This window comes from Lepidochelys kempii, chromosome 3 (genome assembly GCF_965140265.1).
Source record: "Lepidochelys kempii isolate rLepKem1 chromosome 3, rLepKem1.hap2, whole genome shotgun sequence".
NCBI lineage: Eukaryota > Metazoa > Chordata > Testudines > Cheloniidae > Lepidochelys > Lepidochelys kempii.
The window spans coordinates 194,687,728-194,913,645 of record NC_133258.1 but is presented as its reverse complement, the minus strand read 5'-3'; the positions used below and the strand labels follow the sequence as shown (position 1 = coordinate 194,913,645).

The window sequence follows — 225,918 nt, the reverse complement described above, 5'->3', positions numbered from 1 at the left end:
GTTTCCATTATGGGATGATACAGACTTGAACAGTACAGTGAAGGACTATGCTGGCACTTAGGAAGAGCTCTGGTTCTATTATTTCTCTGCACACTACTGAAGTTTTGCAGTTTGCATGTTAAATTCCCTTTGTGTATTAAAGCCACTCTGCTGAGAATGGGATTATTTATGAGTATGAGATCTTGATGTTCCTGTTTAGAAGGGCCAAATTCTGCTCGTTTAAGCCTGTGTAACTAAAGAGTGATTCTACTCAAGCCAAACTGGGCCAGATCCTCGGCTGGTATCAGCTGCTGATTTACGCCAGCTGAGGATCTGGCCCAATAGATTTGCGCTGGTGGAACTAAGAGCAGAATCTGGTTTTGCATGGTCAGATTTTAATCCTACAGTTTTCTCTGCTCCTTGTGAGAGCTCCAGATAGTGTGAATGATTGGTATTTATAAATGCTAGTACAGTGTAATATGTTAGTTGAACAGACATACCATGGTCATGATCCAAAAAGCAAATGCCACTGACAGAGCAATACACAAATCTAAAAGGATAAAGGAGAACATCACCCTTCCCTCCAGTACTGAAGTAGGATAATAGGGGCCTGATTTTTCAGAAGTGCTGAGCACCCAAAACCCCAGTGGAAGTCAATGAGAGCAGTGGATTCTCATCATCTGTCTAAACTGAGGCCCCAGGAGTTGGGCTTTAGTTCAGGACTGTTGCTCCAGGCATGGCACCACAAAGCTATGTTGGAGAGGTCTGTTTCCCTAAGCATTTTTGTTCAAAGTGGCAGAGACGCATCTTGAAAGCTATGGGTGGGGAGTATTACAGTTGAAATCTCATTAGTAACTAACAGGTCTTGTGTACAGAATTCCACATCCCCTTCACTGACTTCTTGCCCTGCAGGATTTGATTGGCAGGCCTCAGAATTGATTCTTGCCTTTTAAGTGTGAACAGAAGGTCTGTGTTGGTTTACAGGTGATATAGGCAGGAGGCCGGATTATTGCCTTACAGGGGAAAATGGGGATTTCAGCCGGAGTACTGAAGGTACAACAGCTGGAAACGTTCCTCCTCAATGAATATAGCTAATGCCCACAGCCCTGGCGAAGACCTGAAATACCGGAATGTTACCTGCTTTGCAGCCAGCCTGCTACTTAGCAGCAGAAAGGGGGGTTGCTGAAAAGCAGCGGCTGAGAAGCAGCATCTGTTTCTTCTTAAGTGGTTCAGGGGATGAATGCTTGTCTGCCATCTGTTGGACTTGGACTGCTGCTATTGGGAAGTGGCCTCCCACACCAAAGCCGACCTTTGGGACCCGAGGAACCCGCCTGAAGATCAGGTACCATTACTGATAGCAGCGGCACATGGAAACAAAAGTAATGGCAGAGACTCCAGCCAGTAGGGGGCAGAAGCAGCCAAGCACGGAGCTCTGGACATTGAGATCTTCCTCTGTCCTGTGCCGATGGGTGGTTGCTTCAACCCTCTCCCTCTTCCCCTGCCCCCTCCCAACCCCAAAAAAGCATGGAACTAGCATGAGAATTGCTGTCATCACGTAAGACAGTCTGTGTTCTACCCCATCCCTTACCCTGTCTATCTTGCCCATTTACATGGTAAGCTCTTCAGGGCAGCAGCCATCTGCTTCTCTGTGTTTGTACAGCGCCTAGCACAGTAGGTTTGTCCCTTGGCACTACTGGCACTACTGTAATAAACAGCATTAAGAATGGTGAAAAATAATGGAACTACTAACTACATTAGCCTATTGCCACACCAATGTTTCCCTAATTGAAACATACGCCATCTAGTCTCAGTTCTGTGCAGTCACTACACTTCAGGGCAGTGACTCTCTCTTACTATGTGCCTACAGTGCCTAGCGTAATGCGCCCCTCACCCCCCCCCCCCCCACCAGCCTGCCTGAGGAGGCCTCTAGGTGCTACTGTAATACAACTAATTAATAATAATGCCCTTCGTTCCAGCTGTGAAACCCTAAGGCTTTCATGCACTGGTGTAATTGGGAGAAAAATTATTTGCAGACCCTGAGGTTGCAGAGACATTCCAGTAGCAGAGTGTGGGGGTCTCCTGTTAACAATTTTGCAAGAGTTACACAATAACCCATTCCACGCCCCCAGGGCTGGGTTAGTTCTGCAGTGTGACATCGGTAAAACATAGGGCAAATGGACAGTAGAGTGCACTTAAGTGAGATTCTCTTAGCCCCTGCCAGAAATATGGCTAGTACGCCTGAAATAGTAATGTTAGGACAGTGCAAAGGAGTCCAGACAAAACTAACCTTGATTTAATGCAGCAGGAGTGGCTGCTTGGTCACTGGTCCCCGTTTTCTATCTGTGCTGCTTATTTCCTCTGAGTGCAAGACTTTACATTTATTTGTACCCAATCTCCACTATTTGCCTGCAGCCCCTGCTACTCTAATCTCTCCAGGTCACTCTGCGTTTGTGTGTTTGCTCCCCCTCTGTTGTTTGCTACCATCAGCACATTGGATCATGGTTGAATTTACATCCAAGAAACACTTGACAAAAAAGAGGCTTGATAATAGACTCCTGTTTCTTTGCAGCAAGCAAAACAGGCTGAGGCAGACAAGGGAGCTGTGGCAGGAATAGAGGGGAGCTGGGCTCTAGTTTCAGGCTTTCAGCTAGCTCTGCTTCCCTCCTCTGATAGGAGCAACGCTGCAGCCTGGTGCTGCTGGATACTCACCATAACTGTTTGTTAAAAGATTGAGAGAGCTGCCACTGATACAACAGGGAATCCAGGCTAGAAGGAAAATAAAGCTGGCATCATTCCTTTCCTCTGAAACCAGCAAGTGCCTAGAAAGTAGGGAGGCGCAAAAACGCCACATGCTAACCACCATTGAGAAAGAAAAAGTCTCTGCTCATGGGGGAAGAACTGCTGGTATTGTAGCACCAAAAGCACAATTCATAGCCTATCCCCCGTCCCCCCAGGAGAGTTGAACCAAACTTCATAGTGGCGATAAGAGTCTAATCCAACCAGTGAACTCTCTGCACACGTGACAAGGTGTGCGCCTCCTAATTCCCTCCACACACCTCAAAAGGTGGCTGAGAAGTGCCCCAATGGTTTCAGTAGTAAAATACCCAACATGGGGTCAGGATAGCTGCATATTTAATCATCTCCACTTCTGACAGGCACTCCAGACTGTCCTTTTTCATATCTAGGGAATTTGCTGCTGAGAACTGCTTTGTATTGTCATAGACAAAACAATAAATATTTTTGTCCGGTCAAGATTAAATGCGGTGGGGTAGAAGAAGCCCATCTGTATCAGCTCCCAGAGTTAACAAAAAGCCACCATGACTGTCATCTGATTGTCCTCCTTAGGGCTTGAGTAGCACGTGCAAGATGGGCCAGCATTGTGCCCCTCTCTTTGCGATGCAAAGAGGGTTTTGTGCACCCATGAACCAACTCGACTCTTATTCCTCTACGGGGAAACAAAAACAAATTCCATCAGAGCCCTACGTTGGTTCTTGTAGGATTCACCCCTTGGTGTGCAGTGGAGGTTATGTCTGGAGGAATAGGAAATCCAGGGCCTAATCCATCCAAAAATGTCTGCAGCCTTCTAGGCTCAGCCAGTCCTGGAAGGCTGCACAGGCTGGCTCTGTCGTGGCTCGGTCTATCCAGGGGAAAGGTTAGCTTGCTGAAGGGCGCATCGAAGCTCAGTTGACAGGAGCTGTGGAGCTGCTCCAGGGAGGAGAGCTCACGTAAATGCTCTCCACGGCTGCCTTGGTAGGGACCCTCTTCCCTTTTCCTCCACTGAAGCAACACAGCCAGCAAAGCCTCATAGCCCTGGAATAGGGGCCAGGCACAACTCAGAGAGGAACACTAGGTTCTGGGCCAGTTTATGCTCCCACTGTGAGCTCTGAGCTGTCCTGGGAGGTGGAGTGCTTTCTAACACTGAAAATACAACCCCCACACCCATCCTTCAGCGTGGAATGGCTGAATACATGGGGCCTGATTATTTCCGCTTTCTGGATTAGGAAACAGAGGGAGGCCTGGCCTGAAATCCTAGATTTGAATCTCGTATCTCTGTAATCGGCCTAACCAAACCCCTCAAAAATCTTCAGGCACTCTGGTAATGGCAGTGGTGCCAGCATGCATCATTTTACTGTGACTTTCCTCAGATCTGGTGTTTTGCTTGAACACCAGCTCCAGGAGTCCTGTGATTACAGGAGAAGCTCAGCCATTCATTTTTTAAGAAAAGCAAATTTCTGGCCCCTGTCATTTGTACTCCAAATACAAGGGTTTAACACCTGCCTCTGAACTTCCCCCATGTGCACTGTGCTCAGATTTCTCCCATCCCAGAGAGCAGTTGGTGCTCTGAACTTGGATTTGAAACTGTATCTCTAGAGACCTGCCTGGCAGCTCCACAGCCGGTTTCCTGGGATTACCCCTGAGAAGTGCTGGGGCAGAGAAGCCATGCATCTCTGGGAGGAGCCCTGTCCAGCCCTACCCACCCCTGCCAGCTGGGCTCCTTCCCACCCTGCCTGGCTGTCTGTCCTGCATTCTTGGCATGCCCTGCGCCCACTCCTGCTGCGTCCTGCCCTTCCCACTTCCCTCAGGCCAGGAAGCCGAGTGTGCGAGGGCGTCAGCGCACGCTAGCAGCAGCAGAGGCCAAGGGTGGAGAAGAGCTGGCGTAGGTCCAGCCACTTGAAGGGAGCAAGGGTGGCCTCACAAGCGAGCTGAGGAGGGAGTGTGAGGCTGTCCAGCTGCTGGGGGTGGATCTTCTGTTTCTCTCAGGGGGACGGCTAAGGGAGGGGAGGTTAGAAGAGACGAGGAGCAGGGGGAGAGAGTGGATTTGGCTGGGGGACAGAACTGGTAGCAGAGTCTCCCTGGCTCCAATCTCTCACAATAGAGCCCTCTGTTCAGTCTGTGTCCCAAGGGTGAAAAAACAGAGCTCTCCATACAGTAGCTTTGGAAATCCCGAGCCTCCCTCAGGCAGGCCAGCGCTGCACTGCATTGCCTGTGTCCTCACTGCCTCCACAGCAGGGGGTACAGTCTCCCCAAGTGTCAGCAAAATGTCTCCGGCCCCTAGCCAGAGGGGAAGGCTTCGTGGGCTAAGCACTGCCTACTGGTGCCAGCTCTTGTGATTTTTTTAGAGTTTTTTCTTAAAACCTCAACAGCTGGACTCATGCTCCTGCATAAGAATCCCAGCTTTCATTTTGAAAAAGAAGTTTCTAGTCCTCATGGTTGCAGAAAAAGTGCCCCAAAAGCACCCCGAAGGTTCAGCAACCAGCAGGCACCAGGAAAAGAACCCAGCAATTTATTTTGTAAAAATCTCGTGGCTTTTTCAGCCAACTTCATGATTCGGAGGGTGGGAAAAGGGGCTCATCATTTCTGAGCATTTGAGGCTAGGAACACTGTACAGGGATTGATAAAAACTGGATTGCTTGGAAGCATGGAGCCAAATCCTGAAATATCCTTTCTTCCCTTGGAGGTAGAGCGTTTGAGTGCCATGCTGTTTACTGTGTGGGCGAGACCACAGAAACTGAGGTCCTGTCTGTTCTGATTAGAAAGGAAAGATTCCCTGGCAGCTCAGAGCACAGGTTTCCCCTAATGTCCTTGGCCAACATTCCCTGCTGCCTGACGGTTGTAAAGCTTGCTGTGTGTGCCAATATACCCCTCCCTGCTGCCCTTCACCCCAGAGGTGGTTGCATTTCATGATGATGCTTGTAAAGTGCTTTGGGATTAAAGGTGCTATATTATACATGTAAAATAAATATTCGTTAGTGGTGTTAAAATGAATCTATCCTCTGTTGTTAAGTGAATGGCGAGAAATCCACCGGGGCCATTGCACGTTGCTTCAGAGATTGGCCTTGAAAGACTCAGCGTTCACAGCAATGTATTGAGATTTAGAAAATCCCTAGCCTGTTTCTTCCATCTTCCTACTTTATTTCCACTCAAACATTACCTGCCTCAGGCTGAAGATTTGATATGGCTCCCTCTGCATCTGGTCTGTGCTATTGTCTGTATGGGGTACCAGCCTAAGACAGCAGTCTGTACACATGCTGTTACTCAGTAGCTGATTGTTTCACCCTCCCTAAGGGCAGCCCTGAGATCTGTGGGAGCCATGAGCCATCCCCCTCAACCTGCCAGCTCACGGACATCGAACTAATGCTCCTTGACTGCAGAGTCAATAAATAAATAAATCCATCTTTCACAAGTCATTTGACGGTGAACTGTAAAGTAACTTCCCCTCCCCCTATACATTGTTGCTTCCTTTTCTTGTGCGGTAGAAAGCTGGCTGGTCACTGTTTTAAAAGACTGAGGGTGGGCGCCGCAACTGCAGCTCCCATTGGCTGAGGTTCCCGGGCAATGGGAGCTACGGAGCTGGCGCTTGGGGCGGGGGAAAAAACTTCCTGGACGTGCCTGTGTATCTCTTCTCTCTCTCTGTCTTTTGCCCCCTGAATGTCTCTCCTTGTTTTCAGCTGTCCTGGGCCTTGACCTGCCTGGTCCATAGGTAAATACAATGACGGCTGAGCAATCATTTAAAAGAGGACTTGGAGATGAAATCCCCCTGCGGTATGGCAGTGAGTCCACTCAGGCCAAGGTAATTCAAGGAAATTTGGAAAACTGCATCCTGGAGATTAAAAATCATATTCTCTTTATGGGAGTAGTAAGACTCCTCACTAATTGTTGGTTTACATGGAAAAAAACTGAAACATACTGAAACATTGACTCACAATAGAAGTTACTGTACCTTAATCGCCTGGTTCATTTCTCGCCTTGCTAATAAGAAATAAGGCTAATTTAATGTTTACAAAGTCCCAAATCTGTGGCTACACAATTCAGAGGCTTAATAAGATTCTCCTGCCAAGCCAAGAAGAGCTTAGTGGTTTTCAGCTTGTTTTCTCTTTGTGTGTTCAAGACACTCTTGCAGTGACCAAGGCAATTGTGCTAGAAAAGCCTGTATTCCATCAGGCTTAGCCAGTGCCTCTGAGTAAGTGATTTTATTATATATATATGTCTCTCTCTGTATAAAAACTCAGCACTGTGCTCACATACAAACTTCAGAGCACCCCAGTGACCATGCAGATATTGCAGCTGCTCCTACCACCACATTTATATGGTGGCAAATTGTTAATGGGGTGCCTCTCGGGGTTCTATGAGAGAGTTCATGATATCAGTAGGTGCCTGTTGTTTGTCCTCTATGTTAACACAGAGGCAACATAGATCCCTGGGGACGATGTATTTCAGGCATCCTATTCTGGAGTTATATGACAACTATTTTGCTAGATGATACACAACTTCTGTATTATGGCGAGGGTACATGTTAAGCCTTGGGGTTTGTCCACAGGTGGGAATGGCATCATGTTAGAATATGTGTTAACTGACATGATGTTAAACTTGATTTGTTCCCTTAGTGTGGACAAGGCTAGTTGGGTTTAAACACCTGTTAGCTGGGCATGGCGAGGTGTTTGCTGTCCATGGTTATTAGTTGACAGTCCTCACCCACAAAGTTAACCACATCCAACTACCACATTTAACCACATGACTTGTCCCTGCCTATACTGGGTGCTAAGGCATGTTTATAGCATGTTCGTTACAATATGTTGTTTGACACATTTGTCAACAGCCTGCATGTCTCTGGCATAGAAATGATCATAACAACGTGGGGGGATTTCTGAAACCAAAGGGCCAAATTCTCTTTTCACTTACAGCTGATAGTTAACACCAGATTTACCCCAGGGTAACTGAGAAGAAGAAATTGATGCAAACTGTCCACAGTCATTCCTGGGTGTGTTTTGCTTGCCTGGTACAGGTAGCAAGTTGTACATGGGCGAGAGTAAACCTAGCAAAGAGCCATGTTACTGGGGGTTGAAATCTTGTTGCTGCAACGCAGAGGAAGAGACTCAGCATTGAAAGGAGTACAGCAAGTCTGAGAGCATGACTTCACCAGGCTTAACGTGCTGTGTTCCCCCTCCCGTCAGCAGCTGACCAGCCAGGCGGAGTGGAACTCTACCCTGAAACACTCAGCTAGAGCACAGAATTAAAGACGGGGTTTGTCTCAGCCCAGATGTTAGTAGCAACACCGCCACACGCACCCCGAGTCACAGTGCGTGTGCAGCGCCACGCTGGGATTTGTGAAGTTAATGGGTGGGGCAAGGCAGGCGTGCTCCAAGCCAGTGTGCACTGCAATCATTTACCTCAGTAGCAGGGGCCTGATTCACACCAGTAGGGGTAGGACTCAAGCCTGGGTTAGGGGGGATTCCCTGTGCTGTGTGTATGCAGCAGCCTTCTGACCCCATTTATATTGCAGCCTGGCCTGGGTGTGATTAAAGATTAACTACACTGCAGGCTGGTGATTTTCAGCACCTTTTCCATTTCCCTGTTCGTTGTATGGGCCAATCCTGGGATCAAACTGAGTACCTCCTGCCGGGGCCTGAGTATTCTCCGCTTCCAGCAACTGAGAGCAGAGAACCCAGCATCTCACAGGCTCAGCCCTAAGTCTGTGCTGGGGTAACCCTGTCTTCTGCCTTTGTGCTCCTATTTCATCACCCCGTCCCCAACCCAAAGAAGTCTCACCTCCATGGCTCCTGTTCCCGCCCCTCTCTCTTCCCTGTACGCACCCCCCCAGTGGGCCACTGGCCCCGTGTTCCTGCCTTCCTGCATGGAGCGGCTCTGGGTTCCATCCTGGTTCTTTTCTATCTGGTCCCCTGACACCAATTCCTGCCCTGAGGGGGTGGCTGGGAGGCAGCAGGGGGTGAGAATAGGAGTTTTGGCAGGGGAACCAGGTGGGGATTGCTGCATCCTAGAGCCCAGCCTTGGTCCCACTTCCAAGTGCTAAGCACAGCCCCCGCCCCTCCAGTGGTCACATAACCCTTCTGGGAAGCAGTGAGGCCCTGTGTGCCTGCCCCTGGGGTGTACCACTGGAGCTGGTTGAATAATTCATAGCAAATGGTTCACTAGACAGATTTCCCCTCTTGCTCTGTCCAGAAGCTGTTTGCAATATTCATAAAGGTGTTGGTTGTCATTAGGTATTGTTTACATCCCTGTAGCACCCACAAGCCCAGGCACGGTCCACTCAGTCAAGTAGTCATTTGAATAATCATGTTAATTTCTGCAAATAATTCTTGGTCTCTTCAGTGTCCATGAGCTGTTAAATTGGGGCTATTCAATATCCCTAATCTGAGGCGGGGTGGGCAAACTTTGTGGCCTGAGGGCCACATCGGGTTTCTGAAATTTTATGGAGAGCTGGTTAGGGGAGGCAGTGCCTCCCCAAACAGCCAGGCAAGGCCCGGCCCCAGGCCTCTATCAGACCCTCCTGCTTCTCACCCCATGATGGCCCCCCCAGGACTTGTGCCTCATCTACCCCCCCGTTCCCTGTCCCCTGACAGCCCCCCCCCGGGACCCCTGCCCCATCCACCCCTCCTTGTCCCCTGACCACCCCCGGATCCCCTGCCCCTGACTGCCCCCCCTCCAGGATCCCTGCCCCATCCAACCACTCTTTCTCCCTGACTGCCCCCCGCCATCCCATCCAATCCCCACTCTCCTTCCTGACTGCCCCCCCGACCCCTGCCCCCATTTAACCCCACTGTTCCCCTCCCTCTGACCACCCCGACCCCATCCACACCCCCGCCCCCTGACCACATGCCCCCCCCGAACTCCCCTGCCCTCTATCCAACCCTCCCTGCCCCCTTACCGCGCTGCCTGGAGCACGGGTGGCTGGCGGCGCTATAGCCGTGCTGCCCAGAGCATCGGACCAGGCCGCCACGCCGCCGCACAGCACGGAGCACCGGGCCAGGCCGCCACGCCGCCGCTCAGCACGGTGCACCGGGCCAGGCCGCCACACAGCACGGAGCACCGGGTCAGGCCGCCACGCCGCCGCACAGCACGGAGCACCGGGTCAGGCTGCCGCACAGCCCGGAGCACCAGGCCAGGCCGCCACGCCGCCGCACAGCACGGAGCACCAGGTCAGGCCGCCGCACAGCACGGAGCACCGGGCCAGGCCGCCGCACAGCACAGAGCACCAGGTCAGGCTGCCGCACAGCACGGAGCACCGGGCCAGGCCGCCACGCCGCCGCACAGCACGGAGCACCGGGCCAGGCCGCCACGCCGCCGCACAGCACGGAGCACCGGGTCAGGCCGCCACGCCGCCGCACAGCACGGAGCACCGGGCCAGGCCGCCACGCCGCCGCACAGCACGGAGCACCGGGCCAGGCCGCCACGCCGCCGCACAGCACGGAGCAGCGGGCCAGGCCCCCACGCCGCCGCACAGCACGGAGCACCGGGCCAGGCCGCCACGCCGCCGCACAGCACGGAGCACCGGGCCAGGCCCCCACGCCGCCGCACAGCACGGAGCACCGGGCCAGGCCCCCACGTCGCCGCACAGCACGGAGCACCGGGCCAGGCCGCCACGCCGCCGCACAGCACGGAGCACCAGGTCAGGCCACCACACAGCACGGAGCACCGGGCCAGGCCGCCACACAGCACGGAGCACCGGGCCAGGCCGCCACGCCGCCGCACAGCACGGAGCACCGGGTCAGGCCGCCACACAGCACGGAGCACCGGGCCAGGCCGCCACGCCGCCGCACAGCACGGAGCACCGGGTCAGGCCGCCGCACAGCCCGGAGCACCAGGCCAGGCCGCCACGCCGCCGCACAGCACGGAGCACCAGGTCAGGCCGCCGCACAGCACGGAGCACCGGGCCAGGCCGCCGCACAGCACAGAGCACCAGGTCAGGCCGCCGCACAGCACGGAGCACCGGGCCAGGCCGCCACACAGCACGGAGCACCGGGTCAGGCCGCCACACAGCACGGAGCACCGGGCCAGGCCGCCACGCCGCCGCACAGCACGGAGCACCGGGCCAGGCCCCCACGCCGCCGCACAGCACGGAGCACCGGGCCAGGCCCCCACGTCGCCGCACAGCACGGAGCACCGGGCCAGGCCCCCACGCCGCCGCACAGCACGGAGCACCGGGTCAGGCCACCACACAGCACGGAGCACCGGGCCAGGCCGCCACACAGCACGGAGCACCGGGCCAGGCCGCCACGCCGCCGCACAGCACGGAGCACCGGGTCAGGCCGCCACACAGCACGGAGCACCGGGCCAGGCCGCCACGCCGCCGCACAGCACGGAGCACCGGGTCAGGCCGCCGCACAGCCCGGAGCACCGGGTCAGGCATCCACGCCGCCGCACAGCACGGAGCACCGGGTCAGGCCGCCACACAGCACGGAGCACCGGGCCAGGCCACCACGCCGCCGCACAGCACGGTGCACCGGGTCAGGCCGCCGCACAGCACAGAGCACCGGGCCAGGCCCCCACGCCGCCGCACAGCACGGAGCACCGGGTCAGGCCGCCACGCCGCCGCACAGCACGGAGCACCGGGTCAGGCCACCACGCCGCCGCACAGCACGGAGCACCGGGTCAGGCCGCCGCACAGCCCGGAGCACCGGGTCAGGCATCCACGCCGCCGCACAGCACGGAGCACCGGGTCAGGCCGCCACACAGCACGGAGCACCGGGCCAGGCCACCACGCCGCCGCACAGCACGGTGCACCGGGTCAGGCCGCCGCACAGCACAGAGCACCGGGCCAGGCCCCCACGCCGCCGCACAGCACGGAGCACCGGGTCAGGCCCCCACGCCGCCGCACAGCACGGTGCACCGGGTCAGGCCGCGGCTCTGCCCAGCAAGCGCTCGTCGCCCCGCCGCCCCAGAGCATTGCGCCAGTGGTGCAGTGAGCTTAGGCTATGGGGGAGGGGGGACAGCAGGGGAAGGGCTGGGGGGCGAGCTTCCCAGGCCAGGAGCTCAGGGGCCAGGCAGGAGGGTCCTGCAGGTCAGATGTGGCCCGTGGGCCATAGTTTGCCCACCTTTGATCTGAGAAGTGCTGGTTACTTTGGATCAGTCCCATGGTATTGGAGAACTGGGCTGTAGACAGCAACGTGAAATTCAACAATGACAAATGTAAGGCACTACACTTAGGGACGAAATATCGAACGCACAAATACAGAATGGGGGGGAAATGGCTTGGCAGCAGCACTGCTGAGAAGATCTGGGCGTTGTGGTGGATCACAGCCTCAGCATGAGTCAGCAATGGGGTGCTGCTGCAAAAAATACAAATGCAATGTCAGGTTGCATTAACAGAGGCATAGCATGCGAGTCATGGGAGGTGATAGCAGAGCGGTACTAGGTGCTGGTTAGGCCTCAGCTGGAGCACTGTGTCCAGTTTTGGTCACCAATATATAGAAAGGATGTAAAGAAACCGGAAAGGATCCAGAGGTGAGCGACAAAGATGATCAAAGGGATGGAATGCAAGTCATATGAGCAAAGGCTGAAGGAACTGGGTATGTTTAGTTTGGAAAAGAGGAGCTAAAGGGGGGAATGATAGCAGTCTTCGGATACTTGAAAGGCTGCCATAAAAAAAGATGGAGAAAAGTTGTTCTCTCTTGCCAAGAGGGCAGGACAAGAGGCCATAGGTTCAAACTACAGCACAGCAGATTTAGATTAAATCTCAGGAAAAACTGCCTAACTGTAAGAACAGCAGGACAATGAAACAGACACCTCGGGAGGTTGTAGGGTTGGACTAGATGACCCTTGCAGGCCCTTCTAGCCCTATGATTGTTTCTGGCCTTTGAAGGGTTGAATGTAACTCTTCAGATCAGGTTTCTGGTGCAAAGAGTCATGTTGGCGAGATCAACACAGCTTTCCAGGAATGGTCACGAACATTTGCTGACAATTCTTTGTTTCTGTGAACATTCCTGCCAATCAGCACGATCATTTGGGTGTTAGTGAAAAGTAAAAGGGGTGCGAACACAACCGCATTGAATTCAGGTGTTGCACAGTAGCAGCTATTCCTGGGGGGTCATTTTGACACAATCACCCAGCTTTCCTTAGACCACTGTGAGGCACCTGCCTGACTTGGCAGATATACAGGCACTAGGCTCATGGATGGACTGGATTTAGCTGCCCCTCCTCATGTCAGTTTGGCTTCAAGCAGTGATCTCCCTTTCCCCTTTATCTCCCTTTCCCCATCCCATTTTTGCCTTGCATTCCCTCAATTTGTCTAGCTCACAGACTAAGGGGGAATGAACTCCCCCCCCACACACGCCCCTCCAGCTGTGCAGATGTAATCGGTGGAATTGCATGCATGTATCTGAGCGCCAAACACGGCCCATAGACATTGGAAGTAGGAAGGACCTACAGTCCTGGAGTCTTAAACTTGCACCTGTCCTGCCCAGGTCACAGGACCGCAGTGTTACTGGCCATGCAGGGTGGGAATCCCTTGCAGAACAGGTGGACAGTTAAAGTTCCAGGATTAGGTCATGTAGTTTCTCTGCTGCCCAGGCAGGATTATTCCCCAGCACTCTGACAAGTTCATCTTTAAATGGTTCAGGCCATGCTGCTGGTTCCAGCTCCATAGTGCCCCGTTCTGAGGGGTACAGGGCAAATTCTGCCCTCACTTTTAGCCAGTGTAATGGCACTGACTTTGTGGAGTCTGGGGGGGAGGAAGGGCCAAGAGGGCAGAATTAGGAGCAAAGAGCTGCTCATTTTTTAACCCTTGAAGTCTATGTCTATAGAAACTATAAGGCAGGGGTTCTCCTTCTTATTTCTGTTTCAGGGGAGCTGTGACTGAAGCCTCAAGCAGTGGCGCCCCCCCCCACCCTCCCCGCCACTGCGGGGCTAAAGCCTCCAGGGCCAGGGACTTGACTTCTGTTTTCGGGGGCAGAGCCCAGAGGGACTCAGGCCAGCTCCACACAGCAGGACCTGGGGAGGAAGCGCCACCGTCACGCCCTGACTCACCTCAGCAGGCCAGCGAGACTGTCTGGGTTGTGTAGGGGTGCAACCAAAAATTATAACTCGGGGGGGAAGGGTGGCTCAAAAAGTTTGAAAACCACTCAGGGTGCAAACAAGGGGTAGCTCAGGGTGCAGGCAGGGTGGTAGCTAGGGGTTGTGTGCGGGGAAGGCCCCCACCTGCAATTGCTGCTCCCTGAGGGCTCTCTGAGCCCCAGAGCCGGATTCCCCTACCTGTGTGGCTCTTACCAGCCATGCAAGCAGTCAAAGGGAGCTGGGGAGCAGCTGCAACCTCGGGCACCAGCAGCAGGAGGAGATGGGGGGATGCTACCGTTTCCCGCTTCATGGCCCCAGCCAGAGCAGTAGCAGCTGCCCAACCACTGCCCGGCTCCAACTTCTGGCCTCTGACTTGGCCTGGGGCTGGGGCCTCAGGAGAGGGAGGAGCTGGGGAAGAGAAGGAGGTGTCTGTGTTGTGGGGGAGGGGGATGGAGCTTCCCCTGGGACTGCCCCTTCTGGGTAAGGCAGTGTAGTTTGGATTGCAATGCTCCTATGCCCCCTAACTCCGCTCATGGGCTCGGGGCTTTAGTCCCATGGGAGATGGTAGGACTCAGGGTTTCATCCCCTTGGCTTCCGGCTTCAGCCCACCCAGGGGGCACCAGGGCTTCAGTCACAGGTTCTGCAGCCCCCGCCCCCCGAAATGACTTGTGGCCAGGGGGCTGCGGACCTCCAGTTAAGAACCGTTGCTTTAAGGTGTAGGGTCACATTCAGTTTTGTATGTACACTGGTAGAAGAGATGCCTTAAATCCTGGCCTTAAAAGAGTACAGTGGTGGAATATGTTCCCTTGCACTCACAAGCAGACAAACCGAGGGTGAAAATTTAACCTGCAAGTTCTTCAGTCTCAGTTAAAATAACTGGAAATGGTCCCCAGCTGCTGCGTTCAGATCTGGATGGGGACTCCCCCAAAGTCCATCAGGAATGTCTGGCTCTGGGCCTGAGGATTTGGGTCTGTAATGAAAAATAAGCTATGTTAGTTGTAGGCCAGCAGCTTCCTGAAGTTTTCCAGAACATTAAACTTCACATAAATGAACTTCAGCAGGGTTCCCTGATAAACAGATGCCTTAAACAGAGTAGGTTGTGGAGGGGTGGGATGTGTGCGTGAGAGAGAGATGCAAACCGACGTGGGGTACATCTACACTGCACCGAGTCTCAGCACCCAGGTAAATTGACTTGGGCTCGTGGGGCTAAAAATTGCACCATAGCCCTTTGGGGCTCAGGCTGGTTAATGTGGAAAACCACAATACAAACCAATGAGATTCCAGCTGACGAAAAGGCAGCAGTTTCCCAATTATTCCATTTTCTCCATATCCTCACACACCAGCCCAGACAAGTGATTTATTTCCGCCTACAAGCAGGTAGAGACAGGAGAAGAATGAGATTCGGACAAAAAAGAGCTCGCTGGCTACCTCAGCTCTGCTGGAGAGTTTCCAAGCAAGGGAACTAAACTGACATCGAGCTGCCTAGGACTGTTCTTGCCTCCTCTGAGTGGGAGGCGGAGGAGAAACAAGCTCAACAGGTATGAGATTACCGTGCTCCAAAATCTTACTGTAGCCGCCTAGACAAGTAGGACGACCAAAGCAACAGCCACCTTTCGCTCCCTAGAAAGGAGGCAGGCGCCTATGCCCGACAATGCACTGCAGACCCTGCAGCAGCAGCATCACCAACTCCGGTGACTTTTCGAAAGCCTCACAACATTTGGGGTCTTTCTTAAAGCCCCAGCGCTTGGAGTCAGCTGATTTCACGAGACTCTCAGCTTTCAGTTAAAAATAAATAAACTTGGTCACTTGCCCTCATGGTTGTGGAGAAAAGGTGATCCTAAGGACTCAGTAACCTCCCCCACCCCCCTTTATTATTTTTAACATCTACTGATTGTGAAGCCGGTCGGATGATTTTGGGAATACCTGAGGCATGATTTCTGAATGCTTGGGGGCTGCGATAGGAAGGCAGCGTCAGAGTGAGTGGCTGTATTCAGCCAGTAGTGATGGCAGCAAGTGTGGTGACAGGCCCCACGAGCCACTAACTGCACATACCCGTCAGGACAAAGCCTTTGCTTTCTCCAGCCTGGGTGCTGTCACTGGCCTAAGCCTCTCAGGCCTCAGGGGGCCTCACACCAAAGCAGACTAACTCGTTCCCCCTGACTCAGTCTCGGCTGTATGACCCCACTCCTTGATGTCCCCAGGCAGTGTACATGGCCTGCTTTCCTAAGGGGGTAGAGACCTCTGGGACATAACCAGAGCCCTTCTGCCATCTAGCATGGGAAGCCCCTTCTCCTTGTGCATCCCATGGCCGAGGATGCAGGAAGGCGGGGACACAGCGGGGGTCTCGCCTGGGGCAGAGAGTAAGGAACAGCGGAGGAGCCACGTATTGCAACTCACCTCTTCCCTGCCCTGTTTGCCAGCGTGTGAGTACGGCATTAACCGGTCCCACCTGCAGTCGCCCCAGGGGACACCCTCTCAGGCTGGGGAGGCCGCTAATCAAACTCAGGGCAGAGTTAACTCCAGGCTGGAGTCTAGAAGTGGCCCCACTAGAAAAGAGAGAGAGGAATAAAACAACAAATTAAATCTAATTAAACACTGTAAAATTGAAATGAACCTAACTGGCTCCGCAGGCCTAACCCTCAGCAAGTGCCTAACTGCAGCCACGCACCGTGCCCAGCGTCCATCCCTCCCAAGCCAGTCACAGTTGGCAGCAGTAATTCCTCCGGGAACTGAAATTGGGGGGGCGGGGGTTGGTGTTTGAATTTACAGGGGCTGGAGGGATGGAAAACAACTGAAGAGGCAACACTGCATGTGACTAGTTGATTACTTGGGTGGGAATGGGGGGTTCAAGGGGGCGGGGCGGTAGGGAAATCCCTAGTGGGTAGGCTGCCAGGGCAACCAAATGGGCTAGGAATTCATTGGAGGAGGGGTGGTAAAAGGACGCTGTGGTAGGAAAGATGGAGGACTATTTCCCTGATAAATATTGAGGGACACGCTTCCCGCTGCTCCAGCAGGCCAACGGAAGCGATTACGGGAAAGAGACAACCCCCCACACACACACGCACACCCTTTCTTGTGGGGTGAACCTAGGCTCCAGTCTGGTCTTTAACTCTAGGGATAACATGTGCGAAAGGCTTTGTCCTGACAGGTGTGTGCAGAGAGTGTGTCTTGTCTACATGACTTTGGTTATAGCTACACTGGAGAAAATAAAAACAAGGCAGCGAGTCTCTGCTCTGGGTTTGTCTGCACTGCAGTTAGACACCCGGAGCTGGCCTGTGCCAGCTGACTCCGGCCTAAGGGGCTGTTTAATTGCAGGGTAGAGGTTCCATGAGTTCTGGGACCCCCACAGGGTCCTAGAGCCTGGGTGCCAGCCCGAGCCCTGACGTCTACACAGCAATTAGTCAGCAGGCCTGGGCCAGCTGGGGTTTGTGCCTGCAGGGTAGCCAGACCCTCAGAGCCCAGCTCAACTGATTTGGGCTCACCCTATGAGGCTAAAAGTAGCAGTGTAGGTGTTCCCACTTGGGAAGGAGCCCAGGCTTTGAAACCCAGCAACGTGGCTGTGTGTGTGTGTGGGGGGGGGGGGGGGCGCAGAGCCTGGGCACCAGCCCGAGCGGGCATGGCTACATTGCTATTTTTAGCCCCGTAGCGTGAGTCCCACAAGCCCGAATCAGTGGACCCAGGCTATAAGCCTTGTTTTTTTTTCCCAGTGTAGATGGCCCCATATTGCCCCACGCGCCACTGAACGGTAACAGTCCTTAGGCCTGGTCTACACACAGTGTAACTACTTCAGTTAGAGGGGATGTTGTTTACGGATATAGTTCCACTGCTGTAAGCCCCATCGTGTGACTCCAGTGCCTTAAACTGGGATGGCTTAATCCCATTAAGGAAGCGGGCCTAAGCTACGCTGCTTTATGGTGCCTTTATACCAACAGAACTGCAGCCTCGTACCCGCATAACTGGCCTCGTAGCGCTAAAGTGGCGCAGACGTTCGTGTGTCGCCGAGGCCTAGGGCTCCTAAGTGACTTGGGCACTTTGAAACTGTTACCCGAGCCCTTTAGACCGCAGGAGCTGGGCCAGGTTGACGAACACATGCCAGCGTCACACCTTTGAAGCCTAGCCCAGCAAGGCCTTTGCGGTAGTGAGATGGGCACGGGGAGCCCAGTGCTCTGATGTGAGGATGCGGGACACTGTTTTGCTGGTGCTGTTGCAATATGGGGGGCGAGGGGGAGGGTCACCGGGGGCCTTGGTGCACACACTATTCCAGTGCAGGCTCCCAGACAGAGTTTTTGGGTACAGTTTTGGAACAGACAGGAAATTGCACCTGCTCGTTGAACATTTTCTGGGGGAGCGCGTTCTCTCCCAGAACCCTCTTGTCTCTGCTGGTTCCTGCTTGCTTTTGCCTGGCTCCCAGCACAAGGAGAACAGAGGGTGAAGAAATGGCCAAAAAAAAAAAAAAAGTGACTGTTTTAGTTTGGGGGTGTGTGTGCAATCTACCAGGGATGATGGATTCTTTCTAAAAAGGGGGGTGGGGGCATGAGGCCCTGCCCCCTCCATGGCCCCACCCCTGCCCCTCCTCTTCCCCCTCAAGTTCCCATCCCCCAGCCAAGCCAGAAGCTGGAGCCAGGCTGCAGAGCCTGGGCTCCTCCACCTACCCAGGGTGGGGAGGGCTTGAGAGCAGATCCCAACCCATCTCGCCCCTCCCCAGGCCTCCCACCCAGGGCAGATGGAGGGTCCATGGCTCCCCACAGCTGCTCAGATGCCCGGGCCACTCTGACCTGAGCCAGGCTCCAGCTTCTGACCTGGCTGGGGAGTGGGGCCTGAGGGGGAAGAGGCCTGGCCTCAGGTTGGGGCAATGGCGAAAAGTGGACAGACCCTAGCGCTCCTCCCACTCTTTCAGATGAGCCCACCCCTTTACCCTTCAGTCCTACATTAACATTGGAGCCACCCTGCCCACTGCCCCTTCTCTACACCAACTCGGCCTTTCAGCTTCACAGAAACTGGCTGGATCCAGTGTCTGATCAGAAGCACCGGCAGGCTCCAGCAGTAATTATGTCCGGTTGCCCCAGGCCTAGGGAGTTGTTGTGATGCCTGTACTATGCTGCTGCTGGAAGGTTAGGGGAGGGAGAAAGGAGAAATGGCATCTCTGGTATGAACAGGGAGGACACCAGACACTCCTTGAACATAAAGTGATAGCCTGACTCATTGCCTGGATGGTTGGCAGCAGATGGCCACATGAGCAAGGGGGACATGGACTTTGGGAAGGGAAAAGGTGCACTTAGATTGTAGTTGCTCTCTTGATTTTTTTTGGGGGGGCAGGGGTGTATATTTAAACTCTTGCAACTCCTCAATAGAGTGACTAACACACCTGCATGACTGCCCCATCCTTCCAGAGTGATCTAGGAGTCCAACTCAAATACCATGAGCCTGAGTCTGATCCCATCTACACTGATGTAATTCCACGGCCCTCCATGGTTCTGTACCTAATTAAACATGGAGTGAGGTCAGAATCGCCTTTGTCTGTACATATAACAGAGCACCCCTCATTTTCCTCACTTGGGATCTATAGTACTAAACAGCACAAGCATCTATTGTTTGAGCTAAAAGAAAAACTCTGTTATCTAGCAGCTGTAGTAGACCCTTCTCCTCCTACATGGACTAGCCATTAAAGGGAGACACAGATCACTCTGCCAGTATAGGGAAAAAATCAGAAAAGCCCTTATCTTATTGAATTGGAAAGATGAGCAGCTTTTAAAAAAGGGACAAATCCCATCCCCACCACCAATCTAGGCAGGCTAGGAACTGCATTCTACCAACAGCTTGAGATTTACCCAGAATCTATACCCTGTTCTGCAAAAGTAGCGAGCTATGGGAATAAATGGCCAAGATGTTTTAAAAATTAAATGTCAACCAAACTAGTAAAAACACAAAATCCCCAATCCCTTTACTAATCGTCTCCAGTTAGGTAATTAAGCTAATGATTCCTAAATATTTGATTAGGAATATTAGATTCCTTAAGCACAAGAGTGAGTGTACAGTGCAGATGGGTGTGCTAGGGAGAGCGAGCACAAATTCACTCTGGTAAGATTCTGGTAAGGTATCTAAGAGTTTGGGAAGATGGTTTGCTTTATCATTGCACAGTTACATTCCACCCTTATTTAAATGGCTTCTCGTCTTAACAGAAATAGGAAAGCAAATTTCCCCCTGCTACATCATCACCAGCCTGTCCTTAAGCCTCCCACTCGTCTCATTGGCCTCAGTATTTTTTGTGCCCTGTATTCCTGCAGCCACTTGTTACTATTGCCGAGCAACAGACCTTAGCAGCAGCTGGTCTGCAGCAGGGTCGCAAGCGTTCTAAATGCAGTGTCCTGCCATTGCTGGCTGTGATTCCGATGACATGAGCCAGTTCACTGCAGTGGAGACGGTGTCTGTGGCATGTTAAGACAGGAAAGCTCACTGCTTTCCTGAAGTTTCGAATCCCCAACTCAAGCTGCATCGCCAGTGTCTGAACCTATGGCCCTGCCTGAATTTGTAAGAGACCACCACCTCTGTGAATACACGAGGCCATACGTAACCAGGATATGATATGATTCAACTCCTCTGTACCCGGCCACAGCAAAACCCAGTCCTGATGTAGATTCTGCTCAGGAAGACTCATTATTGCTTAAAACTGCTCGAGCAAAGACAAGCCCTTGCCTTCTCCACTCCTGCTATCCTGGGAAGTAAATACCACTCACCAAGAGCTGGGGTTTTCAGGACAAATTTTTTGGTGGCCTCAAGAGTGCGGCCACCAACTCTTTCTGGTGTCCGTGCTCACACTTTTTCCTAAAACACTTAATTAGCTTTAGGAAAAACAAATAAATATGCACATAGATATCATTGTAGTTCCTTTATTGCTAGCTAGTAAGTCTGTTGTGAAAAGTGATACTTTTATGTTTGTTAATATCACTTTTCACAGCAGACTTACTCAGCCCAGGCAAGCCTGGGGACAAATTAAGCCCTGGATAGGGAGGTTGGGGGAGGCAGCTGGAGCCAGGGGTGATGGGGGGGGAAGGAGAGTGGGGGAGGCAGTGGAGCCCCGCAAACTGAGCGTTCTGCCCTGCCACCCTACAGCTGAAGCCCAAAACCTGGGCCCCACCACCCCTGGGAAAGTGCAGAACTCACCTGCTGCCTGCTCCTCTAGCGTTGTGCCCCAGGTAACGCCAGGGGGGTGCAGGGCTCAACCCCTGCTGGCAGCCCCAGCAAGCAACACCAACATCCAGGAGCAACAGGGAGGGAGAGAGGTCGCTACTCCCCCCTCACCCGCATCACAGCCCAGGAGGCTGTGGCCAACAAGAAGAGTCCCTGGTGGCCGCATTTGAGAAATGCTGACCTAAAGGGATGAGAGGGTGACATCTGAAATCCAGCAGTGGATTATATAGCAAATGGTTCCAGCTGGCTTTTAATGTCCTAACTTAAAGTGCCTTCCGTCTCTTAAAACAGGACGGATTCTGTTCTCAGCTGCACCAGCTGAAATCCAGAGAAACTCCACAGAAGGCCCCAGGGTTACTCAGGCTCGCCCCAGTGCCAGTGAGAGCAGGGTTGTTCCCTCCTCTCTGTAAACTGACAGCCCCACCAGTCAAATGCAGCTGCTGATTCTACATCTAACACTTGGTGATTAATACCACAGAACATAAAGCCAGGACCACACTGCTCCCACACTAAACTCAGGGCTGGTCCACCTTGCCGACAGCCAAACCATTCGGAGGGGGCTCCGAGGGCAGAATCTTCCTGGGGGACAGTCTCTTATTGTTGTCGGGGTGCAGGGTCTGCTCTCCTGGGGAATGAGCCACCCCCGCCACCCTGCACAGGCAACTAATGGGAGTCAAGATCGATCCCTGTGGAGGCCTTGTGCTCCCTCATGCCCCTCGGCCAGTGTGGCTCCAATCGAGCTATGCTACCAGCAACTGCCACTGGCCATGGTTGCTCTGAGAAGCTCTCTTACAAGGAAACTCCTACCATGGAGGGGGCTCCATAGGCAACGCAGGTCAAAGCTGTATTTACCTTTCCCGGGCAATCTCCACAGAGGAGCTAGGGGGTAGAGTGTGTGTGTCTTGCACAACTGGTCCCATTCAACCCTATGTGAGGCCACCTGTCCCCAACCCAGCTACCCCTAACTTCCATGGAGTACCCTAATGGGGATGGAGAAGTCTGGGAAAGCAACCCCGCTTCCTCGGTCAATAAGTCTCCCAAGCCCTGTCTGGATTCCCATTTAACACAATGTTTTGGTCATGAAAAAAAAAAACGGGGACAAGAGTTTTGTATCTTTTAATTGTTTATTGTATAATATAAAACTACAAAAGTAAGACTGCTCATTTCCATGTACATTTGTCCAACTGTTTTGATTACAGCCCATACCTACATGTGAATACAGTAATCTGGTTTCAGATGTATATGTCTGTAATATTGCATAGAAAAGGCACAGCGCTAAGGTCTGTGGGGGGAAAAAAAAATACAGCCTTCTTTTTGACAATAACAAGCCCTGTTCAACCACCATGCACTGAACATGTCACACTATATACACCTTTTCCAGAATCTCTGCCTTTACAGATTCTAGCATGGATTACATTGTTAACCCTCGAAAAAGGTTTTGTTTTTTTAAAAAGGATTCCAGAATTTGCATTAGGCCTATTTTCTGAAAGGGGAGGGGGGAGCTTAAAATGAGCTAATTTCTGAGAAACATTCAGACTCATTAATGTATGTACTGAAAGCAACTTTCACAAGAGCAGGATGCTGAAATCTGTTCAAAATTAAATAAATGTTTACACCTCTTTGGAGTGAATTAAACCATTTCTCAGACAGGAACTATTACAATTTGCTCATTTAGTTTTTGAAGAAAGTGTCTCGATCATCTTATTTTGTAGCTTACTGCAAGGAACATGACTAAATAGATGCCTTTAATTTTTAATACTTTACTGCTCCTCAAAGTTTCTTTTAAAAGGAATCTCTCCTTGCTTTGCATACAGATATGTACAGTCCACTCAGACTCTGAGCAGGGACTGTTATTGGGGCCCAATCCTATATTGCTAGCAAAATTCCCACTAAGAACTACGCGAATTACTTATGAGCAAGGACTGCCTGATCAGGCCCAGTAAGCAATAGTAAAATCAAAACCCATGCAAAAAAACATGGTGCACTTGGAAAGTGCATTTACAACTTTTTGTCCGTGTCTTACCATTTTGCACAAATGCAGTGTCAGTTCTTTGCACTTCCTGGAGCAAGGACACCACCCTGCAAACTCTTGCTCGCTCGTATAGCCCCACAGACTTCACGGGGACTCCTTGCATGAGTAAAGATTTAGGGCAAGTCTACGCTACAGCGCTCTATCGGCGCAACTGCACCAATGCAGCTGTAGCGCGTCTGGTGAAGACGTGCTTTGCTGACGGAAGAGTGCTCTCCCATCGGCACCTCAGTGAGACACCAAAGCTCCGTCAGCAGGAGAGCGTCTCCCGCCGATATAGTGCTGGTGTGGACAGAGCGAAACTTGCGCTGCGGGGCGGGAAGCAGGGGCTTTTTCACACCCCTGAGTGACACAGGTTAGGTTGACTTAAGTGGTAGTGTAGACCTGCCCTTACTCATGCATTTACAAGATCACGCCCTAAAGGAACAGCGATAGTATGCTGACCTTGCTGCTGCGTCTACTCAAGACTCCATCCGACTTTAAAGGGTGCAAGAGCAAGCCCCTTTAAAGGAACTGACGCATTACAAGCCCGATTTTTATGAGTAATTTTGAGTATTAAAATCTCCCTCATCCATCCTTTTTGCATATTTCAAACAACCAGACCCATACTGGAAAGGGGGCGGGGGGGATTAATGTGAACCGTGCATATCCCGAATAGAACCCAATGCATTTTCTCTGAATCAGGCTCCCATCCCCTTTTCATACAGATTTACATTCCTACAAGAGAATACATTCCTACCATACATTCTGTACATGTTACAATCCAGATGTTGTTAGCTTCACAATAAAATAAATATATTTACAATGAAAAAAAAGGAATAAATAACTTATGAAAAAATCACTTCAAATCCAAAGCTCTTTTGTTCTGCTCCCATCTTGTCACTTCATTGCACATCATGGTCAATATCCATCACCTGGGTATTCATCTTTTATAAAGAATTCTTATCCTGACTGTTATACTCTGACCTTTGCAAGAAGGCCATGCTATAGAAAGAAAGTTACTGCCAAAGTAGAAGATTCCAACAAGCATTTCAATCTATAGAATTAAAGGTTACAGTTCAAAATAAGAATTACTGACCTTCTGCCTAATTTTATAAATCAGGTGTTTTGCTCTTTGTGTATCTCCTGCCAATTTCCTTTAAGTACTCTGTTATTAAGGATTTCCCTACTTTATTACCAAGAATACACAGATTTCTTTTGAGTGGTAAAGTAGATTTTGAGATCTTGTCTCCTGTTCTGCAAATACAAAGAGACTTCAAACAACCATTTTTAAACAGCAGTTCACTGCTCTGAAAATAGCATTTATTTGAACTGTTGCCTAACATATGGTGCTTGTCTAAAAACACAATTAACTAATCCAAAGAAAGGGCAGTTGTTAAGAACCGATTTACAATAACTTAGAACAACGATAATCAACTGCTTACCATGTTATTGTTCTGAACAATCAACATTATTGCATGGCTTTAGGGTTTTGTATACAGATTGATGCACCTTGTTGTAGCCAGGGTTTCTTGGGTGCTCCAGTTACAAAAGTTGCGGAGTCTGTGGCAGGATTGTTCTCTCACAAGGAATGGAAGCTGCTGAATGAACAACAGCCAAACATTACTGGATGCAAAACAGAGCAACCCTTCCCTAGCTGGCCCTGCGCCAGCAATTAAAAATGGTCCCTAATTCTACAGTTGGTTGATGCCATTCTGTTTGAAGTCATAAAATACTAGTATTGTAAGCGAACTATTGCGATTATATCAACATCTTGTGTCACTTAGTAATTCTCTTTAAAATATACTAAAACTGGCTGATTAATTAGGATCTAGAAGCATTTCCTAATTGTATGATGCATTGCATTTAGAGTAGCAGTTCCTTCATTGCAAAATTTATTTGCTTTGTGTTATGTGTGTGCATTATATATATTTACTAGTAAATATATATGGCCTGTTTAAAGTGCCAATTTATAAAGCTGCCTTTTTAAAGGCAGACAAGACCCAATTTTATCCATGACAAGAAGTGAGCAGAATTGACTGAATATTGCCAAATGACATAAAAACATAATTTAAAATTTCTTAAATAAATATAAAAGTTATTCCTAAAGAAGCCATAGGCATGTCAACAATATAGGTTGTAACCTGCACTCATCAGCTAAAGTACCATTGAAAAATTAAAATGCCATAGCAATTTCAGCAACAGGCATGATACATTGCAAACGGTTTTTTAAATTAAATGTACACCACAATGAATACAGAAATGCTACTGGTGCAGTAATGAGAAGACTTCTCAGGTGTTACAGGGGAGGGAAACATGCATAGAAAGCTGTGTCTGTATATTCATTGTAAAACAGGTCTATAAAGTGTAAAGCAGGTAACAAGAAACGAACCCTAGAGGAGATGCCAAGTGATGTAACACAACTGGCTCCAGTTTCAACAGCAATGGATACGAAGATAAGTCCATCCAGTGCAGATAAGAGATGAGCTTCACTGCAGTAATACTGAAGTTGCATTTTTCAGCACTCATTAACACAGTGAGGGAGAAAGAATGCTCCAAGAAAGGGCAAGTGGAATCTTGAACACAAATTAACTGGAACAAATACCACGTATGCCTTCTTTAAGAAAAATTACAACGAGATGTATTGTTTGTAAATGGCATGTATATTCCCATTAAAATCATTCGCAGTAACTTCAGCTAAGGAAATGCTGACTTGCTAAAATGGTAACACATTTCAAGTAACAAAGACAATTGGCTGTTCCAAATTTAGGGGAAAAAAACCCAAAAACTTTGCTTAAAAATAAAAAAAAAAGATTATACATTTGCTTGACATACTGGCTTCAGGATCAGGTTTTCAGTAGCCTTGATCTCACAAGAGAACACTTAGAATGAAATTTCACAATTATCTCCTGCCAACTGTTTAACATAGGTCTTGGAGTAGACATGGCTCTAAGGTTTTACAAATCACAGTAGTGCACAGGTGGCTACAGCAGCGAGTAAATATTTGTGAAACTCTTGTGAAACAGCCCCAGCCCTTTCTTAAAGCACTGTTTGCATTCAGGGAGACCCAACTGCAGATTTATTTGATCCGTTTTTCTCTTTGCACCATACACATATAAAACATTACAACTCTGTATAAAAGTACAAGTGGTTCTTGTACATCAATTATGCAGGAACTATGTGAGCAAATCCTATCAAAATAGCTATTTTTTGTGTGTATAAACAGCATTTTTTTTTTTTTAGAAAAAACAATATAATAAACTGCAGAATCTGTACAAAAATATAAAATAAATTTGGGCAGCAGTTTCTGAACAGCCATGTAAATGCAACACTTAAAGAAGACTAGTTAATGCCTCCAAAGGGCTGAATTGCTAAGTCAACCTATACAGGGCTAAAATGCCAAAAAGGTACTGAGATTATCTAAATAATAAATTTTTTACCTCTTGCAATAAAACTTATAGAAAAAATAGACAAATATGCACATGCAAATTTACAGCTTTCCCCAACATAATCCTTGTGCTTAGCTTTTACAATTCAATTTGTTTGTCATAAGATCATAGTAATATTGTCTACAATATGCATTCTTTCCTATACCAGGGTATTAGGTCTTCCTTGAGGAACCACTTTAAAAAAATACATTGAAAGTGGTCATACATGGATGAAGGCACTCCAACTCTGCTTGAAGCAAAAACTAGTGTGATCCTTTTCTTTTAAAAAAGGCAAGCAAGGACGCATGCACAGTGCTGTGAATTTGGAGGGGCGGGGAGGGAGGAAAGGGTTGTGAAAATACTACCAAGTGTATATACTGGTACATAAAAAGTCGTTATACTTTAAGACCCAACAAGCACCTCCATTATGTGATCCAGTTCTGTGAGGTCCATTTTGAAAGGCTGATTTGGGGTTACTGGCTGACTGCTGTAGGGGGCGAGAGTTTTTAGGAGATCATCTGCTGAGACAGGAGCCATTTTTGAGGCAGCTCCTGTAGCGGATGTGCAAGGGTCAAAATCATACATAGATGTGTCAATGTCAGCAAACAGAATATCATCCAAGGTCAAGTCTGTAAGGAAACCTGTGGAAGTTGTTATCTCAAAATTGCCAGGTAAAGAGTCCATGAGTTTTGATTCACTTGTTCTGCTCTCTTGGACTCCCTCAGACTTTTGAACATTAGACTCACTGGAGTTATCTTTAGAGTCATCTGTTGTTGCTGCTGCTTCTGTTGCTACTACGACTGCCTCGGTAGAGGTAGGTGCTGGACAGAGCTCCTCAATTTCGTCCAAGGCCGAGGAGAAACTGTCTTTTACCGGTTGGACAGCTGGAGGTGGTAGTTTTGTAGGACCATCATGTTGGACAGTCTGGGAAGTGCAAAAAGTGTCATCCTCAAGCAGAGAGGCTGGGGTGAGGCAAGACTCCAATGGTGTAGTGATTACTAGGTCAGTGGGGTGAACTGGCTGAGAGGCAAGATGACTGAACGCAGGCTGAGCCTCTCGAAAGCTGTCACCCAGAGGGTCAGTAGGCTGCGAAGTGGTGATGAACACAGGCCTCAAGCTACCTTCTTGTTTGAGTTCCTCCTGGATTCGCCTCAGCATGTTGTTAATTAAAACTGTCTTTTGCAAGCTTGGCTCTGTTAATGGCCTGTGGTTATAAAGTTTCATAAGGGAAATGTTGAAGATAGTCTGGCGCTGTAAGGTGTAAGACACCTTAGATGGACCGTCAGTAGGAGACACCACTTTGCCTTCCAGCCCATCTTCATGCTCGTCAAACTTCCGCTTTCCTCCTTTTCCCAACATATATCTGAAAAAGAGGGGGAAACCATTATAATAAATCATTAAAAATATTTATATCTTACAGCAAAACATTGTCTTTATGCTTCACACCAACAGCTCAGTGTCCAACAGTTTCTACCTACCCTCAGCAGATGTTCTACATATCAGTGACACTGGGTTTGAATCCCACTCATACTGGTTTCCCACTAGAGTAACTTCATTGACTTCAATGGAGTTACTCCTGATTTACACTGGTGCAATGGAGAGAACAGAATTAGGCACAGATAGCTTTTGCTCTGACTAGACCTACCTTAGTACAATGCTACGGCTGATAATTTAAACAAACCTAAGTCAGTAAATCCAAAGTATGGTTACAGCAGCAACTGTAACCCAGCCCTCTGCACACCTGTAGCATTCACACTGTGCACTGTACAAGGATGCAACTAATGCATGCTGTTAGGTGCATTAGTTGCATCCTTCTCATGCCAATATGGGCACACAGGGCAGAAACTAGGCTCTTCCATTCCTCTCTAGCATTTGCTGCTGCTTCCAATCCACTCTGCGGCGTTGAGGCTGAGTGTCCTGCCCTCCTCGCTGCTAGGTGTATGCCTTCAAATATAGCTCTACTGCGGGCATTAATCATTCCCTGAGTTTTGAATTTACATTACCAATCATAACACTGCATTTAACTTAGGGGCTTTTATACTGAATTTCCCTTTTTATTTTAAATTTAAAAAATTCCCAGAAATTATACACTGAGAGATCGCAGAGCCTACTTTCTGGCATTCCGGATATATGTATACCCCAACTTGCTGTTTTACTCAAATGATTAAAATGAACTCTAGACCCCAGGAAATGCTCGTCTCACCTCTCCAAAGCACATACATGACAAATGAGGGAAAAAATCCTTTCAAGTCATTTAGACCATCCTCCTGCCAATGCAGGATTGTTCTCTCCTGTGTATTCTCCCGTTTAACATAAAGTTAACGGCTACAGTCACAACATTCAAAAAGTGACTAGTAATTTGGGGCACCCAAAGTTCAGGGTGCCCAAATTTAGACCCCTTAAAGGGGCCTGATGTCCAGAATGTGCTGAGCACGCACCCTGCAGAAATCTGGCACCCTATAATCAAAACACACACACAAAAAATCACTGATCCTGGTCTATTAGAGTATTTGTTTCTAGGCACTTCACTGTCCCAAACCGAGGCAGTCACAAATGCACAGCTAAGCTGGTCACCCTATTAACACTTAGCACTAAGATCATAATGGTCTGACAGCCTACCCTGCCACCACCTGCTCTTTGGCTCTCCCTGCATATTTGCAATCACTGTGGATCTTAGACCCTGACTTTTAAAGGTATTCAGCGTTTCTCTGCTCAAGGTTGCAAGGCCTAGGCCCAGATTCGCAAAGGTACTGAGGTAAAACCAGTGACAGCTAGGCACTAAATACCTTTGAGAATCCTGGCCTAAGTGGTTCACATGGCTAAGTCCCATTTTCATTTTATGCTCCTATGTGCCTAAAATCACATCTGGAACTGGGACTCAGCCATCTAAGTCACTTAGGCATTGCAACCCAGAGAAGGTATGCCTTTACAAATCTGAGAACTTTCCATTTTAATATACTTAAGGGAAGGAGCTTCCATCATTTTGTTCAGGGCACTATTTAGGCTGAACAACAGGAAACGTTTCCTAACAGTGTTGTCAAAAGTTTCGTTTCACTCATTTTTCACCTTGTTTATTTGAAGAAACATCATCTGCCTTTTTCCAGTTGTTAGATTTTGCACGTAGAACATCCACACGCATCCGATGCGCATATCTGGCTAATCATACTGAATCAACAGGGAAATGACACACTACTGCACATGCACAACGTGTCTTATTTTTAAATGCCTAATCAAAGCACGTTCATCACTGAGGCCTACATACATGTCAAGTTGGAAGCTTAAAAATTTCTTTTGAGGTATCAGAGGACAACATTTTTTAAAAGTGTCAGCATGCTCACACTTTCCTAACGCAAAGATAAATTTAAAAAAGGACGATCAGAATTTCGTCCAACTTTCCTAGGAACATAAACTGCCTTTGAGCTAAGCAAAGCAGCATGGTGCTTTTCCAAACACAGATGTTTTATCAGAAAGTTAGAGAGCACCTGAAAAGAGAGGCCTAGAAAGTGTTGCCCATATCTAACCAGAGCACCATAATTGTGACCATATTATTGTCAGCAGCATTCACTGGGTGGGAAAATATCGTATTTGAGATGCATAGTAATCAGCTCAACAAACCAATTCTACCATCATCGTAACAGGTGCACCTTATGCTACACACTTGGGTGTACAAACAGTACTCTAGGGGCGGAACTCAACTACTTCTCAACCACGTGGCTCTTCCAATAGTTCTGGAAGCACACAGAGGTTTTGTTTTGCTTGGGGTGTTTTCTGAATCTCAATTATTACTCAGGAAAATGGATTTCAAAGCCTGATGTAGAAAATATATTTTCTCCTGCGGATGGCCTCCAGATAGTCTTTCAGTGCTTGTGAGATTTCAGTCTTGGGATTTTTTCCCCGATAATTAGGCTGCGTGGAATGAATATATTGTACAAGAAGTTTTATTGGACGTAATCTAAACAGTTGAGAAGAGAGGCCATCAATACATCTCCCTTACTTGCACCACAAGCTTCATCAACCCCATCTGAGGAAAATCCTGCAGAAGGGAGAAACTCTACGCTGCTCTCACTGCATCAACCCACTGTGGGGGCTGGGGGGGGGGATATCGCAAGTTCACACAGGGGGTAAAGGGTATATAGGTCCCTAGCAAGCCCATATGTGCACAAAAGCCTCCCCCCTTTGCATTGTTCACTTGGCTCCCGCATGCCAGAGTGGCACTCTTCACACCCAGGAGTTATGCTACCGCGGGCTCCCTGCCCGCCCTTTCCTCTTACTGGGGCAAGGGGGTAAAGCAGAAAGCAAGGAGCAGAGAACTCGCATGCTTTTACCTGGCAACAACACAGAGATTAGTGAGAGTGCCTTGAAACAGGCCTAAGGAGTGAGAGCATGGAGTCTGGCGTGTGGCACTGCAGAGAGGCACACCTGGAATGCTGCACCTACGTTTACTGCAATGAAGAAACGAACCATAGAGCTGCTGTCCCCTCACCAGCCTGGCACCTCATTCCCCCAAGCCCATGGAACTCCCAAAGTGCAGGGTTCACCTGGAGGGCTATGCAGGGGACTGGAGGTAGGCTGGTGGGGCAGTGCTTCCTTGGTGTTGCTTCCCTTGCTCTAACGACTCTGGAGCCATTTTGGCGGGTGTTTTCTTCTGTCATCCCCTCCCCATTGGACAGCAGTGGAGAGGAGGTGGCCTAGGAAGATTCTCATTTAATCAAGTCCATCTCTGCTCAGGCTCACCCCTTTCTCTTTTTTATTTAGTAACATGTACGAGGGGAGGAGGATCATAGTCCCCCTGGTAAAGCACAGAGTGGCAGATGAGATCAGCTCCAGATGCAGAGGGAAATTACAACAGAAATATAAGTAGACTTGAACCCCAAGCCTGACTCTTACACAATCCTTACTGTGTTGCCATAAAGGTCTAAAGCAGTGGCTCCCAAACTTCTCAAGGTCACGCCCCCCTTACTCCTGTCCACATCTCGGGGCCAGGAGCGGGGCAGTGTGGTTGAAGCAGAGAGCTGCCTGAGTACATACATGCGGAATCGGGTGGGACTGTTCTTGGGGTTGCACTCATGCTCCAGTGGCCACTCTATTTGTCCTGTGCTAGCTCGAGCAGAGCTAGTGCGTGTAGGTCTACACAAGCTGGGCATTTTGTCTTCCAGGTGCTATGCAGACAGACCCTACCTAGGAATAAAAAAGAACCGTGGCCTGGCTGTTGCTGGCTCAGATCAACTGACTCAGGCTCAGCTCAGGGTCCTGGGCTCAGAGGGTCTCAGAGCTCAGGCTCCAGCCTGAACCAGAATTTCTACACTGTAATTTTCTAGCTCCTGTGAACCCGAGTCAGCTGACCGAGGCTCTGGGACTCAGTACCCCAGGGCTTTTATTGTAGATTAGATATATCTTCAGAGACAACTTCTGCGGTCCTTATTCAAGCAGAATTCCCAGTTCACCTGATGTGAGTTTGGCCTGAGGAAGGACTGCACCGCATGTACCCACTGGTTTAACTGTTGTGCAGCTTTCATTTGAATTGGTTTCAGATCTCTAACCTTTCTTCTCAGCCCCAAGCTTTGCTTTTAAAATTGCTCCTAAAACAAAAGCCTTTGCAGAGTGGAGGGGAAGAGGCAGGGTAAAAGAAGCATCAGGGAAATACTGACACATTCTGAAGTTTGTCTAACACTGAATCTAAAACAAGCGTGGGGAAAGTCAATCTTTATGGTTAAAAATAAATCCAAACTCCAGATCTCTTTCTGGAGTTATATGCAATTTAAAAAAAAAAAAAAAAGGGGGGGGGGGGGGCAAAAAACCAAACAAACCCAAGAAAAGCTGTGGAACCTGTAGGCACTAATCCAAGTTTCTTGGCTAGCTACCAAGAATCCTTAAGCCTGGAATCTCGGGTGAACGAAAACTCTGAAATGTAGCATTACCCCATGGAAGTCTGTGTTTTCTCTCATCCCTAGTGCCAATTTCACAGAATGCTCAGCCTCTTTTCTTTTTAAAAGTTCTGCAGGGGCACGCTTCCTTTCACTTCAAATGTGTGTGCCAAGAGCAGAATCGCGAGGCTGGCAGACATGGGATACATCAGAGTAAGTGTTCGGAGCCCAGGAGCTTTAGAAGCTTTGTGCTAGGATGAGCACTGGTAGCCTTACAAGCAGAAAAGGGCTCCATTATAAGAAGACCAAGCAACAGAATATAACGGCTGCCATACTGGGCCAGGCCAAAGGTCCACCTGGCCCAGTATCCTGTCTTCTGACAGTGGCCAATGCCAGGTGCCCCAGAGGGAATGAACAGAACAGGTAATCATCAAGTGATCCATCCCATCACCCATTCCCAGCTTGTGGCAGACAAAGGCTAGGGAAGGACGCCATCTCTGCCCATCCTGACTAATAGCCATTGATGGACCTATCCTCCATGAACTTATCTGATACTTCTTCTCCAACCTTGTATTTAAAACAGAGCTTTTTAATGGTGTAGGGACTGCTGGAGAAGTTTTAAAGTTTGTCAGTCCCTGGAAACTAGAAAATATTCACTGTACAAAGCAAACCCTTCCTCCCTCCCATCAAGAGGAAAGCAGGCAGTTTGGGTGGCTAACACAGCCTTCCCATGCTAAGTTTTTTAAATGAGCTGGTTTCTCCACTGGGCACCAAAGAGCGCGGTACCTGAAGTAAGCTCCTAAAGTGACACACACACACTCTCTCTCTCTCTCTCTCTCTCTCTAACTTCTCTATATTGTTTTTCAGGAAGCTTAGAAATGACTGAAGTCTTCCTGTACACATGACTGTCTAGCTTTCACATATCATTCAACCTTTATGTAGCTCAGAGTGCTGTTAGTGTCCTTTTAAAAGACAGAACGTATCAAGTAACTCAACTTCACCTACTAACTTTACAGTATTTTCACACTCCAGAAATCCCCTATCAAATGGGTCTAAAACTTTCAATCTTCAGAAGTAGCTATTTCTAGCCTACACAAGGAGATTTTCATTTCACTAACTAGGGGCCTAGAATGACTAGCATTGGAACATAAGCTTTTTAAAATATTTTATTCCAGACCACAAATGGGAATTGTTTTGAAAAATTTCCATTAATTACTTGTTCATTCTGCATGACTCCTCCCCCGCCCCACCAATGATCTTGTGTCTACATTAGAAAACATTTCAATTTTGCACATATTGACTTGTTAAAGTATCAAGTGATTTAAAATAAAAGATACTGAGGTAATATGCACCACATAAGAAACACTCTCTCCAACTTGACTCCACCGGTCTTGGTGAAGAGCCCACTCCTACACTCCCAAGTGAAAACTCCTGTTGAGGAGCTGAGAAAGCCAACTTACAGGTCTGGCTAGGCAAAGAGTAAAAATTAGTGTAAAATTAAATATATTCACACCCTCCACATCTAGGAAGTCACAATAAGTCTGAGGGTACGTCTACATTACCTGCTGGATAGTGATCATCTATCGGGGATCGATTTATCACATCTAGTGTAGACGCGATAAAATCGATCCCCGATCACTCTGCTGTCAACTCCTGTACTCCACCGCAGCAAGAGGCGGAGTCAACGGGGAACGGCAGCAGTCGACCCTGCGCCGTGAGGATGCGAGGTAAGTCGACCTAAGATACGTCGACTTCAGCTATGCTATTCTCATAGCTGAAGTTGCATATCTTAGCTCGATTTCCCGCCCCCCCCAGTGCAGACCAGGCCTGAGCCAGACAATTATAGAAGGCAGGGACAAACAATCTGACAAAATGCAGTGCTGTCATGGACCATTTGGTATTCTCAGAACGGCAGTGCCCAGTAAGAACTCCAAAGTATATTACATCTGTTAGGAGCTGGTCTACAATGACCTCAGGACCTCTTCCTTGCTACACAGGTTCCTTTTCCTTGGTATTTGTATCCCATTTCTAGTGATGCCTTGCAACATATTTCTGTATTTGTGTTCATGTGCTATTCACGTCAAGCCCAAAGATGACTGACTGTATGTTATGGCCATGTGTTTTAAGGTTGATGTGGTCATGGGCATGAACTACTTTTAAAGGGAGACAATGTAGAACTGATTCAGCCATTCAAAAGAAAAAGAAAAGTTGCTTTGAGATTTTTCCAGAGATATTAGCCACAAAGTAAGCTTCGCCAGCTCCAGCTTTTGGATGACCCAGTCCAGAAAAGTATCTAAGATCCATTCATTCTGTTGCAGAAAGTCTGAACTTGCTTTTTTGTCCTCTGCACTTTAGGATGATTACATACACTCTAGTAGAAGATGAACTTTACAAGAGTAAAGTTCGTGTCATTTAGCACAGTGGGTTTGGTTTTGTTTTTAATTAAAAAAACAAGTGATGTTATTGAAAAACATCTTTTGCCCTTTGTGAAGAAACTGGTTTTGGTTTTGTTTCACTGAAGAGAAACAGCCCGAAGATGGTGGTTCTCTAGATCCAACAGCAAAATGATTAGTAAGTGTGGGGAAGCTTGTAACATTTCTGGTCCTAATTACTGATATGAGTCCTTCACTTTCTCGAGAACACAGATCCATACACATCTTTGAAGACATATTTGCCAGTCTTGGTCACAAGGGTATTCTTTGCTATTGCTGGGCTGAATCCTGAAGTCTTTACTAATTGGGAATTTTGCCTAAATAAGAACTGCAGCACTGGAGCCATAAAAAGTAAAATGAAAAAGAAAATGGTTTGCTCACCTTCTACCTAGCCCAAGGGTGGGCAAACTTCTTGGGCCGAGGGCCACATCTCGGTGGGGAAATAGTATCCAGGGCTGGGGTAGGGGGTTGGGGTGCAGGAGGGGTGCTTAGGGCAGGGAGTTGGGGTGCACAGGGTGCAGGCAGAGGGCTTAGGGCAGGGAGTTGGGGAGCGGGATGCAGGAGGGGTTTGGGCTCCAGCCCAGCGCCACTTACCTAAAGCGGCTCTGGGGTGGCAGCAGCGTGCACCGGGACCAGGGCAGGCTCCCTGCATGCCTGCCCTGGTCCCACACTGCACCACTCTGGGAAGTGGCTTGAACCAGGTTCCTGTGCGAACGCCAGTTCCCAGCCAATGGGAGCTGCGGGGGGCAGTGCCCGGAGGCAAGGACAATGCACAGAGCCCTCTGCCCCCCGCCCCCGCAGGCCACAGGGACGTGGTGCCGGCTGCTTCTTGGAGTGGAGTGGGGCCCGCGGCGCCACATGGGACAGTCCTGTGGGCCGGATCCAAAGCCCTGAGGGGCTGGACCCGGCCCACGGGCCGTAGTTTGCCCACCCCGACCTAGACAATACAGGCTTGTTCCCTACTGTATATTCTCCAAGGTTTTGTCCAGTTTAATTTTAAATGTCTCCCATTCACAGTGGTTTTTCTTGGAAAGCTATTCCAGAACGCAAAAGCCCTCATTGCTAATAAAAAGGTTATTTTAAAAAGCAGTTGAACACCTCAAGAAATATACCCTACAGAATCCACAGAACCGGAGTCGAATCTTTAAGAAGCCATATCCCCCATCCTTTCGCTTGCCCTGTCACCTTGGGAGTTCTCGATGCTGAATGGCTTAAGACTCACTCTCAAAGCTAACACTGAGTGGCTTTTTAAAAGGCACTCGCATAAGTCTCAACAATTCACAGGCAGTGTTTTGTCCTCATGGGTCCAAAGTTTGAAGGAAAGAGAAAACCAGGAGGAGCTGGTGTGTGCAGGGTGGCTTAAAGCAGACCTGGCAGCATCTACTTCCTGACTGAAATCCTGTGTAGCTGAAACCACAGCACTTACATAAAAATTAAAAGAGGAGAAAAATGGATTATTTCACTTTCTTTTCTCTCAGAAAAGAACTAAAGCCGAAATCCTGCAGGGTGAAAAGGGAATTTGGGGAAATTTTCTCCGTTTAACTCTGAGTATGCAGCTTTTCAAGCCTCAGTGGTGATCGCGCTGAGATTTTAAGTTTTTGAGGCACTTTCTGCGCTGCCTCTGTAACATGGAATATTATTTCTCTTCCCAACTTCAAATCTCGGAGGGACAAATTCCGGTGAAACTGAAGTCAGTGAGTGTTTTGTTACAGACTTCAATGGAAGCAGGGTTTGGCATGCAATGCCACAGAACCACGAGTAAAGGGTATTTTGGGTCTATTGGGTAGTTTAACTGGCAACAGCATGGGCCAGAGCCTCTTATCCAGCCGATCTGTGTTTGGCACAAGGACAAGAGTGGGCAACTTTAAGCCTTTTTGATATTCCCAGATCCTAGGGCTGGTCAGGGCAGCCAGAGGGACAAGCTTAAATTACACCCAGCCACCTATGGGTTCAAGAGGCCATTTGGGTGGTGAGCAGCAAGCAGAGCAAAAGCACACCTATCCATATACCTTTCCCCTCAACTACACCCTTGAGTGAATCCCTCACAGAGCCAGACCTGCCAGCTTTGTGTTGCCCAAGCAAGGCCCAAGATCTGGCCCCTAAATTCCTGGCAAGGATGTCACTGGTTGTGCCAGCCTATGACCACCACTGGCCAGAGGAAGGAGTTAGAAGATTAAATCTATCCATTTAGATGGAAGCCCTCCAACCTCCTAAAGGAGCAGTGGACCCCTTCTCCCACAACCACTTGTTAAAGCTAGCAAGGAAGGGTAATTACCAAGGGTAAAAAGCAGTTACTCAGCTCTGGCTGGAGAAAGCTAACAAATCTAGCATCCATTTCTCATTTCACTTTGTATTTTTTAAAAATCCATACTTACTGGGTTTTAGCTCAAGGAATTGGAAGAACAAATTATGTTGATTTAAAAACAAAACAAAAACACCCACAGTCCTTAAAAATTACACTTCCTTAAAGATTTTGTTTGCTTGGTACAAAGGCAAATCCTGGCATAGCAATGTCACACTAGGTAGCTAGTACAGTACGTACTGCATGGCAATGCACAACTAGATTTGATATGCTGCAGCTGGCTCCGAATTTGTACATTAACTGTTTTTGCAAGACTTCTTAGTGTCTGATTCTGATCTCACTGATGCAGGCTGCACACCAGTGTGATTCAGCTTACTCCAAAGGAGTTTTACTCCAGATTTACACTACTGTAGGCAAGAATCAGGTCCTAGGTCTTGATATTATGGGCACATGACAGGTGGGAGAAGCCAGAAGAGATGGAAGGCTATATGGAAAGGGACAATATTGGGGTTGCTCTCCTCTCTGACTTTTAATAGTTAGGATTTCCCATTTACAGTGTGTTTTTTCTAATACTAAGTTGTTAGTTCTAGGTCCATTCTGACCTAAGTTCCCTGTAAGCTGCGTGACTGTGCAGCAAGCTATCAAGGGCCATGCAGGCGGGAAGAGGCGTCTCTCCCCCGGCCCCGGGCTGCTGCGGTGAGAGAGGGCTGGGGGGAGTCCTCTCTAGCCACCGCAGCTCTGGGGCAGCTTTCACCCCAAACCCCTCATCCCCGGCCCCACCCCAGAGCCCACACACTGCCAGCTGGAGCCCTCCTCTCCCCCCACACACCAACCCTTTGCCCCAGCCCTGAGCCCCCTACTGCACCCTAAGCCTCTCATCCCCGGCCCCACCCCAGAACCTGCACCCTCAGCTGGATCCCTCACCCCCTGCATTCCCTTTGACTTTTAAGGAGTAAAAATATTTGTTTTAATAAGCATTCACAAAACTCTCTCCATTGAATATAAAAAGTTTCAGCGCTGCACTCTCAGAGAGCACAGGGCATCACTCACATTCACCAGCCTTCTCTGCACAGTGCTAGCAATAACCGTAAATGACAGGTGGTTTTGGTGTGTATTCTGTATGAAACTACTCTCCCCATTTGCTTTTGTGGGGGGCATTAAAGCAAGTTTTAAACCTCAGTTGTAGAGGCTAGTACAAATGCACCCCATACACGTCAACTCAAGCCAGAATTTTCAGAGGTGCCAGTCATGCACAACCATAGACGGCCGTGGTGTGTGTTTAGTTCTTCTGAAAATCTGGCTGGTTTTTACACAGATACTGAAGTGGAAGCACTGACACCTGGTAAATTTAATAATAATGCTTAAACAAAAGAAAACAAAAAACCCACAGGGGAAATTTTTAGTAGCGATCATAAGTAGGCTTTAGTGCAGTGTATTGAAAGTTATGGAAGTCATAATGATAGGATGCCAGAGGAAGTTTAGAATCTCAGTATAGGAACATATGAAGTCCTGCAGTTATCGCTGGAGTTCTACTTTGCACTTCCAGGAGTTCTGAGGTCCCTGCAGTGACATCCATGTTAATTGGAAAGTAAGGTGAAGCCTTCCCTAACAAATAAGCAATGCAATTATAAAGCAAGTCAACAGTGTAAAGCCAGCTAACGTGTTCCAGCGATATTTTGAAACTGTAATCCGATACTACTGTTTCCATCCTCGTGCCTTGCCTGCACTCCCTTGTTGCATACTGTACTATTTGAGGCCCAGAGGGCAAGGCAAGCTCTTGCTGTTTATTAACGATCAGACACTGCATTTCGACCGAGATCTGTATGCACACCACCCGCAATACTTTCTCGATAGTTTCTTAAACTTGGAGATTATTGAAACCCTACCAGAAGGTTAACCTTTTTGGAACAACTAAAGCAAGCAACCCCTCCTCCTCCTGCCCGCAACTCTCTCATTTTAAATCTCCAACAGTTTTTACTGTGCTAAAAAAGGCAAAGCCACTCTAAGCAAGTCTCTACTCTTGCAGTCTGCTAAGTTTTGCAGGAAGCATATGCTTCTATTAAATTAGAAACAGTTTCTAATGCTGTCAGTTTGCTAAGTGTAACCTTTTCTCTTGGAAGAAGAGAAGCTGGTTTAATGTTTTTGACAAACTGCACTCAGCAAACAAAACTATGTCAGATGAAGCTGGAACAGGCTCCAATAAATATCATTTAAAATAAATTAGGGCCTCATTAAATAATCATTTGAAAGAGGAACAGGTTTTGTATGTTAATAAGAGTGTTTTAATATTAAGAAATTGTATTAAGTTTTATTGCCCTAATACAAGTTGAAGTCAAATTTACCCTCCTTTGCTTGTTAAGCCATTAAAAATTACACTGAAAGAATTAGGAGGTGATCAAAAGTACACAGGTGCTGTATATGGAAGGAAGACTAGGCACTTTAAAAATGGCCACCTGAATAGAAATTACGAGCAAATAACACAGGCAGTATAAAGGCACAGATGAATGAAACAGAAAAAGGATCTTCTTTCTGATACAAAGGAGAACAAGCAATGTGTTTTTAGAATAAAGTATTAATGTTTTAAAAACCCAACCAACCAAACAGTGCTTACTGTCTGGCAGGGAGCTGTCTTTAAAGCAGCAACGAACTGTTTTGAGACAATACACATTATTTTTATGCCAGCGCCTCCAGCTAGCCAAAAGGTCAGTTCTGACATATTCTACCTTGTGTAGAACTTCTCTTTTGCCTCCTTGAAACAGTGAACAAGGGCATCAGTCAAGTGTGAATGTGATCACGAGACTCAAGCCTTCTCCCTTTTGGGAGTTTCATGCAAAAATTTGCTACCATTGCTAACTGGCTCAGCTCCACCAGTGGGAGCGCTAGCATGGAACCTATGATCACAGGAACAATTTAGGCCTACTCGGGGCAGAAGTAGATAACACTGTTAAATACACTGGCAGCCCATTTACACCATTGCTACCACTGGCGTTAGCGAGGGGGAAATATTTGCAAAACACAGACACAGCCTTATTCCGGGGCACCTCTTTGTCCACTATCCTCATTACTCTTTTCGCCGGAATAGCTGCGCATACTGCAAACCAATGAAGGCAAAAACAGGGTTCCTACATGGAATCTGCAATGCCGCCTTGGAGCGCTGGGAAAAAAAAAAAGAGCACATTCTTCCCCGGCAGAACAGGAGCGTCAACTCTGCAAGGATTCGTCTTAGCCAACATGAAAAGTGAGACTGAGGTTACTCCGAAACTCGGATCTCCACGTGGCAGGGCTAAGGAAGTTGTCAGGTCTGCTAAGCATGAATCAAGTTATATTATGCTGTATACACATGGTTCAAACTCCTTTCAAATGGTGCAGTGAATTGTGCTGCCACTGTACAGTAACAGCAATCTCTCAAGCACCACGGTTTGGATCCCTGCACTTCTGCTGTGGGAGAGAATAAGAAATGCATTAACTGAATAGTATCCAAGACTAATCAAGCTACATGGACTGTGCAGAATAATCCACATCTTATTAAAAAAACAGGCTATGCTTTTTGTTATGTGAAGATATGCCATGGGGCCTATTCAAAGTTACCTCTGGGGGCTGAAGTCAGGTACGAAGTCTCCACATTTTAGATTCTCTGAGCATGTCTCCCATTAATGGGCTCTCTTGTCCAGTAGTCAGCAACGCTATAGGCCACAGTCCTGCAAGGAGAACCACATGGGCAGGCCCTTGAATGGAACCGCACTGAAACCCACGGGGCTCTGTGCAGCATCATACACTTCTACTTGGAGAACCAGGGTCCCAGTTTCTTAAAGCTGGGAAGCCTCAGCAGTTAAGATGACTGGGCACTGCTTTAGGGCCAAATCCAGTTGATTGTCCTCCATTCCCACTGACTTCAGAGCCTTCAGGAATCCATGTGCTGAAGAGCCTACCAGGAAGGAGCAGCTTAATTGTAAATTAAATCCAAAACCAGGTGAAAGGCCTACTAAACTAACAAAATACATTTTCCTGTCACAGTTAACATTTGTCAACTGTGATCACGGTATGCTACTGCACACAGAGGATAAGGGTGATGCTGAAATATTTAATATTTATTTATCCCTCCCTCCCACCTCCCTTGTGATTTTGTTAATGTGCTCAACAAGGGGGTTATGCTGTGCTGTGTCATGTTCAGCTGGTTAAACAAGACATCTTTATTGGCATGTACATGTCATGGTCTGGTTGATGTACTTAGTGTATTTAAAGATCCAAAGTCTTCAGTCTATTCTCCCCTGGATGCATGCAATTCCTGTAAAGGTTAATGGGAGTTATGTGTGCATCAAAGGGAGACTAGACCCCTTTGTGTATAATGGAAGGTAGTTTTTCTCATGTATTTATAATTACTTGGATGGAGTCCTTGCTTTCATAGAGTCTTTTCATAGAGTCTTTTCCCCAAAGATACCTTGTTTTTCCCCTCACATTGTAGACTCTTAATAAAACACACTGGGAACTCCCCCCTTAAAACAGAAGATGAAGCGTTTGCCAAAATGCACATTATAGCTTTGAAAATGGAGTATTGCATAAGTTACCACAGTCAAACTGAAAAGAAGCAACTTGACTTTTCTTTTTCTGTTAAGAAAAAAAGTGTGGCATAAAATGCAAACTACATCTCACCAATGGGAAATCATCTTAGCTTCTGTCTTGTAGGTTTCATATGTCAACCAGTTTCTTGCCACTGAAAGTAAAAAACCATGAACAGACTACAACAGGAAGTGTTTCCATGATGCTGTTCTCAAAGCAACTGTTCTTATGTGCTTTGGAGTAGTTTTCAACATTTTTTGCTTTAATAAGCGAAGCACAGATTGCTTTAAACAAACAGACAGGTCACAACAATCCTCAAGATCATTAGTTTTACATACGTCATCTAATCAGAGGTAATTGTTATTTTTGTGCCAGGTCCTGCAAACTGAGGGCTTCAAATGTTCTGATACTTGTAATAATATGCAGATTCTTTATTAAAAAATCTTACTAATATGTAGAAAGGAGCATAAAACATTTTAATTTATTTTAATGGGAGGAGTAGTTATTATCCTGCCTCTACCACACATGTGAACACATGCAGAAAAAATGGTCCCGAAGATCAGATGTGAAAGTTTGCCAAGACAGCATTAAATGAGGTTAGAAAAGTGGACAACTGTTGGCCTTTCAATCTAGTGCACTAAAGCTCTTGCATTTGTTGAAATACAGCGTGTGTTTTCATGTTTCCTGAAGTAGAATTCTGAAAGCTGATAAAGGGAACTTTGGCTAGCATTGAACTATAATGAACTTATGGCAATGGCCAGTAAGAGGCAGAGAGATTTAATTTTCATGGTATCTGGTTGATTCCACAGTCAGAATAACTAAAAAGACACACAAAAATAGTAGAATTATGAATATTAACCCACTTGAACTGCATAATGTCCAGTAATTAAAGTGCTAATATCCTCAATCCTCAGGAAAAAATTGTCATGCTAGACCTACATGGTTTTATCCAATTATCCTACTTTGGAACACTTCTATTTTATGGCACACTTTAGGATCAATTCCATATTTAAAAGCCTGGCTAATGCAGGTCAGTTAGCCTGGAATACTGTAATTTAAACACTGATACTGTGTGTGCATTTGGGGGATGGGAAGCTGGCCCACATTTCACAGAAAAGTAATGTTAGAAGAAGAACAGAATAAAAAGAAAAGAGAAAGCGTTCTAAGTTGCATTTCCCCTTTAAGCCAGACACAAATTATACACCATAGCCAAAGTTCCCCATTACATTAGTTTTCTTTCAGAGTTACAATGACTAGAAAAAAAAACAAAACCCAACACAGCAACTGTGTATTGTGCATGTCTTTTTGCACTCACATTTGGGGCAACACACCAGATAACCAAGGCTTAAGTTTAAAAATACAAAAAGGTATAATATTCCATTCTGTACATTTGCAATATTTTGTGCAATGAGGGTGTGTGTAATCTTAGAAAAACCAATTTCCCAAATATACGGGGGCTGGAGAGTAACAGAGGCAATGTATCTGATCGCAGGAGGGTAACAGAAGCAAAATTACTGGGCCCATGGGAGGGTGGGGTACTAAAGTAGCTCTGCTCAAAGCCCTTCTGATGGTCAGTGATATAAGTTACTGCTCTTGGTGAGAGGAAAGGCAAGGGGATAAGGGTTGATTTGCAGCAAACCACACTAGAGTTAATGCTTAAATACTGCAGATTGTTACACACACACACCCCTCAATGCAATAAGGAAACAAAGTTACCACTATTGAAAACACTCAGGTGGATTTCATGCGTACCAAAGTCTCCTTTTTATGATGAATTAAAGAAACTTACTCTAATAAAAGAAAAATGTATCTTTTAAAATAATATACAAATATTATATATTTTAAAGAAACAAATATTTTTCCAGGGGGAGGGGCTACCCCTTAGCACCTGTGAAAAATATGAGTGCATGAGAACACAGGAAGATGCTGCCATACTTATGAATTATATTTAAGAACTTCATTTTTGCAGCTACCTACAGTTAAGACAAAGCTGCCTCTAGGCATTTAAAACTAGTCAGACCTGCTGCAGCAGCTGCACAGTCTGCTTCGAATATGCCCTCCACACTCCTTCCAACCCCCACCCCTACATATCCGCATAGTTTACCGCCAATCATGGGCGTTTCTTTCTATAGTGTAGTTCACTCAACCATCTTATTGCCTCCTCTGGAAGGGAAAGAGTGTTTCAAAAAGACCAGTGTGAAATGCTAAGAAAAAGTTGGATATTAGCAAATCGTAGATACAAATCACATTTCAGTGGAAAGTCTGTTTGGATCCTACAGCATGATTGTTTTGCCATGGATTGAAAATCATGGCTCAAAGAAAAATGTTTTGCTTGTTACAGATAATCCTGTCAGGTATTAAATCTGAGGAAATGAAATCCTTCACTTAAATACTGTAGTGACTGAACACGTGTCAAACAGAAGGAAGGGTCTAAACCTACCCAATTCAAAATTCCTTTGATCAAATCAGTACAATTTTGTGTCACTCTGTTTTTTAAACAGCAGTTTTTAAAGATTCCTATCATGCATTTGTATCTGCTTCATATAATTTTTATATATGTAGTAACACTTCTCTTATGCTGTTCTTTTCTTAACAGGAAACACAGGAAATGGAACCAAATCCGGCTCATTCACTGATGTGTAAGTAAGACAAGTAGGATCTGGCTCCCACTGATTACACAGAATGGGACATATGACACTTAAAGTAATGTAAAAACTGAACTCCAAAGCCCAATACTAGAGACCATTCCAGCTTTTCCAAAAGGGACAACGGGGCTGTAATGGGACTGAGGTTCTGGCTCAAAGACTTCAATAGAGTTACTCCAGTGTAACAGAGAGCAGAATCTAGCCATGTAATTTACCTACCTACATGCACATATTATTTATATTGGGGTAGTGCCCAGGAACCCCAGTCATTGCCCTGGACCCCCTTGTGGCAGGCACTATACAAATACAGAACAAAATGACCACCCCACCACAAAATGCTTACAATCTAAAGGCTGTACGGTCACTTTGAATTTGGCTTCCCTGGACTTTTCAGTGACACTGCAATCTGAATGTTGCGGTAACAGTTTGTTTTCCGTTTACATTACATATTATCTTTTGCTGACTGCACTGGTAATGCTGAAAAAAACAAAACAAAAAAAAAGGAATACCTCAGTTGTGGCAAACATTAAAGTTTACTTCATTTACGGCAGATAAAAAATTATAGGAGAAGCAGGCCCTTCTGTTCAGAAGCAGCTACACTCCTCCTGACTGATCAGTGTACTTGTAAAATAATTATTGGTAGAAATGTGTCAATTGCATCTATTAAAAAAACAAAAAACCCCACACCAACACACCTACCATTCATTCTTAGATTTGCAGATTCCACTTTTTATAAACTAATAATTAGTGGGAGGCTCAGCTACATTAAGTATTTGCACCTATTACCAGCTGCCTTCCCTTTAAACTGGACCTTGCTCTCTTTTCTTTTAGTGCATTCATGATCTTTGGACTCAGCAATCAGAGTCTGCTGTTTCTGGCACAGATTGATTGGGGGCGGAGGGGGGAGGGTGCAAGAAACTGTTGCCACTGAAGCGGTCTCCTTCTGTGCGAGGCTTACAAACATGAACTAACTCACAAGAAAGTATACCTGCATTAAACAGAACTTATAAAAGTAAGTGGGTCTTCAGACGATTGTCTATACTTTTGAAGAGATGCATTCTCTTTTGTGAAAAGCTACACTTTAGTATGTGTTACCTAAACGCAAAAATGGTCCTCACAACTCTGGATTACCCTGCCTTACTTCAGCACTCCTAGTCAGGGACTATGGCAAAGCATTATACATCCGTGTGAACTATAAAACATTCTAAATTGGTTTCCAGATCAATGATTCTCAGGAAAAAAAAGGCTCATTAATTGTTAGCAAAAGTAGTTCAACTAGATACTACTAAGATCTGCTGTATCCAACAGAGGTGAAACTTCACTTAAAGAAAATGTCAACCTACATTATAAAGTTTGAATTTTCATGCTGACTGTTTTTAGCACATTGTGCCCAGTTGTGTGATGTCTTTTAAGAAGTGATTTTCAGTACTTGGGTCTTCTCCGTTATTTGTATTACTTCCACCAAAAGCATAGTGAAAAACTCATCTTATCTTTTGGGTAAATCATGCTAAGACTAGCAGATGTCTACGGAACACAGTTACACTTCACAATAAATCAGCATATACGCCTGTTTAATTCTGTATATTGTAATTGTTTTAAATAAAGACAAACCTACATATGTGTAGGCTAAGAAGTTTCTTTTGTTTTTTAAACAACTTCAGAGTGAATAAAAATCAGCTTGACATGAAAATCAAAAGGAGTACTTCAAGAAGCACAAGGAATAGCTTCATTCTCTAAAGAGCATAATTCTGCTTCTACTGAAGACAACTGGAGGTTTTGCTATTGACTTACATGGAAGTAGAATCAGGCTCTAAAGGAGGAAACTGCAGCTGTTATGTTAGATGCTGCAATACTTGCTTGGACAATGGAAGTGTTCCCTAGGATACATGCTCTAATGTACCTGTCTGGCACCACAAGTTACTAATCCTCCTTCCATCTCTAATAAAGGGAGTGACAGTATTAATACTAGCCCATAAAGGTAAATTAGGTTCAGAAGACACCAAGCTTGTTTTATTATGCATGAAAAAAGTATCACTTTTACTGTGAGCAGGAAGAGCTACTTTTAATTAGCCTACCTAATCAACTGCTTAGTTTATAAAGCAATATATGTATGTTAAGCAGCAAGTTATAAGAAAACTCAATTAGTTATGCAATTACTTTACCATGTGAAAATCCTGATGACACTGGATCAGAAAGCTAGGTAAGGTTCACACAACCCTTGTGTACAATTTCTATACCCTCTATACACTTCATCTGGATGTAGAGAGTTTTATGCAGGTAAATCTCTGCACGCTGAAAAGACAAACTATGAACCTGATTCTTCTGTCACTTTAACCCATGTAAAATCAGAAGTGGCTCCATTTACTTAACTGGAGTTACACTCATGTAAAATTGGTATGATGGGAGAATCAGGCCTCTGCATTGTGAGGATTACAGGTACTCTGCTGGAGCGGAATACAACATCCACTGAAGTCAGTGAGAGTCTGTCCATTGATTTCAGTACACAATAGATAGGCCCTGGGTGACGGGTGCTTGACTGTTGCTTTGGACTCCTCCGAACCAGGACTGCCAGGCACAGCAACTCATATCACTTTCTGTGTCACAACTTTGTAAAGGCACTAACCTCCACCTGGGAAGGAACTGAAACTGGCAGTTTCATTTTGCACCATCAGCTGATCAGAACTGGAGTCCAAACTGTAATCAATCACTCCTGGCTCCTCCATAACTGCATATGAACAATTTGGTACTTCGTATCAAAAATCTCCTTGCATTTTATAATACAAACCTCACAAAATACAAGAACTACAGCATGTAATATGCACTACAAATGAATGCCTTTTCCTTGAAAGACTCATGTTTCTAGAAAAACCAGTGAGTGACACACAAGTGGTGCTAAAATCTCAGGATACCCCAACAGCCAGGAATCTACTTTTACAAATCCCAAAACACTCATGCAAATAAAGCAGAAGTCACTTTAAAGCCAATGGGCACTGCAAGAGAATAAAATAATTCTTGCTTTGAATAAAATGTTTCCAACATTCCCTAAATCTGTGTATTCCTTGGTGTGTTGATATGACCTCTAAAACGTGCCTGAATCTTGTTCTCTAACCCCCCCCTCCCCCCGCATGTTTTTCTTCTGCTGGCATTGCTTTTATCAAGGAAAAACGTAAATATACTGCTGCTCGATGAAAAGACACAATAACCCCCTGTCCTGATGCCACACAGACACCAAGCATGGAATAATCCAGCTGTTCTGTAACCTATCTGGGACAAGCAGAGCCTCCACCAGAGTAAGTCATTTCAGCTCCAACACATCTAAGGTCTTCTAGATTCAGAACCCTCCCCCAAGCCCTTTAGTTTGCCCTGCAAAGATACACACTTCCCGTGGGACTCCCAAGTCCTGTTTGCCAGGGTCTGAAAGCAATGGGGGAAGGGAGGGAGGAAAGGTGGGGGGCAGACTGCAAGATGCAGCTTCCACTGCACCTTGTCTCTTGCCGGTGTCCAGAGCTCTCCGGCCCATAGGGAAAGTTATTACAGCAGAGACTGTTTCTGCAAGTTGGAGGTAAACACGGCTCTGGGAACGCTAGCGCGCAGCGCTACCAGAGCGCTGCCCAACAACCCCCGCTTGAGAAAGTACGTACGCATTTAAACCACACACACACTCTGCACATTTGGAGACAGTCCTTTTAACAGGATCCTCTTTTCTGCTCATCCCGCTCAGAGCCCGGCCGCCTCCGGAGGGGGGAGATCCCAGCTCCCGAGGGTTACAGATAATGCAAAAAGCACCGGACTCATGGCTAACCCCCCCCCCCCACACACACACACACCCGACTTCTTGCAGAGTTTTTGTCTTTGGTGCTAACCAAGGGAAATCGATTGTTTGTAGACACCCCACCAGTGTCATTGTGTTATTGCGTATCGACACCCCACCCCCCCCACACACACACAACAAACACACGCTTTTCTCACCAGCACCTGCAGTCCCAGCCGCCCCTAGCCGCCGGCAGCTGGACAGCAAAGACCCCCCCCCCGGGCCGCGCAATGAGTTGAACTCACCCCATGCAGTTCCACCTGAGAACTGGAGCACCAGGGTCTGCACGCGCCTCGGCTACACCCGCTCCATATGTCGCCGGCTGGCGGGGACTGGGGGCGGCGCGGAGCGGAGGGAGGCGGGGGCAGCTGGAGGATTTAAGCCGCGGCTTTCTCCGCGCCGCCGCCGCCGCCGCCGCGCTCACGAAGCATTATACAATGGAGGAGGGAGGCCGGCCGGCCGGCCGGGGGGCGGAGAGCAGCCCGCGCGCCCCGCACTCGCCAGGCACAGAGCGTGACGCGAGGAGCGAGAGAGGCTGGGGCGAGCCCCTTGCCCTCGGGCTCACGGCGAAGCTCCGCCCCCCGGGGCTAGTCGCTGCCCCCGCCCGCCCCCGCCGCAGGAGCTGCGCTCCCCGGGGTCGCCGCCTGCGCGTGCCGCTGTCCCGGGGGAGGGGGGGGAGCACCTGCCGGGGCGGGAAGCAGCGGCCCCCCCCGGGCGGGGACAAAAGGCGGAGATGGGGGCCTGGCGCGCAGCCACAACTATGACAAGCATCCGAGCTCTCCGGCAGCTTGGGACCGGTCCGCCAGTCGGGCGGGAGCAGCAGGCGGCTCCGCCGGAGGGACAGCAGCCGGGGGCCTGCCCCCGCAGCGCGCTGGCCGGAGCGCTGGCCGGCCTCGCTCACCGGCATGTGCGAAAAGAGGCGGGGCCCATTGGTCGCCGAAGTCGGGCTGCACTTTCCCCGGGTTCCCCACGCAGCAGCTAGAAACCCCTCCCAGCCCCGGAGACAGCGAGGCGCTCCCCCGGGGAGGTGAACCAGGAGAAATCCCAGCGAGTTGCCCCGCTGAATCCGGGATGCACCACAGGGAAAAAAACAAACAAACAAACCACAAGCAGGGCAGAGCAGGGGGCTTGTAAGCGACCTTCTGCTTGTGGAAATGTTCTTTGCACCCTCAGAGCTCTCTAGAAACGTGTCAGCAATGTCCTGATGATACACCCACCACCCCCCAGTCAAAGCCTTCATGGAGCCTGGCTGGGGGCTGCAAAAGGAAGCACTGGCCTAGCCCAGTCGTCCTCAACTTTTCTGGACTACTGTATGCCGCTTAGGAGGCTGATTTGTATTGTATACCACCCCACTCCCTCCCCCCAGTTTCATCTCACTTAAACTACTTGCTTACAAAATCAGACATCAAAATACAAAAAAGTGTCACAGCAAATTACACTGAAAAACTGCGTGTCTCATTTTTACCACATAATTATAAAATAAACCAAGTGAGATAAATAGTGTATTTCTAGTTCTGCATATAGTAAGTGTATAGAGCAGTATAAACAAGTCAGCATCTGTATGAAATTTTAGTTTGTACGGACTTTGCTAGTGCTTTTTATGTAGCCTGTTGTAAAACTAGGCAAATATCTAAATGAGTTGATGTACTCCCGGAAGACTTCTGCGCGTCCCCAGGGGTACCCTATTGAGAACCACTGGCCTAGATCCTTATCTTTTCTATTTCAGAGTTAAGAACGTGTCTTGGTTTTTCAAAGTTTTGTATTGTAGCTTCTAAAACTACAAACAGAAAAACATGGTACACGCATCCCCCTCTATGAACAGAAAAATAGTGATAATATTAACTAACGTTACTACCCCTTGATCAGTGCACTGTACAAACACCAACTAATGAAGTCCTGTGCAGTTAATTATGTATTACACCCATTTTACAGAAGGGGAAACAGATACAGAGAAATTAAATCATATGAACAAGACAACACAGCAACTCAATGGCAGTGCTTGGATTATTATTAAATTCTTAGTTCACAAACTTCCTCTCAGTGCCCACCCTTCAACACCTCACCTTTCCAAAAAAGGTTACGTAGTTTAAAAAAACAAACAAACTAATAGAGACTTACTTAAATTAGCAGAGAAAACTGTGCACACTTGTTCTCTCTCATCTTGGAAATATTTTTTTTTTTTAACCTGGGAAATGATTTTTCTGTTGTAAAAAAAAAAAAAATCACAACAGTGATTTTTCTCCCCTCTATAGAATCCTAGATTCTAAATTCGGCTTTACAGATATATGCCCATGCACAATATTAGGCCAAATGGGTGTGTTCAAATGCGTAAAGACTTGAGGGGGGGGGAAAGCTTTGAACCATGTGTTATCTGAAAAGAAAGACTGTTATAAAAGTTACTAAATGATTACGTTTTAAAATGTATTTCTAGACACTATTATAAAAGGCAATACAAACACCTTAACATTTTGGCTGCAACCCCAAAAGCATCTCAGATCATTCTGGTCCACTAAACCAGTACTTTGGGACAATAAAGCTTGAAGACCTAACATAAAGGAGATTATCAGTCATTAATATCAAGACAAGTTTACGTATTATGTTCAAAATGTTCTGTAATGATTTGCAATCAATCCATTTTATGGTCTTGTTGCAATTTTCAACCAGAGCACTGAGGAAAAAAAAGCATACTTTTGAAAAAAGTTGAATTTAACTGGAAGCTGCATGCACATAAAATCCACAAAATCAAAACATTTTAAAATGAAAATTACCAAAACAATAAGAAACCACTGATGATTTTACAAATTTTTAAATTATAATTTAAAAAGACAGGTAATTTATATTTTAAGTTTCTAGTCTTTTAGATGGTACTCCACTTCACATGGCTATGGCATACACCATTACAAAAATATTAGACCTGAAGCATTGGTGCTTGTCCATTTCCACCAGAGCTGTGTATTTTGGAGGCCTCCTCATATCTTAGTGTTCTTTCCCATTCCTCCCTCACAATCAGCCTCTCATTTTGAGGAAAGCAAATGAAATAATACCTATGATCTCCTGTTGGGATACAAAGGTAGCACTCAACCAGATTTGCAAAGCAATTCATGAACCATTTATTGAATTTTGATAAGTGGCTCATTAATTGATCGGAAGCAGGCAAAAATTAATAGAAGTCTTTCTGATGGCTGGATACTATCCAGCAGATAAGATAACCTTCTGTCTGCCTGAAGGAAGCAAATCTTTTCTTGAAGGCAAAAAAAAAGTAACTTAATGTTATTGCTGAACTGAACTGTGATATAGCAAAGACTTCGGCAGGTTTCAGCATTCTCATAAGCCACTAAAGATTTTTATGTATATTTTAAAATAATTTTCACATGCTACATCTACTAAATTTTATGGCCAGATTTTGCTCTCGGTTGCGTCAGTGAACATCCTGAGTAACCCTTTGATTTCAGTGGATTTACACCAGAGAAAGTATGAGCAGATTTGGCCTACAATAATTGTTAGATTTAACATTTCAAACAGTATTATGAATAGATTTTCTCCAATATCTTTCATAAAACGTCAAGGCACATACTGGGTGCTACAACAGCTACTAATTCACTAGGTGATTAACTCCTCTATAAATGGGGAGGCCAGATTCTGATGTGTTAGGCCGTCATTTTGGAGTAATTCCACTGAGCCCAAATCTTCTCTTAGTTAGACCAGTGGAAATCTGGAGTGATTCCATTACTTTCAACAGAGTTACTCCAGATTTACACTGGTGTAATTAAGAGTAGAATCTGGCGCCGAGTGTGTTGCCTATATGATACATTCAGGCCACAGAGGCTGTTGTACCTTGGAATTCAAAAGTTTACAATTAACTTACAGCGTCTGCATGCCAGTGAGTTTGCTACTACAAACATTTGCTAAAGAAGCAGTTGAGTTTGGTTCTGATATCTAAGGGTCCAGTCTTGCGGTTATATATTGCATGGCATGGGGCCAGAGTCCGTTTCATATCACTTTTAAATTGGTATAATGCTACTGACTTCAATGGAGTTGCTCCCAATGTACACCAGTCTGAAGAAAAATCAGATCCCTTCTGCTTATTACAGTGAGTGACCCCACTGAACTTTTCTTGATGAGTGGTTTTTTGGTCATGTTGTAACACAATTGTTGCATCCAGTGGGAATTTAGTACACCCTGCATCTGTGCCCAAGAGTCCCCCAACTGAGTGTAGTCACACATGCTATATAGCCTAGGAGCTTCAGCACAACTGAGGGCTTGTTTACGCTACCGCATGGGGTCAATCTAAAATACGCAACTTCAGCTACGTGAATAGCTGAATAGTCGACATACTTAGATCTACTTACCGCGGTGTCTTAGCTGCGGTGTGTTGACAGGAGACTCTCTCCCGTCGACTCCGCTTGCGCTCCTCGTTCTGGTGGAGTACCGGAGTCGACGGGAGAGCACTCAGCGGGCCATTTATCGTGTCTATACTAGAGACACAATAAATTGACCCCCGCTGGATCAATCGCTGCCCACCGATCCAGTGGATAGTGTAGACAAGCCTTTAGGCTCCACTATGTCAGGTCAATACGTCACTGCCAGTGTGTGCAAAGGTTACACTACGTTTATCAGATTAGCCTACCATTGGCTGTCCCACACTGTGAATGTGGCTTCTCTGTAACAAAACTCCACTGCCCCAAGATCACCAAACTGACCAGATCCCGCTATTATGGCTCTACCGTGAACTCCACCTTAGAACCCTTTCCGTCCCTCTGAAGTACGTTGCTTAAGGGACTACACTACATTCCTGCACCTCACTCAGAGGGGAGCCATGCAGCATAACCACTCTGGATGTCAGCCCCTCGGTTCTGAACCACGATAACAACACAGGCTCAACCTGGTTTTGGCACCTGTAATACTTTCCTTTCAGGAGCGTGTGACAGTCTAAGTTTGCAGTGACACAGACAGACACGGTGTCTTCAGAACAAAGCCTTCTTTATTCCTCAAAACATATAGAGCAAAGGGGAAAAACAATAAGAGGCCCACACACGGGTCTTAAGTTATACCTTCGACTGTCCTTGCCAATTGCTGCAAGTTTCCCTCAGCCCAGTTAAACTTTGTCTCTAGCAGGGAGAAGCAGCCTATCCTACTGCAGCAAGCTCCCCGTCTCTGTGAGTCGGTCAGCTTTCACCGACATTCCCTGGGTAGCCTTCGGCCACTCACTCAACCCCTCTTTCCAAGGCTGAGCCTAAGATCAAATGGGATCCTAAACCTCAAAGATGCTGGAAGGAGCCAGCCACTCTAGTCTGGATGGAGCCGGCTGGGGTATTCCCCAACTGATAGCTCCCCCACCCCCCATTGTTTCCTCAAAGAGCTTTTTATCTTTGTCATTGTTTCATTTCCTGTGGATTGGTTTCCCCCTTTACAGCCTCCTTTGATTTAACTCCTGCCATTCAAGCAGGTTGATATCAAATAGATAATCTAAGGGGTAAATGAGATTTGTGAAAAACACTACACAGAACTCCCTCATTCTCCACAACACCTACAAGAGGTTCGCCTAGATCAGGGGTGGGCAAACTACGGCCTACGGGCCGCATCTGGCCCACCAGCCATTTTAATCCGGCCCTCAAGCTCCCTGTGGAGAGCAGGCTCTGGGGCTTGCCCTGCTCCGGCACTCCAGCCGAGGAGCAGGATCGGGAGCCGCTCTGCACAGCTCCTGGAAAAATCAGCATGTCCTCCCTCTGCCTCCTACGCATAGGAGTAGCCAGGGGGTTCTGCTCCACAGCTGTCCCCACCCCAAGCACCGCCCCCACAGCTCCCATTGGCCAGGAACTGCAGCCAGTGGGAGCTGCAGGGGTGGCACCTGCGGACAGGGCAGCACGCAGGAGTGCCGCCTGGCTGTGCCTCTGTGTAGTTCCTGGAGAGGGAACATGCCACTGCTTCTGGGAGCTGCTTGAGGTAAGCGCTGCCTAGAGGATGAACCCTTGAGCCACCCCCACATGCTCCAACTCCCTGCCCCAACCCTGATCCCCTCCCGCCCTCCGAACCCCTTGGTCCCAGCCCGGAGCACCCTCCCACACCCTGAACTCCTCATTTCTGGTCCCACCGCGGAGCCCGCACCCCCAGCCAGAGCCTGCACCCCAATCCCAATTTTGTGAGTATTCATAGCCCACCATACTATTTCTAAAGCCCGGGCCTAAAAGTTTGCCCACCCCTGGCCTAGATCACGTTGGTTAGCGTAGAAACAGCTGGGGACTGAGCCAGGTGTTGCTGAACAGGGAAATAAGTCAATGGAGGCTTCTAGATCATGAAGGAATTCTGGAAGTTTGACCATAATCCTCCTGGGCTTGCACAAGTGCTCCCAGAGGGCAGCTAATAATCAGCCACAGTGCACCACAGTTTGGAATGGTGTGAGCAATGGTTTTCCCAGAAGGCATTGCTGCTAACCTGACTGAATGAGACCTAGTCTGGATGCAGGGCATAAGAACAAGTCTACTAAAACATGAACACGAATACCACATGAGGATAGCCTGCATTGTGTTTACTACAACTGAGTCCAAGCATAGCCTCACGCTGTTGCTTTGATTGGTAAAAACATCCACAGGATAGATCAGGCTCTTTTACACTTCCAAATATTTGATATTGAAGTATTAGCATAATGTTACCATTAAAAGGCTCACCTTTGAACTCCTTACTTAGGCAAAACTCACCGGAGTAAGGATTGCTGCAGCAAGCCTGTCACTGGTATCCTTACTCAGAATCCAGGTATTATGGTGTTTATAGCTGCAGATTTTTGGTTCTTCTTGAAGTAATTCATTAGACTATTATTAACTGATCGATAACATTTGAATACCAAGATGCATGCTGTTTAGGAAACAACAGCATTATTGAGGCTGCAATATTAACTTGAACATCAACATCTTTTACTTTTTCAAAAAGAATCAATAAAAAAAGTTTATTACATTTCTAGTGTGATGATCCTCTACCTATTTTAAAAATGTATTGGATACTAGTATTTTGGGAGATTTCATCAGGTAATTCTAGTTACAAGTCTAGTCGTTAACAGCATTCTCACTGAATGATTTTGTAGTGAACTGAATTCAAACAGTATTTGGTGCTATAAGGAATTTTTTCCCCCTCAGTTCTCAATTTTTGGACAAGATTGAAAACACAAGTTATGTTTTTTAAGACACTTTTTTAAAGAAATGGAAAAATAGCAATACAGAAGGAGTCCTTAGATGGGTCAATGTAAAACAAAGGAATACACCTCTAAATAAAAATACAGAAATGGTGGGAAAACACCAGAGGAAGCAATCAGTCTGTGGGGCAAATTAACCATAAAGAGATTGAACTCCATGAAAGCCAGCAGAGTTGGGCCACTAATTCTAGTTCCGAGCATGCCCCCATGCGTGAATAGTACTGCTGATTACAGACACTGTTGGGCTAACACACTGTAAGTAAAAAAGGCAACCACACTCAGTTTTGTTGATGCATTATTCACTTCTGGTTCATAATCAAAATTAGACTAAACTTCAATAACTTAGTGAACAGCAAGCTCTGCAGATGCAAAAAAAAAAATGTGTAGTAAGAATGCTTGTAATAAAGTCATTTCCACAGTGATGTAATACAGAGACACATTTACTAGTGTAGATGCACCCAACACAGATCCTTAACATATACAGTTTGGTTCTTTCTACACAGGCAAGGCCACACATATTATAACATATTTGGGTCATTATCATGAAATAGGGCTTGAATATCATAAATTTTTTAGCATGAATAGGACCAGATAGGTAATCACAAGCAGGATTTGGCTAGCATGGCTCACAGAGGGAAATGCTCTGGCTCACATTTATTGATAGCAGTGACTGTTGCTTGTGCAATTTCAGTCATAATAAGGATAAAGCCTAGATGCTGCTATGGATTGAAAAACTCATTTAAACCCATACTGTCAGAGTTCCAACATGCTCTTGTTTATATTTGCTACGAACGTGCTTGTGCCGAAGAATAAATTTCAGTCTAGTTTACATGTAAACATGTATATGCATATGCATGTACACATCAAAATGGATGAGTATATTTCTACGTACTTTGGCTTATAAAAAAAACATGAATGGTACATCAAGCTAAGCTTTCATAGCATTTCTGAAGTTTGGCACCCCATTAAAAACTTTAGGAAACATCACAGGGAGTACAGATTCAAGGAGGTGCCAACTGACTGATACTTAGGCATTTTATTAATAACCCAAATGTGTAATGATATAACCTGCCTCCCACCACCACAAAAAAAGTGCAAAAAGAAAAAGAAAAAACTGTATCATGCAAACATGAGAGGGTCTGATCAAACAGTGAATGATCTACACGAGTGGTTCTCAATATTTTTGGGCTCAGGACCCACCTGTAAATGTTTATGGCCTCTTGCAACCCAGTAAATAGTCTGGGGTGAGGTTATGGTAGGATCCTGCCCACCCTGGGGGAGGGAGGAGGGGTTGGGTGCTGCCCAGCGCTCACCCCACAGGGGCAGCTCCTGTGCTGTGGGGCTGGCTGGGCTTGGCTCGGCTCTCCACTCTGGGTGTTGCAACCTCTAGAGTTGCACAGCGCTGCTTAAATTTGGCCCCGCCCCTTTGACTGGACCAAATCTGTGTGAGGGGAATTGTGACCTGGCTCATGGGGTTGCCATGCTACTCACTCAGATTTAGCCTACCTGGAACTCCCATCCTCATGATGGCTGGGCAGAACCTGAGTGCCACTGGGACCCCAGGGGTTGCAATGCTTGGAGTAGGGAGGCAAGCCCAGCTAGCCCCGTGGGACAGGAGTTGTCACAAGACCCTTTGAAACATTCTGTCGACCCAATTTTGGGTCCCCAACCCACAGGTTGAAAAACCCTGCTCTACACAGCTTCCCCTTACAAAAACAAAACAAAAAAAACCAGAAGTTGAATCTGCACCACCAAATTTAGAGGAAAAAGTGTCTGACAGCAACTAGCACGAGAACATCAGATGTAGCATAAACTCCCACTGCTGTTCTGTTCCGTTACAAACAACTACACGGCAGACGGAGCCTAAACTCATTGAACCAATGCATTAAATTACATTTCTAAGTGTTTCACTTTCCCTCCCTTTTTAAAAAAAAAAAAAAAGTACAATCTTTGAAAGCCATATAAGCAAACAAAGCATCATGTCCGATTCTTTACTGACTACAACTACAGTAATGACTCACTTGGCCTCATTAGATTTAGCTGTGTTAGTGAGAAGAAGAGTCAGCAAAATCCAGTACTGTATATGCAGGTAAATAGCTACTAGTCTGTGGAAGGGACATTTGCACACCCAGCACCACCTGAAATCATCATTGTAATGGTCACTAACACATTACTGTCTAAATAATTAAATAAAAAGGACTACATATATAATAAAATTCATATATTTCCCTTTTCATAATTTCTAATTCTTTCCCACTTCAAGCACAAAGTGAACAAGAGGGCAGTTCTCCATCTGTAGGACAACAACAGGAGAATGGAAGACTGAAGGCTCTACAAATCAGTATTTCTAATTTAGAGGTAAAATGTAATAGCCTTGCGGACAGACTCAAGAATCAATGTCCATCACAAGCAGTAGAGACTCCGAAACTTAACACAAAGGGCCATGTACTCCCACTCTTTCCACCTGTGCTAGCAGAGGGAAGCTAAAGCCACCAGAATCTGGTAGGGGGTGTGGAAGTGGGGAGAGGCAGCTGTGCTCCGTTTATCCCCACCCCGCTGCTGTCATAGCCTGTGACTAGGGATTCTGAGGAAGGAAAGGGGATATTACTGAGGCAGGATGGCATGGAGCTGGGGAAGCAGCTGCTGTATGCGGCATGCTCCTCCCTGAACCTGGTGGCGTTCTCTGAGTGAGCTGAAAGCTATACAGCCTTCAAGTAGCATTAACTCCCGCTTCTGCGCTTTCTAACCACATGGGAGCAGGGAAAGGAGAGGCAATACAGGACATTGGTGTGGGGAGGGAGCCAATGACAAGGCAGAGCCATTATGCCAGACAAAAGGAGTCAGCCCAGAAAACACGAAGGAGTCACAACCCTGCTACCTGCCAGTATGCAGCCTGGGTAGGCTCGGTGGGGCTTCCCAGCTGCGCTCCTGAGAAAGGAGACTGGGAAGGAAATTCCATTAGGCAAACCAGAGTTTCCCCCCCGGCTTTTCCTTCTACTATGGATATTTCAGCGCAAAGAGGAGGCCAGGCCCAGAGATCTTCTCTCTTTCATGAACAGATGAATTGTATTTGGTGGAATAACTTTATAAGCCAGTTTCTGTCTAAGCACATTTCTTAATGCAAACACAGGAATTGCCATAAGGCCCATACTCCATCTAGTCCAACAGCCAATCCTTGACAGTGGCCAGCATCAGATGCTTCACTGTAAAGTGCTAAAATCCCTGTAATGAACAATTATAGAATAACATGCCTGCAGGGGAAGTTTCTTCTAACACCCTGTCAGTTAGTGGTTGGTTTCTGTGCTGAAGCATGACTGACTATATCCTTTTATTAACCTATCTAATGTAACAGTGGATGTTCTAAATCATTCATAGAAGTATCTCATCATTTCTTGAGTACTGCTAAAACTGTGGCAATGAGTTCCACATGCAGATTTCCCCACATGGCTCTGGATTTTAAAAGGATTTCTGTTAGCCTTTAGTTTAAATATTTGTTGATGTTCTCTTCTGCAAACTCCCTTTACTCTAACGTTTAGCCAAGGTCACAGTGATAACAGTAGAAGCAAGGCACATCTTCAAGTACACCCTCCCCCGCCCCCCGGTCAGTGCTCAGAAACGTCCCACATGCCGGTAGCTCCCCCAGACGGAAACTCTCTCTCACCTGATATGTTGAGATTCAAGAAGTGCAAGTACTGTATTCCTAACATAAGTAGTTATGGTGTCAATCAAAAAGGCTGTCTCCTAAAAATGGCAGGCACTACTTGCTGGCCCCTTAATGTTCCAGACAGCTTATTTATACTTTAAAAGGGAAACCTAGGGTTTTGTTTTCTTTTAAAAACACATTTGCTTTTAAATAATATTGTTTCCCCCATGATGTTCAGGTGAACACCTCTAAAACTCCAACACATTTTTCTTGCTTTTTGTTAGCAGTCTCTTTTGGAGGGAGAAAAAAACGCATTTGTTGTCTTGAACTTTGGGAATGTGAGTTGTCTTCCACTTTGCTGAGTGAATCTTCACCCTAAGTAAATTGAAACAGGGAGACCTTTTTGAAATAAGCCTTAAAAAGTTTTAATCACACAATTTCTTGCTAGCTTGCAGTCATTCAGTAGCTAGGTGGTTCTAAATAAAGAATTCTAGTCAACAACAGGAAATAACTCCCACAGAAAAAAGGGCAGAATACAAACTCTCACCAACTCTTGTACACAGCTCACAACAGCCTTTTGTTTCATGCACAGTACGTCTAAAATCTTTACTTTTCAGAACATGTTCTTACTAAAAAAGTTTCCTGAACAAGGTTTTCAAAATGGACTTGTTCTCAGTCAGAGACATTTTACAAGTGCCTGACTTTCAGAAAGTGTGGGGCACCTGCTGTCTGAAAATCAGAACACCACAAGTCACCAGCCAATTTTAACAGTTTAGGTCTTTAACATCTAATTTAGAAATAGATCATTCTAGATATTGGTCTGACCCTGGAAACGCTCTTAGTTGCTTGCTTCTTCACCAAGCTATGTTCCCTTCAATGAGACTACATGTTACCAGGATCTGGCCCTTCAAGTAGCACAAGAAACAATACAAATCTGAGTCTACATATTCTGGGGGGGAAAGGAAACATTCATACTGATTCTTTTTACAGCACATTTCTGTAATTCAGATTAACCAGTCCAGATTGATCAACTACTCTGGCCTTCATTCTACAAATTAGACAGATTGACAGGAGGGGAAGATTTTCACTCTGACAACTTCTCGAGGTTCCCCATTCTGTCGAGCCTCCAGTTCAATGTTTCTGTAGAAAAATGCAGAGAAGAGCTATCCCATCTGCATGAGTCAGTTGAAATGGAAGAATTCTGGAAGGGTGACTGAGGGCTTCCCTACACGAGCATTTAATTCATGGCAAGCTGGGGTCTACGCTGAACTAGCCCACTACCTTTCAGCATAGACCCTATTGACATGCACTTACAGTTCCTTTGTGTGCTTTGATTTAGTCCCACTTTGAAATGTGACTAAATCAAAGTGCATTAAGAAACTGTTAGTGTGCAGCAACAGGGTCCACAAGGACCGTCAGCGCAGAGTAGATTTACACTCCAGTTTGCCACAAACTAAATGTTCATGTACACAAGCCCTAACTCAAAGAAGTCCAGCTCAGCCTGGCCAACTGTGGAACAGAAATAGTTCTCTACATTGCTATGTGGAAGACCTGGTTTGTTGTTTCCAAAGCTGGCTGGGGCTGGATTTGTGGTAGATCCAGTGCTCAGTCTCTTCAGGAAGGACTCCAGAAAGGGAGTGCCTTGTGTTGCCCCACAGTAACAAGCAGCATTAATGGGCTCTGGAAGGAACCCAATCTTGCAGAAGTCTTCAGCCAGAAGGATGACCAGGATGCAAACCCTAAAAATATGCTGGGGTACAGAATGGGAGCAAAATGAGGAAGGACCCTCAGAGCTCCAATATAATGAAATAAGAAAATCCAACTTACAAGTAGGAAATTTCCCTTCCTGTGCACACTGATGGGGTGAGAAAACGAAGAGGAATATACGTAGCAAAAGTTAGCACTAACTTTAATGAGAGCAACGACAACTCTACAGCCAAAATCCCGCACTAGCAGAGGTACTGACATCTAGCCAACTGCATCTAGAAAATTTATACAAATCATACGCATTCAGAAATAACTATCTCCATATTCACATAACAAAGCCATTAAGGAGACCTGGGTCAATAATCTGTGTTTTTCGAAGTCTTTCAATTTTCATTTACTTACTCTGTTCCTGTTAACATCCTGGCTGCAAAATGTACTAGGATTTGGGGTAGTGGGGTTTGAGTACACATCCCTGTGCTCTTAGTTAGTGGAAGTTTCCTGTTCCCAGCCTCAAAAAAGAAGGTACAATCTTCTCTGTCAGGAGGAGATTTTAAACTAAAATTTTCTTTAAGAAAAATAAGGCTCTTTACCTAAAAGGTGGATTATCATGCTGTCACAAGATGGACTGGGTCCTTTAAGAAGGAACTGCTCCTGCCCACCTGTGCCACATTAACAGCTTTAGTGTGGCCTGTGATAACAGTAGAAGCAAGGCACATCTTCAAGTACACCCTCCCCTACCCCCCGGTCAGTGCTCAGAAACGTCCCACATGCCGGTAGCTCCCCCAGAAGGAAACTCTCTCTCACCTGATATGTTGAGATTCAAGAAGTGCAAGTACTGTATTCCTAACATAAGTAGTTATGATGTCAATCAAAAAGGCTGTCTCCTAAAAATGGCAGGCACTACTTGCTGGCCCCTTAACGTTCCAGACAGCTTATTTATACTTTAAAAGGGAAACCTAGGGTTTTGTTTTCTTTTAAAAACACATTTGCTTTTAAATAATATTGTTTTAAAGGACCGGGGTCCTATAAGAGCGGAAGGAAGCTACAGTGAAAGGGAGAGGAAGCTGTGGCAGAGAGCAGGAGGCTCCTGCAAGTGACCCTGACTGGGAGAAGGGCTTGAGCCTGGAAGCCAGAGCCAGACAGCTGAAGAAGGCTGAGGGCCAGAACAGTAGAGGGTTTTGACTGTTCACTTCTCAAAGCTGGAGAGCAATGGGCACCAGGAGGTTGTTAGATCCTTTCCTGGAGAAGAAAGGATTCCAGGTGGGAATACTGGGGAGTTTTTGCTGAGAAGAGGAGGGACAGACTCCAGCTAGAAGTCCTTAAACAGCGGGCTGGGACTGAAGAAGAGCCCCAGGACTGGCAGAGCTGAACAGGCGTTGCATTGATGGACTATATTTTGGAACTTAGAGGACACTTGGAATTATTTTATGTATTTGTTATGGACTTAGGACCCAAATCTACCACCTTTACTCAAGTACAGTAGTATTTTGCTCCATAAAAAAAAACAAACCATTTGATTTCTCACCAAATGGCAGAATCAAGTCAAAAGATTAAGGACCCAATCCTGCAATGTAATCCTCACTGATCAAATAGTACCATTTACTTCACTGGGTCTACTCGTGGGAATAAGGATTACTTAGGTGAGTGAAGGTTACAGCATCGGTCCCCATGTATAACCATGCATACTGTGAGACATACAAATATATGGATGATTGACCCACTTGTCCCCCCAGAGCAATTTTGCCAACATGTAGGTAGTTTTAAAATGCATATTATTTACTAGCTATCATATGTTTAGGCATCTTTAGGACATTGTTACAATTTGTAAATATTGTACGTATTTAGAAACCACGTTTTAGGGTTATATATCTCAAGCATTTTTACTTCAAAATGCCAGTGCGATTATACCACATTTTAACTTAATCCCAAAACAAATTTGTTTTTAGAACTCAAAGCCTGGTTTGAGTCATACAACTGCGAGAAGTCAGTCTGAATGGGTAAGCTCACTTTTCTTCCCCCACCCCCCCGCCTTCTTTAAAAATTTACAGAAAAGGTCAAACCAATTTTATTTTGTAAACAGAAATTGGCTCTTAGGCTGAAAATTCTGTATGTAGAGATTTAGCCTGGGATGAAATTTTGTGGCTGTGTTACGAACCCTGAAAAAAGGTGTACAAAGTGTTGATACCATGGTCTTTGCAACTATCAAGAAGCCGTGGTGGTCACTGCTGTAGTGATCGGACCTGACTTTAGCACTTTCAAAAGGAAGAAAAGCTAAACAAATAAGTATCCAGCAGCAAATGCACAAAGTTTATAAGCTCTCAGCTGTTGGCTGAAATACTATAACTATTTCAGTTGATTATCTGACTTTTGAACAAGTACTATACTTCAGTGATATTTCAGCCCACATACACTGACACACACACAATGTCTAAAACTGCCATGATTCATCTTCAGTTCTAGTCATGCTCACAAGTGATGTGGCGTCCTACAGTATCTGCGTAATTTAGCTTCATTTTCCTCAGCCCCCACCGTGCATTAAGCGAAGCTCCAACAAAACACAGTCATCCACCTCCGACTCATCCTCCTACCTGCTTGGAGGATGCATACAGCAGGATACTGATGAATTAGAAAAAAAAACAGGATGACAAAGAGAGAGAGAGAGAGAGAGAGAGATGTTAGAAAGCTTTCTAACATCTTACGGGAGTCAAAAATAATAAGGATAATAATTGAAATAGTCACTGTATTGTGTAGTATTATTGTAGCAACTGCACTTATCTTAATTATTACACATTTCATATTTTTGTGACCTTGTCTTTCAGGGACTGTTCGTATTAGAAAAGATTTCTCTTTCTTTTTTAAGTCACAATCCAAGTTTCATGAAGGCAGCCACAACATCAGCTGCTTCCCACAATAACCTTGTAGTGACCACAAGCTTTCCTACTCTGCCCTGGTCAGACTGCTCTGACTAGGCACAAAAGTTAGTACAACCTCCCTACCAGTGCAATTGTAGACCTCTTGTCTCCATGGCATCCAACGGCTACCAGCCATTATGAATTACGTGTGGTGGTTTTGTGATCCAGCTTACAGATCACTGAAGGCTGAGCGAAACTCCACTCATTGGAGACATTAGGCCGAGTTTGAACAGAAATGAAAGACAAGCTCTTTATTTGACAAATCTCATTATCTCACAGACATTCAAAATACACCCCAGTCACAGAAATACATTACAATGTCGTTCTAAAATTAAAGAGCAGTGATGTTTCAGCATGTAAATGGTGCGTGATTTAGAAAATGTTTACATCCCTTTGCTAACATTTCCAACCCTTTTCTTGTAACTAGATGGAGGGAATAAACACTCATTTTTATTTATTTGTTTACAACTGAAAAATAAAAAAAAAATAAAAAGGTCAGTCGTGTTTCTTTCAGCAGCAGCAGGAGACCAGACACAGTGAGTCACCTTACCTCCCTTAACGTTGCTCTAGAGGGGCTGCGTGACTTCTCTCCCACCCCCAGATGTTATGAAATTGGGAAGAAGGGAAATTAGCATCAGAAGATAGGAGGAGAGAGACAGTTGTGAAATACTATGATGTTAGGAGCCATGGAAGTAGCTAGGTAAAATCTAGAGTAGAAAAGAGCAACAACAAACTAGGAGAATGGATAAGTTCCTCCGTTTACAGGGTCACTGTGTCTGCCCGTCTGTCACCATCACCCACAAAACCAGCCAGCTAGCCAGTGTCATATTGCTGATTCCCCATTCATGATCCTAGCCGACTCAACACCAGCAGGCCAGATCAGAGATTAAGTTCCCTACCTGCCCATGGGCCCTCCCTTGCTCACTGAACTGTCATTCAGCTCTGCCTGCCTGGCTTGCCAGCCGGCTTTCTGCTACATCCCTAGCTGTTGCCGGGCATGTATGATTGACAGGCGTGAGTGCAACGCCTGCTGGGGTGTACAAGCTGGCTGACATGTCAAGACCCAGTGGATGAAGCTCAAGACAAACTGAGTTATCCACAGCCTGCAAAGTTGCACCCTAGTGGTGTGACTGGCCCAGAAGTTAGCACTTTCTCATCAAGCAAGTTCAGTTCAAATCAAACCGCGAATCAGTCAGAGGGACGATAGCAGTCTGGCTGCCTTCCCTCCCTGCCTGCTTTTACCAAAGCCCCGTAAGTGGTGAAAGCCACTCTGGATTTTATTTTCTTAAGGTACATTTTGTTATACTGCATTGGCCCAAATGCCAAATCATTCCCACTGGGTTTTAACTCTCCCTCATTCCACCAAAGAACCTGCTTTCTGCAGGGCTCACCCAGCTTTAGCTCTTAGGCAGTCTGAGAAATACACTGCATTTTCTTGTGTTCATTTGTTCCTACCTCCTCCTTTCCTAGTGCTCACAAATCCCCACAAACAAGTGAAAGAGTTGCCATAGCTTGAGGAGTGAGTGGTCACGGTGAGGAAGCTACTGGGATGTGTGTTAGCTATACAGTAGAACCTCAGAGTTATGAGCACCAGAGTTACGAACTGACCAGTCAACTGCACACCTCATCTGGAACAGGAAGTACACAACTGGGCAGCAGCAGAGAACAAAACAAAATGCAAATACAGTACAGTACTGTGTCAAATGTAAACTAACAACAAAATAAAGGGAAAGCAGCATTTTTCTTCTACATAGTAAAGTTTCAAAGCTGTATTAAGTCAATGTTTAGCTGTAAACTTTTGAAAGAACCACCATAATGTTTTATTCAGAGTTACGAACAACCTCCATTCCCGAGGTGTTCGTAACTCTGAGGTTCTGCTGTACACGAGGGCTGGAGGAAAACCAAGTCATGAGTTGGGAGGGTGCTGACTGCAGTCCCACATGGCTGTTTGACGTGACATTAACACCTAAAGGCCCCAAGACAACTGGGACTTGTGTTAAGGCACAGTACAGACAGGATATGTCTAAATTGTAATCCAAAGTGTGAACACAGCACGGATAGGTATAGCCATACCAGCATGGCTACAAATGGCAGCAAAGATCCACTGGTACGGGTTGTACAGGCAAGCTGGGGACACCAGGTATGCGCTCCTGTTGCTAGCCAGTGCCAATGCCCATCCCATCACTATTTTAAGACGTACTTGTACAGGGTTGTCTACCTGTTTCTTCAGTCACACCTCTGGTTGCAATGTAGACCTACTCTAAGAGACAGAGATTACAAACTAAACAGAAAAGACAAAGGCTAGGAGAAAGGAAGGAAGGACTAACCCCATTGTACAGATGGGGAACTGAGGCAAAGAGAAATTAAGTGACTGAAGAACATAAGAACGGCCATACTGTGTCAGACCAAAGATCCATCAAGCCCAATATCCTGTCCTCTGACAGTGGCCAATGGCAGGTGCCCCAAAGGGAATGAACAGACAGGTTATCATAAAGTTATCCATGCCCTGTCACCCAATCCCAGCTAGGATTGGGACACCAAACAGAGGCTAGGGACACCATTTTTACCCATCCTGGCTAATAGCCATTGATGGACCTATCTTCCATGAATCAATCTAGCTCCCTTTTGAACCCCATTACAGTACTGGCCTTCACAACACCCTCTGGCAAGGAGTTCCAGAGGTTGACAGTGCGTTGTATGAAAAAAAAAAACTTTCTTGTGTTTGTTTTAAACCTGCTGCCTATTAATTACATTTGGTGACCCCTAGTTCTTGTGTTAGGAGAAGGAGTAAATAAACACTTCCTTATTTACTTTCTCCACACCAGTCATGATTTTATAGACTGCTATAATATCCCGCCTTAGGTTGTCTCTTTTCCAAGCTGAAAAGTCCCAGTCTCCTTAATCTCTCCTCATATGGCAGCCGTTCCACACCCCGAATAATTTTTGTTGCCCTTTTCTGAACCTTTTCCAATTCCAATATATCCTTTTTGGAGATGGGGCGACCACATCGGCACGCAGTATTCAAGACGGACTAGGATGCACTCTCAACGTGTCTCCAATTGGGCCTCCCGCCCCAAGCCTCAGAGAACGTAGTTGCTCATTATTTCAGCTCTTCCTGTCCAAAGGTAGGGAAACTGTTGGTCTCCCATGTGGCCATGCATTAGGTTGTCAGCCCAGACTGTTTTAGTTAATTTACTCAAGAAGGTAAGGGGCAGACCTCCTCGTGCAAAGGTTTACACTGTGATCTGAGAAATAGCACTCGTAATTCTATACAGTGGCAGGAAAATCCACCGGGGAAATCATGTTAATTCATGGGGATTTTCCCTTCTCCCCTCCAGCAAGTGTTAGAGCCAAAAAATTCAGAATGAGCCTCTGTTAAATATCTCCTGGTTAGGCTAACAAAATGGGTCAGCGTCGGTGAGCCCACTGTCTCCCTAATAATGGGGTTTACAGTTCTCAGCTTCTCTGAAACATGAGAAAAGATGCTTCAGGGCTTAGCTAAAGATGGCAGGTTCATCAGCCTGTGCCCACAAGAAGAGCCGAAGCAGAGAAAAAAAAACAAACAAACCTGTTTCGTCACTATCATCGTTTCTTCCCAGTAGAGATATAACAACCCCACCTCCAAACTTTGCACTGTATCTTGACCATGGTCTAACCAAGCCGCGAAAGACTTTTCACATGACAAAACCACCAAAAATCAGTTCAGTCATTTGTGCGACAGAGAACACACGTGCAGTTTCAAACCCATTCACAAAAAACTGTTGCCACGCTAACTTTCAGCAAAGATTTTTTTAAAAACGAGTAACACCAAAGCTCTGAGAACCAAACGCTACAAACATTGCACCACAATGGAGTCCATTCTTCTCCCCATGCACGTGCATAACCCATTAACATGAATGGGAGTTGAGCTTGAACAGAGAACATTGTAGCCTAGTGTTTTATAGTTCTGAGCTGTGCATGCTTTTTTCCCCTCCCAGATTCGGCCAAGGAGAGCCAAGCTCCCAGAGTGCTGATCTGCCGCTTTCAATATGGATTCTGATTAGCCAATTCACTCCTGGCTATTTTGAAAGATTTTGGTAATTATTCTTCCTCAACTGATATACATCCCTAGTGGATTAGGTCACAACACACTTGTGTACAAACTGATGTAACAGAGATATCTTTAACCAGCTAAATAAAGGCATACCTTCTCAATACAGAAAGCAACTTAACTGGACTCATACATGGAGACTAAGGGCTACTTATTGAAGCAGTCTAGATACAGAAGTGTAACATCCACAAAAAAAAGAACGTTAGAACTTTGAAAGAGAAACTATGCACAGCCATCTGTATGTTAATTAAAAAAAGCTGCACTGTCATACACTTTTGGTTAATTTTGTTTGCTAGTTGTGTAGATCACAACAGTTCCCAAATAGTTACAGTTATACAACAACCGTCTCCGGGAGGCACAAAGGTGATTCAGTCTATGGGATGGAAAGGAGTTGAAAAGGGTAATTTCTCCTGCACATAAAAGAAAGCAGAGCCCTTGTCCGCTCAAGTCAGGCCTATTTGCTTTAGTCATTAGAAATGTACAAAAGTTATTTTTACACACACGGCTAAGAATTGCAGCATAGATGGCTGATTTAGTGCCGATGACTCTAAGCTTCTGAACCCTGGGGTAATGCCACCTACCGTGGCCTGCGTTCTGCTAGAATTTCTAGAGTTATTTGCTTCTTAAACCACCCCCCCCCAAAAAAAAACAAAACTAAACTAAAAAACTCGAACACACACAACCACTCTATGACGACCTGACTTCAGAAAATGCCCTTTTTACTTCCCATATTTAAAACAAGATTTGCTTTACGGACTATGGCCCTGATCCTGCAAACATGTATTTAACATAAGCATGTGAGTAGTACAACTGAAATCAAGCATTTGCAGGACTGGAGCCTATTCTTCTTGTTGCATTAAAGAATATATTATAGAGTTATGAATATAATAATAAAAAAGCTAACATGAGGTTTGACTGTGACACAGAATTCCACCCCCTCCACACCCCCCAAGCTGACAGAAAAACATTTACAATTTAAAAAATATTCTGTATATGATAAGGACTTGGCTAGATCAAGCTCCATTAACAGCTTTAGACCATGTTGGTCTTAAAGCCTGGAAACAGACTGGTGTCATTTAATCTCCTAGATTAAAATCACTTAGCGAATATTGTATTGTTTTACTGTCCTTGCTGTCATTTCAGCATTCAGGGGCCTCACTGGAGTTCTTCTGCTGGGTAGTTTACAAGCTAATGAAACCTAGCACAGGAACAGCTGCCTGAATGTATGTCAAACTGCATCTGGCACCCATCTATCTTCCAGCCATCTAAATTCACCTCTGAAATCATACAAAAGCAGCCGCAGAGCTCCCTGCAGCCACTCCAACACACCAGTCTTTGTCTCATCAAGCCTGTTAAGCAATTTAGTTTTTAATTTGCCTTGTATTTTATAGTGGCAGCTTTTCAAAGGAAGGGGAGAAGTTAAAAAAAAAAAAAAAAAGAGTATGTGTATAGAAAAGAAAGCCTTAAAAAAAGTACTGTCAAGCTCTGACTATCATTAAACCAGTTTTGGCTGAAACTGTATGTTTAGGGGTTTTCCAATGGAGACACTCTGGTGCCTGCAACACCCAGACAGGGAGGGGAGACTGCTATACAATTCTTGAATTGTTGTCATGGCTATTAAATATGCTGTAGTACAAATACCCACCAGGGCTGAAGGTTTTCAGTGCATTGGCTCTGGAGAGGTATAAAAAAATACTGGTATTAACTAGCAGATAATTTACAGTTACAAACACTGAACAGAAGATTAAGGCAGTGTTGGAAAACGGTTATTAAATCCCCCTTATCCCTCACAATTATTTTGCTTAAGTATCTTGTAAGTTAAAAACATTTGACATTTATCTTTAGTGTTCAATTGACTGAATTGCCCTTAGAATTTGGGGAACTACTTTCTGTCCTCCGAGAGCACACACTCACGCATGCACCCCCAGAGCCTTGCAGCTTTATGGCTTGCTACACTTGGGCAAAGATGTCTGCGGCACTGATGCAGACAAGCCACAAGCTGCTGACTAAAACAGGCAAATGAAAAACAAAGTGAGTGAGTGAAAATGAAACTTCTCGTTTCTCCCAATAATAGGGTGTATTTTTCATTTGCGACACAAGCACAATTAAGGGTAATGCTTGCAAAAGCTGCTCAATAGACAAAGTCAGGTACAGCATGGGCAGCAGCCATACAAGTGTCACTGCACGGCCTTCGTCAGTGCACACTGACAGGCAGGCCCACCTCTAGAAGGAAAAGGCCTGGCCCTAGTGTCTGAACACAAACTCTGGGCTGGAGCCAGGAACTCCCCAAGTTCTAATCACCGTTCCCTCTAAGCTATGTGCGTGTGTACACAGATCCTAAACCCCGCGCACATGGCGAAACCCCGCACTCACAATTTGCATAGAAGAAATTTTTTGCGCATACAGCCTGTCAAAAATTAGAGGGAACATTGGTTCTAATCCTGGCTCTGTCTTTCACCCTGAACATGGGCATGTCACTTAGGAATGAATTTTCAAAGCAGCTTGCATGTACATGCAACGGGGCTTGTAGACACATGCTCTTCCGCACACATTGGGGGCATCAGTTTTCAAAGATTTATGTGGGCATCTAGACAGACTGAAAAACTGGACAGCCATTGTGTGCAGCCCACCCCTGGGTCGGCAGAGATTGCAGCTGCATGCACAACAGCGGGATCTTGAAACAGGGGCGTGTGTGCCTTATCCAGCTCACATGCCTGCTTCTCCTCCCTGGGGGCATCGGCAGCTCAGATTGTCATTGTACCACAGGGCCACCAGTAGATGAAGCACCAGGCTGTTTTGACCAGATGCAAACTGAATGTTACAAGCTGCGGAATGAGCAGGAGATGAACTGGATGAATGGGCCAGTCTCCTTAATACACATCTTTCTCAGACTTTGATATTTTCCCAAGAAAAAGATCCTCCTTCCTTGACTGGACCTAGAACCAGCACAGAGCTGCTCAAGTACAGTTTGAATCATTTGCAGTCAATGTCTGAGGGCTGGGGGAGAGGGACACTAGGACAAACTAAGACTACTTTTGCATATAGTCCTCCTCCTATCTATCCATGAATATTTTTTATATGGTGATCACCACCACCGTACTTGAACTGCTTTGGCAGGTCCATGCTCTGCACATTTCCAGGAACCCCCTTTGAAAATTCTATGCATGCCCCTTTCTTCCTTGCATCCCAGATTAAGTATCCAAGGACTTGCACTCATGCAAGTGTTTGAAAATTTGGCACTTCATCACTCAGCCTCACTTCCTCTCCATCTGCAACATGAGGATGCTAATATGTGCTTACCAACCTCAGAGGGGTGTATGGATTAAATCTTGTAAGGCAACTTTGAAGATGAAAAGCGCTATTTCAGTGCTAAGTATTATTCGTTTGGTCTCCATGCCATCCAATCCTATGGCTTCCCAGGTGGGATATGCAACAAGGAGGCCTGTTGAGATGGTGGTCTTGTTGGTATGGAGAACTGTCCACTAGGAAATGGCCTGAGATCAACAACTCATTTTACATAGTTCAATGGGGTGCATCTAAACCAGTCAGCCTAGAGACAGAAAACTCCTGACCCAGCCAGCGGAGCTAGAGAATACTGAATTTTTACAGGGTTCTTCCCTCCCCCATTTATAAATGCGATAATGCCCGAAGTTGAGAGTATTCTCATATGCTGAAGTCACTGCTTTGAGGTGAGGCACTCTTGTGGAATGTTGTTGTATTCTGCTGCATGTCACACAAACAGTTGGCATACATGATGGTCATCCACAGAAGGGGTTTGGGTGTCATCGTTTGATTTGTATCTATGCTGGAAATGTCAATTTCATGTTGCCTCTGTCCTCAAAAAAAGTTTTTTATTATAATTTAGCATCATTGGTATGCTAAGTCCTGCACTGGCAAGTCATCAAAGTCTCAGTCCTAAGGAACGTACAATCTAGAAATACAATGTGCTGGTGAAGGGTGAAGACTGAATGGTGACAAGAAGCAAAGTGACGTGGGAACCCTTTTAACTAGGGTAGAACCTCAGAATTACGAACATCTCGGGAATGGAGGTTGTTCGTAACTCTGAAATGTTTGTAGCTCTGAACAAAACATTACGGTTGTTCTTTCGAAAGTTTACAACTGAACATTGACATAATACAGCTTTGAAACTTTACCATGCAAAAAAAAAAAAATGCTGCTTTCTCTTTATTTTTTTAGTACTTTATGTTTAATACAGTACTGTACTGTTTTGGTTTGTTTTTTTTGGGGGGGGGGAGGGGTCTCTGCTGCTGCCTGATTGAGTACTTCCAGTTCCAAATAAGGTGTGTGGTTGACAGGTCAGTTCGTAACTCTGAGGTTCTACTCTACAAGATTTTACTAGGCCTCATGGAAGAATTATGTTTGCAGAAGGAAGAAGGAGGAGAACAAGAGGGAAGAGTAGCAGACTAGGGCTACAAAGTGAGAGTACTAAGCACAAGGACCCAAGTGGAAGACGACACACTGATGTGAGGGAAGGAAATGAAGGAGTTCTGCAGCTTGGATTGAGTGAAAAGAGATAAGAGAGGTTTAGGGGTCAGAAGCTAAACTGTGTAGGCCTTAACAGTAAAGACAAGGAACTTAAATTCAGTTTGGATGTATGGGTTTTATAGAACAGGATGCTATATTTATGACACTGTACACGGTTACTACTAAACATGTCAAAACCCACATGAAAGAAAACTCCCTTAATTGAGGGTTATGTGTGTGAAAATCCACAAAAGTCCAGGGAGGGAAGCTACTAGTGATCTGAATCTCAAAAGACTTAGAGCTCAGTTTTGGATGATTGTTGTAATGATATCCTTATGGAGGTCCTCCCGCACCAGGCTCCATGCCCACTCCTTTCCCTTCCCCTCCCCCACAAAAAAAGTGGCAGTAAAGCACTGAGAACCTTCAAACATGCTGAACACCTCCCTACCAATCTGGAGTGGCGAATGGGACCGGAGCAGATCACATGCAAAGGAAGCACCCATCTCTCTCGGCTACAGAGCGCCATCGTAATTCCACCCAGAATGTGGTTTCATGACCAGCACGGGAAATTGGTAGGGGGGTTATCTAACACAGGTACAATTTATCCTCTACTGATATATTGCCTTCTGGCAAGTAAATTTATTCCTTAAATGTATCTCTCCCCAAATGACCATTAATTTGGAGAAGCCATGATCAGCATTGTTAAGGACTGTCTCAGGTCATATTTATTTATTAACTGAATAGATATGATCCTGCAATCCCAATTTTGACAATTGAGTATGATGGCAAATGTATTGCCCACAAAGGTTCATCCCTTTAACAGATAGAGGATTATTTAAACAAATACCCTATTTCACATGATGTGCACCACAAAATTAGCTTCCTGACAACTGAAAACTGGGACCCTTTGACAGGTAATTTTCAGCATCCTGTATAAGATTTTATTTGGCATGGATTGATGCATCCTTGATCTCCTTACTTCTTGTTGCTAATTTTACATGACTTAGAGTGACTTTCACTGCCAGAGGTATGGAGCTAGGCACTAGCATCCTGAATGTTTACAGGATATTATAATACACCCTCATACAAAGACCCAGTACCCAGCTAGGCATCTCCACAAAAGATCTAGAGGGCAGGGAAAGAAATATTCTCTCCACGGCCACCCTGCAGAGAATACTTCAACCCAATAACTTTGAAGGAGCTTTCCTTGGCCTCAGTGCATCATCATGGGAGAGGACCTGTGCAGCAGAAGATTCCGTAGGCCTGTCTGTTCCTTGATTCCTACGAAGTCATTGCTCTAGGCGGCTGTGCAGGGAATTCCTGGGCAGCTGTATCTTTGCACCTTGCAGTAGGTCACCTGTCCTGACCCACTGCTCTGTGCTGCTGTGCAGGGGATCCCCTTCAGAGCTGTGATGCAATAAGCATGTAGTGCCTGCGTGGCCCACAAATCCAGTTCCTTCAACTCTCCCTTGCCTTAATGGTTCAGATTCCATGAGACTGCTAAGGAGGCGGATGCTGAATGTGTCCCTTGAGGCATAATTTGGAAGGGTATTACCGTTTAAACAAAAAGTATTTTTAATGGAAAATCCAGAAGACTTTTAATTTAATGGAGTTGTTCTTGTGATGGGTGTTTGTTAGGTGAACCTTACTGTAGGGAAAGAGTTCTCCAAACAGGCCAGCCAAGAACTTACACATCTGGTTATCTATGAATCAGGGCTCGAAAGAAAGTGAATGTGGTCCCAGGGTGGTGCATTTCAGTTCAAGCCACTGCTGAAACAAGCCATGCAGGTAAACAACTAAGAAACCCCATTAACAGTCAACAGGGTCACATATATGATGTTAAAGCGCAGAAACAAACTACAACAAAGTCCATTTATTTATGCAGAAGGGACGAGCGAGCTATCAGCATGCACTTTACAGACAAACAGGAGGCACGCAGGGTGACCAGATGTCCCATTTTTATAGGGAGAGTTCCGTTTTTGGAGACTTTTTCTTATATAGGCGCCTATTACCCCCCATCCCCATCCTGTTTTTTCACAGTTGCTATCTGGTCACCCTAACTAAATACCTGTGGCAAAGAGCTTACATCCTTAGCCGTTTATAAAAAGAGGGAGGTAATGCAAGGGGCAGCAAGTGACTGAGCCGTGAGGTTATTCTGACATTTTGCAAGACAGTGATTATTCATGATCTGTTTTGCTAACACTTCCTTGTGGAGGGGACAAGGATTTACAGGCCTCGTATTTCACAGAGGACTTGTTCTGTGTTAAGGGTGGAGGCCCCTTTGGAGGGGAAGATTCCGATCACAGGGAAGATGGTGCAGAGATGGGAGGGACATAATAAAGCATCTACTTGTGCAGCTTGGGCATGACAAAGATAGCAAACAAAATACCAAGAGCACAGAGCTGGGCTGGGGCTAAACTGTGCAGCCTGAAGGTAAGAATATGCTGCTTAAAACGGGTGGAGAAGGCACTCCAAGCCAGCGAAAGGATTTGAAGAGGGGCTAGACCTGACTAGAACAGCAGGGAGCAGACATGATTTTTGCAGCAGCACTTTGGATGGATTAAAGGGGGCCGAGGTGACAGCCTGGGAGGCCAGGGATGGGGGAGATCGCAGTAGTGCAAGCAAACTACGATCGGGTTTGGACGACGGTGTTAGCAGAGAGAACGGAGCGGAACGAAGGGAGTTTGGAAATGGTCTGGAGAAAATACAGCAGGATTCAGCAACAGCATCGATGGGCGGGAGGGAGTCAAAAAACAACACTGAAGTTGCAAGCCTTTTTTCACAGCGTTAATTCAGCTAAGAAACACGGAATCAAATGGGTCTGAACAATGGACTATTCATTGGGTGTGGGGGGCTGTTGTTCCCTTCAACCAAGTAAACTATTGTCCAGAGATTTTAAATATTTTTTTTTAATTGCAGAGGGTGAATCACTGCCTGATAATTTTGTTCAGAACTGCTGCCCTTACACCCAGTCACAGCACTGTGTGTTCATTACAGGTTTCTGGTGAACATAGGGTAATCACTATCTGTGTGAGTAAATAACCATGACTAAAAAGTGACACCCCCACCCCTGGCATGTGGAAGCGTAGTCAGAGTGATGCACAAAAGGCTGCTAAATTTTAAAATGCAGTTCTACCCTGGAAATTGACTGTGTTTAAATAAATTAAAAAATAAAATAAAGGCACCCTCTTACTCAACAGATGCTTCCTCTGTGGGTCTCATCATCGCTGATCACTTCAACAGCAGGCTTTTTGCTACCACTGCCTTTGGCATTGCAGCTCTAGGAGAATGAGCCGGACTCTGTGTTCTAACTTGTCCATCACCAACAGGTGTTCAGGAAGTTCTATTCAGAGGTTGCTTTCACGGACAGCCATGCAACCCCACTGAAGAGACTGACTGGAACAGAGGGCAGAATTCGGCCTGCAGAATCTTTCTTTCTGATGTCAAGAGCTGGACAGACCCTAGCGTGGCTTTCAGAGCCCATGATGAGGATGTTGGGCTGGCTATTAGAAAAATACATCATTGTGCCTAGAAAGTATGGTGGCTGGCTCTCTCTGAATACTTAAGGTAGGCTTTCTGCTTGCAAAATGAGCACCCTTGGTATGGAAGTCAAAGAGGAACAAGGAACCCCACAGTGACATTTCTACCTTGCAGGTGGGAACCACACTAGTTAGGGGCAAACCTCAGAAGGCTCCGTGCAGATAAACACCTAAGGTCAAACCAGAACATTTAGCCACCACGCTGTCACATCCACAATCACATGGCCTCAGGGGGTGCTCTAAGATGGATGTGTCTCAGCCACAATCCTCCCATGAGCAGCCAGCCCAGCATCCTGGGGAACATGATATCCTGCTTATCCATTCACCACCACCCCAGCCCCTGTGGGTGGCCTCCATGCCTTTGGGGCTAGTATGGGGATGCGGCCCCACCTCCTCTAGGTTCCCAGGAGCATAGGGAGGGACCAGTCCTTGTGCTCTGCAATTGCGAGAGGCATTTGCATCATCTGTACAAGGGGGGAGGAAGGCAAGGCTGCTTGTGCTTCCCTTCCCTGTGCACACACACACGCACAAGGACCTGTCAGTCTGGCCGACCTGTATTCAGGGATTAATAAGGCCAGAAGGCACCATTATGATCTTCTGTGCTGACCTCCTGCATGACACAGGCCACAGAACCTCACAGTTTGTACATCAAGCCCATAACTTGTTTGTGCTATGGCATATCTGTTAGAAAGCAATCCAAGTCTCAATACCACTCTCCCTGAAAGCTTCATGTCTGCAGAACTGTAGTGGAAATCACCTGGGCAAGGGGCTGGCTCAAAGTTTTTAGTATTTCTTGCTTCTGCGGAAGTCAGAAATACCATAAGAAGAGCCTGTCTAGTTGGTATTTCATCACTACTACTTCCACCAGGAACCAGGAGTTACTTCTATGCATTGCTAAAATGATCCTTTTAAGCAAGTCAACCAAACTTCAGACTGTTTAGCTGAAGCTTTGCAGGAGAAAGCTCAGCTCTGTTCTTTTTTTAAAATCCAAACAGCTCTATCCAAGCAGAGTCTTGGGAACACTGGAAATGACAGAACACCACTTCTTACATTTTGTCTTTCACACAGAAATGCTGTGGGCTTCATTTAGCTCTGGAATACACTGCCAGCACAGGGGCCCATCAGAGGAATGTCAGCCTGATTTGGGAGGGGAGGGAATGGGGGGGGGGGAGATTATGCACTATTAAATGCAACTTGTACAAATGTAGTCTGTGCATATTATATATTGCACGTACAGTTTGCACACAAAGAACTCCCCTGTTACACAGGAGAGATGTGAAGGCAGATGAAGTGATAGTATATAAAGCTGTCCAAATCATCTAGGTTACTATTTTCATATACACATTATATATAATTTTATATGGTTTCATATTTAGGGTTAATGTAGTTTACAGAATTTCTTAATACACCAGTCAGACATTGTGAATGACTATGGTTTCGGGACTGACATATTGGAAGTGTCAACTAAGCGCCAAGAAATACACCATTAAAAACACCACTTCAACTCTTCAAAAATTCCCTGGGTAACTGGTTGTGCCTGGAGTCACCCTTTGTGGTCCCTGGCCATGAGTCCCATGGCTTTCCAGGTCCCGCTAACATTGATCTGAGCTTTCATTATAAGCGGGGTGGGGGGCTTCTACCTCTTTTCATTGTGAAAAGAGCCTTCAAAATGTGAATGGAAGGCTAGGGCTGAAAGGACAACAAAACAACTACCCCCCCCAAGTCATTCATAGTCCCAATCACATGGATAATGGTCCATTTAAAATCAGAGAGTTAAATTTGGGTCCCCACCATCCTCTCCCCAAAAGAGCCATCCCACTGGATTACCAAAATAGCTAGGAGTGACCCCAGCTGTGCAGAGAATGCCTGCTTGCAATACTTAGGCTATGCAAAATACACAAAGGCAGATAACTACACTTCCCAGGGCTGCTCTCCTCACAGCCTTGCCAGTATGCCTGCACCACAGATTTTCTTCTGTCACCTACCCACACCGAGGACTTCTCCAATTCCCTCCATCAAAAGGTGCAGAGGGAGAACGATTCACAGGTTGGCTTGCAGAGCCTGGCCTGCCCTTCAGAAGCACTACAATCCCCCCAAAAGCTACTGCTCCCTTCTCCCTCCATGCAGCCACCAACATACAGAAGAGAAGGAATAATGCAGGGGACAGGAGGGATAGGGTCAGGGAAGAGAACTACTGATGGAGGAAAGACCAAGAGAAGGCATAGAGGAGATATGAAGGTGAAGTAAGACAGGTGGCTGAGGGGAGAAGACTGGTGGGTGGAATGAAAGAGAAAAAACAAACACTGAAGTTAAGAATTAGAGGGAGGACATGGCCAATTCAGAAAATAAAAAGGGGGTGGGGGAGACTATTTTATAGACAGAAGAAACCATCAAACATTTTAAAAGGATGAAGTTAGCTTGAGGAAATACACTTACCTTGAAAATGATTACAAGAAAGATATACCAATAGAGAGAGACAAGTGGAGGATAGGAAGAGGATGGGAAAATAAGGAGGGAACAAACACAGAATCAGAGTTATTTTTGCCTTCACTCACACAGGTGCAACTCTCCTTAAAGTTCATGTTTAAATGAGACAGGATTTGGGCCCCATATTTGACAGTCCCAGCAGATAATCTTCAGACTAGGATTAGTGTCCCCCTCCCCCCCAAAAAAAGAATATTTTAAGAATGCCTCTGACAAACCCTCCATCACAAGCAAGGACATGCAGTATCTAGACTATGCTCACCGAGTTTAAAATCAGATTACCAGACTCAAGGTACCAATCCACCCACATTTTCACACATGACCAGTTCAAATTATTTCAGCTGAACATTTTTATTTATCAAAGACATTTTTACTTGTCGGTTAAACATTGTAGTAACAAAATTTCTAAAAAGCATTGCACTGTCCCCTGCGAAACAAAAATAAGGCTCCCCAGTTCACGTACCGGTACTGCGCTTTGCCTCCAAACTCCATGAAAGTCTGGCATGAACTTCCCTTTCAGACATCATACTTCTCAAGGACAGACTTATAGAAAAGATGCACTATTTCCCTTACATCATATGCACATGGACTGAGGGGCAGACGAAAATGGCTGTGTGAATGTCCTGTGTGCTGATGAAGCTGCGAGCAAATGTCTTCGCTCTTTCTGTTGTAATATGATACCTGGCTTTCGTGATCATTCCAGCTCTTGAATTACGAATGGAAAATGTGAAAGCTCTTTCACAGCAAAGGTTTAGGGACAAAAATCTCCATGCTACTTTCTTACATTTGCTTTACGATGGACTTTAACACCTGCGATAGGTACGTGCGTGTGCACACACGCACAGAGATCTGTGTGCAAAGGCCACCAACCACGAAACCTCTCTCTTATACTGTGGTTCTAGTAATGCCTAAGTTTCCCTGAATTTATTTCAAGTGCCATATTTTTAAAGGTGGTCTCCCCAGCTTTGCTGTTGCAAGTTGCAATTTTGTGAATGCAAAAAAAGCATTTAAACAAATAGCTACAACTAGCTAGTTAATGTTGCAAATCAGAGAGTTAGATATCTAACTGCCAATAGCTGCTTCTGCAAAAACTGTTCCTGTAGTTGACTGCAAGAGTAAAATGAGAGGCTGAGTTGAGATCCCTACAAAAATGTTGTTCTACATTAAAAAAAAAAATTAAAAAAAAAATCCCTTCAGTACATGCGTGCAAGCGAATCAAGGCATCTTCATGCACATTTGCTTCTTTATGTACCCTCTCATAGAACTGGAAACTTTAATTCCCTAATAAAGTATATGTTTTGTAAGGATTTACAGTCACTATACTTTGCAATATAAATCTAAATGCTTGGCTTCCACAGACAGTTGTGCATTGGTGAAAGATACTGTGTAGTCGCCTGCTCCAAAGGAGAAACTTTCTTGCTGAGTGTTGTGTTAAAGTGATTTCAGTTAAACAATTATACAAGTTGCCAAGCATTATTGTAACATGCTGCAAGGCTTTTGATGGCAACATGATTTAATAGTTTGGGGGGGCGGCACAGCCCCACAATCCTGCTGAATCCATCATAATAATTCTTGATGTCAGATTACCTTTTTCTAAAGTAATAGCAGCAAAAGTATCTTTTTTCCCCTCTGTTCTGATAGAGCCTTCCCATTTAGGCTCAAGGTCTATAGGAAAACAGGAAAATGGTTCAATATGGGTAAAGAAAACTTGGTAGTTCTTGAGATTAGCATACTGATCGCTTCCTCCTAGAGACAGAGGTTTACGTTTAGCTCAGGAGGCAAATTTCTGCATGCCACACAGGGAAGGAAAAGTAAATTATCAAATGATCATTGGCTAATGATGCACTAAAAGCCACAACTAGTTAATACAGCATCAAGTCAGTCATCTGAAGCCATCAAAAGATGCAAGCAGATTAAATTACAGAAGCAGGGCCAAATTCAGAGGAAGACAAAGATGGTATAATTTCACCTTCTTCCACAAAAGTTTAAGAGCATTCATTTTTCCGTCTGCAGCGTTGTTGTTATAACCATGTTGATCCCAGAATATCAAAGAGCAGGTAGATGTGGTCATCTCTTTTATTGGACCAATTTCTGTTCAGGAAAGAGACAAGCTTTTGAGCTACTCAGAGCTCTTCTTCAGGTCTGGCAGATCTCTTCATTTTTCTGAACAGCTGAGAGATTTCTAAAACTACAGCTACTGTGCATATGGAATTTAGTGAAACCATCATGGATCATCATAAATGTTTACATTTGTCAGTGTGGTGGGAAATAGGAGTTCATTATGGAAATTAATAATGAAAAATAAAAGCCTTCCCTCTGACCTAAACATTAGGGCAAGGGTATCCTAGCCTGCTGGGTCCCAAACTGTGGTTTGTGGAGCGTTGGCTGGTCACATGTTGCTGGCTTTCTCTCTCATTTCCAGCAGCTTCTACAGATGCCAAGACTCTTCATTGCAAAGGAGAGCTGGCAGACTAGTAAAAGCAGCTAGAGGAAAAAGGAGGAGGAGGAAGCAGACTGGCTGTCTCCAATAGGAGCATCGGAGGGCAGAACTGCACTGCCCTCAGGCACCACTAGCATGACTGGAGTGGCTAACCACTGGTAAAGGAATAATAACCGGGGAGAAAGGAATGAGGTAGCAAGATATTTTGTCTTGGGGAGAAGGGGTAGAAGAGGGCCAGGTCACTGGGCAGCATCTTGAGAGAGATGAAGAAGAATGGAGCCAAAGAGAGGAGAAAAGTGTGGTCAAGTAACAGAGAAGCATGTGCAAGAAAGAAGGGAAAATCACAGAGTAGATGGGAGGAGAGGAGAAGAGATGAGTAGACACAGTGTGAGCAACTTCTTTTTCCCCAGATGGGACTGACCAAAATAAAGATGCTAAAATGCTAAAATGTAGACACACTTTCCTAATATTACTTTGCTATGCAGACAGTTGTTGTAGTTGAGATGGTTCACAAGACAAATCTCTTTATTCAGATATGGTCCAAACCATAAAAAACAAAACAAAACAACCAACCCTCATCCCAGTCTCCTAGTGCTAAAGAGTTACACGTTATGCTGTGTCTATCTTCACTGTAGTGCCATGGTAGCAGTTCTGCAGGTAACACAGAAGCAGTCCTATTGCTTGCAGCATGACTTCCCAAATACTCTCACCCCCTGCCTGTGGCCAGGAAAAAGACTTGTCCTGCAGTGTCATTTGCACCTATATCCTAAACTTTACCTGCATCCGTAGCCAGACATCTAAATCTTTGATACCACAGTGCTGGTTTCTGCAAAGCTCTGCTCCTCTAAACTCTGAAGGTTTTTGAACATGGATATATGAACTAAGATTTGCTATTACATAGATTTATAAGAGGTGATTGTCTAGACCCATTTTACATGATTTAGATAAAGAGACATTTTCCGCATTCTAGGGAACATATACTCCTTTTCCTTCTGTATTTATTGGGCCAACCTCTGTGAAATGGGGGAACAGCCAGAAGGCCAATCATGGAAAATTCTTTACAGGCCTGGACAAATATAGCCAGAATCAGGCTCAGACAGGTCTCTGGTGAATGCCAGCTGCTCAGAACACGCTGGACCCAGTTTCTGTGAGCTCTCCTACTGGAACAAAACAAAGCAGACAGATCCCTGCTGAGCACAGGTGCCATGGTGGCAGCATACACAAAGAGGCCATCTTTGAGAGAGCCAGATTCTAGACCACGCACAGCTTTACACACCATAATAACTGGTCCCTTGAATTTTTCCCAGACATAGATTGGCAGCCAAAGTAAAGTATGGAGGACAGGTGTAAGATGCTCCGGCCAACATGCCCTCTTCCCAAGGTGGGCAGCTGTGTTCTACAATAGCAGCTCTTCTGGGACAGGCCCAGACAGACAGAGTGCCCTGCCGTAGTCTGGCCTTCAGAAAGAGAGGCAAGACCGCATTTGACAGAAAATGTTGCAAAATGTTGGCAGGCCAAAAGATGAAGAGGGGCATGTCCTGGGTCACTAGAGAGCGGGAATCCAATAGAAGTGACTGTGATTCCCTTTGATAACAGGTAGGCAGATAAATCTGGGAGTGCACTCAGTGACCCTGCAAATTTCTCAAAACTTTCTCCTCTGCCAACACGCTTCACCTCTCTCTTACCTGGGCGGTGCCAAAGCCCACTAGATTTCACGCAAGTCACCATCTCCATCAGACACTCCACTTAGGTAGGTGCCTTAGGCAGACACTAAGTGAGCAGGGAAAAGCTAAAACTGGGCCTGATGGGATGGGGACAGAAAGAGGAACGTTGTCAGTATATCGATAACACCTCAGCATGTTCACACATACACATCAGCAAGAGAGCAAGACCAAACCCTTCAGGACTCCAAACAAAGTATCCTCATGGCACAGGATGGTAAAAATGTCCCATGCTGCAATTACATTTCCTTTAATGCATGGCCTCTACACACCCCTCTCCTGCTTCATCTGTCACAGTTCATTAGAAACTCACAGTGACCTGCTAGGATGATTCAGGGAGAGGGGCCCTTTTGGGCCTAGAGGATGATTGTGGACAATGGATTCATAGTGTCCCACTAGGAAACACCCTGGTCTAGAGGCAGCATGTCCTAAACTCACTAGGACCCATCAGTCTTCAAGAGCAGACCATCACAGCAGGCCCTCTGCAGGGTCAGAAGGCTGGAAAGGCTTTTAGCTTGGGCTGGAAGAGATGGTGCTCAGATCACGCAAGTTCCTTATACCCCCAGCATCATACTGTAAAAGTCAGGTCCAGAGCGTATCCACTTCCACAATTAGAATCAACAGTCACACAGGGTGACCTCAAGAGTGACATGAAAGTCATAAGATGCCAGGTCACTGAGCTAAATATATTGTCTGCACAAAGCCCTCCAGGACAACCAGTCTTGGTGACACCAGTACAAGCACCAGTCTGCCAGCTTAAATAGGAAGCCTGTAAGGGGCAGGGGTATGCACCAATAAGATGCCCAGCAGATTGTCACAGGAGTTGCACTTAAACAGCAACTTCAATCTTGGTATGAGGCATTTTCTACATGTAGGGGCCAGATGGACAAAGCAATAGAAAAGGGACGGTGCTGTGAAGGAGTTGGTCTACTTGTAGTTCATCTGCAGAACGACCTTTAAAACAATATGAATGTATTTTATCAGGCCATTTCATGCCAGGATATTTAGAATTGCCGCTGGGGACTGGAATCTTGTAGACACATCAGACCAACAAAGTGCTTGGGGGTTTTTTATAAAAACCACTGTTGTGTCAAGGTTATATTGTTTGAAAACAGTTCAAAACATGCAGTTTCAAATCACGGTTTATTTGTAAACTGTGTATATCAAAAGAAAAAAAAACCCAGAGCTTTGGAAATTTCATAGATCTACGCAACACGAACACAATGGTCAGCAGGATTTACTGCATTCGGAAGAATACTTGGAAGCACTGGGTGGGGTGCCCCAACATATGCTGACCACTGCTACTGAGGGATGTAAAATAAAAGTGAGGCCAGGAAATGGGTGGGGAGGGGCAAATAGTGAATGACATGGCCATGGTCAGGAAATGCGCTTGGCAAGAGGTGTGGAAAACAGAGCTTTACAGGAGTAAAACAACCACCACAAAACAGAAGGAGGAGGAGGAGAATTGCCAGCTATGGAGAATTGGGAATGGTGCCATTTGACGGCACATTATGACCAGCAGTTGCTTGGTGCTGGTTAAGGCCTGGTATCATGTGATCTGTGCTCAGATAAAAGGGAGTAAAGGAAAAGAAAGACTAAAAGACACATTTATACTAAGGTAATAAAACAGTTAAAATTAGGAAGTTGGAGCAAACACCTCTGCCAACAGCAGTACATTGGAAACAATGGATTTCTATAGAGGGTTAGTTTTGCAGTAAAGGCAGCCACCAGCAAACTGTATTCTAACAAGCAAGTTAGCTACAAAACTGTCCCTTTACAAGGCAGAGCTGAAGTAATACATCATCCTAAAAAAGGGGAAAGTATCTTCTGAGAAGGGAATAAAGTAAGAGATCAGAGCGCAGAGCATTGTACCATTTTGACACCAACAGATGGCTCAGTAAGTCCCAAGAACACCATCAAAATCATCCTGCTGCATCTGAATGCCACGTCCAGTGAAAGCAAGTAGACAGCCTGTGCAGGAGTTATGCCCTCTTAAATGAGAGAGTGCCTAAGTAATGTAGGTCAGAAACTGGAGCAACAACAGGGAAAAAGAACAGTAAGAGAGTCACTTGAAGGATGCTCTTGAGTGTATTTTCTAGTTCCCAAGATAAGGAGTTATCGAATGACAAACACTGTTTAGAAATCCAGTGGGATCTCCAAGATGCAAGCATAACCAAACTATCCCCCTCATACTCACTCCTGGTGTCTTCTTATAGGATGTGGTTCTTTACAAATACATGATGAGAAAATCTCTGCCCCAAAGAACCTACAATCTAAACAGAAACGACAAAGGGTTGGAGAACGGGATTATTATTAATGGGGAATTGAGGCTGAAAAATTAAGTCACTTGCTCAAGCTCGCACAGCAAGTGTGTGTGACAGATCTGGGAACTGAACTCAGGTCTCCAGAGCCCCAGTCTAGTAGTGCCTTTAGTACAAGACCATTCTTTCGCTCCTTATTGTCTCAATCAATTAGACTTCAAATTCTTCACGGCAGGAATCAATCCTTTTATTTATTCTGTGAGGTGCCTAACATTGTTGGGTGATGTAAAAATTAACATTTTCCCTTAAAAAACACTCATCTTACTTGGAATGTAGGAAAACGTGCTGTCCTATTATTTAGGGCAGCAGAAAGAAGAACATCAGGCATACATAGTACAGAAAAGAGTAAGAGCAAGTACACAGTCTCATGGAGGCTAACTGAAAGCTCCTTGAGACATTACAAATCAGTGATGTTTGCACAGCATTTTGTAAATATAAAACAAATAATAAGCATTAAATATTAGGGATTCATCTTAAATCAAGCCTAAGAATGTCTTAATCTGAAGGAATATTTCCAGTGCTGAGCATTTAGAAACTGAGGATTTTGCACATTAGTTTTTGCAAAACACAGTACAAAATCCGGTTTCAGAGTAACAGCCGTGTTAGTCTGTATTCGCAAAAAGAAAAGGAGTACTTGTGGCACCTTAGAGACTAACCAATTTATTTGAGCATGAGCTTTCGTGATGCATCCGATGAAGTGAGCTGTAGCTCACGAAAGCTCATGCTCAAATAAATTGGTTAGTCTCTAAGGTGCCACAAGTCCTCCTTTTCTTTTCACAGTACAAAATGAATCATGAAGCTGGTTATTAGTGGAGTTAGTGGACCAACCATGTCAAAGGTTAGCTCATAGATGGGCAAGGCTAGAAGTGTTCATAAGGCTGGAGCTTTATAAACCAATGTGGTTCTTCACAGAGGGATCTTTTTGCCCAAGTGTAAATTAACCATTAACCATTTAAAATTACAGACAACATCCTTTGTGCACATATTCTGAGCACTCCATAATTGAAAGGTCAGTAAAACTTAACAAATGTTGTCCATTTGAAATACAATACTTTTAGGAGAATTGTTTTGACTTAGCCAGCTTTTTGGAACACGACATTTGACCTAACTTTGTGCAGCACACCAACAAAAGTAGATGTTTACAGCACACAGATAATATACATTTTTATATATTGTGGTTTGACAATCTTATTCAACGTGTGTCTGATTTAACATGCTTATCTGATTTTCCAACTACTAAGAAAAAGAAAATACTTTGACAAGGAATAGCACTACGCAAATATTTTGTGATTACAATTTTTCAAAAGTTTGTTTAAATTGGCTCCTGAGGCACAGTAAGAGAGCCCTTCACAACGCAGTTTGGAGAGGACTGTAGTTTAAGAGTACTAGAGGATGTATTTGCTCTCCGGGCTCACAGGAATCCCATTTCACCCCCTCTAACTTCTACGAGTTGATCAGCACAGAGACAATGAATTTTACCTTCCCGGATGGTGCACAGAAAATTATGATGAGTGCTGTAGGTTAACACTCCTCAGCATACTCAGTTTCTGCCATCTGAAACCAGAGTACTCACTACCTATAACTAGAGTCACCGGTTTATTTCAATGTTGCTTGCAAGTTATTTTTATAGGGACTTAATTATTTTTCTCTGGGTCTTGGCACTGCCAACTAATTATCCTGAGTAAAACCCTTGAGCGATGGCAGACTTGCAGTCATGCACCTGTATCTGTGATTAGGCAAAGGAGAATTGGACACCACTCACCCACCCTGACAGTGACACACACACACTCCCTCCTCCCCTTCCCCCTCCCACCTTTCCAGGCCTTGAGAAAGTTCTTGGATGAAATCCTGGCTGCACTGACTTAGCAGTTGACTTCAGCCCATCCCCTCAACAGTTTCTTCAAAGATCATAAGATTAATATCATCTTATTAAGGTAAAGCTCCTATTTCAAAGGCTGGTGGTCACAAGAGCTGCATTAAACTCAGCAGCTTCAGACCACCTGAGTTTTGCTTTAATTTGCAAGTTTGAGTGAACCCAAAGCTGAACATGAAGCTTCCGAGTTTTGCCTGGTTTTGGTTCAAAACTAGAAACAGACACTGCATTTAACAAGTCCCAAGTTCACTCGAATTACTGCCAAAGATCACCAGGCCTTGTAATGAAAGCCAAAGCCCAGAAAGTTTTGTCCAGTTTCAGGTTTTGTAACAGAAATTTCCCTCTGCATTAGTCATTGCTTGTTTACCTTACATGTTGGGTGTGTGTGTGTGTGGCAGGAGTGTAAAGCATGTGTATTTCAAGTGGGAACCTATATCTCAAGTTCATATCACTACAAATATTCCTGTGCCCAAACAATTTCTAAACAAACAAAAAGAACAAAAATTGTGTCCTCATTTATATTCAAATCAAGGGCACTGCCTGGTTATAACCAAGGACAAAATTTGATCCACCGTGCAAAAGTTAAGTCAACTACAAAAATGGAAAGTGAACTAGCCCTCAGGGACTGGATGGCTCAAGGGACCCAAATGCAGTATAGAGCACCAGGTCACCTGTTTGAATCCAACCCAGATGGAAACCAAATCCCAGTTGCTGGCTTTCCCTAAGGATATTCAAAGTCAATTTTTGCCCCAGAGAAGGTCTCAGAACTCACGTCTACAGCTGGCACTAACGGAGAACCTGGCTAGCAGCATGCAATCAGAACAGCCAAAGTATGGATGGATTTGGAGACTAAGCAACTCTTATCCTCAGAGATAGAATACCTCAGCCTTAAGCTGAAGTGTCTGGCAGGACATGTTGGGGCAGCTCACATGGATGCTGCCTGGGCCACACCTGTTCTGTGGGTAAGCAGAGGACTTCAGTCTCCAAAACCCTTGGTTAATCTGGCTCCTTTCACGGTCACTTAAAACCAGGCATTATCAAAATAAATGTTTTATTGATAATAGATGAAAAAAGGAAGGACTGAAAGGATTAGGCTGTAGCATTTATTAAGAGTGCATCCATGTATAACCTCTCTCACACATTGATATAATCAACATCAGTCCTTACATTTTTACGGCTTACAGCCATACCTTGGGCTGTGATCTCCTCAGTTCTTGCAAGCTGAGCAGGGTGAGGTTGGGTCAACACATGAAAGAGAGAGACCTTCAGAGAAAAATCCAAGTGTTGCAGGAAATGGAGTAGGTAGGGATTCAATCATAGTACTCTTCTTCCCTCTGACTCAGTATTATTGAGCCAATGAGTATTTTTAAGATGAGATATTGAAAACCATGTCCTGACCACCTGAACATTAAAGATCTAGCAGTACTTTTTGCAAGAAAAAGCTCAGGTGTCCTGACCCTCTCTCAGTGTAGGTAACCTGTTTACTTAACTTCCCCATACACTTTCAAATAGCTACAATAAACTTCTCCACTTCCTGTCCTAAACTCTTATATGTTGCTGTACCGTTAAACAGCTGCTGCATTCCACCCTAATGTGGATGCTTTTCATTAGCAAGTGAAATGATTTCTGTATGTGTATATGAATAGCTTGCAAAGTGCATTAGGATCCTTCATGATACACGATTCATTATAAATGTGTAATATTAGTTACTTTTGTTAGAACTGCCAATGCGACTGATTTCTGCATCTATGACTGACAAACAAATACATTTAAACTAGATAAATAAAGTGCACAAGATACAGTTTTTTCCAGCTGTAATTCATTCAAAAGTTCTAAAACTTTATGTAAAAGCTAATGAGTTCATTTATGAGAGTTCCACGTGTCAGCTATCAAAATGATCGCTGTTACATTATGTCATCTGACAGTTCCTGCACTCCCTGCAAATTCGTCTTGATTTGAGATGGCACAAACTCTTGCAGGTACATTTTCCAAGGAATTATGTGGGATTCTAGCTGCACAACTCCCTTTGGAGCCAATGAGAGTCAGATAGCTAAAATCCCAAACAACTCTTTTGAAAATTTACCCCGTGGAGCCATAGTCACAAAACTTTAATAATGGGACTTTGTCAGGGAGATAGCTTTAAACAGTTACAGAAACTGCGAAAGAAAAATGTACAATAGCAATAACAGCAACTTGCTTTCTAATCTTTGTACTTTCAGCAACTTAAAGGTGTTTGGAGTTACTCTGAAATGACTTCAATGTGACTATGTCTGGCATTCTACCCCAGGGAGAAAAGGGCACTCGCATAAAGTGTCAGCTTCTCCTTCATTAATATTTCCTGCAGATAAAGTTCAGATTTTTGTTATCCATGAATTTTTCAATTAAATGTTTTCAATTCCTCAGTCCATTGGGTTGCTTTTAATTAGACCGTGTGCCTGTGTCAGAAATTCTGGAGTTTAGTCTTCCATTGATCATGTAGTCTATCAGAAAATGTATCCTCCTAAAACATACATACAAAAATATAGGAGAGAGGGGGAAAAACCAAACCCAGCCCAGTTCTCTCCTACCAGAGCCATTCTGCATCACTGTCACACACATATGCTGTATGTATTTAGAAGAAAGATACCACAGGATTATGTACAGGGGTAATTTTGGTGAAATGTGGGGGGAAAGGAGAGATTAATATTCTAGTACAATTTAAGAAAAAGATGCCACCTCTTTTTAAGATGGAAAAAAAACTTCTTAAAAAAAAAAAGGCAAGTAACTTCACATCAGAAGAACATACACATCAACACTTCAAGCTAAAAAAAGCTACAGATCCGGAGCAGAATGCTCTATGGCTATTCCCCGCACCCCCGTGTACCAGATGTACCGTATAGTAATTGTCTAGGCAGCAAGATCACTACTTATTTTGGAGTTAAACTAACAAGCTTGGGCTAAATTCTGCCCTCAGATCCACACAAGCTTCTCCTGTTGACTTCAGTTGTACAACATGAAAGTGACCTTGTCCCACATCTGACTTAAGATTTTTTTTCTTCATTTATTTATTTATTTTAAAGAAAACAGAAAAATAAAATAAATACACCTCAGGGTGCAAATGAAAAGCTGCAACTTTGTGCCAAAACATAGTTGAGACAGACACTTTAACTTGCCTGGAAAGGACACAGTCCACTTGAAATCTAGCCAAGTGGGGGAGGGGAGGAAGAGTTTACAAATTACTTTCAGCTCTATACCTGCTCCCATTGTCCCCTGCCAATTTTTGTGGTTTTACAATCACAATATTTCTATTTAAAAAAAAAATTCTCTACCACTTGCCATGTGAAAGAGAGACACACACAAACAAGAAAACAGAACAGAGCAAAGGGTGGAACTAACTAGCTGCCACCAAAGCGTTATCGAAATTCACAAAGTCAACAAGCTGAGAAAAGAAAAGGTTTTCCCTCTGATCTCTTTCAGTTACAGTAATTTTGGATATTACTTGTATCAAAAGTAGATAAAATATTTTTGGGCAAATGTGCGATTTAAAAACAAACACAAAAACACTTGATCCCTTTCAAGTTAAAAAGATGTGCTGGGGGCCCAAAGAACCACCCTTCACCTAAAACAACAAAATAAAAGCCCCCCCCCCATTCTGGAGAGGGTGTGTTATCACAGAAGCAGTTCTGTTGCTTTCTGCTGAAGTGTTTGGTTGGTGAAACCACACCCTCTGTTTGGCGCACTTCATATGCTGCTCCTCGCTCCCTCAGCAGGGCCCTGTGTTTGAGACGAGTACAGCAGAAAGGAAGTAAAAAGCTTTGGCCAGCAGCTGTTACTGCCGCTTACTCTCAGTCACTCACAGAAAGGGAAAGAAAAATGGTGAAGAGGCAGCAACTTGTTTTCTTTGTTGAGTCCTCCCCCCCCAATCTATTATTCATTCAAATCGCCCTTGTTGTCACACTTTCCTGTTTTTAAGACATGGGTTCAAAGTCCTGCCTCAATATTGCTTCGAAGAAAAAAAAAAATTTGTCCATTTTAAATCAGCGTGATCATTTTTACAACAGAAATAAGTGAATCTTCAGGGGAGGAGACAAGAGTTTCAACTGAGCACTGTGCGATTTTGAACAGTAATGTTAACACTAGTCATAAAATCAGCCACCCATTTGCTCAATCACACAGACGTTAAGGGCCCGCACGATGTACCTAGCTGTCAAATTATTCAAATTCCTATTTGTGCTGCACAGGTCCATAAAACGCTGTTTCCTTCTGCTCTTGAATTTCCCCACCCTCCAGTTTGCCTTCCTGACTTCTTCCTCCCAGTCTGACTTCTGTGGCTTCCCCGCCAAGGGAGATCAGTAGATTTCCTGTGCCTGCCACTGCCCTTAAAAGGGCAGATCTGGAGGCGAGCAAGAGGGAGATCCTTTCCAGATTAAAAGACAGCATCAAGGTCAAGAATGATTACCTGGCTGCACAGACCTTCTCTTGGAGCTGGGATAGGGTACTTCATGGAGCCTTACTGTCAGGGCTAAGGTGGGAAGCGGGGTGACAGCATGGAGAAAATTCCTATCTACTTACTGCTCTGCAGCAGGGGAGACTCTGTGGCCCACTGGAAAAATGGAGTGGGGGAGGGTAGAAGGAGGCCATGATATTTATAGGGACGGTGGGATACTTGCAGGAAGGCTTAGTTGCTCTACATAGCAGCTGCCTTCCTCAGTTCTGCAGCTCTCAGCTGCATAGGGGTAGGGTTCTTCTCCAGTGAAGGCCAACACCAGAGGGAAGATGACTGTGTGGTTGGTGACGGGACTAGGGCAGCAGAGGCAGGCAGCAGCAGGAAGGTTTGTAGCACTTCTAGGGCCAGGAGACTGCTTGCAAATGTAGGTGTCTTCCTTGCAGATTTCTTTAACCTCACCAGCCCTGCCTGGCCCTCCTTCTATCCTCATAGCCTTGCATGAAAGAAAAAAAAAAAAGCCACCCCTCCACCCACAGCAAAAGCTAATGTAAACTACCCTCAACTTCACCGCACTCACTTGAGCCAGTGCCTGGAGCAGCAGCTCTCAGAATAGAACCCTGAGGACACCTGAACTCCAATGGCAAGAGTCCCACTCCCCGTGTCTGTTATGACCTGTGATGCTGTCACCCTGTTCTTCTCTTTCTACGTCTAGCCTTCCTCCTGCCAGCTCACTGTGACAAGCAGCACAAGGTGCCTCAGTGGGGTGGACCTGGAGACCTACGCTTCATCTTTGTGAGCCTCTCCCTCCTCACACTGTTCATGCTCAAGGGAGCAGAAAAGGACACACGCACCCCTATCCAAGTAGGCTGCTGGGGTAGCAAGGGCCCAAATGGAAGTAGACAGTCAGAATCCCAGGCAGAGGAAGAATTCCCAGGCCTAGCAGCAAGGGAATGGAAGAGCAGAGAGCCAAATGCCAGCCAGCTAGCCACCACCACCTCTCCCCCAAAGTGATCATGGCAGAGATTCACTCAACAACTGCCCGCGACAACAGAGGGTGAACTCTAGTAAGAATTTACGGTCCATTGCTGACCTGAACAAACTTCAGAATTTAAGTCCTTCTCATTTCCATGAAGTCAGATCAAGGAATGTTTCAGTAATGAACCCTCGCCACCTCACAAACCTCTGGCTTGCATATTTACTAATTTGCTTCATGCTCAAGGGTCTGAAGAGAAGCCATCTTTGCAATTGTTCATCGCTATTTTGATCACTGTGGAAATTCAGTAAGATATCAGGGCAGTCTCATGCAGCATTGCCAGCTCTTGCAGTTTGATTGCCATTCTTGCAATACCGGATGTTTGTCTTAAAGCCCCACCTCCTGGAGTCAAGTGATCATAAGAGACTCTAAAACTTCACTTCATCTTTAATAACATTAATTTCTAGCCCTTATGGTTGTGGAGAAAAGCTTGAAAATTGGTACCCTAAAGCTCAAACACCAGAAGGCAAATAAAAATCTTTTTTTTAAATGAATAGTTCCAGGATTTTTAAATTATTCTCATGATTTCTGGAGGCCTGATCCATGACTTCTTAATCACTGGAGCTGGCATTACATGACAAATGCCTAAGCTACATGACAAATAGGAGCATAGAAGTGTAGGACTGGAATGGACCTCAGTAGGTCATCTAGTCCAGTCCCCTGCACTCAGGGCAGGACTATGTAATAACTAGACCATTCCTGACCAGTGTTTGTCTAATCTGTCCTTAAAAACGCCAATAAGAGCTTCTACAACCTCCTTCGGTAATGTGTACCAGTTCTGAACTACCCTGACAGTTAGGAAGTTTTTCTAATGTCCAGCTTAAGTCTCCTTTGCTGCAATTTAAGCCCATTGCATCTTGTCCTATCCTCGGAGGTTAATTAGATCAATTTTTCACCCTCCTCCTTGTAACAATCTTTTCTGAACTTGCAAACTTATCATGTTCACCCTCCCCTCGCCATCTTCTCTTCTCCAGACTAAACAAACCCAATTCTTCTTCAATCTTTCCTCACAGATCATGGTTTCTAGACCTTTAATAATTTTTGTTGTTCTCTGGTGGACTTTCTCCAACTTGTCCACATCTTTCCTGAAAAGCAAATAGACACTGAAAACAGATAAAGCAATCTAACACACTTTTTAAAAGAATTATCTTGGTAAAACAGAAGGTTATAGAAAAAAATCATAATCAACTAACATTACTCTGTAACTCTGCTGGGCAAGTTTGGGACCATTGCCACATAAGCTGGGTCTAATGTGCTGCATGATATAAGAGGGGATGCCTATAAGCAATGAACCCTAGTTACAAAAACAGGGCAAACTGCCATCCTTACCTGGGGGAACCACATATAGAGGGGGTAAGAGATCCCAGAGTGGGGCCAGCAGTGCAGCCATCTCAAGAGCCATCTTGCAGTTGCAGAGCAGGAAGTCTTGGCAAAACAGGCTGCAACACACGGCTTACTGTTCCTTGGAACAGGACTGGTTTGTAAGTGTCCAGCTCGGGATTACCACTGACAGCGTGTGCATTAAGCACAGCCCATATCTCCATTAAATTGCACTGTGTGACCAGCATGTTAGGTGGTGTGACAGGGTCGGGCTAGATGGCTACAGGAGAGTAATAGAAAGCAGATATATTAGCCCCAGGATAAGTAGGTCCCTTTTCCCTGGGCAAGGTAACAGGGAAGGTTCCAAAACAATCAAGAACCTTCTGGAGACTGGTTTGAGCATTGGCCTGCTAAACCCAGGGTTATGAGTTCAATCCTTGAGGGGGCTATTTAGGGATCAGGGGTAAAAATTGGGATTGGTCCTGCTTTGAGCAGGGGGTTGGACTAGATGACCTCCTAAGGTCCCTTCCAACCGTGATATTCTGTGAACACCTGCAGCCAATCAAGAAGCTGCTAGAATCAATTAAGGCAGGCTAATCAGGGCACCTGGGTTTTAAAAAGGAGCTCACTTCAGTTTGTGGTGTGCGTGTGAGGCGCTGGGAGCAAGAGGCACTGGGAGCTGAGAGTGAGAACGTGAACTGTTGGAGGACTGAGGTGTACAAGCATTATCAGACACCAGGAGGAAGGTACTATGGTGAGGAGGCCATGGGGAAGTAGCCCAGGGAGTTGTAGCTGTCACACAGCTGTTCCAGGAGGCACTCTAGACAGCTGCATTCCACAGGGCCCTGGGCTGGAACCCAGAGTAGAGGGCGGGCCTGGGTTCCCCCCAAATCCTCCCAACTCCTGGTCAGACACAGGAGTCGACCTGGACTGTGGGTTCAGAAAAACAGCCAAGCTGAGGGCTGCCGTGAAGCTCCAAGGCGAGCAAATCCGCGAATAAGAGCAAGACCCATCAAGGTAGAGCAGGAACTTTGTCATAGTGGGCAAGATGATAAAGCAGGATAGCACCCTGGCATTTACACATGGGAATAGGGAGAAGAGGAGAACCACCCTAATGGTTCTTTCTTCCACCCTTTGCAGAACAGACAGCAGGATCTGGTCTGTAGTGAGGCCACGCCTGAGAACTGAAATGCCTTTGTCGCTAGCTGATATTGGAAATTGACACATGCTGCAGAAAGCCAGCACAAGGCCCGCTATGCCACTTATGCCTCACATGGAAACTCTGGGTGAAATCCTGGCCCCACAGAAGTCAGTTGCAAGACACCCATCCATTTCAATGGAGTCAGGATTTCACCCTCTGTGGGCATAAGTACAAAAACTGTGCCAGACCTCGGGAGAATGAAGCCACACAGCAGAGACTGGGATTACACAATATAGTAATATGCCACCAGATCAGTAAGAGACAAATGACAGTGGACGCAGGGCACTGAACCTCAAGCACAGCGTGTAACCGCCCAGGATGTATCTTACCCTCTTTGAACTGAGGTCAGAGGGGGATGTCTTTTTCTTACACTTTGGCAACACTTCTGTAAATTTCTCATGCCCACAAAGTCTCACTGAGCTGTGCTGTGTTCGACACTCCAAGTGAGAGATCACCTGCGCATCCCTTACATGAGCAGAAAGGAGCTACATACTGGCCCTGAATAGATTGGTGCACAAACCTGCTCCAAGATAGAGGCTTCAGGATCCACGTTTACATGGATCCAGCGGCCCCCAGCTGGTGCAGAGGAGTGTGTAGCAAATCAGTTCACTTGCTCTGGTTTGAGAGGGGTGAATTTCACCCCGCAGCCCCTCTACACTCCACCTGCAAAGAGTCCAAATATTTGGGCTTCAGGCGGGTGGCTGAATTTTACCCAAGTGGATTACATGTGAGCATTCTTAACTTAACTGGGTTATCTTTCACTTACAGGCCTGTTACAACATAAGGGTTATTTGAAGGCTTCAATTGTTTGGTCTTATCTAAATAATCTGAGGCTTACATATAAATCAAGAAGGACCAGATCCTACTACCACATGCCAAAAGCCTTGCATGGGTGCTGAGTACTTTCTACCCACACTGATTTCAAGGAATAGTCTGGCTAACAGTAGGCTAGGGCTCTTCCAGGTTTAAGAGATACACTATTGTGCCTCCTTTCTGAGACCGAAACAACCCCTGGTTTACATTCTTTCTATAAAATGTGTGGGAAATACCCTATGATTGTTTTCATCCTATACCAAATAGTTTCTTTAGGAAGTGATCTATGACTCTGTGCACTGATGGTTGTAAAAACACCTAACCAAAAATGGCCCCCTTCTCTTCTCTCCTCTTCCCTCCCTTCCCCCTCAAATAAAGCCAGATTGTATTACAAACCCCATTCATGTATACCCTTAAAAAGAGATTTCAACATTTTTTTAATTCAGAAAACTGAAAGGTTTACTGTTGTTCTCATTCCCCTCTGGGATTTTAACAGATTCTGCAAACTCTCACTGCAGAATTGACAAGGAATACGTACTTTTTAGCTGTCTCCATTGCAACACAAGGAATAATGCAGACATGAAGCTCTTTTATACAAGACAAATATTTTAACATGTTACTGAGAGTCCTTTTCTGGCTCGTATTTTAATCATGAAAAATTGTTTTTAGCAGTTTGTCAACTTTTTGCTATAATATTCTGATTTTCTGTCAAACGGTACCGCGATTTTTCATGTTAGTTAGAAGCTTAACATGTCAGGTTCAGTTCCCTGAATTATATCTAGACTAAATAAAACCCCCAAACCACTAAAAATTAAAACTATAATGAAAAATTTCAGAGTAGCAGTCATGTTAGTCTGTATCTGCAAAAACAGGGAGGACTTGTGGCATCGTAGAGACTAACAAATTTATTAGAGCATAAGCTTTCGTGGGCTACAGCTCACTTCACCGATGCATAGAATGGAACACATAGTAAGAAGATATTATATATATATACACACACACACATACACACACACAAGGTGGAAGTTGCCATACAAACTGTAAGAGGCTAATTAATTAAGATGAGCTCTTATCAGCAGGAGAAAAAAAGAACTTTTGTAGTGATAATCGAGATGGCCCATTTAGACAGTTGACAAGAAGGTATGAGGATACTTAACATGGGGAAATAGATTCAATATGTGTAATGACCCAGCCATTCCCAGTCTCTATTCAAATCCAAGTTAATGGTATCTAGTTTGCATATTAATTCAAGCTCAGCAGTTTCTCATTGGAGGACTAGATACAATTAACTTGGATTTGAATAGAGACTGGGAGTGGCTGGTTCATTACACATATTGAATCCTTTTCCTCATGTTAAGTATCCTCACACCTTCTTGTCAACTGTCTAAATGGGCCATATTGATTGTCACTACAAAAGTTTTTTTCCTCCTGCTGATAATAGCTCATCTTAATTAGCCTCTTACAGTTTGTAAGGCAACTTCCACCTTCTCTGTATGTATATATCTTCTTCCTATATGTTCCATCCTATGCATCCGATGAAGTGGGCCGTAGCCCACGAAAGCTTATGCTCTAATAAATTTGTTAGTCTTTAAGGTGCCACAAGTACCCATAGTTTTTTTTTAAATGAATAAGTGTTGAATTCAACACAATGGGAAAGTCAAATTTAATCGTCTGCTTGATTGCCTGTTATATGGTACTTTAATTGTGCTGCAATCTCCAGTAGAATCATATCAACTCGACAAAGCAGTAAATATTTTAGAGCAAGAATTGACAGAAAGGACTACTACATACAATGAGATCAGACTCAAAATACTCTTATACAGCACTTAAAATCACCTCTCTGCTGCATGCAAAGTTATCAGGAATTGCTCTCCGATTTCTGTCATTAACCAATCTTTCCCCCCCACCAACTCCTCTAAAGTCTAGCCAGAGATTATCAAAGCCAACGACAGGCTTTCAACAGCTTGGCCAGTTGAAAATCTCTCAAGTTGTACTGCTATCACCACTGCACGAGCTGACGTCAGACTGTTGTTTACAGGAGATGGGATACTGCCAATTTCCACTGAGCTGAAGACAGCAGTGCCCGGCCTCTTTTGGCTGTGCACAAAAAAGAACAAACTCCTTTTGTGTGTTGGTGCACGGGGGAGAGAAAGAATGAGAGCGTGCGCACATGTATGTGAGTGCATGCAGGCAAAAGGCTACTTATTCTTCACTCGGACACCAAAAAAGCCAAAACAAATACACAATCTTCTCTAGGACAGCAAAACCTCAGAGTCAGACTGCAAATAAAAACCTGGTTCTGTTTTTATCACAGTACATATCATACTGCATATGAAAACCATAGTTGCAAAGACAACGGAGAGCAAGGAATTTTGGAGTTCTCCCTACCGCCCCTGTAAATACTCCCAAAATCTAAAATGTTTGCCCACCAATAAAAGGATTAAGATGAAAATGTGAATACACAGAATGTCAAAACTTTGCACTGAGTGACCAAGCATTGCAGGAACCATTTAAAATTTCAGAGTAGCTACAGTTCCTTCCTCTTCTAAGGCCAGGAAATCCCCTTGTCAGTGCTAACATACATAAATAGAATCCACCAGAGGAAGATATTTTGTCAAATTTACTGCCAGTAGAGAAAAAAAAAAGAATAGCGCCTGACTTAACATTTTTCTTCTCATTTATGGTATTTCCTGGAACCCAGCAAACTTAAATGTAGGTGTGTTTTCGGGGCAAGGTGGGAGGGTGAGCGGTGGGAAATTAAGGGCTGGAGGTGCGGAAGAGGGACAATTTCAAGTCGAGTGAAAGTTAGCTGAAGAAAGACTGATTAATCCTGCTTTTTAAAAACAAACAAAAAAAAAACACCACTACCACCACCACCGACAGATAGGCAGAGCTGTATCAGTTTGCAAGTGCCATACCATAGCTTCTGCCCGTAGGAAAGTTTCAGTTACGTTTTAATCGTGGAAAAAGAAAGTGCATGTATTTGTGCCTAAAGTGAAGCTTCTAGGATTGGAAGGTGACCTACGAGACTGCATTTCTGTTCTCAGCCCCTGTGGCTCGAGGCTACAATGCAAGAAGCTAAAATATCTGACTTCAGCATAGAGTTGGCAGAAAGCATGTTGACAGACTTCCCAGAGGCGGCAACACGTTGCAGATTTCCTTTACAGGAGTCTACTGCCTCACAATCCAAAAGCCAAAAGATGGCCTTTTTCAAATACTCCAGGCAAAGTGGACAGGATAGCAATTCTGCGATCTGTCTGGGATTCTGCTGCACCTCAACACTAATTAGGAATAAGCGCGAAACATCTCCCTTTGTAAGCTGACAAAAAGGGCATTTCACCAGCATAAGAGCTACCTCTCCAACAATACCATTTGGACAAAATTCTCATTTCTGGGTCTTGAGCTTCTTAGCACAAGCCAGGTGCCTCTACCTTAGGTTTTTGATCCCTAAGGATAATGGTAGTTGTGTACTACCATGGACAAAGTCAGTCAGAACTTGCTTGAGCAGTCTGTAAAAGAAGCTGTGTAATGTGTATTGTACACAAAAAGGACTGTATTGGTAAGAGACTGGACCCATTGATAATACATAGTCAGGGCTTGACGTGGTGTGACTGAATGGATATATCAAAGAGGACCAATGAAATGAGTCCGTCATGAATTGCGGGCCGTAATCCATTATTAGCTCATTGAATCCCATGGTGAACAGGTACAATACACAATAGGTTATTGCATTGTTACTCAATGTGTTGTCTGTGCCAATCTTGGACCAGGGCTGACTAGAAATTTCATGCAGCGCTTTTGCATCCTGCTTCCTGTATTTGTTACAGATTTCAAAAACTTATCTTCAGTGGCAGCATGAGTGCCTGGCCACAACATGACATCCCAGCCTCTGTTCTTGCATTTTTCTGTACTCAGATTGTGATTTGCATTTATGACCTCTTGCTGTGGTATTTATGACATAACATCCTTTACATAGAAATTCCATATCCCAGTAAGTTTTTATGCTTGAAAGTACCTGGGCTCGACTCACTTTTTGTTTCTTATTTGAGCTTATCGAATTTTGTTACTGAACTGGACAGTTCTTGAGCTGCACTTATTTCAAATTCCACTTCCTACCGTTCTTCGCTTTCATTATTTCTAGACATCCAACCACATGACCTTACATTTACTCCGATCTTAGGCTCCTGGTTAATCTCAAAATATTTCAGTACAGATGCTTCTGTAACATTTTTTTTTAATTCCATGAAGTTTTTCCTTTTTCCAGTCATACTATTGCCATTCTGTACTGTCCTCAAGCTGTGCGGTCACACTTAATTGTAACAAATTAGTAATCAATTTACTTAGTGACAACATGCCCATGAATCTCTATGTTAGGCCTCCTTGTTTTGTGGTCTTTCCACTAGTAGAAGTGCTTCAATTTTTACTTGGGTCTGGTCAAACTCCTTTGGGGGGTTGTGTTCTCCCCAAATCAAGAAAGCATCAACAATTACCTTTCCTCAATGCAGATTAGAAGATGCGAGACATGGAGTTTTCATCCAGAAATGAATATACTTTGGCTTTTAAAGTCTAGACATGGTTTCCTCATCTACTTTCATGGGCTAGAGCAGGAGTTCTCAATCTTTTTCTTTCTGAGCCCCCTCCTCCTGACATGCTATGAAAGCCTCCACAGCCCACCTGTGCCACAACTGGTTTTCTGCATATCCAGTAGATTAATAACCAGGGCTGGCGTTAGGGGGTAACAAGCAGGGCAACTGCCTGTGGCCCCACACCACAGGATGCCTGCAAAGCTGAGTTGCTCGAGCTTTGGCTTCAGCCCCACACGGCTTGGGATTTCTGCCCTGAGCCCCGGGGAGTCTTAACGTGGGCCCTGCTCTCTGGTATATTTTCGTAGACCCCCCTGAAACCTGATTACGGCCCCCCAGGGGGCCCCAGACCTCTAGTTGAGAACTGCTAGGCTAGAGCTCTAGAGTTTGATGGCCTTATTAAGACTTTTTGGATAGGTACACATATATTTAAACTTTTTTTTTTCCAGCGACCACACTGTTAATTCAGCTTGCTGTCTGTATTCAAGCAATAATTAACTATTGTTTGGTCATTTTCATCTTTTGCTTCATCTCTCACATGGTGCATGTATCTTGGTGATCTACCGAGATCTCTCTCATATGTTGTATTATATCCTTAATTCATCTCAGTCCATTAAACACCTCATCATGTTCTTTAAGAGCCCCATTTGAGCATCCGTATTTGTAGACTGTTCTTCAACTCTACATACGACACTGTCTGTTCCACTCTTTCAAGCTTTACTGAGTGGTATCTGCCCTTATTCAGGCATGCCAGCATGGCTTTGCCACATGGGCTCATTTCCCAGCTATATGAAACTAGCTTAGTTTATTTTAACATTAGGCAGTCACTAATGTTTCTGTATATATTTGCGGTGATTTCTTTGCACTCAGCTCCAGTATCTATTTTGAAATTCATTTTTTGTTCATTTATTTCCATGGTCACACACCACTCTGTTGTAGAACCTTCCTTGGTCATTTTAATTAAGTGACTCAACAAAGACCACTGTTTCTGCATCAACATTTGATTTTTGTCCTTCAGCAGTATGTTCATGAACATCATTTGGTTTTATACTTTGAAATTTGTGCTGACGTGAAGTAGTTTTGCAAAATGGTAGTATACTTTATGTACACATTGTGCTGGACCCCTTGGCTTTATATTGCAATTACCTCTGCATTTGTTACTAGCAAATCTGGGTCTGCCATTTTTGTTTACAAAATGTATTCGGTCTTTATGGCTCCATATTTTTTTTAGTTAGCTACACTTCAGTTCTTCCACTGCTTATTAACAGTTTCATTGAGGGAAAAGTGCAGTTTTCCCCAATCCTGCAAATACTCACTGCTCTTTGCAAATACCTTTTTCATCTTATCAGTTATACCACAAATCATTTGGTTTCCAATTAGTCCATCTGCTAACAGTTCAAAAATCTCATGATTTAGCTTTACGTAAGTATGGAGTACTATGATAAATGGGAGCCAGCATAAAGAAGGTGTACCTTTCCCAAGTGATATTCCTGCATTGGTCAAAGGATTAAATGACGTATTTTAGTGACTTTCTAGCAGTTTTCAGTTCTCCCCATGCTTCCATTGGAATCAGCTATAGATCTCAATTGCTGCATTGTCAGAGTCAGAACCAAAATGCCCTCCCCAATTTCTCTGCAATGCCACTGGTTTTGAGAAAGGTTTGGAAGTACTGCAACCACTTCCTCCAGTTCTTTGCCAGGCTCCCTTCCAGGCCAAGGGATTCAGGTGGCTTCATGTGCTCAATTTTTGTCAAGAATCTGGTTTACTTCCAGTACCATTTAATAGACGTCTGACCATACAGGAGTGCAAGGAAGAGACTGAACTTTGTTTCTTGACATGGGTCAGAGCTACAAAAAAATACTGCTTGTCACGACAGGGGACAGTATCCACAAGCCACACCTCCAGCTTTCCATCCCATCCCAGCTTTCAACTGGGTTCAGGTATACTTTTCTGGTGCATCCCTTCCTGCCTTCCAGTCGGGTCCATTCCTCATATTTACTTTTCAGGAGTGAGCAGCCTTCTGGCCTCCAGTCAGTCGGGAAGCACCGAGAGAGCTCCAGTCTCTGCTCTCCAAAGACGCTGGAGAAAACTGAACCAGGCTTGCATCTTTGTCAGTGCCTTGGTACTTTGATGAAAATCCCTGCCCCCCCTTAGCTCCCCAAGATCCCTCCTGGCAAATAGAGCCACTGGGCCAATGCCACCAGGTGAATGAGGAAAAGGATCTCTTCTAGGCACTTTTTGATCCTTTTAGACATGAGGGCCCCAGCTCACCCTGAATCTCAGGGACTTCAGTCAACACCCAGTCAAGGAAAATTCAAGGGATTGGGGTGCTTGTCAATGGAAGGTTGAGTCCCCCCGCTGGGAGGGATAGCTCAGTGGTTTGAGCATTGCCCTGCTAAACCCAGGGTTGTGAGTTCAATCCTTGAGGGGGCCATTTAGGGATCTGGGGCAAAAATTGGGGATTGGTCCTGCTTTGAGCAGGGGGTTGGACTAGATGACCTCCTGAGGTCCCTTCCAACCCTGATATTCTATGAATATGCAACATCCTACCTATTAAACAAGATGCTGTGAGGTAAGTGGACTAGCAGGCAAAGGAGATACTAGGAGGGGCTGCTGACAGAGGAGTCCTCCCCTTCTAAACTGAGGGGCAGCACACTTGGCAGGATTTTGACTGTTTAACTCTCCAGGGCTGAGGGAGAGTGCAGCGATTCTAAAGCCTCAGCTGCTTCAGTCTTAGTGATAAGAGGCCCAGAAGGAGCTGGCAAAGGGCTGTAACTCTCCTTTGCTGTCTTTTTTCCAGGATGTCATTGAAGCTTTTGTTGACGAGGCTCAGGTGTACTGAACAATAGTAGTGGAGCCGGTTGCAACTTTGCTGATTGGTGGCAGACTAGAAACTGGCTCTCAGGGGAGAGAAACTAGTCAAGCCAGTCCCAGAACACCATCATTCCTACTGGTTCATTGTGCCTGAGTGACAAGCCAGAGAGACTGGAAATTAAATTAGTCTGAATTAATGGGTATGTTGAGTGAACCAGAGATATTCCAAAGATATGGACCAGGTTTTTACTTAGGCTGCATCTGTAACTGCAGTAGGGACCATGACGGTAGGGACCATGTAACTGCAGTATGGACCTTAGCCTTACCTCGGCAATTGTGCCTAGGAGTGAATTGCTCCCATCCTCTCCCTAAACCAGCTGCCATGAAGCTGCAGGGAAGTGAGTGCTGGGAGACATTACTGTAGTCCCAGCCATTGTGGGGTGGGGCACATACCATGCCCCCCAATCCACCAGAAACCAGCTCATTCTTCCAACTCCTACAGATCCGTGCAGAAAGGACAATCCCCCTCTACTGATAAGCTATTACCAGCAGGAGAGTGGGGTGGGGGGAGAGAAAACCTTTTGTAGTGGTAAACACCCATTTTTTCATGGTTTGTGTGTATAAAAAGATCTTCTGTACTTTCCACAGTATGCATCCGATGAAGTGAGCTGTAGCTCACGAAAGCTTACACTCAAATAAATTGGTTTCAGAGTAACAGCCGTGTTAGTCTGTATTCGCAAAAAGAAAAGGAGTACTTGTGGCACCTTAGAGACTAACCAATTTATTTGAGCATGAGCTTTCGTGAGCTACAGCTCACTTCATCGGATGCATGCCGTGGAAACTGTAGCAGACTTTATATATACACACAGAGAATATGAAAAAATACCTCCTCCCACCCCACTGTCCAGCTGGTAATAGCTTATCTAAAGTGCTCATCAGGTGAGCCATTTCCAGCACAAATCCAGGTTTTCTCACCCTCCACCCCCGCACACAAATTCACTCTCCTGCTGGTGATAGCCCATCCAAAGTGACAACTCTTTACACAATGTGCATGATAATAAAGTTGGGCCATTTCCTGCACAAATCCAGCTCACCCCCCTCCCAAAAACCACACACACAAACTCACTATCCTGCTGGTAATAGCTCATCCAAAGTGACCATTCTCCCTACAATGTGCATAATTAAGGTGGGCCATTTCCAGCACAAATCCAGGTTTTCTCACATCCCCCCCACCCCCATACACACACAAACTCACTCTCCTGCTGGTAAAACCCCTTCAAAACTGACCACTCTCCAAGTTTAAATCCAAGTTAAACCAGAACATCTGGGGGGGGGGGGGTAGGAAAAAACAAGAGGAAATAGGCTACCTTGCATAATGACTTAGCCACTCCCAGTCTCTATTTAAGCCTAAATTAATAGTATCCAATTTGCAAATGAATTCCAATTCAGCAGTTTCTCGCTGGAGTCTGGATTTGAAGTTTTTTTGTTTTAAGATAGCGACCTTCATGTCTGTGATTGCGTGACCAGAGAGATTGATAATTTATATAAATAAATTGATTAGTCTCTAAGGTGCCACAAGTACTCCTTTTCTTTTTGTGAATACAGACTAACACGGCTGTTACTCTGAAACCTCTGCTGAATGGACACCAGCTTCCATGACTCCACACAGTGGGAAGAATAGGCATTCCAGCTGTCACTCCCAGTCTTTGCAGCAACTGACAGAACGGTGTGTGTGGCGGGTCCCTACTCTCCAGTCCTAGAAACTATTGCTCCTGTTGCTTGGTCTGCTCTTTAGCTGGTATTGTTCTCAGGAGGAGAAAGGGAGCAGGGCCTGGGGAGAATCAGGTGACTCATGTTAAAATCAAAATGTAAAACAAATTAAAAAAAATAAACTTAATTTTATATTGAATTTTTCATATTGACTAGGGAGTCTTTCCCACATGCTCAATTGCATATTGTCCCCCAGTACCATGAGAGCCTCTACAAATGGAGACTTTCCAGCAGAACTATCACAGATGGGCAGATAGAGGCTACAAATAGTAAACCCCAGGTACTAGCTCTGAGAGCTAGGATCATGACAGTACGACTGTAGTTGCTTCCTTGAATTTGCTGTTTTTAGCATCACAGTGAATTCCAAAAATAAACACTTGGTCCATATATAGCACTGCTCATCTTCAAAGTGTTTTACAGACACCAGCAAAATCAGCCCTCTCAACAACTCTGAAGTGGGCAGGTATCACTCACGTTCTACAGATAGGGAAATTCGGGGAGAGGGAGAAAGTGATTGGGTTCTGGTTACAGAAGTCAGCATTTGAGAACAAGCTTTTGAACCCCAAAGATCCTAGCTCTCCATCCCCAGCCTATTATCTGTTTTTTCACGGTTACTATAAAGTACTATTTCCAGTTAAAAAAATCAACAACAATATTTGTGCTTATGTGTTAAACAAGATGAATAGGGAAGCAAATGAATAGAACTGAGGGGGAGATACTCAACTTCTGCCTTGTAGGACTATGGTTTGAACTCCACTGTCATGCAGTCCTTAGCAAACATCTACCTAAAAGCAATATATAGCAAATATTGACTTTTTAAATGGAAAATTGCTAGCAGATGTCACTCTTATCAAATGTTGACTTTCAACAGCAACTACTGCATCTTTGTCAGTTGTTCAATAAAGGTATCACATTAGATACCTTGCTGACTTTTTCCTCAAGGACCAGGCTGCATGCACGGCCATACATATCATGTACGAAGACCATGCATAAGTATCACATCACCAAGTACCAAAAGGACGAAGAGAATCTACTGCAGACATGTAGTTCAGACACTGCTGGGAGTTTTAGCATCCCTCCCCACATTGAATTCACTCTCACTAAAACTCACTGCAACCTAATTGCATGTGAAAAATCTCTGCTTAGGAATTCCAGCTCTTACAATTAAGCTTACAGACAAAATGTCCTTTTCTCCCCTTTAATGAAATTACTATTTATTTCAAAACTATGAGGAGTACTTATTTCATTATGGTATCCCGTGACAACTCATCATTCACTGAACTTCACTTTGTGATCTATGAGAAACTACAGCCCATGCTCAGACAGTTCTATTTAAACTAGCCCCGGCAGTTGAAACAAAATCATTCCAACAGCAGTACTGAATTATGGAGAGGACCATTCAAAATCTGAAGACATAATATTCTTCAGTATTCACAGAGCTTAATATCTTCAAACAGAAATTACTCAAGCTGATGTATCACATTATTACGGAGTCAAAGTTCCTCCAAAAAGGAGAAAAATGTAATAGAGAATAAGAGACTGTCGGGGCCAGCATACTGAGAGATAGAGCCTTACAGCCACAGGTGAGAGCAGAGATCAGTTCCTGTCCCTTTCTCCAAGCCAGCAAGACTAGGAGTGCTACAGAGGAAATACACTTTGTCCTCCTGTTTAAAATAGGAAGTGCCTCCTCTCATTTGACAGTGCTTCTTCCAGCATCAATGAGCAAAGAACATTGCCCAAGCCCTCTTGGCTAAAAGGATGGTAGCTGTGATACAAAGTTTTAAAGTTGGAAGGGATGTAAAAATGCAGGGAGATAACATGTACTCCATAAAAGACCCCCTGGGCCTTTTTCCTCCCATGCCACTGGGAACAATGTCATACAAGACAAAAGGCCTGATCAGGAAATATGTGGAACACTTGTAACACCTCTCAGGCTCTGCATTCTGTAAGTATTAGTGGGACAAGTTTGGGACTTAAATTGCTCAAACTGGGGCTGGTGAGAGGCTAGGAGCCCAATCTGATATGCACAGGAGCCCTCTAGAAAATGAAAAGCACTACCATTGGCCTAGGCAGCTCTCCAACAGCTTCAGATGATTCCAGATGCAATATATTAAAAATATAAAAGGAGATTAGGCTTTTCAGTGTCAGAGGCCAGAGTGGAAATACCTCAATTCTGACTCAAGCTGGTAGATGCTGAGCATGCTGTATATGAGAAATATGCCACTGTAATATATGCAATGCTTCTTGGTGCATCTGGGGCCCCTATACGTTGTATGTTGACCTTTCGCACAGGAAACAACTGTGTGGAAACTGTGTAAAATGAAGTATGTGTCACAGTCCAGCACTGCAAGCCACATGCACAACACGAGGGACGCAAGATTGCCATCCTTGGTCTCCTATATTCCCAGCCCACCAGAGCACACAGCTGCTGGGAGTTAGCCTTAAAGAAAGCCACTTTGCACTTCATGCCTCATGCTTATAGCTGCCCAGCCACGAACCAGAGTCAAGACACTGAACTATTTCCAACTCTGGATGGTGTTATGTCCTTCCTTTCTGTTAATATACATCAGGAAAGAGATATAATGGCCATACCTCATACATAATTAAGAAAGATGGCAGTGGTACTGCGTAATATCTACATAGCATCCCCCCCACCCGAGATAAGGAAGTCTGTATCATGTATATGCCATTAAAATGGAGGAGAGATGAAAGCAGCCACTTGTGATATAGTACAAGAAAAGTCCTCCATTATGAAGACTTTGACACTCAGCATTAATGCCCCTGTGCATTTTGCTGTGGGCCCATCACAGCAAGTGGCTTTCACCTACAAAAACTCTGTGCCCAAACTACATGCTGCTGTTACAGAAGGGCTTCAAGGTGAGAAAGATGCTGTTTAGAGTTTCCCCTCATTTGCTATATAAGGCCCTCGTATTGGCTCTCATAGTCCAAGCATCTGTGTATTTATCGTCACAACTCTCTGAGGTAGAGAAGCACTATCATCTCCATATTACAGATGGGGAACTGAGGCAGAGAGAGACTAAGTGACTTGCCAAAGGCCGCACAGGAAGTCTGTGGCAGAGCAGGAATTGAATCTGTCTCCCCCACAGCCCAGGTTAGTACTCTAACCGCTGGGCCATACTTCCATTATGTGCTTACAAGTCATCTTTGCTTGGTCCATGAACACCTTTTGTTCCCTCTGTGCCTAAAAGTCAAGAGGACAATTTGGCTGCAGATACTGTTACCCACACATCTGTCTCCTTATTGGTTATTAACAGCTTAGAAATAATAGGAGAAAACCAAAAATACAACCATCGTGCATAGGCACTAAAACACGTGAACAAAACCTCTCTCTATTACATACTTTAGAGTGTTATGTAAAGAGAAACACAAACAAAGTATCTCCACTTACTATGTGATCATGCACTGTCTACAAGTCTGCATGGGGAGGTGGAGCCACTAACAGAGTAACAATCTAAGCTGCTTTTTAGTAAGTGGCTTAAGAAATATCTTGTGATTAAAGCAGAGGACTGATCATCAGAAGGTCTTGCTTCTATTACTTCTTCTGACACAGATTTCCAGCGGGAGGGGAGGAATCTCTGTGCCTCAGTTGCCTCACCTATAAAACAGGGATAAAACTCTATCTGACAGGGCGCTTGCAAGTTTAAGTTAACTGGACCAGATCCTCAGCCCCGACAAATAGCTGAAGCAGAGCAAACATACTCAGCGCTGACTTAAGTGGCCAGGTGAGGATTCTTCTTGTGTAGCAGAATCCTCTAGGCGCAGGGATCCAGGATAGACAGCACTACACTACCCCCTCACAGCCTCCAGCATAGGGGCATTCTGAGGTCAGCCACAGGCAGCAAGGGCCCATTCCTGTCTGAGAAGCATTCAGATACAACAGCAACTGGTCAGTAGAATTTCAGATCCTACATGAAGATTTTTTTCCTCCTAAGAACTTTCATACTTCTCTGTGCTGAAAAGGACAATTCCAGGGCCTCATTAACATCCCAACTGTGAGAACACCAAAAATGCAAGCACAGGATTGATAAGCAAGCATTATTTGTAACTAAACCCCCCCCTTATGATATATTGAGCTTCCACAGGTTAAACAAGCTGAGATGTTTCAACCAGGCTGGACTCCTCCATCAGAGCCTGCAATCTGATGTCAACGGGTCTTGTGCTCCCTAGTCACTTAGTTACCTAAGACTGAGTTGAGAAGCCTAACTGTAGGTTGTTTTTGAACATTTTGACCCATGTGCATAAAAAAGTTTCACAATAACTTTAACATATTGACAATCTAAACAACTTTTCATGGTTTACACCAAAACATTTTTTTTGAAGTGACAGATTTTATGACACGAGGAGAAGCCAACTTAATAAAAACCCCATTTTAGCCCTTTGAAATCAATGGGAGCATTCATGTGAGTGAAACTTATGTACCTGCTTATGTGTTCACAGGATAACGCCTCCCTTTTCAATCATTTTGATTTTTGCTTACAGCAATTTTGTAAAATTGAAATACGATGCCCAATGAGTAGCGGCACTTAAAGACATTTAACATTTACAATTAAATTGTAATCCAACATTGTAATAGCGTAAATTTTCAAATTAGTTTTCATGAAGCCTCAACCCGATTTAAATCGATTATTAAAAAAAAAATCAAGTGATTTAAGTCAATGATCAAAATCATCTTTAATTAATCACTCCACCTTGCTGTGCTCAGGGCATTCAGTGCTATTATGGTCTTACTTTATTATGCGCAGAATGCTGAGCATTAGAAATTATCTAAAGTCCTCCACCACACAATGGCACTGCCAATGACCTACCCTACTTCTCATCTCCCCACCCATCCCAGGATGTTTCCACTGCTCCCCTGCAAATTCAGCTCCTGGAGTTCTCACCTCTTCCATCGTACTGTCAAATAAAGGAAAAATGGTTTATTACCATTGCTCCCAGGCCACTTCTTTGTGATGCCACCAATGAGGCATCACAGATAAAAGTGTGCCACACGCAACCACACTGTTTGTGTGTCCCCAGGACCGACTCTGCATGCAGATGTCTCGTGAATGAGCACATTGCACAAGCATTATGTTTCCAGCGACAAGAAGGATGGGAAAATTGCCAGCCACTTGCTGTAACCTGTTTGTAATGCCACTTACTGACTAATTTGAGGAAGTATGTTAGATACCTTCTTAGAAAAAGCTCTGCATTTCATCCTTCCAGATGGAGGAAGAATGAGAGAGAAAGAATCTCTCCCCTCTCTTTCTTTCTCTCTCTCACGCACATGGAATAGAATTACAGCTGAAGAGTTTTTATTCTAAAATTATTATAAGAACATATACAAGAATGGCCATACTGGGTCAGATCAAAGGTCCATCTGGCCCAGTATTCTGTCTTCCAACAGCAGCCAGTGCCAGATGCCCCAAAGGGAATGAATAGAACAGGTAATCGTCAAGTGATCCATCCCCCATCGTCCATTCCCAGCTTCTGGCAAACAGAGACACCAACCCTGCCCATCCTGGCTAATAAGTTCATGGAGGATAGGTCCATCAATGGTTATCTAGTTCTTTTTTGAACCCTGTTATAGTCTTGACCTTCACAACATCCTCTGGCAAGGAGTTCCACAGGTTGACTGTACGTTATGTGAAAAAATACTTCCTTTTGTTTGTTTTAGATTTGATTATTGATTATTTGTACTACCCTAGCTGCTCGGAGGCCTCCGAGCACTGCTTGAAACATAAACAAATGAGACAGCCCCGGCCCCAGTGTCCTTACAATCCAAGTCCCTGGTTTCAGGTACTTACAACTTTCAGAGAAGTTACTCTTTGCACTGAAGTTTCTCATGGTTGTTCTCAACCCAAAGGTAATGGGAACTCAACATGGCATGCACTCAGTTAATGTTTTTTTACTCCTGTTAGAACGCTTAGGAAATTAGATGCAAAAGAAATAAAATAAAAAAATCCCTACACAAACTCAACATTATATAGTTGAGAGTTTAAATGAAAAAGAGCCAGAAAATTCAAGCATACAATAGCTGCTAACATAATAAATCCAACCACACTGCAGCTTGTATATACATTGTAACTCAACTCCCCTTTTTGAATCCTTCCATTGGCTTCCTATCCGATTATATCAAACTCAAATTTAAGTTTCTGGTGAACATTCTCAAAGCTCTGTCCCTCCCTTCTTATCCTCCCTGTCAAACATTGCCTCCCCCCACCCATTCCCAACCTTGTTCACCAATTTTGTCAGATTTTCACAGTCATCTGTGCCACACACCTCCTTTCATGCAGCCCCCTACGCATGGTTTGACCTCCCTGAGGTCACCTGCAAGGCACCTAACCCTGCCCACATTTACATCTCTCTTAAAAGCCCCAGCTCTGGCATGCTGCCCATAGTAAATCTTGTTGATTTCTATGTAAATTGCCTATTGTTATTCTCCTTCCCCTGACCTTTGGCTTTAGATTGGGAGCTTCTTGGAGCACGAACTGTCACCAAGTGCCTGGCACACAGTGGGCACCACTGCACATAAATAATAGCAACACACATAAGGATATATATTAAGATAACAAAATACTGGTCCCATCTTTGACCCAAAAAATGAGCACAGTAGTAGCTCCTGGAGATGATGGTGGGGAACCTGCACCCTATGCTCATCCAGCAACTGGGGAAGTGTTCAGATTTGCCTTCTCCCCGCCATGTTACCTATCTCTGAAATGAACCATTGCCCCCTTTTCATTATAATAATTTCTAATCAGTTTTGTGGCATGGCAAAAATCCAGCATAACCATTAAAAAACACACATGGAAACCACACACACACACGAATCTAGCCTCTTCATTTAAAATAAATAACTCATGTATGTAATGCAGATACACAGTCTCAGGGGGATCTGGGCCAGATGAATAGCCCCTCGACTCTCCAGCACTTACCTGATGCTGATTTTTCATAAGGGGTGCTACTATCTCACTCCCCTTTTCCTCTGGAAAGAGGAAATGTCACTGTCCTCTCACACAAGTCAAGGAAAGGGGAGCAGCAGGGAAACCTTCATTCCTCTCCCTTGGAGGCAGTGGGATGTCACTCCAGGGCCAGAGAGAACGTATGCTGCCCAATCCCTTGGGAGCTTTCTCTGTCCCGTCCCTTCTCCTCCCATGAGCCTGGGAAAGCAATAGAAGATCTTCCCAGCTCCTCCACTTCAGAACATGAGTCCAATTGGTGCATGGGGGGGGGGGGGGGAGACTATCAGAGGAGAAAAGCATCAGAGCTACTGGTTAGAGTTCTTAATATCCATGTGAACTGGAACACAGGACTTGCTACAGACTTCCCAGTACCTGAAGGGACCCGTTAGCCTGAGTAAGAGCAGTAAGGATTTATACTACATTCATAACTGGGGCAGATAGTAAGAGCAGGAAGCAAGCACTCTCAGGCAAAAGCAGGACCCTCTGAGGCCAGGACTCTCAGGCAAAGCCAAGGAGAGTCCTGCACCCAGAAAAAGAGAGGGAATGAGAAATCAACAAGCACTTAAAGACGAGCAGCTGTCAGAGCTTGAATTGCAGGTGATGAGAGAATATGGGTGCATGCAGGTGAATGAATCACCCAACATGTGTGTATGCCCTGGACAAAGGGGATATGTTGATCATGATGGGAATAAATCATCAATACACACATGACGATTAACAAGTATGGATGCAAAAAAGGACAAGCTAACAAATGCTCTGGAAACTGTAACTTTTGAATTTTCTGCACCGTGTACTTACATCCCTAGCAGGGTCGTTTTGTGTGGGTAACCACTTATGCTTGGACAACTATGATGCCGCCCCTACAGAATAATAAAAATGTATGAAGTAATGAAGTTTAATCCATATGTTACAGTCCAAGAAATCCAATATTTGCCCTGAGCAAGAGGGCAGTTCATCTAATTTTTAATTAACTACTGGAGAAAAAAAAAAATCTGTGATTTAGGAGAGTGGATTTTCTAAATTAGGGATGCCACATGTGCCATTATGTCAAGCCCCTCAATCTAACACTTTGAAAGATAAGAAGCACCTTTTCCTGGGAACAAACTAAAATATTTGAGAGTGAGGAAAATTTTAAAATTTAGAAGTTTAAGCAAACATAATTTTATCAAAAAGAAAAAGGAGTACTTGTGGCACCTTAGAGACAAACAAATTTATCTGAGCGTAAGCTTTCGTGAGCTACAGCTCACTTCATCGGATGTAGCTCACGAAAGCTTACGCTCAAATAAATTGGTTAGTCTCTAAGGTGCCACAAGTACTCCTTTTCTTTTTGCGAATACAGACTAACACGGCTGCTACTCTGAAACCTATAATTTTATCAGTTTCAAAGTTTAAAAAATTTTGCTTGGGAGAGAGGAAAGGGGACTACTGCTACTTTATGTTTCTTCTGCCATTGCAAGTCAATTTCCAACATGCTTTCAGTACTGATCTAACTGTCTGTACATCAGCTTCCTGCTTTTACTCTGCCAGAGTAGTCATAGCAAGATGACCCTGGCTAGCAGTAGCCTTAGATATGTCAAGTCTATTTAGAAACAGTATTTTCAAATAGGTTACTCATCATGGTGAAAAGCACTGCTCACCTTTCAAATTTTTAGACTACTGGGCCCAGCACAATAGCTGATGTAGTCCTTTAAGAACTAATAAGAAAAGATGTACCTTTTACCTCTATAGTATTCCTGAGTTGCATTTGTGCAGCATGTAAATTACAACACAAATGCACCAAATATTGCCTTTTTCCTGTCTACATTCATTTTTAAAAATATATATTTTGGTGCCTAACCTGAACGTACATGTATTCTTCTGGTACGTAAAGCCAGTGGGCTTTACTGTGATTTCACATACTCCTGTATAAGTCAGGAGACATTCCACTGAAATCAGTGATGCTGCACCAATGTAAATGGTATCAGAAGAAAAACGTTTATGACTACAGAACAGTCTCAAAATGCACTCTGAAAAGTCACTCAGTGTATTTAAGAGGGAAAAGACCAAACGGATGAGGCACACAAAAAATAGAAAGCAGAAAGAGGTGAAAAGATGGGAAGTGGGTGGTCTACTGGACAGGGTACTGGAGTGGGGCTCTGGACCCATCTTCTATTCCTGGCTAACCTCCTGACCTGCTTTGTGCCACCTTGGGCAAGTCATTACACCTCACTTTGCCTCTGTTTCCCCTCCCACCCTTTGTTTATCTTGGCTGTTCAAGCTGTAGGCTGTTTGGAGCAGGGACTACTACTATGTTTTTGTATAGTGCCTAGCAAAACGTGACCCCGATCCTGACTTTGGCACCTAAGTGTTAATGTAACTCAATAATTGAGAATACTAATAATGGTACTAAGAGGTAAAAGGAGAAAGGAAGAGGAAAGAAACAAAAGAGATCACGAGGAGTGAGAGAAGAGAAAACAAGGGAGGAAACAGAGGAAATGGAAGAGTTATGAGACAAAAGAAGAGAAGTATAAGGAGGAGTAAACACAGGGGTAAATATGCATATCGTCTATTTTATTTCAAGAAAAATACAATGCATATTCCTTACCACAGTGTTAGTGCTTTATTTTCCCCAAAGTTTATAGTATATATAGGAAAATGCAATAAATTAACATTTTAATTCTGACAAGAAAAATTCCAAGTTCACAAGAAATTTGATGTCAGAATTAATGCTCTTTAACCTCACTGTTAATGGCCGAATGGTTTACAAGACAGAAACAATGGTGTAATTACGATTTCCTCTCCACTTAGAAGCTCCACATTTTATGTGACTTTATGAAAAGTAACATCATCATTATTTCTTGAGATTCTGGCTTTATATTATTGAATCTAAAGAAGTTTGTTCCAGCCCAAGTTAGGATTTCTTTATCCCTGTTTTTCACTTGTGTGTTCTTACAACTTTCCTTGAACTGATTCCCACAGCTGTGCCAAAGAAAAATAGTGAAGGCCACAGGGTCATAATAAGTTTCCTTAACTACAAGCAGTATTTTGGAGAATCAGGAACCTATTTGTAAAATGTGCTAACTCTGACTCCCGTGGTCCTTTGGGAACAAAACCTGACCAGAAGACAAAATACAGCTTGTAAAATGCAGATAAACGCTAAAAGCCCCACTCTGACCCTCACTGGCTCTGTTTAATAATTGATCAGCATTTTATTGTTTGCTTGTTAAAGATTACAAACATTTTTTCAGTTTCATCATAGAAAGGATTTTGGCTGGGGTGGAGAAAAGGGGAACACCACTGATTTTGTGTGTTTCAGTGCAGTGAAAAATGCAGGTCCACAGGAACCACTAGAACAGACTGGGGTGTGGCTCACTCCAATCTGCATTGCCTCTGAAATGTCAACATGAACCATATTATTAATTTTCCAAGTTGGTGACCTTTACTGTTGCATGCATCATGAATCTGGCATTTTGAACAGTTTCTGTTCATACAAGAACAAGCTTTGTAAGCCCCAACATACCAAAACTCAGTACTTGCACTCCTCACACGTGTCATGAAGTAGGTTCTTCATAAAGCTGCTGACTTGGAGTTTGTTATACGTGGATTCTAGAGCAGTTAAGAATTACAATACAGATCACTAAGGCAGGCAAGTTTCCTCACAAGAAAAGATGTAGAGTACCTTATCTTGCTTGAATAAATGTTTTGGAGTATCTGGTTAAGGGTCATAACACTCAGGATATTTTAAACAAGTTATCTTATTTTAATAAAGTAATTTTCATTTCAGTTGCAAAACACAAAGTCCCAACATTAAGGGTTAACAGCTCCCTTTTACTGTTACAGATCACCAATATTTAATGTTCCATACATGCTACAGAGGAAGGCTGTCAATTTGTCACTTCTTTCTCCCCAAGTACTTAATTTGATTGATGGTCTAGTTACTTGTTTTGCTAATACCAGAACAGGTGGACCTTTGAGGCAAGGAGAGGCTAACCAACATTACAGACTCTACAGAGAGCAATACCAACTCTCTCCACCCCACCCTCTAAAATAGTTAAGGTCACAATTTCTCTTTCAAATTTACTTTGGGTACATCACATCCTGGTATATTGGAACCTTCATACATACTTCAAAGCAATGGAACCATGAGCTGGAAGTGAAGGAATATACAGCATTTAGGCAATAGGAACCAGTGTCATGCCAGCATGTCATCTGAAAAATAAGTGACCCTCATTCTTGATTCTGCTGACAGACACACTGAATTCACTTACAGGCCAGCATTTTAGTGTGATTTCTGGAAGGCAATCTAATAAATAAAGAATTAAAAAAACAAAAGCAAAAAACATTTATTATCTTTACATGTATGGTCTAAACTGAAGAGAATGCCTTTCTAATTTAACTATATCGCAAGCCAATGTGAAATGCTACCAAGAAATAGCATCTTTTTTCTTTTAACGTGGATCTACAATTAGAAGAAAAATGGGCATTTTATTGATTTTCATAAAATCATCTCCATGGCTTAACAGACTCACTAGATTGCTAAATGGTAATTTTCTAATACTATGGAATCTTTCCATTTAATTATATAACTTCCACTTGTTGGAGCCCAGGGTACTGGTTTTAGCTTTCCAGAGGACTACTACACTGATGGTCTTGCACAAAAGACAAATATCTAATACAAACTGCAAACAAATTATTGCTTATTTGGTATGGAAAGTCAAAGGAAAACTGGGAATCGTTTTCCAATGTCTTACAGTATGTTTACACACCAACACCTTCGAATGTTGACAGTGTAAAATAATTCCAATTTAAATTCTCCCTCCACCATGGTATTTCTCCTGTAATATATTATGAATATAAAAATAGAACACAAATATTCCTGCAATTATGATTTCTATTGAGACTCTAACATGAATCACTTTCAGCTCTCAAGTATTTCATAGGGGCAATTCAAAGTCAGATTTCAAGATTTCTATTAATTTCACTATAGTTAATCTGAAGGAATTAATTCAAATATCATTACTGTACTTCCTCTATATAAAAGATTATTAGACTAATCATTTCTTCTACGAGCACTTTTGTTTAGAAAAGTTAGGGTGCAAAACGAATATCACCCTTCAAGCTGATGTGGAGGTTTTTAGAGACAACAAAGCAAAAATTAAAAAAAAAAAAAAGAAGAAGAAGAAGAAGAATTAAGCATAAAGTTGCCTGTTCCATCAGTTTGTTTTGCCAAAGCTAGCACATTACTAGCTGCCAAATTCGGTTTTCCTTAAGCAGGCAAAAAATTCTCACATACTTAAATGGAATTTTTATTCAAATAAGGACTGCAGATTTTTACTCAATAATCCTGTCGATCTTGAAAGAACATGGTGAAACTCTAAAGTCTACATGCTCTCTTCACAAAGTCCCTACACTTACTTCCTATTTTGTATCCTTGGTTCACGATGCCTCATTATTTCAGATCAAATTGTGTGACTAAGCAGTGCTGCCAAATAAAAATTTCATGTAATGTTTGAGCTGAAAGTGGTATTTGCTTTTGTTTCCCAGGCAGATACTATTTTGTAACTAATAGCTGTAGTTCCTCCAGCATCCTGAAATGTATGCATTCTTGTTTAACAAACAGACAAGATGACAGTATCAATACAGAGTGGGAGAGCCTCTAAAAACAATCTAGTTTGCATAATTAACGTTAATTACAACAACATCGCAATCAGTGACACAAAAGCGTAGCAATGAATACAGTCATAAAAGGAAGTGAAAACATGAAACAAACATGAAATAATTGTCTGTCATCCTGATCGTGTCCAATACAAGTTTCAGGAGATTTATTAAAAAGTACATGTAATGCATCAAGGCAGGACATAACACCACTTCGCTAGACAGGTTTTCTTCTTAACAGTCTGTTTAGCACTGATCTTTCTGCTAAGACAGAAGTAAGTCAGACGAGTAGCGTTGTGAACGCTTCCTACAACATCAACTGCTCTCAGAAAGACTATTGAACTGCTTCTGCTCCCATTGAAATCAACAAAATTCTTCATGTCATATTGTAAAAAAGCATCTCTAACACTGCATTCCCAACTTGCCTCCCGCAAGACCTTCAGTATTCAAACTTCCCTCCAGCACAGAATTTCATTACAAAACACTGAATTTCACAACAATCTTATTCTACCTTCCACAGCATCAAGAGAAATACCCAGAATACTTACTTGCTTGCTTATTTCATTTGTAGCATAGGGATAATCTCAAACAGTTATTTCTGGTGTAATCATTTAATAGAATAACTTCGCGCTTTGTTCTCAGAAAATTTTGCCATGACCCCAAGAAATATAATATATTCTTATTTCAAAGAATAAAATTAAATATTAAGGGCCTGATCCTGTCACCCTTACTCACACTGATTGGTACTTTAGCATGTGAGTAGTCACACCAGGATTAAAGGGACTACTCACGTAGTAAAATACCACTTAGTGTGAGTAACAGGAGCAGAACTGCCTCTGATGAGAGCTGGAATCACAGTTTGTCAAGTAAGTATTTGGAGGCTTTTTGAAAATATTGGATTCTAATCTCTTCCCATACAGATGTAAATGAAGAGTAACTCCATTAAAATTATTGGAGGTACACTGGTATAAAACTGGTTTCAGAGTAACAGCCGTGTTAGTCTGTATTCGCAAAAAGAAAAGGAGTACTTGTGGCACCTTAGAGACTAACCAATTTATTTGAGCATGAGCTTTCGTGAGCTACAGCTCACTTCATCCGATGAAGTGAGCTGTAGCTCACGAAAGCTCATGCTCAAATAAATGAAGTGAGCTGTAGCTCACGAAAGCTCATGCTCAAATAAATTGGTTAGTCTCTAAGGTGCCACAAGTACTCCTTTTCTTTTTGTATAAAACTGGTTTCAGAGAGGTGAAACAGGCCTATGTATAGGGCCCCACCAAATTCACAGCCATGAAAAATGCATCATGGACCGTGAAATCTGGGCTCCTGCCATGAAATCTGGTCTGTTGGGTACTTTTACCCTATATTACACAGATTTCATGGGGGAGACCAGCATTTCTCAGATTGGGGGTCCAGGCCCAAAAGGGAATGGGGGGGGTCACAAGGTTATTTTAGGGAGGTTGCAGTATTGCCACCCTTATTTCTGCGCTGCCGTCAGGGCTGGGCGACCGGAGAGCGGCGGCTGCTGGCCGGGCACCCAGCTCTGAAGGCAGCACCGCCGCCAGCAGCAGCGCAGAAGTAAGGGTAGCTGTACCACGACCCCCCCGCTACAATAACCTTGTGACCACCCCACAACGCCTTCTTGGATCAGGACCCCTACAATTACAACACCTTGAAATTTCACTTTTAAATAGCTGAAACCATGAAATTTACAATTTTTAAAATCCTATGACCATGAAATTGATCAAAATGGGCCCTGAATTTGGTAGGGCCTTACCTATGTAATATTGACTCAACAGACCATACCTAAAAGGACCCCATGAGAGCAACTGTAACAGGTATTTTAAAAAGCTTCACACACATTGGTCACATTCATACTTGCTGTAAGTACACAGGGTCTGACAATGTTATAAAAGCAATGATTTTGGCTCATAATTTTTTTTTTATTGTGCATATCAATTAACAAAAAGTAGTTACCACTTATGAATAGTGGTCACGTTCTGAATTTAGTATCTCAGCCATCATCCCAAGGTTTTTCCTTTTCCAATGACATGGTGACAATATATGAATTTCTCACCTCTCCAATTTGATTGCTCTGGACAATCACTGAAATCTCTGGGTTTCATTTCAGTAGTCACTGGCTAAAGAAATCATAGCTATCTTGATTTCTTCTCATTTACAAATATATATATTTTAAAGGACTGTTGAAACTTGGTATACAAGATCTTAGTCTGGCACCAATTTATTTATTTTAACAAAGTTTAGCAGAAATTTCTAGTGACTGTTTTTAGCCACGAGTTAAAGACAAAATTGTAGTGTTGTAATAAAAGGAGCGTAAACATCCAAACACCGCAATTCAAAAATAATTTATTTACCTGATTTGAATGTTGTAAGTTATTAGTCTGCTATTTAAAATATTTTATATATAGATAAAAGTACTGTATACTTTTATACACAGTATACATAGGTAAAGTACTGAGGCTTGGAAAGTATCTTCTGGAGATACACTGTAAGTACTTGTTGGGGTTGAGACTTAGTTTTTCATTTTAGCACCTTTGGATATTATGGTTACACAAAAGACAAATTCATGCTCCAGTCTCATTTTTTAATTATATATTAAACAATCAACACAAACAAATTCCAGGTCAAACTATTTTACACTAATATTTTGAATCTGAGTTTAGTCCACCACAAGGACATTCAAACTGAAGACTTAAAATCCAATTGGATACACTCATTTTCCTGTGATTCAGTTATAAGACTCATACATTCCATATGTGTTGAAATATCTAGACAGATCAGAGTGTGCCAAGGATGCAGTGGTAGAACAAATGAATTTCCTTGTTTGTTGTGGGTTCAAACACTTTACAACTACTTAATGGTTTCGTTTTAATAAAAAGGACATACACACAGCACAAAATTTCAAAGAGTTGAGCTGCAGTATGATTTGGACAGTAAGTTGTCTACTGCTCCCTCAAAATACATTTCAATATGAATTACTTTCAGAAGTTAGTAGATATATTCCATAGAATTTTTTCTTGTCTCAAAAAGAAATATTTTTATTTCAAAACAATGAATGTATCTATCACCATTTGATGTGGATTTGCACTGATCACAGGTACTTTATAAAAATACAAAAAATCAAAATCTAGACAGACAAGAGGGGAGTAAGGGAGAAGGAGTAAAATAAGATGAGAGGGGGAAAAGTATGATCTTTGATCCATGTCAGAGTTAACTTTAAAGAAATCAATTCAACTTTTAAACAGTTTGCAACAGATAAGTGACCCATCCAGCAAGTAGCAGTAGTAAAGGATAATGATCACATACCCTCTCGCCCACCCCCATTTTCTTTTTAATTCTACATATTTATTGAATAAGCAAACAGCACATGCCAAGACACAACCCAAACCCCATATGACTTTTTCTCATTAAAAGAGTGTACCACACAAAAATGTTAAGTCAGAAAGGCCATGTCTTGTACTCACCCTTTCCAGAAGAACTCAACAAATCTAGGCTCCAAGACAAGGGGGAAAGAGAGGAATAAAATAAAGGGGAAAGGGAAGAGAGGAAGAACAACCACCGAGGAACAGGACAGGGAGACAGACTGTAATAAATAGGAGCCCAGGTGCTGGAGTGGCTTTGCTCTATCCCATCACTTTGCAGCAGCCCCGGGCAGGAGGAGACTAGCTGGGGGGGAAGTTGGTGCTGCAGCTGGCGGGGAGGATGTGACACTGTAGCAAGTCCAGCCAGCCAGCCATGTATCAGAGGGGGAAGCGGCGGCAGCCCATGCACGGGGGCTGGGGCAGCGCCGGGAGCAGCACCGCCTGCCCGCACACGGCATTTAATGGGATTGATGGGTTGTGCAGTGACTCACAGACTTTAGTTAGTCACAGGAGGGGGAAGAGCCCCGCCCACACTGCTCCAGGGAGCCTATGGCCAGGCCAGCCAGGCTGAGTAGCAGGGCTGCCAGCCAGTGCCCTTGCAGCTCTCACCCAAGGCTGGTGGGGGGCCCTTCGCCCAATGAGTCTTCTGAGGACACTGCTGCGAAGGGAGAGCGGGAGGAGGGGAGCCCTTGGGGGACGGAGCCTCTCCTGGTCTGGCAGCCTGGCCAATCCGCTGTGGACATCAGTTTGATGGGCATGGCACAGCCGGCCAATCAGAGGTAAGAGGGAGGCAGAGGAGGCGGCATCGTCCCCCTTTTCCTCCCCCGTCTAAATTGGTCACGCAAAGAGGGGGGAGGCTGGGAGCCTGACAGGGAGGGAGCGGGACAGATAGGTGGGGGCGTGGGCTGCACTGGGGGCGGCGAAGCCTGCTGCAGGCGCAGGGGGAGGGGAGCCCTGCCTGGAGCCTGCAGCACGCGTTGGGGGGGAGAGCCCTGTGGGAGCCTAGGGGAGGGGAAGTCCTGTTTTGGGGGAGGGGGAGCTGTCCCTGGGGGAGCCTGCAGCACGCGCTGGGTGGTGGTGGGGAGCCTTGCCCTGGGAGAGCCTGCAGGGGGGGGAAGCTGTCCCTAGAGGAGCCCTGTTTTGGGGGAGGGGGAGGAAGCTGTCCCTAGGGGAGCCCTGTTTTGGAGGAGGGGAGGAAGCTGTCCCTGGGGGAGCCTGCAGTGGCGGGGGGGGGGGGAAGCTGTCCCTGGGGGAGCCCTGTTTTGGGGGAGGGGGAGCTGTCCCTGGGGGAGCCTGCAGTGGCGAGGGGGGGAAGCTGTCACTGGGGGAGCCCTGTTTTGGGGGATGGGGAGCTGTCCCTGGGGGAGCCTGCGGGGGGGGGGAAGCTGTCCCTGGGGGAGCCTGCAGCGGGCGGGGAGGGGGAGGAAGCTGTCCCTAGGGGAGCCCTGTTTTGGGGGAGGGGGAGCTGCCCCTGGGGGAGCCTGCAGCGGGCGGGGAGGGGGAGGAAGCTGTCCCTTGGGGAGCCTGCAGCGGGGGTGGGGGGAAGCTGTCCCTAGGGGAGCCCTGTTTGGGGGAGCTGTTCCTGGGGGAGCCTGCGGGGGGGAGCTGTCCCCGAGGGCGGGGCAGGACCTGGAGGGGGCAGGCTCTTGCACCGAGGGGAGCAGAAGCTGGGGAAAGCGGAGGCGGGGCCGCCCCTTGGTGCAGGCGGGAGACCTGAGCATGGGCAGGGCTTTCCGCTGGGCTTGGCAGTCCCCAGCCCCGGCACCTGTTTCTTCATTACACGTTAGGCCCGGCGGAGGAGGGAGCGGGCCCGGGGGACGCTCTCCGGGGCTGCCTCTGACAGCCAGCCAGCCCATTAGCCGGCGCGGGGGCTGCCCGGCAGGGCCGGGGTGGAAGCAGCCCCCCGCTCTGGGCGGGGCGCGGCTGGCGCCCAGGAGGGCGGTGCCTGTGGGCTCGGGCAGAGGGGGGCGGACGCTGGCGGGGGCCGGGCTCGCTGCTCCCGCACGGGCCCCTGTGCTTTCGGGGCGGGGCTCGCTCGCTGCGGCTGAGCAGCCAGCTGTGGGCCTGCTGCAAGTTGCGATGGGATTTCCAAGCGGAGGGTGGGGAAGGCTTGTTACCGCCACGGCCCCTGCCGGGAGTCAGGTTCCCTGTGCTCGGGCAGGCCCACCCCAGCCAGGTTTGCAAGGAGTGCATTTCCCTTTGTTCAGGGTGATGTTATAGGTATCCCCGCTCGGTGCCCAGGATGTTTTCTCAAGTTTGAGTTGACTTTTTAAAAACTAGGACATTTAAAAACACTCACATGTTCCTTAGTTACAGAAAATTGACCATTGGGGTGGTGGAGATACAAAACAGAGTCGGTGATAAAAATCATAATTGCATTACAAGTATTTAGTTTCTTGGCTTGTGGATTGCCAGGCAAAACTAACAACTAAAGAGAAGATCACTTGTGGATAAGTGCAACATGCATTATCTTTCCAGACTAAATTTCCATTATTAATAATGGACATTTTTTGTTTCTGGTGTTTAGGGAAAGTAAGAAATTGACACTTAGTACTATTTGCCAATTAATTCGGATCTTGCTAAGCAAGCCTCATTACAACCAACAAAACCAGATATTTAAGGCTAAGCATTCATACACACATACAGCAACCCTAAAATTCTGCAATGTTTTAAGGGTTAATTTTTTACAGCAAGAGCATAAAATAATTGTCAACCAAAGGTATGGGGGGATGTTTGTTTTGTTTTTTAAGCAAGGGTACCAAAAGAGGAACCATCTCAGCCTTCTGCAAAACTGCAAAAAACATACCTGTTCGAAAGATGACTTGAGAGAGAGAATTGCATTGTGCCCTTTTTGCATCATGATAAAAGGCCTGGAAAAAACATTAAATTATTTATTCTGCTTGTTTTTACCTTAGAAATATCAGGAATGACTAGACTCCTCTTCTTTGCTTTTGCGATGGATCAATGAACTAGAGTAGAAGCTTTCATATCTCTCCACTGAAAGAGTAGGAATGTTGAATCACAAAGATCTTTTCTCCAAAATGCTTTGGTCTCTCTTGGTGTTTGTGGTGATGTCATCTTTCTAGTTCTCCAGTCATCCATTATGTCTTCAAGGAAATACGGGTTAGGCAAGACCTGAATTTCTAGTATGAGAGAGCAAGCTGAATAAAGCCATTTGGTCCAAAATAGACATACTTTTTTTAGCTTTGCAGAAAGGCATATACTTTTGTTGAAGGGCTCCTGGCAAGTCGGAGCAACCCTCGCTATGCTTACACATGTGCCTAGGGCTACCCTGATTGCACAAGCAACTTTTAGGAACGAGGCTGTCATTTTAGTAGTATCGTAATTTTATTTTAAAACTTAACTATGGAGACTTCTGACTCCTTCATCACTGCACATTTTCTGAGCCGCTCCCCCAAACCTCTGTTACCGTGCTTTAAACCTGATTGGTGGTTGTAGTGTTTACCACAGAATCCACTGTTGGTTGTAGAGTGGTAGCCTACCACTGATAGTTTGTATCAGCAAAAAGGACAAGGATTACGTCTGGCACTTGCTAGTTTCTAAGGTGCCTCAAATAAATTGGTTAGTCTCGAAGGTGCCACAAGTCCTCCTCATTCTTTTTACTGTTGGGTGTGGAATTCTAGAAGCAATGGCTTTTCTTGGTTCCTTGGCCATTGTCAGTAATCATGTCAGAGTTTAACCTCTCCCAGTACCTTTATGTATAGTGTGTGTAGACCAGGGGGGAGTCACATTCATTGGTTGGAAGGTGGAATTCCAGTTTTAGTTGTGCTCAGTGTGCTGTGGGTGCATACATTTAAGACTTCATACTCCACTCAATCCATAGTAGAATGCCCACTAGTATCAGTGAATGGTTTGCAGACGTCAGTGGTAGAATATATAACAACTTCTAGTATTACCATTATTTAGTATTTGGCCAATACCTGATTGTCACACTCACATTAACTTGTAACACTACACCTGGGGAGGATTGAACCTGAGATCTCTGAATCAAAAAAAAACCCTCATCTGCCTCTACTGCTTGAACTAAAGGATAAGATGTAGGTAGCTCAAAGGCAGTAGCAGATTCAAACTTCTGTACATGGGCTAGCAACTAGAAGGGGATAAAGAACACTATGTTAACATACGTTATACCTATTTGTGTCTCCCTCTTTCATCCCTCTGCATTTCCTGCTTTATGGCAACTCCTAATTTCCACCAGTGTGTGAGCTTCCCTCCTCCCATTTCCACATTCTATTCTCTAAAACGATCAGCAATACAAAAGTTATGTTGACATTCATGAGTTAAACTCACTTTATATTGTGCCGCTGCGATGAGATTAATGGGGGGTACAAGGGAGTTCACATTTGTCTGCAGACCCAGGAAAACAGTACTGCTTTAGCTACACTCAGTTCACAGGCATGAAAGCTAAAAACTTTCTCCCAACCTGGGTAGACAGACACATGCTAGCTCTGCTTGAGCTAGAATACTAAAACTAGCAGTGTGGGTGTCACAGCATGAGTTAGCCACCCAAGTACAAGCCTGTCTGATCCCCTGGGTCTGTGCTTGGGTGGCTAGCCCATCCCACACTGTTCACAACACTGCTACTTTTAGGTTTTGTCTACACTGCCAATTGAACGACAAAACCTTCCCCTCCACCCCCCAAAAAGACAAAAGTTTTGCCACACGAGTGTCTGTGTGAATGCCTGCGTTGTTGGCAGGAGCACTCTCCTATCGAAAACGTGAACCCCACTCGTAGGAGGTGGAAGTATTTTTGTCTGCAAAAGTGCTGACAAACAGCATTTACACTGCCCGACATTTAGCGACACGGCTGTGTTGCTAAAAGCTGTGTAGTGTAGACAAAGCCTTAGTGAGCAGAGCCAACATGTCTGTCTACCTGGCCTGGGATGCATGCTCCCAGCTGCAGTGTAGACATACCTTTAGAGTGAATTCCAGACTCCCATTGACTTTAATGGAGTCAGGGTTTCAACCTTTTTTTTAAAAAAAAAAAATAGTCTTAGATTCTGCACAGTCTGCATGTTGTCATGTAGAGCGGACCAGATTTGGCCTATGGGACATGTTAGACACCTCTGGTGTGGGTAGACAGATACTGCATAGACTAGTGAACTATACCTAGAAACAGAACCGCAAGACCCTGCCCAAGAAGAGGTAGCATCCAGTTACACAATGATATTTTTCTCCCTATGTACCGAAGGTATTAAAGTATGTTTGCCTGCTCTTCATAAGAGGACACTAGCATTTTGAACTCATAATTTTGATTTCTTCTACAGCCCAGTTTTGCAGTCCTTTTGTATGTAGACTGCTATTGATATCAATGGGAGTTTTATGTAGCAAAGTGCTGCAAGATTGGTTGTCAGTATAGGAAGGCAACTGATACCAGTATTTGAAGTGACATTATGTGGCATTTTGGACGCTGTACATTGTAAATTTACAGTCCAAACGTTAGAACATAAAGCAGAGTTTTCCCAAAAGCTCTAAAGTGGTAACCTCATGTTTGCTTTCTTAACCCTGCACGTCCATCAACTTTTCTGAAAGTCACAGTTCACCTTTAACTCCATTTAAGGTAAAACCAAAATAGTTAAAGCTGTATTCTTTATCAATACCCATACTATATGTTCCAAGTTTGGGGATACATGCGGAGAATGTTTGAAGGCTCCCTACAATGGTTGACTAGTATTTTGAGTGAAATGTTGTAAAGTCCCATTGAAACAAGCTGGGGTTTTTTGTAATATATTTCCATTCCTTTTGTTCTATATCTGAAATATGTAACAACTACGCTGTAAATGGTACTGTGGAAAATACTACTTCAGTTCATACTGGATTGTGGTCCAGAAGGGACTAAATCGAAACACTGGATCAAAACCATCCCATTATTATCTAGTTTCATCTTATTTAATGTATCTCAAATTTTGCTTTTCTTTTAAGGACTGTTTTCACATTAAAATGTGGATGTCTGAAGACACATTTTACTTGGAATGGGCCCATTTTCACTCAAACACAAGCCAATTTACACTGGATAGGAAGTTCATTTTTAAACTAAAAATTGGGACACGTGGCAGTTTCTGAATCATAAGAAAATGCCACCATTTAGATTTTCAAGGACTTTTGCTTGGCATTATGAATATTTTGAACACCAACTGTCAGGCACTGGGAACTTTGTCAATATTTTTATGACTCTCCATGCTCAAAGACTTCTGGGTGCTGCTGAAAAACATGTCTTAAAACCATAGGCAAAATGTCTAGCAAATCAAGTTGGTGATAAAATAAATCAACCCCTCACCCAACAAGTCCCTTCACTCAACAGCTGGGAGATTCCACTCACCCACCTTCACACCTCTTATAGAATCATAGAACTGGAAGGGACCTCAAGAGGTCATCTAGTCCAGTCCCCTGCACTCAAGGTAGGACTACATATTATCTAGACCATCCCTGAGAGGTGTCGGTCCAACCTCCTCTTAAAAATCTCCAATGATGGAGATTCCACAACCTCCCTAGGCAATTTATTCAAGTGCTTAACCAAAGAACAAAAGTGTGTGTGTGTGCACTTGGGGGGTGGGGGAGAACAAAAGTCAGCCGTATGAGGCCACTGATCACACCCAGCTACCACAATGGGACATAGTGGGTATATCCACACTACGGCTGGGAGATGAGAGTCCCAGCACAGATAGACTCACCTGAGCTCTGGCTGAGCTAACGCATTAAAAAAACAAACAAACCCAGCATGGACATTGCTGCACGGGCAGCAGTTTGAGCTAGTCACCACAGTCCAAGCCCACCAAACCGCTGGGTCCAGGCTTGGGCACCTAGCCCAAACCACCGCCGGTGCTGCAACATCCTCACTAGCATACTAACTCAAGCTGAGCTAGCACAAGTCTGTCTACCCACACAGAATCACCCCTCCCAGCTACCGTGTAGACACATCCAGTTGAAGGATCTTCCCTCAAACTGGCGCCATACACGGTTGGCGAGCCCTTGAGGCACAATTGTTGGATAACAAGTGGCTAATGCAGTTCACTAATGTGGGCCTCATCATGCTGCCGCATTCTGTACGGCAGTAATCTACAACTGGGTATCAGTGCAGGCCCTACTAAAGCACATATATACACATCTCACCGTTGCCAACTCTGGCAATTTTATTGCAAGTCTCACCATACTTGGTATTTTTTCTTAAGGCTCAGCTCCTTCAGTAAAGTGATTACAAAAGAATCTCAGCTTTCATTTAAAAAAAAAAAAAAAGTCTCTTACCCTCATTGCAGAGAAAAACTTGAAAACCTGATCCCAGTGTACCTAACCAATTCAAAGCCTTTTGCAGACACTCTTATTTTGATTTAATAATGGCCTTTTTTTTTTTAAAGGATTAGCTTAAATTTATAGGGAACTGGCTTAAGCTAAACAGAAATAAGCCTCTCAAAGCCAAAATAAGTGTCCACACAGAGGTTTGCACTAGTTTAACTAAATCAGTTTAAAAAACAATTTAAGTTAAATTGGTGAAACTTCCCTGTGTAGACAAGGCCTAACTGTGCAGAGGTAGTTGTTATTTCTAGCTTACAGGTCCAATAACTCACGGTCCATAATTTAGATGTGGTGTAGAACTTTGGAAGAGGGTTGCATGTCTCAGTTTTGGCCCCAGCTCACCCCCATCTTTTTTGCTCCAGTGTTTCTCCTTTTATTGCTTTTGTAGCAGTGACAAATGGGATAGAGGCAGTGGGCAAAGAAAAATGCCGCTTTCAGTTCGGGTACTTTGTAAAGACATCACTGTGACACTATACCCCATATTCTCCCTAGAGATATTGTTATTATATGACTATGGCATAACTAAGATGTGATCTACACAAGATGGGTCATGTGAGGTCTCATTGGAAAGGTTATGATTTACTGAATATGATTATCCTGTTTGTAGGCATGTAGCATTTCTGTATCAGAAGTTAGGAGTATTGATTATATAACAATTACAAGTGGGTTTACACCTGAGGAACGCCCACCTGTCAGAATGCAATCAACCTGGATGGGCCATTAGGGAGAACAATAGGAATTTGAAGATGCTAATCTCCCACCTTCCTTAGAAACTTCCTGGGATGCTGCAAACAACCTTTGACTCATGGTTGCTGTGACACTGCAGGGTCATGTCATCATGTCACCTGGTACTGGACTCCATCTTGGACTACTAGTATATTTCCACTAATAGGGAGTGGGAATCAAACTGGGAAACAGAGAATTCCTGCCATATGTAAATCCTATTTAAGGCAGGGAAGTGAGTTAATCAGGGTTCATTCTTCACTGAAAACCCACTCAGGATGACTACTGGAAACATCTAAGAAATAAAGACAAAAAGCCAGGTGTGGAGAAGAGATGAGCTCAGGCTGGAAAAGGTGTCTGGCCTATGAAAGAAATGCCTAAAACAACATTTAGGATGAGAAATTACTACTTGCAACCAGAAAAGGAGTACTTGTGGCACCTTAGAGACTAACCAATTTATTTGAGCGTGAGCTTTCGTGAGCTACAGCGCATCCGATGAAGTGAGCTGTAGCTCACGAAAGCTCATGCTCAAATAAATTGGTTAGTCTCTAAGGTGCCACAAGTACTCCTTTTCTTTTTGCGAATACAGACTAACACGGCTGTTACTCTGATACTTGCAACCAGTTTCTTTTGTGTCTAAAGCTTACATTACGGTTTCTGTTTTATCTGTTAGGTAATCTGCTTTGATCTCTTTGCTATCCCTTATAATCACTTACAATCTACCCTTTGTAGTTAATAAACTTGTTTTTGTTTATTCTAAAACCAGTTTGTGGAATTCCTAACCGGGGGGGGGGGAAGCTTTGCATATCTTCCTCCACATCGAGGGAGGGGGTGAATTTCATTAATTTATGCTGTACAGTTCTCTGTGCAGTGCAAGACAATACAATTTTGGGTTTACACTCCAGAGGGGGTGTGCACTTGAGTGCTGGGCAAATCCTCAGCTGAGCCTTCCCATGCAGAGCTGATATCAGTGTCTGTCTTTCTGCAGCTGGGTGTGTCCTTACCCATGTGTGTGCTGGAGGAGGCTTAAGGGCCTGCCTCAGCAGGGCAGAGTAAGGGAGCCCACACTGGTGGAACAGGTGGGCTCAGTGGTACCCCAGTATATCAGGTGGCACCCTGGAGTGGGAGGTAACTCATCACAATCACTACTCTAATGCACAGCTTTATTATACTCTGAAATCTAGCGCAGTCAGACTATTGTCACAAATATATACTACTCCATAATGGGGCAGACCCAAAGAGTTTGACTCTGCTCTCTCTCGCACTGCTGTAACTCAGGAGTAACTCCACTGAAGTCTCTAAAGTTATACTAATGTTAAAAGACTAAGAGATCAGAATCTCGCAGCAAGGGCCCAATTTTCCATATCCTTGTATTTCAGTGCATTCACACCTGTGCAAAGTGCATATAAAATACTACCACGTCTGAATTCTTCACTCACGCCAGTGGTAGCATTTTACACCCACTTCTCACAGGTGTTAAGTGACTACACAAGATGCAAGATAGTAGAATCAGGCCCTGAGCAACATGGATTTCAGTTAGAGATGTGGGAGATCAGGATCCTGCTGGGTGCTGAGTTCTTTGAAAATCTGGCCTCAATTATGGGTATTAAGCACTTAAAAATCTGGCCTTAAGTAATTACATTTCTAACTATGTGGAGGCAGTCAGTAACCTCCTGATTTCTATGCACATCCATTAGTTACATAAACACTTCCACCTACAAACACTCTTTCCCCCAGGGAAAATCCCCAAGTTTTTGTTTTGTTAAAAGAAATAACTTACTAACAAAATTATTTCTTTTGACGGTATAACTGCAACAGTTGTAACTGGTACACCCAAAGCTCTCAGGCTGGCCTTTGTACTGCATTATAGGTTTCTGCAAATCACAATGGCTTAGCTATAAGCTGAGCACTGAGGGAATACCGCTAAACATTTTCTGCACATATTTGCTCAGATCAAATACACTGAATCCACTTCAGTTGTGTTTTCACTCACTTTTAGAAAATATTATAGTAAATGAGAGTAGCAACAGGAATGTTTATGGAAACAATTTTAAACCAATTTTAAAGAGTATTCAGAGAAAGCAAATTTTTCATCTCAGAAACACAAGTATTTATACTGGAAACTTTGATTGGAGGTTATATTCATCCAAACAAGGAACAAAAGCAATATTATCTGATCTTTGTGTTCAAACTCCACACCTCTCTACTTATCCACACTTGTCTGTTTGTGTGTCACACCCCACCTCCCTCATCTGCTCTGCCAATGGTGCCAGCTTCAAGATTAAGAATGAGCTCTCAAAAATGGATACTCTCATAAAAAACCAACCTTCCACACAAACTTCCTCGTGGCTGGATTTTACTAAAACTAGACAAGCCATTTACAACGCACACTTTGCTTCTCTACAAAAGAAAAAGGACACTAAACTTTCTAAACTACTACATGCTACAAGGGGCCACAGCAATGGTTCCCTCAACCCACCTAGCAATATTGTTAACCTATCCAACTATACTCTCAGCCCAGCAGAAGCAGCTGTTCTATCTCGGGGCCTCTCCTTCTGCCCCTCCACCCCCACGAACATGATACAGTTCTGTGGTGACCTAGAATCCTATTTTCGACGTCTCCGACTCAAGGAATATTTCCAAAATACCTCTGAACAGCATACTAATCCACAGAGGTCTCCCTACCAACACTACAGAAAGAGGGATTCTAGGTGGACTCCTCCTGAAGGTCGAAACAGCAGACTGGACTTCTACATAGAGTGCTTCCGCCGACGTGCACGGGCTGAAATTGTGGAAAAGCAGCATCACTTGCCCCATAACCTCAGCCATGCGGAACGCAATGCCATCCACAGCCTCAGAAACAACTCTGACATCATAATCAAAAAGGCTGACAAAGGAGGTGCTGTTGTCGTCATGAATAGGTCGGAATATGAACAAGAGGCTGCTCGGCAGCTCTCCAACACGAGTTTCTACAAGCCATTACCCTCTGATCCCACTGAGAGTTACCAAAAGCAACTACAGCATTTGCTCAAGAAACTTCCTGAAAAAGCACAAGATCAAATCCGCACAGACACACCCCTGGAACCCCGACCTGGGATATTCTATCTACTACCCAAGATCCATAAACCTGGAAATCCTGGGCGCCCCATCATCTCAGGCATTGGCACCCTGACAGCAGGATTGTCTGGCTATGTAGACTCCCTCCTCAGGCCCTACGCTACCAGCACTCCCAGCTACCTTCGAGACACCACTGACTTCCTGAGGAAACTACAATCCATCGGTGATCTTCCTGATAACACCATCCTGGCCACTATGGATGTAGAAGCCCTCTACACCAACATTCCACACAAAGATGGACTACAAGCCGTCAAGAACACTATCCCCGATAATGTCACGGCTAACCTGGTGGCTGAACTTTGTGACTTTGTCCTTACCCATAACTACTTCACATTTGGGGACAATGTATACCTTCAGATCAGCGGCACTGCTATGGGTACCCGCATGGCCCCACAGTATGCCAACATTTTTATGGCTGATTTAGAACAACGCTTCCTCAGCTCTCGTCCCCTAAAGCCCCTACTCTACTTGCGCTATATTGATGACATCTTCATCATCTGGACCCATGGAAAAGAAGCCCTTGAGGAATTCCACTATGATTTCAACAATTTCCATCCCACCACCAACCTCAGCCTGGTCCAGTCCACACAAGAGATCCACTTCCTGGACACTACAGTGCTAATAAACAATGGTCACATAAACACCACCCTATACCGGAAACCTACTGACCGCTATTCCTACCTGCATGCCTCCAGCTTTCACCCTGACCACACCACACGATCCATCGTCTACAGCCAAGCTCTGCGATACAACCGCATTTGCTCCAACCCCTCAGACAGAGACAAACACCTACAAGATCTCTGTCAAGCTTTCTTACAACTACAATACCCACCTGCAGAAGTAAAGAAACAGATTGATAGAGCCAGAAGAGTTCCCAGAAGTTACCTACTACAGGACAGGCCTAACAAAGAAAATAACAGAACGCCACTAGCCGTCACCTTCAGCCCCCAACTAAAACCCCTCCAACGCATTATTAAGGATCTACAACCTATCCTAAAGGATGACCCAACACTCTCACAAATCTTGGGAGACAGGCCAGTCCTTGCCTACAGACAGCCCCGCAACCTGAAGCAAATACTCACCAACAACCACATACCACACAACAGAACCACTAACCCAGGAACTTATCCTTGCAACAAAGCCCGTTGCCAACTGTGCCCACATATCTATTCAGGGGACACCATCACAGGGCCTAATAACATCAGCCACACTATCAGAGGCTCGTTCACCTGCACATCCACCAATGTGATATATGCCATCATGTGCCAGCAATGCCCCTCTGCCATGTACATTGGTCAAACTGGACAGTCTCTACGTAAAAGAATAAATGGACACAAATCAGATGTCAAGAATTATAATATTCATAAACCAGTCGGAGAACACTTCAATCTCTCTGGTCACGCGATCACAGACATGAAGGTCGCTATCTTAAAACAAAATAACTTCAAATCCAGACTCCAGCGAGAAACTGCTGAATTGGAATTCATTTGCAAATTGGATACTATTAATTTAGGCTTAAATAGAGACTTGGAGTGGCTAAGTCATTATGCAAGGTAGCCTGTTTCCTCTTGTTTTTTCCTACCCCCCCCCCCAGATGTTCTGGTTTAACTTGGATTTTAACTTGAAGAGTGGTCAGTTTGGATGAGCTATTACCAGCAGGAGAGTGAGTTTGTGTGTGTATGGGGGTGGGGGGGATGTGAGAACCTGGATTTGTGCAGGAAATAGCCCAGCTTGATTGTCATGCACATTGTGTAAAGAGTTGTCACTTTGGATGGGCTATCACCAGCAGGAGAGTGAATTTGTGTGGGGGGGTGGAGGGTGAGAAAACCTGGATTTGTGCTGGAAATCACTTTAGATAAGCTATTACCAGCAGGACAGTGGGGTGGGAATAGGTATTGTTTCATATTCTCTGTGTATATATAAAGCCTGCTGCAGTTTCCACGATATGCATCTGAGGAAGTGAGCTGTAGCTCACGAAAGCTTATGCTCTAATAAATTGGTTAGTCTCTAAGGTGCCACAAGTACTCCTTTTCTTTTTGCGAACACTTTGTTTGTTCACTTCTCCCACAGCATTTCTACTACACCTTTTGCATTGATCTCTGCCTAGAGCTTCCTCCAGTGCAGGATCCAGCCCAACTCAGGAACTTCTGCATAGAACTTACAGCAGTCCTGCAGAGATCGCAAAACAGAATGCGGGCCCTGGAACATAAGATTATGATCCTCTGCATTCAAATTCCTCTTGAAGGCCTCCTTGCACCAGGACACCTATCAACACAGTCTGGTTACAGCAGGGTTATAGACCCTTGGCGATAACCTGAATATAACAAAAGAAACCACAACATTGTGTTCCCAAGGTGTGGGCAATTACCACTTTACTTATATTCTCTTTCCTCTGGTTTCCAGACTACAGGCTATTTGGGGCAGAGATTGTGCTGTTTGGAACAACAACAACTAACCAACACAACTCATATCTTAGACCCTGTATGCTCACAACAGCTTTTGAATGATCTACAGGCCAAAAATTAGTTACAGACAATACTTGACCAAAAACAAAAAAACAAAAAAACCCAAAACCAAATAGCAAAAATTCAAGCAAATTATAACCTGCTCCTAGACAAATAAACAGGCTAAATTCATGGAATAAGTTACTACTATGAAAGATTTGCTGAGTTCAGGATTTTATAACAGAAAAGCCATCAGACATCCAACTACAGATGCTGCTACCGATTACCTACACATTGGAATAACAAGAAGTGGGATATAAATGAAAGGAATGGTGTTAGGAATACATTCGTCTGGGTGAAACAACTTTCTATCTTAATTATGCTAGGGAAAAGTCAAATCAGGATCCATGTTGATGAATGGAAAATTTGCTTTTATAAACAAATCTCTCCCAAACACAAGACCTGAGAAATGAAAATGATTTTTTCCTCCAGAGATCTTGGGCTCCAAATCTGATTTTAAAACAGTCTTATGAAGATGTCATGAAATTTTACTAGTCCAGCCCCAAATCTACTCAGTTTAGTTTCCAGTCCTGCACTGAGAACCACAGGAGTGCCCCCATGGTTCTCAATGCAGGAGTAGGGCTCCCTCTAGGACTCTCATACAAGCATGTGACTCAGTCTCTGTGTTTAGGCTGTATTGGGCGTGGTGAGGAGTCCCAGCACCCCTGGATGAGCACTGGTCTGCTCTGAGAATGCCTCCTCAGCTCACCATTTGTGCTGGGGAAGCAGTGTCTGCTACACTTCCCTTTAAGTGTTGCAGCATTGTCCCCCACAGTGTGGGCAGCCAGCCAGATTTTTCCTTTCCCCCCAACTTTCAGCCAACTTACTCTTTGGGGAGCAACTCAGAAGCATCTCCTGTACTCCCTTAAACTCAGAGACTATGATTCTGGGAGGCCTTTAGAGAGCTGCGTAACAGCAGGGAGAAATTCCTTACTTGTTCCCCATTCCATGCCGCCCGTACAGACTCGCCAGAATCCAGCCCATAGCACAGCTCAATGATAAGAGAAAAGGGAAAACATAACAGGAAAACTTACCAGCTGGAAGGATGAGGAGGGGAGAGAGAAGCAACAGCCAGGTGCCAAATAGCCTCTTTAGGACTACAGCTGCTTGTCTATACTAAATTTAAATGAAAGTTTCCTATTAAAAGGTGATCCTGCATTTAGAAGTTTAAAAAAGATGACCAGGGAGTTGAAAAGAGTGGTGCTTGTAGGGAAAAGGGCAAAGATAGAGAGACAACTCCAGGATGGAACCGGACACTTGAAATAGCTATGTCTTTTTGTTTGCAATGTTGTTGTAGCCATGTTGGTTCCAGGATATTAGAGAGACAAGGTGGGTGAGGTCATAGCTTTCATTGGACCATCTTTTATTGGTGAAAGAAACAAACTTTTGAGCTTAACAGAGCTCTTCTTCAGGTTTGGGAAAGGTACTCTGTGTTAGCTTGAAGGCTTGTCTCTCTCACCAACAAAAGTTGGTTCAATAAAAGATATGACCTCACACACATTGTCTCTCTAATGTTTTTTCTGATATTATGTGTCTAATAAGCACAGAGATGTAAGTTTGACATCAACCCCTTACTGTTTAATATACTACCTGCACATCACACATGCTCATGCTTTCTCAGGTGGGGCAGAAGCAAACATTATTATTTATTTGTATTACAGTAGTGCTTAGAGATCCCACCAAGATTGGGGCATAGTTGTGCAAGGCATTGTATACACATATAGCAAGAGACAGCCCATGCCCTGAAAAGTTTACAATCTTAATAGATAGGACAAAGAGTGAGAGGGGAGAAGAGGTACAGAGAGGAGAAATGATTTACCTAAGGTCATACTGCAGGTCAATGGCTGAGCAAAGAATAGAACTCACACTTCCTAAAACCCAGTGTGGTGCCCTATCCTCTAGACCACGTTATCTCTCCAGGGGGTAAAAGTGGCATGATGAATAAGTTGTCTCAGGTAGACTCATGGCTAATATACCAAAAAAGCTGGAAATGCAAACTTCTTTAATTTTGGGTTGAGGAACCAGACAGAGTTGTCCCTACCACCTTTATTATAAATCAGGGTCACCTGCCCATGTACATATTTCCTACCATTAGAAATTATTCCTATGGCAAATATCTTGAAAACCTTTTGTTAAATACATAGGACACATACAAATATAGAAGCCCTTGAATCAACTCAGTTTTTCACCTTACTGGTTTAATAACATGATCCAATGGCTGGAAATTGAAGCTAGACAAATTCACAATGGAAATAAGGCAAATATTTAACCGTGAAGATAATTAACCATTGGAACAATTTACCAAGGGTAATGGTGGATTCTTCATCACTGACCATTTTTAAATCAAGTTTGGATGTTTTTCTATAAGATCTGCTAAAGGAATTATTTTTGGGGAAGTCCTATGACCAGTGTTATACAGGAGGTCAGACCGGATCAGCGGCCAGCACATCCTTCTGCCTGCGTCACTTCCTGCAGCCCCCCTTGGCCTGGAGTGGCGAACCGCAGCCAGTGGGAGCTGCGATTGGCTGAACCTGCGGACACTGCAGGTAAAAAAACCGTCCGGGCCGCCAGCGGCTTTCCCTGACGGACCACGCGCCAAAAGTTGCTGATCCCTGAACTAGATTAACACAGTGGTCCCTCCTGGCTTGGACTCTGTCAGCCTAATTGTACATTTTTATTTCTCCATTTTGTGTGGATAATATTAATTGTTTTCCTTTAATACTCATCTTGTACTTTAAATCAAAACTGATTTACATTGCACACAGAGGCTCCCCATCAGGATCAGACCCATTACGCTGGGTGCTGTAAAACAAATGTCTACACAGTTCCTGCCCCATAGACTTTTCAGTCTAAAGCTTTGATTGTGGAAGTGGCTCTGTATAAATGAACCCCTGCACTTTCATGGAACCCATGGGACTCTGCACAGCTACAGCGATCTGCCTGAGCAAAAGCCAGCTACAGGGCAGGTGACATACGAAGGGTCTAGGGAAAAGAGAAACCATCACATAAGGCAATTTAATCGACACATTTGTGTCTATAAAAATAAATGATAATAAATAGATAAAGTAAGCTCAGAGTGTTGGAGTCGAAACGAGTCTTGAGAGGGGATCTGAAGGCCAAGAGGATAATGACTTTATTGATCAATTCAGAGAGGACGCTCAATGCATAACGGGTACAGATTTGTTTGGGAAGCTGATAAATGAGACTGGCATCTCTGGCAGAATTAAAGAGGTGGAGCGTGGGGCCAACATGATCTGAGACAAGAGCAGACCAGTAGGAAAAGAGAGAGCTGTGGAGGACCAGAGCTTGAACCTGATAGAGAGGAAGGCGTGAGCCACTGGCGGGCGTCAAAGAGGATTCATTTAAAAAGGTTCTGCCAAACCTTAAATGAAAACAGAACGGTTTCCATTATTTCTTAAAATGCCAATAAAGCCTGGTGTATTTAACCACAGCTAGCAACCCAAACAGCACTGCGCTGGAAAATTAAACTGAGGAGAAAAGGAAAACCATCCAGTCTGTTTTTATTCTCCAAGGAGAGGGAACTGGTGAAAAAACAAACACATATTGACAAGTCAATGTGTTTAACCAGTTCTTTCAGGTTAAACCTGCCGTGTGCTCAGGAGCAGAGGGGCAGAACTCTTGCTGTATGGGGGAATGTTACACTTGGGAAACTGCTTTATTTACAGCATTTCTTTTTTCCTTCTGTGCTGAGCCAGAGCCAGCCAGAGAGCTTCTGGGGAGTGTCTATAAATAGAAGGTGAAGTGTACTAATACCAATAGGGTGCGTCATCATGTCCCTCCCTGAGACTCGCTCCCTGCAGCAGCCCTGGCCACAGCAGGAGCAGAAGAACTGGTAGCTGCAGCAGCACCTAGGCAGAGGGTCCTTTCCTGCTGCTAGCTGCCTTTTGTGTCCTCTTTACCAAGAGCCCTCTGCCTGGAGCTGGGAGAGTGCAGGAGGGAGGAGGAGGAGGAGGAGGGGGAAGGAGGTTGTCCATTGACTGCTGCAGTCAATCACAGGAAAGAATGAGTGACCCATTGTATGAGCCTGAATTACATTGCCTGCCTGTCACAAAATGCCATGCTACGTACATGTCAGTGGCATGTCGCTGCCTGAGAAATTCACCTGAATCTGCCTGGGTGCCCATGTCACTCACCACGGCTGGGATTGGCTGGAAGTTGGGAGAATGATTTGAAGTCCTCCTGAGCAGTTTGCTCCCCCAGCATTGTGTGTCAGAGGAGGTGGCAGCTCTGCAATGTTATCATCCTGGGTGTCAGTGACCTTGGGCTGTCTCCACTGCAGTTCAACCACCATTATCAATGGTTGGCAGCCACCCTCCAGAGCCTTGTCTACCCCTGGGGTGTTTCTAGCCCAGGGGTTCTCAAACATCATTGCACCATAACCGCCTTCTGACAACAAAAACTACTATGTGACCCCAGCAGGGAGGACTGAAGCCTGAGCCTGCCCGAGCCCCACAACCCCAGGTGGGGAGGCTAAAGCTGAAACCCCAAGGGCTTCAGCCACAGGCGGGGAGCCTGTAACCTGAGCCCCGCCACCCCGGGCATTGGGGCTTGGGCTTTGGCCCTAGCGATCCCATTAAAACAGGGTTGCAACCCACTCTGGGGTCCCAACCCAGCGTTTGAGAACCAGTGTTCTAGCCAAAGTCTCCCGGTGTTGCTAACATCAAGTGCAGCTGGGCTGGAGGGTGCCCTGGCATAGATAATGCTCCTCTAGTCACTGGCATTTTTAACACAATGTTTTCTAACCCTTCACAGAGCTGGTCTGAATGACAGACTTTAAAAACCTCAGTGCAGGCAGGAGCCTAGGGCTCCTTCTATTAGCACCACTGATAAAGCTACACAGGGGTCAGCACTGGTGGAACATTTATGCAAAAAACCCTAGTACAGGCAACACGCCTATCTGAAGTTAGGGGAGACTTTTCTCCCCTTTTAAAATTAGTATCCCATTGTTTTCCTTTTTTCATCTTCCTGCTACAGTAGAAGCTATTCTGCCATTCATGCTCCTGTCTCATTAGTGAAGAAGTCTGGTTCTTTTAAAGTTGTTTATTTTTATGTCTGACCCTTGTAAATCTTTTTCACTCCCTGGGCTTCACTTGTTATTTTTAAGCTGGTCTCTGTCTCACAGCTACTTTTTTCACCTATTTTAACTCTTGCTTCTCTACCCCACGTGTTTTAGGCCCCATACTGCAAACACTTATGCCCAGTGTTTCTGCTGTGTATACTAGCTTCCATATAGCACTTTTCATCAGTAGATCTCAAAGTGCTTTGCAAAGGAGGTAGATATCATTATTACTATGTCTTTGCTTTTCTGTCTTAAGTTTCTTTCTTTTTTCCCTTTCTTGGTGTGATGCAGTTTCATTTGCAAGTTGCTTCTCTTGCTCCTTTACTTTTTTTTTTTTTGTAAATTAGCATATATTTGGATGTATATTTCAACTGACATGGGTAATGGGATATCATTATAAGACGCTTTTTCCACTGACTTACAAATGTTATGAAAAAGAAAACGTTTTTTAGATCAAAAGTGGTACATTTATCTTCTTCAAAGAAGAATTTTTGTTTTTAAAATATTGTAAAAGGTGCGCAAGCGAATTTGGCCGAAAGAAGCACAATAGGTTTGTAGCAATTTCTAATTTGTATTTGTTTACCTGTAACAAAAAATGGGCTATTAAAAAGAGAGGGAAATTCTGCTTTCATCAATAGAGATAAGACCCATTGTTATCTGGGAGCGGCATGGTTATAGTGCAGGAAAGTTTGTAGCATGGCATTTTTTCTCCTCCTAATGTAAGTGAACGTAGTGTTACAAGGTGGTGAAAGCGGCCATGTGGACAGCATAGGCACCACCTGTGCCAGCTTCCCCCAACCACCCTGCAAACATGCCTCAAGCCTGCTCTGAAAGAGTGAAAGGATAGTTCAGTTGGCTTGAAAGCTGCCAACAAAGGAACCGATTGTCGTGGGTGGTGTTAGCACTGTGGACACCTGTGCTCTACAAACCAGACGGAGGCCATTAAGTCATTTAACAGAGGCCACCCAACAGCTGCTGAGTTATGACTTTTAGTTAATACTAACCTGCCTTGGATTTGAACTGGAAACCCAGAAGTACAAAGCCATTACTAGTCACCTCCTAGACCAGCTGTAGCCTGCGCTGGTGCTTTCTGTACGTTTTTAGCAACATTGTTTTAGCACAGCCGAGGAATGGATTTCTAAAAAGTAACTAGTGTGCAGATAATCCACTGTTCAAAAAGGGCTAGGCTGTGACAAGTAAGGACACCCCCCAGCCTCTTGCCTGCCCTGAATAAGGGGTAGCTACTGCTTTCAGAGGTCACAGAGGCTACTACCAAGTTGCTTTCCCCCAGGGGTAAAAAGTAGGAAGACAGGTGTGCGCACACCTACACCCACACTCCTACCTACCTTCCAGTGGAACTAACTGGTTGCCCAGAGCACGGTATGCCACAGCCTTTTAAGGGGTGTAGAAAATTACTTCCCCCATGCAGCTAGGGAGGTCTGGGAGGCCCTGTGCCTTTCAGAAGCACAAGGCCTCCCAGTACTCCCCCTGAGGGACTGGGCTTCTGCATGGGATCTTACACTGAGCTGTCACAATTTTAGCCCTTAATGGTAAATGAACAGAAGCGAGTCACTGCCATTAAGATCATTGTACCACAGGAATACTGTAGAATCAAGATTTCCCAGAGAGCTGAATTATATTAGTTCCCCAATAATGTAGGTGGACTTTCCAGATGTTCATCAGTTCTATGCTGCTGTAGGATTTACTCCTGAACAATGAACAGGTAGCCACGAACACACTGAAATAGTGGTTTAGCTATGGCTAAATACTGCCCATGTTTATTATCAGAAGTACAGATACTGGAACCTTGCACAAAGAGATTTGAGAAATAGCTGAGTGTATTTGGCCATTTGCAGAGATCATTGACATTTTGTACTTAAACACATGAATCTTTGGAAGGTCAGAAAGTGGGACAGATTCTGATCTCTGTTACCCCAGTGTAAATTTAAAGGCTTGCAGTGAAATGGGTTTATACAAGCACAAGGAAGAGTCTGGCCCAGTAAACACTTTTCTTTATTTCCACTCAAAAGGGGCCAGGGGTCTCAAAACTGGTAAATAAAACATTAGCTACAGGCTGACATTAAGTTTCTGATTAAAACAGCTTTTCACAACAAAGTATAAGCACCTGAAAGTAAAGCATGTCCATTGGAAATAGCCAGGGCCCAGGAGACAACCTGCCTGGAGCACAGAGAGGCAGGGTTCCTGTTACTTGTGCCCCCTTTAAGCACAGTTTACATCCCTCTACTCATCTGGCCATCTCCACTGGACAGTGCTTATGGGTGGCAAAGCCATGCCCCACCCATACCTCCAGTTCACCCTTCCCCATCCCTCTGTCCCTAGAATGCCAGGCTTGCCATTCTGAGCAGCCTTTCCATGGGCTGCAGCAAGGTGGGAGGAAAGCTCCTTACACTGTCCCTTCCTGCTGCACACTCATGGGAGGCCAGGCAGAACCTGACCCAAAGAGATACTCATAGCATGAGCTAACTCTCAACAGGAGCAAGACAAGGAACTTGTGGGTAAGGCACTGGCCTGGATTCAGGAGGTCTGGCATTAGCATTTTTCTACCACGTAGGTAACACTTACCTGCCATCATGGCAGGAACTGGGATATGGCTCCCAAACCCTGTGGCTCTGCAAGAAGCCAGTGCTCGCCTCCTTAGCTAGATGCACAACAGGACTAAGGTGTTACAATGCCTAACTTAAGTGCCCTGCTGCTCAGTGTAATCCTCAGCCCTGAGTTAGGTACCCAGGCTCCTGCTACAATGCATGGGGGGAGTTGGGGAGCTAAGAATGGGATTAATAGAAGTCAGCAAGCTGAAAGAGGGGCAGAGCCTAAGCCCCACCTCTCAAAGGTACTTAGGCACCTAACTCCATGCTGGAGGGAGGCTCCTATCTCTGCTCGGGAGTCAGAGCTGTGAGTTAGGTGCCTGAGCCAGGTGAGTCTTTTCTCACAAAAAAGCACAGAGAGGGATGCCCACTCCAGTGTAGCCAACAGCCCAGTAGCTAAGGCATTCACCCAGGATGCAGAAGACCTGTTTGCAGGTCGGCTCTGAGAATACTTACAGGATCAGAATCTGCAAGCAAGGTAGGTGGGGGTACACCTAGTTTGTTAAATCCCAGCAGGATGTAAGTGTGATCAAGGTCACCGAGCACTCACTGGCATCAGACTCTGCCACTTGTAGAAACTGATTTTACCAGCAGAAATGTGGGTACCTAGGAGATTTGAGCACCTACTGGATTTGAGCACCTACTTGCAGCATCTGAATGGAGGGTTTTGAGGGGAGAGGGGTTCCTTGTCATACTTGCAAGCTAGGGGGCTCTGTTTTGGAAGTGTGCAATCAGAGTTAGTCTGGAAAGGGCCAACTTAAAGCAAGGAGGGGTGAGCTGTGCCTCTCTGCCTTATTGAGCAGTCTGTTTCCTCTCTCTCTGGTTTTGGGTTCTTGAGTGTATTTCTTTATGAATTCTAAGTATAGTAGTGTTATGGTGCAAGCTTCTGCAAGAGTATTCATGCTTTAACTTCTGTGTGTGTATAATTACAAACCCTCTTCCCAAGTATAGATCCCTAAAGCCAAGGAGAAGGTCTGGGGAAAAAAGCTGCCAAGAAGATGGCTAATTCCCATTTCTACATGAGGAGGTGGAGCTCCGCATATGGAGGGTGACACCTTGTGTAGGCATAGTCTGGCCCTGTAAGATGAAAAGGTCTGCCCTCTGCCTCAAACAGGCATAGTATTCCAGGAGGGCTGTAAATGAACAAAAAGATGTAGCTTTTTAAAGACAAATGGAATTTTGCTTGGATATTTTAAGCAACCTTGTACATGGGGACAGTATTATTGTTCTCAAAATATTCTGTCACAGGGAGGACACTGGCTGCTGGTTACTTCTGGCAGCAGGCAGCGCTTCACCTCTACTCCCACCCACCAACCATGCTGATGGAAAACCATTATGCTGCCCTGGCAAGGAGCGATGAGGAATCACCTCCAAAGGTGGAGGAGGAGAAGTCATGTACCCCCAAGGCTGGGAGGATCACAGCCACCACGCCTAGGAGGAAACATAGGGAAGTGGTGGTTGGTGACTCTCTTCTGAGGAGGACGGAGGCACCGATTGGTCAGCTTGACATGGCGTCCTGCGAAGTATGTTGCCCGCCAGGTGCCCGTATCCGAGACATTATGGAGGGATTATCGAGGATCATCTGGCCCTCTGACTATTACCCCATGCTACTCATCCATGACGGCACTAATGATAGTGCAAGCTATGACCCTGAGCAGATCAGAAGTGACTACAGGGCTCTGGGAGTAAGGTGAAGGAGCTAGGGGCGAAGCTGATATTCTCTTCGATCCTTCCGGTCAAGGGTATGGGCCCAGGCAGAGACAGATTCACCTGGAGGTGAATGACTGTGAGAATGGTGTCACCAGGAGTGCTTCAGCTTCCTGGACCATGGGATGCTGCTCCAGGAAGAAGGACTGCAAAACAGAGATGAGGTCCACCTATCATGGAAGGGGAAGAGCAGATTTGGATACAGACTGGCTAACCTAGTGAGGAGGGCTTTAAAGTAGGTTCTATGGTGGCAGGAGACAAAAGCCCACAGGCAAGTCAAAAACATGGAGATCTGGGAGAAGGGTCAGAATCTGGGGGGAGCATGGGCCATTATAGCAGGGATAAGGGACAGACAAGAGAGAACATAGGGAGGAAATCAAATCAGTATCTTAGATGTCTGTATACTAATGTGAAAAGTATGGGACATAAGCAGGAAGAACTAGAAATGCTAGTTAAACACAACTATGACATAGCTGGCATCACAGAGACCTGGCAGGATAATACATGACTGGAATATTGGTATAGAAGTGTAAAGCTTGCTCCGGAAGGACAGGCAGGCAAAAAAAGGGAGGAACTGTTGCCTTATGTATCAAAACAGTATACAACTGGACTGAGGTTAAGATGGAAATAGGAGACAGACTTGTTGAAAATCTCTGGGTAAGGATAAAAGGGGTAAAAAACAAGGATGAGGTCAAGGTAGGGGTCTACTACAGACCACTTAACCAGAAGGAAGAGGTGGATGAGGCTTTTTATAAATAACTAACAAAATAATTCAGAGCACAGGACTTGGGGATGATGGGGGACTTCAACTACCCAGACCTCTATTGGGAAAATAATACAGCAGGGCACAGATTATCCAACAAGTTCTTGGAATGTATTGGAGACAATTTGTTATTTTAGAAGGTGGAGAAAAGGGGAGAGGCTGTTCTAGATTTGATTTTGAATAGGGAAGAACTGGTTGAGAATTTGAAAGTGGAAGGCAACCTGGGTGAAAATGATCATGAAATGGTAGAGTTCATGATTCTAAGGTATGGTAGGAGGGAAAATAGCACAGTAAATTAAATGGATTTCAAGAAGGCAAACTTTAGCAAACTCGGGGATTTGGTAGGTAAGATACCTTAGGAAGTAAGTCTAATGGGAAAAACAGTTCAAGAGAGTTGGCAGTTTTTCAAAGAGACATTCTGAAGGGCACAAGAGCAAACTATCCCACTATGTAGGAAAGATAGCAAGTACGGCAAGAGACCACTCTGGCTTAACCAGGAGATCTTCAAGGGTCTGAAACTGAAAAAAGAATCCTACAAAAAGTGAAAACTAGGTCAAATTACAAAGGGATTGAAACAAACCACAGATATGTAGGGACAAAATTAGAAAGGCCAAGGCAAAAAATGAGATTAAACTAACTATAGACATAAAGGGTAACAATAAAGCATTCTACAAATACATTAGAAGCAAGAGGAAGATCAAGGCCAGGGTAGGCCCATTATTCGAGAGGGGGAGGGGAGAGAGAAGGAGGACAACAACAGAAAATGTGGAAACAGCAAAAGTGCTAAATGACTTTTTTGTTTCAGTTTTCACCAAAAAGTTTAGTAGCAATTGGACATCTAACTTAATGAATTCCAGTGAAAATGAGGTAGGATCAGAGGCTAAAATAGGGAAAGAATAAGTTAAAAATTACTTAAACAAGTTAGATGTTTTCAAGTCACCAGGGCCTGATGAAATGCATCCTAGAATACTCAAGGAGCTGTCTGGGAGATATCTGAGCCATTAGCGACTATCTTCGAAAAGTCGAAGAATGGTGAGATTCCAGAGGACTGGAAAAGCGGAAATATAATGCCAATCTATAAAACAGGGAATAAGGACAACCTGGGAAATTACAGACCAGTCAGTTTAACTTCAGAACAAATAATTAAGCAATCAATTTGCAGACACCTAGAAGATAGTAAGGTGATAAGTAACAATCAGCATGGATTTGTCAAGAACAAATCATGTCAAACTAACCTAATAGCTTTCTTTGACAGGGTAACAAGTCTTGTGAGTGGGGGGGAAGCGGTAGATGTGGTATATCTTGACTTAAAAAAGCTTTTGATACTTTTTTGCACGACCGTCTCATAAACAAACTAGGGAAATGCTAGATGGAGCTACTATAAGGTGGGTGCATAAATTGGTTGGAAAACCATTCCCAGGGAGTAGTTATCAGTGGTTCACAGTCATGCTGGAAGGGCAAAACAAGTGGGGTCCCGCTGGGATAAGTTCTGGGTCACGTTCTGTTCAATATCTTTATCAATGACTTAGATAATGGCACAGAGAGTACATTTATAAAGTTTGCAAACAATATCAACGTGGGAAGGGTTGCAAGTGCTTTGGAGGATATGATTAAAATTCAAAATGATCTGGACAAACTGCAGAAATGGTCTGAAGAAAATAGGATGAAATTCAATAAGGACAAATGCAAAGTACTCCACTTAGGAAGGAACAATCAGTTGCCTACATACAAAATGGGAAATGACTGCTTAGGAAGGAGTACTGTGGAAAGGGATCTGGGGGTCCTTGAGGATCACAAGCTAAATATGAGTTAACCGTGCAACACTGTTGCACCAAAAAAAAGAAAAAGAAAAAAAAAAAGCAAACATACTTCTGGGATGTATTAGCAGGAGTGTTGTAATACATGAGAAGTAATTTTTCCGCTCTATTCCACCTTGATGTGGCTTCAGCTGGGGTATTGTGTCCAGTTCTGGGTGCCACAGTTCAGGAAAGAGGTGGACAAATTGGAGAAAGTCCAAAGAAGAGCAACAAAAATGATTAAAAGTCTGGAAAATATGACCTATGAGGGAAGATTGACAAAATTGGGTTTGTGTAGTCTGGAGAAGAGAAGACTGAGAGGGGACATGGTAACAGTTTTCAAGTACATAAAAGATTGTTACAAGGAGCAGGGAGAAAAATTGTTCTCCTTAACCTCTGAGGATAGGACGAGAAGCAATGGGCTTAAATTGCAAAAAGGGAGATTTAGGTTGGACATTAGGAAAAAACTTCCTAACTGTCAGGGTGGTTAAGTACTGGAATAAATTGCTTAGGGAGGTTGTGGAATCTCTGTCATTGTCTAACCTGCTCTTAAAAATCTCCAAGCACCTGTCAGGGATGGTCTAGATCAGTGGTTCTCAAACTGGGGTCCACAGACCCTTGGGGGTCCACGAAGGTACTCCAGGGGGTCCCTGAGTCATGTCCGGAGCCATCAGCCCTGCTGATCAACTCCTCCCCCTCCCTCCCAGTGCCTCCTGTACGCTGCGGAACAGCTGGGAGGCACTGGGAAGGAGTGGGAAGTAGCAGGGACGGGGTGTGTTCAGGGGAGGGGGCGAGAAGAGGCGGGGAAGAGGACGGGCAGGGGTGGGAAGAGGTGAGGTGGGGTGGGGCTGGGGCCTTGGGGGAAAGGTTGGAGTGGGGGCGTGGCCTGGGGCTGAGTTGGGGTTGAGCACTTCCAGGGAAAATTAGAAGCCAACTAGGTGGTCCGCAAAAATTTTTAAATCAAAATGTGTGTCCTCAGATTGTTAAAGTTTGAGAACTGCTGGTCTAGATAATACTTAGCCCTGCCTTGAGAACAGGGGACTGGACTAGAAGGCCTCTCAAGGTCCTTTCCAGTCCTACAATTCTGTGATTGATTCTATGATTCCTAGTAACTGCTTCAGAAATTGCATCATAGGCTCATACAATTAGTTTTATATGGAGTGAGAAGATATTTAGGTAAATCACAAAAGAGAAGGTTAAGGAGTGACTTGATCAAAGTCTACAAGTACCTCCATGGGGAACAAATATTTGATAATGGGCCCTTCAGTCTAGCAGAGAAAGGAATAATATGATCCAATGGCTGGAAGTTGAAGCTGGACAAATTCAGACTGGAAAGAAGGTGCAAATTTTTAACAGTGAGGGCAATTAACCATTGAAACAATTTACCAAAGGTCAAGGTGGATTCTCTATCACTGGCAATTTTAAAATCAAGATTTGATGTTTTTTTCTAAAAGATCCTGTTCTAGGAATTATTTTTTGGAAGCTATGGACTGTGTTATACAGGCTGTCAGACTTGATGATCGCAATGGTCCCTTCTGGCCTTTGGACTCTATAATCTTGTGTTTCTGTGGCTAACTCAATACTTTTGTAACTTCAGACAACACTGCTATTGTAGATATTGACTACATTGCTCATGTGATATCTACCTATCTAGTTAGCTGCAGAAGATCAGCTAATGAAATGATTTGTTCTGGTTTTTAATTCAGAAGATTTATTTTGCAGCACACTTGTTATATGTTTATTTTAGCTGTTATCACAAAGCAATAGGCCACTGGAACACAATAGCTTCTAGTACCATTAGACAGGAGTTATTCACTGCCACTGCTCTATGATAACAACCAAAACAAACATCTTGAACCTGATCCTCCCCTGCCTTGCACCTGGCAGAGTCATTTAAACCTGGGCAAAGTGGGTGTAACGTGCTATCGAATCAGAATTCTCCACTCACTTAGCCCAGGTATAAATGGTTACATCAAGGTGTAGGGCTGTAGAGAATCAAGACCCTTATACATACAGCTCCTGAACGAGATAAAAGAAACATGCATTGGCTATTTCACTGCCTTAATTGTGTTCTGACTGCTTAAGTAGCTAACTACTTCTGATCACACTGCTTTTCTGGAAACCATGGACTTGGTTTTTCTCTCAGTTACAGAGGTGCTGCATCTGTGTAACTCCATTGACTTAATGTAGTTACTTATGACCTACAGTGGTGTAAGCATGGTGAGAATCAAGCCCCAAATCTTTATTTTCAGAATACATTAAAGAATTGTACGTGGGAATTATTTTAGCTCATAGAGGCGATTTCCTACCACACCACCCTGAGGATCTGGTCCATTATTTTAAATTGTTATCTATGGACAAAGGTCCACATCACAAAACCACCACCACAACTGGTACTGATTGGCATGTTAGGTGACAGACATCAAAGAGAGGACAAGGATGAAATGGGCTTCGAGAGGGACCGAACAGCCCTCTTGCCCCTTTGTCACTCCTGGACAGGACCAAAGGTATGAGCGGTGGAACACGAGTAAGGCTGCCAGTTTGGAGAAGCTTACCCACTCCGCTAACATGCTGAGCATGGAGAGTCCATGTACGCAAACAATCCTGAAGTTCAGCCATTGCTTTTTCTCTGTTCTCATCTCCTTTTGAGAGAATGTTGGTAACTCCAAAACAGGGGAAGTTGAGATTTTGCATGCACCTTTTAAAATACTTAGGGAAAGGCTTCAAAGATGAAGAGAATGTCTATCAGATCAAAGCTCACCCACAGTTGGGATTTTTCTGCCTAGCACCTACACATAGCGTTGTCATCGATCCCCGGATATTAGAGAGACACGGTTAATCCGCTTTTTAAAAAATAAACAGCGTCTCACCCTATACTTATCCAGTTCTAAACTCTGGAGCATATTCCCAAGGGTTGAAGCTCAGGCATTGTGAAAAGTGCCAACAGGTGTGTTGTTTTTCCAATAATCCCTACTGCCATCAGCACTCCTTACCGTGGTTTTTAAAGTAAGAGTTATTTAATCACTTCATTTGCTCATCACATGCATGACATTTCTTTAGCGCTTTGCCTGCTACATGAATTGTACATAAATTCAGGAAATTGATGCTTTCGTCTGCACTGGAGATTACAGACACCTCCATAAGTGCACTGACACAAAACCGTGTGCGGAAGAGTCCGCTCACTGCAGGTGACCCCTCCCCTGCCCTCCCCCCCATGGGGCTAGGTGTGGTGTAACGGCTCCCCTCCTCCTCTGGCCCAGCAGTGATCTGCCACTTTCTATGACTTGGCCATCCAGCCAGATCACTTTTAGGTCTGCCTTTTTCAGGTAAACTCAAGGCCAACACACCAGTGATCTGGCAGCACCACACCAGAGGTTTGGCCCAACTTCAAGCTTCTGGGCCTGCTGGCCCTTGGCTCCAGGGTCTTCATGTCCCTGCCCTAGGTGGGCTGGTAGGGGAGCCCAGGCCTGCCCACTATTTGGGTTCCAGCCAAAGGATTATGTATGAAGCATATGAGGTCTATTTGTTCAGACACTGCTGTATCCCTGGGCTGCTTCCTACCATGGCCTGCAGGTAGGTCTTTCTGACGGTCTCTTCCAAGGAGGACTCTTCTGCAGGTCCCAGTACAAAGGGGATCTAAATTAGTTCAGGAACAAAAAGGTTCTGCACCAGGCCTACCAGCCCTGGGCTCTGACGCGTAGGAGTCTCTAGTTAGGCTCTATCTCCAGCCAGGCTTCCCTTCACAGGGCTAGTACACACAAGGTCTCCCTCTTCCAGTCAGTCACAACTGAGCTGGGCTTTTTCTCTTTTATTGCCTCCCTTCAGGTGTAACAGGCTGCACCTGATTGGGCCCAGATGCTCTCGTTAGCCCTTCTTGGTCTGTGTGGGGTCTGTATATCCCAGCCAGGGCCGGCTCCAGCATAAAAAAGCCAACAACTTGCTGCCCAACAGGGAGGCGGAGTGACGGTGCGGCCGCCGAATTCCCGCCGGCGACCGAAGAAGAGTCGCGTCCTCACCGCCGAATTGCCGCCGAGCACGAAACGCGCTGTGACGGAGTGGCCGCCAAATTCCCGCCACCGCCAAGGGCGGAGTGCCGCCCCAGAGCCCGACGTCCTGCCGCCCCTTTACATTTGCCGCCCCAGGCACCTGCCTGGTTCGCTGGTGTCTGGAGCCGGCCCTGACCCCAGCACAGCCTAGTGGAGACAGACAAAGCCTTACCTCTGCTTGAAACAGCAAACTGTAGCTTGGCCTGTCCAAACTAGGGATCCGCACTGTTGTAGCTACACGAGGGGCTAATTTCCAGCACCGGTAAGGCCTAGGTAGGCCTGAAAGCTGCAGTTAGCCTTGGCGTAGATAGGTGCGTGTAGTAGGACACACACCCTGGAGCACCCTCTGCAGCAGGCCATGGCACAACAGGTACACCTGTCTCCATTTCCCTTTTACCTGCCTGTAGAAAGGAATATAGTTTCACAGCATCCAGCACAAAGCCTGCCTCTGGGCACAATTTATTCATGTACACTAGTGCAGGAGTTCCCCCAGCACCCTTGTAATAAAACCATTCTCCAGTTACCACCGTAAACATAACATGTCTAGGGGTTTTCCACTCCCCGGCCGGGGACATCACTTCTAGGTCACCTATCAGCACTCTGCTTCCAATTCCTTTTGCCCCTGTTCCAGGGACCCCCTCACCAGGCCTCCACCAGTCCCATGACTCCTCTACCACAGCCCTCCCTACCTGAGAGTCCAAACCCAGTGAACATCCCTCCAGGGCCAATCCCTTGTTCTGGCCTCTTCCTGCACCCCTCTGCTCAGATCTTCGACTAAAGGGCTCCCCTTCCTGTGATGTCCCTAGGCCTCTCTGCCTGCCAGGCACCACCCTCCAACAATGACTCTGTTGCTTCTGGTATCAGCTTCCCCAGACCAAGCTGGATCTTCCCCTTTTCCTGGGAGCCTCTGTCCGAGCCTTCTGCTCCTCAGAGGTCCGTGCCAACCAAGAACTCTTTAGGAGCCCTCACCAGAACTCAGCTCTTTCTCCTGGGTCCCCTATAGCTATCTCCCAAGCACCCCCGGCCAGCACTCCATTGGTCCTCTCCTCCTCAGGCAGCTTTACCCACCCTTCTAGGGTGTGATTCTCCTAATCACCTCCCCTTTGGGATCCAGCTGCCCTCTTTTAATCAGGAGTGAGTTGACCAGCCACAGCTGCACTGGCCTCTTCCCTCTGAAAGGGCCAGTGTCCCCATGCGACAGGGCCCCAAATAGGATGAATATTAGCTCTGCTCCTACCCGAGGGCTCAGGTTGCCGTACAATAAAGATCAAACACCAGATACACCAGAAGGAAAGCTAAATAATATTCCAGCCTCTTACAGGACAAAGACATACAAACAAATGAGGGCCAACACTAATAATAATAATTTGAAAATGAAAAGTTTCCAGCTGCTGGTCAAAAGTAAGGACAGACAAACTGCGATGTATGTGAAGGGGAGCATGGTTCAGCCCTGAGGAGCCTCCTCTACAAAGGGACGGTTGTCTCTTTATCCTAGACATGATGCTGGAGCGGAGGCCAGCATTTTCCATGTATAGGCCCCTAAATAAGTGGCCTGCTTTTTCAGAGCACCAGCAGCTCCGATTAAAGTCAGTGGGTTTTCTGAGTGCTCAGCACCTCTCAAAATCAGGCTACCATTTTGAGTATTCAAATATGGATTTGGGTGCCTGATTTCAGGCAGCCTGGTTTGACATTTTTGTCTGGAATCCCTAAAAAAAGGAGGTATCAAAGTTCAGAGACCAGCGTGGCCAAGGCTGTCACAGCACTGCCCTGTTTCCTTTTAGCCAGCCGAGCATTATTTTGAACACTGGCATCCCCTATAGTTTATGGGGCGGGAGCCATTTGTGTTCTCAGTTGTTGCTTTTTTATAAAAAGAGGGAGGCAAATGAAGATGTAAACTTCATTACTCATAATACAGAGTAAATTACGGCCCCCCATTGTTTACAGTAAATATCCCGCTCATGTCAGAAATAAATCAATTTCCCTCTGAGCTCTGTTTTATCCCCCTCAGCAGTACTGCATTGATCACAAACTGTAGGAGACTGTAATTTCCGTGGCTTTACAATATTTGCCTCGGAACAACACAAGCAATGTTCAGCTTTTCAGGAATTTTCTTTTTCTACAAAAGGAATTTATGGGGTGTACTCTGTATTTCACAATGAGAAGAGTATATTTGGTTGGATATTTGCAATGGACATTGTAGTTACGATGCAGGAGGCGCTTTTAGTCATATCCCCTATTTTCAGGAATTAAAATGACCCACTGGGTTGAAATTTCTTACAGGTGTTGTGAGCTCAAAGGTGGATTTTTCTGCATGGAAAGTTTGGCACAATTCCATTGGGATATTGTGGTGAGTGGATTATTCTAAGCATGAAACAAGTCCAGTTCCGTGGAATCTTTCAGAAATTCTTTTTCCATAGGGATAAATCCAAACCACTTTCCTTTTGACAAGTGACCTCAGGCACGTGTCTAGTTCTTAAGGTAGATCACGGACTTTGCAAAGGTGGGTTGAGAAACGACATTATAAAGCAGTGGATGGCACATTGCATATGGGCAGGGCAGCATTTTCCTAAGACAGAGACTGTGCCAGTTAGAAGGTGCACCCAGGACCAGAATCCCTCCCTGCTCCCCACTGTTTGTGAGAACACTAAAAAGGGGTAGACGTCCCTCCGTGTGACAGCTGCCCAGCTCTGTGGGCTGGCATGTAGATGGGGTGGAGCTATGGCTCTGTTATTCCCTACCTATTCCTTCCCCCCTCAAGAGATCATGCTACCTGCACTCCCCAAGTGCACAGACGGTGTAAGAGAAGAGACTCCTTGCACCCTTCCCACTCTCTGCTCACTTGTGCAGTGCCCAGGCCAGAATCTGGCCCTTACTGATTTAAATCCAGACTGAGGGCCAGATTCTCACCCCAGAAGATGAGTAGCACTTACTCACAAGAGCAGTCCTGTGTGTGTGTGTGCTACTCACCATGATTAAGGCTTGCAAATCAGACTGGTAACCAGGTTGCCACAAGGGGTTGCCAGGTAACCAGGTTGCCAACCCCTTGTGGTAACCCCTTGTGGTAACCAGGTTGCCAACCCCTTGTGGCCCTTCCAGGTACAACTCACCCAGCTGCAGGTCTGCACTGGTGTGTCTGTCCTAACAAGGTCCAGCATAGGGGTGCTTTGGGCCTCCAGCCAAACCCCCTTCAGTCCCACCTCTCTCAGGACATTAGGTAATGAGCAATGAAAACAAACATAACTCCAAACCAGAGTCTTCCCATGAACCATCGGTGAGGCCCTGCACTTCTCTTCAGGGCTTGTCTCCCAAACAGTCTGTGCTTCCATCAGCTCCCTTGATCTGATCATCTTTTCCAGGAGGGCTGATTCGGCTGGCCAGTGATCTCTCTCTCTCAGGGCTCTAACCAGGTTTCCCTCCCACTGAGGGACACAGACGTCTGTCGTCCTTCCTGGTGAGCCCTGAACTGGGCTAAGCCCACTCCACATCTGGCTGTGGCCGCAGGTGTAGCATTGCAGGGCCAGCTGGGTCCACAGGCTTTTCCTAACCTTTTCATGCCAGTGGAGAGCCTGACAACCTCCTTAACCCCTCGTTGCCGGTGTGGGGTCTCTTTGCCCCACCACAAGGCCTGTGAGTCAAATCCTGAGGTGCTGCTCTCATTATAACTGCTGTGAGCCCAGGGTAACGCCACTGATTTCAAGGGAATTATTCCGAATTTACCCAGGAATAAGAGATCGGAACCAGGACCTCAGTTTTCACACAAACCTTACTTGAGCAAACTCCCACTAATATCAAGAGGGATTAGCCAAAGTAAAGAGTGAGTAGAAGCTGTCTACGGTCCTCAGGATTTGTTCCACCCTGAAATAAAAACGTCACAGTTGATTCCAAGGATTGCACTTCCATATACATGCGCAAAAGAGATCAGATTATCTGGTCTGCCTGAGCAGCACTTTGGATAACACTGGGGGATAGGGGCCAAGGTGAAAGATGATCTGTTTTATACTCCAGGAGCCATTCCAATAGCTGGAGTTCAGCCAGACACAGAGATGTTCCTGTTTACCTCCTTTCTCCTGGTCAGGCCCCTGCATTGGTGGAAAGTGCAGAGGAGGAGCCTACACACCTGGCAAAGCCTCAGGGGTCAGCGTTGGCTGTGTTTAAATCTGCTGTTCTCTAGCATACCCTGTTTGACTTACACTGGTGTACAACTGGAGTAACATAGCAGAGAATCAGGGCCTAGACATACTAAAGAGAGTATATTTTATTTGCTTAATGCATGTTCTCCATCTACGAAATGGGAACCTCCTTCATAAAGCACTTTGCAATCTGCTGCTGAAAAGTGCTGTGTAAGAGCTGGGAATTACTATTTACTATGATCAATCAGCATCAAAGTGCTGGGCAATAAACCAATACTACTCACGACAAAGAAAAAGGAAGATACACCTGACCCATGTAGCTCACCAGTGGAACAAATGGGACTGGCGCAAGTGCAAAACCAGTAGCCCTCGGGCGAACCTCTGCACCAGAAGAAAGGGGAGAACTCCCCAACGAGGACAAAGACGAGGGGGAAGCAAATGCAAAGGAAAAGAGAGAACACAATGGGAGCGGGAGGGTTCCGAAATATGGCCAGAGGTAAGGCAGCTGATATACATGGGCCTTACACTGTGCCCCTCTTTTGTGAATGCAGAGGACCCTGGAAACAGTTGCAGCAAGGCATTTCCATTGGGCAGGGAAGAGGAAGGAGATGAGATTTGGAGATACAGACATCTATGCCCCCTATTCACTTTGGAATACTGCTCCACAGGGGTTCCTTACATGGGGGTGCCGGAAGGATTGTGAGATCAGACTAGGGGAGGAGCAGAAGCAGTGTTGCTGGATCTGGAGTTTTCAGCCATTCTGTTGTGGAGAAGCTCTTCCACTCCAGGGCCTGAGTCTTCCAAGCTCCATGGATCCCCATGCACACAGCTTGGTTGCTCAGGATTTGAATTTGGGCCCAAATGCAGCCAAGGAGAGACTCCAGTGAATCTACTTTAAGAGAATTCCACAATCAAGGATCTTGGGCAGAGAAAGCTTTGTCCTGGGGTAGTCAAGTATTGATTGTTCCTAGGTTCTGAGAACCATGCTGCCCTGGCAAATTATAACTTCTGGGTAGAGGTGTAATACAAGAAGCAGACATTCAAATGATTTAAAATGATACCTTCACCCCCATTCAGCAACTATAATTTGGTGACTCTGAACATGTGTTCAAAAGACACCATCAGGTCAAATTTGGCCCACAGTCTTAGGTAATATAAAGGCTTAGGTTACCAAATCTAAGCTCACCAGAAATCTTTCCATGATATTTTTACATTTCAATTGTAAACATCCCCCAGGAGTATTTGCAACCCACACATTGCAGCACTGTACAAAAGCATGAGTAGCTAAAAGTGAAATGGACCATGAAATGACACAAATAAAAGTGAAACCGACTAGTCTATTTTTGAGTTCAAAAATGCAAAAAACAAACAGAATAAATGAAGAAAAGTAAATTAGGCTTTTAAAAGGCTTTGTTGTAATGAATATTATTACTTAATTCTTTGTATTAGGGGAGGGTCTAGACACCCCAGTGAGGGTCCCATTGTGCTAGATGCTGTACAGACAAGTAACACAGACAGTTCCTGTTTCAGACAGCATTAGTCTGGGTGTCAGACAAGTTGGTAAAACAGACAAATGGAGTGGCGGGTGGCAGGGGGTGGGGAGGATGAGGTAACCAAAAGAAGAGACTTTAGGTTAGTATCTTTCTGCTAATCATCTGAGGTGTTATTAGTTCCCCAGGTAAGGATATTTGTTTTTATAAAACTATATGATTTTTAATCAAACAGAAACCCTTTAAAGTAACAATCATATAGAAATGAAAATGCTGTATGTGCACAAGAAGACCATAAGAACAGCCATACTGGGTCACACCAAAGATCCATCTAGACCAGTACCCTCTCTTCTGACAGTGGCCAATGCCAGGTGCTTCAGAGGGAATGAACAGAACAGGTAATCATAGAATATCAGGGTTGGAAGGGACCTCAGGAGGTCATCTAGTCCAACCCCCTGCTCAAAGCAGGACCAACCCCCAATTTTTGCCCCAGATCCCAAATGGCCCCCTCAAGGATTGAACTCACAACCCTGGATTTAGCAGGCCAATGCTCAAACCACTGAGCTATCCCTCCCGTCCTTGTCACCCATTGCCAGCTTCTGGCAAAATGAGTATTGAATTACCTAACTTTTTTCTTTGATCTTAAGTAGCTTTTTGCTTTTAATATGCACTCCTTAAATATTTCTGATTCACTGCAAACTAGGCAAGCATTAGCACTAAACTTTTAAGGGCCTGCTCAATAGTTGAGCTACACAAACGGTACGTGCAAAACCTTGTAATTCTGGGAGTGCACCCAAACAGCTGCATGTACACTTACCAGTTAAGGTATGCAAATATGTGTGGATACATACAAATGCAGGGAGTGTGTTTCTACAACAGGGACAGGCCAAGATGCATTGTGCATTGCTCACTGGGGCCCCAGTTCCTCAAAGGCCAGATTTTCAAATTTATTTAGGGGCCTGAAGTTACAGAGAGAGACACTTAGGGTATGTCTTCACGACCCACCGGATCGGCAGGTACGCCTGTACTCCACCTCGACAGGAGGAGTAAGCGGAGTCGACGGGGGAGCTGCCGCGGTCGACTCGCCGCCATGAGGACGGCCAGGTAAATCAAACTAAGATACTTCGACTTCAGCTACGCGAATATCTTAGTTTGAACCCCCACCCCAGTGTAGCCCAGGCCTTAGTGGGATTTTCTAAAGAGCCTAAAGAGCAAGTTCGGGTCTTAAGTTCCCTTGATTTCAATGGGAGTTAGGGGCCTCACCTGCTTAGGTGCTTTTGAAAACTCCACCACGCACCTATCTGCCTCTTCAGGTGCCCTTGAAATACCTTGAAAATTTGCCTCCCAAGCATTGAAGCATGTGTTTACATCCCACTGACTTCACTGGAACTTGAGCCCATGCTTAAATGCTTTGCTGAGCTGGAGCGTTTATGTGAGCCTTTGAAATGTTTTCTCTAAAGAAAAACTTTGATCTTCTACAGATGTTTGTGCTATTTCATACTGACCTGGCCTTGCTGTGAAAGTAAGAAACAATAATAATTTATTATATTATTAATTATTATTATTGAAGCACTTGGAGCGATCCCTCAGGGTATGAATGAGCAGCTCAAGAACACATTAGGAGTGCAAGACATCATGATCAGTGACCTCCAGGAGACAGCGCTCTTACGCACTGCCAGACTTTTAAGGAAAGTCAAAGAAGAACAAGCAACTCTGAGCACCAAAAGTGCAAGAATTCTGCAGAGGATTGAACAAAACTCCTGCCTACCCAAACGTACAGAGTCGGTTCATGGTCAGGATTTATTGGTGACTCATAGGGATAAATTTTAGACAGTAGCCTTCCCCTTTTTATACTTACACATCTTGTATATTGTGAAAGCTATTGTTTTTTTTTTTAAAAAAAATCCCAATAAGTAAACCCGTCCCCATGATGTATTACTGAGGGATAATAACAATAGTAATATGTGCTTCTATTATTAGTTTTGAAATGTGAAACAGATCAGATAAATCTGGTAGATTTGCCTCTGACCTATCTGGAGTCAGTGGCCCAATTCTCAAGTCTGTATGAGCTATGTTTTGTGCAAGACCCAAAGAGAGGATCCAAGCCAAAAGAAGCTTTCTATTAGAGCCTTGCAATCTGGCCCAAACCCATAATAATTGGGTTGGAGTTGGGTCAGGTCTGAAAACAATCCGATGTTCTCTGGCTAGGTCATCTCTGATCACGGAGGATTGGCGCTGCAGCAGCCTTGCTGTGCTTTGTACCGCTAGGCTGACCAGATAGCAAATGTGAAAAATCGGGCCGGGGGTGGGCGCCTATATAAGACTAAGCCCCAAATATCGGGACCGTCCCGATAAAATCAGGACATCCGGTCACCCTATGTACTGCGGACAGTGCTGACAAATTGTAGCACTTCTCACTCCGCATCATGCTCAGGCGTCTGGAGATGGATCGCGGTCATGGAGAGCGAAAGCCCTCCCAGGCCAAGCCCCAAGGACAAAGCGGAGGTGCTGACACAGGTTCGGGGGGAGTTTCGGGTTTGGGTTGGGACAGTGCTGAAAGTGACTCGATGCTGTCAGATCGGGTTTGGGTCAGGCTTTAAAATTAGGCCCAAGCAGATCTCTACTTTATGCCCTCCTACGTCTGCAGCTGGCTGTGGTGCCATTTTGCTCCTGACACAAGTGATAGCAGCCTCAGGGCTGCTCTGACTTATGCCCATCTGCAGTGGCCCTGCAGCTGTTACACCAGCAGGGGATTGCCAGAGCACGGTGGGTATAATATAGCTAGGCCCTCTTACCCCCAAGCTGGCACTAGATTAAGGGGTGGCATAGAGCCAGCTATACCAGCTCCATGCAACCTATGATTACATCACACTCACTGTTCCCTCTAAGCTGTCCGCGTGTGCACACACACACAGATCCTAAACCCCACGCACACAGCGAAACACTGTATACACAAAAAATGAAATACTACGTCGGAGCCAGGCCGAAATATCATTTACGGGCGACTTTTGACATTGTTCACCCACCATCTATCAACACAGCCAGATTCTACTAGCTGGCAAGGGGGGGAAAGGGAAAGGAGGGCAATAAATCGTATCCCTCCCCGCCAGCATTTCGAACGTGGAATGTTGATGACGTCGGGACCCACACATCTCCTTGCAGTCTGTTCATTTGGCTATGTACAAACTCAAGTACGTGCGAATAAATCAAAATGCCTGGCCATAGTTGCTAAGGAACTGTAAAGATTTCCCAGAAATGAACAAAGGTAAGTGTTGTTTTCCGTGATTGAAATCTTTCAAAGGCATTGGACTTCATACATTTACTCGTGTTTTACCATTTCCCCGCTTTTTTTTGCTGCAGATGCATGGACATGATCAGAGCTATGCACAAACTTCCTGATCTGAATGATCTCCTGTTTGCCCTTTTGTCGAGTCACGCTGTTAAGCGCATTGAAATAGTGGCCATATAATAAAAGTATTAATTTTAAATAAACCAATCTGGTAAAAAATCAATCCCAAAATGTCACTGTCTAGAGGTCTAAAGCATAAAAGAACAACGACTTCATCTGAATCTGGATGGCTGGATGAGACTATAGAGATGGTTATACCGAAGTCACATAGCGTGATGCTTGTCAAGCTTCGTGAAATATTCACATATGATGAGGACAACGCAGCGGTTTGTGTATATTGTCGAGATGCTAGAGCTTTGGGAGAATTTTCAACAGGAAGAATGTAGAACAATGTATGGAAGTTGGATTTCTTAAAGCATCACCTGTCAAGTAAGTCTCATATAGATGGTGTAACAAGACTTAGAAACAAAAACCCTTCCTTACGGAGCAGATTGCTTAGCATGATTCTTGAAAGTCCAGCTGAAAAGCAGAGGAGGCAAATTAATCTTGAACACAAGCGCTCAAACCCAGAAGAAATCAAGGTACTTATTGACAGTGTGTTGTTGGCTATTAAAATGAACAGCTCAATGCTTTCTGTTCAGGATATTAATGACCATATGGAAAAGTATGTGCGCATACCAGTGAGCTAGAGAAGTAAAAATTATGCTTTTGAATTTTGTGAAATTATCAACTGCATTGTCCAAAATGACTTCATGCATGAAATAGCAACGTTTCATACTCTAGCTGTTGATGAAAGCACTGATATATCCATTAACAGATACTTGATACTGTACTTTAAATATAGATCCATAAATTCTGCAGACGATAAAACTTTGTTTGGTGTACTATTACAATTGCAAGAATGTGATGCTGTTTCAATAGTGTCTGCAATCAAAGAGTTTTATAAAAAACACCAACTTGATCTAATGAAAATGGTGATGTTCACATCTGATGGTGCCTCTGTGATGTTGGGCAAACTCAATGACGTGGCGGCTCAGCTGAAATGTGGTATTCCACACTTAGTCCAGCAACATTGTGTTGCACACGGGGAAGACTTGGGGATTTCTGATGCATGGAAAGAGGTCAAGCTGATAAGTGACATCGAAACCTTAATGAGAACTGTCGACACGTTGTTCTTTCAGTCATCCAGGAGCAAATGCAAATTTCAGGAAATAGTGGATGCTTCTGAATGTGAGTCACTGGCTTTCAGGCCACTCAATGAAGTGTGCTGGTTATCTAGGCACTTTGCACTTCGAGCAATTATTCGCAACTATAATCCTCTTCTGGAATATTTTGAGCAAGACAAAGATACTGATCCAGTTTCTAAATACTGCCACAAAAAGCTGAATACCATGGAATACTGAATAACATTAGAAGTTTTGAATGATGTTTTGTCGGAGCTGACTTCACGATCCACGCTGCTCCAGAAACGGGGCCTTACACCTCTTGAAGCATTTCACCTTGCCCGAGGTAAACTGAACAAGATCAGAAGACAGTACCTTGGAGATTCAGTCTTATGGAGTGACAAAGTTAAGGCTCTCTTAGATATGACCTCTCAAGAAAATAATGAAATTGATACCAGTTCCATAATAACTTTCATAAACATCTTGTGTGCACATTTGGCAGACAGGTTTCCAGAGGATGAAGTCCAGGAGTGGTCCGCTTTTGATTGTGCAGCAATAGTTAAGTGTGACTTCAATTTTGGAATTCATCAGATCAAATCCCTATGTTCAAAATACAAAGACTTTCTTGATGAAGTGAGCTGTAGCTCACGAAAGCTCATGCTCAAATAAATTGGTTAGTCTCTAAGGTGCCACAAGTACTCCTTTTCTTTTTGCGAATACAGACTAACACGGCTGTTCCTCTGAAACCTGTCATTATGCAAGGCACTGCATTTAGCCGTATGGAGTGGAAATCTATCAACTGCATGAAGAAACTTGTACAGATACAGACAGACATCATCTTCCTTTCCAAATGCAAACAGATGGACATCGTACCAAAAGGACTGAAGGTCAAAAATCCATTACAATCTACATACCACACAGACTATGCTGACAGCTTGTGCCTCACGCTCTCAAAGAAACTGCGGAATCACCTGATCAAGATCCTCTACAGCAAACAGGGAAAGATTAAGAATGAGCTCTCAAAAATGGATACTCTCATAAAGAACCAACCTTCCACACAAACTTCCTCGTGGCTGGATTTTACTAAAACTAGACAAGCCATTTACAACGCACACTTTGCTTCTCTACAAAAGAAAAAAGACACTAAACTTTCTAAACTACTACATGCTACAAGGGGCCACAGCAATGGTTCCCTCACCCCACCTAGCAATATTGTTAACCTATCCAACTATACTCTCAGCCCAGCAGAAGCAGCTGTTCTATCTCGGGGCCTCTCCTTCTGCCCCTCCACCCCCACGAACATGATACAGTTCTGTGGTGACCTAGAATCCTATTTTCGACGTCTCCGTCTCAAGGAATATTTCCAAAATACCTCTGAACAACATACTAATCCACAGAGGTCTCCCTGCCAACACTACAGAAAGAGGGATTCTAGATGGACTCCTCCTGAAGGTCGAAACAGCAGACTGGACTTCTACATAGAGTGCTTCCGCCGACGTGCACGGGCTGAAATTGTGGAAAAGCAGCATCACTTGCCCCATAACCTCAGCCATGCGGAACGCAATGCCATCCACAGCCTCAGAAACAACTCTGACATCATAATCAAAAAGGCTGACAAAGGAGGTGCTGTTGTCATCATGAATAGGTCGGAATATGAACAAGAGGCTGCTCGGCAGCTCTCCAACACGAGTTTCTACAAGCCATTACCCTATGATCCCACTGAGAGTTACCAAAAGCAACTACAGCATTTGCTCAAGAAACTTCCTGAAAAAGCACAAGATCAAATCCGCACAGACACACCCCTGGAACCCCGACCTGGGATATTCTATCTACTACCCAAGATCCATAAACCTGGAAATCCTGGGCGCCCCATCATCTCAGGCATTGGCACCCTGACAGCAGGATTGTCTGGCTATGTAGACTCCCTCCTCAGGCCCTACGCTACCAGCACTCCCAGCTACCTTCGAGACACCACTGACTTCCTGAGGAAACTTCAATCCATCGGTGATCTTCCTGATAACACCATCCTGGCTACTATGGATGTAGAAGCCCTCTACACCAACATTCCACACAAAGATGGACTACAAGCCGTCAAGAACACTATCCCCGATAATGTCACGGCTAACCTGGTGGCTGAACTTTGTGACTTTGTCCTTACCCATAACTATTTCACATTTGGGGACAATGTATACCTTCAGATCAGCGGCACTGCTATGGGTACCCGCATGGCCCCACAGTATGCCAACATTTTTATGGCTGATTTAGAACAACGCTTCCTCAGCTCTCGTCCCCTAAAGCCCCTACTCTACTTGCGCTATATTGATGACATCTTCATCATCTGGACCCATGGAAAAGAAGCCCTTGAGGAATTCCACCATGATTTCAACAATTTCCATCCCACCACCAACCTCAGCCTGGTCCAGTCCACACAAGAGATCCACTTCCTGGACACTACAGTGCTAATAAACAATGGCCACATAAACACCACCCTATACCGTAAACCTACTGACCGCTATTCCTACCTGCATGCCTCCAGCTTTCACCCTGACCACACCACACGATCCATCGTCTACAGCCAAGCTCTGCGATACAACCGCATTTGCTCCAACCCCTCAGACAGAGACAAACACCTACAAGATCTCTGTCAAGCTTTCTTACAACTACAATACCCACCTGCAGAAGTAAAGAAACAGATTGATAGAGCCAGAAGAGTTCCCAGAAGTTACCTACTACAGGACAGGCCTAACAAAGAAAATAACAGAACGCCACTAGCCGTCACCTTCAGCCCCCAACTAAAACCCCTCCAACGCATTATTAAGGATCTACAACCTATCCTAAAGGATGACCCAACACTCTCACAAGTCTTGGGAGACAGGCCAGTCCTTGCCTACAGACAGCCCCGCAACCTGAAGCAAATACTCACCAACAACCACATACCACACAACAGAACCACTAACCCAGGAACTTATCCTTGCAACAAAGCCCGTTGCCAATTGTGCCCACATATCTATTCAGGGGACACCATCACAGGGCCTAATAACATCAGCCACACTATCAGAGGCTCGTTCACCTGCACATCCACCAATGTGATCTATGCCATCATGTGCCAGCAATGCCCCTCTGCCATGTACATTGGTCAAACTGGACAGTCTCTACGTAAAAGAATAAATGGACACAAATCAGATGTCAAGAATTATAACATTCATAAACCAGTCGGAGAACACTTCAATCTCTCTGGTCACGCAATCACAGACATGAAGGTCGCTATCTTAAAACAAAAAAACTTCAAATCCAGACTCCAGCGAGAAACTGCTGAATTGGAATTCATTTGCAAATTGGATACTATTAATTTAGGCTTAAATAGAGACTGGGAGTGGCTAAGTCATTATGCAAGGTAGCCTGTTTCCTCTTGTTTTTTCCTACCCCCCCCCCAGATGTTCTGGTTTAACTTGGATTTAAACCTGGAGAATGGTCAGTTTAGATGAGCTATTACCAGCAGGAGAGTGAGTTTGTGTGTGTATGGGGGTGGGGGGGATGTGAGAAAACCTTGATCTATGCAGGAAATAGCCCGACTTGATTATGTAAAGAGTTGTCACTTTGGATGGGCTAGCACCAGCAGGAGAGTGAATTTGTGTGGGGGGGTGGAGGGTGAGAAAACCTGGATTTGTGCTGGAAATGGCCCACCTGTTGATCACTTTAGATAAGCTATTACCAGCAGGACAGTGGGGTGGGAGGAGGTATTGTTTCATGATTTCTGTGTGTATATAAAGTCTGCTGCAGTTTCCACGGTAAACATCTGATGAAGTGAGCTGTAGCTCACGAAAGCTCATGCTCAAATAAATTGGTTAGTCTCTAAGGTGCCACAAGTACTCCTTTTCTTCTTGCTGAAGAGTTTGTTATAGTCAGTCAGTACAATGACTTCAAGTTTGCAGTAGCCAAAAGAGTCAAAAGCCAATTGGTTTTAAGTTTCCCGGATATGGTGACATTTGCTCACCAGAACGAACAGTTTCAGGATCTTTCAAAGTTGATGGATATTGGAGGAAGATTCCTAGCATCAAGTGCAGACTGTGAGCGTGGCTTTAGCTTAATGAACACTCTAAAAAACAAACTATGGAATTGTTTACAAGTAGATCATTTGGACATGCTGATGTGTCTTAAGAGTTATAAGCTGGATGGAGGACTGATAGATCTGGACAGAGTTTATATTGAATGGGCAAATGAAAAAGATTGCAGGGAAAAACAGTAAGATTAGTTTAACAGTCTTTGACATTTTGACCAATAAGGAAATTAAAATGCATTTGTAATTACATATCTTATTCTTGGCTGATAAAAATTTATTGATATTTTTTAGGAAAATTTTAAATTTAAAACACAAACTCTTGTTTTTCTTTTTTTACTTATGATGTATCTATCTGAAAACCCATATAAATTGATGTAATGGCATACTTATTAAATTGTCTTTATTATATGTTTATCAAAATCTTTTCAGGTGTGTATAGAATGAAAGGTGAAAGTGGACACCAATGGGCAGAAGCCTATGGACTGATAATGATCATGATTAATATGTGCTTGATATATGCTCGTGATTGTATATAAAAAAGATCATAAAGCGTAATGCTTAAAACTAACTTCTGCTTCATGAAGAATGGTTAAATTTCCTTTTTCTGAGTATTTAAAAATGACATTTATAAAATAACATGGTGTAAAACTATTATTATCACAAATTGCAAAATAAAACTTTTTAAATGTATAAGCATTTTAACTTGCTTGGGCGCATTTGCCTCATAGCACACAAATTTGAACTCTGCTTCAAAAATTTGCACAGAAGAAATTTTTTGCGCACACAGCCTGTCAAAAATTAGAGGGAACATTGATCACACTAGGGGAATTTTAAACTAGAATTACAGCACCTTTGTGCTGAAATGATGCAAAGGGCAGAGTGGGACCAAGGGTCTGGCCTAGTGGGTCAGACTGATTTCAGTTAAGCCAATGTAAATCCAGAGTAACTCCACTTCAGTTACTGGCGCCATTCCCAATTTACATGAAATATTGTTGTTATTACTGATATAACACTTTAATTATTCATAGCACTGCACAGACATTAGTTCATTAACATTCATGTAAATAAGAGCAGATTCTGTCCCTCTGAATACTGATTCCGATCCTAGGAAGAAAAGCTGCTAGGTAGGCACCAGCAGTATCTTTGGATTGCAGACAAGTAGGTGACTGTCATTTTTATGGTAGGCAAATATTAGTTTAGAACACAAATTAGTTAATAAAACCGTTTTTATGACAGAATAGATTCCCGGCTTCCTCCCAGCACAAATCATGGGGCATAAGAAAGGGGCATTTCCTGATGGCTATGCTGCAAGATAAAATATTATGAGCATCAGCTGAAATTTTAACAGAGAGTTATAAACAAGTCTTTTGTTTCCCTGTCCTTTCTTCTTGACTAGAACAGTACCTAACTGTTTAACTTGTGGTTAAGGGTTATTTATGTAGGGCACTTGTGTAGGTAAAGCATCGTGTATTTGGCACTTTGCCCATGTAACACTGTGTAGGATCTCTGGTTACAAATTGCAGCTGTAGAACATAACAGGAAATGTGGGGCTTTAAGTTATTCCACTGGAAAGATTAATTATTTGGAAAATAGTTATGCAGCAGCTTTGAGTATTTGTGGAGCAAAAGTGACCAAGACCATCTGAAATTTAAAGAAATAAAGTCATTTGCAATATGGTGCTTTAAAAACCTGTAACCTTTCTTTTCCAGGACAGCACACTTTCATGTTAGAATTGTCTACTAGTCTTGATTAGAAGCCCTGGGCCAAGTTCTAATCTACTGGGGTTGTCCAAAGTGTAAGGGAGCACAGCATTTGGCCCTAGGACTATGAAAATGAGAGACAGATGGAGAACATAGGAATTGTCATACGAGATCAGACCCCTGACTCATCTAGGCCAGTATCCTGTCTCCATCAGCCAGACCCCTTTCCATGGGAAGTTCACCTAGAGTGTAGAGGGCTGGGTTCCAGGGGCACCCCCTGCTCCATTAGAGGTCCTGGATTTTGCCAGAGCCACCCCAAAAGTTCTGTCCATGGAGGGCTGTTTGGTCTTAGTGGCTGGGGATGTGCTGAGCCAGTGCACCTGTCCAAGCAGCCTTCCCAAGCAGGGGATGCCTATGGAGATCCAGTTGCCAATTAAATCTGCTTCCCTCTGATGAAACCCCCTTGGGAAGATAACAGTGCATTCAGGAGGGGATCCCCTTGAGAGGCAGCGGGTGCAGCTTGTGCAGATTACACTCCTCCCCAGATGTCAATGACTCAAACCCTTTATGACTAGTGATCAGCATATTTACACATTCTGATTCAAGGGGCTTTAATTTGCTCAAACACATGAAAACTATCACTAAATGAAATCACTAAAACCACATATTCACTGCAATGGGCAGGCAACATGGGCTAAGGCCCAGTTCTACACTCAGATCTGCTAAGAGTCCATCTATACTCCTAAAAGTCCATCTACACTGCATTTCAAAACCCTCGTCGGTGAGTCTCAGAGCCCGGGTCGACAGGCTCGGGCTTGCATTGCAGCTCTAAAACCTGCTGTGTAGACGTGCGAGCTGGAACTCGGGCTCTGAAGCCCGGGGAGTGGGGTGGGTTGCAGAGTTTGAGCCGCAACGTCTACACTGCGTGCCATAGCGTGACCCCAAATCTGTCAACCTGAGCTCAGAGAGTCACTGCCACTGGTTTTACAATGCAGTGTAGACAAACCTTAAAGTGACTTGAGAGAGGTCTCTTGTGACCAAATCCAAATGTCTCACCAATTAGGGTTCCTCTAGGCATAGGCACTGACTCCATGGGTGCTTCGGGGCTGGAGCAGCCAAGGAAAAAAAAACAGTGCGTGCTCAGCACCTGCCAGCGGCTGTGCCGATCAGCTCCTTCCCTCCCGCCCAGCACCTCCCATCCGCTGGCAGCCCCTCCGATCAGCTCCTTCGCTCCCGCCCAGCACCTCCCGTCCGCTGGCAGCCCCTCCGATCAGCTCCTTCCCTCCCGCCCAGCACCTCCCATCCACTGGCAGCCCCTCCGATCAGCTCCTTCCCTCCCGTCCAGCACCTCCCATACGCTGGCAGCCCCTCCCATCAGCTCCTTCCCTCCCGCCCAGCACCTCCCGCCCACCGTGGATCAGCTATTCAGCGGCATGCAGGAGGTACTGGGGGAGGTGGCAGAGTAAGGGTGGGGCAAGCTCGGGGGAAGGGGCGGAATGGGGCAGGAAGAGGCGGGCGGGGATGGAGTGGGGGTGAGAAGAGGTGGGGCAGGAGTGGGACGGGGGCAAAAAGGTGGGCCAGGAGTGGGAATTGGCAAGGCGGGGGTGGGGCGGAGGTCAAGCACCCCTGGAGAAATGAGGAAGCTGGTGCCTATGACTCTAGGCATCCAGATGTGCTTAACTGCTGGAGCTCCCTAAGAGCACATGGTTTGGACAAAAGGGGGGCAATATCTGAGGTAGCGCTTAATAAAGGTTTTCCACACAGAAGTCGCTTAACTGGAGTCCATTTCAGCAGTGCAAGTTATTCTGCAGCTAGCGTGCACTTTATGTTCTGCTCTGCAAGGCTTTTCATCGGTGGCTCAACTCGACCTGCCAACAAGAAATCCCCAATGGAGAAGGTTCTGTGTTCAAGAACTTCAGATAGATATATCATCCACCTGCATCAATGGGTGGGGGAAATTGATGGGGGAGGGGTGAAAAGGGGGCAGGCCCACTAACAAAGGAGGGAGGCACTTACCAAGGGACAATAGGCAGCTCCTCCCATGGAAATCTCTGGCACCCATTGGCCGGCTGCAGGAGAGAGGTGCTGATTGGACAGCATTCCCCAGCTCCCAGGATTTAGCCTAGCGCAAGGGCCACCTGGAACCTCTTTTGGCTCCATTTCAGCAGCCCACCCTCTCTACCCGAACTAGGAATGGGAACCCGGCCTGACAGACAATAGGGGTCTAGCTGCAGCAGATCACCTGTTTAGGGGGTTAAGAAGGAATTTCTTTTTCTCTCATGGGCCAAACTGGCAGAGTACTAGGGTGACCAGATCACAAGAGTAAAATATTGGGACACATGGGATGAGGGGGAACAGCCTCAGGCTCACAGTCCCCATCAGAGCCAGGAGGGAGGGGGCGCACAGCTCTAGGAGCTGTGAGGGGGCTGTATAACCCCAGCTCCAGGCCCCACCGCAAGCCATGGGTCAGGGCACAGGGGTGCACTGCCCTGGCTCCAGCCCCCACCGCAAGCTGTGGGTCGGGGATGTGCGGCCCCAGCTCTGGCCCCCACCACAAGCCACGGGTCAGGGGCGCACAGTCGCAACTCCAGTCCCCATTGCAAGAGGGGCTCAGGGCAAGGGCAGGGGCAGGGGGTTGAGGTGCGGGCTCCGGGCAGCGCTTACATCAGGCAGCTCCCTGGAAGAGGCAACATCTCCCTCTGGGTCCTAGGTGAAGGCGCAGCCAGGCGGCTCTGCGCACTGCAGCTGCCTCCACCTGCAGGCACTGCCCCCACAGCTCCCATTGGCCAGGAGCCATGGTCAATGGGAGCTGCAGAGCTGGCGCTCACGGCAGGGGCAGCATGCAGAGCCAGAGGGACATGTTCCCGCTTCCAAGCAGCTGCGCCGTGCTAGGTAGGGAGCCTGACAGCCCCTTGCCAACCAGACGCCTGGCAACCTTACAATATCAGGACAAATGACGTCCTGGTTGTACATCGGTCGGGACATGGGACAAGGAGTTAAATAATGGGACAGTCCAAATTTTATCAGGCTGTCTGGTCACCCTACAGAGGACCAGGGAGTTTTTTGCCTTCCTTGCAGCACCTCCACGCCACAGTGGGTTAAGAAGGAACGTGCATGGTACCTAACTGAGGTACTTGGGTTGTGTTGCTTACTCATCACAACTTGTGGCCGGTTTCCAGTGCGGAAAGAGAATAAAATGAATGGTTCCCAGAGATAAAAGCCTGGGATTTTGGAGATGGGCCTTGGGCTTATCTGACATGATGAGATCCTGTGGCCTTTGCAGGCTGAGGTCAGACCTTGTGGCTGCATCCTCTGTCCCCCTCGTGGTGGAGAGAATGCTAGGACTTGGAGAGAGCTGAGTCATGGGGGTAGGCTGAGGAAAGCCTACCCCGTATTCTGTGTTACATGGTAAGGAGCCCTGTAACCCTGGTACCAGTTAAGGATTATATGGTAAGGAGCCTTTTAACCCTAACACTGGAACCAATTAAATGCTGGTAAAGAAGAGTATCGGTGATGGAAAGGTAGCGCCCCTCCCTTGTGCTAAAAGTTTAACAGTTGCGGCCTGCCACTTAATTCCATGCACGTGTCTGTCCTCGTTTTGCTTCTGTGTCCACATCAATTTGCACAATCACTGGAGGGGTTTCATCCCTTAAAAGGTTACAAATAATATAAACCTGTCTGCCCTCTATACCTGTTCCCATGTGTTCTGTGCTGTTAAATAGCTTGGTTGCCACGAATGGATGATTCTATTGACAAAATACACATAAACTTGGAAGGTGTGATTCTAGCTAGCTAGGATGTCCTCTGTAACCCCTCCTGCAGATTAGTTCTGACAGCAGCAGGAGTAAGGCAAATGGGAGTGGAGGTGTATAGGAGTTCTGGACATACTGGAGGAAGGCAGGAGTGTTAGAGTGCAAGAAACATGTCCTCTAACCGGTGATCTGTACTCTGAAACCTCCTTCCAGGACTGGATGTATAGGAGCCCCATGGAGTGTCAGCAGTGCAGATTCTGAGAAAACCAAGAACAGGGCATGACTTTTTACACCTGGCTGTTATCCTCTTGTATTCCTCTTTTCCTGTACATGCAAAGGGGCCAACCAGAATTAGGCCCAAAGAAAATTACAACACCTGTATCTCAGCAAGGTGTGTCAGGCATAACTTATTCCGGACAACAGACACAGACAGGGTAGAGTTCAAAATCAGTGTAGTTTTTCAGTTACCTAATCACTCAGAGCAACGTTTCTTAATGTAAGTGAACAGCAGAGATGAAAGTAAGCCGGTACGCCCCAGTACGGTGTACCGGTAAGAGCCGGTGCGCCGTACCAGGACTGGCTTTCAGAGAGGGCAATTTAAAGCCCTGGGGTAGCGGCAGCAGGGCTGCGGCGGGGATTTAAAGAGCCCTGGAGCTCCAGCCGCTGCTACCCCCCCCCGCGCCCCCCGCAGGGCCCTTTAAATTCCGGCCTGAGCCCTGCTGCCCAAGCCCTGGGGTAGCGGCGGCGGGGCTCTGGCGGGGATTTAAAGGGCCCCAGGGCAGTTTAAAGGGTGGCTGGAGCTCTGGAGCCCTTTAATTCCCCAATGGAACCCGGCCACCACTACCCCAGGGCTCGGGCAGCAGGGCTCAGGTGAGGATTTAAAGGGCTCGCGGCTCCGGCAGCTGCTACCACAGCGGAGCCCCAGGCCCTTTAAAGCTCTGCCAGAGCCCAGAGCCCCGGGGTAGCGGTGGCAGCCGGGAGCCCCCAGGGCTCCTCAGTGATTTAAAGGGCCCAGGGCTCCGCTGCAGTAGCGGCAGCTAGAGCCCTGGGCCCTTTAAATCATCCCCGAGCCCCTGGGCTCCCAGCCGCCTCTGCAGCTGGTAGCTCGGGGGTGATTTAAAGGGCCCAGGGCTCCCAGCCACCACTACCGCAGCTGGACACCTGGCCCTTTAAATCAAGATTTAAAGGGCCTGGGGATTTAAGGCCCTGCCTCTTCTGGTTGAGGCCACGCACCCTGCTCAGGACTCCAGCGTACTGGTAAGTCCTCTAACTTATTTCACCCCTGGCGAACAGGCTGGATTAACTTTTTCCGTACGTGAATTTTAAGTGTAAGGTTTTTAGGGCAGGACTGTGTCGTTTTGTGTGTTTGTCTAGCACCTAGCACACTGCAAGTGCAACTAGAAATAATAATAATAATGGGCTGACAACAAGCGCAAGAAATTTCTGCCTAAAAAGTCATTGTGTTAGAAAGTTGTAAGCAATTGAATATAGGGGCTAAAGTTTTCCTTCCTGAATGCTACATTCAAACACTGAGCATCACTGTATTAAACCCAATTTGTATTAAAGTATTGTATTAAATACATCCAGCATGTAAACATTTTAAAATTAATGGAGTTAAATCATGGATGAATTTGGTCCATTATTTTTAACCTTACATCCTAGTTCCTGGCAAAGAACAATATCAGATTAAGGAGGGATAAAGAGATTTTCATGCAAGATCAAAAATGACAGTTACTTAAATGATAGACTGGATGGAGAGATTAGGCTTTTAACATTCCAAGTTTTCTACTTTTGCCTCATTTGCTGCTACCTCAGACTAACCAAAACTCCAGGCTTGTCTAATATAAAACAAGTATTTTTGCAAAACTGGTCAAGCCACAGTAGTTTAGCTCTACCACACTAATTCACTGCTCCACTGTATGAATGTCAATGTACTGAAACAGCTGGTGGGTATATAAAAGGAACAAAATTATTTAATGCTACTACCTTTCAGTGCATTTGATACATGACAAGAGGGCTTATTTTTCATCAGCCAAAGAATAAAGTTAGTGGAGGCCTAAGGCCTAATTCTCCACTGCCCTGTTTGCCCCCTGCACCGGTCATTTACACCAGTGCAGGGTGCAAACTCTACCTATCTGAGCTTTCCACCCAGTGGGCCAGATTCATTGCTGCAATTATGCCAGTTTTATGGCAAAGTAATTCCATTCCAGATCCAAAATCTGAATGGTAACATTGGATACCCATTTTGCACTCTGTACAGGTGTAAATGATGACACAAGGTAAAAAGCAGCAGAAACCCAACCCTTTGTTGGTAGAGATATGACTTATCCATACCCATCATCTGTCTTGTCTTACTCTTTGGGGCAGGGGATATCTTTTATTATTTTAAATGTTTTTCACAGTGCTTTATGCAACGTTGTTGTAGCCGTGTTGGTCCCAGGATATTAGAGAGACAAGGTAGGTGAGGTCATAGCTTTTATTGGACCAACTTCTGTTGGCGAGAGAGACCAGCTGTTGAGCCACCCAGAGCTCTTCTTTAGGTCTGGGAAACTAACTCAGAGTGTCACTGCTAAATACAAGAAGGAACAGATTGTTTAGCATAAGCAGCATGTTTCAAGGGGCCATTCAACTACTTATACTAAACAATCTGCTCCACCGTGTATTGAGCGGTGACATTCTGAGTTAGTTTCCCAAAACCTGAAGAACAGCTCTGTGTAAGCTAGAAAGCTTGTCTCTCTCACCAACAGAAGTTGGTTCAGTAAAAGGTATTACCTCACCCACCTTGTCTCTCTAATGTCCGGGGACCAACACGGCTACAACAACACTGAATTACACTTAAAAAGTTAGCCAAAGGCAAAAGGAGTCCAGAAGATCACGGCCTGCTTTTCACCACATTTTCAGCCACAACCATGTAACTGGAAGCAGCTCCAAAGCTATTAGCACTGTTGATTACAGTTTGCCAACGAGCCAGATGTTCATTGCTACAGGGAAATTATCTTCCCCAGCTCGGCATCCTGCTTCTGTGACTGCCAGTGAAAGAACAGAACTGGAAGTGTTGGATGGTGGGGCGGGTGGCACATGGCTGTGGCCTTTCAAATAATTCGGGGGGGAGGGGTTGTTTTTAGCTGACATGTTAGGGTAAATGCTGTGCAGAAGCTTTCTGAATGTGGCCTGGGAGTCACTGGAATTAGCGTTCGTCACTTTATTTTCCCCCTAACTTTGGCTAGAAGCTTTCAAGAATGAAAGATTATTTCGCAACAAAACCCCCTCCTTATAGCGTGTTCATCAACAAGCATCTCTCTAAATGAAGTAGCAAGGCAGGCAGGTGCTGAATTACTGGACATTTGGGAAACGTAAATGCAAATAAAGGAATTTTAAAAAATAATAACGTTGTGTGCTTCCCATCCAAGGAGTGAAAAATGCTTTACAGGCCTTAATGAGTTTAGCCTCACAATGCCGCTCTGAGGCAGGTGGGATTATTAATTATTATTAGTTTATTAGTGACACCCCCCCCCGGCTGTGCATTAGCCATCCCGTGGCCCTCGTTAAATCCCCCCCAAGTCTCTGTGCAAGACCTGAACAAACACTGGGGCAGGCATCTGGCCCCACAGCCCAGCGGTGACCCCATAGTGGGCCCAGCCCTGCAAGCTTCAGGCAGGCATAGAATTTGCCCCCCCCCCGGGCACAGCCCTGTTGGCCTTGGCTGGAGGGTCGCAAAAAAAGAAATAAAAATATAAACCAGGGCAGAACTCGGGAGAGGGGGTGGAGTATGTGCCCCCACGTCTCTCCGCCCCCCACGTGTCGGCACTGGGGAGAGGCCAGGGCCTCAGGAGCTGGGCCCACAGCCGCTGGGACTCCAGTTGAGGTTCTGCACGGGTGCCAGGAGCAGAGTTGGACGCTGCAGTTGCTGGTCTTTGCTTGCTGAGCCAACGCTAGGCATAAGCAGACTAACCAATTGCTTAGGGCCCCAGGCAGCTCAAGGGCCCACCCATGTTAATTATTAGTATGTGTTTGGGGGGGGGGGGGGGGATATTCCTGCGTAGGGCCCCCAATAGGTTAGCACAGGCTCTGGCTGCTGCGCTCTGCACCCTGCTGGGGACATGGGCAGAGACTCTGCGAGTGGAGGTGCTACACCCCAGAAGTACTGACCCCCCACCAGATGGAGCCCCTTCCTCAGCCTGGCCCTTCAGCACCGCTCCAGGACACGCAGCCCCGTTCCCTTGCTCGGCCAGGCAGAGCCTGCAAGGGGAAAGCAGACAGGGCAGCACTCAGGAGCTGGAGTCAGCAGGAGGCCAGTACGCACGGGTGCATCTTTCCACTCTGCTCCTGACCCTGGCCCCGATTGCTTTCCCTGCACAGCACTGAAGAGCCAGGGTTGGGAGGGGAGTGGGAAGATGCACCCGTGAGTATTGGCCCCCTGCTGTTGAAATGCAGGATAAAAGGTGACCAGTACCAGACAGGCAATTTGCTATTTAAATAAGGCATGTCCCTTGTAATACAGGACTGTAGCAACCCTAGTGGGAAGAGAGGTACCCAGCCGTAGGGAGTTAAAAGATAGCTGAGGGGCAGGCAGCAGTCAGAGATGCCAAAGGGGCCTGGCCTGGGTTGTCTCCTGCCTACCAGTTGCTCCACATATCCTCAGCTCTCCTGGTCTCTTCCTAAAGAGCTGACAGCCGTTTCTGCTCTGCAGGCTAGGCCCATTCAGCCTTCACTGTCTCCCTGATCCGTATCACACTAACACAGTGGGAGAATCACCACCTCCTCACACCACTCTCCAGCAGCCCCATGGCTCTGTGTATTAATGCGGGGGAGGGGGGGGTCCCTCCTCAGAGCAGGAGAGCATGGTCATTGCCAGGCCAGAGGGCCAACATGCACAAACATGCAAAAGTAGGGCCCTAGCCCCTGGGTCGTGGTCTGGGGAGCAGCCTTCCTCCCTGTGTATTGGGAGAAGCCGGGACAGGGCAGGGCATTCCCCTGCTGTATGTGGGTTTTCTGTCAGGCAGCCAGGCACAGCACTCTGCTGAAATCTGACCCACAGCCTTCCCCAGGCCCTGTGACGGATACGGAGGAAGGCTGATCTAAGTGGAGTCCTTGGGTTTTCATCCCCTCTGGTCTACTTCAGAAAGAGAAGCCGATACTTGGCTTCATCATCCCTCCAGCCACTGTCTGGGTCTGGCTCTGCCTATACTGGAAGAGCAGCTGCTGCAGGAAGGCAAGGCTACAAACGTGTCTGAATGGCGGAGAAATCATGAAAACAGCTCCTCCAAAATATCTTTTTGGCAGGGAGATTACAGAGAAAGCAGTGACATTAAAAGCCTGCTTCAGATCCCATCCGTCTGAGCACAAGCCTTGCCCAGTTTGGCAGAGAAGCCTATTTCCCTTGTTGTTAAGTTTTTGTCTCTAGTTTGGCGGATATTTTATCACTCTCACCCCCACACACAGCACGTGCTTTGCACTCAGGAGGAGAACTGCTTACAGCTACAAATTACACCTTTCACACGGGTTAACAGAAATGACTAAAGTGTATATTCAGTAATGCCCTATTAGTGCACAGCCCACACACACACTTTGCAGCCTTCACTGGGATCTTTCGCTATTGCAGCTTGCTTCCTGACAGGCTCCTCCCACTGTTAGGTTTTGTTAACTGAGTTTTTCTCCCTCTGTTCAAACTGCCTACCTCCTAAGGACCATTTTGACCCTGGAGGTGGAGACTGTATATTCATTTGAACCATCAACCGACAATTAAGTGTAATTAACCAATGGTGGGGAAAAACCTGTATGGAAACATGGTCCTGCCAGGAGCTGTGTTTGTTTTCCGAAGGTAAACATGAGAACAGTTGAAGAAATAAAAAGTCAGCTCCTTTTTACTTTCTTTACAGAACCTTCTGTTCGAGGTTTAGAATCTAGGCTTGGGATCACGACATTGATTTTAGAGCAGAAAACAGCTGTATAGTCAGATGAAGAATAGACATACCCAGGGTGCAGTACAGTAGCTAACACCACTATGAACTCCAAAACCACAACCTTGATTTAATAAGAATGCAGGAACTAATGCTAACACGTTACTGATTAATAAATCTGACCAACCAGCTTTTACAGAACCTTGCACCAGTAAAAATATATATATATATTGGGTTCCACTTGGGGCATGACCTGAAGGGGAGGGAGCAGAGATGGTTATCTATCACCTTCATATCCACCAAACCTGGGGCCAATAGATCTGGTTCAACCCTGTCACAAATTAGAACAGCCTCAGGGTTGCTCTAACTCACACCTGGCTGCAGTAGCTCCCAGTGGGACAACAAGATAATCAGTATAGCAGTGCTCCAGCCATGCCCCCTATGTCAAACAGCCACAGCGAGAGCCAGGCTCTGACCCATAATATACCATATCCTTGTCTTATGAGAAGTCAGTGGGATTTTGCCATTAGAAATCAATGCCATTTTTTCCAAAAGCTTATGCAGGCACAAGTAGCTATTTGAATACCCATTTACAGGTGCAAGTTCAAGGTGGACTTACCTAAGGCTGGGAAAGATTGGTGTGGCAAAGTGGGAAATATCTGTATTAGTTTTTTATGAATATGGTGCATGCCTCTGTGTGCTTGTTCCTGATGGGTTACTTGCTCATGGAGTTGGAACACAAGGATTTGTTAAAGGAACCAAGCAGGAAAGGTAAACCCCTAGATAGGGGTCCTGGAAGAAACCACTGGGGAATAGCCTCACCCTTCCTGGAATCAGGTGGAGAAGAGCTTACTCTTTCTCAGGCTAGGCTCAAAACAAGGATACTCAACATTAGAGGACCCCATGCCTTAGAAGAGGATGGGGGTTGAGTCAATCATAGAATATCAGGATTGGAAGGGACCTCAAGAGGTCATCTAGTCCAACCCCAGGACCAATCCCCAATTTTTGGCCCAGATCCCTAAATGGCCCCCTCAAGTATTGAACTCACAACCCTGGATTTAGCAGGCCAATGCTCAAACCACTGAGCTATCCCTCCCCGCAATAACCAGAGATTGCCCAGGGATGGTCAGTCATTGAGTGCTGACAGGCTGGCAAGGCGATGCAGAGAGAGCAGGACAGCCTGCTCCTCCCAGCCAGAGAGAGAGTTAGCTGGGCTGGGGGAATTTACAAACACTGGCAAGGGAAGATTGAAGTGTAACTAAGACCCATGTATGGGGCTTGTGTTGTTTTTACCCTTTGCTCTACGTGCTTTGCACCTTTGGGAACACAAATACATAATGCTTTGTTCTGAGGCAGCTAGTTTTGGATTGCATTAGTCAGCTCGCTGCTCACAGGGTCCCAGGGTGAAAGGCTTGTCACGTTAACATGGTTGGGAGCCAGGGGACTGATGTCCAGAGATCCAGCCTGCACAGTAGGGCCATATGGTTCCACCCGTGGGGTGCTCTCGAGAGGAATTTAAAGGGTTCAAAGATGCCCTGTAGCTGTGACAATTGGGCTTGCTTTTGGCGAAATGCCCACTGCGTTCTGGGCCTCAAGTCATGTGCTCCAAGGGGTGTCGGGGGGGAAGACACTCAACCAGTATTTTCAAACGCACGCAAGGGCTGCTTCAGGTGCTTCAGACTTGGTTGGGCGAGTGGCTGAGAAGTCAGGAGACACAGGGCGAGGCACTCAAACAGCAGCCCTCTGGAGAGTGCACCCTGCAACAACTCTCCCAAGAGAACGTAAACCCCTCATGACCACAAACAGGCTGACAGGGACAGGGGTGCACGTGCGCGGCTCCAGGAGAGGAGTTGCAGCGTTGTGGGCAGACGTTAGAAAATCAACGGAGGGAGATTGCAGTGCTGCATTCAACCAGGCTGGGGCGGTAGAGAAGGATGCAGCTCAGAGGGAAGCTCCTTGCACCCTCATGCCCAGCATGCCCAAGCAAGGACCAGCCCATCCCAGCTTATGGCTGTGCTCCACTGTTAAAACTGGCTGTCTGTACTGAACACAGAAATCTGACATTGGGCTCATAGGTGTGGTAGGAACAAGCAGTTCTCAAAAGGCGACCCAGGGCATGTAACATCATAGGTGCTGGAACTAGAATTGCGGAGGGTGCTGCAGCACCCCCTGACTTGAAATGGTTTCCATTATATCCAGGGTTTACAATTTGGTTCAATGGCTCTCAGAACCCGCACTATAAAAATTATTCCAGCACTCCTGTGTAACATATGTTTTCCCACTCGTTACTAGCCAAAGCACTAAGAAATAGCTGATGTGCACGTATTTCATGACTTAGCCAACAAACACAAACGGTTGGATGAAGGAAGACTTAACAAAATACAGAATGTGCAACAGTGTAAGGCTGAAATAATCAGAGTGTGTTGATATGTGGGATTCATGGTGTGGCACTTAATTACACAGCAACTTGCTTTATGCTGAAAACTGTAGAGTTTAACAGACCTTTCTCCAACAACAAAACGCTACCACCCATCTGTAAAATGGAATACTCTTTCCCTTGGAATACCAAACTGCCCTTGCTTTTTACCCTTCTTCTGTTGTCTTTCACATTTTTCCCCCAGCTTCATTAGCTCTTTAGTAACATTCTAAGTCAATACTCAAAGATCATTTTCTTTGGATGGACTCTGTAATCCTGAGCATTCAGGCCAAGAACAGGCTGAGAGATAGTTAGCAGGGCCATTCCTCTAGTGCTTTTAAGGGAGCCTAAAGCGACTTATCAACTTGTGGTGATTTTCATAAATTTGGTAGTATCCACTGCATGAATGAGACACTAACAAAATACATTTGCTGAGGGAACCAAGAAAAAAAAAGCTTTTTGGATCAAGCAACTAGCAATGAGAGATCAGATTTTGGGTCCCTCAATATCCGAGTGCCCATCTTGAGACAACTTAAAAGGGCCTGATTTCTGGAAAGTGCTGAGACCCACCCTCAGAAATCTGGCCGCGGAAGGGAGTCACAGATTGGGCACCCAAAATCACCGGTCACTTTTGAAAATCTTGGTTATAGTGCTAACAGTATGGCTTCCACTGGGCTGACTTTTCAGAACACCCAAAAAAGACAAGAAAACAACCTCAAAATAGGTCTACTTTATACCAAATATGCCCTTCACAGAGTAACTTTTAGTTCATTAAAATATTTGGTGTCAACATGCCGAATTTGAGCTCTTCAGCTCTACTTTTTGGATTTTTAATGTTTTCTTTCAACTTGCCATACACAAAACAAACCCCTGAATTCAAATCAGAAATGTTAAAACAACATTCAGTGCCACATTTCCAAAAGGGCTTCAGCTCAGCTAAAATTCCTTTTTGCATGTCCCAAAATTCAGAATTGCAAATGAAAATGACATCTGTGAGGGCAAATTGGATAGTCTGCTCATGCAAAGCTGAGCTCTGAAGCATGCAAAAACGTGATCTCCCAAAATGGATTTGGGTCACACAAATTAAGAGAAGGAGTACTTGTGGCACCTTAGAGACTAACCAATTTATTTGAGCATAAGCTTTCGTGAGCTACAGCTCACTTCATCGGATGCGAATACAGACTAACACGGCTGTTACTCTGAAACAAATTAAGACATTGCTTAAGAAAACAGTCTAAAGGTATACAGTGAAATGGCAAAAGAAGAGACAATGGGTCTGATTCAAAGCCCACTGGATTCAATGGGAATATTTCCATCAACTTTGGTGGGCTTTGGATCAGGTACAATAAGAGTCAAAGCTTCGACAGAGTCACCCTATTGTTACTAAGTTGTAAATCCCTTAGTACAATGGTTGATCTTATATATAAGATAGAGAACATGCTATATTTCCTAGATCGAGTGAGCTGAGATTGGAGTGGAAGCCCTCAAAGTATCTCACTAAGGGTATGTCTACACTACGAAATTAGGTCGAATTTATAGAAGTCGGTTTTGTAGAAAGCATTTTTATACAGTGGATTGTGTGTGTCCCCACACAAATGCTCTAAGTGCTGTAGTCGGCGGAGTGTGTCCACAGTACCGAGGCAACCATCGACTGTGGGTAGCTATCCCACAGTTCCCACAGTCTCCACTGCCCATTTGAATTCTGGGTAGAAATCCCAGTGCCCGATGGGGCTAAAACATTGTCGTGGGTGGTTCTGGGTACATATCATCAGGCCACCCTTTCCTCCCTCCCTCTGTGAAAGCAAGGGCAGACAATCATTTTGTGCCTTTTTTCTTGAGTTACCTGTGCAGACGCCATACCACGGAAAGCATGGAGCCTGCTCAGCTAGCCATCACCGTATGTCTCCGGGGTGCTGGCAGACGCGGTACTGCATTGCTACACAGCAACAGTTTATTGCCTTTTGGCAGCAGACAGTGCAGTGTGACTGGTAGCCATCATTGACGTAGTCCAAGGTGCTCTTTTAACCGACCTCGATGAGGTCAGGGGCATCTGGGCAAACATGGGAGTGACTCAGCCAAGTCATTTCCCTTTTAAGTTTCGTTTCATGGCGATTCAGTCCTACCGGAACTGTCTTTTAATCTGCATCCAGCTCCTCATCCCTGCCCCATCCCCGTGGCTAACAGCGGGGAACATTTCTGTTCAGCTACAGGCAAAAAGCCCAGCAGGAACGGGCACCTCTGAATGTCCCCTTAAGAAAAGCACCCTATTCCAACCAGGTGACCATGAATGATATCTCACTCTCCTGAGGATAACACAGAGAGATAAAGAATGGATGTTGTTTGAACTCCAGCAAACATACACTGCAATGCTTTGTTCTACAATAATTCCTGAGTATGTGCTACTGGCCTGGAGTGGTAAAGTGTCCTACCATGGTGGATGGAATAAGGCTGCCCTCCCCAGAAACCTTTTGCAAAGGTTTTGGAAGTACATCCAGGAGAGCCGCAAATGCCAGGGCAAATTAATCATTAAACATGCTTGCTTTTAAATCATGTATAGTATTTTAAAAGGTACACTCATGAGAGGTCCCTTCTCCGCCTGGCGGGTCCGGGAGGCAGCCATGGGTGGGTTCGGGGGGTACTGGCTCCAGGTCCAGGGTGAGAAACAGTTCCTGGCTATTGGGAAAACCGGTTTCTCCGCTTGCTTGCTGTGAGCTATCATCCTCCTCGTCCCTAAAACCTGCTTCCGTGTTGCCTCCATCTCCATTGAAGGAGTCAAACAACACGGCTGGGGTAGTGGTGGCTGAACCCCCTAAAATGGCATGCAGCTCATCATAGAAGTGGCATGTTTTGGGCTCTGACCCAGAGCAGCCGTTTGCCTCTCTGGTTTTCTGGTAGGCTTGCCTCAGCTCCTTAAGTTTCACGCGGCACTGCTTCAGGTCACTGTTATGGCCTCTGTCCTTCATGCCCTGGGAGATTTTGACAAATGTTTTGGCATTTCAAAAACTGGAACGTAGTTCCTCTCTCCATACAGCGATCAGATCCCGTAACTCCCGTTAGGTCCATGCTGGAGCTCTTTTGCAATTCGGGATTCCATCATGGTCACCTCTGTTGATGAGCTCTGCGCTCACCTGCAGCTTGCCACGCTGGCCAAACAGGAAATTGAAATTCAAAAGTTCGCGGGCCTTTTCCTGTCTACCTGGCCAGTGCATCTGAGTTGAGAGTGCTGTCCAGAGCGGTCACAATGGAGCACTCTGGGATAGCTCCCAGAGGCCAATACCATCTAATTGTGTCCACAGTACCCCAAATTTGGCCCAGCAAGGCCGATTTCAGCGCTAATGCCCTTGTCGGGGGTGGAGTAAGGAAATTGATTTTAAAAGCCCTTTCAGTCGAGAAAAAGGGCTTCATCGTGTGGATGGGTACAGGGTTAAATTGATGTAATGCTGCTAAATTCGACCTCAACTCCTAGTGTAGACCAAAGCTAAAGGTACTAGAACCAGAAATACACTGTGAATAGCAGCCTGATAAAGTTCACAAGTTATCCATATAAATCAAAAATACTTTGTGAACATGAACCAAATTTGGGCAAATCACTCTTGGCTAGTGGGAAAGGTAATTGAAAAATGGAAAATTTCACAGATGTTTTTTATAAAAACATCCAGCCCTTTTTTTCCCACTGAAAATTTGAAATTTTTATGAAAAACTTACTTGAAAACCTCAAAGTGTGGAAAATTAGGACCAGCTCTAGTTGATAGATCCAGCTGACACACTAACCCATGATAATTTTGCTTTATGGTCTGGGTTTGAACAGCTTTCCTGAAACATACAAAAAACCAGGAAAAGTGGGTCCCTATTGTATCTGTGAGAGCCAAAGAGTCATGAATGAACAAAGCATCAATGTATCAGAGACATTAACAAAAATAATTACAGATGGGTTCAAGCCCTGTATTAAAACCTCTGCAAACTCTGAGGAAATCCATATCTGGACCTAGGTCCCAACTTTGTGAGCCCTATCTTTGTAATGGACCAGACCAGACCCTGGATCTGAAAACCTCCAAACTTTGGGGTAGTTCCAGTCAGGATTGTAGTTAGGGTGACCAGATGTCCTAATTTTATAGGGACAGTCCCGATATTTGGGGCTTTGTCTTACATATGTGCCTATTACCCTCCCACCCCCATCCCGATTTTTCACACTTGCTGTCTGGTCACCCTAATTGTAGTTCCCAATACTCTCTATTCAAAAAAATCAAGACTAAAGGAACATTGTCTGCTGTCTTCATTCTGTGCAACTTTCCTTGCTTTGTGATCTGAGCAGTATTCAAGTTCAGGGCCTTGTGGTGGATTAGGTGGCTGTCGTAAACCACTAACATTATTCATTTAATTAATGGCTGAGCACTAGATGCACAACAGCCATTCATCTAACTAGCTGGCCTTTATTAAGTAGACTTGTTTGTTTCTGTTTAGCACTTGATATTATACTGACTTTTTCATATTTAATATATGCATAGAATGATGCGTTGGTCAGGACATACAGTTTTATATCTGCACGTGGTTGTATGTCTGTATAGTTGGGATTTCAAGTCTACCCTCCTTAGATAGCACTCTACCTTCTTAGATAGCAAGTCAAGCAAGAATGCTGCAACACATGGAGTGTGTTCTTTCTATTGTTATGCAAAAGACATTTTAAATCAGTCCAGCATCAAAGCAATATCCATAATAAGCACCAACTAAAGACTGCCACAGTTCATACACCAGACCAGAAACAACCATAGGACAATATTTCTCTCTCTTTAGTTTCCACATTGTGATAGGGCTTTTGTCAAAGCCACAAAAAAACAGCCCCTTGGAATATCAAACACATAAGTCATGGTGGCTGCCAGATGATAATAGCTGCAATGTAAAATACAAACCATTATGCATAATACTATAAAAATTACCATAAAGGCAATGGTAGTTCAATTTTCCATTTTTGCCTCTTTGTTGCCAGCCTTAGCTGGAGAACTTGATGTTGAAGCCTTGCTAAGAAAACTGTTTACACTTTGATCTGCTTCAAAATAACTCAGTTGTGGCAGGAAAGCAATGTTCATCTTGCATAAAAGAATATACAGTAGCTTCTCCTGCCTGCTATTTGTGATGGAAAGTTCTTCCATGTGTCCCCACCACCAATGTATTTCAGCACCTCCCAACACCGTGGTGAGCTAGGGAACTATTATTATCCTCATTTGAAAGGCCAGGACCTGAAACACAGATATATTGAGTAATTTGCCTAAGGTCACAGCAGAAGTAGCAGAACTGGAAATTGAACCAGATTTCTTTTGAGTCCTAGTCCACTGCTTTAACCACATGACCATACTTCCTCTACCCAGAAGGCACTTGAAACACTAATCATGGACAATACTGAGCTATACCTGGAAAGTTATGATTGCATTATGAGTAGATTATCCAAAGGAATATCTTGTCTAACAAATCAGAATGTTTTGTAGCAGTAACAATGGCTGGCACTTAATTGCACCTGATGTTAAAGAAAGCTTTCGCTATATTACTACACTGACTCCATGAAGTCGGAGAGTTTGCTATGGAGGGTGAGCTATTTCAAGGGATAAAAAATTAAAAAGGAGATATGATAAGGAAAACGTGACAGAGGGAGAAGCTTCTGATGTCACAAGGATCATAATTAGAACGGAAATGTTCAGTTTAGAAATGGAAGAAGGAAATACATACAGCATATTTATTCAATCTCAACAAAAGCTATTTTAATGTATTAAAGAATATTTCATGTGTTACATTAATAATATACTTAACTGATTAAAAGTAAACCAAGTTTTTCTGGGAGAAAGACAACAGTAGTCACAAATAATCTGGAATAAACAAGGGGAAAACTGGCATTTGTGCAAAATGTAAGTCAACAAAGCTATGGATGAAAAATGAAAGTGAGAGGAAGCGAGAGTCTCCAAGATGTGAGCTGGAAAGAGACTCAGTGGAAGTGGTAAATAAACAGCTATTGAAGTCTTAACCCCAGCATGTTGCAAGACTGAAAAATAAAAGCCAACCAGACTCTGCGATCAGCACATGGAGAATTGAGTATGAGATTGAGGAAGTGACTCTAGCCTTTCAGAAGGAACTCAGGAGAAACTCAGGTTTGAGATGCAGTGCACAGTTCTACTGAAGACAGTGAGGGGATATGTATGAGGAGTTTGATGGGGCAATAACCCTAGTTCTCTCAACCCACATCCCACTGCCAGGTGCCGTTTTGTTTTCTTGGATTCTGCCAAAGGCAGGAAGGGGTCGTGGTGGTGGCAGGGTCTCCTTTTTCCCCTGGAAGGAAAGAAGAGCTTCAGGCAGTGAGCTCTTCTGTTTTCCATTCCTACCCTACAGTCCCCTGGGAAGGGAAAGGGAGCCAGCTGGGAAGCAGGTCTGCCAGTAAAGTAAATGAGGCTGATAGGGAACTTCTCCTTTTCTGTCAGGTGATGGAGCTGCTTCATCTACTGGTGGGAAGGCTTGGAGCTCTGTAAATCACCAGTTCCTCTGGCTGCTCCCCCTTCAGATTGCCCTGCCTGTTGAGTCTTGACTTCCTTAGCTAGTGAAGATGCCGAAGAAGGGCAGCTAAACTCTTCCATGGCAGGGAGAGATGGGGAGATCTCCCACTGCTTTTGGAAGACTGTGGGGGATCTGTGCTTTGCCTTGTTCAGACCCTGAACAGAGGAGAACCAACATGGTGCAGGAATTTAAAGGTGTTAGAAAAACTAGCAGAGAGAAGATAAAGGCCATGACCCCACAGGGTGCAGCAGGGAACACAAGGCTGCTGTGCTCCAGTACAGGTCTGAGCAGAGGTTAAATGTAGGAAAAAGATAGATTAAACACAGAGTGGTTCTCTGCAGTGAGTTAAACCCTTTGGGTGCCTGCTCTCTTACACAGAAGAACACAGGGTGAAGAGGGGGCAGTGTGACCGAACCCGCTGTGACAGGTTCGGTCAGAGAGACCCCCTTGGGACTGTCACCTGATGTGCTGAAACTACCTCTGAGTCCGTTTTCCCTGTCAGCTTGGGACTCCAGAACCCTGCCTTGTTGAGCCAGACACACTAGCCTGCTGCAACACAGACCCAGGTCTGGTCCACGCCCCCAAAGCTTCAGGCTTTAACCAAAAACTGCTCAGCAAGTCACCTATCTCCAGCACCCAGATACCCAGTTCCCAATGGGATCCAAACCCCAAATAAAACCTTTTTACTCTGTATAAAGCTCATACAGGGTAAACTCATAAATTGTCTGCCCTCTATAACACTGATAGAGAGATATGCACAGCTGTTTGCTCCCCCAGTTTACTAATAAACAAAGTATAAAAAGTAGAATTTAAGTGGTTTCAACTAATAACAGACAGAACAAAGTAAGTTACCAAGCAAAATAAAACAAAACACGCAAGTCTAAGCCTAATACATTTAAGAAACTGAATACAGGTAAATCTCACCCTCAGAGATGTTCCAATAAGCTTCTTTCACAGACTAGACTCCTTCTTAGTCTGGGTCCAATTCTTTCCCCTAGCACAGACCTCGTTAGTTCCAGCTTAGGTGGTAACTCAGGGATTTCTCATTACTGGCATCCCCCTTTGTTCTGTTCCACCCCCTTTTATAGCTTTGGCACAAGGCGGGAATCTTTTGTCTCTCTGGGTCCCCACCCCTCCTTCTGGAAAAGCACCAGGTTTAAGATGGATTCCACAGGTGACATGGTCACATGTCCTGTGAGACCACACTCTTCATTACCCCGTCAGGTACACAAGAAGGCTTGCAGGTAAACAGAGCCATTTATAGCCAATTGTCCTATCAATGGGAGCCATCAAGATTCTAAACCACCATTAATGGCCCACACTTTGCATAATTACAATAGGACCTCAGAGTTTACTTCATATTTCTAGTTTTAGATACAAGAATGATACATACATACATACAAATAGGATGAACACATTCAGTAGATTATAAGCTTTGTAATGATACCTTACAAGAGACCTTTTGCATAAAGCATATTCCAGTTACATTATATTCACATTCCAAGCATATTTTCATAAAGCATAAGGAGTGCAACATCACAGGCAGAGTGGTTTAGAGGACAGGTGTGTCAACAAAGACATTGGGTAACATTTTTTAAAGCAACTCAGTGACATCAGAGCCTGAGTTCTGTTTTCAAAAGTCACTTAGGAGACTATTCACTTTCCATGAGGTTCTGTTGTGCCTTTGTTCTTCACACAACATTAATAATAATACCTAGCTCCTCTATAGTCCTTTCAACATTGGCTCTCAATGCATGTCACTGTCTTTAGAGTATTTATTCTCCCAACATCCCAGTGAGGCAGGAACATGCTATTATTCTCATTTTAGTGAGACACAGAGAAGCTAAGTGACTTGCCCAAGGTCACCCAGGAAGTCCATAGCAAAGCAGGGGATTGAACCCAGGCTTCCCAAGTCGGCTGCTCAACCACTGAAACATCTGTCCTCTCTAAGAATTCTTAAGAATATGAGAAAACCATATGAACACACTTGGGTTCCAACTACCATAGTTACTAACTCCCTACAAACGTGTATATATATATATATATAAAGGTGAGATACTCTGCTTCTGCAACAGAAGAGTAGAGGGCCCATCATCTATTTAAAAGGACACCACCCAGTTCCCATACACTAGAGGTCCCCTTGTCTTGCTCCTAACTTTTCATCTCTTCTTTATACACACAACCCTCTGTGCCTATGCTGAGTAGGGTAAAGCTCTACAAGGGCATCTCACTCAACAGTCAACATTCTAAAGGGGTGGAAGAATGAGATTCTCCATCCAATGGGGTGTCAGTGAGTGTCACATGGAGGAAAGAGAGGACACACACTTATATTAAAAGTCATGAGCAAAAGAAATGTAGGTAGAATTTCTTTCCATGGACAATGGTTAGCATATTGAATAAATTACTAAGGGTAATAATGGAAACAACAAATAGAAATAGTTTATATAGGGAGTTAGATCAGTATTTGGGGGTGGGGGGGGGGAAGAACTGTAAAGAACAACTGCTAATTTAGGAGATGATCTTAGCCTAGCATCTGGACCTTATTATGTCCTGGAATGTCCTATGTTCTTACAAAGCCACTAAGTATGACATTACTTGCCTGTGTATCATCTTCCTCTACATTCATTATCAATATCATGTGTAACTTCACTGACATCCAAGCCAGTTATCTTGTGACAGTGTAGATTGCATCTCCTCGGTTAGATAGCTGAACATCCCTACACAGTCCATCCACAACTCACGTCAGACAAATGCAAGAGTGGAGCACGATAGGTAGTAAGAACACTGACATCAGGTCAGTTTAATGTTTTAACAGGCGGACGTGACTGTCAGTTTCACACTGTACCCTAACTCTGTCAAAAGAAGGTTGCCAAAACAGTTCAGAGTCATGAGAAAACGTCAGTTGGAAAAGTTGTGTGTGCCAGTCAAGAGACCATACAGGATATGCAGCTGGTGGCATTCTCTCTTGCAGGCAGGTGATGGGTTTCATGCACCAAGATTCATACGCACATTAATTGTATACAGTCCTTCTTCCTTTAAACATTTGGCCCATTCATCCCTCATTCCCCTAGCATGGCAGAATCCCTGACTGGCCAACTCTGTGACACTCCCTACCCAATCCTGCACCCACAGGGGTGCGTTTGGGAAGTGAGGGCTTGTGACGCAAACCCTAGGGTCCTGCCTGGCTTCCAATACCCTAGGTTTGGGGAAATCACAAAAGGGGCTTGAAGCCTCCTGTGTTCCTTCTGCCTTCTCAGCTATTCTAAGGGAGTGCTGGTGCAGGTGAGGATCTGCAAAAAGCCAGGCTGCCTGGTAGTCAGTCCCTGCTGAAATAAGGCGACTGAGCTTAGCTCCTTCACCCTTTGAGCCCGGTCTGTAGTTGAGGCAAAAAGAAAGAGTCCTGAGACACAGTATATTGGTAAATCAGAAGAGGCTCCACTTTAAAAAGACCACTAGAAAATGACACAAAATCCTGCCCACTGTGAGGCAGGCCTTTCCTGCTGCCCAGTAACCTAGTCTGCTCAATTTCTCGTTAACAGAAATCTCACTATAACAAACCACCCAGCTGACAGTGTTCATTTCTGGAAATTTAAGAGAAGAGAGAAAATCCTCATGCAAAGGACACAGACTAGACTAGTGGAGAGGGCCCTGGGCTGGGTCTATTCCCAGCTCTGCCCCTGGCCTACCATATAACGTTGGGCAAGTCACATCCTCTCTGTTTCCCTTCTACCCTTTTTCTGTCTTATATATATATAGATTGTAAGCTCTTCTGGGCAAGGACTGTCTGTCTCTCACTGCATGCTTGCTGAATGTCTGACACCACGGGGCCTCAGTCTCAAGTGGGGCCTATAGTACCTCTGTAACACAAAGAATGTATCCCTTTTCTACCTGATGAGAACAATAGACACACATCAGTACAACTAATTAATATTATATGTTGAGCTGGGTTGACCCATTGAACAAACCTTGTTTTGAACAAACAGCTGTTTGGCGGCGGCTGGTGCTGAGAGGGAGGCGGCGGAGCGGGGACGCGGCGCACTCAGGGCAGGAGGCGGAGGAGGGAGTGAGGTGGGGCGGGGAACTTGGCTGCCAGTGGGTGCAGATCACCCAATAATTTTTCCCTGTGGGTGCTGCAGCCCTGGAGCACCCATGGAGTCAGTGCCTATGGGATTGATGGACTTGTAGGCTCTAAAGTTTTACACTGTTTTGTTTTTAAGTGCAGTTATGTAACCAAAAATAATCTGCATTTGTAAATTACACTTTCACAATAAAGAGATTGCACTTCAGTATTTGTAAGAGGTGAATTGAAAAATACTATTTCTTTTGTTTACCATTTTTACAGTGTAATGAAAAATAATAATATAAAGTGACCACTGTGCACTTTGTATTCTCTGTTGTAATTTAAATCAATATTGAAAATGTAGAAAAAAATATTCAATTGGTATTCTATTGTTATAAGTGCAATTAATCATGACTCATTTTTTAAATCGTGATAAATTTTTTGAGTGAATCGTGGGAGTTAACTGCGATTAATTGGCAGCCCTAGTCTAGACTAGTATCCAGAAGTTCTCTCATCTCCAGGACTAACTTCCTTCCCACACCGTATTATGTAGAAGGAAGTTCCCCAGATGTGGATCCTTTCTACAATATGCAAACTCTCCAGCCCAGTTTGGATGCATCTTTGGTGAAACCAATTTGGAAAGAAGATTGATTAGATTGGAACTGAGCTCCTCCCAAGTCATGCATCTCAGAGGCTCCATCACACGCATGTATGCCACTTAGAAAAGCTATAAACATTAGCAACATTGCTAGAAGACAGGAGTTACAGCCTATAGAAATACCATAGCTTTATTTAGCTATATTATAAATTAGGGATTTGTAATGGAAAAGCTAATAAGGCCCTAACTGTAGTGGCATAAATTGTGTCTCCATAACAGGGCTTTCTCTCTCTTTTAACCTCTCTTAACAGGAGCATCACAATAATTGCCAGCAGAAAAATTTGCAAAGTAAATTATTTTGCCTGCTGGCCCTCTTCCTTGTCATTAAGTTGGTCCATTCAGCTCCCCAGCTCACAGGTTCAGATCTAGCCTAGAGACTATATTTTGCTTGTGTGGCTGTAATAGGTCCCAATGCTGTGTTCTCCAACCTCCATGTGCCTATGCATGAGCTAAAACTCATGCTGCCATAGTGCCTTGGCCTGCTTGTGGGGAAGGCAGGCACAAGCTCCAAGAGGCGGCAGCTCGATGGGGGAGGGGTGTGGTCAGGCTCCAACCTGCTAATATAGTCTGAGGCTGCAATGGCTTTTGTCCAGTGTTCCTCCATTCTGGGAGCCTACTATTTGAGTGGGGACTCTGGGGGCGTCCATTGTAGGGTGCCTAGCAGCAGCACCACTGCCAGTAAGCCAGGGGATGTGGAGGTGGGAAAGGACACCAGAATGGGTTCAGGGAGAAAGGGCCTTCAGGCAGGTGGCCCTATGCTTCTAATGGATCCCTTGAGATCTGCACAATTTGAGACCAAACTACTGCCCATTACAATACCTCCTACCTCCAGTGGGAACAAGTTGCAGTTTTCTTCCTCACAAAGAAACATCCCGGAGGTCTTTCAATGAGACAGGATATTTCCCATGCCCTTTCTCTCCCCTAGCTGCTGCCTGACAACTGTTTGGTGGTTGTGTAAAAACCAGTTCCTGGTGACCAGAAATTCATTTCCTTAAATCCATCATCAAAGCTGGCACGAATTGTCCCCCTTGTCAGTAATATCAATGGAGAAGCCAAGGAGGGAACAGTTATGGAGACTGGACTGCCCTCTTAGCTCTAGAGCAAGTGCCCCCAGGTCAGGGCTCTCTGAGAAGCTTGTGTAACCCATTGTCTAGTATATGCTACACATACCCCACAATGCCCAGTCAACAAAGAATATAGGTCTGTTACAGCTGTAGCCTGACATTCTGACTCGTTAGCTCAAGCTGTAGCGACTCCTGCTATTAGCTCTGGAGATTCCCATTCAGTCCTCAGCAGGTCAGCCAACATGGTGTCCAACACACATTGTGTCCATCACACAGAACCCCTGTTCTGTTTACAATCAGATCTAGTTAGGGTTCCTAGTCCTTGCTGTCAGTCAGCATCTTTCAACAGCATTAGAATCCATTCCAAAAGCATTAGGCCTTTCCTGTTTTAATTCACCCCCAAAATCCCATTTTCATTATTGTTATTTTTTACAAAGAAGTTGCCACAGGCGTTATTTCAAAGAAGAGCAATTCATCCTCCTCTTAACATTCTCAGCTTAGCTTAGGTCAAAACACATTCAGCTGCCATTTTCTGGTGATTCATAAAGCCAGAAAATGTTTTTGTGTATGTCCGAGAGGAACACAAAAAGTTCTCAGTCACTGTGAGTCATTTTCACTCAGATTATTAATTTTGCTCACAGTTTTCTGAGCGGTTTGACTTTTCTGAGTTCCCCTAACTTGGGGTCACTCCTTGGGAGATGCTGAGTGCCCACAGCTTCTGTGAAGTCAATGGGAACTGGAGTTTCTCAGCTGATATGTGAGGCTGGATCCTCAGCTGGTGTAAATCAGCATAGCTTTACAGACTTTGGTGAAGCAACATGATTTATACCAGCTGAGAATTTGGCCTTTGGTCTCCACAGAGCATTCAATAAAGAGGCAAATTGAAATGTAACGTACTAAGGACAAATTGTTTTGTTTTGTTGGAGAAGCATCCAGGGTGTGTAATCTCTGTCTATCTGTCTTAGAGTTTTATCTGGCCACCAATCCCCATAGCATCTGAGCACCTTCCACATAAAATCACCACCAATAGTGAAGTCCCTAGTGGACTTCATGGACTCTCTGGCAATTCTCCATTTTGAAGGATTTTAGTTGATATTTTCCTATTTTTATAAAACTAAACATCCTAAACAAACAAAAAAACCTAAGGAAATTATTAGCTGATACAGGTAGTGCACCTGCATGATCTTGTGTTAGAGAGGATGTACAGTCACAAGCATTCTGTCTCTGTATAGGGAACCTGTTTGTGGTCCTTGATTTGGAGGTGCTATGATGTGTGAATGATCAATTGCTATGCGAGGTTTCAATTCTCCTCAAGTTAAAAGCCTCTAAGCTGTACTAGAGAATCAGGTATAGTCACCTTAGGTGCAAATCAATTATTGTAATACAGAACATGGAAAATTTAAGACAACACTCCTTACTCCCCAAAAGGACACAGGTTGGACCATAATACCCCTTTCCCAAGCCAAAACTGAACAGGATATCAATCCAGAACAAACCACTCTGGGATACCTGTTCGCCTCCAGGACACACTTATATTTCCCCTTCCCTCTAACACAAGATGGGAGCAAGACTGGAAACCACAAACCGTGCTATATTGCAGGGACCATATTGTTAGAGGCCCTTGCTTGACTGTATGAGCGGAGTGGTACAGCTGGGGAACTCTGGGACTACCCAGTCTCTGTCCATCCTGGGGATCAGAATGCTAAAAAACGGTAGGAAGTTCAACTACTCCTGGGTTAATTCTGTGCCACTGTGCACAGGCAGATTTCATGTCCCCCCCAGATTTTTTTTCTCTGCAGAAAATACACATTCTGCCAGAGAGGTGCTGCAATTACACATTTCACCCACTAGGTGCTGCTGTGGCACCAGAACAGAGGGCAGCCAGCTCATAGACCAAAGCAACCAGCTGCAGAGAGGGAGGGGGCAGAAGATGCTTTCCTCACAGTGCCCTGTCCATAGGGCCAGGTGAGGCAGCTCGGCATATGGGGGGACAGAGTGGAGCACATGGGGCTGCTGGGAAATCACATTGACTGTGGCTCAGAAGGGCTAGTGAGGGGGACTGACTGGGGTGGGGCTGAATGGAAGTGGGGGTGCTGGCCCACATGGGGATGGGGCAGTGGCTGAGTGGGGGTGCAGGGACACATGAGGCAGGTGAAGGGGTGCAGGAACACATGGGATCGGGTGGCTGAATGGGTGTGCAGGAACACATAGGAATGGGGTGAAGAGGAGTGACTGAGAGGGGTACAGGGACACATGGGGACAGGGCAGATGTGCCTGTCTGATTGGGAGAGGCTAGGGATCAGCCAGGGTCTGCATGGGGAAGGCTCCCCAACTGCCTAACAATCCTTCCTCGCCTCCCCCCAAAAAACTGTTCCATACTTCTTCCACCCACACCCAGCAACCCACTAAGTTCATTCCCAGTCCCAGTAATTACTTCCCTCTCCTTCAGCTCCTCTGTTCTCCTGAGTCCCCCAAGCCTTTGCACTGCTTCTGAGGGGTGTGGGAAATAAGTTTCTGTGTTGTAAAGTTCAAATGAATTATTCCTCAGAGTTCTGTATTAATATGCCTAGTAAAGAATCTATTTGTCAAAAAACATTTCCTGAATCTTTTTTGTTGTCTGTATTGTTACAGACATACTTGCTGACACGTATTTTGAAATAAATTACCAAAATAATTGAAATCAATATGATTATACTGTGTTATTTTGACACAAAAAATATGCAGAATTTTGCAAAAATTTAAAATATTGTGCACAGAATTCCCCTAGGAGTATTGGAAGAAGGCTGGGTCAAGGTTCCACTCACCTCATGACAGCCTGCTGACAGGGGAAGCGATGAGCTCAGTCCTAATGACATCCCCATGAACATGGAGGTCTAGTGCTACAGTATGAAAAAAAAACATTCCAGCTTTAAATGTGGTAGCAGAGATAGAAAGGGTCTAGCAGTATTGCCCCTTTATACTGTTCCTGGTATACACTGAAGCCCCTAGGTGAATTCCTATGGGAGTTTTTCCTGAGTAAAGCCTGCAGGATTTGGACTCTCAACAGGGTTTCCTTACACTGCCGTTAGAAGACTCAGCCTCATTATTTATTTAAATCTGTGCAATTTTCTCTGCTTGAGTTTCGTGTATCTATTTGTGCTATTGGATCATGGCTGCAAGAGATGGAAAAGCCCTATTATATCATTAAGCCCTGCACATCATTCCCTGAAGTGCAACCTATATGCTTCCAATCAGATAGTAAACCGATACCACAATTCATCTTAGTCAGAAACACCACGAACACCACCCAGCTAGTGCCTCTCTCTTAGCCTATTTGCTTCCTTAGAAGTTATGACTTGTGTTCTGCTATTATTTCAGCACTTAGGTTCTAGCTTTTTTTTAACTGATTGAACTGGACTGTCCTCAATACTCAATGATGGACACATTTAGCTTATTCCCCCATTTCAATCCATATGACAGCCAAGACTTTCAAAAGTAACTAGTGATTTTCTGTGCCCAACTTAAGACACCTTAAAGGAGCCTGATTTTCAGAGGGCAGGCATTCAGCACTTTCTGAAAGTCATGCTCTGTTACGGGGTCTCAACTGGGCCAATTAAAACCGGAGGCATCCAAAGCCACTTAGTCCCTTTGAAAATCCTGGGTCTGTCCTTAAGCATTATGAATCTCTCATCATGGTTGAGTAGCACAAACACCCTTAAACAGCCTAACATCAGGACATTTCAGATGCTCATGTAGCAAGGGACTTTTCACATGTAAATGTAATTAATGAGATTTTAGTCTGTTTTTAATCTGCAGAGTTATTATAGAGCTATGGGAATGTGGCACAGTAAGTCATGACAAATCATGCCAAGCATAGACTTGTAGATTCCAAGGCCAGAAGGGACCATTGTGCTCATCTAGTCTGACCTCCTGTATAACACAGGACATATTACTTCCCCAAAATAATTCCCAGACCATAGATCTTTTAGAAAAGCATCCAATCTTGATTTAAAAGCCTCTAGTGATGGAGAATCCACCCCAACATTTGGTAAATTGTTACAATGATTAATTATTCTCACCATCAAAAATTTACACCTTATTTCCAGACTGAGTTTGTTCTGCCTCAATTTCCAGCCATTGGATTGTGTTATACCTCTCTACTCCTACTCAAGATTCCCTGGTTTATACATCCCAGTATTGCATAAGCTCTTTTGGCCACCACATCACACCAGGAGCTCATGTTCAGCTGATTAGCCACCACAATCCCAAATCTTTTCCAGAGTCACGGCTTCCCAGGGTACAGTCCCCTATCATGTACATATGGCCTACAGTCTTTGTTCCTAGAGATATACATTTTACAATTAGCTGTACTAAAACACACATCGTTTGCTTGTGCCTAGTTTACCAAGTGATCCAGATTGCTGCAGTTGGAATTGGACTGTGCAATAGTCCTGAGAAAGCATAAAGCAGTCACATAATCAATGGGCCCGAGCCTGCCATCCTTCTGCCTATGATTTACTTTCATGCAGGTGTCTCCAATGGAAATGGGCCACTCACAGGACTGGGTCCAGTCTCAAGTGCCTGTTGTGGTTCTGTAGCCCAGTCTCCCTGCTCGACTATCTGTCGCCTTCCTGTGGTTTTAATTCTCCTCTCACAGCAGTGTAGAGCAGGCCTAACTCCATCAAAGTTAATGGACGTTCATGTACAACCGAACCAAAGGAGAGGAGACTGGGACCCTGTCTGTTTAGAATCTACTTCAGTCAACCCACACATTAAATGCCAGTTTTATCCTGGTGTAAGGGGACTGTTGCCCCCTTACTGACATTCAGTGGGGGTGTTTAGGTTGGCTAGCTCCCAGTACTAAAAGGTGAAGTGTCAAGCTTTCTTCCCTACTCTGAACTCTAGGGTACAGATGTGGGGACCTGCATGAAAACCTCCTAAGCTTACTTTCACTAGCTTAGGTTAAAACTTCCCCAAGGTACAAATTAATTTTATCCTTTGCCCCTGGATTCACTGCCACCACCAAACTTTAACTGGGTTTATTGGGAAACATAGTTTGGACACGTCTTTCCCCCCAAAATCCTCCCAACCCTTGCACCCCACTTCCTGGGGAAGGTTTGGTAAAAATCCTCACCAATTTGCATAGGTGACCACAGATCCAAACCCTTGGATCTTAGGGCAATGAAATGGCATTCAGTTTTCTTACTAGAAGACTTTTAATAGAAGTAAAGGAATAGCCTCTGTAAAATCAGGAGGGTATATACCTTACAGGGTAATTAGATTCAAAACATAGAGAATCCCTCTAGGCAAAACCTTAAGTTACAAAAAAGACACACAGACAGGAATAGTCATTCTATTTAGCACAGTTCTTTTCTCAGCCATTTAAAGAAATCATAATCTAACACATACCTAGCTAGATACTTACTAAAAGTTCTAAGACTCCATTCCTGTTCTATCCCCAGCAAAAATAGCATACAGACAGACATAGACCCTTTGTTTCTCTCCCTCCTCCCAGCTTTTGAAAGTATCTTGTCTCCTCATTGGTCATTTTGGTCAGGTGCCAGCAAAGTTACCTTTAGCTTCTTAACCCTTTACAGGTGAGAGGATTTTTCCTCTGGCCAGGAGGGATTTTAAAGGGGTTTACCCTTCCCTTTATATCTATGACAGGAAGGGTCTGTGGGAAACTAGGACCCTGAGACTGATAGTCCCCAGGAACAATGCGGAGAGGCCAATGCTCCTGGTCAGCTTGAATGACAGCGTGGGCAGACTAATCAGAGAGTCAGGAGGCCAGGGAGGTCCTGTCCTCTATGTGAGCTGGATTTGCCTGGGTCAGACAGAGTGGGGCCGAGCTAAGGAGAAAGCAGGGGTCCAAGCTAAGCTGGGGAGCAAGCTGTGCCAGATCCCGAGGGACCAGAAAAGCAGCCCAGAGAGAGCAGACCCTGTCCTGGGAGCAGAGCTGCAGCCCCAAAGCCAGAGGCACAGCCCAGAGAGAGCAGACTTGCCCTGGGAGCAGAGCTGCAGCAACCAGAGCCAGAAGGGCCAAAGAAGCAGCCCAGGGAGCTGGAGGCAGAGCAGCAGCCCTGTTGAGACCGAGTGGTGGAGCTGGGGCTGGAGCAGTCTGGAGCTGGGTGCGGTGAGCAGCTGGAGAGAGCGAGGGGGACCCTGGGCAGCAGGCCCAGCACAGGGAGACGCCTCAGCCAAGAGGCTCTGCGGGCCAGGCTTGGATCGTAACCCCAACATGGCTGGGGCGACACTGGGAAGAAGGGTCCTACCGCTTAGAGCCTAGGAGCGTGTGGCCACCACCAGAGCAAGTATCCAACCCACAGCATCCCTACAGCACAGCCAGGGCCTGAGAAGAAGGCCTGGGACTTACAAGGGACAGACTGTGAACTGCCCTGACATTCCAGAGACACTGTTTGTGATGTTCCCCGCCACAGAGCGGGTTGATGTGTTTCCTTTAACCTTTCCCATTTTTCCTTATTCATTTTAACATTAATTGTTGATTAAATAACTTGCATTTGCTTTAAATTGTATGTAATGGTCAGTGGGTCAGAGAAGTGCGTGGTGCAGAGAGAGTACCCCGGAGTGGGGACACCCTAGCCCCTGTCCTAGGTGACTACAGCAGGGTTGGGGGTCGAGCCCCCCAGGAATCCTGGGCCCAGCCTTGTTGGGGTTACGAGGACTCTGCCAGACAGGAGAGCAGAAGGGGAGTCCTCAAGGGCAGGGAGGCATCTGGGTAAAGGAAGTGGGAGCGAGGACTCAGATCCTTTCGCTAGCCCACTTCACCGGGGCAGTGCAGAAGCCAGGAAAGTTCCCCAAAGTAGCGGGACTATTCCCCCGCTTACACTGGGAAGGGAGGCCAGGGAGACTGCTGCTGGCTCTGGTGCACTCCAGTTACCAGGGTAGGAAGGGGTCACAACCACTGCGGCATCTTCCACAGACAGATGAGGAGAAGCTCAGCCTCTGGAGCTTGGTAAGCTAGGGAGGACCTGGCTACTGTTGCTGCTCCCAAGCTGGCTGTGAGAGTGTGGGTGGGCTGCCCTCCCTCCCTCTGTCTCCTCATCTCCCCTTTCTCTCTGTGCAGAACAAGTGAGCATGAGAGCTGACGTTTTAAAGTGTGAGAGGGAGGGAGCAGGTGAGTGGAGGAGAGGAAGTGGTGATGAATGCAGAAGGGACAGGGAGGGAGTGAAAGAAAGGGAGATGGAGTCTGTGAAGGGACACAGAGCAGAAGGAATTGAAGTGGGACTGCTTGCACTCATAGGTAGAGCTGGTTGGAAAAGCTACAAAAGGACCATTTTCCCTCAGAGAATGAAATTCTGTCAAAGTCAAAACTCTGTAAAATTGTGTTGATTTCGCTGAAATTTTGTGTTGGAGAAAAACTGGGGAAAAAAAGTTCCACAATGTTGAAACATCCTGTTTTGAAGTTTTTGGAGCAAAATGTTTCGGTTTTTCATTTTAAGGCCACTTTGTTTCTATATTACAATACGAAATAAAAACATTTAAAGTAAAAAAGGAAAATAGCAAAGCAAAACTTTCTGAGGTTGTCTAAACTAAATGTTTACATCAACCCCAAACAAAGAATTTTCTGAATTGCTTTTTGCGGAGAATTTTTGAAGTTGACGGGTTTTGTTTCTAATTGGAGCAAGACAAATATCAAAGTCTTGAAATCCTCCACGAAAGGGAATTCCTGGGCCCGGCACAACACTCCTGGTAGGCTGGAAACTTGAGCTCACCCACACAAAGGAAACACTCACTGTCACTTCCCCGCCTCAGAGCAGGGGACCCTGCATTTATAACAGCATTAGGGCAGCCTAGTGTGTCAGGTGGGAGCTCTTTCAGTGAACAGTAGTAAACATTCAAATAACTATGAGGGCAGGGGAGGGAGGTCTGCAGACTCTACCCCAGCAGAGGACTCTGCGGAAAGAGAGACACCCCATTATGGCTCTGGTAGGGTGGTGGCAATGGGTGCCCCCTCAAAGTCTTCTGCTGGAGCGGTATGAGCAGCCTCCACACACAGTTTCCTCCACTGGGGAGCTGGATGCTCTGTTCGGGTGGGTGGGGAGCAAGTCTTCTCTCCTCCTGGACGGAGCACCCTCCACTGACGCCATGAAGCAGCACTCAAAGAGGGAGAAAGGCTCTGGCCTGTGCAAAAAGGAGTGGTGGCAGCATCCCTACCAGCCCAGCAAGCTGCGTTTGTGTGGGTGGGCTCTGCCACTTACCACCTCAAACAGAGCTGGGACTGCTGTGCAGATTGGAGGGGGCTGGGGGGGGGTCCCAGACAACATGCATGCAGGGCAGTGACACATGGGTAGACAGGGCTGTGGTATGGGGGGGCACGTGAAGGTACGCCTCGGGCACCATTTCTGAAATGTGACCACCAGGGGGTTTCCCTAAGGCCACGGCAGTTTCCTGGGCAGTAGGGGGAGAGCATCAGCCCCTCCCCTTCCTCCCTGTTGCTCTTGCATGCCCCACCTCTCTGGAGACACAGGTGGGACACACCACACTTAAGGAGCAGGGTGAGAAGGTGAACGGGGGGGGGGTGTGAGGAGGCAAGAGGCAGGGTGGGGGGTGTGAGGAGGCAAGCAGCAGTGGGCCTGGCGGGGGAGTAAGGAGGCGAGCGGTGAACCAGCAGCAGGGTGAAGAGGTGGGCAGGGGAGTCTGGCTACCAGTGGGGGCTACAAGCAGAGCGGATGATGAGATGAGAGGCGGGGCCCTGGCGGGGGAGTAAGGAGGCGAGCGGCAAGCCAGCAGCAGGGTGAGGAGGTGGGCAGGGGGGTCTGGCTGCGAGCGGGGAAGTGAGGAGGTGAGCAGGAGTTCTCATGATGGGCTGGGGGGTGTCTGTGGCAGGGGAGCAAGGAGGCGAGCGGCGGATTGAGGAGGGACGCAGGAGGCGAGCAGGGGATGAGGTGGTGAGCAGCGGGTGGACCCCCCTTTGGGGTGGCGAGCCCCCAATTCCACCCCTTCTGCCTGTGCTCCCCCCCCACCCCCGTCAGCTGGAGCCCCGAGACTCCCTGCAGCTGGAGTTACAACCTCCCACTCGGAGAAGCCCCAAGCAGCTCCGCTGCGGCTGGAGGAGCCCCAGGCTGGCCGAAGCCCCAAGACCCGCCCCCCACACACCTGCCCTGAGGAGCCCCGGGCTGGCTGAAGCCCTGCCTCCCCTCCCCAGACCCTAGCCACCCAGATATGTTTTTCATTATGTGGACTCCTATTATGTCAAAGCATTTTTAAATTTACTTCAGAATTGTTATACAGACAACCATTTTTACCAACAGAGCAAAAGAAACAATAATAAAAAAAGACAAGAATGTGAAAAGCACCTTATTTGTGTTTCTATTCTGTTAGGTCTAGTAAGAATAGAGATAACTGTGCATGGTTTTTATTACTGAGTCTGCAAAAAAACAACCCAGAACCTTACATAAATAAATTACAATGATTTGGATGTGCATATTGCTTTATTAACTTTAGGAAAAATAAATAATTTTAGGGAAAAGTGTCAGTGAGGCCACCAGCAAGAGTTGGTGGCTGCACTCTGAGGCCACCAAAAAATTTGTTGTGAGAACCCCTGGCCTAGGGCCCCCAGTTGCTTTAAACCAGCCCTGAACTAGCCCAGTGCCCAGCCAGCCTAGAACTACCCATTTGCACCCTCACACCAGGCTGCCATTGAGGGCCACTGTCTCTATAGGATCACTGTCCTCTTAGAAGACTCCACTATATTCACAGTGATTTGCCTGGTGGACCAAACTAGAATGATTTCTTATTCAGAGGAATGTGGGGACAAGTATCAGGCAGAGCATACCTTGCCATCAGACAGCTATTCCGCAGCTGTTCTCCAAACAGAAGGTACAGTAAGCATTTCCCTGTTTCATCAATCATTAATGACTGTAGTTTTCTAGCCATCTGGGTAAATTTTTGTCATATTACATCTGGTACTAAGAGGGGCTTCACCTCTTCTAGACATCTCCTGTCAGTTGTATTTCAGTATGGAAAACAATCCCAAGACCCCCTGCCCCCAGCTGTAGAGTTCGCCAAACCTCAATGAGCCTGTTGTTAACCTGATTTGCCTAATGAAAGCATCAATTCTTAGCAGTGATAGCTGTCATTAAATCAATAAGACATGTAGCCTATTAATCTGATGTTTGACATGAACACGTGAGTGGTCTGTTAACAAGGTTTGCTAACACTGAGATCCTATAGTCCTGAAGTTCACCAGTGTGACGTTCCCCTGGTGTTATCTGGACCGGTGTTCTGCTAGGTCACTCCAATCTTTGACTCTAGGAGCCAGCCTTAGCCTGCTGTGCTGTGAGAACCCCCACTCCTGGGCTGTTCATGCACAGCCTCTAGCATGTAAGCTGCTCCCAGCTATGTGAGTGAGCACTTTTGGCCAGCCACTGCTTGGATTGTGCAACCGCATGACACTAGCCAATATCTCCGGTCCCAGACACAACCCTAGGAACCTCCATCTTGCAGTGTCCAGTTATGCCCACTGGATGCTGCAAGCTTACATGAGTTCGTCAATTTAACAAAGAAATTGATATGTAACAGGCTTATTATCCCAAGGGGAGTCTCTGACATTCCCCAAACCAAACACAGTGTTCCAGGTAGAATAAACAAACAAATATATTAACTACAAAAGATAGATTTTAACTAATTATAAGTCAAAACACAACAAGCCAGATTTGGTCAAATGAAATAAAAGCAAAGCACTTTCTAAGCTGATCTTAACACTTTCAGTGCCCTTACAAACTTAGACACTTAGGCTGGTTGCCCTTCAGCCAGGTTCTCCCCTTTGATCAGCACTTCAGTCGCTTGGTTGTGGAGTCTGTCTATGGAGGTGGAAGAGAGAGAGCATGGCAAATGTCTCTCCCTTTTATCATGTTCTTTTTTCCCTCTTGGCTTTGCCCCCCCTTCAGAGCCAGGTGAGCATCACCTCATCGTAGTCCCAAACTGACCAAGGGAAGCGGGGTGACTCACTGGAGAGTCCAACAGATCCTTTGTTGCTGCCTAGGCCAGTATCCTTTGTTCCTGTGAGGCTGGGCTGGGTTTGTCCCATACATGCCCTGATGAGGTGTTGTTACAGACTCAGACCAGAAGGATATAAGAGCATAGTAGAAGACAGGTATATCAGCTTCAGAATGAACAGGTCCCTGTTCCGTGGAGAGCCAAACAAAGGCTACTCCAGGCTAATCAAGACACCTGACGCCAATTAACCAGTTAAAGTCGTTAGGCTAATGCTGGCACCTGACCCCAATTAACTGGCAAAGGGTCATTAAGGCTATTAAGCTAATGGAGACAGCTGGAACCAATCAAGGTCTCACTCATACTGCTTAAAAGCTCTTCTTCCCAGCCCCCTTGGGGGAAGTCCAGGTGAAAGGAACTGGAGGAGAGGAAGCATTGCTGAATCCTGAGGTAAGGGTGGAGCTAGGAAATGGGGACTGTGGGGAAGTAGCCCATGGAATCAAAGCAGTGATGAAGGGAAAACCACCAACAGCTGCTACCATTAGGGTCCCTGGGCTGGAACCTAGAGTGGAGGGTGGGCCCAGGTTTCCCCTTACCCGCCATGCTTTACAGAGATCCCCTTGAGAGGGGAAGCAGACTTTGGTCCAGGCAAGAGACCAAACTGCACCAACTGAGTTCTAAGGAGCAACAGAGACTGTAGGTATTCCAACCTTCCCACCTCCCATGCTGGCCTGTGATGAAAGTAGCTCAATAAGCTGAGACCTGTGCTGCTATCCTGAAAAGGGAGGCCATATTGAGGGCCTTAGCAAGCTTCTGAGGCCACTGGATCTGCCTGGAAGTGTGGCACCCACCAATATAGGCTTGTCACAGTGTGAACTGCCCCTCTGCTCCTAGAGAGTTGTTCCTGGGCTTGTTTAAACCATGAGGACACAGTTTCAGCCTCATAACTATATACATGAAATTACAACCTATCATATTACTATAACAACAATGCTCACTGCATCATGAGCCTTCCAAAGACACCAGACATGACAAACTTTGCATTGGATACAACACAATCATATTATAAGAATGAACATGGGGGTGCAGGGCGTTCCCCTGAGGTACAGAGTGTCACAGAATGATACTTGGCCTCCATAGAAAGCATTGTAGCCCAGCCAAATCAAAACAAAACCATTACATATCTTTCCATTACAAAGGAACAAAATAATCAGAAGGCTTTTAGTCATTTCTGTAATGAAAAAATTCCTTCACAGCTTTCTGTCTTTGAAAGGACATTGAAGACAAAATGGACTAAGTTGTCTGAAATATTCTTTATGTTGGCACACATTGGGATTACTTTTTTAAATCATGGAGAAAACAAATATATGGTAAACAATACAGTAAACATCTCTGGAAGCTCTCTTACATGGAGGCATTGTGTGGAGGGTGGTATTAACTAGAGATGGTTGAAAAACAGGAACTTTTTGAGGGGGGAAAAATCAATTTTACCCCTACTTTTCATTACAATTTTTAATTCCCAACTCTGAAATTTCATCACAATTTTGAAATACAAAAAAATTTCTACTGTCTGCGTAGTTGACCAAAACCCAGGAAAACAATTGCAAAAATGTTGAAAGGAAAAAAAATTAACTTTTGACTGAAATTTTGACTAACTTTTTCGTTTTGAAATTGTTGAGCAGATCTGCTATGAAGCCATAATCCAGGGCAAAGGAATCATTCACAGTACACATCATGCATCACTTTCCCAGTCACTCAAGTCATAGAAGACAATGTGTTTCCATAATGCCTAGGAATTTGTCTCCCCCCATCCCTAAAGGCAACACTGTTTTTTCCACACTTTTCACGAGCTGTCCTCAATTCTTGTCTATACTGATGTCTCCTAAACAAATGTGTGTCATTCATTGTCCCCCAACCACCTTTCTTACCTTCAGGGCCTGTGAAACCCACAGCCATGGGTTCCTTGATTTCTGGGGAGACCTCAGACTGCTTAACACCTGTGGGAATGGGGAACTGAAACCAATACTGCTAGGTCTGCCACTAGCTCACCGCTTGGTATCAGCCTTCAGCCAAGCTGGTTTTCTGTTGAGCAGCCAAAGTAGCCCCTATCTACAAGGAGAAGCATCTTTATAGCATGAGGAAGGCTAGTGCAGTGGGCTAAGCCTTGAACTAAGAGCAAGGGATTCCTGTGTTTTTTATCGTGGTTCACTCTGTGGCCTTGAAGAAGTGATTTAAACTTTTGGCCTCAGACTCTGATCCGTCAAAGACTGACACACATTGAACCAGACACATTTTCAGTAGTCCCACTGAAGTCAATGGGACTCCTCACAGTGTGCAAACATGTGCATCTGGCTTTGCACAGCTGGGGCCTTAGTATTCACACCTGAAAAATGAGTGATAATATAATGGTTTATATTTGCAATGCACTACAACTGCTAAGAATTGTGTGTGTGTCTATTTAAAGATACAGCGATAGAAATATGGAGAGGACAGAAGAGAGACAGTAGAACACAGGTAGGAGAAAGGGGATAGAGAGAAAAGAATACATGGAGCAAAGGTGACGGTGAACAGAAGAAGAGGAGCAATATGCAAGTGACAGTGTGACAAGGGGAGAGAGAGCAGAACTTGGGTTGATTATGGAAGGAAAAGCAAAAAGAAGGGAGAGCACTAAAATAAGAGTGAGAACAGGAGACAGGAACAAGAAAAAGTAAAGACCAGTAATGATGTGGAGATGGCTAGAATGGGGAGAACATGGACTGAGAGAAAATAGACAGTAGGGAATAAAGAAGGACAGATGCTCACAACTTTGCAGTTAGTGAATGTGATTTAGGTCTGCTGCCTTCTAGGACTGTCCTTTTCTGACAAAAATCCTGTAACTAGAGCTGGTCAGAATTTAGGGTTAGGGGGAGGATTTTGGACTTTTTGACAAAACCAAAACCAGTAGCCAAAATACTTCATCTGACAACCATTTGAGTCAGAAATGCTGCCATGGTGCCCCATGCTCCCATCTTCTCTATAGGACAGGCTCGTTGGTCAGATTACATTTCCCATGATGTGCTCTGATCATCCCTGCTGATGAGGGGAGGTGGTGCGTCACAGAGTTCTAGGCCATGGTACATCATGGCAGATAGTCCGGCTGGGAACTCTTGCCCATGGAGAATGGGGACATGAGAAAACCGATCTACAATTCCCATGAGGTGCCACGGTAGCATATCTGAATCAAAATATTAATTTTCCAGTGTTCAGTTCTTTTAATGAAGAATTGATTTTTTTTAAAACAGAAGGACACCTTGCAGGAGACATTTCATTTAGCCAAAAACTCAATTTTCCATTGAAAAACAGTTTTGAGTGAAAAATCTTCAATTAGCTTGATTTGTAACCCTGTCGATTGGAGGGAAAGGAATAGGAGCATTTGTTACATTATGATGGTGGCTATTCTGAATATTAAGAGTAAAATACAAAAGAATATAGCCCTCTTCTCCCCTGGACTTAGTAGCTCATGGGTTTCTGGTCTATCTGGGGAATTGTCCCTCGAAAAATAATTCTTTAAATAGTGGCAACTGTGCAAGGACCCAGCGCAAGGACCCCAGCATAAGCCTGGGCTCTGGTCAGAAGACAAGGCTGGTGACAACCTACTAATCCAGTCTTTTAAAGCATGGGTCTAAGTAAATTGGGAACACCCCAAACATCCGTCTATTTATTTACCTCTGTAGTAGCTGAGCACCATCCAAATATTTAAACATAGAAATAACACCACCTCTCTCTTTATCCCTTCCCAGCCTGGAGGAGAAATAGCTTGATTAGGTTATAGGTCTGCATGAGCGCAGGTGTAAATCACTGAGGAAAAGCTCAGTCAAAGAAATGACTTTTGTAGTTAGTTCTGAAAGTGCGGAGGAGTACGGTCATTCTTACCTGAGGTAGGGGCAAGTCCCACACTCTAGGTCCAGCTTCCACGTTCATTCTGTATCCGGGCTCACAAGCTTCTCCCTCATGGATGACCGCTTCATTGTTCCAGAGGATGTTTACTGGCTCTCCCTGGCTGTTTAGGGCCTATGCAGACAGGTGTGGTTAGGTTAAATGTGAGTCCATAAATCAGATAAGTGTGAGATGTGAGGAGCGTGAAATGTGTTTTGCAAACTCACACTGAAATACTAAGGCTGGTTCTGCCAGACCCACTCCCATTTGTAAACAGTATTTGAAGCCCAGCCACCAGAGGTTAAAGGTCAGCATATTAACCCATCCCAGACTGAACTTGATTCATACAAACTGGCTAGTCAGCGCCCCAGGTTGTGATTTTGAGGAAAGGAGTCTGAAGAAATGTGGCTCTATAAAGTAGAATATCTTCAGAGAAACCCAATTACTGAAAAACGCACCTCTGTTTGAAACCAGCCCTTCATTAGATACTAATGTCTCTCTAAGGTCTGCTCCCTTATTTGGGGGTTTAGGTGACAGCTGCCTCATTCGCTTTGTCCTCTTGCTTCCTGTTACTCTGAACAATTAAAGAAATGAATTACAAAACCTATCCCCTTGTTATGTTACGCTAGCCATATGTAAGGGGACTGTTGCCCCCATACTAACATTCAGTGGGGGTGTTTTGGTTGGCTACCTCCCAGTACTAAAAGGGAAGGGTCTATGGGAAATCATGACCCTGAGATTGATAGTCCCCGGGAACAAAGGGGAGAGGCTAATGATCCAGGTCAGCCTGAATGACAGGGCGGGCAGGCTAATCAGGGAGTCAGGAGGCTAGGGAGGTGAGCTGGAATTGCCTGGGTCAGACAGAGTGGGGCCAAGCTAAGGAGAAAGCAGGGGCACAAGCTAAGCTGAGGAGCAGAGCTGGGCCAGATCCAGAGGGACCAGAAAAGCAGCTCAGAGAGAGCAGACCCTGTCCTGGGAGCAAAGCTGCAGCCCCAAAGCTAGAGGCACAGCCCAGAGAAAGCAGACTTGCCCTGGGAAGAAAGCTGCAGCAACCAGAGCCAGAGGGGCCAGAAAAGCAGCCCAGGAAGCAGGTCAGGACTGGGAGCAGAGTCACAGAAGCAGCCTGCAGAGCAGACCTGTCCTGGGAGCAGAGCTGTAGTGCAACCCTTCTGCCCGTCAGAGTTGGCAGCAACAAGGGCCGGGTTCAATATCTAGGGGTTCCATTCCAATAACACAATGCAAACCGGCTCGAGCCCCCACCCAGTGACCTGGGACAAATATATACCACCCCCGCTGGGCGCCTCCAAGAGGCAATACTTCCCCTCTCGCAAGCACATAGTCTGAGTGTAGCAAAAGTCTTTTAATAACAGAGAGAAACAATGTGGCATTATGTTGGGGAAACACCACCAACAGGATTCATAACACAACCCATGAGCAAAACAACCCCACCCCAGGCAAATTGGGGCATGCCCTTTTCCCTTTGGTTCTTGAGTCCAGCAACCCCAAAAGTCCAATGCCCCAAAAGTCTCTGTCCCTGGTCAGGGCAGCCCCAGAGTTCGAAAGTTTATCGGCGGAGCTTTACCTCCCAACCTGGGTGGAAATGGGACAGGGGTAAGAGGCACCTTACGTGATCTGAAGCTGACCGCCCCATAGCTCCATAGCGGCGCTCCGCTCCGCTCCGCCAGCCGCCCCACAAAACTCCTTCGCGCAGCTGCGCTCCGCTCCGCCAGCCGCCCCACGAACTCCTTCGCTCAGCTGCGCTCCGCTCCGCCAGCCGCCCCACGAACTCCTTCGCTCAGCTGCGCTCCGCTCCGCCAGCCGCCCCACGAACTCCTTCGCTCAGCTCCACGGCCCACAAGCAGCTCCTGCCATCCACACACTGCTCCGTGTCGAACTGCTTCACCAGCCGTCCCGCAAACTGCTCCACAATATATCTTCAGGCTCCCCCACTACTTAACACAACACTCAGTGATTTCAGCTCTTAGGTGAATTCAGCTTATAGTAGGGGAGCCCCAGTGCTGGTGCACTGTCAGCCCAAAGTGAGCTCAGCAGCCTATAACTAGACTTCTAATGAAATCAAAATTAGCTCTGATATTCCACAGTGGAGAGAGGAGGAAGTGCAATCAGCATGTAAGGCCCTCACCAAGGGGCCCATGCCACCAAGTATTAATACTTGTCCCCAGCCTCTCTCCATTCACACAGTTTTGGAACCCATGACCCTTGCCTAGCGAGTGCTACTTAGATGATGGTGAATCCCTCCATCGTAACAAAAGGCCACGTACAGTTCCAAGCACAGTTCCCATAATCAGGGTAATAACAATTTATTCTTCCTGCCCCAATAACAGAGACACTGGGGATCCCACAGCAGCCAAAGTGACCATTTGGGCAGCTATGGTCTCATTCTAGGCGTGGTGGGTGTGCCTATGCAAATGAGATCGGCCCCTGAAGTTCTTTTCCACAACTTGCCACACCTCACCACCAGATGTCAGGGTGGAGCTCATCCTGACACTGCTTACAGTAGCAACCCGAGCCAGAGGGGCCAAAGAAGCAGCCCAGGGAGCTGGAGGCAGAGCAGCAGTGCTGAGACAGAGTGGTGGAGCTGGGGCTGGAGCAGTCTGAAGCTGGGTGCAGTGAGCCGCTGGGGAGAGCAAGGGGGACCCTGGGCAGCGGGCCCAGCAGAGGGAGACGCTTCAGCCAAGAGGCTCTGCAGGCCAGGCTTGGATCATAACCCCGACATGGCTGGGGCGACACTGGGAAGAAGGGTCCTACCACTTAGAGCCTGAGAGCGTGTGGCCACCACCAGAGCAAGTGTCCAACCCACAACATCCCTGCAGCACAGCCAGGGCCTGAGAAGAAGGCCTGGGACTTACAAGGAACAAACTGTGAACTGCCTTGACATTCCAGAGACACTGTTTGTGATGTTCCCCGCCACAGAGCGGGTTGATGTGTTTCCTTTAACCTTTCCCATTTTTCCTTATTCTTTTTAACATTAATTGTTGATTAAATAACTTGCATTTGCTTTAAATTGTATGTAATGGTCAGTGGGTCAGAGAAGTGCGGAGAGAGTACTCCAGCGCGGGGAAACCCTAGCCCCTGTCCTAGGTGACCACAGCAGGGTTGGGAGTTGAGCCCCCCAGGAATCCTGAGCCCAGCCTTGTTGGCGTTACGGGGACTCTGCCAGACAGGAGAGTGGAAGGGTAGTCCTCAAGGGCAGGGAGGCCACTGGGTAAAGGAAGTGGGAGCAAGGACTCGGATCCTTTTGCTAGCCCACTTCACCGGGGTAGTGCAGAAGCCAGGAAAGTTCCCCACAACAGCGGGACTATTCCCCCGCTTACATAATTGGCATCACAAGAGGATCCTATCCACAGCATCCACCCCATTGGTTTACTGGTTTGAGTTCTGGTAGCACTGTCCAGGCCTGGTCAAGAACCCTGCCATCGCTGGAATTGAGGAACTACGGGCCCAGTTTGCTGAAGTTCAGTGCAGATTGTCAGGCCGAGCTGAGGCATTACAACAAGCTAGAACAGAACAGAGAGAAGCCTTACCACTGGCTAAGGCGGTAATAGACCAACAGGCAGCAGAAGCTAAGAAACCCCTTACTATTTATGTCCCACGGGAGCAGAAGGTCACCGAGTTTGGTGGCTTCCCGGCAAGATCAGGAGACATTACAGTAGAGCAGTGGGTCAAGTCTGTAAAGGTGGCTCTGCGTGTGCTAAGAGTACCTGAAGAAGTACCTCAAGGGTCAGGCCAAGGCCACAGTAAAGTTCATGGCAGTGGCAGACAAAAAAGATGTGGAAAAGGTGTTTGAACTCCTCCTGGAAGTGTATGGAGATAAGGTACCTATTGGAACCTGACTAAAGGAGTTCTTTGAGCGAAAGCAGGAGCCCGGTGAAACTATCCGGGCATATGCGTATGACCTCCAGGAGAGAATGAGAAAAGTGGAGTGGCGAGACCCTCAATGAGTTCCAGACCCAGATACGGTTCTGAAAGAGCAGTTAGTGCTGGGACTCCGGGATGGTTCCCTCTGCCGCAAAATGAAAAGGGGGTTTAAGGAAGAGCCCTGTAAAAAGTTTCATGAACTCATGCAGGCTGCCATTATGTGCTCAGAAGAAGAGGAAGTTCCTGTGACAGAGACAGCCAAGCCTAACCCCCATACACGAAGTAGGGGCCTAGTGAATGCAGCTTCTGGGGAAAAGGCCCTGCCCCGAACACAGTTAACACTGGAAAGTTTAAGTGAGGCTGTCCAAAAACTGGCGGTCCAACAGAAGGAGATGATAAAAGTGATGACTGAGTTAATGAAAGAAAAATCCCATTAGTATGTCAAAGTATCAAAGGGCACTGGGATCCTGAAGAGCCTCACTAAAGGATGAGCTGGGAAGGTACATCTGTTACACTTGTGAAAAGCCAGGGCACACTAGCCAGGAATGTCCACCTGAGAAGGAGAACGGCATCCCAGGCACTGAAAACCAAAGGGGCACCAGGAGCGAGTGGTCCATCTACAGTAGAAGGGCAAGCAGTGGCAGAAGGATTCCTAGGCCTCTCCTTGGTGGAAAATCACTCTGCATACAGTGTTGAAAGGAATGTGGGCAATGCCAGCATATCTAGTGGCTTCTATAAGCGAGCATTTGGAAACAGTCTAACTGCTGAAGTATGTATAGCAGGGGTGAAGACCAGATGTTTGTTAGATACTGGCTCAGAAGTCACCACCATTACTGAGTCACATTTTCAAAAATATTTGAAAGACAAGGAACTGACCATGCACAGCACACAGTTTGTATGTCTAACATCAGTTAACGGACTGGCAATCCCAGTGGTGGGATGCCTCGAAGCAGACATAGACTACATGGGCCAGACACTGCCAGGGAAATGCATCTTCATCTTGAAAGACAAAGACTCTGCAGGGAGCCATATGGGAGAAGGAGTCCCAGGGATTCTAGGGATGAACATCATTAGTGAGCAGAAGGAGCTACCGTTGCCAGAAGAAGTAACCAGGAGGATGAACCGTCATGGGCACTCTAAGAAGAATGCTGTGCTGAGTAGAGTACTGGCTCAAGTACAGAGACAAAACCATTCATTGGGCCCTGCGGGGCAGATTGGAAATGTTAAAGTGGGAAGAAAACAGACTGTTATTCCTCCTTGGAGAGGGAAGATCCTTGACAAACACTGCTGTGTATCAGAAAATACCAATAGATATTGAGCTCTTGTAGAGCCTACATCTGGTGTAAACCTACCTAATGGACTTCAGACAGCCAATGTACTGACTAGTGCCATCAAAGGAAAAGTACCAGTGTCTTCTAAACTCAAGTGTGAAGGCTATGGAGTTGCAGCCTGAGGTGATCCCTCAGGTGAAGGTAGCATTTGGGGAGGGGGGAGAACAAGTTACCTTTCCTCAGGAAAGATGTGGTGGGAGACTGCTAGTTCCAGTTCAAGCGGCATGCCAAGGGCTGATTCCTGCACAGGTGGCTAACTTAAGGGTGTTGCCAGAGAAGCATCAAGAAGCCTTTTCAAAGGATGAGGTGACCAATTTCGATGACTGGGTCAAAGGTGTCCATGACAGGCCAAAGACAGCCAGCTAAGTTGCTCTCAGTACAACTAAAGACACAGCCCAAAGTAGGAAAAGGACTTATGATTGCTGGGCCATGTGCTATGCCCCAACACAACACCCAGCCAGCAGAAGGCTCCACAACACCTCAGTACAGGAAGGGGAAACAACAGTCGGAGATGGACCCAGTGGCTGCACGTGAACAGAAGCAGCCGGCCAGGGGCAGCAGGCTGGGAGCAGCTGTGGAGAAGCCAGGCACTGTAGGAGCTGGGCCTGACGAGGGCCTAGGAATTGGAGGCCTTGAGAGGGATGTTTGAAAGCCTGCAAGCTGGACAGACACACTGTTTGGCAGGGGTCGTGGTAAAGGATACAGGGGCAGCAGCTTGTGGAAGGACTTGGCACCCCTGGCCTGGCCTGTGGGGCTGAGTTAGGAATTGTGGGTTCTCTCTTTACTGCAACTGTTCGTGAAGTTGTGCCTGGATAATTGAAAGGGGTATTTCTAGCAGCCCGAGTGCAGCGATCCTCTATCATTCTCCAGCCTCTGAGTGTAGGGTTGCTAACACTGACTGAAGCTATTCGAGGAGATTAATGTCTATTTTCTGAAAGTATCCTATGAAAATCTCCCAGGTTGCTTTCGATAAGTTGCTGGGCGACGGATGCCAATTCCAGGAGACTCCAGGCCAAACCTGGAGGGTTGGCAACCCTATCTGGGTGTGTTTATGGGACCCCCCACAATGCCTATTACCTGAGGGGCCCAGTACATGGAGCACCTACATCACTTGCCTCTGAAATCATAGTGCATCCAGCTTTCTCAGAGACACCTAGGTCCTGGTATACCACAGCACTGGCCGTGACACTCTGCACTGGTGTCCGTTACAATATGCTCTAATATCTTAATGCTCCTGGGATTTTAGGGTATTATTAAAAGTGATGTAGCAGGGTTCCTATAGCCTTGGAAAGGCAGTGTCAGGTAATGCCCTCTCATAGCATCCCCTTGCAGCAAGACCCCAGCATTGGGGCACTCTGCCTCAGTTTCCTTCCATCGGGCTCTTGAGCAGAGGACTTCACAAACCCAGTGTTTCAATAACACCCTTGTTCTGGGTCATTTATTAAGACAAATAGAAGCCTTTCAAGTCTAAAAATAGTCCTCAGAGTCTAAACCTGACAACATCCAGGAAACTAGAAATCACATACAGAGGGTCTTCTGCCCCCACCAAGGCACCCCTTCCACACTGACTGTGTCCATGGTCTCCCCATGTCCTTGCTAAACATTAAAAGCTAATATGGCCCCTTTCCTGGGCACCTCCAAACTGTTTGTTCCTGCTCTGCAGGCTCTGCACAGCTCTTCCTTGCTCTTTTAGCTGAGCTCTAGCTGCCTCTCCCAAGGAACCCCCTGCTGCTTTTCCTTGCCCTAGTAACAGCTCTGCTCTTTATAGGGAACACCCGTCCCAACCCCCTCCTTAGCTGCATCTAATTAATGAACAAGGCTGGCTGGCCCTAGGCTTCTAGCCCTTAAAGGGGCAGCCTATCCTGTTAAAGGTGGTTTTTAAAATTCTTATTGATAGCTATATTAAATAGATAGCTATTAACTCCATCCCTCCACCAACATGCTACTTCACTGTTTGATAGTTCTAAGATTGCTTATATTTGGACTGCAACATATTCTGACAAATCACTCTTGGACAGTTTGCAAAGAGTGCACCATGGCAGTCCAGGACATATACTGTCAGCATTTCCTTTTTACCCTGAGCAATATAAGTAAACTGCTGATCAGCAAAGCCATTGGACTGGTATATTGACCCATCTTGTCTGGTTTGCTTGCTTCTGTTTGGAATCCTGCCCCTCTATCAATCTTTCTTTGGGACTACGACAATTCTCTTATGGCAAAGACTTACAAGTTGTTAGCAGGAATAGAACTCGGACTCCAGAAATGTGAGTTTGTACCACCTAGGCTAAAAAAGAACATCTGTGAGTTGTAGCAGTATTAACACTCCAGTGTGAGCCACAAGAGGTCAATCTAACTACAAACACTTGACGCCCTATCCAGTAGGGGGCAGTGGTACACCCTCGGCTACTGTACCTAGACCATGGGACGTCAACACACATGAAAAGAGGTGGTGTCAATAGGGCTTAATTAGGAGTCCCTACCAAAACTGATTCTTGCATGTCCCATCTTGTAGTGTTTCTCCCTCCTATCAGAAACACAGTACCCCTTGGAGTCAAGAGCCTGTGGTAGGTGTTGAGGCTTTGTGAACATTGAACAGTGCTTCCCGTAGCCACGAGGGGTTCTGAAATGAGAATGGAATCATTTTTTTTACTGTGTATCCCCTGCTTTCCCTGAAGAGCAAACAGTGCATACTGAGCACTGTTCTGTTTGGAGGATTGGGGCTCTGGATAGGACTTCTTTTGTGTATTGTGGATAAAAGATGAGGGGAAATGGAAATAAAACCAAGCATGAAACTCCACCCATCATTTAAATAATATTCAAAATGCCCACAGTGAAACGCACCCAGACAATGACTTTCACAGGCTCTCACTTATTAGCTTGCTAAGCATATGCATAATCACATTGCCCTCAGGTGGCAAAGTTTGTAAAAGCAACATCAGACTATGTTATACTGCCAGTCTTAGAGAGACAAGGTGGGTGGAGCAGCTTCTATTGAGACCAGCTACTGTTGTGAGAGAGACAAACTTTTCAGCTTACACAGAACTCTTCTTCAGCTCTGTGTAAGCTCAAAAGCTTGTCTCTCTCACCAACAGAAGTTGGTCCAATAAAAGATATTACCTCAACCAGCTTGTCTCTCTAATATCCTGGGACCAACACGGCTACAACAGCACTGTATATTTAAGGTATAGTAGAGTAAGGTGATTTGCAGCCGGCCCCTTCTCTTCCTATTTCTCCCCAGCACCGCACAGAGTAGCCCTAAGGGGCAAGCTGGAAAATTCCCATGTACTAGGACTTTGAAGAGGCCCCAATGGTTAATGAAGACATTTCCATCTTGGGCAAAGTACCAGTTCTAAATACTACTTCATCAATTATAAGGTTTGGGGACGAGCACAGTGTCAGACACAGATGGAGCCTCAATCCCACAATGCACAGTGATATTCTGGCTTGAATGGGATAGCAGAGTTTCTATGCTGCACCTATTTAGATTTATATACATGCTGTCTGGGTGCTCTAGGCTCCCTGAACAGATGTGCTGTCTCAGTCAAACAAAAAAATGTGTCCGTGCCAAGCCATTAATAATAGTGCAGTCTCCGGAGGAACCCACGCAGCAGGAACCCTGAGGATCCTGCTTCCTTCAGTAGGAAACACTGTGGGGGCTGGGGAGATTGTTCCTCCTGCTGAGCTGGGATCCTAGATGCCATTTGCAGGACCTGAACTGCCAGCCATTGCTAGTGCTGCTTCTCCTCTCACCAGGCCCACGCCGCTTCCCACAGCTCCCATTGGCTGGGAACAGCAACCACAGCTATTGCATGGGTGTCCACAGCTCCCAAATTTAAACAAACAGTCTGGCAGCCCGCCAGCGGCTTACCCTGATGAGCCACATGTGGCCTGCAAGCTGCAGGTTGCCCACCACTGACATAGAGACTAGGAATGTTTGTTGCTAGAGCATGCTTCAGGGTTAAAAGCTCACGCTTCAGGGTTTCAGCCAGCCACCTGGAGGAGTCAGGAAGGGATCCCCACTGATGTATTCTGGGTTGTTTTTTGTTTTTTATTGCCTTCCTGTGAAGCTTCAAGTATTGCCATGGCTGGAAACAGGACACTAGATGGGGTGAGCCATGGATTGGAGGCAGCACTGAGCTTTCTTTCTCTTAAAGGCTTGGCTGGCTGATCTTGCTCACAAGTTTAGGGTGTAACTGATCGCCATATGTCGGTTTGGGAAGAAACTTCCCCCCCAGGTCAGATTGGCAGTGACCTTAGGGGTTTTTCATCTTCCTCTGTAGTGAGTGAGTGTGGGTCACTTGCCAGGATTATCTGGGCACATCTCACTTAATCATTTTCCCCCCCATTGTGGGGGGGCCTCGAGCACTCGTGCACCTTGGTCCTTCCTCTTCTCTGCCTGTGGCACATAACAGTCTAGTCTCCTGTGCGCTGGAACACTTTGGTCTCATTTTGATCGTTTAGTGTGTGTATTTGGTTTAGTGTGTGGGTGCTAGGTGGTGTTGGTGGTCTGTGATATGCAGGTGGTCAGACTGGATGGTCCCTTCTGGCCTTCAACTCTATGACTTTATCTCACCCAACCCTGACCCTTCCCCCCACTTCCTGTTTAAGTCTCATTCAGAGACATTTTGAAAATTTTAGAGGAGAAAAAGAGGAGGTGGGGGGTGAATAGGCAAAACACCAGTGTCGGACATTATTTATTTTATTGTGGATGGGGGGAGAGACACACAGATTTAAAATTTTTCAAAAATTTTCAGTATTCAGAAACTGGAATAAAACTAAAATTTCTTATTGAAAAAACAAAAATGTCATCAAAAGATACTTTCCTGCAAACCCCATCCCCCCCAAGATAGCTAAAACCCCATTTTTGATGGGGAAAAAATTGGTTGAAAAATTTCAGCCAGCTCCACTAATTCATCATCATCATCACTTGAATTTATGGAAAACTAGCCCTTTTCTCCAAACAGGAGACTAGTGCAGGGGAATTCCTATTTTACCACGGTGCAATCACAATATATATGTGTAAATCAGAGCTAAACAAAGTCAGCAGCAGGACAGTGCAGCAAAATGGCCAGTCTCACTCTGGACTTTTCCAGCAAAATTTGGAGTGATGGAGGGGAGAAAAAGGCCAAGAATAAAGACTAAACACCAAGTTATTGATACTAGCATGACTCAGTTTGGCCATATGTGTTTCTGCAGCAGTCAAAGTTGCACCGTCAGTCATTCTACTGTTGTGAGGAGCCAAAAAAAACAAAACAAACCCAAACAAAAACCTGCACTTCACTTATGATTTAAACCAATGGATAAACCACACTGAGAATCCTGGCTCCCCACAGAAAGCCAGGAATAGAAAAGGATTTTCTAGGTGTCTGGCTTGTTGTAAGTTTAGCGACTTCTAGGTTTTTGAATCATTAATCCTATGTGCATATTACAGGGTTACACAGGCATAATCCAGGCTTCTTGAATGAATCTCATGGAGTTTTGTTCTTAAACAGACAATGAATGAGGTTAAGCAGGGATTAGGGAAGGCACAGCAAATGCCTGGCCTGCCCCATAGGAGCAGGATTGTTTATATGTTAAAGAAAACAGGTTTTTAAAATGTTCCTTGAAAATTTAGTGGTTTTTCAAAGGTGAACAAAAATAAAAATCCAGGAGAGTATGGGATACATTAGCAGCAGCTTTCTCAAAGCTGCCAATTGAGTATGTTGGAGAGCTAAGGAGCCAGAAGGCCTGAGGGCACCATGTGTGAGCTGAGTTAAGAGAGTGAAGCTAGTGTCCCTGGAAAAAGGATGGGTTTGATGCACGGGGGCGTGTGGCCTTGTCTACACTGGTGGCAGCATCCCCACAGTGAAAGGCAGGCTGCAGCCACCCTGTGGCATGTAGCTACATGTGGCAGTGAAAGGCTCTGGCAGGGGAGAGGCTGCAGGGGAGAGGCTCTGGCAGTGTGGAAAAGCCCTGGCAACAGGGAGCTGCTGGAGCTTTTCCCTGCTGCCGCCATCTGCCAGAGGCTGTAGCCTTTCCCCACCATGGGGAGCTGCCACAGCCTTTCCTCACTGCCTCCACCTCTAGAGCAGTGGTTCTCAAAGCTGGTCTGCCACTCATTCAGGGAAAGACCCTGGCGGGCCAGACCGGTTTGTTTACCTGTCGCGTCCGCAGGTTCAGCCGATCAAGGCTCCCAGTGGCCGCGGTTCGCCGCTCCAGGCCAATGGGGGCTGCGGGCAGCGGCGCGGGCCAAGGGACATGCTGGCTGCCCTTCCCGCAGCCCCCATTGGCCTGGAGCAGCGAACCGCAGCCACTGGGAGCTGTGATCGGCTGAACCTGCGGACTCGGCAGGTACACAAACCGGTCCGGCCCGCCAGGGGCTTTCCCTGAACAAGCAATGGACTGGTTTTGAGAACCACTGTTTTAGAGCCCTTCTCCTCTCCCACTGTGGTGGGAAAAGGCTCTGGCCGCAGGACACTACACTGCTAATAATAGCTGTGTAGACATGGGAGGCATTGCTTGGGTGCGCAGAGAGCTGTGTAGGGTACATACTCTAACGTGCTGGCGTTTCCTTACTCTACTTAACTAACCAGTGCCTTGCTGTCTACACTGCTATTTACACCCAGGCTGGGGGGACGTACCATGTACATACCCTACATGTTGTAAGTGTAGACACAGCCTGAGAATAATTAGACTGAATTATACTGAGAGAAGAATATTAATTATATTGACCAGGGGAGAGTACATTTAGTTTGAAAAGATCATAAAGGTTTGGTTTTTCTCCCAAGGAATATACGGGGTTTATGGATTTATGTTTTGCAAGACAGGACCCCAAGTAAGGACTGCCCAAGAAAGAGTAGGGTAACAAGCTGCTGTGGTTTATGGGTGGTGATAGGCTAAGCATATGGGTCCCAAATCTGCCCTTTCTTACCCAAACACCTACAGGAGATGCACTCATGGAAGTGAGAAAACTGGGCTTTTTGTCTGGGATGCTGTAGTCAGGTTTGCTGAGCATTTGGCAAGAGGTATGGATTTGCTTAATCTTCTGTTTTAAGTGGCATCCATCAGAGACAGGGAATTGAAAGTTACCATGCCAACAGAGAATGTCAGGCCCTAAAATAGTCGACTTGTTCCTGTATTGTGTGTGTATAGAAACAGGTGATAAGCAAACTAGTGGGACTGGCTTACTGACAGGGATAGTAAAAAGAAAAAGGAGGACTTGTGGCACCTTAGAGACTAACCAATTTATTTGAGCATAAGCTTTCGTGAGCTACAGCTCACTTCATCGGATGCATTCAGTGGAATTCCACTGAATGCATCCGATGAAGTGAGCTGTAGCTCACGAAAGCTTATGCTCAAATAAATTGGTTAGTCTCTAAGGTGCCACAAGTCCTCCTTTTTCTTTTTGCAAATACAGACTAACTCAACTGCTACTCTGAAACCTGACAGGGATAGTGTTTTCATTTCCCTGGAAAGAAATTCTGGCCCAATATTTGGGAATTTAAAGCCTTCCCACCTATTTACAGCTATTCATCAGTATCAATTCATATTGATTCTGATGCGTTGGCTTCAAAAGCAGCTTAATTTACATTGAGATGGAAGAATGGATTTGGACCTAAATACAGCTGTGTTGTTCTAGGCACAGGAATAGGCAGTCCTTTAGCATTGGCTCTGAAGCAGTACACCTCATAGCCTTGATTTTTGCATCTTGCACCTTGTTTAATAATCACTTACACCTGTGCAAAGAGTGTAAAACCCTACCCATAGTTTGAAAGCAGGAATTCTAATTTGGAAAGCCAGTTGTTTAGACACTGCAGCTGGGAGCATGCTTCCCAGCCTGGCCAGACAGACATACACTAGGTCTGCTCAAGCTAGCATGCTAAAAATAGCAGTGTGGACATTGTGGCATGGCGTAGCCACCTGAATACAGACCCAAGGGGTTGGGCAGGCTTGTATTTGTGTTAACCTGGAAAGGGTATTCAACAGGGAACTACGGGATTTAGTCACAAGCCCCCACCCTACAGACTCGTACTCTCTCCCATATCTGTCACTGGGGGTGATATTCATGGGAATGACTCAAAGCAAACAGGATATAGAATATAAACAAAGCCAAATTTATTAAACAGAACTCCCAACTAAACAGATCACTAAAAAGGGTAACACAAAGCACTCCATTGTTAATTCAAATGACTTGGCCTTAAGCCAGGGACCCCAAGCAAACATAAAGTAGATATACAAATAAATCAGGTAAGTCAGTACATCATCGGATGAGAGGCTATCACGGACAGGGAACATGCACACACGGATCCAGGGGCACAGCAGGGTCACCAACAGCCTCAGGAACTGGAGACACACGACCACATGACAGTGGATTCAGGAATGGACACACTCAGGATCAGGAACAGGAATGGCAGGCAGATCTTCTTTCCTTTTTGTTGACATGTAGGACACCCTAAACACTGGACTGCCACCAGGATGAACAGCCCTTGGCACTGGGCACACAGACCTTTTATGCCCTCTTGTTACTGAGCAGATTACCTAACTCACATGACACCATCCTTCCCGCTTTAACCAAAAAGAGCACCAACTGGCCCAACAAGAAGGGCTATCAAAATGGTGGGCAAACCACAACATAACCAAACAAAATGGCGATTTCAAAAATTCTCTCTACATTCAGGTGCTAACCATTGCTGCCTGCTGTGCCGCAAAATTCACACTGCTAATTTTAACGCAGTGTAGACACCTACTTAGTGGCTAACACCGCATGTACCACAGTCCTGCGTCTCCCACCACATCTAGAAAATTGGCATTTAAACCTCTTTCCATTCAGAAATTCTAAAGAACTATCAGTTCAATTTTTTTGTTGTGCAGTGTGCTACCTAAGAGCAGACCTACATAGGTGAGGTACTGTGGCCTGTTATGTAGGAGGTCAGACTAAATAATCATAATAGTCCCTTCTGGCCTTAGAATCCATGAAACCCATGTATCCTGAGAAAAGATGCATTCATATTTATTTAGAGCCAACAGGCAAGTAGAAGAGCCTTTTATAAAAATAACAGGGTCATAATGAACGAGTTCTGGAATTTTGGCATACGCTTCTCCTGAGATGCTCTAGGAGGGGGCCTATTTCATTAGATTGTCATCTGCCCCAATTTCCATCCCCAAAATGGTCTATCCTCTTGGAATGTGCTGTCTCTAGAGAAAGAGAGTGTGTATGTTTATATATAATGTAACTTTTTTTTCACTTGTTGATCTGGCTAAGGAAATTAAACACCATTTTCAGAAAAAAGAAACCCATAATAAGTGTGTAACCCTTCTGCCCGTCAGAGTTGGCAGCAACAAGGGCCGGGTTCAATATCTAGGGGTTCCATTCCAATAACACAATGCAAACCGGCTCGAGCCCCCACCCAGTGACCTGGGAAAAATATATACCACCATCGCTGGGCTCCTCCAAGAGGCAATACTTCCCCTCTCGCAAGCACAGAGTCTGAGTGTAGCAAAAGTCTTTTAATAACAGAGAGAAACAATGTGGCATTATGTTGGGGAAACACCACCAACCGGATTCATAACACAACCCATGAGCAAAAACAACCCCACCCCAGGCAAATTGGGGCATGCCCTTTTCCCTTTGGTTCTTGAGTCCAGCAACCCCAAAAGTCCAATGCCCCAAAAGTCTCTGTCCCTGGTCAGGGCAGCCCCAGAGTTCGAAAGTTTATCAGCGGAGCTTTACCTCCCAACCTGGGTGGAAATGGGACGGGGGTAAGAGGCACCTTACGTGATCTGAAGCTGACCGCCCCATAGCTCCATAGCGGCGCTCCGCTCCGCCAGCCGCCCCACAAAACTCCTTCGCGCAGCTGCGCTCCGCTCCACCAGCCGCCCCACGAACTCCTTCGCTCAGCTGCGCTCCGCTCCGCCAGCCGCCCCACGAACTCCTTCGCTCAGCTGCGCTCCGCTCCGCCAGCCGCCCCACGAACTCCTTCACTCAGCTCCACGGCCCACAAGCAGCTCCTGCCATCCACACACTGCTCCGCGTCGAACTGCTTCACCAGCCGTCCCGCAAACTGCTCCACAATATATCTTCAGGCTCCCCCACTACTTAACACAACACTCAGTGATTTCAGCTCTTAGGTGAATTCAGCTTATAGTAGGGGAGCCCCAGTGCTGGTGCACTGTCAGCCCAAAGTGAGCTCAGCAGCCTATAACTAGACTTCTAATGAAATCAAAATTAGCTCTGATATTCCACAGTGGAGAGAGGAGGAAGTACAATCAGCATGTAAGGCCCTCACCAAGGGGCCCATGCCACCAAGTATTAATACTTGTCCCCAGCCTCTCTCCATTCACACAGTTTTGGAACCCATGACCCTTGCCTAGCGAGTGCTACTTAGATGATGGTGAATCCCTCCATCGTAACAAAAGGCCACGTACAGTTCCAAGCACAGTTCCCATAATCAGGGTAATAACAATTTATTCTTCCTGCCCCAATAACAGAGACACTGGGGATCCCACAGCGGCCAAAGTGACCATTTGGGCAGCTATGGTCTCATTCTAGGCGTGGTGGGTGTGCCTATGCAAATGAGATCTGCCCCTGAAGTTCTTTTCCACAACTTGCCACACCTCACCACCAGATGTCAGGGTGGAGCTCATCCTGACACTGCTTACAAGTGTTTTTTCAAATCCCACCGACAAATGTATGTTAAGCTTCTCTCTGCATTTTCTCACCAGATATGTGTGTGTACACACACACACCAGCATTCCGAGAACATACCACTACGATGGGCTGGTTTCCCAGAAGTATGTTTCTGGTTTGTTTGATTTGCAGCAGAAACAAGCTTGGCCACCCAGGGCATTCTGAAGTTTTTCCTAATGCTTCTGACTTGTCTGAGGCCAGGGATGCCTGAGGGGGTGGCAAAAGGGGGGCAGTTTGCCCTGGGGCCCCTGGTTGAGAGGGCCCCCAAACCAAGAGGCATTGCAAGCTGGTGCACTGGGTCACCGAACCACTCAGGACCGGCCAAGTGGCCCTCCATCATAATGGAGAGCTGCCAGGCCAAACCTGAGTGGCACGGGGACCCCATGCACCAGCAGGGGTGGTGAGTTATATCTCCATGTGGTGCCTTAGCATCAGCAATATTCAGAGCCCCGGGGCCCAGCTCCACCAATATTTGGGGCCAGGTGTCCCCCTTGTCCCCTCTTGCTGCCCCCAGCCTCCACCGCACGCCTCCCTGGGCCCCAGAGCAGAGCATCTCTGCCTTTTCCCTGCAGCTCCATGCTGCCTCTCTACAGCAACTTCTGCCGCAGGGTCCTAGTGCCCCCTTCTTGACTGTCGGGGCAGACTGACTGAGCCTGCCCTTCCACCTCAGACCCTTCCCTTTTCTGGCATGACCCTCCACCAGCACAGGGCCCCCCCCACCCGCAGTCACCGCTCCTGCCCCATGCTGGGCAAGGAGGTAGCCCCATCCCTCACCCCCCAGTGAGGCTACAGTCAGGGGCAACAGCGGGGGAGGAGGCACATACAACACGCCCCAGCACCCACCACGGGGGAGGCGAGGGAGATTCCTGGACCTGAGATGGGCCCTAGGAGCACATGCAGTGACTGTGGTGGGGATGGATGTGCTGCTGCGGGGGGCGGGAAAGGGGGGCTCCTCCCTCAGAGCTCGCTCCTCCCCAGTCCTCCTCTCTGGCCCCCATCCCGGAGCAGCCTGCCTGCACCCCAAACCCATCCCCAGCCCTGCCCTATCCCAGAGCCCACACCCCAAACCAGAGCTTTCACCCTCCCACCACACCTTCAACCCTCTACTCTAGCCCTGAGCCCCTCCAACACCCCAAACACCTTATCCCCAGTCCCAGCCAGAGCCCCCATCCCCCTGCACTCCAACCCTTGGCCCCAGACCTGAACTCCCTCCCAAACCCCTCATTCCCAGCCCCAGACAGAGCCCTCACCCCCTACACCCCTACTCTTACCCTGAGCCCCTCCCATACCCCAAACCCCTCATCTGCAGCCACAGTCCTCACTCCACAGCCCTCACCCCTGTACCACCTCCCTCCGCACCCCTTCCAATCCCCAAACTCCATCCCAGAGCCTGCACCCCAGACCTCCTTCCCCACCCAAACTCCCTCCCAGAGCCTTGGGCAGGTGGTGGTGGGGGGTTTGGGCAGGGGTGGGTTCTGGGCACCACCAAAATTTCTACAAACCTGTCACAGCGCCCAGAGCAGGGAGCCAGGCCCTGCCCTGTGGGACCAAAGCTGCTGCTGCAGGGTGATTGCAGTGTGGGCGTACTCTCCAAACCCACCACCCTGACCCTCCCAACTGACCACACCTCAGTGGTAATTTTTTTGGTAGGGTAGGGGGGGTCTCAGTTTCAGATTTTGCCACAGATCCCTAAAAACCTCTGTGCAGCCCTGTCTTAATCCCCCTCTCTGCCTCATCTCCAGCACCCTTTGGATGGATCCTTATCTTGCTGTCTTCTTCTAGCCCTTCACTCTTCATATGAGCCAAATTACACATGTGCTTAAACATTTGCAGGATGAGGACTTAAGACCTGCTCTCCTTATTACAGATCTCTATTGTATGTATCTGCTTTATCCTTTGTCCTGGATAACTGTGGAAGAATAAAAGAAAATAAGTACTTGTGGTACCTTAGAGACTAACCAATTTATTTGAGCATAAGCTTTCACGAGCTACAGCTCACTTCATTGGATGGAAGAATAATTTAGAAAGACAAACATACCATCTCCACCATGTGGAGTGTTTGTACTTTTCTCTGCCACTAAGTGGCACTATGCAATCAACATAGCTTGGATTCCAAAGGCAATCAGTAGACTCCTGAATGAAAGGATCTCATTTTTCTAAAAGATTTTCATGGTCTCTGGTTCGCTTTTTCTTTTTAATCGCTGATCACATCTGATAAGCCCTGCTAATGGTAAGGGAGTTCATACAGCACACAGTGGGCTGACAAGATGACCTTTTCGAAAGAAAAATAAGAAATGATGATTAATACCGGGACTGCGTCTGGTTTGTGTTGTGATGCCCAGAACATTTTTCTGGGCGCAGGAAGCTTCAGTTAAAAATGGTTGAAGATTCTTTAGCTTATCCCCATTTTTGTCACACAATGTATGGAATGTCAGTAGAAATATAGGCCTGGACCCTGAGAGTGCTGAGCACCTGCTATTACCAAAACAATGATTGTAATGATGACTTTAATAGGAATTGCACTAGGTCTTGCGAGGGCTAAAGTTGGTCCATTATATTTAGAGTTGTCCCTACTTCAAAAAAAACTTTCTCGGGCCAAGCTACAAAACAGGATCAGGCCTAGAAAGAATATTCTATTATTATCACTTGTAAAGATTAGCAACCAGGAGACCAATAATAATTTATTATTATTATTATTCCTCCTCCTTGGAACTAGATTCTGCCACCTTCACACACTCTGCCTGGCTCTTCCTTCCTCCAATAGTTCCATTAATTTCCATGGGACTACAGGAGTTAGGCAAGTGGCTAAGTGTGACTTCTGCTTTTCTGCTAAACTCTGTTTGTTTTATTGTTACATCATCATCCTAGCCCCCCTCGACCTTGTGTGTCTGTTTCATCTCCCTGGTGGGTCCTCCCTATCCTTGTAGATTGTGAGCTCTCTGGGTTGAGGACTGTCTTCTTTGTTCCATCTCTGTACAATGCCTGTCACAATGGTGCCCTGATCATTCAGCGGGGTTCCCAGGCCCTCCCCTCATACAAATCATAACAACTGAGGAGTAAGGGACTCTTTAAAGTTAAATAAGGATGATAGAACCTGGCCCCTAATTCATTAATTAAAACCATGCTTTCAGCGTTACCAAATTAGTTTTGATTAAAAGCTTGTCTGGAGATGTCATTGGTGAAGTCACTTCTGCAGAGCATCCTCTTGGTGTAGCATCGTTACTGAAATGAGTAAATAAAAGGTGTGAGATTCATTATAGCCAATGGTACTTCGGCTTTACAGCTGTACATAGACATCTAAATGACCTTAATCAGACAGAAAAAACAGAGACCAGTGTGTGAATCTCTCTTCTTATGTAGCTTGCTTAAGGTTACCCAGAAAATCTGTGGCAGAGCTAGGAACTGAAGCTGGGTCTCCTGATTCCCAGTCCTGTGACTCAGTCACAAGACAGCCTGCCTCCCCTAACAGATATAGCAATTCTACCGTCTCACAGCCAGACACCCTGGGCTACATGACAGGGTAGCTCTATGCGGATCCAATACTCCATATTCCCAGTAACACTGTGCGTTTGTAAAGTTTCTCAGAGAGAGACAACACAGAAACAGCATCAGCATGCCATGCAGAGAGACACAGTCATAGACAAGACCCAAAAGGGACAAGGCACATAGACACATATATTAATGGAATATTACACAAGCATCCTGTACTGTCTTACCAGCAGAGAATCTTGAGAAAGATTACAGAAGGGTAACCTTCTTGATCTCAGGCCCAGGTTAGAGAAAAGAAACCTTCCAAAGGGGTGAGAACTGCACTTCTCAAATCAGTTGAGAGGCACTGGGCATCTAATTTCCATAAAGCTCAGTGAAAGGTTGCCAGATCTGCTTGTACTCAGAGTTTATTCAGCCCAACAAAGGAGACCCTCACAAATTTTGCAATGCTTAAGAGGACACGGCGCTAATGAACTATATTTGGTATGGCAGTACTTTTCTACTTAGAGAGAGGATCTTCTTAGCAGCCAAAGTAGCTCCTGAAAGCCATCCTCTACCAGGACTGTCCAGGCTTAGTAAGTGACTAGTGTCTACAATGCTGTGGATCACCTGAAGCTCAAGGAGTAACTGCTGCTGCAAGACTAAATTAGTTCTGGCTCAGTTCACTCTGTCCTCTGGTCTGCTGTCAGTGGCATCCTCATCTCTGTTCTTTCCTAGTTGTGGTGGAACCAAATTCTTTTCTCATTTACCAAAGAGTAAATGAAATAACCCTACTGGCCTCAGTCCAGCACATTTAGCCCTCTAATGGGCCAGTTCCTCAGCTGCCATAAATCAATGTAGCGCCATTGACTTTGGTGGAGTGATGCCAGTTTGCACCAGTTGAGGACCTGGTACAGTATGTTTACAATTTAATATAATTCTAAAGAAGGGAAATGCACATTCTGTCCAGAACAAGTAGAAAGACAAAGGACTGCTGACCCGATCTCTAGGGTGTTAGACAATTTAAGTTGCTCCAGGAGAATTAAAGTTGCAGACAGATCAGATACTGAGGCCTTGTCTATACTAACAACGTAAGTTACGCTAGTTAAGGTATTTAAGTAACTTAAGTCAACGAAGCTTAATCAACTTAAAGGGATGTCCACACCGTGCTACGTCAACGGGAGACATTCTCCCATCAACATAGCTTCAGGTGGATTAATTAAGTCAACTGGAGAAAGTTCTCCCGTAGACTTATCGTGTCTTCACCAGACCTGCTATATCAATGCTGCTGTATCACTTGCAGCAGCGATGATTTAGCCTGTAGTGAAGACAAGCCCTGAGTTACATAAAGGAACCAAGGAGGCCTCTGAGTGATTGCCCCTCCTGGATCCTCAATGGAGAGTGGTGCACATAACTCAATCACAACATGTTGGGCCAGATTCTCCCCTCATTTACACAAAGT

General features: G+C 45.5%; 1 protein-coding gene across 15 annotated transcripts; it reads right to left on the bottom strand.

Moving 5' to 3' along the window:
• Nucleotides 1-22,060: 22,060 nt before the first annotated feature.
• Nucleotides 22,061-205,213, bottom strand: SERTAD2 (SERTA domain containing 2). 15 transcript variants are annotated; one of them, XM_073339480.1, is made up of 5 exons: nt 114,819-114,904; nt 63,006-63,151; nt 60,380-60,578; nt 58,847-59,203; nt 22,061-27,754 (listed from the first exon to the last, which is right to left on the bottom strand). In XM_073339480.1, the coding sequence occupies exon 5, from the start codon at nt 27,748-27,750 to the stop codon at nt 26,794-26,796; it is 957 nt and encodes a 318-aa protein (XP_073195581.1). In that variant the 5' UTR covers nt 27,751-27,754; nt 58,847-59,203; nt 60,380-60,578; nt 63,006-63,151; nt 114,819-114,904; the 3' UTR covers nt 22,061-26,793. The 15 variants fall into 15 exon arrangements, 13 of the variants coding, with proteins under 13 accessions (XP_073195581.1, XP_073195584.1, XP_073195582.1 ...); XM_073339483.1 differs by lacking the exon at nt 60,380-60,578 and having other exon boundaries at nt 114,819-114,893; XM_073339481.1 differs by lacking the exons at nt 58,847-59,203; nt 60,380-60,578; nt 63,006-63,151; nt 114,819-114,904 and adding exons at nt 40,578-40,687; nt 44,535-44,668; nt 48,248-48,538.
• Nucleotides 205,214-225,918: the final 20,705 nt, after the last annotated feature.

Bases quoted from the DNA above. Each gene is read 5' to 3' on its own strand.
- SERTAD2 (XM_073339478.1), bottom strand. From the start codon at position 78,537: ATGGAGTTTGGAGGCAAAGCGCAGTACCG. The intron at 27,755-78,508 runs GTACGTGAACTG...CCTCTTTTTCAG, and splicing joins GGAGGCAAAGCGCAGTACCG to ATATATGTTGGGAAAAGGAG.